Source organism: Phlebotomus argentipes, unplaced genomic scaffold, assembly GCF_947086385.1.
Source record: "Phlebotomus argentipes unplaced genomic scaffold, Phlebotomus argentipes genome assembly contig_5, whole genome shotgun sequence".
NCBI lineage: Eukaryota > Metazoa > Arthropoda > Insecta > Diptera > Psychodidae > Phlebotomus > Phlebotomus argentipes.
This window is the reverse complement of record NW_026776165.1, coordinates 446516-701154: the sequence shown is the minus strand read 5'-3', so window position 1 is coordinate 701154 and position 254639 is coordinate 446516. Positions and strand designations below refer to the sequence as shown.

At 41.3% G+C, this 254639-nt stretch overlaps 17 protein-coding genes across 21 annotated transcripts; 7 read left to right on the top strand and 10 right to left on the bottom strand.

Moving 5' to 3' along the window:
• The first annotated feature begins 18503 nt into the window (after positions 1 to 18503).
• On the top strand, positions 18504 to 103939 carry LOC132265916 (POU domain, class 6, transcription factor 1). 3 transcript variants are annotated; one of them, XM_059766711.1, is made up of 12 exons: positions 18504 to 19371; positions 26523 to 26663; positions 43826 to 44079; positions 98390 to 98585; positions 98672 to 98962; positions 99185 to 99743; positions 99848 to 100044; positions 100442 to 100622; positions 101137 to 101190; positions 102315 to 102398; positions 102466 to 102614; positions 102753 to 103939. In XM_059766711.1, exons 3-12 carry the CDS (start codon positions 43849 to 43851, stop codon positions 102875 to 102877), a joined length of 2067 nt encoding a protein of 688 aa, XP_059622694.1. In that variant the 5' UTR covers positions 18504 to 19371; positions 26523 to 26663; positions 43826 to 43848; the 3' UTR covers positions 102878 to 103939. The 3 variants fall into 3 exon arrangements, with proteins under 3 accessions (XP_059622694.1, XP_059622693.1, XP_059622695.1); XM_059766710.1 differs by having other exon boundaries at positions 101134 to 101190; XM_059766712.1 differs by lacking the exon at positions 101137 to 101190.
• A 2462-nt stretch (positions 103940 to 106401) lies between these two features.
• LOC132265795 (odorant receptor 4-like) lies at positions 106402 to 107520 on the bottom strand. Its single transcript, XM_059766572.1, has 3 exons — positions 107315 to 107520; positions 106518 to 107112; positions 106402 to 106455 (listed from the first exon to the last, which is right to left on the bottom strand). The coding sequence occupies exons 1-3, from the start codon at positions 107518 to 107520 to the stop codon at positions 106402 to 106404; spliced, it is 855 nt and encodes a 284-aa protein (XP_059622555.1).
• Positions 107521 to 108224: 704 nt separating this feature from the next.
• LOC132265856 (guanine nucleotide-binding protein subunit gamma-1) lies at positions 108225 to 108856 on the top strand. Its single transcript, XM_059766642.1, has one exon. It carries the CDS (start codon positions 108427 to 108429, stop codon positions 108637 to 108639), a length of 213 nt encoding a protein of 70 aa, XP_059622625.1. The 5' UTR covers positions 108225 to 108426; the 3' UTR covers positions 108640 to 108856.
• A 359-nt stretch (positions 108857 to 109215) lies between these two features.
• On the bottom strand, positions 109216 to 110238 carry LOC132265923 (V-type proton ATPase 21 kDa proteolipid subunit c''). Its single transcript, XM_059766721.1, has 2 exons — positions 110104 to 110238; positions 109216 to 110018 (listed from the first exon to the last, which is right to left on the bottom strand). Exon 2 carries the CDS (start codon positions 109979 to 109981, stop codon positions 109352 to 109354), a length of 630 nt encoding a protein of 209 aa, XP_059622704.1. The 5' UTR covers positions 109982 to 110018; positions 110104 to 110238; the 3' UTR covers positions 109216 to 109351.
• Positions 110239 to 111430: 1192 nt separating this feature from the next.
• Positions 111431 to 115747, top strand: LOC132265921 (WSCD family member AGAP003962). 2 transcript variants are annotated; one of them, XM_059766718.1, is made up of 6 exons: positions 111431 to 111800; positions 112999 to 113163; positions 113228 to 113611; positions 113948 to 114119; positions 114182 to 114351; positions 114416 to 115747. In XM_059766718.1, the coding sequence occupies exons 2-6, from the start codon at positions 113032 to 113034 to the stop codon at positions 114560 to 114562; spliced, it is 1005 nt and encodes a 334-aa protein (XP_059622701.1). In that variant the 5' UTR covers positions 111431 to 111800; positions 112999 to 113031; the 3' UTR covers positions 114563 to 115747. The 2 variants fall into 2 exon arrangements, with proteins under 2 accessions (XP_059622701.1, XP_059622700.1); XM_059766717.1 differs by having other exon boundaries at positions 111431 to 111838.
• A 378-nt stretch (positions 115748 to 116125) lies between these two features.
• On the bottom strand, positions 116126 to 119775 carry LOC132265920 (ceramide synthase 6). Its single transcript, XM_059766716.1, has 4 exons — positions 119439 to 119775; positions 117843 to 118185; positions 117429 to 117766; positions 116126 to 117022 (listed from the first exon to the last, which is right to left on the bottom strand). The coding sequence occupies exons 1-4, from the start codon at positions 119624 to 119626 to the stop codon at positions 116719 to 116721; spliced, it is 1173 nt and encodes a 390-aa protein (XP_059622699.1). The 5' UTR covers positions 119627 to 119775; the 3' UTR covers positions 116126 to 116718.
• Positions 119776 to 119875: 100 nt separating this feature from the next.
• On the bottom strand, positions 119876 to 121655 carry LOC132265919 (UDP-glucosyltransferase 2-like). The gene is made up of 2 exons (XM_059766714.1): positions 121175 to 121655; positions 119876 to 121113 (listed from the first exon to the last, which is right to left on the bottom strand). Exons 1-2 carry the CDS (start codon positions 121571 to 121573, stop codon positions 119923 to 119925), a joined length of 1590 nt encoding a protein of 529 aa, XP_059622697.1. The 5' UTR covers positions 121574 to 121655; the 3' UTR covers positions 119876 to 119922.
• A 310-nt stretch (positions 121656 to 121965) lies between these two features.
• LOC132265924 (deoxycytidylate deaminase) lies at positions 121966 to 122825 on the top strand. The gene is made up of 2 exons (XM_059766722.1): positions 121966 to 122090; positions 122205 to 122825. Exon 2 carries the CDS (start codon positions 122210 to 122212, stop codon positions 122816 to 122818), a length of 609 nt encoding a protein of 202 aa, XP_059622705.1. The 5' UTR covers positions 121966 to 122090; positions 122205 to 122209; the 3' UTR covers positions 122819 to 122825.
• A 1923-nt stretch (positions 122826 to 124748) lies between these two features.
• On the bottom strand, positions 124749 to 153287 carry LOC132265922 (LIM/homeobox protein Lhx9-like). Of its 2 annotated transcripts, XM_059766719.1 has the most exons (6): positions 152871 to 153287; positions 135968 to 136098; positions 126633 to 126966; positions 126449 to 126574; positions 126240 to 126381; positions 124749 to 125018 (listed from the first exon to the last, which is right to left on the bottom strand). In XM_059766719.1, the coding sequence occupies exons 2-6, from the start codon at positions 135990 to 135992 to the stop codon at positions 124758 to 124760; spliced, it is 888 nt and encodes a 295-aa protein (XP_059622702.1). In that variant the 5' UTR covers positions 135993 to 136098; positions 152871 to 153287; the 3' UTR covers positions 124749 to 124757. The 2 variants fall into 2 exon arrangements, with proteins under 2 accessions (XP_059622702.1, XP_059622703.1); XM_059766720.1 differs by lacking the exon at positions 152871 to 153287 and having other exon boundaries at positions 135968 to 136157.
• An 11900-nt stretch (positions 153288 to 165187) lies between these two features.
• LOC132256601 (U4/U6 small nuclear ribonucleoprotein Prp31) lies at positions 165188 to 167302 on the top strand. Its single transcript, XM_059753107.1, has one exon. The coding sequence runs from the start codon at positions 165378 to 165380 to the stop codon at positions 166881 to 166883; it is 1506 nt and encodes a 501-aa protein (XP_059609090.1). The 5' UTR covers positions 165188 to 165377; the 3' UTR covers positions 166884 to 167302.
• A 110-nt stretch (positions 167303 to 167412) lies between these two features.
• On the bottom strand, positions 167413 to 176322 carry LOC132256600 (receptor-type guanylate cyclase Gyc76C-like). The gene is made up of 12 exons (XM_059753106.1): positions 176033 to 176322; positions 175361 to 175558; positions 174437 to 174721; positions 173639 to 174001; positions 173401 to 173572; positions 173163 to 173320; positions 171709 to 172335; positions 171168 to 171643; positions 170704 to 171097; positions 170294 to 170636; positions 170059 to 170223; positions 167413 to 169998 (listed from the first exon to the last, which is right to left on the bottom strand). Exons 1-12 carry the CDS (start codon positions 176300 to 176302, stop codon positions 169172 to 169174), a joined length of 4278 nt encoding a protein of 1425 aa, XP_059609089.1. The 5' UTR covers positions 176303 to 176322; the 3' UTR covers positions 167413 to 169171.
• A 7908-nt stretch (positions 176323 to 184230) lies between these two features.
• LOC132265915 (guanylate cyclase 32E) lies at positions 184231 to 202765 on the bottom strand. The gene is made up of 14 exons (XM_059766709.1): positions 202620 to 202765; positions 190564 to 190866; positions 189171 to 189364; positions 189041 to 189085; positions 188669 to 188978; positions 187918 to 188168; positions 187658 to 187729; positions 187435 to 187580; positions 187176 to 187335; positions 186837 to 187115; positions 186602 to 186781; positions 186355 to 186531; positions 184797 to 186295; positions 184231 to 184733 (listed from the first exon to the last, which is right to left on the bottom strand). The coding sequence occupies exons 2-14, from the start codon at positions 190703 to 190705 to the stop codon at positions 184511 to 184513; spliced, it is 3678 nt and encodes a 1225-aa protein (XP_059622692.1). The 5' UTR covers positions 190706 to 190866; positions 202620 to 202765; the 3' UTR covers positions 184231 to 184510.
• A 1034-nt stretch (positions 202766 to 203799) lies between these two features.
• On the top strand, positions 203800 to 205406 carry LOC132265800 (histone-lysine N-trimethyltransferase SMYD5). Its single transcript, XM_059766576.1, has 3 exons — positions 203800 to 204102; positions 204170 to 204297; positions 204363 to 205406. Exons 1-3 carry the CDS (start codon positions 204055 to 204057, stop codon positions 205390 to 205392), a joined length of 1206 nt encoding a protein of 401 aa, XP_059622559.1. The 5' UTR covers positions 203800 to 204054; the 3' UTR covers positions 205393 to 205406.
• LOC132265801 (DDRGK domain-containing protein 1) lies at positions 205388 to 206526 on the bottom strand. The gene is made up of 2 exons (XM_059766577.1): positions 206332 to 206526; positions 205388 to 206262 (listed from the first exon to the last, which is right to left on the bottom strand). The coding sequence occupies exons 1-2, from the start codon at positions 206426 to 206428 to the stop codon at positions 205484 to 205486; spliced, it is 876 nt and encodes a 291-aa protein (XP_059622560.1). The 5' UTR covers positions 206429 to 206526; the 3' UTR covers positions 205388 to 205483.
• A 1-nt stretch (position 206527) lies between these two features.
• On the top strand, positions 206528 to 207349 carry LOC132265802 (transmembrane emp24 domain-containing protein eca). Its single transcript, XM_059766579.1, has 2 exons — positions 206528 to 206758; positions 206824 to 207349. The coding sequence occupies exons 1-2, from the start codon at positions 206635 to 206637 to the stop codon at positions 207339 to 207341; spliced, it is 642 nt and encodes a 213-aa protein (XP_059622562.1). The 5' UTR covers positions 206528 to 206634; the 3' UTR covers positions 207342 to 207349.
• Positions 207350 to 207382: 33 nt separating this feature from the next.
• On the bottom strand, positions 207383 to 221134 carry LOC132265752 (chitobiosyldiphosphodolichol beta-mannosyltransferase). Its single transcript, XM_059766523.1, has 5 exons — positions 221104 to 221134; positions 213217 to 213312; positions 211705 to 211801; positions 207699 to 209018; positions 207383 to 207637 (listed from the first exon to the last, which is right to left on the bottom strand). Exons 1-5 carry the CDS (start codon positions 221132 to 221134, stop codon positions 207427 to 207429), a joined length of 1755 nt encoding a protein of 584 aa, XP_059622506.1. The 3' UTR covers positions 207383 to 207426.
• Positions 221135 to 240466: 19332 nt separating this feature from the next.
• LOC132265746 (odorant receptor 85c-like) lies at positions 240467 to 245954 on the bottom strand. The gene is given in 4 exon segments (XM_059766516.1): positions 240467 to 240734; positions 240790 to 241329; positions 245409 to 245462; positions 245928 to 245954. Coding segments are annotated over 4 exon segments (675 nt in total). The 3' UTR covers positions 240467 to 240680.
• Between the last annotated feature and the right edge of the window lie 8685 nt (positions 245955 to 254639).

The following is a 254639-nucleotide window of genomic DNA, read 5'->3' as shown; positions in this document are numbered from 1 at the left end:
AATTAAACAGGATCGCATATAAGTGGGCGGAGCGTCAGAATGGGCGGAGCTTTATATGTATTTTGTACCTTGAGCTTTAGCAATTCGTCACCTCAACTCATGCACTCTGTGTTGGATGGCTCCAATGTATTGAGATGCGCCGGGGAAAAGCATGAGACAGGCAACACAATGAATTTGTATGAGAAAGGGCGCACAATATGAGATTGAATTAGCTGCAAGGAGAAAATGACAAATTGAAATGGAAAAAGCTTTTTTCGCTCAACTGTTTTTAATTAATTTGATTCGCCATAAACTTTTATCTCACTCTCTAGTTGTGATTTTTTTTCTCCCCAGGATAAATTTCATCTGCCCAGTCTCGAGCCCTTTTCCACCAGGCTCTTTCGCTGGAAGACCAAAGACGATGGACTCGAAATGGCATCTGCATAAATGACGAAATAGAATATTAATTTGACGGTATTAATTTACATAAAAACACTCGGAGAGGTAACACCCAATAAATATTGCACTCAGTGTCCCTCAAGAGGTGTTCCACAGATTGAGAGGGCAGTGGAATTTGCTTGGATCTGACTTTTATTTATTTAGCATGTGATCAATTGATTGGTGAGCAGACCTGATCAGCAATTTATGAATTACTGCCAATCAACGTCGTTTATTTTAATGGAAAATTCATGTGTTGCATATTTTTCGATGATATTTTTCAAGAATAAGCCAGTGATTGATGCCGTCAAATGATTATACGGTCAATTAGGATAAAATCCAATTATTTTATTTCAATCCACTTCAGAATATCCTTCATCATTATGACCCACTAAATAATTTCACTGAATGCAGATTAAAATAGATGACATTAATATGCATCCATTACGAATTTCAATCGCGCAGGGTCTGATTTTAGTAGAAAAATATCCTGTGCACCTGAATATATCATATAATTCCAATTTAAAAACGCAATCAAGAAGAGGAAAAGCCTACCTCTGCAGTGAATCCCTCGCCCACACATGAAAAGGTAATAGAATAAGAGTTCAAGTGGTTATGTTTAACAAAAAACTCAGTCCTTTACACCCCAGTCAGGGTTGGAAGGTAGATACGAAACACATTGTATTATTGTGCACAAATAAATTGCCACAGGGTTGATATTAACAAAGACAATTGCACTTGACTCAAGCTTTCTTTTCCTCTGCAATTCTCCCTCTTCTCTTTTTTTTCGGACAATGCATTGAGGCAACAACACCACTTACACATCACTCGGGGGCTCAGAAGGAGCTGAAAGGCCACCCTGACAATTCACTCCCACCCATGAAAGTGAGAGATGTGTGAGAACATGTGAAAATAGTGAGAAGTATGTTCGACACACTTTGCAGACTGGAGCTCCCCTCGAGTTCCTCTTCGCTGTGCGGGGTGGTGTAGTATCCAAAGAGACGCCTCGCACAAGGGTGGGAATGGAAGCGGAAAATGTGGGAAAAATTTACTTTTCCCACCCCCCCAGCAGAGAATGGGAAACAATGGGGTGTGATTCTTCACTCGGAGATGGAGAGAAAGTGGGTTAAAGTCATTGAGCGAGTCCATTGTCTGTGGGGTGAAAGTTGATTTTTAAAATATTCTTGTCACTTTCAAGCGGTTTGCTCTTCCTGGAGGAAAGAGAATCCTTAGACAACTGTGGCTTTTCTCTGATCTTTAAAGCCTGTGACGTTGAAAGTTGGCCAAGGAGAAAATTTGTAGAGTAATATAACTTTTCGATGAAATCATTTGGTAGAGGCAATAACTCTATTAATTATACCGCGATAAAAGCAAATTATAGTTTAATTACTATTTCAAGACACTTTTTTTCATTTCACTTGCGAGTTCTGAAAGATTTCCAATGTTTCAGGATATTTTTCAGAAAACCATGAATTTTCCCGGATATTGGATTTTACCTTCGTGTGAGCCCTGAACTCAAAGAATGATGTGGCGAGCAGAAGTGACGCGCTTGCGGTGTACCATGGGATGGTTGAGGAGGTGAAAGCCTGGCACTGAGGCCGACTCGAGGAATGTGCATTCAATATTCAATATGCAGTAAATTTCAATTCGCGAAAAACGCAAACATAGCTCGTTACAAACACAATTCAAATTATTGTTGTGTTATTCGGCACTTTGGCGGATGGTGAGCGAACGCTATGGTAATTCCGTGGCATGGCGAATGTGTATTTTAGACGTGGCCACGGCTTTTTTTCCGCGCAGCATTCTCATATTGTCGGCACATGGGGTGTGCGACCATCCCCGAGTGCCTCATTGCACTCTATTTCTTTTTATCACGACGCCCCAGGGGGTGGCGCTGCCTAGCCCGGGCATTTTTCATTTCCACGATCGCACAATTCGCACATTGGGATGCATTTGTGAGAATTCTAAATTTGCGGCGCGTACTTTTTACTAACCGCCAAGTGGGTCAATGAGAAATTCCCGGGAATCTTCCTTCTGACTGGCGACAGAGTTGAGGTGTTGGGAAAAGTAAGGAAATTTTTCGGACTCGCAAAAGACCTTCTGGTCTTTTGCTAAAGAGTGAAAGACGAGTTGAGAGCGCTAAAAAAATCCCTTCGTTGAGTTGAACGAAAACTCCGCGAAATCTTCGTTCTTCACATGCAACAGCTCTGCTTGGACACTCTAGTAGCGCCAAACTCTGTGAAATGCTTCATCTGTCCGTGGTGAGGAGAATAACAATGCGGACAGAGAATAGAAATTTAGATTTGTCCCAATGTTATTGCGGCTAAATTCACAATTTCATTTCACCGCATATTTTCTCCTATCGTCAAAGAGATTCCCCCACTCATTGTTCATGAGTGCGCGCCTTCAGCCAATTCACTGTGCATCTGCTGGACTTTTGATGAATTTTTCCGTGGCTCCGCGACAACAGCCAGAATAGAATTATTAATGCGCCAAACAAATGAAGTGCAATGCGGGGAGCTTTTTTTCCATACATGAGGCGCCAGGGAGGGAGTGGGAAATCCTGTGGGAAAAAGGCGATTTGGTAGCTCCGGCGAACAAATTTTTCCCAACAACACAAATGAAGTGCTTGGGACTCGGCATGAAGAAGAGATGGAATTAAAATGTGGCTTATTGGATGGACTTTCGGCGAATAAGCTTCAAGTACAAAATGCGGATTTTTCCACACTCACACCGACAGGAAAGAAAACTCATCGTAAATTTCCGGGTAAGTCCCTCACAAGCGGGATTAGATTTAGAACTGGTGCACTTGAAATGCTTGGAAATCTATTTTGGGGGAAGTTTTGTGGTTTTACCAGCAGATTGAGATTATAAATAGTGCAGATTGTGAAAAGTATTCTCCGAATGATTAAGCTCCCTAATTGAATGCTCAAAGATTAAAATTTTAATGGAAAATTCGTATAAAAATTTTACGTTATAAATTTAATCTGACAGAAATCACACGAAGTTTGTCAATGCATCCTTTTTCAGTGGGTAATAAAAGCTCCTGAGCAAAAAATAAACAGTTGGAAAAACATAATAATTAGCTGCTGCTCTTCATGGCAGAGTTAACTTGACTCTCAGCCATCTGGACAGTGACTGGAGTGTGAGCTTTCCCTTGCTGACTTGGCCGTTGACAGTGAAAATTGTAACATGGGGGTGGTGGCGCTCAGAAGAGGGTTGGGAAACAATTAAAATGGTGAAAAGATGAGCCAAAAGAGGTTTTTATTTACCTACAGCTCCACCAGTTACAGGTGAAAAATCTTCTCCCGTTTGTAATGCCTTTTTTTGTGCCACGCGGTGAGTTAAATCACAAAATGAGGATGAAAGTGCGGTGCAGAAAAAAATGTAATTTCAGAGCCCCAAAAACACTTCCTCCGGGCTTGAGCTTTTTCAGCATATATATGTATATGTTTGTGCCTCCTTTTCACCCGAGATATATACACTCTTTATATCTCGCTTAGTTGAATTAAAACACAAATCTCCAACTGCAATTTAGCAGCATTTGTGGAATAATAAGGATTTAACGTGGAGCAAATGGAAAACTATTTCAACAGCTACGCCAGTTCATCTTCTCTGCACTTTTTTGCGTCACATCCTTCCCAGGTGGGCAGTGTGAGCTCCTGGCCCCGGGGGAAAATGAGAAAATGCAATGCTCCGGTGCAGGGTTGTTTATTTTTTCAACTGAAAATATTTATTTAAACTCTATTGGTTGATTTCCTTTGCCAACACCTACAATGTCGGTCACACTGGCAGGTTGGAAAATCTCAAAGCTGATTGTGTGATGGGCACATGCTCTGTTAAACAGCTTTTCCGAGAGCTTTCGCATTTTGTCAGTCATTAGCGCAGCATTATGCCGAGGGATTGTCCATGATAAGCGTGCAGAGTGTCGGACAAAAGAACAAAGTGCCATAGGATGTGTGTAAATAACTTAGCACCTCATGTATGATGAGATTGTTCACGTGTCATGCTATTTATCTTATTTTCAGATACCGTGCATCAACTCTTATACGGTCTTTTCACTCTTTCGCCACCCGTCATGACGAGTGGGTTTACAGGAATTTCACAGTATCAATTAATGGAAACATTTAGTCTCATTAGCAGTGTTTAGAGGCTTGAAAATTTAGAGTAACTTTCAAAGCTACTGCATTTGAATTGATGCCAGAAGAAGAAGAAAAAAAACATCACATTTTTCTCCCTCCCAATTTCAATGGATTATAAACCCTTTGCTGAACCTACAAAACTTACACGCAAAGAACATTGAAGAAGAGTGGGAGTAAAAGCTCATCAAATTGTTGTCTCGCCATTAATTATAAAAACAGTTCAACGGGAATAATTGCAAATTCAACATTAACCGTCATGACTTAAGCATCATCATTACGCCTTGTGACTTGGTTGAAGGGGACTTTTGCCTCGACCTTAATTACGAAAATAAATTCCTCATCACACCTTCGCCTCCTGGGCCGCCGCCCGCCTTTGGATTTCATGCGAAAAATTTAGCACCGGGTGACGATTTTTGTGAATATTTTATGGGTTCACGATGATTAAAGACTCCAACACCGCGTGGCCTCACATGAAAGGGCACCGGTGACCGGAGGAAGGACACTCGAGTGTTTTCTCAAGAGGGCACATCATCTGGAGTTGGAGGGACAAATTGGGGAATGATCTAAGGATAATGAGCACGTCTTCTGCTGAGCTTTTCTTGTTAAATATCATAAATGCTTTATAAAAATGGATATTTAACACTGTCTTTTTGATTGCTTCAATATCTATTCTTATTGAAGATAAACTCAACCAGCACATGTATATTAGTATGGTCTTTCGCAGACGATTATGAATGCCCTCTCAGCACTCTCGTCTCCATTTCAATGGCCGGCGCGAGTTAATTATCTGACTCTCAAGCCATTTAACTTTTGAGTCCTCGTCTCCAAGAGTATACAGAAGTTCATTTAATGTTTTTTCCTTCACTCCAACCCACGCGACCAAAGCATTTAAACCCTGAGGAGAGTGAGAGAGAAAGAGGCGCACCTGGCGAAAGGAGAAAGGTGAAATTGGTTCATTTTTGCACTTTGGACGTGTTTACAATTTAAACATCACACCAAGAGGGGGTGAACCAGATTATCCGCATGAAAAATAAGGTAGGGTCTCCGCTCGCCTTTTGTATAATTAGCTCATGGGTGCGATAAGGACCCCACGGGCTGGGGATTCGCCAGTGTGGATCCTGGTCCTGAAATGGTGGGATGCGGAGTGGAGAAAAAATAATGAAAAAGCAATTAAAATCTTATTAGCCACTCAATTATTTCGCATTTAAAAAGTTTCACGACCATGAGCTTTGCCACCCCCCAGCTGTGTTTGTTTATACCCTGTCGCTCGCCAACCCACCCGCGCCCAACAAGATAAGATTACACGCCTCACCATTAACTTCATTTCGTCCGGCGCGCAAAAAGTTGCCAGAGAAATTCAACTGTGAAATTCTACAAATGAGCTGGAGCTTTTCTGCCTTCGCACCGATCAGGGAAGTCAGGGGGTGATTTTTTTTTGCCTATGAGACGACCCCCTTAATCGCTGCTTTGGCAGTGGAGATTGCTCTGAAGCATTGGTGAATTGAATTTATTGAGAATGTTCAGCAATAACCGATGATTTTTCCACTAAAAAATTACTGCCTTAGATTGTACCAGAATTCATCGCAATGTTTTCTCCTTTTATACACTAAATTGCAAATTAGCTTTTTTGTGAATAATGCACTGAAATTTCCTCTGACAACCCAAAAGACATCTCATTCTGCCAAAAAGTCACTCAATAACCAACAACATCCACGAATCTACCTGGGAAATGCACAAGCCCAACTTCACCAAACGTCATGGCATTTCCTCTTTGCGCGTGATTTTTTTTTGCCGGCATCACCTGGAGGGAAATGCGGTTCGTATTTTAATCATCATTTCATAATGCAGAGAAAAAAACATTGTTTGCAGTTTTATTTAATACTCAGCCAACATCAGCCAGTGGGCAAAGTGGCGAGTGTTTTTGTTAATTTCCCAGGGAAAATTGCATGTTGGCCGACGTGAGAGCTCTTGAGGGTGGCTTCGAAAAGGACTGCCAACTCATCAATATGTGAGCTCGCCATGGCTTCCAAGAGTTGCAAATATTTATGGCGCAGTGAAAAATTTATTTCAAATTCACACACACACACACACATTTTTGCTCACGGCATTAAATATTCATTGGGACGCGCGCGATGGGCAAAAAAGGGGGTGCGCGAGGTGTTATTTATTTATTAAGTTTCCCTCCTGGAAAGACAGTCGGTTGCGTGGGTTTAGAGTGCAAAGAGGACTATTAACAATTGAAAGAGGTGCGACGGCATGAAAATTGTAATTTGTGGGAGGAAAAGACTGAGCTTTTGAAGGGGTTTGAAGCAGAAATGCTTTATGAATGGGGAATTTTAATTGTGGTACTATTTAAATACTATTTGCTTTTTTAAAGTTGTGCTGTCAATTTTAAAAGTCTTTTTTTTTTTTTAAAACACACATCAACCATGTCAATAATTATTTGTGAAAGTCAATCCATGCATTTCAGTTGGGAAAATGAATTGTCAACGAATGTGGAAATATTCGCTGCGTGTAAAAATGTAATTATATTGTTTGATTATTGCAGCAACAGTATAACATTTTCGATGGTCTTTGTAATTATTTTGCGGGACCATTAATAAGGTCTCCAAAGTGGGGTGAGGATATTTGATGGGAAAATGAGAAAGTAAAATGAGCAGGTAAAAATGCGCTCAAAGCTCTGGTGGTTATAATGTTGTGGTGAAATGTGACAATTTTAAATATTTGATGATAAATTTAATAATATTATGTATGCATTTAAATGGATGGTTTTGGTGTCATGTCAGTTATTAACTCATCATGTTTCGGTGGTGTGGAAAATGCCGACACAAAATCAGAAATCACACCACAAACAAATTAGCTTTTTGGCTTTTTACAATCACACACCGAGGCTCATTCTTCAGCTCACTCCCAGCTCCGGATGATCCTTTTTTGCCATTGTGTCCTGGGCAAAAGCACAACACTCAAATGATATTAAGTATTTAAATTATTAATGCGCTGAATATAATTGAAAGAGTTTTCGACCATTTGCTGTCTGTTTATCCCCCTCAACAATTGCGACGATGTGCACAATTATGCGGATTGATAGTTTGGCGCGATGAAATTGTGTGAAAAAGCATTGGGGATTCTGGGTGCGGGAAGTGTCGCCAGAGGGGAAAGGGGAGGGCGCGATCGTGTTTGAAAATCAAAATCCAACCACCCACTTGTTTGACTCCCAGCGCGCCCTGTCATAGGAAATTTATTTCCCTGGGGGGCCCAATTGAATGTATCAACGGCATCATCAATAATTATTGGTGCCGATGGACGGTGCGAAGTCATCATCCTAATCAAATAACACATTTCATTGATATTAATCCCATAAACAGCCACAAAATTCACAATGATGATCATCGAGAGGCATATCAGTGACTGTGTGGCCATCAAACTATCCGTCATTAAAATTAACATAAAATGAGGTGTGGTATCTGTGGTCATTTCTCCTCTTCTGTAATTCTCTCTTCACTCCTCCCCCTCCCACACGCACGCCACCCATGCTAATGCCCCAACAAAGGTCCGAACAGAGCCACTAAATATGAATCATGTGCAATTGGCGATGGCCATTCTGCACATCATGGCAATCACTCGGCCATGCAGACACATGCAAGTGTCATCGTCAATCAGAATCAATAATGAAAAACACCTTAATTAATTAACCATCGACAGTGAATTTTGTAATTGCAATATGACGAAAATTGGGCGAACTTGAAGAACATTTTGCAAACTATTTTTCATATGATTTCATAACATGCTTTTTCTAACTAACGAAACTTACGCAGAATTCTCACATTGATCTCATTGAGACTACATTGGAATGCTGTCTCGAGAGCCAAACTATGCTAAAAAAAAACTAAATTGACGGACTTTTATTTAGTACAATTTTTCACATGTTTTTTTTTATCACTGCTGGGCCTCATGAAAAAAATTCAATTAATTTGCACGAAAGTGTGTGTATTACATTTCAATTATTGCAGTAAAATATCGCGTTTTTCTCTTCGCCTTTAGCGCGGGGGGTTGCAGAATTCGCGAGGGTGGGAGGGGGGAAAAAAAATGGGAATTCACATATGAGAAGATTCACATTTTGCTAGTCATTATATTGTCAATTTGTAATAAAATATTTCATAGCAGTTAAATTATTATTTTTAAACCATTTTTCCCCCTGGACACCTCATTCCACGAGGATATGCAACCTCATTTTTTTTCATGCAATTTCCAGCTTTCATCCGCAATCTCAATTACCCGTGTTAATTTTGCATGATCACTTTTGTGCATCAGTCAGATTAATTTGGACCAGAAAAGTGTAATTTTTCCACTAGCTCCAGTCCAGATTTATTAACACTGTGGGTGTACCGGTGAAAATTGCATGAAAATGATTTATTGAGAAATTGAGAGATTGACGCAAATCTTCATCAATCGCCAGACGAGAGAGTGATTTTTATCATGTGATGCATTAATTGCAATTTACATTCTTGGCTGAGATGCAGAGCATAATCAGCGTGAAGAGATGCACAAAATCACTGCAATATCAGAAATGGAGTTTTAATTGATTCTGCAATAGCAGTCGATGCCGAGAAGAACACAAGGTACGATGATAAGTACACTTTTCATTGACGAGCTTCCCAACATATTATCAATTCCATGCTATTAATGACGTACGTTGGAAAAAAATTTATATTATACAAAAAGGAATTGTATTGAATACAACGAATGTTCAATTGAATGAACGGAGTAATTAAATGCGAATTAAAGATTAAGAGCTGAAAATATTCAGCTCCGCATTATTTTCATTTTTCAGTCATAACAATGCGCGCATCAACATGAATATGTAGAGGGAATTACATGACCAATTGAAATATGAACCATAGATTGGTAAATTGAGTTGATAAAACATCAGCAAATACTTTGCCTGCTCACTGACAAATTATATTCATTTGAGCATTATTTCAATGAAGTTTAAAATAAATCCGATCACCACCCATTTTTCCACTGATGGATAAAACCACAAAATGGTCAGTAATTTGAAAGCTGACTCTCTTTCTCTGAGTCTCTAGCATGTGGTGGAAAAACCGCGGCAATGAGGAATGTTTCATATTAGGTGGTCAAGAGGTGAAATTAAGCAGCGAACGAACTTATCTGATTAATTGAGATCACGACAATTTGAATGTCGATCACGCGCTATTTGGATAATTTTGTGTGGTATCCAAATTCCAAGACGTTCAACTCCAATTTATTTGATGTGCTCTTTCTCTCCTTCTGCAGCCTGTTGTTTCTCGCTCACTCGCGTGAGTTTTAAATTGATAATTTGCATAATTAAGTGTTTTAATTCACGAAGATCATTAATCCACACCTTCCACAAGCCAACACACAAGCAATCGAGAGCTGGACTGGGAGTGAAAAATTGTATTTATTGTATGGCATATTTGAAAGTTGGCTGGCGGGATTGTTGGTGTCTTTTTGCCATAATCAAATTTATTCATCTCACATCATTAGCTTTGGGGAGACGCGCGGGGGGCCAAAAGGGCGAAGACAATGGCTTGTAATGCTGAAATGGACAGCCGCGAGGAGAGCGCCTCTCTTTTTCCAGGCACAAAATCTGACTTAACTGTACACACACTTCTCCTCCTTTTTCGCAAATATAATTAATATGAAAATTTATATGCTCCAACAGTCACCACGGCACAATGATGATAAATAAAATTTATACAAGCAAATAAAGTCCACACTATTGACTCCATCTCACTCGTGGACGCATTAATAACAATAAAATTATACAGTGTGGGTGGATTTAATTCCCTCCACGGGGGGATCACTCGTCTTTTTTGGGCAATTTTTATCTCATTTCACTCCCCGGCCTCGTCCCAGGTGTTCGTGAGACACCCAGAAATGTCTCCGAAGACGCCCAAGTCGTGCCAGAAGTCCGCTCGAGAGTGTTTGTGAAATTCACTCTTAATGGGCATTAATGCTAAGCGAGTTTGGAGAAGGATGGAACTCATTAAAGATTAATATTCCATTGCTTTTACATTTTTTAAGGTGTGTTTCGTCGGATCAGTTTCTGCTTTGCCCCAAACGAACATAACCCAGAGAAATTATGTGGATTCCTCTTGCGAGTCTTAAGACCTCACGTTAAGCTCATTAGTGGCAAAATGATTGCAAAGATGCGGATTAGAGGGAAGAAGAGTCTTGTGATATTGAGCAAACACACCGTCAAAATCTTTTCAACAATTTTGCCACATATTTTATTGCATTCTTCGTTGGAATGATTTTTCTTTCAAATGCTAAATATATTATTATATTATTAAATTTGAATTGATAATCAGCTTAATCATCACTGAATTTCATCATTCTTAGACTGCAGAAAAATGTTCCTGTGGAAGCCACGCCCTCTTGTATGCTCCGCCCAAAATGCATCTTTGCCATCTTCTAGCTTATCTCTTGCAAAACACACTATTATACCGATCAATTACCATCGGTGGTGTGTGATTTAAATTGAAAATTCTCTTGGAAATCATCATTGCCGAATTGGGCAATTGAATTAAAATCAGTTGGGTATAAGCTTGGATTGGGGCGCTTGTGGGTGGGATTTCACGTGGAAATTTCAATGCTCAGCGCCGCGTGGTGTTTGGGGAAACAAATCGGAAATATTATTTTGATAACATTACAGCTAAATCAGATTAATTACTGCATAATCACACCGCAAATTCACGTGCGAGTGTCGAAACTTAATTGTTGGACGTGGCCAATTGTACAAATATGTGGGCCTTCAGCCACCATCGGCAAAATGAAGTTGAATTAACATATTTGATTCGTTTCGGAAAATCTGTGTTCAAATAACGGCACAAACATCGGGGGTAAATTTTGAGATTGTTGCATATAGGCTTTTTAGGGTGGGTGGCGGGCGTGGAAAATGGCCAAATTATAATTTATGATTACCAAATCCCTCTCGCGATCGCGCGCCTAAAACTAAAATGTCATGACACTCGGCTTCTGTTCGCTGTTAATAGTAGCATGTCAGAAGTGATAAAAGGTATTTGTTTATCAATTTCACATTTCATTACGCACCCCACATGGGGTGGGGGGTGGGGCATGGAAATGAGGTGCTAAATCAATTTAACAACAGCGCGAAATTGGGAAATATTGATGGGCAAGTATGCAAAGCTTCTTTTCCCATAACATTCCACAATAATTTTCTAGTCACTTTGACGCGACAACGGCAAAAATCTGATCCTTGAGTGGAAGCAACAATTTGCTTTTCGCACAATCACACCGCAAATTTACCAATGCGGCCCATTTTGGTGTTTGGTGGTCACTATAAAATTCACTTTATGCATTTTCATCCACCCTCCGGCTGAGCTTTCGCCACCCAGTCGTACGCTCTGGCACAAAAGCCACCACCCCCGCACCATGCCGCCCACTCGGTCGTGCTCATTTAAAATAATTTAACTGACCCTCTGTTATCCGTAAATTAATTAATTTCGAATGTTAATAAGCTGGTGGATATTATTTTATTAATTGATTGTTTACTCTACATTAAGCTAAAGTGATGGGATTTGTTCGGTGGCGCAGCTTTTGCCACACAATAGCTGGGGAATTTTGTCAAAGAGATTTTATAACATCGGATTTTCCATCTGCGCAAATGATAGCAGAAGACCAAAAGCTGCAATGTTAAGGTATGGTGTTAAATAAATTTTTCCATGATCTTCACTCATTGCTTCTCCTCCAGCTGACCTTAAATTCTCAACTCATCACGAAGATTAGCGAATAAACAAACTTGACTCTCTTCAAAGTCACTTTTTACCATTCGCATCTAATTGATTATACTATTTGCACACAATTTTTATAAATTTTCCGCTAAATCTCCAGCCCAGAAGAAAACTCCATCAAATTGTTTTGACGTTATAATTCTTTTGTTGTCTTCCTCGCATTCCATTAATTGTATTTTATCAATATTATTCACTCGCGCACTTGATTTCATATCGCGAACGAGAAACCTTGAGAATAAATCGCAAATTCATATTAATTAACAATTGAAATCTTCTCTGATAGTGTGAAGATAATTGCAAAATAGAATTATTTCTATGAACCAAAGATTATGTTCCATTGTTGTGAACTTGGGAAAATATCCAGAGGAAATTATATATTGCTCTAATTAAAATGTTTTGTGAGTAATTCACGCACACAGCGTGGATCCTGTTCTCATATCAATTTTTTAATGTAAGATGTGAGGAAATTGTAGTAATTTGCTGCATAACCGTTAATTTTGAATAAATTACTGCGTCGAGTAGAGTTTATTTGCTTCCTTTTTGGCGCGAATAAAGCATTCTGAAGGAACTCTCAATTCACCGACTGAACTCGGGGGAGAGGGATGAAATTAGGGGTTGGTGCAGTGAGTTTGCGAGGAAGTCCAAAGGCTAGAGAATGGCCGTGACGGAGAAAATGGCGAAGGAGATACATTGGGAATCGTGGAAACTGAGGCTTTGAGCCACATAATTGGTTTTCAGTCCAATCGAAGCATTTCTGGTTCGGATCATTGGCAGAGGTGCGTGGCGAAAGGGTTGCAGGGTGGCTTGCCAGGGATAATGAACCGACCACCCAAATTAACGATAGTTATCGTGAATCGTCTATTCCACTTTCTCACCCTCTGACTCTGCATATCAAACGGCAAAATTGCTATAATTTCACATTTATGGGGTGGATTTCAAAACTCTCCCCTGCGTTGCCTTGATCACTCTCCACACAGCACCCAGGTATTACCCAGAGCGCTGGCATTTTCTCCGAAATTTCCCCGCCACACACACATTGAGAGCCATTGATTAGATATTAATCTTTCTCGTGCAAATGGTTATAATATTGAAAGTGGGATTCACGATGCCATGGCTTCAATAGATGCTAATTTCTGAACTACGGCACACACTCACACCCACGCATTGCCGCACACAAAGTCGGTCAAGCTACGCCTGGTCCAGGTCATCAGCTGAAATGGACTGTTCAGATAAAGGAGAAGCATATGGAGTGCTTTTGCAATTACACACAGGAAAATCTTTAGCATTTCCAGCTATTTCTGGTGTATTTTAGTCACAAAATGATGTGAAAGAGTGAAAAAGGGCGGGGCATATGAAAAGGCGGGGCATTTGCATCAAAAAGGGAGATCAAAGAAAGGGAATAATGCAATGGAAGAATAATTTGTGATAAGAGACTATAGAAATCTGTACAATATCAAACATCGTGCACAATATGACAATAAATGGGGAAAGGGAAGAATGTTGCGCAACTCTTCTCGCACTTGACGATAATGTCAAATATGATAAGTAGACACAGTAAAATCAACTTGCACAATACACACACTTTTCCTCTTATTGTTTTCCCAGCACATTTAAATGTGCTGCATTCGTAATTTAATTTATGCTCATAACGAGCACACAGAGCTCTAATTAGCTGCTTTGCTGAGGCCCAAACACAACTACCTTGAACCGCAACAACTGTGGACAATTGCAAGTCCTCTCGAGTGCCAATATTTTTATTGACACTTCCAATTAGTGCAATGTTGTCGAATATTATGAAGCATGGCATTTCACTATGCATCTAATTACGTTTGCCATTATGACTTCGTCAATGGTAATAATTAGCGAGAGAGATTATTTAGACACTGAGAGCGAAACTCTGTCCATTATTCAGATGACAAAACGATGCACACAAACTCCTCCTAATGGTGAATTAATGTCACCGCTGGGGAAAGACAGGCGCTCCTAACCCCTATAGTCTTCTAAGTCGCGTGGGGTGAAGCTCGCCAGCATCGTCTTCAGAACAATATTGACTGAGTTCTGCAGGTTAACAGACACATTGGCATTGTCATTATGAAATAATGAGGTGGAAAATCACCATGGCAGATGACATGGTGTCTCTTTATTGCAAATTACACTGCATTTTGCAACTTTGATGAAGCCGTTAAAGATGCAAATTATCCATTTGTGTTTACTCCATTTGTTGTCATAAAATTACCACCGCAACTCCTCAATTATGCCCTTCTCCATTTGATACGTCGTCCAAGGAGGTGCACAACAAAAAGTGTGCTGACGACGGTGAAGTGCAGCACGGAACATATATAGTATTTCATGTCATTTAACCAAAGAGGCGCATCGCTAGGATGGATAGCAGCACCACAGGTTCTCAGGGGTAAAATTCAATTAGAGCCATTTGCCAAGTTGCTGTACAAGTGCGAATTAATTGAAATAAAACTGCGTTCTCTGTGACGTAATTGTTGGTTGAAGAGGAATTTAAAGACGCTGAGAGTCGTTAAATCAAATGTGACGAGACGAGGATGACGCGCGCGCACATTCTGCCTTTTTCGCAGAAGCATATTTTCAATTAGATTTTCCACTGATATCATCATCTCGACTTAATCTCGTTTAGCCTCAGCAAATCAGTGCGATTCTGATTATACGTAAACCTCAATTAAATCATTGAGAAGGCAGTAAAACTTTTACATGAACAAATATTGCAGTTTTTTTTTTATTGATTCTCAAGAGCACAAATTGTGAGCTTTTCAACTTCATCCAAAATTCAACGTGAAGCCTCAAGAACACTGCCTTAGAGTTTGCTATCGGAGCAATCTGATAGAGCATTAATGCATTAGAGGTGCGTGCATTAAGTGAGATAGAAATTATGCTTATATACAGTTTTCGTAATGGAAACTGAAGGGAGAGATGCTCGTTACTTAAGATTTTGCTGCCAGATAAAAAACATTGCGTGGATCATTTCGAAATTGATCTTGTCCTTGGCTTTATATCGTGAAAATCAACTTGCAGATGCGTGAATGAGTAGCAAGTGCAAGTCTATTACAAGCACATTTTCTCTCTCTCTTTTACTTCTTATTTTTGTGATAGAAAACCTTTTCGCATCGCGGCGAAATAGAGCAATTTTAGACCAATTTCGCATGGCCAGGAAGTAAAAGAAGTTTCCCGAGAATTTCCTTCAACATGAAAATGCCCGTTCATCACTCTGGCATGGCTTTGAGATATTAATCAGAAGAATTTATTATGCAAATGCAACCCCACAAACAATGCATCCCTGCTGATTTCGCAGTCAGACCATTTTTTTTCTTTCTTCCTGCCAATTGTGCATTAATTCTCTCATGTGCACTCGTCCGATTTTCCCAACACATGGAAGAAAGATGTGCGGAGTGTATTTCGAAAACCCGTCAAATAATCAAACTTAGTAATTTCATGCAAATGAAATGAGAGAGTCCTGCAGGGATTAAAGCCCTCATTTCATCTCCAAACAATCATGGTTCTTTTCTCCTCGGGAATACAAATAAAATTATTGGGTTTAGACACCATGGTGATTCCCCTGCATCAATTGTTTATCATAAAATTGGGTGTTTCCCAATTGTAGCCCGTTATTATGAATGCATTAAATTTGCTAAACACAAAGCGAAAAGGAAGAAAAAAAATGTTTTTAGGATTAAAACAAGTCGTTAAACAGTAGTTTGAGAATCTCTGACTGTCAATGTACAGCGAGGGGAAAATGAGTAATAATTATATCTCTCTTTATTGATACAACTCGCACTCTGCGTGTTCTTAAGGAAGAGTCATCTTGCAACTCATAAAATTCTGGAGTTTAGGATCACAAAACTAAAGATTGTCAAGTGTATTTCACCAGTTGATAAATTATTATTTATGCACAGTTTTTCACAATATTTTCATGTGCAATTTTTCACTAATGATTTGACTTCAGTTGAATTGCAATTCAAAATAAATAGAGAAAAGTAAAAGGCTTTAAAGATCTCTGGAAACACTCTTGACAATCCAATGTTTGGAAATTAGAATTTTCTCATCATTCCTTCTTTTGTAGTTTCCCTTGGTGAAATAAACAACGTAAAGAAACAGGTTTCTTTTTTTAAAGATTTTCTCAGACGAAAGCATGACTGCATAAGTCGAGAAGTCTGCAAAGTATTCCGTCCTTGGATTCTCTCCTTTACACCCTTTCTTTTATCAAACTTGAGGCCACTGCAGCAATGTTGTTGAGTGGTAAAAATCGTTTTGAAGAGCGAGAGAAGCATGATTTTTCCTAGCTTCGCCATCAGCCTATTGTTGGCCAATGCCGGAAAGCGTCCGCGGACTGAAGGGGACTTGAATCGTCAGATTGATATGGCCAGAGATAATATTTAATGAAAGGGTTGAAAATTATGTTACTTGTGCTGAAACTGTCGATTATGTGCGACGAGGGACGATGAGGGTCATTTTCTGGGGGGGAATATGTATTAATATAATATTGCAGAAAAAGGGGGAGAATATTTTGGAGATAGATCCATTGTCCTCGGCGGTTTTGGTGTATCTGTGTCTGTGCAGGCACACGGAATTTGCTGGTAAACAGGAATGTAAAAGAAATCGATAGAGGAAATTATAATGTAACCCCTTCGGGGAGTATGTCTCTCAGGGGTGTGGGGGATTAAATGAGGACACCCTCGGCAAGTCATCGGGAATTCTGCCACGACTGCTGGTGTGGTTCAAATGACAGAATTAAATTATACTCAGAGAAATCGGACCGCCACCCACTCATTTCGCACACAATCCCCCCGCCCCCACCCCCGCCCAGGCAATCGCCCGCTTTCTCAGTACATTCCACCCCATTCAGCACAGGCACATTAGCATATTCTAATTTCATATAACTCGCCCGAATTTGAATATAATTAATTAATTAAAATAGATTTACAATTCTGCTGCGGTCGAGACAACCCCACAGCACCATCCAGCCTTGCCGGGGCGCGCAACCCCCAGGAAAACGAGGAGACGAACCAGCAAAATTACAATTGTGCTGATTTTATGCTTCACCCCTTTGGTGAGGGGCAGAGGACAATGGGTCTCGAACTGGTCGGAGAAGGGGCTAACATCAGTCTTTGCGACTGCTTGCTGCTCTCTGTCTTAGAATTCGGCTTTTTTGGCCAGCAAAAGAAGATTGCAAGAGCTGCAGAAGAGGCCTTACATGACAGTTCAAGTTCATGCTTGATGGTGTGTTGTGTAACATTTTGCTCTTTTTCTTCTCAATTTCTTGACCTTCCTCTTTGGGTTCTCGTGACCCAAAGGCGGCTATAAGAATTAAAATGCACTCCGTGTCATTGTCAATGCACTCTTTCCTCAACAGTTCAAGTCACGCCAATTGAAACGCGCAAACTCGCGCCAATCGCAGTTCAACTCCACCGGCAATCACGCTTTTGCCACTGTGTGTGAGTCTTGCCCACCCTTCTTAGACGTGGGCCAGAGTGAGAGAGAGCTTCTTGGGCGCTGCGTTGACAACGTGGAACGAACGACAGGCGAAATGGGGAGACACTTTGCATGCACGTGCACTGAACGAGACAGATGTCTCACTATCCCACTTCTGATGTATTGAGAAGGTGAGACAATTGGCATGCGCTGGAGTGAGATGGAGAGATGATGCCGCGAAATGGAGCCAGAGTGCATTAAGGTGAGCGAGTGGAAGCAGGCCAGATGACTAATTAATTCAATTGTTTGCCTTGGAGTGCAAAAGAGAACATGTAGTCCATGATGGCGCCATCTCTGTTGCTCTCTAGGCCATTTCGCGTGGCCTCTCTCTCTGGCGCAGTGTCTGACGTCCATCTGGGTGTGTGTGTGTGGGGGCGCTTTAAGTGTTGCAGAGCAGGACAGCCTACAAGTGCACTCTCGCTGCGAACTTCGCTGCGCAGATTCTACCTCTCCTTCTGGCGTATTGTGTTCGTATGCCTGCTTGGCTTGATTCGTATTAAGAGCAACGCGCAATAATAGCTTGAAATACACACTCTTTGGCATGTGACGTGTTTTTTTCCGTCACTACTCTCTCGCACACTGTGGCAGGGCGCGCGTGTGTGCGTGCGCGATCCCCTCAGACGGCAATTGAACAATTCGCGTGAATCAGTTAACGACGCCTTGTCTCACGGTGTGGATGTTTTTGTCCATGTGCTGTACACACAATCCACGCGATGCCATTTGCGAGTCTCTGGTGTGATCACAAATTGTAGTGAAGTCTCCGGGCCTCCGCTTTTTCACGACGTGCACACGAAAAGCCGTTGGTCATCTCAGAAAGCCGGACTTGAGTGCGAGATTCCCTAATATTGAATTGCTTTGGAGAAGAGAAGGAGGAGGAGGAAAAAAACAGCCAAAAACGAAATATACAATCACTTTTAATTATTCAATTAACCAAGTTAGTGAAGCTCTGTAACGGAAAAAAAATTCCACCCAGTGTGTATCTGTGTAAATTTGCAGAGACAAATTAAGAGCGACCAAATGGTGGCTACTCTGGACGAATCTTTATTGAAGATTATTATTGATTAATTAAAATTAATTTTCATCATTTGATGTGGTTGTGCTTTTCTCCCATTTCGAATTGATATCAATTGCTAGGCCATCAGTGACCAGTAGGAAGTCGCCGAGACCGAACAGAGAGTCTTTAGGAGGGAAACACAGCCAGCCATAACTGGCTTCAGACGATTCCTCAGCATTGCAAATTGATCGAGAAGTTAATCGAGATTAATGAGGGTGGACAAAAAACAGCCGGATTTGCTTGGACTTTAAGCAAAAAGGTTGCTTTAAGATTTTTTTTTTTAACTGTGACTTTGACACATCCTTAAGACAAGAAGTGCTTGGTGACGTTGAGAAACAGAAGCTCCTGATTATTTAACCAATCAACTGTGTGTTGCTGTTGTGAAAAGAAAACTGTGTGAGAGAAAAGAACTAAGAAAAAACTATAGCGTGAAAACTGTGTTGTCTAGCGAAATCTTCTAAGAAAGGTTAGTTTGTCTATATATAATTACTGAAAAATACTTCTAATACCCTTATTACCCGAGAATTCTCACGAAAATGCTCAATTTCTCCGGAAGAAAACACTTTGGCGAGAGAGTTTCCCGCTAATTTTCCCCGCATTTTCGCGCGCGCCAAACTTTTCTCAATGAAAACACGACAGTATGGCACGTGGCGGAAAACAGCCAGTGTCGAGGAGTGAAGAAATAGCGCCCTCCGTGCCTTTCACGTCACCCTGTACCTTCCAATTGAATCCAATTTTCACTGTATGTGTGGTGATTTTATATTTAGTAACATACTCATTGGGACTCTCCATGGCATATATGTAGGCACTCCGTTGGAGGAGACCACAATTGTTTGTAGTATAACAAAACCACGACGATTTGCTTCGTAATTTGATCAATTGAGATGAATAATAATTTATTAAAGTGGCTCACAACTGCAAGAGTTGGGCATTTAAACTATTTTTAAAGCCCCACCAATGCCTTCGTGTTAGACTTTGTTGAGGGAGAGAGATTGTGAAGGAATTGGGCTTGTTTTGCTGTCCACAAAATGCCCACAATTGAAGAGTATTTTTTTTTTGATCCGAAATAATTTGCATTGTGAGCTCGAAAATGCAAGAGAATGAAAATCTTTGGTTCAATCACAAAGATTCTGGATTCGATTGAACATTAGAAATAAAGATCAATCTATTTAACATAAGATAAGACATTATCTAATGTGTTTTACTCCCATTGACAGCTATGATTTTGAGTTAGTTTGATTATCTTTCAGATCCATTAAGAACACTCACTGTTGTTCAAAGAGTTATGATCAAAAATGAAAGCCAATTGTGCAAAATTAGATGAAGAAAAACCTAAAACATTGCCTGAAAACCTTTTGTATAAAATTATGAGTTATATTTGGGTTAGTTTTCAGTTGATTTTCAGTCGTAAAATCATTATTTTTTAAACATATTTGGCGGAATATCCTTAATTCTAGTCTTATTATTTGTTTAATTGAAAGAGTTTTTCGTTGGGCGATGTCTGAGACATGCTAAAGACTTTGTATAAGTGGTGTACTCATTTCAGCCTTATTATCTCCCCCTTGGTCGGGTTGAGGAAGATAAATAATACTATTTCATTGTGAATTATTCACTCAAATTTTTGCATATTTCGTCGTATTGGAAGGATTAAAGTAATATGTTGAATTTTCTGATCTTCCTTGAAAATGAGTCTCAAAAGCGCGACTTTAGCTGACTCGTCCGTGGTAATGATGTGAGCGATGAAATGTGAAATGCTTCTTTTGAAGCCTCATTAGTCGCTAATTCAATAAAGCCCGTCATGTGAACCTCCATCACTGAAATTATAGGATGTGTCCCGCCAATGAACTCATAAATATTCTGCTCGAAGAATATGTCTTTTTCTCTGGCTGAAGCAAAAAAAAAAAATTTCTCCCGCACGAAATTGGCCGCCTGAAGTAGCGAAAATTTCCACTTGTGTTGAGGCCCACACTGTGATTTTGGGATTGGGTGTTATTGTGGAGTGAAAATAATTATGAAAATGAGCGAGGGACGCGCGAGAGGTGGTGGTTAAAATTCTATTTGTGATGTTTTTGTATCTATGTCACTTGCTGTAACTCTTCGACTCCGCCACAATTTCATTAATATCAATTTAGATTCATCGCCTTCAGCATGATTTTATTGTTACACACTCTATAAAATGTGCCTCAGATCCCGCACTACAGCTGCTTATGGGCATGCTTGTGGAGAAATTTCACAGGCTGAAATGAAAGGTCCGGCACAGCAGTGGACCTGCAAAGTGTGGGCATTTTTGGGGAAGTCAAAGACTGTCATTTCGCGCCAGTGCGGAAAAAGTTCGCTCGCGTTTTTCCGTGAGCTTCTCTCTCTGAGGGGGAGAGTGGGAGGAGCTCAAGAAGCCATATAATTATGGAAATTGAAATCACAAACTAATGGGTTAATTCAATTTACTTCCACTGGTGGAGTGAAAGACACTCTCTGGGAGCAACAATGAGCAACTTAATGCGGGTTCAAATCGCGCTGTGAATATTTAAGTGGCAAGAATTTTGTATTTATAACATATTACAATTGAGGCGGTGGACAGAAAAGAAGAACCAGCTGGCGGGCGAAAATTGAATTACAAAGTGAGACAATATAATTTTTTACACACTTTATAAGCAATGGTGGAAAAATTCTTCGAGAGGGTGTGGCGCGAAACAAGGAAAGAATGAAAGAAAAGGTCAAAGAAATTTCCTGTACATTTGATGTAAAGGCTTGTTTTATAATTAGATCTCGATAAGAGTGGTGGACAGTGACAATAAATTGTCACTGCGGTGTGCTGAAGATAGAGGGGAAAAAATTGCAGAGGGAAACAACCATAATATTGGTTACAATTTATTATAATTTGTCTTCTTTCTCAATGTTAAAATGTGTACAAATTTATCGTCATTCTGAGTGTGGAAGTGAGTTGAAAGATGGCCTAAAATCCAGAAAACCACATCTAGCGACGGGTAAAATATAAATCTATATCCAGTATTTTTGACGAATTGTTTGAGAAAAAAAAAGTGATACTTTTTCCAATATCGCAGTTCCTCTTTAATTGCCCACTTCCTTATGTTTCTCTCCGATAATCCTAATCAATTGCTATCTACCGACGTCTTTATATCGCCCAATCTTAATATTTACAGTGTCTTTTATAGATATTGGGAGAGTCTCTCTTGAGTGTCTCTTTTTTTCACTGGGGGAGGAGAAGAAATCTCCGTCTGTCTGTTTACCCACCACAAAGTCTGGTTCGGAGCCTTTTTAAAGTGTGCGTCGTTTCGCCAGGTAAATTTTCGAGGACAAACACCCAGTATTCCGATGAAGTTTAATTAGAACGAAATGGCGTCTGATGTTGAATGATTGTCTAAGGATTCCATGGCTACGCATTTGAGATGATGCATTTGATGTGCGATCCTCAGCAAAAGAGGGGCCACTCTTGAGAGTTGGTCGAGAGAGAGAGAGACCACATACCAGCGCATAGCTAAATCATAATTAATTATCTTGTCTATATAATTCGAAACGTGAACCACATCGTCTTCTCCACTTCTTGTCGTCGTTTATCTGCCCATCATCCCTCAGCCCGTGCCTTCTTCGCCCCCGGTTCACACTTGATTTTTTTTTCTTTTCGTGAAGACCTCAATGGGACGCACCAAATGTGCCGTGGAGAAGTGATTGTTCAACACCTCCCCCCTATAATGACAACATTTTCTGCAAAATACCCATCTTGCCGTCAAACTGTTTCAACTTCACGAGTTTTACCGGTTTTTCGCACTGCCATCATCGTAAAGAATTTTTATTGGGAATTTTATGCATAAACCAGAAATAATTAAACACTTTTTTAGCCATTTATTTAATGTCTCATGTGTGTGTGCGTCTTCACTCTGCAAAGTTGTGGGACTTTCAGCAAAAAATCTGCGCCCGTATCTAAATTGGATTTGAAGGGCACGAAATTTCTATTATAGAGCATCAATAAATGTATCGAAGTGACATGAATAGTGTGACATTAACATAAATAGGAGAATGTTTTGCCAAGTTTGCCGATCGTAAATTTTACACCATTCATTGCAAAATGAACGATCAGCTTTTTACTGCTATAACCCCATTCAATCTCTCTCTCTCTCTCTCTGTCTTGGATAATTAGAAGACGTCGCGCAGATGGTGTGATAATTTCCTGGCAAAAGTCCTTCCATTCCCTCCTGCTGCATCTCCTGAAAATTGAACAGGCAGGCGAGGATGGATTTCGAAATAATCGAAACATTTTGTACAAATTCCATTAGCTCCAGAATAAATCAATTTTCAATCCCTCGCAATTTACCCAATCAAAATTAAATTTAACTCATTGATTAAATTACAATCCACACAATTTGTACGACACTGTGTCTCATTGTAATCCTGGGCTTGTATTTTGGCGATGCGGTGGCAAAATAAGGGCGTTGTGCTGCTTTCCGTTGAAGAAGCCATCTTTGACGCTACTAAAAGTCAACTGATAGCGTCATAAATCCTACGTCTCAGCTGGCATAATCGCTTCCCACGACAGTCCTCAGCCAATATTGCTGACAATATCACAGTCATAATTATTGGGTACTTTTGTCTGTGGCTCATAAAATTTACACTCAATTGTGGCTCAAAGGCAATATTGTCACTGTGGGATTTTCACCGGTGAGATGTCATGCGGCGCTTCTTGGCATTTTTAAGGGGGGGCCCCCAGAGCATCCACAGTCTGCGAGCAGAGAATATTGAGGTGGCGGGCAATAAAGGTGGCCGTAGAAAAAGAAGTAGATGGAAAAAGGTGTGTTTTGTATCGCGATTTAAATTAATTCTGATCGAATGCTCAACGGTAGATTAAATCCGTGACACTGATGACTCATTAATACAATGAAAATCACGAGTTTCGAAACTATGGGACTTTTAAAAGTACCCCACCTCTCTCTCTCTCTATTATTAATTTATATCTCTGGCTAAATAAACAAATGAGCCCTAGAGGTGAGTTGTTAGTGGTGCAGAGACACGCGGAGAGTCAAATTAAATTTCGTATTAATCATTCGGGGCATTAGACGAGGCCCATTAGCGGAAGAAAAGTCCAAGATGCGTGCGTATAATATAAAAAAGAGTCAAATTGAGAAGTGTGTGTGTGAGAGAGAGATATTAAGTAAAACCAATAAAAGGAGATGAGGCGAATTTCGAGTGCCTTTCCACTGTATCTTTCACATATAACAAGAGCGTCTGAGAACATGAATTATTGTTTGCTGTGTATGAAATAGAGAGAAAATTTCATTTATAGTGCAATTATGTAAAAGACTTCAATCCCAACACTCGCACTCCCTTTCTTGCTTCCAGTAAACCATAATTAAATTTCAGAGGCCATAAATTTGCTTCCGATCGTGAATCTCTCCTCTTGCAGACTCTCTTCTCGCCCTTTTCTTGCAATGTTTTGGGCGAAGAGAGTGGCGCATAAACAAACCCGAAAATTCACTGCCGATCGATTTGAGTTGTAAAATTTCACAGTCAAAGAAGGGGAGAAAGATTAGACCAAATTTCACCCTCCTTCAATTCCACACACTATCTTCACTTGATGCACCCCAAATCCCAGAAATTCTCTGGCTGTATCGATTGGGAATTTTGGGGTAATTGTATTTCGCAACAAATTGCATTTAGACATTTGGCCGAAGGAAGTGAATCAAAGTGTGATGGAAATTGCATGATGAGACAAGGGCGTGATGGGAGAGAAAGGATCAAGATTTGAATGGAAATAAGGGAAATGGTCAAGAAACAGTTTATGCAGTTTTTTTACAGCAAACAATTAAGTATTAATTGACAAAATATCGAAAAATTTTACAATTCCACTTTCAACCATGATTTTGAATGAAAATAATCAACACTCACCCGATGTCTTTTATGACAATCTATGAAATGATAAAGTTGATCATAAAATTTTACACTCTTCCGCTTAGGTGAATTTCACGAAAAATATTTTTGACTAACAACTAAATCCATAACGCGAGTGTGATGAAATATTTTCCACACACGTGTTGTGAATGAGTCTGAACTTAAGCCAATTCAAACCGCGGTCTTGACCCTTCCCGAGAGCTGCACAATGTTGCAAGTCCAATTTATAATGATTTTGCAGTGTGGAATCAATGCAGAAAGTGCTCTGTTCCACTGTGATTTCTAAATAGCCCTTCAATTTAAATCTTTATTAATAAGCGGGAGGAAGTGTCTCTGTGTCGCTTAATGCCCATGTTGGGGGCAATGCGAGGACTCTCGCTTCGTCCTCCTTAGAATGCTCTTAATGGTAAATGATGGCGCGAGCTCATGTGTGGCGTTTGTGTGTATGTAAATGATGTACTTTGCCGTTCAATTCTCCCAAAGATAGTGGATACAGAGGCAGAGAGAGGGAGAGAGGAACAGGGTGTGGCACTAAATGAGATTGAATGGGGCAAAATGAGAAACAAATTTGGAGTGGAGAAAAAGAAGTTGGGAATCAAAATTGAATATAATGTTGGAAAAATAGAAGAAAAATCGCTGGGCGAAGACCAAGTCATTTTTTAAATCATTCAAGATAGTCGATGGTCTTTCCTACCTCAACATGCCATTGAATTGTCTTGGCGGCGCAAAAACAACCATCTCGATGGTGTCTTGGAGGAATCATTTAATTTCTCTGAGGGCTTTTTTTTCCTCCTCCTCCTTCAGCTTCTCCGTCGTGGCTCGGGAAGCCTTTCCTCACTCCGCGGCCACCATCTCGCCACATTTCTAATTTACTAATTGAATTAGAGAGAGGCTGTGGTGGAATTGGACATGCGGAGAGCGCAGAGGTTCACCCTGTTTAGGAGTTAATATTAATTTGGAATTATTTTGCCTCCATCGTCTTTCGTGTCTCTCGTTGTCTTGCTCTTGTTGAGCGCTTCAAGTCATTCCAACAAATCATCCAATAAAATCAGAAAACAATTAATGCTGACTCACTATTCCACCAACACCCCGCGCTCTTCCCCTCATTCCCGAACCCAAGACAATCATTAATTTCTCCATCTGTCGAATTCTCCCTCTCTCTCTCTCTCTCTCTCGTTCCGCCAACCAAACCCAAACTGATACACTGGCGAGACATGGAGAAGAAATTCCATAGAGTTTAATGGTAACAATTTCTCAATTTTAATGTGACTGCGCGTCTCTCGTTCGCCTTTCATGCCTCCTCTTCTGACATTTGCATGGGAGATATTGTAATTAAATCACGATTTTTAATATTAATTTCGCTCACACGTTCCCCGAAAGAAATCATCAAATTGATCCAGCGAATTCCAAGAAGAGTGTCTTGCGCTGGACAAAAATTCCGTGGCCTGATTAAGTCAATTCAGTGCATTCTTTATATAATGAATAGTAGAACGATTGATTATAGCGATTGAATGTTTAAGGGTGTCTAAAATTAATTATGATGTTTAACTCAATTCCTTTTTCTGCACGATCGAGAAGAGACGCCATGAATAAGTTGGTTCAGCGCAGTACTCTTGACTGCAAAACATTCAAATATTCCCAATAATCCAATTGCCTAATAAGACATTTTATGCTGTTAAATAATTTCCAATCACATTCTTTTCTCTCCAAATGCAGACACACGACTTCATCCATTGAGGGAGTGACTTGGAGTTTGGCAAACGCAAGAACAAAAACCTGAAAACCATCGAGAGTTCAGAGACTTCGCAAGCGACACAGTGGAAAAAGCTCAAGGAGATCCAATTTTGAACGCTTCCGGTGAGTGCCTTTTTTTTCGTGTCTTTCTCCTTCGGCTGTTGTTCTTCAGCACACCTCAGTTGACCATAGCTCGTCTGGGTTTATTAGGCACTCTGACACGTGTTTTAACGCACATTAAAATAGGGATGGGATTGTTAAAGTGTCAGAGCAATAAAATTATTTTAATATGACGATAAATAACGATGGATTTTTCTCAGCATTAAGTTTTTCTACATCGTTAATGGAAATTTATTTACACACACAAACTCTGTGTGAATATGATATTTGTAAAGTGCATATCTTTTGCTATTTTAATCAGAGTCGATCTCTTGAATTATGGCGGGAGTTTTAGGAAATAAATTTACTTTTAATGTGTAATTTCTCGATTAGATTTCCAACCTATTCTGTGTGTAAAATGATGAGATTCATCACTCCCTTTGCCATTTAGTCTCACGCATTTGCCTGAGAATCCCCTCTAATAAATTGCCTTTGACTCTTTTGGCTAAAACTTTTGACAGACTTAAGATGATGACTCTTTTTTTTTTTTAGCTGTTTTTCCCTCTTTAATGCATCTCAGTGAGTGAAGAAATTCCCCGTTCTTCTTCGCCAAATGGCATCTTGTCCCAATGATAAGCATCTCGATGATGTTTCGCGCTATAAATTGTGTTTCTGACTGGTAATTTGGAAGCCGACAAAGTGCCAAGATTCGTGCTTATAAGAAGGAGAAGACACACCAAATATTAGCATAAGCTTTTTTTTTCTCCACATTTCTTCCGCTCTGCGTTCGTCATGGCGACGCGACCAAAAGGTTTTCGGGGCGAAGTGGTTAGGAAAAGATATCACATAGTGAAATTGAGACGGAGCTCATTTTGTTTGGGGCTGCAATTAGATGACAAACTGAGCGACAACAAGAACTTTTATGGCACTTAATTATGCCACTTTTTGCCTCATTGTGTAGCTGATAAGTTGCTCTGGCTGAGAGTGTGCGCGAGACAGGCAAATGCCTAGAGAGTGAGAGAAATTATTGTAATTTTGATTGAAGCTCATTATGACGCACTTTTAATGCGACACTTCTCATCAGCGATGGCACAGAAAGAGTGGCCAAACGAGAGAGAGAGAGAGAGAACAGAGTCACGAACTTTATTCTTGAAATGTATATCCACATAATTGATGCTATATTTAAATATATACACGGTATAATGACGATGATGATAATAATAACACCACAAAGATGGGCCAGAGAATGAGAGACTGGCACACAATTTATAACTTTTATTGCTTAATTGTGTGTGGCTAGGATGACTGCAATTATAAGTAATTTCCAGTCTTTCTGGCTATTTTTTTTTCGTCCCTCTTCGATTCACCTTTTTCTCCTTATATTTGCTCTTCTTTTCACGCTCTTCTCCAATGGCACTTTTATTTTATCCACTCTCGCGGCGATCATCGAATTAACCTCCTATTGATTTCACCTCTTTTCACCCTTCGTCACCGCGATGATCTTGCGTCCAGCAATTTTTTTTTCTCCCCGGCAAGAAAGACACTTTCGTGAGGCTGAAAAAGAGACACACGTGTCAATGTCAATGTGGTTATTTCTTCAAGTGTTACTGCTTATGATAATTCTCCAGACGATCGTGTTTACTTGCGATGTGTTTGTCAGAAGAAATACCATAATTAGAATATTTAAAACATTGTTGGGAGTCTCATTAATAAGATGTAGTCTTAGGCATTTTGCGAGAAAAATCAACAATATAAATCTACATTTTACGACACTCGGGCATAAAGTGGATATTCAACGTGAACATGGAATTGGAGTGAATTAATCTGGAAATTAGTTTAAATGAGCACATTTTTCTTCGATTTTATGGGTGTGTCAGTCAAACTGGGCGTCTTTGGAGTGGAATTTACTTTTCAAATTCAATTTGCCAAACACACATAATGCAAATAATAAACGGGCTGTTGATTAGAAGTATAGTTTTCAAAATTCTACAGAATTTGGTGTGATTTGGAAATTAATTTGTTGGTTAAAATAAGTATAATCTGTTTGGAAAGAGGCTTTTAGTGTCAATTACGTCTTAATTTTATTTCTATTCTTATTTTCTTTGTAACACTATCAACTTGAACTTGAAATCGCGCGTGTTTCTGCCAGAATCTCTCAATCTTGAGACAATGTGTAAGGCGAGTGCCAAGTTTGGGGCGCTCTTGACTCATGATCCGGACAAAGGGGGGGGCAATTGCTCATTGACTTAATCCCGAATTCATGTGATTCGTGTCAGCTCGCCTGCCAGATATCAATCACGTCGCCGAAATCTCGGTGGCTCTCGTCTTTGGGGCATGACTTTGGCCAGAAGTTGATGTGTCGTAAAATTTTACGGCCCAATTGTGGGGTGGCGCACTCGTGGGCGGCCACCCTTGTCAGTGAGACAGACTCCGGCCACGGTTCCGGCCCACTGGAGCTCCTCTCGTGCCGCTGGACGGACTGGGGAAAGAGTGTGGCGCACGAGTTTGTTGCCTTTTTGGCGCGCGAGCGGGTCGAGCAGAAAAAAAGCGGCAGAGATGGGTTCTCGCCTCCTCTTGAACATGGCTGGAAATGCTTTGTATAAAAGTGTGCACAAAACGATGAAGCGGCGGCCAAGAGGCACGCGACAATTTGTTGACGTAGGTCTTGGTGCTGAACTCTCGACGGTAGACGTCGGGCGGAAGTGTGCGGCAAAATGTGGAGTTCTGCCGCCACCCCGTCAGGACGCCCGTCGGTGTGAGTGCGTCTGTATTGGGCTCAGGGGAAAGTGTCGGGTGAAAGCGAAAAGAGAAAAGTCTCAGCGCCACGAAGAAAGTGGGGAAAATCCCCGCACACGATGAGAAAAATCTCTCATCGGATTTGGGGTGGCTTTCCTGCGAAGGATGTTCTCAGCTGAGGTGAAACTTCAACTTGTGAAATCATCTCGCAAGCCAATTGATCATTGAGAAATATTCTAGCAATTCACCACCATCTGTCGGATATTGTCGCCTCTGCGGAATGTGAACACCTTGAAAGTGTAGCTCACAAACCTAATTTTTATTCCTTGGCCACCCTCGGCATACTTTTCCCACCCCATCCGCCCTCGCGGTGACTCTCTCTGTGGGGGCATTTACAGAGATTACCGTCGGGGGCTATTAAATTGTGGCAATGGCGCGGCTCCTCGACAAACAGAAACAATATAATTCCCCACAATGGAAATTCGTATGCTGAATGGTCACCATCCAGTTGCGTCGCTCTCTTCCTCTATCATCGCCAATAAATCTTTATGGCGGGAGAGACCCGCCGCCGCCCCCAATTGTGTACAATTTCCACCCCCCGAGCCCAAGGCATTTCGGCCGCGCTGACACCCCGAAGGGAGTCTCGAGGGAGGAATTCCAGGCCAAGGTGCGAGGGTGAAAACAGAGAACCCCTTTCTTTTTAACAGCGCGTCCCCAAACGAAATGCCACTGCCTGTGTTATTGCACATTAATATTTATCGAGGTGTGGCTCTACTATTGATTGTTTTCCGTGGATTTCCATCGGCAATGTGGAAAATTAGCATGATTTTGAAGGCAAAATTAGGTAAAATGCTTGATCTATTTGAAAGATTTTAAATAAACTGACTCTTTTTGAATCAAAATGAGCTTATTTAACACAATTTTAGGAGTAAAATAAGTTTGATATAGACTAATTAATCCTCAGACTGTGGATTTCACATATTTTCTCCTCTAAAATAGTGTTGAACTTAAAAATAATAGTGAAATAAGACGCTGAATCTTTTATTTCCAATAAATATTTAATTTAAATCATGTTTTCCGCAAAAATTGAAACTTCCTTAAAGAGAAATTAATTCACACCAAAACCGACATTAGAATTGCATTAATATATTGGTGGAAAATGAGAAAATTCACCTGAAATGTTATCCACTTTCAATTGAAATTCCTGACAAATGGTTGGGCTTCAATTGCAGAGCCACACGTGAAGAATTCGCGCTGCGTTGAAACTGAAGAGATCATTAAAATATCAAGAACGTTTGATACTCAATTACACATGGCGATATAATATTAAGGTGCAGAGATGCCGATGTATGATGGAAAACTACTTGTTAAGTAGTTTATCTGCTGTATATTTTCCACTGGGTGAGATTGAAATGTAATTTGCGCTAAATTATTATTTATGCATTAATGCAAATTTAATTAATAAAGGGAATCTAAGAATGAGAAGGGGGAAATGATTTAATGTGAGGAAAAAGTGTGAGACTGAAATGTATTTTGTGTGCAAATTGCAACAAAACTCTCCATAGCTTTAGGATTAATGAAAAGACTTGTTAATTAACTTCTATCATCATCTTCACGTGTTTGCCTCATGGATTCCACCCAGAGATCGACTGGATTTGTGATGTTGCGATGCATTAAGAACGAATTAAATCTTAATTGTTCCTCAACAGTTCTAATGTGTGTTTCCAATGCTTTCTGAGATGCCTGAGATTCACTCGTCTATGGAAAAAATTGTTCTGATTTTCACAAGCGCGCACTTTACTTCCTCAATGCCGCAATTCTCGCGCCACTTTGCCTAATCCGTCTCTAATGATCGATTGCGAAACAATGTTTAATTGTCATTTCAACATCTCACGCATTAATTAATGCTCATTCTCCACTTTTTTTTTTCCTCCCCTCCAATCGCCTCCCCTTATGCTCTCCACTCCCACAATTAATCATCCGTTTTGCTGGGCACTTTTGCACGTGTCCCGTGAATAATTTCCAATTCGCCAGCATTTTCGAGATGGATGGCGAATTCACTCCGTCTTGGCCAGCAAGACGTCGAAGGTGCACACACTCCTGAGTGTGCAGCGTGGTTAAACGGATAACCCAACGACCGCTAGCCTACCAATAACATGAGTTTCGAATTAGTCTTCGGGTGTAGCAGAAACATAATCTCGAGCCACGGTGAGTGGATGCTGTGTTACTCTCTAAAATATTCTAGAGTGCTCTCGCAAGGAGAAGCCAAAAGCGTCCACTCGTCAGCATTCAGTTTGGGAAGAGATTTTGATATTCTGCTGTGAAATATATGGAAAGTTTCTGGAAATTTCCACTGATATTGAAGTTGAGATGTTTCAAGCACTTCTTCAAACTGCAATTGTGAATTTTTCCCTCAACGCACAAAGCCTAATGAGAAATTCCGACCGTCCAACATGTTCTACCATTTTCCCGCGAATGCTCTACAAACGATATCGCGTTCTTCTTGCCACCTTGTGCGGATCCATGGGCAAGAGGAAAGTCGTCAATTTTCGCCGATGGTGATCTCTCGAACCAGGAGATTGAGTGCTCTCGCGGGGACAGAATAAATTTGCATGCCGAACGCTGGACTTTAGAGATAAATTCATGAATGAGAATTCAATAATCTATCGCCTATTTTTCCCTCATTTTCCGCGCGCGCGCGCGCGCTCGCAATTCCTTGGGTCGCCGCATGTTTTTTTTTTTCTTCGTCTTTTTATCCAGACCAAGTAATGGAGTGTGAATTCAAGAATAAAATAAGCAAATAAGAGACGCTTATAACTGTTTTTGCTAAACCACACGAAGGAGTTGCTTTTTCACCTTAGCTATGGGAGTCATTAATCAATTAGCGCAGAGACGATCATTTAAATCGTCTTCGGGTGGAACAGAGCCTGGCGTATTTATGGGGGCAAGTGAGGGAAGTTTCCTCATGTTTGCATTTTTCTTTCGCAATTTGCATTTCGTGGCTGTTGTGTGAATTTCAAGCAAAACACACCAACTTATTTCACTTTGACTTCTTTCGAACATTACAAAGTTTCTCGGCTGTATTGAATTTTTCAAATGGTCACATTATACAGTGTAGTCCTTCACAGAGTGTCATCTTGTTTACGATGAAATTCAAGAGATCACACGTTATATGGAGAGTCAATTAGATTCTGAGAATTGCAGGAGTTTCACGAGACAAATCCATTAATCAGGGAAGACATTGAAATACTCTGTGTTTCATTTGCGCGGCTCTGCAATGCTTTGTGATCCTTTGATATCTCTCTGTTCACTTTGAATTGGGTCATTTACAATTTTCGTCTCTTCACTAGAAACGATCCCAGCGATTTCTCACTAATTTCGTCCATCATAGCCTCATTATTACTCAGATGACAATAAATTGAGAGAACGTTCATCTGAATGGTCATGACTCACCAGCGCAGCGTTAATTATCGGTGATCTCACACTTTTGTCCACAAATGTAGGCTCACGATATGGCCGAGCAGAAGGTGAGGCAACCAGGGAGGCTCTAAGTTGTCTACCAGGGAGCAAATGAAGCGCAGAGACGCCGAATGTTCAGTGAAAGAGATAAAATTTGCATAATTCATTTACTGATATTGTTCAGTAACAGTCGCTGTGCGCGCGCGAAGTTGAATTGGAGGTGGGCAAAAGATGCCAACTAATCGCCTGGGCTGTATTTATTACAAATGCAAGCTCTCCTGGAATCATCCGCCAAAAGGTGGAGGGACAATGAGGACAGAGAGACGGGGCCGCAGTCAGGGTGGTCTCTCCATGTCATTTAATTGCAAACGAAATGACTTCATGGGATTCCTATTTGTGATTACCACTCACACAAGAGTCAATCTGCGCGGCCAATTTCTGCTTTAGAGAATGAAATGACTTTTTTTTTCTAGTAGAGAATTCTGAGAATGATGCGCAAACATTTCAATTCATCGTGTCGCGAGAACATGCTCTCTGCGCTTTGGCTTGACGGGGAAAATTGAGTGAAGACGCGTGAGAGAAATTTTCTGGCTCACCTCCAAGTCAATTAAGACACTTCTTGCCTTTTAAACTCGCGTCATTTCAGTATTCGGAGTAATAATCTCAGTGATAAGGTTGGGAATTTATCATCTAAATCACACACTTTTTTTCTCTCTCCCCAGAGATTTATCGGTTAGATTCAAATAACACAAAGTGAAAAACTTAGGGGGTCAACAGCAGATCACTCACTCGATACTGCTCGATAATGCGCCAAGTGTGGGTCAATGAAATGGTCAGTGCGAGCCGCGAGATTCAGCCAAAGTCAGTGCGAGGGACTCTCATTTGAAAAATATCGCCGACGGCTGCCCACAGATTTACGGCGATCGCTCGGTAATTGAAAATTAATTGCTTTTTCACGATTTCTGCGGTAAACATTCGAGTGGCTCTCCCCCTCGTCTTTTTTCTGCCCCGCGTCATCGTATTATGTTGTATTATTTCTCCTGCATTTAATACGAAAATGTCTTGCCGCTCTCTTGCTGCAAAATTCTTCAGCCAACCTGGAGGGGAAACAAGAGAAGCGCATGTTCACGAGAAATTGTGCCATTAGCCAAGGTAAGAATGATGTTAGCGGTAATGTGAGAAAGTCTTCTCAAATCGAGATTGCCAGTTGCGATTTGCAAATTAGTGAAATTGATGAGCATTAGAACAGGATTGATTGAAATTGATGAAATCTCTGCAAAAAGGATCAATTTATTTTTTTCTATCAATTAGTTTCTTTTACGATCGATTTTAAATATTTTATGTTCAAGCTTTTAGAGCTTTTGCCAATATATACAATTCAAAAAAAATATATATCAAGGGGGAGATAATATGTTCAGAATGGCTTTACGGTTAAGCAGAGTTATTGAACTTGCATTCTAACACATTTTTCTAGGTTATGTGATCCATTTAAAACTAAAAAACTGCCTGAAACAGAAATTATTGCACTGAATATAATATTATTTTCAATTCATAAAGTTGTCAGTTAGATTTTGGTTAGTTTTTAGTTGATTTTCAGTCGTGAAATCAAAATTATCAGCATATTTGGCGGATTGTCGCTAATTTATTAAAAAGTCTTCTTATTTAAAGAAATTATACTTAACATCTCATGACCTTTTCTTTTTTATGCCTCCAAAGATTTTAAAAATAAGAAAATCTATTGAAACAACACCGAATACAACTCCTTCGATTAAAGACGATCACAGATCGTGAGCTGCGAATGTATATTAAAATTATACGCATTGCATTTTGCTGGCGTGCTGATATTTTTTCACAGCCCCCATTTCAGCATAACGAGAATAAATGATGGCATCTGCAGAGTCAGAGCAAAAAAAAATTAGTCCAAGAAAGAAATTTGGATCATTAAAAAATAATTATATATTAGGTGGAGCCTGTCGTGGGGACAGTGAGGCAAAGTGAGAATTAATTATTTATAAAAATATGCGTAAAGACAAAAATAAATTTACATTCATGTCTGCCTTTCGCCCCTTTGGCCGCTCACACCCGCAATTTCTCGACGGAGAAATGTTCACATTATGGTTGTGAAACTCTTTATGATATCTGTGCGTTTTGGCATTTGGAAGTCTGCTGTGCGGACATTCTTTGGTTATGTGTTGTATTTTTTTTCGGGGCAAAATGGTTTGGCTGTTGCTCATTTTCACAAAAACTCATTAATTTATTAATGTGACTGAATTTTTTTTTTTCTCCACCATCATCGTCATATTTATAAACTCTGTCGCACTGAGCAACATTATTAGCACTGATGAATAATGATGGGGTGCTACTCGTGAGTGTATTTTTATCATCTTTTGCTTTGAAAAGATGACGAATAAAAAGGAATTGCTGCAATTTCGCCTCGTCCAGACGACAATGATAAAGCATTTGGGTCGTAATTAGGGACAATTTAGGGATGATTAAAGTAAATTTGGAGGTGTTAGCTCACACACACACACACAGACAGCAATCTTGGCAAAACTATAATGTTCTGATGAGGTCAATTTGATGAAGAAGAGGCCAGAAAGTGATGCGCAAAACACTCCAGCAAAGCAAGGCAGCTGCACTCAATAAAACACGCTCCCCTTTTTAAATGATATTGAGAGGAATTGCGCGAAAATTGAATTAGTCCATCGGACTTCCTTATCTGCCCATCCTTCGAGTCATCATCGCGCTGTCCATAAGGAGGCACTAAGTGGCATCGTTTGGCAAGCTGTGGAGTGGGCAAATTAAAAATTTTTAATAGCTAATTAATGATAAAGAGTGAATGCGAAGCTGCAGAAATGAATTTGGCGCCAATGAGACGATTTCAAGAGTGCTAAATTGCCTTATGAGGCACTCTATCAATTGCTCAATGACTTCTTCCAATGCATAAATCTCCATTTCGGCTCGAATGGCATGATTTAGAGATGAAATTCCCAATTTTGATGCTCAAGAGAACGAATTGGCACTTCACCTGGGCGAGAAAACATCTCTCTCGCTGGCACGAGTGCTAAAAAGACGAGCGAAGAGAGAGGATGAAGAAACATAGTAGAAATTCATATTAGATGCGATGAGATAGTCTCATCATCGTGATGTCACTTGAGTTATATTACAAATTGACCATCCTTGAAGGAATTTTAATTAACTTCGCATTAAGCGCTCATCTCAGCCGTTAAATTAGTTTAAATTTCATTTCATAAGCAAAAGTTGTCACATAAACTCCGCCACTTTACAACTAATCGCAAATTATTGCAAATGCAGCCCATCACAACTCACAACATTGTGATCTTTAAGCTTTTCTGCAGTGAAACAAAAAAAAAATCACACACAATTTACGTGATCGAGAGAGTGTGGCCAGAAGGGTTCATAATTTCACATAAAAACTCTCAGATTTCACTCTATATCAATTCAATATTCACAGTGAGTTCACTATTTCACAGGCCAGGAACACAGCATCATAAATACCATCACATTTTAGCCTATAATGCATATTTTAATGAATGCAACGAAGATGAGAACGATATCCGCCATACAAAGTATCATGAGAAATGGCGAAACGCAAACTGAAAAATTTGAATAATGACAATTTCAATAGCTTAAATGCTAAATGCTAAATCACTTGTGTCTCACTCTGCAATTGGATTTATGGATAAATTGGCAAATGATGCAAATTACACTGTCTTGCAGTGCACGCTTCACGGTGCACGCAATGTCAGATTTCACCTCCAACCCCACAATGGTAAATGGGACAAGATTTGTTGGGGTCTTGGGGGTTTGTTTGCATGGAAAAGTGGTGAGGAGTGAGTCATAGAAAGACTGGGAAAGTCATCAGGTGTGATGATTAGCGTTATGACAAACTATTCAAGATGTCAAAAACACAATTCATTGGCGCCAATTGTTCAATTTTGGTCAAAACTTTATACTAAATGATGTGAAGATTTCAACTACTCAGAAAATTATTGAAGAAAGCGTGCGTAATTGCGGTGAATCTTGAAAACGTGCATAGAAATTGTCTTTGGATGATTTTATCGGGGTTTGAAGAACCCTTTTCAGTCCCCTTCTTTTTTGTCCAAAATGCATTTCTCTTTGAGCAGAAGTCAATTGATTGCAATTTATTGAAGGCTGATTGGATTCTAGGCCCTTTTTGCGTGCCGAGTGCGTGAGTCATGCCTTCAAGGAGTCTTCAATTTCTTGGTGAATGTCCTCTCTCTCTCTCGGCTGCTCTCTTTCCTTCTCTCTATTTCTCTGAATGTGTGTGAATGAAAGACGCTGACTGAGGGTGAAGATGGAAGAGACACGCCATGTAGATTTGCTGGTTATTTTACTCGCTAAATACCATGAAATTGATACAACATTTTCGTGGCAGCAAACTGCGAAAATGAACAATTTTCATCTGTACAGCTCCACCTCCACGCACTTTCTTTTCATTGAGAGAGAGAAAAGAGGCATTAAATTAACACCCAGCATCCAACATTTGCTACTATTTTGATCTTCACTTGCGATCGTGAGGCCTTCTTTTGGCCAGTCTGCGGCCCGGTTCGCGGTGGCAAATGCCATGAAATGTGAGAAGATTTAAGTACATTCCGCGTGGGTGTCGGTAGCATGTTAAGTGCATCATTTATTATTATCAACTCAGCTATTAATTTCCACCTCCCACCCATTGCAAGAAATTATGTCGTGCCTCTGCCACTCTTTCATTTGTTTTGTAAGCCCAAGCCCTCAGACTCTTCCTTCTGTGCTGATGGCAATTCCTGGATGGATGGCAAGGTGACGAGAGAGATTCAATTGCGAAACTCCACATTTGGCAGCGTGCGCGTGCGAAGAAATGGCCAAAAAAAAAGAAGTATGGAAATTGAGAGACAAATTCAGATACTTTGATGTCCACCCACAAATTTTCACTCACGAGAGAGAGAGAGAGAGCATTTGTATTATTAAATTGTCAAAATGTGAGTCATTTAGCACGTTGGTGTGTCTGTCTTCGTGTCGAGTTGGATTTAAATTAACGCACTGCACTTTCTTGATTTATTTCGACAATTTAATTAAATTGTATAGAGCTCATGGAGGAAAGATTCAATGGAGTGTTCCTCCTCTAATAAAAATATCATGTGTCACTCGCTATGCCTTTCATTGCGGTCCTGTTTGCAGATATTCATCAATCAGGCAGAGATGGCAATGCAGAGACTGTCTCATTTATGGCATCTATTTAGCGAGTGGCTCATGATAATTAGCATGATGTGTTTTACAATTCTGCCCAATCGTTCAGCGGGAAGATCTAGAAATTGACTCTTCAGCGTGACTCTCTTACTTTCAATTCCGCGTGGGTTGACGCTGAATTTCGCCTCGAACTTCCATCTACGGTCTTTTCAAATTTATGGTTCGCCATGCAAATTGCAATGTGGCACCGTGATTATGAGACTTGGCAAATAAATGATTTGATTAGAGTGTGGCGGGAGTATGGAAAGAAATTAGAAATTAAAGTTTTTGGCCACGAAGTGAAATTCTGCGTGCGCGTCTTTCACCTTTTTTTTCCCCGCCGCACAAGAGCACGCGGACACTCAGAGAAAAGCGTTTTGTGTATTTACATTGACAATGGCTCGCCGCCCTTCGTCACACTTTAAATTCAAATTAACCAACACCCAAAGTAGATTTTCAACGTTCACTCTTGTGGTCGTGATCTCTTGCGACGCATTTGTAATTGCCAATTAAGTGTGCGAATTAAACTTTCGCAATTTGACTTGAAACTCAATTGTTAATAATATCAAATTATTGACAGGCATGCAAATGTTTCTTTTCCCCTCCATCTTCTCATTTGGTTGCCTCCTTCGTCAAATTACACACCATCGGAGGCGCATTTTTTCCTCAAGAACGGCACTCGCACAGCTAATTTCATCTCATGTTCCAATGAGACCAAACCAATAAGACTCACACACTCAGTAATTAGATAATGTGATTTATGATCATTCGATTCAGAAGAATTATAGCGTATTTTGCTGTTTCTTATGCAGCACAAGAACTCCATGACGCGTTTTGTATCATTGCTGAATGAGTTTTGCGATAAAGATTTTGAAATTTTTTTTACAGACAAATAAAATTGCTACAGAAATAACAAAAAAATATATATCCTTGTGAAGATATGTGAAGATTTTGCCTGAAAATCCCATTTCTTTTTAGCTAAATTTCCAACAATTGTTTTAAAATTGCGTTGAAGCATTGTCAAATGCATAAAATGCTGAATATTTTCCTTCGCAATATTCCAAAGTGGCTGCAATAAAAACATTTCTCAGCTGGCAATCGATTGAATTCGCCGAACATTCTGGGTGAACTTTACGGGTGAACTTTTAATCCTACTGGATCTCAACTCATTCGAGCGCGTTAATTACACTAAAAAGGAAAGTAATTAAGTGAACAAGTAATTAATATAATTATAAATCTAAGTTGTAACATCAAAAGGGTCAGTCCTTCTTTTTCGGCCTGTGTGGAATTCTCTTCGCCGCGTAATTTCATCTGTGGCCATCGCGCCGAGCGAAATATAGCATTTCATAATGACTAATCTCATATTTTAATCGCTAATTATAAGCCTTAAAGGTGCTGGCGGGGTGGCGAGGAGGGGGGGGAGACATTTCAGGGTAGAGAATTATGCTGGATTTTTTTTTTCTCCATATCCACCAACATTTGCCTTTGGTGGTGTTTGTGATGGAAAGAAAAAAAAAGAGTGAATCAAACGCGAGGGTTTCGAATTACCGCCACGAAATAATTATAGGCCTCAAATTATACACATTTCTGTGTGTATTTTTTACACGATATAATTTCCACTCTTACATAGCCCAGACACATTTGAGGCACACATTCGATGGTATATTGTTGGTAATATTTAATTATGGCGTTCCTTTTATGCTCCTGTCGATGTATTTGTACATGTATAAATGGCAAAATGTAGCAAACAGCTGAAATCATCAAAGGTACATTAAGTTATGTCGAGTTTTATGCCCTCTTTCCCCACGCCTCTTGCCCACTTTTAGCACAAGGAACCGCGCGGCGGGCCAAAGGAAGCACCAGAGCCGAAAGGGTTGTGAATTGTTGCAGGGATTGCATAATAGCTCATGGCTCTAATAATGGGTGCTTCACGGGTAAGAAATTGAGATTAATTCGACACAGAAGAATCCTCTGTGTAATATCTAATGGCAATAAAATTTGCACCAATGCTGTCTGGAATTCATAAAATGCCTCCTGACGTCTTTTAATCAGGCATTTATCATTTTTTATTGCTCACCCAATTTTATTTTCAGACGCACTTCTTGGCGCTCTTCTGGCCTTCTTTTCTCATGAGAAGCGCACACATATGCAGAGAGTGAGCCGAAAATGTCTTAACTCCATTGCTAATTTGTGGATTTTGATTAAATGCTCGCTAAATTACCCTAATTTTGAGGCATTAAAGGTGCGCTGAATAGCATTCAGGGTCCTCCAGAGTGAAGAAAGAACGACGGGAAAAGATATTAAATGGCAAAATGTTGAGAAATTATGTTACTTTATTGATATTCCAGCGCTTTTGTCCAATTATAATAATTAACTCGCGGATTTCTCGCAGTGTATTAAATCAGCGTTGATCTTAGCCATATAAAAATGTATGAATCTTCAGTCATCGCTGGTGCAAATGATTCCTTTTAATTTAATTCTTTTTAATTTAGTCAATTTTTCCAAATATTTAAAACGATAAATAGTATTTTGTGCTTTTTTAACACCACACAGAAATGCTGAATTTTGCTGTGCTGAGAAGAATCTTGAGGTGAATTTGGGACAATTGAGGAGACTTGATCGAAATCGATCAATCAATACCTGTGAGATAAAAGCTCTCTTACTCTTGTGGATAAAAATTATCCGCACAGCACTGAAAAGTGCTTAAAAATCGTGATTCAACTGTGGCACTTTCATGCTTTTCACAACAGATCCCCTTATATGTTTTATTGCAATTCAAAGAGTTGTGCTTCTTTGATATATATTATTTTATACAATTTCAAGGGCCACGCGAAGAGTACTCGAAGGCGCATTCAATTAATGCGAAATTGACAGTGTGTTGCAATTGATTTGACACCCAATCCTTCGTTATATTTCATTCTTACCCCTTAATTCAAACCGTCTATGCGTTGCTGTGAATAAAAGTGACCAAACAAAGGGTGAAAATATCGGGGAGCTGAAATTAAGGGCGAGCGACTCGCCATTATAATTTATAATTATGCTACGAATGTGTGTGTGTGAAGAATATTTCGGTAAAAGTGCTGTTCAAGTCGCAATTTCACATGCACTCTGTAATTATGCTTTTGGTCGACGAGAGAGAGATGGGTTTTCGACGGAGGGGTGAGAAAAAGAGTACGTTTTCCCTTACCAAAGTCTCAAGTGTGCGAGTCGAAACAAGAGACCACCATGATGACGACCCCTGCTTTTGCTTTATTATAAAATTTCCACTGATTAATCATCCTCTCTCTCTCTGGGCTTCAACCACTTCTTCCCATGGCGCGAATATGGCAAGATTGAGCGGGACGCGAGAGATGGGAAATTAGCATAATTGGGAGTGAAGAGTTGAGCGTACTCCGGAATATAATGAGATCAAATGATATTAAGTTTTTGTCGCGACACTCAATTTCATGGCAAAATCCAAAGATGCGAGGAGTGGACTTGAAAATTTTATTGTTGAATTATTCTCCTCCATACACTCAACACTTAATCCCCCCTCCTCCTCCTCCTGTCCGCTCATGAGATTTTGCGCCACCCAGCAAAATGGACTTTAATCAGTATAATTAGAATACAACAATGACAGTTGGTCTTCTCGTTCTCCTCATTTGACTCGCCTGTAAACCGCATTTAAATAATTCTATATCGCGTATACATGACAGAGAGAGAGAGAGAGAGAAAAAGTATTATACGAAAATTTTCTGTTTAATCTGATTTACATTTAATTACAATACTCAGGCCTGAAGGTGGAGGGCGCGGAAGTTGGGAGTTGAGGCACAAACACCGTCATCAGTCAGATGGATCGAACGAGGTTGAGATTTTCCGCGCACTTCAGCTCATTCGGTGGCAAAAGAAGCATTGGCTTTCGGAGTGCAGCTCTTTATTGCATCAGATTGAAATTGGCAGCTCGGGAGGAGAAAATTAAGAACAGCAGTTCAGTGTTGAATTGATTTATCTGTGAATTATGCTGCTTAAGAACTGCGATGATTGTTTTTATTTTTTGTCTAACACAAAATGCCTTTGCGTTGTGAAGCCTTTCGGGATGTGAGTTTTCTCGTGTCAGAAGGCTTATCGCTGCTTTTTGATCATTACCTGTGATTGCCATTGAAAATCTACTCCTCAAAAAACGAAACTGTCGAGTTTTATCCGTCAGCAAGGCTCACGTGAATTGGCCACGGTTGGGAATAAAGAGAAGGGAGGGGGTCTTATTATGAAATTACACTGGAAGTGAGAGAAAAAAAACTGCTTTGCGCCGCTGGGAACGGGAATAAAATGGGTATAGGAATCGTTAATGCCCTTTGCGATTCACTACCTCATTTATAATTATGGCTTTTTTGTGTGAGCTGAAATACCGAATGTCGCCCTTCGTGTTTTTCCAACCCCTTTCGATTCCCACACTCCAGACAAACCCCAGTGAATTCGCTGACAATTGCGCACCCTGAGTTTGGACCAGAGTTGCAGTGACACAGTCCGAATTGAGGAGAAGGTCAGAGGTCTTTTCTTCCATCAAGAATCCACTATTCTGTCACTCTTCGTGCGTTTTCTAAGGCACTCCTGTGCCTTCCAGCAGCATTTCCCCGAGGAATTGCGCTGCGGTCCCAACAATGGACGCTCCAGAGTGAAAGAGAGTGTCTGGGCAGAAAGGCGAGGGTGAAGAACTCGCTGGCTTTTGTTTTGAGTCACGCACTCGCCAGAATAAATGAGTTGCACCTACTTTATTATCCCACCCTCATCATCCATTGCGAAATCCGCACCCCTGTCGGGGAATGATTTTCGAGGATTTGCCGCCACCCTCGTAATCAACGATTCATTGCGAAAAGTTTGTACACTGTAAAAAAATACACATCATGATGTGTAAAATTGCAGCCAATTAATTTTCCGCAATACAAATTTCTATACGCCAATTGGCGAGGAGCAATAATTAAGCACCGTTTGACGCAATCTTGGGAAAAATTCAATTTAACTGGCATTAATTTCATAGACGGACTTGAGAAAAAAAAATATCTCAATTTAAATGAGAGGAGAGAATTGATTAATTGTGTTCTCGTGTGCTTTTTGAACTGTGAAGGATTGTTTCTCGTGAGTGGATAAAAAAAAAAGTTCACGTGAAGTTGAATATTGTCAAGGATTTTTGAGGCTGGAGTCATGATTCAATTAATTTTCATTAAATCGCGAGTGAGAAGAAAAGGGATAATAACTAACTCACTACAAAAGTACAGTTTAAAAAGTCTGGATCTATTTCTCACACATCCGGCTCGAAGAACCAAATGAAGTATGAAAAATACAAAGTTGTGAATTAGATTTTTAGTCTTGGGCTCAATTTTTAACAGTATAGGATAAAATAATAATAATTGCTTCCCTAAAAAGTCTCCCTATGGATACAGTGATGAAATTCATCCCTTTTCCTTTTTTTTCAACCAAAACAATGCACGGTTCATCGAATTGATAATGCACTGCCCTCAGTTTTTTCCTCCCAAAATATTTTCTCCCTTTCCTGTGAAGAAAAAAAAAGTCACTCTATGCGTTTCCTCCCTTATTTTTAATGTGTTTTATCGCTGAAATTCATCTCTCTTGGTGGGATTTTTTTCTCTGTCATTCCTTTCTGATTATGACTGCAAATCAACCCCATGTTCATCGATATTGCCATAAGTATCGGGTTTCGTGCATTTGACGCCTCTGAGATTAATAAGGTCTCTCTCATGTCTTTGCAGACGAGTCGGGATGCGAGTCTGATATGGCTGAGGGTTGCGAGGACGCGGCTGAGAATAGCAACGGCAGTGGTGAGCCCATTGCAATGCTCGGGGGCACTGTAATGCCCTGTGAATCATCGTCCGGACCCACACTGGGTGTCATCAAGCGCGAGCTGGAGTCCATTCAGTCCGCCAACAGCATCATGACGCCGTCATCCACATCATCATCGCCAACAATGCAGCAGCAGCAGCAGCCAATCAATCTGAAATCAGAGGTGAGCTTTTTTCCTCGTGCGCGCGCGAACTTGCCAAAATTAATCATATTTGCCGAAAATATGATTGATCATTAATTTCTGCCAAAGTGCGTGATCAGAATTTATCGCGGGGTGATACTTTTTGCCCTGCGGACCCGTATTTGCATGTGCCAATTAATTCTTGAACCCCGGAGAAACGCGATGGCGCAACACGAAAAAAGTCAAATGATGTGATAATGGGAATTATAAGGAGTGAAATGCAAGATTTACGGGCTGCAATTGAAGATGACAGTGTTGCAAGACTTATGCTTCTTGAGTGGCGATGATTTCTCGGAATTTTCCCCAAATATTGCTAAATGAAGGGCAATTTCTAAATGAAATTTCCATCACTTGAGTGTGTGATAGAGAAAATTTCCATCAACTTCTTTGGTTGCATTTTGGGGCTTTTTGGGGTGTATGGAAACTTTGCAACTAATATAGCGTTCATAAACATCCTTCTGGCATTGGGAAACACTGTATATAGCCAGGCGAAGATTGAGGCGGAAGCGGAGGAAACTTTAAACTCTGCCATCGTCCACTTACAATATTGGTGATGTTTCTCATAACATGTACTTTTATGTAATATCGGACTATGTGTATTAAATAAGAGCAAAGCCACACATTGATGGATGGACGGTAAACCCATGGGTTTCTCTTGTAATAACAGCAAACTAGCCCGCAACATCAACAACAATGCCTTTCGTCCTACATTTAAGACGCAGGGTGGGCCAGCAGCCGCCCAGGGATGGGGCTGGGTAGAGCTTTTGGGTGATGGTCTGTTATTTTACGCTGACCATTGTCCACCCACTCATGTTTTCCCGCCCGGCGCCCATGCCACTGATTCCCTTGGGAGGTGAGAGCAGACCAGAATCTTCCGCCTTTTGCTCCAAGAGATTCTAATGAGTTGAGTTGAGTTCCGGACTTGCACATCTCTTGACCATGCCCCAGAGCCGCCCAGGGGGTGGACGGGGGTGGAGTATTATTAGAAGACAAACGGAAGGATGACCAGCGGTGTTAGTTAGTTTTAGTTCCGTCTTACTTGTTCTCCTCCATTATTGATTAGACAAACTTTATGATCTCATTATGTTGAGAGAGAGAAAGAGCGCCAGGCAAAGTTCCTCTTCGTCCCACACCGGGCAGCGCCCCTGTCGTTGGGGCGGAAGTGCGGGACGAGGAGGGGCACAACTGACCACCATTTGAAGGCTGTGCTCAGAGTCTTCTTCGTCTTTCAATATTATAGACGTTGTTATTATAATATCATACACACTCGCCCTGGCGACGGAAAGGGTTGGGGTGTGGAAAGTTTTACTCACCACTTAGCCCGTCCACCCGGGCGTCGCCACCCCCTCGCCAACACACAGCTAAGATGATGGACACAAGTCATACTTGTGAAACGCACCACAATAGAGAATAATTTAATAGATGGAGCTCAATTAATACACACCGTCGGCATCAGTCCTTGTCTTAATGGGCGGTCCAAGGCCTCTAACTTGTCGATGTGAGAGTTAATATAAATTTATAACTGGACAGTTCATCCCTCTCACTGTCCGAGAATTTCCGGGACTCCGTCCGCAGACCTTTTGAAATTTCTAGCAATTTATCAGCAAGACGAATTTGCCAAGGAGTTCCTCTGGCAGAGGGAAATATATCAGGAGATGGACTGGAGACTGGGAGATGCTCCATACTCCTTGCGATGCGGGTGTTTTGTGGGGGTTCTTGGGAAGGGTTGACGCGTGTATAGGAAAGTGTCGAGTTAAGGTATTGCATTAAATGATTTCTTAAACATTAAAAACATTGAAAAATTGCAGCAAGTTACTTTAAAATTTCATATTTTAAGCTGTTTTTTTGGTAAAAAAACTTGATAACAATTATATTTAATCAAATTACACGCAGAATTATCATTAGTTGAGTGCTCCACCTAAATATTCGCTTCACTGGAATTGTCTTTCGGTCTCTTAAAAGGTGGGCTTTACAATCTGCCACCGTAAAAACCAACCTGTTTCGAACATATTCTCTAATGGAGAAGGTTTTGTCTATCAATGAGCCATAATGGCGCCCGTAATTGAGTCAGGAAATGATGCGTTTGAGCAACAAAGCAGCAAGTTGCAGAGTGATTGAAAAAAAATTCACTTTCAATCAATCTCATTAGCCTCTCTCTCTTAATTGTCAAATCATGTCCGGGGATGAAATATGGCCAGGCCATCGAGTGTCTGGGGAAGTTCTCATTTGCATTCGCCACGCGGGATAGCAAATTGGGGGGCCTGCGAGAGCACCCACCTAATTTCACGCTGTCTCGCATCCCAAAAAGCAGGATCGCCACACAATCTTCCTTCCCATGTTAGTTAATCCTGTGCCGCTGAGGTGGGGCGTGTGGGGGGGTGCACGAGAGACGTGTGAAACTATTTCGGGGGGTGGTATGGGTCGCATGTGACATTTTCGGCACCCTGAGAGAGAGTGAGACATGGTGTGTGGGGGAGCAATGTCTAAAGGACAATTTATCACGCTTGACTTGCTACTAAAACTTAAAATAGCCCCAACATTTTGTGCTAATATTGCTACCATGTAATTATTACCATCAACAATTACACTCCCTTGGCCTCTTGGGTCGGCGGAGTGACTTGGCCGCGCTGAATTTGAACAGTCGACACCGCATATTTTGGAGCATTTCTTTTATTCAAATGCACAACGATTGAAGACGATGTGTACTGGGCAGTCTAGCACACCCTTATGGCACCTTTAGGGGTGGCTGGATGGCAATTTCTAGGAGGCCAAGAGGCGACTCTCACCCAGAGTGCGGTTGACTGCCAAACCAAACAGACTCCAGCACTGTTTGCCTCCGCACGTTCTCAGTTACATTTTGAGTATTAATAGTGGTCAGTTTGTACATAAGTGCTCACATAGTGGAGCTTGTTTTCAACCCCTCAATTCCACTCCCCCCACAAGCGCCACAGGGGGTCGGACGGGTGTGTGGTTTCCCTGTAATACATCAAGTGCGATTTGGACATTTGAAGAGGTGTTGCAGGATTTGGCACTTCTTTGACCATATCACGTCTCATGTAGGACTTCTTGAAACCCATTCGCCCCAGTGTGTAAAAAGTGCTCCGCTTGCAAGACTTGGCCGCGCCATTTAAACTTCCTGGGAACTGGCGAGGGTGCGACTGATGAATTTTCCATCAGCCTTTTCCACCCCTTTTCAGTGTTCAAAGCTAATTTTCGTATGCATAAACACGCCCGTTAATTTCAAGGTGGGCACACTGTGTGCGATGGGATGAGGTGTAAATGACGAGTGGTGGCAAGTCTGGCTTTCACCTCTTCGCGGGAAATTACCATTAAAATTCTCGGCAATTGTCACAATTTTGCCAAACATCCACACAGTGGCAAATTATGAGTGGGGCATTAAGTATTTCCTCTGGGCCGCTCAATTTGCTCTGCAAGAGTTGCGATTTATACATTTTTGCAACAAAACGCCCCCCAACCGCAACTCTATGAGTCAGACTAATAAATATTATAGACAAGACTTTCAAGCCATGGGTGGGTGTAATTGCCGAGGGGTTGTGCACTCAATGAAGTGCATTATTTTAAAATTAATATGTCTGCTTTCTGGGCATTCTCAGTATCATTACAAATTTTACTATAATCAATTGTAATAATCAATAAGGTGGTGTTTTGTGAGATTAATGTGACATCATTCCTTTGCTGTTTTCCAACCAGAGACTCCATTTCTGTGAAAGATATCTGTTGAGAAAGACTGTAAGTTGTGTACCCTCGGCTTTTCTAATTACCACATAATTACACAGACATCGGAAAATGTACTTAAGTCTGAATGAGAGAGAAAACCACCCTCAAAGAAGCAAAACTCCCCCTCGTTGATATTGACAAAGAAGTGAGTGCAAAAAAGGGAGCAACTCAAAAGGCCACTTAATTCTTAAGGAAAAACCCCCCTCTCTTTGCCCCTTTCTCGCGCCCCGCCACATTGTCTAGACTGAGAGTCATCTTCTGTGTGGCCCACACAAGTCCAAATATAAAATGTCCCACTTTAATTAATTAATTAATAATAATAATTTCAATTGTCACTCTCATGATCATTTTCCATTCACACAGGCGAAGCTACAAAAGCGCCCGAGTGGTAATTTATTTGATGGACTCTTGTGCGTTGGTGGCAATTTAAAACACACGCACACACATTAACATTTTAATGGTGAAATATTAAAAAAGATCTGCTGACTTTGGCTTCATTAGACGCAAGAGTCCAAACGAAGAACCTCCTATTATAAGTGAATTTATTCTGAGGCCTCAACCATTTTTGGCACTTAATTGCCCTCTATAATTCATCAAGAGATCTCTGAAAATCGCGCATCGTCCAATGTGAAAATTATTGCGCTACAGTTGAGCTATAAATCATCACTGCATTTTAAATAATATTTCGGGGGGCTTTTTCGAAGCTCTTTGATTGCTATTTAATGTGAATTTTCGAGGAGATGCATTCACTCCCTTCTAATTCTCATGGCACGGCTAATTGTTGTGCTTGGGATGCTCCAAGAGATCTTCTGCGAATTGGGTTGAATTCATCACTCTTACTTTTACTCCCATGGAAAACACACACACACAGACGCTCTGAGAAACTGCGGCGGAACGAAAGAAACCCCGAAATTCATGACTAATCTCAAGACAAAGAGCACATCCAATGCTGCTCCCAGTATAAATGAGCAGGTCACTTGGGTGAGTGTATAAAATTTTCAAAATTATCCTTAAACTTGTACTTAAATTAATGGTGTGCTATTTGACAAAGTCCAGAACTTGTGGTCGTCCCACATTATTTTGTGAAAACTGAAATTATTTATGTAAATCCCAGACGACGAAGGATATGGTCAACTCGATGGACAAACATTTCTTGGACCCGATGGAGTGACAGCAAATCCTGCCACTTAGTTATCTCCTCTGCTGCAGGATTGACTGTGGTTGTAGTTCATGGGGGGTGGGGAGAAGGGTCAAATGAATTACTCTTTGAGGGAGAGGCAAACTTAAATCAGTGTCTTTTCTCGACATTTCTCTTAACCCATATCCATCAGGCCACCCTTGAGAAATCTCGGGCAATTTTCCCACCCTCAATCCATCGCGCCTCCACCCCCGCCGCCCACCTTTTTGCCCCCCAAAATGATTCGCGAGCGAGCGCAAATCTGTGCCATTCATCAAAATCCAGGCGCCACCAGTCAAAAGCCACCAATTACCAACACGTGAATCCATCAAAATATGTAAATTTTGCATATAATTTCTCATTTTGATTAGCCGATTAAAATGATTTCAAGTGCCAAATGTACTCAATTGAGCACGTGTTGTGCTTTGCCACCCGGCACAGCTTTCGTGGGGGTGCACTAATTATCCGCTGAGTCGCATGCAATTCGACGCCCCATATTTTGGCGCCAACCCCGCGACCATCAGCGCTCATTTGCGCACAGCTCTTGAATTGCAGTGGAAGGAAATGGAGTCAATTGAGCTTGAATTTTTATGCCATTTTCCTTCCGCGGTGTTTACTTGTTTTCGGCTCAAACCCTAGAGCGAGAGTAATTAGCAATGACTTACTCTTGAAGGCAAAAAGGAGGCTCAAGTGTGTGTGTGTGTTCTCTAAGCTTGACGTCATCTTGAGAAAGCAAAAAATAATTTAATGTCCCGCCTCAATATGCTTATCAGCATTACACTCAGGCTCACTGCATGACATAATCGGTAATTAATGTGGCTTGATTGTTTCATAATGCAGCGCAATTATTAATTTTCCTGCCGTCGAAAATCAATTAATGAGAGTCCAAAATGCGAGGCTAATGAATTGATTTGGGCAGAAAAAAGCCGCGACTCCAGGAGAGTAATTAATTCATTTTCGATGTTTTGAGTAATTAGCCAAGGTGTTTTGCGGGCTCAACAGCGACAGGCGCGCAGCTGTTGAGCCTCTTCACCTGCTTGATGATCATCCATGATATCCTGGGAGTTTTTGGGCACTGACTGAACTCCTTGTGGGTTTATCGCACTTAGCCAAGGCACACTATCTGTGCAGAATTTCTGCCAATGCCTTGATTTTGTGCGCGATGCCAGGAATTGCAATTAAGATATAGAATCACGTGCACGTGTTCAATTCCATATGGATAAAATTTATTCTCTCTCTCGCCGATATTCACCTCTGTGCGGCATTTGATAAGCATTTAACATTGAGCTATTTAAGTTTCAACCATCAGTTATTGTACACTTTAAATCTATACACACAATCCACCACATTGGAATCTATAAATTGCAATTTATATGTTATGAATTTTCGGTTTTGCCGCTCTCATTTTTTCTCCCTCTACAACAACTTCAGCCACTCGGCGTAGAATTCTGACCAAGATTGATACGTTATAACTCACACTCCCTGGGTGAACAATTATAATTTTAACACACCTCAATGGGTGATTAATTGCAGCTGCTGTAGTCTGAAAATTGCACATTTGCCCTCCTCGAGCGGAATTTATGCTATGCACACTCAGAACCTTCCAAAACGCGCGGGGGTTTCATTTCTAAGATTCTCAATGAGTTTTCATGTTACCTCAAAGTATCTGGCAAAATAGTTATTTTCAAATATTGCAAATACTCTCCATGGAAATTGGGTCAGTGATGAGCAACTTAGCTCAGTGTGACGTCAACGAGTGTGGCTTTTGATTAGAAATTGCAATTCCGCCATGAGTGGATCAAGTTAAGGGAGTTGAACAGGAAAATTTAATATGCGGTTATTGATTCTGTCAAGTTAATCTTGGTCTATTTATTGGAATATTGTGTTGGTGCATTGTTGAATCCATGAAGAATCTCTTAAGAACAATCGCAAAAGCTTGAAAGAAAGTCATCTTGACTTGTATTGTTTCTTGTTCTGTTTGTTTATTGGACAATTTTGAGCTTGTGTAGCCCTAAATTCAGTTAATGTTTATGAGTTGCAATGTATTCGTCGAAAATGAGCTCATTTTCTGGTCAATAAACCTTCCTCAAAGGAAAATAATACAGCAATTTCCTCAGCGCATTTATAGGAATATCATCATTCATTTGTGCCCCTGACGATGTTTTTTTTTATATTCTTCCCATTGCCAGATAATATATGTCTTGGGCATCGTCTACCTTTTGGCTCGGCTATCGTAAGTGATACAGTATAATTATTTGTGCAAATAAAGCAAAATTGAGCCAAAGAGACGAAGGGGCGAGCAAAGCAAAATTACAACATTCAAGGTACAAATGTAACAAAAGCAGGCAGACTTAATATTATGTGTGCGAGAGTGTATTTGAGTAAAAAGGCAGCACAACGATAAAATATCTGGGAATAATTAATGACTCCCCTATTTGATCAAAGTGTAATTATCTCTTGGTCGGCTCTTGTTGGACGCTTGAGTGGCTGTTTAATGTTATATACCTCGCGCCAAGGTGCCGAGGGATGGAATTCACTCGAGGGGGAGGGTGATTGTATGTAAAAAATCCTCAATGGTGTGGAGGCCGTGAGGCCGACAATAAAACAACACAGTCCGACAGGTATTTATTTATCATATAATTTTTCGGCGATCTGTGCTTTTCTGGAGTCTCTCGCGAGAGGAAAAATCGACAATGAGGAATTAAAACTAATTCCCCATTTAAAAATCATTCTGCCAGGAGGCATTTTAATTCGCAATAATTATATTTCACCCTTCTTCCCGTGAATCATCCCAGACAGCCACTCTTTGCCCAGTTTTCTCGCAATGCCAAACCGTCTTTCCTCACTAATTCCCATATTCTTTAATTTGCCCTCGAATTTTGTGCAAATTTGTGCCAACAAGGCAATGAAACTCAGTTTCAAGTGGTGTACAGAGCGAATGATGCACAATACACTTCAAGTTTTCCACACTATGCACAAACAAGAGACCTTCTAAATCAATCTAAATTTAATTTCCCACACGAGGAAATGCTTTAATCTGCATCAATTAACAACTCTTCTAATAATGCTTAATCAAGAACTAATCTCACGAAGCAGTCTTCACGAACTCCACGGCGTAGAGGAAGAGATCCGTCACGAAACAAGCGGCGATATTGATTTGCCAAAGGCATTGAAGAGTGCCCATAATGGAGAAGATCTCTCTCATTATGCGAGGATGCAATAAAATATCTCATTGGGATATTAATTGCAAATGATATTGTCTTTCTTAGTTGTGTGTGTGTGTGAAACTTCACAATGAACATTATTTCCAACTTGTCAGTCAATCAATAGTGACGAACAAATTGCGTTTATATTTTTAATTACTTGCTCATTTTTATATCCAACTACTCTTTTCCCAGTTCCTCGCGCCCCACACAAATTGCCTAGTTGCCGCAATTAGCGTCACTGCTACACAAAATTAATTGTGTGAATGTTAATTATCATTTATGAGGGACGCATTAAATAATTTTTATACTCGAGATACGCGACCCAGGGAAAAGTGTGACGAAGAGTGTTTGTTCACGTGGCGAATCGACCGCGGTTATATTTATTTGAATCCCTTTTGGAAAGTGTGTTTTATGTTGAATAAGCAGGAGAGTTTTAAAGAGTCTCTGAAGAAAATAATCCTTTAATGTATTTCGCAAGTAGACAAAGAATAAATAATGACGTAACTGAGTTATCACACTTTGCAAATGTTCTTACAAATTAGCACATTATAATCTAGAGGTTGTCGACACGAAATTATGACATCTTCTATTCGTGTCTTAAATTAAAGATGTGTGTGGATTATTTTGAACCCTAAGAATCTGATCGTTGTCAGATTGATTTTGGTGTTTTCTGCAGTATTTCTTTGATCTTTCTTATTGTGTTATCTACACTACAACTGGCGCTCTCATCTGACCAAATTTCATCAATGTGAGCAGAGATTGAATCCAACCACTGCATCCGCATGTGAATACCGTGAGCGAGCCTTGGGGTGGGTAGGTTGGTGGGCAAGGGTTGATTCTATATCGCCACCCTCTCGCGAATGTATAGCGTCCAGATTGTGGAAGTGGCATTTGTGCAGTCGCAATGTATCATTTTATTTCACGTGCTTTTCACGCTCTCGCCCATTTTGTCTGGACATTCTTTTTTACTCCTGGTGCACAGTCACTTTTTTTTTTCCTACGCCCCATCCAAGAGGGCGCGCACTGGACAATTTTTAGCCCTGGATAGGAAATTGAGAATAAATCACAAACTACGGGGGCTTTAATGAAACACGCTATCTCTCTCACTTGCACATCATTTGGCTGTATTAATTTTTTTTTTCTGCACTCATTTTGTAATTTTCTTTTTTCCACACTCTTTTTCCGGCACTGACGGTGTTTGTGAGATTTTCCTATGGGATGCTGCTGTGTGTGAGTGTGTGTTTGGGGAGGGGCTGGAGTACAGCACAGTTTGCGAGGGGTTGCACTCAAACAATCGGATTTATCTTTGAATTTATGCGCCTTTTTTCACACCCACACTCTACGGCAAAATAGAGCTCTCAGTGCCCATTTGTAAGCTGAAAAATGAGAATTTACTGCTCGCTGCAGTGATCCTGCGTGTGTCCCGATCGACAACACTTGACGCACAGCTCGCGTGACTCTCGAAATCACATCCGATGATCGGAACTAATGGCGAATGATCTTCTTTCGATGCGGTGTTCGCTGTTAAAAATTTGCATATGTTCTAAATTAACTTAATTACCGGGCACACACACATTTGGCTCAGCGACGACCACTTTGTCTTTTTATGACTTAATTTTCGCATTCCATAAGACAGGTCAATGAAAGATTATTGGCCGCTTGTCGCTGACGCTGCAGAAAAAGAAATATCCCCATTGATATTGTTGTTTTTAAGTATCACTCCACGCGTTATGACTTCTTTTCCCAAGAAGACGCACTTCGGCTTTATCCAAACAGTCCCGCTGGGTGTAATTATGCCACAGTAAAATGTCGAAATATGTGGAAATTTCATTGGGAATTATCAGGCTAAAGTCATGGAGTGCAAGAAAATTATGAGTTCACGAGTTATTTTCTTAATGCATCGCACTTTTATCATTATTTTTATTAATATTATTAAGTAAGGTATCGTCTCTGTTGGTTGAATAACCATGGAGATTGCCAGTATGTACACATGCACAGCTAAATGGTTTATATCATCATCATTAACAAGGATATGCATGCTATTTTATTCATGCCCATACATTTGGCGCAAAAATAAGCAAACATCAGCGCGAGGAGAGAATTTCCAATTTTATTACCTACAATTGCAATAAATTTTTTTATCGGCTACACTTGTAAATGATTAAAAGATCTCTCCCTTCTTCTTCAATATTGTCTTATAATGCCATTGCTTTCTTTTTCTCACCTACAATAACGCGCACACTGCAACTCCTCTCTCTCTCTTTGCTTCTCTCAATCCGCGTGCTATTCGTGATCTCATGTTGTTTTTGTCACTGGTGAACACGTCTTTTTCTTGTACCGCACACTCGTCCCCTCGCCACACCACTTAATTCATTTTCATATGAACCATGCTCGGGCAATATTCAGCACACAATTGCTAATTACATGTATTTTCTCGGTCAGAAATAATAAATTTAAGAACATAAATTCCGAGGTGAAACTGCCTTAATTACTTAGGAGAGGAATGAGGTTAAAAATCACTGTATATAAACTTTCGCATAGAGAGAGAGAGAGAGAGAAGGAGAGACTTCTGGTCATCATTTGCCACAAGCTAAAGTGCACTGGCAATCTAATGAGCCATCGCAACCCCCTCACTCCCCCTAAATAATCATTAAAGCCACTCTGCACGAGAAAAAATCTCCACAATGTTAATTTATTGGAGGCATCGAGATCGACTGGAGTGTTTAATGCATGTTACACAAAACTCTTTTACAATTATAGCTCATCTACATAAGTTGAAATATAACCGCACGATGGCATACACCTCAAGGAATCGCTAATATATTGCGCATATCAAAGGGGCAGATAACTAAGTGAATTGGACGTTCACTGACCGTCCACTTAAAAACTTTGAGTGTCCTTTTTTGAGACGCCAATAGCTTCAGTCACACCATAGTAACATAATCCTTCAGTGCACTTCCCTTTCCACCGTCCTTCCTTGCATATTAGCGCGACTCTCAAAGGATTGCCGCAAAGCTGCCACATTTGGCTTCTCTGTTATCTCATTGAAGGTCCTGTTGCTCCATTCTGCTTTGAGATGAAGCACCGATTTTCCAGCTGATCCTAAATTGCACGATATGCGAAAATAGCACGTCTCTTTGCTAACAATTCGCAATGAGGCGCCGAATAGTGGCTATTTTTGCTCCACAACCACCTGAAAATGATGAGTTAATTGCCCCTCCGGGGCACTTTATAGCATTAAATGGCAAATACAATGTGCTGTTGTGTGTTTGCCAGCTAAAATGTGAGCTTAATACCCGGAGTTGTAAGCATCTCCGAGAGACTCATGGCACAAGGCAAATGGTGCGAAATGGTGAGAGACAAAATTATAATGTTGGTGTGCCAGTCAGTCGCCTCAAAAAATGTGGGCGTATTTGTAATTAATAATTAATGAGATGCATATAATATTGCCGTTTGGTTCGCATAATAAAATGCAATAAATGATAAGTCGCGCATGCATGTCGGCCCGCGGGGGGAGTGAGATGGTGGCATGGGGCCGAAAAAAGGTGAGAAGAAGATGGAAATGATGGTGGATGGCGAGGAAGCGAGAAGAAATACAGTCACAAGGCAATAATCTCTTGTAATGTAACTTCATAAAAGATTAAAAACGATAAATTAGTGGTTGGAGTGTCTCTCTCGAGAGAGGCCACAGGGTATTTCTTTGCATTTAATATCACATAATAATAAGACAAACAAATATAAATAAATTACCCTTGAAACAACCAGAAGATTAGATTGTAAATTAAGTCAAATTTCTTGCAAGACTGGAGCAGAAAACACACCGAGAAGTGTCTTGTTTATTTGTCTAGTTCATGTATTAATGACGACAAAAATTACAATTGAGCGATAACAATAAATTTCATACATATATATCATTTACACTTTTTTTTCACCTCATTGGACTTATGCAAAATAACAAGTGTCTTGCCTGGCATACTTGGGACGATAAAGAGGTGCAGTTTCTTGAAGAAATCCACACAAATTTGCCTGGAAATTTGTGGGGCGTTTTTGAAAACAAAAAAAAGAAGAAAGTTTAGAAACATGCGCAACTTCTTCACATCAAAGGTATAAAACTTCCTAGTGAACCCACTTAAGATTCTAACTGCGACCGATTGCACAACGAAACTGGATATTCCAGCGATGTGCAATTCTATTTTCAAGAATAATTTCTGTTATTGTTAGATCATTCCCTAAACATGATTATATGTGAAATTGCTATACGGCAGAATCGTGGGTGTTTGCAATTGTGGCTCCTTCTCTCTTTTGCATTTTTCATCCGTGCAATTAACATCTATTTGTGTGCATATTTAGCTCGTTTAATCGCTTTTTGCACTCATTCTCACTCATATATTTTATCTTACGTGAAGTGCGCTGCCTTTGCCTTGCGCCTCACTTTGCGCGGCCTATCATATAGAAATTTGCACTTTTAGCGGGCATTCAGCGTGGGTGCACTCAGAGAAATGCTGTCTCTATCTTCTGTACTAAAAAACAAGCCTTCCTTGAGACTTGGTGTAGTAAGAAAATCCTATTGTGACTAATTAACAAGTAGGAAAACTGTGTAAACAAAGTAATTATTCTTTAGTACAAGGTCAATTTCTTTTTAGAACCAATAAAAGCTTCTCAAAATTTATCATTTTTAGTACAACCTAAGAATTCTACACTCTTTGTCAGACTATATTTATCACGTGGAACTTTTTCACACACCATTTGCCTCAATGGTCAAATATTTTGGTGAAAAATCACGATACAGTGAATGAATGACCGCGCTTCTTGTCTCAGCATGGCAATTGTGGACATTTTTACGTATTCCCGTGTCGTTTATGAACCACTGAATGACTTGGCTTGAGCGCGAAATGTGTGTGTGTAAAAGTAAATCGTGAAGAAGTGGAGGAGATGGAAATACAAAATGCGGCAACATCTTTTCATATTTACTTCCCACCTCCATCGGTTGATTTGAAACCAAATTCCAGGTGGAGGAATAATTTTATATGCGCGAGAGCATATTAATGGACACATTAATAATAAATGACTGAGGCATATAATAAACAGGAGATGTACGGAGAAAAAAAAATCGTATTTAATCGTGATTATAAAATTCCCCTGAGGTCACAGTCAAGCTTTGGGGTGTCGATGTGTTTGTTCAATTTAACATCGCGCCTCTTTGCTCGATCTTTTCAATCCTCTCTCTCTCTCTCGTCCCGAACTCACTCTCTGCACCGCGCTAAACATCGACATCATTCAACATCTCGCGGTTTATTGCTGGCAGTCTGCAGTTGTGCATTTATTGTTGCTCTGGTGGCTCAATTGCGCGTTGGCAATCCCAATGTCTTGCGATTTGATAGTAAATCGTGTCTGGCAAGACTATATTTCATCCCATTATGAGTTCCTCAACCTAATCAGGGGTGCTGTATAAGAGTCCGTGTGCATTTCTCTATAGTGTTGCTAATGAGAGAAATTTCACATGTTGCCTTCGCAGAAAGTGCTCAATCGATGAGAGTGCGAGCATTTTGCGTATTGCAAGGGCAATAAAGTGCAAAAGCAAATGGATTTCGCCTGGCCAGGGGTTTATCAACTTGATGAAATGGTCCAATGCCTTGTGATGTGTGTGTGTGTGTGTGTGAATAAAAGAGCCGAGGATGACATGATCGTCAAATCAAGGCGTTGAAGATATGATAATAAGAGAGATTCCTCTTGAAATCATAGGTAGATTTTATAGCATAAAAACCTCTAATAAAATGATCTAAGCAGAAAAAGCCATAGCTATTATGTGGAAGAAAATTGCAAAAACCATTTCAAATTTATGTCTATTCCGCATTTCGGAGTCAAATAACCCTAAATTTGTCTACACGGAAAATCTCGCATGACAATTTTTCTGCTAGAATTTCGAAAGTGGTCGAAAGTCCGCCAAATTTCACTCTGACATTTAGGCAGTTAAAACCACCCCACACGCCACAACCACGCTGCATTTTTGTCCCTATGTTTCCACAACTTGTGACTATTGTGTTACCGAGTTGGATCCAGGAAAAAAAAGCACTCACCATGAGAAACTATGTGAACACCTTTTCATTTTTGGTCGCGTTTCGAGCATTAAATTTACAAACCGTCCTCCTGTCTCGGCTTTTTCTCTCCCTCTCTCTCTCTCTCACACTGTACTGCCGAAACCCATACTGGGTGGGGGAGGGGGTGCGCGAAAAATTGTGGAAAAAATTCCCGGAGAAGCGATGGTAAGTGGAGGGCCAAAAATCGAGAATCGAGACTTTTGTATATTCAACAAAACACCAAAAACAAGCGGGAAATGTTTGGATACATTCTCTTTCTATCTTTTTTTTTTGGGGGGTGCATCAGGATGAGGCTGTGGAGGGCTTTTGGGGGTTGGGAGATCTGTACCAGTCACATGATGAACAAGGGTACACACAAGTGCAGAAAAATGTGGTGTGCGGCCGTTGCGGGGGTGGTGGGAAAAAAAGGGCAGTAAATTGTCCATGAACACCCCCCTCGAAAAGAGCCCGTATTATGAGAAGAGACAAACTGAAGGGGGTGTTGTTTGCTTGTGAGGGTGAGAGAAGAGGTGTTTTTGCAGGTGGGACACTGCACTGTATTTGAGTTTTGTGTCTATGTTTGACAATTTGCACACGTCGCTTGTGACTCTTCTTTTTTCCCCGTGGCCCAGGCGGGTTTCCACCCTCAAAATCCAAACATCGCAGCCTCCCCACAATGTGCCAATACATTTAGAAGGGTTGTTTTGCGCCCATTTGCACCCACAATCAATTGCGCGGGAAATTCTTATGGCACATTGACAGACTTATTGGCAGTTGGTTTTTTTTCCTTTCATTGCGATTAGGGGTTGAGAAAGTGCATTTATCTGGGCTCAATGTGATATCTTACAGGGTGAGATTTGAGTTATACACAACAATCACATCTTCTGGCCACCACATTTGAGCCACCACACTCCACACCCCCGCAGGGTGCGCGAGCTGTGTCAATTCAGTCAACAGCATCGAGTCCCCAAAAAGCGGCGAAACCCCCTCAGCAAAGTGTACATGAAATATCCACACGCGAAAATTTTTTTCCTCTCTGCTATTCGCATTCTGATTAAACATTAATTAATGCAAACAATGGGCGAAAATATAAAAAGCATCGACTGGACGAAATAAATTAGGGTTTAATTTTTTCCGTTTGTACACACACACTCACACACATTGGGAGGAGAAATTGTTTGGGGGGGGGGTGGTTTCCGTTTTCGGCTGCTAGCGATTTTGTTCCACCACCGCCCCTCGAACCTCATTTTCCACCTCCTCAAATGCGCCCTCAGTGCGCGGGAAAAAATCCTGCGAATTTCGCTGCTGTTCTGTCTCCCATTTCGCGCGCCACCCCCCCTTGAAAATTGTATGCGTTTTCGCTCTCAACGTCACCCCTACCCCCGCGCGACGCGGCGAAAACAGCCGAAATGCGGCCCACCCGCTTGGCGGCCGTGGGTCTCTTTTCTGGTCGCCCGATGATAAATGACAATTGAATTTTTAATTCCATATATTGTTCTCGAATGTAAGCGAGAGACGGAGAATCATTTCGTGTGTTTGTGGAATACATACACTTTTTTTTTTTCGCCGCGCCAGCCCAGCTTTTAGCGGATGCACCCCCTCCCCAGACCACCTGAAACATGAGAAAAAAGGTGGAACAAATGCGGCTCATTCGATTTTCGAGGGGTTGCAAAGCAAAATATTCCATTTGAGTGTAAAATGAGGGTGATTTTCAATTGAACTTTCCTCTCTATGAGCGCAGAAATTTTGATGGAAAGAGTTTCTGTGTATTATAATTAGTTTTTTTTTCATAAATATAATGCAGAAGGAAATAGTAGTTTAATCTGAATGTTTAGAAAGTTCTAGTATATTTTCTGAGAATTTCCTTTCAGTTAGCTTTGATTGCATTCACTTCTTGGGGATTCAAGAATGATAATCTGTGTGTGTGAGGGAGAAAAATTCTCTGGAAACATTGCGACTGAAATCAATTTTATCATATCAGTCGGATTGCGACATTGGAAAGGTAGCAAAAAATGCGAAACAGAAAGTTTTTATCCACCCCCAACATGTTTCATGCCTTTATGTCTGCACTGAAGTCAAAACTCATTTCGATGACTATAATGAAACTCAATTAAATTGTCTAAATAAATCAATTGATGAGGAGGACAAACGTCATTCTCTTCACTGTCTCCACATCAATCGTGTACGTTCAGTGGTGGAATCGCCGCCCTCGCCGCCCATCTCAGCCCCTGTGATGGCTATCGCTGAACTGCTGGGCTCGAGAAGGAGCGAAGTGCAGAGATGATGATTGAATCGATTTTGAACAATAGTGTCGCTTAATTTGGACAGAAAAGTGAGGGAGGGAAAAATTGCGAAAACTTTGAGCTCTCCAGTTGAGGATTAATGAATCGAAATTCTCATGCGCTCAACTCGCATTTTATCCCATCTCGCTCTTCGCTATTTATTTTCCACACCGATTCTCCCTGACGCTCTTGCTCACAACCTCCTCTGGACCGGAAAACAGTTCGCGTCGGGGCAAAAAAAAAATTGATTGAATGACAATGAATTGGGTGGCGATGCTTTTGGGCGGGGGTGGAGAAATGTGAGCCTTTCAGACAGCGAAGTTAAAAATTAATCAGTGATGAAATGAAACTAGACTAAATGCAAAAGTTGCCATATACACTTCATCTTCTCTCTATAAGCCCATCAACTCTAATGGCGTGTATTTAAATTTAATGTGAAGGCTCATGTTAAAAATTGCTGCCTCAGATAATTAGCATTAATCCTCTATTGAGATGAATAACTCCTCTCTGTGCACTCTTGGCTTGTTGTATGGAATTCTTGCACGTGGGCTGCGGTGCTGATTTTCATGCACACGCGACAGAGCTGAAGAAAGGAGTTGAAACTGCGACAACACTGGCGGTAAGAATTGGATTTGCTGCGACGACGAGGACAATATAGCGTTTTAGATTATGAGTAATACTGGGCAAAATGCTGGAATAATTACTAATTAACATTTGCCATAATTCACAAAATGGAAAGGCATAAATTAGTGACTGAAAATTCTTAGACACAAACACATTTTGCGAGAGTGTCAGACTGAGACAGAAAATTATCCATGGAGATTTATAGTGGCAAATAATTGGACGTGGAATTTCTTGCAAATGTTTCACCACTTTGAGTGTGGTTTTTCAGCCATTCAATTGACATTGAAGGCTAATTCGATGGGATTAATTGAGTTGGCAATGTTTCGGGCAAATATTTCGGCATCCGATGGACAAATTAGTTGCAATTCGATGGTCTTAAGATTGCATCACGCGCATCAGAAACTTAATGGAACGCTGTCTCTTAAGTGCTGCATTTTTGTCGATGGAATCCCGGCGCAAGAGTAATTTTGGTCGTTTTGCTGCGAGTCTTCATACTTTTGTCCCACACGCGAGACAACGTGTGGTTTTGTCATAAGTTCTGCATCACACACACAACACACTGTAAATCTTATCTATATCATTATTTCGACACCTCTGCTATGTATAAGCATTACCAACATTCTTTTTATTGTCTGAACACGGAGAAATTTGCATGACGAATGGAAAATTGAGACAATTAATCACTCGAAAAATCCTCACTCCCAAAAATATATTACCATTGATTAAATTCACTCAAGAAGGGTTTGTTTCCGGACGTCTGGAGAATAATGAAAAATTAACTAATTTCATATGCCAAGGAATGGGAACTCAAACAGAAATCAATCGCGTGAATTTTTTTTTTCTTTCCGAGGCCTTTTTTCCCCCGAATTGCGTGCACGATGGAAAAACCATTTTGGATTGATATTTATTTGATTAGTCTAATGGCTCATTGAGCGTCTGTGTGTATCTTTTGGGGCACTATATAGTTTCTCAATTAATACGCAACTGTATGAAATGTGATTTAATTAATCAATTAGGAAAGGCAGATTATAAATTATGCCTGCCATTGAATCGAATTTTGGCAATATGACTTATTGGCAGGAACTTGAAATTGTAATTTATAAATTGACTTCACTTTATATTGGGCATTGCGAGTTGGAAATTGACAGAGAAGGAAAACTGATAGATGTGTCAAGTGATTGAGACAATGAGATCGTCTCTGTTTTATTTTTTTTTTGTGATTTACACCCGCGAAATTGACCAATTTCACCCTCAAATTCTACAATTGAATGTCTCTGGACACTCCATCAATCGTCTCGTGATCAATTCCTACGTTGAGCCATGAAAAATTGCTCTGCGATACTTTCGCAGCTGGTAAATGATCTCTCTGGCGACTCCCCACTGATCCTCTGTCCGGCATAATTAGCATTTGAGGCCCGTGTGAGATCGTGGCGATCTTTGTGCCACAAATTGTGGCTCAAAGTCTCAACTTCACACTGCGATCGCGAGATTTCTTCAGTGTGTAAATTTGTGACTTGCCCGGAACGGAGGGGCTCTCATAGGAATTCTTAATCGATGGCGGGATTAATTACAAGTGTTTATACTTTGCAAAATGGCCGAAGTGGAGGCAACAAAAAGGCAAATGATCGATTGCACTTTGGGTGATCTCAATGCAATGGCGAGAGGTGCACACAAAAGCGCTGCAATCGAGCAAATTGCTCTTTTTATTTCCACCTTTTATAAAATGTACCAATATTATTTGCCTTGCGAGCGTTGGTGTGTGCAGACAATAAAATCGCGTATTGATATGGAAACAGGGTGATCTCGATCGCTCTCGAGAGTCTCCTCTCGACGATAATTAATTGATCGTGCAATTAAGAATTTTATTAATGCCTTATTCTATTATAATATATCTCTCTCAGGCTTTGGCATTTTGATGCAGACTCACTGCTATTCTCGTTATTCCTGTCCATTTCTATATCAATCTCTCACTGCAGCAAATGCTAAAGATCATTCAGGGGAATTATTGGGTTGTCGTGAAAGTTCTTGGCCAAAGATGTGCTCTCGTTATGCTAAATAATCCAGGGTAATTAGGAGACTTTTTGTTAGTGTATTTTCTACATAATTTCTAGAGATTCTGCCAATAACAAGGGCAGTGATGAAGAGAATCCCTGCTGAGAAGATCATTCAAGAATAGAGTGTCTTCCTGATAAGTGAAGCCATCGAGATTACATTCCCTCACAGCGCGCCTATCGTTCGCGGGTGTTCACTTTGGCGATCTCCTTTAGTTCCTCACCTTCGGAAACCGTCTGTTCAGCACACCGTCAAATTGGTCGTTTTGTGCTTGTCTCTGCATCGTGAACACGCCATACGGCATGAGGGGGTGTCAAGAGGGAGGCGCAAGAATTCACCAACTCACCAGCGAGTGTTCCACCGCCTGATTATCTGAGCGCTAATGCGCGATAAATGCAAATTTGCATTAGTGTAAATTATATGTGCGCATATTAGTCATTTTTGCTGTTTGGCTTGCATTTCGCGGAGCCCCACGAATAAAGGTGATTCATGAAGCACACAGCAAGAAAAGGGGGGGAAGGAGAAGGAGTTTGAGGAGAGAAGGCAAAAATCACCAATAAATCCAACGCTATAGAGGGTGATCAATGTATGAGATAAATTGCTGATCTTAAATCACTGATCACGATCTACAAAGTCGCCTCTTTCTCTCCACCAACACAACTTTGAGAGCCTTGCTAATTTTTTCTCTGCTATTCTCTTGTTTCCTCATTAAATCAATTAGAGTCTTTCACTTAAATTAATTACCTAACGAGCAAATCATCGTGTAATGTGTCGATAGTGATCATTCAGAAAAATACCTATTGCGCGCGAGAGAGAGAGAGAGAGATTTTGATCTGCGGTTCTGGAGAATTATTCACAAATCAATGCTGGAGGAATTCTTTTGCCCGCCATCAACATCTTATACCATTTGCGGGTCGACGAGAAAGTTCTTTGGCGCATTTTTGTGGCTTTAAACTACGCCACTGTCTTTTGACTCCGAATGGCAATCATATTTCAGACGTCAAATTGAAAGCTGTGAGATTTCTGTTTTATTGAATTTTCATGAATTCTACTCTTGAATATCTAATTAACTGAGCACAAAACTAATCTCGATTTTACTCATGAAGTGTGGTGCACGTTGAATTTCTCTATTTGATTAGACCATTTCATATATTGGATATTTTATACCGAGAGCCTTGGGGGCCTCGGCGTAGTCATTAAAATGAACAACAGTTCTATAAATTATCGTCGCCAGAGAGTGAAAAATAGAATAGCTCAGTTCTTTAGGCAAATGAAGGAAATTGCATGACTTTGCCATTAAACACCTTGACTTCAACTAAGTTCTTTTCTTTCTCTCTCACTCTCTTTCCAGGTGAGTCCGCATGTTTTGGGGGTGTTGTGGGCTTAGTGTCCGAAATAGATGAAGAGCCATCAGAGCCTCTTTCACCCCCTGAGATGAGACGCTCATGATTGTTGAGTATGTATTTTTTGCAAAAAAAAATCATGAAATGTTATTTTGCAAAATATCATAAATTATAAAGTTGTGTCTTGTTAAATTCTTATGCCTTTTCTCAATTCACCCATCTCGCTCGCACCCTCATTGGGTATATCGCTCTTTTGAAATTACAAATATATGTATACAAAATGCAGCCGCAATCTCACAAATAATATAACAAGTTTTATCCCATTAGTTATTGTGCTCATTAATTATACAACTGGATAAATTTTTGCGTTTCCTCCACAAGTCTTTGGATTTTATGCCTTCTCTCTGCTTCTACACTCCTTCTTGGTCCCACCAGCGTCATATTCACGTGCTGTGGCCACGCTGGACGAGGTGGACAGAGAGGCTGGGCGCGCGGAGAGTTGAATTTGAATAAATTGTATATGTAAGAATTAAAATTACTTGCAAATGCTACCTCCGCCGCTATACGGCCAACATATAAGTGAGCACAACAAGCATAAAATAACTAAACTAACATTGAGCCTGTGGCCACCCTGAGATATTTCATCGTGGCATTAGTTATTCATGTTTTCAACTCACCGAATGATTTTTCCTCATCGCTTGTCAATCTTCCGTTTGGCGCGCATTCTCTCCTTATTTGCATACAAGAGAGGGCGAAGGAGAGAAAAGGAGGACGCACAGTGAGGAGAACAAAGAGATGCCAACAATCAGCATCGCGTCCCCAGGTGACTTAAATGTCCCCCCATGAATCCCAAGCCAATTTCTGGGCTGCTCAATTGGGCCTCGGTGGCATTTTGTATGGCCATTCGTTAATCGCTCATCATGCAGAAGCTGCAAATGCTCATGTGGACTTCTGTGGAGCATGAAAGCTCCTCCGAAACAATCAATATCGCAGCTTTTTGTAGTAAAAACAATGTTTTTTTTTTTAGCAACATCCGCCTCACATTTCCTTCTGATGAACCCTTTTCACCGACCATTTCTCATTGTCTTCTTCCCCATTCCAATATCGATTGCCATGTAAACTCAATAAATACCCATCTCAATATTGAGTTAGTGATGCGAGTAACTCTCCGCGTGTTGTATCTTTGAATAAAATATTCTGTCGTCTTCGGTGTTTAATCATTAGTTTGACTCGCGATTGTGCCATGTTTCGCATCCCTGACGCAATTTTCCAATGATAATCACCTGCAAATTAGCAATCTACAGCACTTTGCCAACTCTCCTCACCGCCAAATGCCTCATTACAGGCTTTATCATTGCTGATAATTTAATGATACACGAAGTTGCTTGAGTGAAAGAAGGTCTCATTGAATTTCTAAGCGCGCAACTCTTGGTTTGATTAAAGAGCTTTCGCGCGCGAATTAATTCTTCGCTGTGCAATTCAACGGTTATTATCCTAGCAATCTCAGCTAATTTGTGCGACAAACGGAAGACGCTGGAGGGTCCCATTCGTCATCCTCACCTTGTCGCATTTCGCCCCCTTCCCCCCGCCCCCTGCTCTTGCGCATACATATTATTTCCAATAAGTGGCTCATAATGCCACACAATAATTCCCATTTATGTGTGCACGAATGGTGCTAATCGAGATCGGCAAAAGGTAGTCAATATAGTTAAGACAGAGTTGAGAGTGAAGAATTTTCAGACATGGATAAACATGCGATAGAGATACACTGCAATTTCCCCCTGCTTTCCATCCCCAAATCTTTCCAACTCTGCGCACTTTTCAACTCCGACGCAGAGGCGGGGAATCTTGCAAGGTGTAAATACAGTGGCGGTGAGGGAGCCATTCAATTTGGAATCAATAGACCCCAACATTCGCCCCTGTCTCATTGCAAATACAAAGTGTGGAGACCATACCTCGCATTTTTCCCCCCTCAACATAGTGATAGCATTTAAGCTGGCAACGACTATACTTCGTGAAGGGAGAAAATATAACACAATATTTATTATTAAATCGATTCAAATTGATGTGGTGTAATTTTATAAATCATATACACAACATTTTGCCATCGGAAACCACCCTCTGTGGCGCTTAAATGTTGCCACCATCCTGCCAACCCCTATGGCTGGGGGGAGGGTGGTTTTGAGGTGAAAAACGATGAAGAGGCATAAATAGGATATTTATGCAATTTCTTCGATTGCACTGCAATTTAATGCGCCAATATATTCGATAAAACTTTTACCATTTCACTTCCCCAACCACCTCATCGCCACCACTGCAGAATGGCATAATAACATGAGAAATGGCATTAGAAAGTTGATATGAAAAATATTCAAAATACACGCGCCGGATAATAACGCCTTTTCCCTGGCATTTTTCTCTGGGTGATCCATTTTTCTCCAACCATTCACCATTTTTGGCTGTTTTGTGCTACTTGAGAAACTTCAATAGGGGCAAATAAATGTGATTTGAGTGGGATTTGTAAGAATTTTATGGTTGTTTCTTTGGAATTCAGGGTAAAGAAATTTCCCTCATTGACACTCAAATTGTGCAATTGAATGAATCTAATAAATAAAATACATGAAAAGCAGTGAGATGATATTTGTCAATTTTATCAATGATTAATAATCATAATTGTGTAAAATAAGACGAAAAAACACCGAAATTCTTTTTCTTCTCTCAAATTAAATTCAATATTTCCTTGGATCGTTTAATCTTCTCTGATAAATTATAGAATAGAAATTTAAATTCATTTAGTCAATTTAATCAAATGATTTTTCCTCGCGATTGCATAAGATTTTTCATGTATTTTGGGTCACTAGAATTTATCCGATTGACGAACAAGTAATTGCGAAATGGGATCGAAGGCGCTCTTTTGAAACACTACCAATGTCTCATTGCCGGGATGAATTTCCACGGCAATCCTTTGGGGTATTTTCCCCATTCATTGAGCATCCAGATATCGATGGCAATATGACGAGATGATAGTGAATCGCATTGGGCGAAAATGTGCATTGAGCTCGCCTCGAAATTCGCTTCAAAGTTTCATCTGCAATATTAGTCACACACACATTTCATCCCTTTCCTCCCATATATAAAAGAAATTCCACATGACCAGAACTCCCCATTGTATCCGGTGGGAAGGCCACAGGGAGTTGTACGACCACATTCGCCTCGAGGGTGTGCGAAATGCTGCAAATTCAGTCCAACAACAATATAATATTTAGACACAGAGAAATCAGGACAAGAAGGACGCATCTGAGGGTTCGGATGAAGATTTGCATTCCTGATGATAATGACGATGATGTTTATCCCTACCCCAGAATCCCCTCTGCACTCACTTGCCACCCTCACTTGTATGCAATGTCTAATTACTAATTTAATTCACATTTATATGTACATGAAGCTCTGAGGGTGGTGAAATTCATGTGTTGAGACAAGGAGAAAGCTGGAATATTGATTTAATCTGCCATAATTTGAGAAGCAATGCAACATCCTAGCAAATAATTTACAACTTTCCATATGTTTTCTACCATCAGAGATGCAAAATAGCGCCCACAATTTGGGATTAGCTGAGCAAGAAGGGCAGGACGACATGGCGTTGATTCGCAATTCAATTAAAATTCCAACCCCTAGGAAAAGTCTGCCTAATTAATTGAAGATTTCATTACCATATTTTTCTCTCGTCAATTCTGGCAACAAATATTACACGTGGAACATTCAAGGGTTAACAAAGAATTCCTTCCGACCCCCCATCAAGTGCCATTTCGATACATTTTCACCACAAATGATGGTGAAGTTTTTGCCAACAACAGTCAAAATGCTGCATGCAAAGTTAATACATTGGAAAATCATAGTCAAGTATCACTTTCAGACTCCACGTTAAGCGTGTGATGTGCAGAAGTATGTAATAAATTATTTATAGGAAACATCAACCCCCAGAAGCCACCCCGTTTGTTGGTTGGGGTTGGAAAATCGATGTGGAAGAAATTCAAATAAGTCAAGGAGGAAAAAAGTGCGCCAAGTGGTGGAAATGCAGGATGATGAATGCAAAGATGCTCAATTCCCTGACGTGATATTTTGATTGTATAAATAATTTTGTAACTGACTGCTGGGCGGATGGGATAAACGATTCATCCGGCGTGGAAAATCCTCATGGTTCCATTTTCCATTTTCGTTCGCTATGCACAAACATTATATTCCCATGTGACCACTTCGGTTGGCACAATTGCCAGTTGTAAGATGAAATTTTGAATTTAGCAGAGCTGAATTTACCTATATAGGTTTACTAACATTCAATTTGTCTCGCTGCTTCTTTTCCACACTGGAAAAAGGCCCAGTGATAAAGCTGGGAGGGTGTTTGTTGCGAGGGTGTGTGTGCAAATCAAAAACCCATCCACACGTCCGCCATTCAGAAACTATAATGCCAAGTTAAACAATACTGCGAAGTACATCAAACTCCTTCACGTCCACACTGTTAGGGTGGGGCTGTGTGGGTGGGTGGCGACTCAACCCCTGTGACAGTACAATTTCGGTCCGGTCCTTGGCGGCGACGCCATCTCATTTGAATTTCTAATTAGCAAACCACCCCATGCAATTATTGGATTAATGTAAATTACGACAGAGACCAACATATATGGTATACTCAGTCGTCCTGCCGACGCTGCGATGTCTTGTCCATTTCCCATCTCGCTCTGGCTCGGGTCCTCGGGACACCCAGGACAATGGGGGAGAATGTATAGTATTCCGAAGGGGTTTCCAGCATCAATGAGCACAGCCGCAGCACATATTATTTCGATTTTGAAGGGCTTGATAACTGGCGAATGGACTAAGCCACTGTAACGAAGCTATCTCAAACTATGATGTCTAGTTTTGGTTTTGCTGTGGCGATTGCAACTTGCGTGAAATATTGTAAATCATTCACTGTGTTTCCTTTTGTTCAATTTCAGTCCTTAGTTCAATATTTGTAGTATGGCTTTTATGACTCTTTAGTCCTACAGACTAAGTACAACTACAATAAATACCCAATATTCCTTGATGTCAATTAAAAGGTAGCTTTGTTAGCTTCCAAATAATTTTCCGCAGAAATTCAGTGCAATTTTCTAATCAAAAACTATCTTTGAATAGATGTTTGACAATCATTTTCTTTCACATTCAATGCGCATCATTTGGCAAATTATACCCTCTCTGATGAGAATAGAGTGTAAGAATAGTAAAAAAATTGAGGTCAAGGTTGTGTCTGTGGATTCTTAATTCTTCCATCGTCACAGATCATGGGATATGAGAATCCGATCTAATCTGCGGAACATGCACGAAAATCCACCCTCCACAGACTGTTGGCAATCCCTAAATGCCGCCCTTGAGTAAATTATGTATTCGACTAGTGTGGTCGGTTTAGGCGATCCGAACTATGGCTGTAGCCGACCATCTCGGTCATCATCATCATCAATATTGCCATCATGGTCAGAACAAAGCACATCCAGCCATGAAATCTAAGAAGACTCTGCATACATTTTGCAATTAATGTGATTAAATTTCGAACTGGAATTGTACATAAAATCGGACGAGGGGGAGGGAGGGAATGTGAGCCAGGGATGAAGTTCCATTCTCATCTGATGATGGGGGACAAGAAGCCCTCGGTGAAAATCAATGGACGAATGTGAGAACGGTATGAAGATGTACGATGTTGTGGGGCCGAAGAATGAGGAGATATGGCACAAGTTTCAGCCAAGTTGATGCTCCTGCCAGTGGCTCTAAAACTCACTCATCTCCTCGGCGGGGGATCCCAGGGGGGAGTGGGGGTGGGCGGACAAATTTACAAAATTGAATAAATTACTGAGAATCAGGCCCTCTCTCCTGCCGAGACCTGGGCGTGCAGAGTTGGGAAAAGGGCGAGAGCGGTGGCGAATGGGACTTGCATCAGCGAAACGAATGATTTATTCTTAATTATCATAATTTTAATTAAGAAGAAGTAAAGAGAATGAATTTTATCTCTACAGCGAGAGCTTTTCAACCTTACAACTTCTATGCATTGTATTCCTACCCAGAGTTTGGCATTAAACACAGTTCTGAAGAAAGTGTGAGGAAGAAAATTATAATTGAGTTAATTGAAAAAGGGGTTGAAAGTTGAATTGTATTAAGTCAGAAATGTTATGGGTTTTTCAAGAAGGAGAAAAAGTGCCAAACTGAATTGAAATTTACGACTCGCGCACATTTTCCATGCGCTCTGCTTTTATTTATCTTAAAAATCACCAACCATAAATTCAATCCATTCCAATTTCACCATCATCAACTCACATCTTGTACGAGATTGTACAGTACCTGTGTGAGCAAACAGGAGTGTAAGAATATTCCCACGACCAAGAGAATAAAGCCCAATGGACGCCAATGACTAACCTGTGTGAGCAACAGGAGAATTAGACAATGTTTCCAATGGAGAAATGGCTGAAGCAGCAATCTCTGAACTGACCTGCGAAGGGGTGACAAAACAGATAAATTACTACTCTCTGATCCGTCTTGAAGCGGATCCTCCACGCTGATGATGAGCCCAGAGTCCTTCTGCAGCTCGTAGACAACGATTCACTTCGATCCTCGAAATAAATCTCACTCAAATTCACTTTTTCTTCAACACCAATTTTTCTGACTTCAATTTTATTTCAATCTTCTTCCAATACAAAGATGCCGGAAGCGCGTCACTCTTCGCGGCATTTCCAATGTCCCAAAGTGGGACGTGTGTTGCCAGATGGGCGAAGGCAAAGTTCCACATTTCTCCTCCGGTTGAGATTCATCTCAAGACATCAAGGGAAGCTTTGCCAGCTTATTCACTGCACGGCGATAAATTCCAGTTGCCGTCTTCACTGATGCAACCCGAACGACAGCGTCGGCGCCCGGATAAACCTCACAAACTCTGCCGAGAGTCCATGATCCTGTCTTGAAGTTGTCTGACTTCACCAGCACAAGATCTCCAGCCTCGATGTTGTCATCGTTCTTCTCCCATTTCTGCCGCGGCTGAAGTGAAGTCACATACTCGGCGTGCCATCTCTTCCAGAACTCCTGCACGAGACGTTGCAGGAATTGCCAGCGCGAGAGACGATTTGGATTCTCGGCCAGAAAATCCGGGCTCGGTGGTGATGTGAGCGGTTGAGTAATCAGCAGATGGCCAGGAGTCAGCGCTTCGAGGTCATCTGGATTAGCGGAAAGTGGACACAAAGGCCTCGAGTTCAGGCACGCTTCGATCTCCGTGACCACAGTTGCCATCTCCTCGAATGTGAGCTTCGTGTCCGTGAGCACTCTCTTCAGGTGGCGTTTGACGTTCCCTATTCCACGCTCCCAAAGGCCCCCGAAGGTAGGAGAGCACGCGGGAATGAAGTGAAACTGTGTGCCGCTTTCCGACATGAATTTCACAACGCGATCCCGATGATTCTTCACAGCTGCTTGCCGCTTCTTCTCGCCGTCACTGGTCTGCACGGCGCCCAAGAAATTTGTCGCGTTGTCACAGTATAGGTGTTCACAGTGGCCTCGACGCGCTGTGAACCTCCGGAGAGCGGCTTCGAAGGCTTCCGTCGACAGATCGCTCACCACTTCCAGGTGAACAGCTTTTGTGGCCATACAGATGAAAAGACACAAGTATGCTTTCACCAGCACGGCTTTCCTCAGTTTGCTGGATCGCAGGATGAATGGGCCGGCGAAATCGCAGCCGGTGTTGATAAAGGGGCGCGCTCGACGCACGCGGACGGCCGGCAAATTCCCCATTTGCGGCGTCAGGCCCTTCGGCTTGGCCTTGAAGCACTGAATACACTTGTGGATCACTGATTTCACACTGTTTCTCTCTCCTAGGATCCAGTACTTCTCACGAAGAACACTCTGAGTGAGAGTTAAGCCCGAATGCAGGTGCATTTGATGAGCTTTCTCGATCAGCTTGAGTGTAAACACGTGTTTTCCGGGCAACACGATCGGATGACGCACACTGTATTCCATCGATGAATTCTGGATTCTGCCCTTCACGCGCATCACGCCCTCCTCGTCCAGGAAGGGCACAAGCTTAGCCAACTTGCTCTTGGGTGGAAATTCCTTCGCTCGCTGAAGACACTTGACTTCCACGGGAAAACACTCAAGTTGCACCACTTTGATCAGCTGATTTCTCGCAGTTTCAAGTTCACCAACACTCAGACATTCACCCTTTGGCAATTTGCGTCTCCATCGTAGAATTAGAGCAGTGCAACGAATCAACTTTGACACATCAGAGAATCTCAAGAACACTTCGTTTGAATCCACTGATTTCTGCACCATAAGAGACTGAATCGCGGGAGGTTTTTCCTCTCCCGTCACTACATCACTGGTCGAGATTCCGAGAGACTCTGGCCACTCATCACTGCTGTTCACTAGCCAAGACGGCCCTCCTGGCCAGAGGCGATGATCGACGAGTGCTCTCGGGGACAAGCCACGGGAAATACAATCCGCCGGGTTGTCGCTAGATGCCACGTGTTTCCACTGCGTGGCTGGAATGATGTCCAAGATCTGATCAGTTCGATTTGCCACGAACATTTTCCACTTGCTGGGGTGTTGCTGCAGCCAATGCAGCACCACTTGCGAATCCGTCCACGCCGTGACGGTGACAGTGTGAGTCGAATAGGCTTGTTTCACCTTCTCAATCAGGCGACTGAGAAGCAGCGCAGCGCACAATTCCAGCCTTGGAATTGTCATGGGTTTGCGTGGCGCTACGCGAGATTTGGCTATCAGGAATCGCACCACGATTCGCTGATCTTCATCCAGTCCTCGAGCGTAGACGACGGCTCCATATCCCTTCTCCGACGCGTCCGCGAACCCGTGGAGGTCAATCTGAGAATTTGTGAGAGGAATTCGTCGAGGAAACTTTACCTGGCTCACAAACTCGATCTCTTGCAAAATAGCTGAGTATTCATCCAGAATCTCCGCTGGCAAATCGTCATCCCAGTCAATTGAACATGACCACACTTTCTGGAACAGCATCCTGAGCGCTGCGGTGACTGGCGCGATCATTCCAAGGGGATCATATATCTTTGCTGAAGCTGCGCAAAGATCTCTCATCGTAGACACCGGCTGTAATGGCTCCTCCACCACAGCGAGAGTGTCTTCAGCTGGTGCCCACACCAGCCCAAGCACAGATTGGGATTTCAAGCTATGCTCCAGCTCCTCCGGAGTAACAGCTTGACAATCCGACGGGATTTCATGAAGAATCTCGGGAGAATTTGTGGCCCACTTGCGCAAATTAAATCCTCCTTTGGCCAAGATAGATTGAACTTCCTTTTGTAGCTTTTTCGCTGCCTCCAGCGAATCAGCTCCTCCCAGAAAGTCGTCCATGTAGAATCCACTGCGAATTGCTTTGGCGGCTTCCGGAAAGTCAGTCTCGTTGTCCTGTGCCATCTGCTGAAGCACGCGCGTAGCGAGATAGGGCGCACAGGATGTTCCATAAGTCACTGTTGTCAGACGATAAGTTCGGATGGCCTCATTCGAACTCTCACGCCACAGAATCCTCAAGTAGTCTCTGTCCAGAGGCGCTACCAGCACCTGCCTGTACATTTTCTCCACATCCGCAGTGTACGCGTACTGGTGAGTGCGGAATGTGAGAAGCAAAGTTAGCAAATCTGGTTGAACTGTCGGCCCGACAGCCAAGATGTCGTTCAGAGACACCTTGTGTGGCCTCGTGCGTGCAGAGGCGTCGAATACCACCCTCAGCTTGGTCGTCGTGCTGCTCGGCCTGAGCACTGCCATGTGAGGAATGTAGTACGATTGCTCTTGAGGCACCGGAAGCTCCTTCGCTGGCACCTCTGCCATGTGGCCCATGGCAATGTACTCCTTCATGAAGTCGACATATTGTGAGTGGAAATCTGGGCTCTTCTGGAACTTCCTTTCCATGCTGTGCAGCCGAAAGAGAGCCGCAGATTTCGAGTTGCCCAGTTCAGCATGGGCTTCCTTGAATGGCATTCGAACCTGGTAGCGCCCAGATGAATCCCTTTGCACATTTTGCTCGAAATGTGCCTCGCAGAACCTTTCTTCTTCGGATAGGATCTTTTCCTTGGAGCTGACGTCCTCAATTTCAAAGAGTTTCTTGATCATCTCGTCCAGAGATTGTGTCGTGTGGAAGGAATGTACTTGGGGAGCTTCTCCGCGAATCCTTCCACCCAGAACCCACCCGAAGATGGTCAGTTGAGCCACAGGAGAATCATCATCGCCCTGAATGATCTGTGGCAAGTTGATAGCCATCGCATATTCTGCGCCGAGAATGATATCGATGGCTCCTGGCGTTGCAAATGATGGATCTGCCAGCTGCAGAGTCTTCATGTGCTTCCATGTTGTTGACTCTACGACTTTCGTGCTGGGCAGCAAAGTCGTCAACTTGGAGAGCACCAACGCCTCCGGTTTGATGATCTCCTCCGGATGGAGGAGAGAGCTGAGCACTAGAGACACCATGCCTCTAGACTGTCCCACATTGACTGCCCCAGTGCCACAGACTTGAACCCTACTTCGTCGCCTGACCAGGCCCAATCGCTGTACACACGCCTCCGAGATGAGGTTGCATTCAGACCCGCCATCGATCAGAATGCGGCAAACCTGCTGCTGGCCTCTAGAATCAACCACATTGACAAGAGCCGTGGGCAGCAGAATTCGTGTGTTGCTGGTAGAGTGGTGTGTGGTCACTTTCTCCTCCGGTGTCGACACCTGGCCAGGTGGATCGGTCGGAGATGAATCCTTGTTTCCGGAAGGACCTGGAGCGTCCTCCGGATGTAGCAGAGTGTGATGCCGTTTGTCGCATTCACGGCAAGTAGACTTCGACGTACACTTGTCTCCTACATGCCCAGATCTGAGACAATTATAGCAGACTCTCTCGTTGTAAGCAAATCGGCGCCTCTCCTGACGCGGCATTTGCTTGAAGGCATCACAAGCGTACAGCTCATGACGCATCGCACACTTCGGACACTTCCCAGCTTCCGTGTGAAGAGCCCTGACGGTGTTCTTGCTCTGCGGAGCCTTCTTCTCTACCTTCACATTGTGCTGTCCAGCCGGGGTGGCTTTTGGAACCCAACGTTCCATGGCGTCGATCCTTTTCTCCAAGAACTCGAACCATTCCGCGACTGAGGCGAGCTCGTCTGAAGTCCTCTTCTCCTCCCACGTCCTTCTAGTGTCCTCGTCCAAGAGGTTTTTCATCAGATAGACTATCCAGGAGTCAAGAGTGTAGTACTCCGAGCCCATGTTCTTCAACTGCCACACAATGCGCTTGCTCTCAAGCGTCAGCTGCCTGAGAGACTCCAGAGATCCCTCCTTCATCTTCGATTGTGACAAGAAGCGATCAATACAATCGTTCACGATGTGAACCTTCTTTCCGTAGCGATTCTTCAAGCTCCCCCAGAGCTCAGCGTAATTCTCATCCGTGATCTTGACGTGCTCCACGTACTTTGCAGCATTTCCTGTCAGCGAGAGCTTCAAATACTGCATTTTCTGGCTCGCCGTCAATTCATAGTTTCCATCAATCGTACTCGCGAACGCATCCACGAAAGTCTGCCAGTTGGCATACTCTCCATTGAACTTCGGAAGCTCCAGCTGCGGGAGCTTTGGCTTCGACGACGAACCACCCATTCGCGACGATGTTTGTCTGTGAATATCCGCCATGTCTCGCAGAATCGTCGTCAATTCGCTCTCCCTCTCAACGTCCATCGCTGAGTTCAGACCAGCATGACCTCCCGAGACATGAGGTATCTCTATCGTCGCTTTCTGCTCCCTGATCACCAGGAACAATTCCATACATCTATCCACAAATCTGTCGTACAACTCTTCCTCAGTTGCACTCTGCTGCTCATCTCCCACGACGAGCGAAATGATGGCGTCCTGATTGCTAACGAATTCGCTTTTCAACTCGCCCAGAGTTTTCTGAAGAGAATCCCATTGTGCAAAGGACTTCTGAATATCATCACGGATGGTGGCGGACAACTTGTCCAGTTGTCGCTTGTGAGACCGCTGGGTCCTCAGTCGAGACTCGTAGCTATCCATAACTGCTGTCTTGATGAGGGTCTAGTGAGTAGACGCAATGGCTGCACCAACGGTGGGTCCAAAGAGGCGAAGGACCATATGTACGAGATTGTACAGTACCTGTGTGAGCAAACAGGAGTGTAAGAATATTCCCACGACCAAGAGAATAAAGCCCAATGGACGCCAATGACTAACCTGTGTGAGCAACAGGAGAATTAGACAATGTTTCCAATGGAGAAATGGCTGAAGCAGCAATCTCTGAACTGACCTGCGAAGGGGTGACAAAACAGATAAATTACTACTCTCTGATCCGTCTTGAAGGACCATATGTACGAGATTGTACAGTACCTGTGTGAGCAAACAGGAGTGTAAGAATATTCCCACGACCAAGAGAATAAAGCCCAATGGACGCCAATGACTAACCTGTGTGAGCAACAGGAGAATTAGACAATGTTTCCAATGGAGAAATGGCTGAAGCAGCAATCTCTGAACTGACCTGCGAAGGGGTGACAAAACAGATAAATTACTACTCTCTGATCCGTCTTGAAGCGGATCCTCCACGCTGATGATGAGCCCAGAGTCCTTCTGCAGCTCGTAGACAACGATTCACTTCGATCCTCGAAATAAATCTCACTCAAATTCACTTTTTCTTCAACACCAATTTTTCTGACTTCAATTTTATTTCAATCTTCTTCCAATACAAAGATGCCGGAAGCGCGTCACTCTTCGCGGCATTTCCAATGTCCCAAAGTGGGACGTGTGTTGCCAGATGGGCGAAGGCAAAGTTCCACACATCTCTCTACTCAAATAAGCTTACACACTGTGCGCCATCTAGCTATGAGCATTTTTGGTGGTACAATTTGATTTCCTTTGCTGCAAATTTCGGGCCTTCAAATGCTCATAAATCCATACAATTCTTTTTAATATACTCCCTTTGCTGCATTTGCGTGCGCATATCATTTAAATATTCCCTCTGGGTCGCCGCCTCTCGTCGACATCATTACAGTATAAATCAGTCGCAAAAGTCTACCTGGGAATATCGTACCTTTTGCTCATTTATTACAATTTTCCAGTGTTTAACATACGAGCTGGACGAAAAGATTCACGGCAAGTCACATTTGCTGATCCATCAAGCTGAGCATGAGTCAATCCTCAGCAAAAGGTTGGATGAGACGCGGAGAAAGAGAGCAAAGAAATTTGCATTGTACATAAATTGAGGAATTGTAATAAACATGATCACAAATGTCTCTCCCATGCCACGGGCGAAGGGGCCGACGAGAGGGGGCTCATTGAAATAATATGTGGCCAGAGAATGTATGGTGAATACACTTAAGCAGATCGACAATGACGAATTCAATAAATAGGAGTCTCGCGAGGGAACGAGAGCAAGAGAAAAGAAACACCGAAGTGGAGAGGCCAAAAAAAAGAAGAATTAATTCACAAAGCATATAAGGAAGACGGAGGGCTGAGGAGTCGGCGGAGTGCTGCACATGGGTTTCGCTTTGATTCTGGGTTATTCAACAATCGGCGGTAATCGAATTAATTTGTATAACATGAAGCCCCAAAGCCCCTCCTCCTCCCATGAGACCCACAAAATGCACCCAATCTTTCTCTCCTTAGGCCAAATTAAAAATTGAGATCAGTCGCAAATCGCTATCGCGATGTGTGATCGCGGATGGGATTGAATTTTAAATTTTTCGAGTGTATTGAGAAGTCGCAGTGATGGAATAAATTGATTTCCCTACATAAAACATCTCTCAAAATGCGCCTCTGATTTTGTTTATCATCTTTTAGAACTCCTGGTCGTTTTGTATCTCATTCCCAAAAGCCATTAAGAGTGATGTTTAATTCATTTTCTCATTATTTAAAAATAACCCCCCTGACAATTGGCTGTGTCGGTTTGTGGAAAATCCATCAGTCTTGCACATACAGAGAGAAAATATACCATGATCTTGGGCGATACACACTTAAATTGTCAATTATTTTGATGTGCGCATCGCAAATGCTGAGATTTGGACAAATTGCGCTCCACCCTTAATTTGTATTAAAGCTCTTGCACGGCAGTCGGAACTGACTGGGTGACGGAGAGTTGATCGTGGAAGGCGCATGCAGAAAGGCTGCAGGCCATTCCTGAGGGCCGCCAGAGACACACACACAGAACACGAGGACTCCCAAGACTCTCTTCATAGTTGGAGCTGGTAATCTTATTAAATTTACATATTAATCAACGGATTTTAATTACCCACCACTCTCTCTCTCAGACTGCCGGCAAGAGTTTCCAGTTGCACTGTTTCTGGGCACAAATTGACTGTAGGGGTTGAATGGGGGTGTGGGGTTTTTCGCCTGGCATTCCCAGTTTCTTGCATCTCCACTCTAAACGAATATCTAAACTTTGAGTCGCATATCGAGAGCGAGAGAAAGATGGAATAGTACGTCATCATGGCTGTACTTGAATGTCTGCATTTTCACACTGCAAAAGCTTCTCAAGACACTGTGAGCCTTTGGTTAGAAATAAAGATGGTTTTGCAGTTCAATGCGTTCAATGTGTAATGTTAATCCTTCTGCAATCGAGCATTTATGAAATGGTTAGTGGGGTTAGTATTTCTAAAGATTCTCCCACACAACTAATGCTATTTCAGGCTAAGTATCGATGTACTGTGATTGGGGATGTCTATGGACACGTAATAAATAATTCAATGCGTCAGACTTAATGTGATGCTGGGATAAGTTATCACACCTTTCCTTTATTCCTCAAGTGAAGATCTTGTCTGCTTTATTGGTGAATTGACACTGGAAGTGTCCTAAAGATGTTTTCTATTTATTTAGAGATAATGCGATATTGGAATTAGATTGAGGATACTCTCAAGTGGAAATTCAAAGGATTCTATACAGTGTGGTATAAATTATCTGTTGTCTAATTGTGTCATAATTTGGTATATAACACTATGCACAGAATTTCCCACAATTTCCACCAGCCAGGCAGTCCATCTCATCCCCTCGGTGTCACCTTGTGAGCACACTTTGGATCCTTGTTTGGCAACACAATGAGCGATGGAGAAAAAAGTGTGTGTCTGTGTGTGGTGAAAAATAATTAAAACACAAAGACAGTGTTTTCACCTTCATTGGGAAAGGAGAATCCGACAAAAAAGCTCCCAGGACGGGCGAATCCTTCGGCGTCGTGGCGTCGGTTGAGGGGCCGAGAAAATGAGCTCGACGAGGGAAAATGATGACATTCCCTCGGTGGCACAGGGGGTAGCGATGGTGGCATGTATTTGGAGAAGCTTTTGTGTGTGCCTGTCGGTGAATAATTACACGGAATGCCATGTAATTTGCATATTTTCCATCATCGTCAACTCTGGACGAAGCTTCTCTCTCTCACACACACTTTACAACCCAGCACAGGGTGAGGTTTTTTTTTCGTCACTCTGCTTATGCTTATGAGGTGTAATGAGAGCAGTTTTCGGCACGTGATTCACGCGGAAAGTCACAGTTACTGCAATTACACAATGGTGAAGATTCGCTGTACAATACAACGTGACAAATGATGCCTCGGCGAAGTGTTGCTAATCAAATAAAATTATAATTCATGTACCCGGGATTAAATGAAAATTTTATCGTCACATCTTTGAGTGAGCCATCCACGGAATTAAATGAGCGCCACCCCCGAATTTCCTCTCTGTGCCCTTTCCGTCAACTTAAACTTAATTATAATTAATTAATGTGACTGAATCCGAGCTTCGAAATTATATCATTTGCCTCTGAATTTGGGATGTGTGTGCTGTGGGGGTGTTCTGGTAGGGGGGTGGGGGTGGATTCAACTGGCACAAGTTAATGTATGTGTGCGCGCGTGTATTGAGCCTCTCCACCCCCTGTCGCCCTTCAAAATTCACCAGCGTGAGAGAGGGATGAATGATATGCCTGGCAACCCCATCCCCAGCGTAATTATAAACCTTTATGTATAAAATGAATGCCATTAATTAACGACCTCGAATGCTATATGCTAGCAAACTGACAGATTACGAGGATATTCACGCCTTAATTCTAACATTATATGACTTTGCGATCCAGCTAGAGGATGCCACGCAAAATTGACTCCAACACTTGCTCCTAATTCAATTTGGCTCCTCAAATTTCCGCCGCGATGCTCTCTCTCTCTCTCCCACCCACCCACACTGCCTGCAGCGGCGGGTGGATGCACGCGAAAAGGGGCGCCAGGCTGGGCCAAAAATCGCGATGTGGTGACCTGAGGGCGGCAGCTTGAGTGGCGCAATCGTTAATCATTTAATTGATGGGTGCTGCTGTTTAATCAAGAAGTGTCACCATAAATTACAAACACATTAATCCCTTCGCTGATTTCATATTCCACTCATGGTGGCCGCCACTTTGGCTCGACCCGTGAGGATCTCGTCAGGAAATTATGAATTAACGATGGGCCGGAATGGGGCTGACTTCCCCGGAGGATTTATGGCAAGGTCAAACATCACACCATTTCCACGTCAATCCTCTCTTTTTTCTTTTAAAGAAGTCGTTAAACTGAGAGAATTTTAAATGCAGCGACACTTTCCCTCAACACACACACACACACACACCGGATGACAGAGAGCCGGGTGAAAACAGGAAAGATCCTGGCAGAGGAAGGAGAATTCAACACCAATTGTGTGATTTTATCTGAGAAATAAACAATGTTCCGCCTGAGGGTTGCTTGTTGGTGGTTAAATAAATAAATAACACTTTCAACTTTTACCACCACCACTTTCACTCCTCTCGAGATGATTTGATTTGGGGTGAGAGCAGACAAACTGGAGGAAAGGTTGGGTGTTTAACAGCTGTATTAGGTGATTTGTGAGCAAATATTAATTACAGAATTATAATTCACTCTGAATAACTCAATTTTTAATGATTGTGCGGAATCGCATTATTACATCGCAATGAGGAAGTGTTTCTAGTAAATTTACCATTTAATGGAGTACTTAGTGTGACAGTCTCACCACTTCAGTCATTCACATCTCTTAAGATAATATCATTAGTAAAAAAAAAAAGAAAAACTATTCGATTATGACAGCTCTATCTTTGTGTAATCTTCACGAGAACATGTTCAGAAAAACACTTGCAGCGTCAATTCTGCCCTTCATATCGGGAAAATGCCTCTGTTTTCAGAGAATAAGAGAGAGAAAAAAAAGGCACTTTCATCAAGATAATAATCATGGTCCATCACAGCTAACGTCATCAGCGCCCTCCTTTATTCTCACCCTTTTGCCATTGTGCTGAAAAATTCCCAACCGTTTTGTGGGATAATTCCATTTTTGCAGCAATTTCATCCGATATCGTGCCTCTTGATTAGTTTTCCGAAGGGTTGCAACATTTAGTTAATCTCAAACACCATCCCATCCTCCATCCCTTTGTCTCTCACGCGTCCTCTGGCCATCCGAAGCATTGACTTTAATCGATAGTCCATGGGCAAAAGGCGCAGTATTTTTTATCCCCTCATCCGCGCGTCGTGACATGAAAAGTGTGAAAAATTCTGCAATAATGTTACAGTAGCAATTTACATGAAAATTTTTTATCACATCATCTTTCAGCCCCCCCCAGAGCTCAGGGGCGGATGGGGTGGGTGTTTTTTTTTGCGCTGCTGCGGCGCCTCTTCTGCATATCACCAGCGAAATGGACAGCGAGGAATTATTGATCGAGAGAGTTTGGGGTTGAAATTATATTTCCCACCGATGATCGTGGGGGCTGCACACATCTCCGGGCTTCGCCAGTGCGAACGCCTTTTTTGCCAAAGTGCACACGGACAAGCCCTGAAGGGACTCGATCCCCGACCCGGGCCGCAAACATAGCTCAATGATGTCGCTGATGAGCGCCAAAGTGGGTGGCGCAGACACAAACTCTGTTCATTGCTCGCTGTTGTGGGAATTGTTGTTGGGGTGGAGAGAAAAGTCGTGAATTGGAAATAAATTGGAAGTACATCAAATTAAAAATGTCGCACACTCCAAATTTTCAATGCGCCAGATCAAATCTCATACTAATTACACTCGTATGCTTTTTTTCCCCCCTCTATCACATCAACCCTCTTTTATTCTGTGTATTTTTCGCTCCAACTATAATTTGCAAATGTGCCATTCAAACAGTATGAGCTATATGGCAGTACAAAGCACCTCATTTTTTCCCAGTGAGCGCTAAAAATGAAGGAGAAAAATTCGGTGTACTTTGTGCAGTGTCAATGAGGAAAATTGCGTTGCAAAACAGTTCAGTGGAAAGAATACAAAAAAAAGAATTGATTGCATGACAGGAGATTGACACGATGTAAATAGATCTTGCTTGTTCACCTCTGGAATTATTACTTCCATACATTGCACATGTAAGTTAAGATGCATCCACTTTAAAGCGCATTCTGCTCTTCCTTACTTTTCATCCCTCATAATCCCATTACGTATACTTCATTGCAAGTATCTTGCAACATTTTCCACTGGCCGGAGAGTCGATCTGAAACAATCTCGATGGGGTTGAACGCCAATAAATCAATCAACGAATCGACTTTCTATCCCCAGTTTCGAATTTGCTGCCGCCATGGCCCAGAATTTCCCAATAATTCAATGGGATAAGGCACTGTGTGTGTGTGTGCTGTGAGTGCACCGATGGGGAAGAAATGAGAGGTTACATGCGATGCGAGAACCCTAATCAAGGAGAGGAACTCCGGCTCCTGGGAATTTTTCTCTGGCCCATCATGGAATGAAGAAGAAATATCCATGCGCCCATCATGAATGGCCTGGACATGCCAAACTGGACACGCCTCGTCCGACTTAATTTATTTTCAATAGCCAGCATTGGCATTTTAAGCATAAATAGGGCGGTGGGGAGCGTAGGATTTGGGAGCACATTGTGCTCAATGCACCTTTCGCATGACGGGGTGAAATTCCACCCCCTCCCTGAAAGAGGAGTTGGGCCTCTGTGACTGATTCGGGTGAGGATTGCATGGAAAGATCTCACATGGATGGACACATGAATGCCCTCTCTCTGTTCGCAAAATTAAGACGAGAAGAGAAAGCATTCATTCGGACAAGGCTGAATATTATGCACAAAAGCATATGCAAATTAAGTAACAGAGCTAATCACGAGAATTTCCAATAGAATCCCCATATTTCACTTGAACTAGGATTTTCTAATGAATACACCGATTGGGAGAAGTGTTCAATTACGTAAATGAAATTGCTAAGGCATTTTCTTCGGTGATTGAACGAAATTGAAACTGTTTTGTATTGTGGAGAATGGAATTTTATTCTTGATATTGTCACTTAATTTGACATCAAATTTTGTGTGATAAATTGAATCTGTGTTACAAAGATGTCTAATAAAGTCAAACTAGAAACTATATAAGGCACTATAGATGATGTGTTTAATATTTCAGTAGAACCTCCAAATAATGTCTTTAGAAACAACTTTAGAATCCTATCATCATCACAGCAATTTCAAGCACGTTCTTCATGAGGTCAAGTAGTTCACGTTCCAGTGCTTGTTACTGGGAAAAAAAGCTAATTAACACCTTTAAACTCCTATTGATTTCCAATTACCTCGAATTGCCTCTTGTAACACATTCACATTGTCGCCTGATGAGTGGGGTGAAATGGAGGACAAAAAGTGTATCAATTTGAAGGGTTGCTCATTAATAAAATATTGTTATTGTTTCTCCGTCATTCTTGCGAGGCGTGAGATTTTTCGCCATACCGAAACAATTTTGTCGCGCGGTATTTTCCGTTTTGTTGTGTTGCACAACAATATTATGTGGACAAACGATTGAATATTTCATGTATTATCGTCACTGCTGATGGAGTTTCAAATTTGCATTTTTAATCACATATATTCACCATTTATCGCCAAGTGGACGTATTGTCTGTAATTCCTTTCTCAATTAATAATTTCCCCATCGAAAAAGGCACACGCGGGAGGTTGTGGAAGTCATTTACAATCGACCCGCGACATTAAAGACGGGTGGACGACAGTGAATGATGTATGGCATTTAAAATTCATAATTAGCTCAACTTTCTGTATATTTTCACAATTTCTACTAATTATCCTCAATTAGTCTGACAACGAGAAAAGGGAGAAATAGAATTGTGGGAAATTGCAAGCGATGTACTATTCATTTGCTGAACCCACTTTTCTTTGGCCCTTTTTTTCCACCATCGCATTTATTATTGAGTGAGATCGCGAAAAAAAAAGAGTCCAAAGCCATCACAGTCAAATGAGGTGCAATTGTAAAAGTAAGGCGCAAAATAGGGGCTGGCGATAATGGGGGGAGAAGGCTCAATGCATACGTTATGATATTGTCTATAATTTCGCATTTGATGGACTGATAATTATGGAGTGGAAATGTGTTATTCCCACCCCTTTTTCACATTTCTTATTCCGGCCAACCTCTTTTCATTATGGCTGTCATTTGGATGTAAAATTAAAAGGTGCCGAGTGACAAATGGTCAGGAGGAAGGAGATCAATCGATATCATAAAGGGTTTATCTCTTCAGCTTTATAATTACCACACTCTCGCGATATCCTCACAAAATTACACTCTGAAAGCGTGTCACATCGACGTCAGAGAAGAAATTGTCCATTTATGCATCTTATTAAATATTCACAATGTTGGCAGAAAATTCTCCACTTTTCTCAATAGCCGTGGGAAAAAGGATTTCACAAAGCATCTGATATAAATTCATCAATTTATCAAATATTACCAATTGAAACATTGTAGCTTAAACTCCGCCCATTAGATTGCCCCGCCCATTGTCCAAAAACGCGTCATGTTGAGCTCTCTGAGCTGATTTTCTGGGCCTGAGGGTGAAAAAAAATCGCCCGTTGCAGTTCTATTCACTATCTTCAACCCCTTCACAACTGGCATCTAATGTCAATTGGAAAATCTCCTACTGCGTCCCAAAGACTTCATTATTGACAAATTACATCGTCGAATTTCCACTCCGCTTCTCAATGGGATTTTATTGCTTGGGCGGCGGCCTCGCATTGAAAAGTGGTTTATAATTGCATGAACCACTCGTCAATTCGACAATTGTATTATTCCTTTTTATATACCACCCAGAGCAAGGGTATTGCGGGAGACAGAGAGAATATATTGAATTAACGACGATTAATGTTAATTGTTGTACATCTGTCGATTTTTCTGCGTCGCGCGCGCTCTCGAAATTCGCGTCTGCAATTGAGAAGAAAAATATGTATATAATTTCTCAAGCCCCAAAATGCTCACACGTAATTGCCTTCAATTTTAATTGATTATTACTGTGTGTAAAATGCTTCTCTCCCTTCGTCGATGATTGCAAAATACGCACGATCAAAGGCCTTGCAATTATCACATTTTGGGATTACTTCTCATCATCACATGTTAATTCAATTTTAAGGAGAATGTATTTTACTGAGAACGGATACTGAGAAATTGAAGAGGATTTAAAGTGAGGAAAAATCTCACTCTCAAATATGGGGAAAATCTTGCTCCCTTTTCGCTCTGGTTACAGACTTTCACTTTTCACTTTTCCCTCTGGCACGATTCTGGCCGAATTTCTATATAACACCAGTGTGCACAAAAGGACTCGAAAGTTGTGCAAAGAAACGAAGAATGATGATGGGGGGGGGGGGAAATGCAAGAGAGGCGACCGAAGAAAAAGTGCCATGTGCAGAGAGTTCCACGAACTTTGACCCACTATACATACAAATATTCTTCACGAGACGCTTTTTCATCGAATTTGATTGGCAATATCTTGGTAAATTTCCACAATACAATGATATACTATGCAAATTGTGGTCGCTATATTCTAAACACTGCACTATAGGCACCGATTCACCCTCGAAAATGCAGCTCTGGCTGTGAGAAATGTTGCTGTTGAGGCCCATTTGGAAGAATTTGCGAAATTCGAGGCACCTTGGCATCAGCAAGGAGGCCCAGAATGCAGCTGACCATTATGCATGCAATTTTGATTAATACCACTTCGCATTATGCATTTGGCTGCGGCGCTGGCCATCCTCTTTGCCTGTTCGATGAACCCTTAATGGACGGGCGACAGTGGGGGTGGGCACACTAGACATGGACACATTTCCTCGGCAGATATATTAGAAATTAGCCGCACATTCCCCCACTTTATACCAGCCAACTTCCCACACTGATGACGGTGGAACACACACACACACACTGATGAGAAAATGCACTGCGAAAGCTCAGCGCAGATGTATAGAAAGTTGTTTTAATACAATCAAAAATCGTATTGGTTTTCGAATGCATCACGAAATGTTGCAAATAAATAATATTATCTTCTCTTTCTTTCAGGTAAGATGTTCAGAAGACGCTGAAAATCATCAAATAAATATGAACTGGACAGTAAGTTACAATAGAACTTTAATCAATTAAAGATAAATTGATTCCTTGACATAATATGTACAAAAAACTTCCGAAGGGGTGAGAAAAAATCATATCCCACTTGCCTCACAACTGAACTCTTTCGATACCACCCCATTGATATGCACTGTATACCGTCTTTCAATCACCATCGAGTTTCAAGAAGATGCCTTCCTCTTCCTGCCAAACGCCATGAAGAATGGCTTCGATTTCGATGATATTAGCCTGATGTGGGGGTGGCATTCACTGGTTTGGGGAGAGCAGAGCAGAGAGTGGAGCGTGGGGTCGGAAGTGAGCTAGGACGATAGTGGAGAACATGGAGATAATTTTCTCCCAGTGTGTCTCTCTCGATTGCATCCCCCGATGTGGATGTGACATGTGAAGTGCTGTGAGAAATGCATGAAGGAACAGAGTGGTGAACAAGCAAACAGACACCCGGGCCCACCCCGAGATGGAGGCAACGGTGGCATTGTGAGCCCCAATTAAGCCCCCAGTCTGCATTAATGAGAAATGCTAATCCTTGTATTTCGGCTCCGACACAGGCTCGGTGCCATTGGTAGAAATTGGAGAATCTCTGTGTGTGGAGCTGTGGGCGGCAAGGAAGCATGTGCAGGAGGTGAAGAGTTGGATGACCAGACCAAAATCTGCTACACCATATCTATACGATGCCCATGTGTGCGGAGGAGGCGAACTAATCAATATGGTAAATGCACTCAGCAATGGATGCATTCTCGGACCAATTTGAGGACAATTCCCGCCAAAAAAAAAGTCACTTACACCCCCCCCCACAGTTCGGGACGTCCTTCGGGGACATTGCGTGAAAGGGGATGTGAAAACATCATGACAAGGCACAATTTCACAAGTGCGCACACTTTTTCCACAAACAATCGCACTTCCACTGTGATTCCTTCAAGTGTCTCTGTGTGATTTTTCCTCCCCCACTCAAAGTCTAATTAGATTTGCTAGAACTCTCGTGAGAAATTAGTAATTATAGAATGAAGCGGGACAATTATAGCACAAGTGTGACGTCAATCCTATAAATAAAGCACATTGTTGTTATTTTAGTTAACCAGGCTAATACCTCCCTAAAAATACTATGCTTAAAATCTCTTTTCACACTAGCCAGGAATAGTTTTTCACGCGCGTATTTATAAAACAACCCTTGGTGGTTTTTAGATATCTCATCCCTCTAACTTTGACCCTGTTTGGGAGTCCCTGATCCCTTGGCTTCTCGGCAGGAGTTGGAGAGTGAGAGAATGGTGGAAAACATGGAGCATTAATGTAGGAAAATGAAGCTCATTTGCATGTAAATAAGGCACACACATGGACTCGTATGACTAATGGGGTAGCAGATACGATTTATGATTCCTATCGGCTTGGAGGGAAGAAAATTTATATATATACTGAAAGATTTGCTGTCACACTGACACATGACGTTTCTTTCCTGTCACTGTGACATCTGTCAGAAAATTGTAAGACTATCGGTAAGGATAAGAAACTTGTCGTCCTGACGGTAATTGACCCACTTCTCCCCAACAATATGGCATTTTATGCAATCAGCATCACACCCACTCGCTCTCCACTCCCCCCCCTCCAAAAACATCTTCAATCTCAGCATACGTGGTGAGTTAGCACAGTATGTGTGGAAATGAACGAAAATTCTAAGCTGTTTGGTGTACTGATTATCGATTCCCAGGGAAATGCTAATGCCATATGAGAAGCCATGGTGCGGGGCATAGGAATAGGAAATAGTCTGCATCAGTAATTTGCAATGCACTTATGAAACTCATGAACATCCTATGCTCTCACTCCTTCGGCATCTCTGTGTATGGATTTTGGGCTTCGGACCGTGTGTGTTCGGATGAGGAGCATCGAGAATCACATGGTGTGATATGAGTGAATGGGGGGGAAAGGGTGGTTTATTAAGTTTCTATATGTGTAAGCAGCTAAACATATTAAAAGACCACCCATACGACGAGCTTACTCGCTCCCAAACTCACTTGCCTCGAGACAGTGCCGAAGCACGCCTGGAATTGTGTGAGTGAGAGTGAGAGAGAAATTTGGTATTGTTCCTCCAGTGTGTGGATGTCCGAAAGGGGTTGGTAATCTTAGGGAAAATGGGCCTTATTCTATAGCCTTTTATCTATGGTTAAATTACTAATTACAGCAAAAATTCATATCTAAGTAGTTTTCATCCTCGATTTGTGTGTTTTTTTTTAAGTATCGATTATATATATTTTATCGATGAAAAGAAATTTCCGCGTTCTCTAATCACACAGAAGTCCATCAGAGTGCAACTTGTGACATGATAACGGATTTTGTGTCTCTCTATTCACCTTATGAACTACCCTCTCGAGATATCCACATAGACATTCACTATAGCATCCTTCTATTATCAACACCACCCCAAAGTCGTCGCCCACCCTAGGCGACCCGGAGCACACACACCAGCACTCACTTGCAGATACTGTGGGTGGGGTGGAAAGAGATAGCCCTTAATGAAGAGAAAGAGAAAAGGCGAGTCTGGATAGCACAAGCTAAATGCATTTTAGATGTTGATTTCGTGTTGATTAGTATTGATTTTCTAATATAGAAACTTGTACATTTTCTCCATTCTGTCTGTTTGCATATTATGCTCCTCCATGGCATTAACTCACCCCATTTGCCACAGCCCAAAGAAGGTGTTTTAAATATCCCACCCATACAATAGGGAGTGAACAGTATACACTTCTGACCATCCAACTCACCCACATATGACCCTCTTATTGTTAATTCAGAAACTTTCCGCCACCCCACAACCTGGGTATTCTGGCCCACCCATTGCGCCCGCTTTCAATGGAAATTCATACATGAAATCAGAAGGAAATTTCAAAATTGAAAATCTTATTAATGCAAGTGAGCTTCTTGAAATGGAATTAGGCATCCAAAATGAAATCATCGAGATTTTTGCTGATAACCCAGTTAAAAAATTCAAAAAGCCCATGAATGCAATGTAGACAAAATCCATATGACAGCGATAAGAAATGTCCACAATACCTGGAGACATGTCACAACCTCAAAGTGTTGATTTTTTCTGTGTGTGGAAAAACCTTAAAAAGTAGTAAAGAGTGCGCATTCTAAAATCATCTAACAATCAGTGGATGATTTTTTTTCTCCTTTCGTTCTGCAGAATTTTTAGCGTCGATGAAAAATAACAAATAGGGTGGGTGTGAAAAAAGAGCATTGAAAAGAGAAAATACTGAAGGGGGTGTTTTGAATAAATAGTGAGATTTCTGCAGGGGGAGCTCATTTTTTGTCCACCCCCACCGCGAAAGAGTGCGAGTGCAAAATGAGTCCCAAAACGACACTCATTCTCTGTCCCTCCTTCATGCAAAATACAAATTTCCATTTGTTCCCGCATCTATAACCCCTTTTGATTTACACGACTCTCACTCGACTGACTCTCCCCCCCTCCCATTCCTACGCCCCATCAAAGTCCACCCCAACTCCTGGCCACAAACACCATCGAGCTTTCATACATTTGAGTACAGCATGAATGCACATTTTATATGCGAAATGCCAGGTCTTTTTTGCCGCGATGCTCCATAGTCGCGCTGTGTGTCGCTCAGGCCCGCTGGAGTGGTGTTCTGTTCATTGGAAAAATAATGACTTTTACACCCTGAGTGTTCAATACATAAATACACACACACGATTTTTTGCTTTTTTGTCCTGCCTCTCAAACCCCTCGATGTCTGATATGGTGGGATTTCAGGCCTCCTGTCCTCAGCCTCCCCATTGCGCCCTCCCGAAGCTATTGATTAGTGTTGGCTGATAATTTTTGGGGTGAATTGCGGAGGGGATGAGTGCCAGGATGTCAGAGTATATAACCTAGACACCTGAAACCACTGTTGGTGCATCGATAAAGCAGTGGAAAAGACCTAGAGTGGCAACAGTAACTGGATTGATGGATGGATTGAAAGTACGAAGTTAATAATACATTTCCTGCTGTCTGAGATTTGTCAATCAATACTCCACCGACCTGTCGTACGATGTTGCTGGTCAAGTTATGGTGTCACTGATAAAAAAACAACTAAAAATCGTCATTTCCCAGTAAGACACAGATCCTGCCAATTACAATCACTGTTCTACAGAATTAGCATCACTCAGTGGACCATGCAGAAAAAGACATCGTCTCATTATCCATGGGAAAACACTCGAAAGCGAGAAAGAGTGCATTGGAGAAGAAGAAAAAAAATTCTGCTAATTATCGCAATTCCAATGAATGTTCAGTGATCAATTTGCTACCCTCGGAAAGACACACCAGAACAGTAAATGAAAAGCACACCAATTCTGGGATTTACACACAATGAAATCTAAACTAAATTGCTTTCAATTTAAGACTCGGTGGTAGAAAAACTTCTGAGGGTGGCAAAGCCCAGTTCATTTTCAATTCAACGTGGTTTACCTGCCTTTTTTTTGCATTCTCTCTTCGTCTTCTCAACCCCACACTTGGCTGTGACTTCCCTACAGCACGACTCAAATGAGGGTGGAGAGAAACCCTTTTATTCTTGTTTAACATCCCCATCTTTGGTGCCTTTTTTTCCGCTCATGCTTTGCGGATATTTTCCCAAGAGCTCGACATTTTCACTGCCAGATGCAAAAACGCATTTGAGGCCACATAAAATTCTTGCTGACACTCTCTGCACAAGATTAATTTGAAGATTCAGCTTCAGATTCTGACAGGATTTTTGCACACAGACGACCACTTAGCTGGACAACTGGATGACCGCTCTCTGTGGAGAATGGGAAGAATCCAAATTGTGACGTTGAGTGAGAAGAGTTGATGAAAGAGTTTTTCTCAACTTTTCAGCCTTCGTGCCTTGCAATTCTTTGACGGATTTATGAATTTGCGTTGCATTTGAAAGGAAAAAAAAAAGTAGGGAATTTGCATTTTAATACAGGATTTTTGTGAAAACTGACCAGTTCAATTGATAAACTCTGTAAAAAAAAATACATCACTCTTGGCATACTTTGGATCAGTCTCCACTTATGTTGCTTAACAAGCATAAAATCGACTAAAAACAATGTTGCCTCATTCGCAAAGCTCTATAAGTATTTTTTCGCTATATTTATCTGATCGACCCCTTTGACAAATAGCTGACTAATTTTGCCATCGGACGCGTACGAGTGGATAAAATCTTTCTGTTAGGACTTTCATCAAAGAGCTGCAGAAACTATTTTAGATTGAATCGCAAGTGATGAAAAAAATCCACCCCTTTGATCTTCATAGACGAAAATCTCTCGGCAAAATTAACTCTATATATCCTAACCTCTTCTCTAGCTTTGTGTCCACTGGCGAGAGACTCCAATTCGTGGTTGAGCTCAATAAATTTCTCTCTCTCAACAACACAAACACTCCAAGTTGTCTGTGCGCAATTTTTTTTTCTGGGACGCCCCTCGTGCATTTCGGTGGGTGGCTGCGGAAAAAAGGCGCCCCACGCCGTCTGGCCTCATTCATTTATCGCGCTGCAGATTATAAAGCAGTCACCCTCGCAACCCCCGAAATTCAATGCGAAGCGGACACTCAATAGATGCGATAAAAACAGCGGATAGTCCAGTTCCGATTCGCCACTCCTTCGCCGTGGTTTTTTTTCTCTCTCACTCCCAAAGTCCTCATTTGGCATTGATGCGCGGCCACCCTCGCGCTCCTGCCCAGGAATTGCCAACATTTCGATACCCTCTCTCGCCGGGGCTTCGGCAAATTCCCAAATGGCGCCCCCCCCCCCCCTCCCCCATGCCCCTCAGAATAGATTAATCTGACGTGGTCCTGAACCCTGAAATATATGGACGAGCGGAGGAAATCCGAAGCGCATACAAAAAGAAGAGCTCGGCGACTCCATTGGGAAAATTGGAGCCTCAAATGTGGCTTGTGACCATTTTTAAAAAGCTCCACACCGCGCTCATTTATCTGTCCCGCCTTCGAACATGTGACACTTTTTCCCTCCACACACACGCTTTTGAGGTCTAGCAAAGTTTCCATTTATAGAAGATTGTATTATTAAATTCCCACGACTTCACATGCAGCATTTGTTCAAGTTTTTTTCAATGGACAACTCCCAACGAGACTCTGAAGAAGTATTTAGGGAAAATGGTTACAAATTGTTATACATAATGAGTGAAAAGTGTTGTGAATGTCCCATGACAGACGTCTAGAATGTCCAACACTTATCCGAAAAGTCATATGGACAGTCCGATGAAATGTTTGAATAGGGGAAAAAAATTGCGTTCTGTTTTCGCTTAGTTTATAGCCTGTTCCAAATCACATTCCCGTGAACCTTTTGGCAAACTTTAGCAGCATTTCCCAGGCAACATTCGATAGAATTCGAATTAACGGCACTCTAGCGCACACTGCATCCTGGTGAATAATTTACTGAGCACCGGAAAGGATGCAAAGGTGGTGGGCATGGGTGAAAAGACTTTAATTACCATTATATAGGGTGCACAAAGGCTGTCGATCATTGTTCGACAACACGGAATCCATACGGTAGGGTTGAAAGGAAGTGAATTTTATAATTTATAACCAATTAATTGAATTAAGTTCAAACAACAAAGTTTATACTTAGAGCACAACATACAATATTTCTAATAACATCATGAGGTTTCTGCCGCCCCCCTTTGCGCTTTTAAAAACACCCCCTTTGCCGTGGTATATAAATTCAAGAATAATTCGCTCCACTATTCTTGTGCTATATAAAGTGCAAATGGGGCGGGTGAGTCGTATGTGTGTAAACTGTGAATGTTTCAAAGCACCAAAAGCACCATTTACTTAATTTAAAACGTCACCCCATTTCCTGTTCATCCACTCCCCGCGCCGAGAGGCGGCATATTGAGTTTAGAAGTTGCATATGTGTGTTCTAATGAATGTTCTATGCCACTACACTCGCATATGTCTTGTCTATATAATTTTGAAGACGTCAATTGCGGCAGTATTTCACATTCAAAGCCACAGAGTACACTGAGAGCTCTCAATTTCTCACCTAAGAACACATGTCTCACTTGCCATCTCTCAGACACTTGCAGGCAATCGTAAGCTTGCCTTCGGAGTCCATCACATTATTGCTTTACTTGTGCTGTTCTTTCAAACATATGCTCTGTGGGTATAACTCAGCAGAATATTTCGCAGGCATTTAAAGCTCTCAAAGCCGAAGATGAAATTGCGGAAACCATTTCTGCAGTGATTATGGCAATATCTTAAGCATAGACTATGATTTATTCTTGTTTCAAAGCTTTCTAAAGCCTTCGAAAGTCCACGTGAAAGTTTAATGCAAAGAAATAAATTTCATCTAATACCTAATAATAGCCAGATGAAGACTATTACTGGTCACTTTAGTGGACTTTGCTTCGCTCTCTCGGCGAAATTCAAAATTATGTAGCAGCTTTAGAAGCTCTAAGCTCTTCTCTGTTTTTCCCAGGCAATAATTGAAAACTTCCGATCTGTCTCAATGGCTAAAGCTTTGTGCCGTGAAGAGAGAGAGAGAGAGAGAGTGAGTGGAAATTTATGCCAATGAGGATATTTAAGCTTTCGCCACTGTATAGATTGGTCAGAGCGAGTCGCTATCAACCCCATTGCACTTTTCGCAGAATTTCTTCCCCCAGAAGAGGGAAACGAGCAATGAATAGCATCAATTGAGGAGGAACTTTTTCACTTGAAACTTTCTCATTCGGAGCTCTTCCGCCACGTTGATTTGTTTGCTCAGCGAGGGTGGGTTTGGGGGGGGAGGGTGGCCTTTGGAGCGACATGGAGAGAGCAACAGGTGAAATGCCACACTGATTTCCTTTCGCGAGAAAATTTCTTCCTCTTGCTTTCACTTCACTTTTCTCTCATCTCTCACACACACACACACACAGAGACGCCCCTTCGGTCGGGGTGGGAAAAGCCATTGAGGGCAGAAGTGGAGCAACTGTGTGGAGAAGACTCTTGTGCTGGGGAGGGTGTGAAAGTGCGCCCTGCCGAAAAACTTCTCGTCACTTTTCCGTCGTCCGGAAAAAGGGAAGGGCGCGCAGAGAATGAAATGCTGAGTGGGGGGGTGAATGGGAACTTTTATTCCAAACTATAAGTTGAATTGTATGGCAAGTTGATGTTATTAATAAACAAGGAGTTTCACCATTCACATAACATTGTCGCTGTCGCAGCAGGAGTAGCAGCAGCAGCATTAATCTAATATTCTTTACAATGAGATGGAGGGTGCCTCATAGAGAGGAGACTAATTTCAATGAACAATAGTAAATTAATTACTCATACGAGTCAGAGTTATTATGAACACGGGACTCAAGCGTCGTTCGCATTATTCTGTCTCTTATTCATCCCTTTTGCTTGCCGCCTTCAAGCTTCCTGAGATGGAATCCCTCCGCTGCAAATCAGTTGGCTTTGGATCAATCTTGCAGTGTGAATATTACGAAGACAGAATGATGTTGTTGTGTTAAATAAGATTTATACCAGAAACGCCTATTGTGGATGTAATTTACGGTGTTGAATTAGAGAGACTATCTATAATAAAAGTGTTACGGTTTAAGTATAATCTCAATCATCCAAAACAACTTCTTTTTCTGCATTGACAGAAGAAGAAAAAAATCCCCCAACAAAATTGTGCGATAAGTCCAGTTTAAGATAAAAATAAAACCCTACAACAAATGCCCTAATTCTTCAGTGAAACCTTTTTTGCACAACTAAACTTCCCATATTGTTGAAAATGATTGTTATCCAATCTAGGTCTACAATTATCCTCGCGCCACGACAATGTGGCCAGCGATGACGATTGGAAATTGAAACTGAAATTAATGGGATTTCATTTAAATCGGCAACACCCACCCCCAACCCCCCGTGTCTCATATGGACAATTTTTGCCCCTTGCTCGCGCGTATCTCAAAATGAACCCTACCTCTGTGCATACAAACACACACGGGGTGCACGATTGACAATGCGAATCATTATGTAAAATGTCGGATTTATAATTGCAATTCTGCTTCCATGTTATATGATGGCGATGATGATGGGGAAAAATCTATAATTGAATCAAATTAACTACAGTCGCCGCCGTCAATTTGACCATCATTCAGCGCCCCGAATCGGGCATTTTTGCCGCGGATTCGGAATTGGTGGAAAGGGTGGTTGGAAGTGGCTTCAGTCATTATGACAAATTGAATATTTGGGACTCATTTCGGCATTTTTCACAGCACGTTTTCTTCATTTTTCCACCATTTTCATATTATTATTTTTTTTTCTCTCGTCATTTTGCACATTATTCGCACAAATAAAGTATTTTATTGTCGGTTTTTTTTTGTGAACCTCCCCTTTCGCACCCATAAAAAGTAAGTACAGTGTGTCATTTTTTTCCGAATGGATAATATTCAGGGAGAATTTGTGGGGCTTTTACACTGAGCTTTGATCTTATCCATGTCTATTTTTGTAAGGGTCTTAAGAGTGAATAAAAATCACCACCCTTTCACCGCTCATGGATTTAAAATGAAAGTGATGGGTTTTCAGGACAACAGCACTTGTGTCATGATTTCCATGAGGATGCAAGCATTATTATTCCACCCCTCAGCGAGGCAATAAAAATTAATTTGCACCCTTGCCTCCCATCCACGGACGTCAAATGACAATCCACCCCCGCCCCGTTGGGGCAATAATGCCCTTTAATTGCAACGTGATATTGATTTCTCGTGTGCATCGTGGAATTGTGTTTGCAGTCCATCCTTCTTGAGGCGCCGCTGCCCGAGAAGGGTTGTTCCACACACACATATATCGATTTTGCAATTAAACCCCACGGAGCGCCCCCACTCGCTGTGTGGGTGGCGAATTGACCCCCTTTCGCCGGGGGGGGAGACGTGTAATCTAATTATGACGCGTCGCTCGCGCGCTTCAGTTTTAATCCCGGAAATGAGGCCATCTGTCAGCGTGTCATCTTTGGCTCGCGCTGCCCATAATGAAGAGTGGTTGGATGCAGTGTTACAAATGGTCACACAGCGAGGACATGAGACACGACAATTAATTATGTCTCCTTTTTTCCGGACATGCCTCCGAGATGGGATTGAGCTCCGGACGCTTGCCACACTGGAAATCTGCTTAAATATTTACAGTCAAAGCCCTTGTCCAGAAGTCACGTCTAATTATCTCTTGTTGAGTGAGATTTTGGGGGCATTTTACGACACAAATTGCCGCTTCTGTTTCATTTTCACAGCGCCAATTACACTCTTGAGGGATGATTTTGGGAGACAACAGGAGAACAATGAAGGATATCGACTTGTGGCTTTGAATACAGAACAGCATCGATTAGATGAATGATTTCTTATCTCAAATAGGTTGTTTAGAAGCTTTTTGCAAAAAAGTGCGCTTCAATTTCATCCATAAATTCACAGACATTTTTTTTCCCCTTTCAACAACTTTCACGTCATTTTGCAAGCCGCCAGAGTTTCATCTGCATTTCACTATGGATGCATATTGGATGAAATTCTTGTCAGATCCTTCACTGTAAAATGGGCCTTTTTGTGTGCTTCAGTCTCTCAAAATTACACCCAATAAATATCTCGTCGGCGGAGGAGCGCAATAAATAAACAATGCAGAAGTGTCACTTGGGACATCGTCAATTTCTCCGGTGACACATAAAAACTGCCCTTAAATCCTCCCAATTAGTGGTGCGAACGGGACGCTTTTTTTGTGTGTGTGTTATCATTGCCAACCCTCGAAAACTTCGTATTACATTTTTCCAATATTTTACGTGACCATCAATTATTATAATCCACTTAATTTCGTTCACCATTTTTTTTTCGCCACTCTTTCTCTCTGTATTTTCCACTCTTTCCGCGTCCGAGTGCGGAAAAAGCCCCGGCCGGTGTAGAGGGAAATTTTTAACACTAGTTCGCAGGGGATGAAATTACCTCGGAGTTTGGAAACTTTTCCTCTTCAATATTCAGGAGTCACCCCTAAATCGCGCCATTCTGTGCGGTGCAACAAAAGAGACCATCGATGGGGGGGGCGGCGGCGGATGAAATGACGATGGTGGAAAAATTGCAGTCCCAGGAAAAATAATGCAATTACATATTTTTACGCTTTACGTCCGTATAATAATTAAAAATTTATTATCGAGAGACTGGCCGTTGGCGCATAAAATTGTATGCACTTGGGGTGAAGGCAGTGTGTGAAAAACTTAATTATTAATTCCAATCCATCGATAGCTTTCCTCGACTTTTTCCCCCTTTCCGTCACGTTTCAGTGCGTTTTCAACCAGGGTTTTGCGATGGTGGTTGGGAATTTTTCCAATTGCCACGGTCGCAGGTCATTCGCGAGTGAGTCACTGACGTTTCCTTGCATTTCTCTTGCAGCAGGACTTGGACAGGGATGGCGAGAGTACTCCGCCGGGGAGTCCACAGCATGTGGGGGCGTCGCACCTGAATGAGCGCCTGGCGACGGGCCTGTTCAGCGCCTCAATCCTGGGCGGAGATCGACAGACATCGTCCGAGCACGCGAAAGCGGCGGCCGCCGCCGCGGCCGTGGCTCAAGCTCATCTAAACGGAACTAGTGAGTACATATCGTTCGATGTGGTGACTCTGAAGTCACGACAATCTCTCCATCTTCCCTCGCGACTAACGTCCTGTCCACAACAGTGCAGGGAATGTTGAACCTCCAGAAGCTGCAGAACCTCGCCACCATTCAGCACGCCTCGATGCCACCGTCCTTGAGTGGATTGCAGGGACTGGGCCTGTCTGGGCTCAACTCTCCGCTGAACTTGAGCGTGAGCGGCGCACCTAGCAGCAACACAGGCGCCGGCGGTAGCGCCGGAGATGCAGGACAGGCGCCGTCAATCGGAAGTGCACAGCTGCCGCAATTAATTCTGGCCTCAGGACAACTGGTGCAGGGTATACAGGGGGCGCAATTGCTAATACCCACGTCACAAGGTAATTTGTCATTACGGCGCCAATGCAATTACACGAGATGCCTCGTGATGCCATGACCAAAACTTGACTCACACCAGTGGCAAGAATGTCGGTGGGCGGAAAATGCAAATGACCCATTGGGGTGGGCTTTATTAAATTTCCTCACCACAGAGGGAAATGCTTTGGGAAATGTGCTAGCCATTAGACAGCTATGCATTAACAGCTTTCACTTCTTCTGACCAGGAATCGCCACGCAGACCATCCTCACGATTCCCGTGAGCCAGCAAGTCCACTCGAATGAGCAGCTGGTGCAGCACTTGGCGGCGCTCAGCAACGGCAGCTCCAGTTTAAACGGTCCCGTGACGCCGCCCATTCTCAACCGCCATCTGCTGTCCAACGGCGTTCAGCAGCTCTTGTCCGCTGTCCAGCCGAGCCTCTTCGGCGCCACAAGTCCTCACCAGACGATGCCACAGGCGCCCGTGACGCCGTCCTCTAGCGTGTCGCCGAGACGGATGGCGTCTGCGTCACCCCCGCTAAGCCACCATGGCCGTAACCTGCACACGTCGCCCAAAGCCAGCCCGCCAAGGGGATCCTCGGCCGCCCACCACTTCGACAAGCTGCCAACGACCACGGCCACCGCGACTTCACAGGCACCACACTCGCCGCTCTATTCAGCCACGCCGGCCAACGGCCACGGTGCGGCCGGCGGACAGCCGTCGGGTGCGGGGCCGCAGAGTCAAGCGTCCCTGCTCACGGCCACCAGCACCAGCCGCCACTCGCCCATTCCAGCCACCATGAATAGGTGAGTGTGGTAAAGTACTGAGTTTGTGAGCGTCAATTAACTCATGGGCGTGGCTTATCGGTGGGCGGGGACTTGCGAATATTCATGAAAAATCCACTTTGCAGGCTATCATCGCAGAACGGCGAAATAACCATTACCAAGGCTCACGGGCCGTCGCCTAGCCACAGTTCTTCTGGCTCTGGCTCGAACCACCCCTCGAGTCAACACACTGTGCCACCCATGAAGCTCAGTCCGTCCTCGATGCACCTCTCGCCGACCGGCACGGACAACTCAAACGCGGATTTCCTGGCGGACTCTCCTAGTGAGTATGCAAACCTAGATCCCTTTTCAGCCAATAATATATATATTATATCACCAGCGCCAGTTGAGAACACTAATCATGCGGCATTATTGATAAATTTCCAACTTATTATGTAACACATTGTTCACATCCGTCCCACAATTGCTGTATTGTTGGCAAAGGTGAGGTGGAGTGGCGGCGTGCGGAGGCATTCCACAGCGACACTCCGCTTCGATCAATTTGTTTTGCCACCCCTCCCCACTCCCCGCTCATCTAATTAGTGCCTAATGACGTCAATTTGTCGGCAAATTCGAATTAGTCTCATTGATTCCCCAAAAGCTCACATGTTGAGCGCCAAATTGGCCACCCTCCAAGTGCGGAGAGACATGCTTTTGACACTGAGGAACCTACCTTGCAGATGAACCTACCATCAATCAGGCGACCTGCAATGTGGTGGACGGAATCGACCTGGATGAGATCAAGGAGTTTGCCAAAGCCTTCAAGTTGAGGCGTCTCTCGCTCGGACTCACCCAGACTCAGGTGGGACAGGCTCTCTCGGTTACAGAGGGGCCGGCCTACAGCCAGAGCGCCATCTGCAGGTAAGCCATTGAGGTTTCTAGCTGTGATAATTCCCCTTTCTCGTTTGCCTAACGATATTGTGTTAACTAAAAAAATTCCGATGCAAATGAGAATTCGGAAGAATCTTTGAGAATGTTTCCAGGCTAGATCATCAGCCTAACCATCATCGAAGACAATTTTGTTGTTGTTTTTTTGGAAAATGCCTATTCTAATCGTGAAAGTTTAGAAGAAGAAGAAAAAAAAACATTGATAGATTGTCCTGCGTTCAAGATCAACACCGTAAAAACCTGTACTTCTAGTCTAATGATTTTGTTTCTTTTTTCAATTTTTTTTCAAATCTTAAAAGTATTAAAAAAAAAACGTCAGGATGCCAGGACATGATTAAAACACTTTCTCTCTGTCTCTTCTGTTGATAAAGTGTTTACACAATAAAATCCTCTTGAACTTAATGCAAAATATCTAATTGTTTTCCTGTATTTTTTCCTTTTTTTCCAATCTAATTTTCGTGATCCTTCTCGATGGATTTCCAAGCAGTGCCCTCGCCGCACAGATGTACGCCGCTCAATTCTCGACGCAACAACAGGCTATGTATGTGGAAGGATGTGTTCTTACCATCTCTCGCCTTTGGTTTCCTCAGTTTCTTTTCCTTAATTTTCACTATTGGTATTTTCCTAATTTGCGTGGTTGCGTGTGTTGTCTTTTTTCCAAAAAAAACTTAAAACCCCCTTTTTCTCTTCCTTTCTGTTGCATGAATGTGAAAGAAAATCAGTCAAAATTTCTGCTGAACATTGAGAAATACTATCCTGGCATCAATTTTTTTGCAAATTCCTTTCTGAATTTTGACTAATTTTCATTCATATGCAAGAATTTATGTAGACAAATTGACACGAGCGTTAAAAATTTATACAATCAAAATAGCTGCAATTGACATTTTTTCATTTGTCCCATTAATTTTTAATAAAAATTTATTTTCTATGAAAAAGAAGAAAGAAAAAAACAATACGATATAAATTATTAACTTTTAACCATAAGCGGAGGTAAGGCCAGTTACAATTAAAAATTCTACCAATTCGCACACAATTTCGAATTGTTCATTAAAACACAACCAACATATTTCCCCAGTTGACGCAACAAGTGTCCCGCCTAACTTTAATTTCCCAACAACCAAACTTCACACGAATTGTGAAAATTTTTCAGGACACTTCATAGAACAAATTGTGTGATAATTTGTCACCACAGTATGATTAATTTACTTAGTTTCCTTAGACAGTGCTAACCAAGAATTGCAAGATGTTCATCCAAGTTCTGTATTTATTTGTTTTTATTTCTATGAATTAATTTTTATTTCTTACTTTGTATTACCTCTTTGTTTTTCTAAGTATGTAAGACAAATTTTAGCAACACTCGAAGGCCAGGGCATTGCCATTGATTTTGCAAGAAGGAAGTTTTTTCCTCAATGTAAGAATATCACTGGATATTTCTCAATTTATCGTTAATGAAAAGTTATAAAATAAATGTTTGTTTCACATTTTTTTTTTGCTTCAAATATCCTTCTGCCACTCGCGTTGCAGATTTTCATGTCAATGTCCTGGCATTAGGGCGTCAAATTCTTGCCTTGTAGTTTGATTTACTCTTCCTTCACTTCCTCATCCTCACTTGTGACTTGATTTCTTTCGTGGCATTCTCTAATCTTGGTTCTCCGTTAATCTCAGGTTCGAAAAATTGGATATCACCCCAAAGAGTGCTCAGAAGATTAAGCCGGTGCTTGAGAGATGGATGAAAGAGGCGGAAGAGAGGTGAATTCACTTTATACTGTTGTGCATTACTGTGGAAGTTGTTGATAATGTTTGGAACGTTTTGCAGTCACTGGAATAGGTACAAAAGTGGTCAGAACCATTTGACGGACTTCATAGGTGTGGAGCCATCGAAGAAGCGAAAACGACGAACTTCCTTCACACCTCAAGCTCTAGAATTGCTCAATGCTCACTTTGAGCGCAACACACATCCGTCAGGTAACGATAGACAAGCTTTTGAGCTTTTGAATTACTTAAAGATTTGCAGATTTTTACTGTATTTCTTTGTTTGGAAAAATAATTTATTCTCCTCTTTATTTGCATTAATCCTTATCCCCTTTTTCCATTGAATTTCAGGAACAGAAATAACTGGCTTAGCTCATCAGTTGGGATACGAGCGTGAAGTGATACGAATTTGGTTCTGCAACAAGCGTCAAGCCTTAAAGAATACAGTCCGAATGATGTCCAAAGGAATAGTATAATGTGGGATAGAGGAATTTACTACGGATCTCATCTCACAGAGATGACCATTGATTTGTTTCATATCACTTTTATCACTAGACACAGAGAACCACTGCAAGATGCTAAAGTAGCGACGAGAATTCACAAGGAGACACTTAAGAAGTCCACTGAGGGTGTTTGTATGATGAATTCATTATAATTGTATATATAAAAATAGATGATGAGATATTTGGAAATTTTACATAGTATGTAAGAAAAAACCGTTATAAATATAAGTTTCATTTTGCCATAAATTATTTTGCAGCACTGCGAATTTACAAGAAATTCTTTGTATAATTATTTAATTGTGAAGCTCGTGAGTTTCTATTTAGTTGCTGGGAAAAATACAGCAAATTTTTTCAAATTAAACGTTGTGTCATTTTCAATGAGTTCAAATTCGTTGTACAGAGTAGATTTATAGGTTCTCAATCACACTGGATTAGCTTAAAATGTAGGCTTAATCATGAGTTGATCCTCTGTGGCCATGGGACGAGAATTTATTTCTATAAAATATTCATAATTTTTGTTATTTAATGGCAAAAATATGTGAAACCAAAGTTCCTATACATACTATAGAAAGACGTTAGACAGGAGCGTTCTAATAGATTAATTCAGAATGTCAGAATGTAAGTTTGGGAAGGGGGATTCCCAAGGAGGAGCAGAATCAGGTGAGAAGGTGGGAAAAAATGTGTAAATAAATTTATCCTTTGAGTGTAGAGAAGTGTTTTGCGGGTGGAATCAAAAGATAAAATAACTACAGGACACGGCGGTATTCCTTTTGAATATTATATACGTAGTAGTGATTAAGTTTGATTGTTGAGTTAATAGAAGGCAGAAAACAATTATGAAATGAACATAAAATATCGAATAATTTTAATTTTAATAGAACAAACATGAACGGAAATATCCAGATTACAATAAAGAATCATGTAAAAGAATATTTAAAAAAAAATGTGTAAAAAGAAATTAAAATCACAAGAGGTTACAAGAATAATGTCACTTAAAATTCTGTCAAATATTCCAAGATAAAGAAAAACAAGAAATGTGTCAGAGTAAACTCCTCTATGAGGCCAATTCTCATGCTTATCTCACAATATTCTGTAAAAAAATGCAAGATTTTCTCTCCAAAACCCCTCCAAGAAAAAAAGAGAAATATAAATCCTCGGCAAGGCATAGGAGTGAAATTAAACTTAACTTATGAATGTGATTAGAAATGTATACCGAAAGTGAGAGAGTTTGAAGGAGAAAAAAGAAGAAAAAAAAATAAGGGAAAAGTGTATTTGCAGAACCCAAAAAACAGAGACCTTATAGAATGAAAAGGAACACACACATTTAACATTCAAGGAACACACATATTTAGACATTAAGTAATTGCTAATGAGAAAGTGAATCATAATTTTAAATTTCTGTAAAAACAAATCACTTAAGTAATACAATAAAAATGGAAGAAAAACCAATACTTTTGGACTTTCACAGTAAATAATCCAATGCAAACTCCTTTCTTTAACAAAAGACTTCAACAGAAGGTAAGCGACGAACTCTAAATGAAATTTTAAATTCAAGTCTTTATCATGTATGTTTATAAATTATGCTTTTATTTTATTAATGTTTCTACAATATGCATTAAACATTCAAATTGACATTGGCTGTGATCAAAAGCTTAGTATTCCTTAAAATCTAGTACTGTAATAATTTATAACAGCTTCCATAATTGCATAATACTGGAATACCAATTAGAATTACATCAAAATGCACGAAGAAAAATCTTCAAATTTAACTTCTTGTAGAATCTAAAGTATAATCTAGTGTGTAATTATTGTGTTCTGTTGCCAAGCTCTATTGCGCAAGTTATGCAATCTGCATTGATTCCCATGTGAAGAACAGCAGGTGATTTTCTCCTTCCTCTTCAGCACGCTGATCTACTACTTTTCATAGAAGATTTTCCAATACGAGAAACCATGACGCACTGCTCTAATTGATAATAGTCTGCATAATTGTACACCAGGTGAGTGCAAGTTTAACAATCTGGAGGATATGATCAGTAAATGCATAGAATGAATTTAATTTTTACATATTTTAGGCCCCTAACCTGAACAAACAGAAAGAGATTAATGTTATACATTCCTCCAGCTTTCAATCCAACACTTCTTTGGGCCATTTGGAGACAAATAAGGAACGTCTTCTGATCTTTGATTGGTAAATCATACCAATTTGTATCCAACATTTCGTCGTAGATCTTTTCAGTCATCATTTCGATAATTTGTCCAGAAAAACAGACCACAAATGTTTGGAATAAAACAGCGAAAATAGCCATGTAAGATTCGGGATTTCTGGGAAATTCTCCGGTGATGTAAAATGAAAAGAGCAACATAAAAATATTGCTTGAGAGTTGCAGAAGAGACACCAGAGAAATGGCATCAGTGTATTGGTTGAATTTCTCAATGAATTCTGTGTGAAGGCGATGGAAAGTTATGAGAATAGTTGAAGAGTTTTCAACTTCTTCAGGTGTCTTAAGGCAGCGAATTGTGTCGCGAAGGATGTGAGTAAATGATATCACTCGAATGCCAATCACAATGTAGAATGTGTCGAGAAAGAGAATAGTCCAGAAAAGCATTATAGACATGATGAAAGCTTGAAAGGTGAGCAATGAGAAAATGTGTTCTTCACTTGAGACATAAGGAATTGCTATGACCACCGTTTTGGAAACTACGTAGCCAATTGTAAACGTATAACCGCCACACATCACGGTAATATTGTAAAATCTAAAATTAAGAAATAATTTCATCACCATCAAAAATTAAGTATAATTAGTATTATTCATACTTGTAAACTTACTTGGCAAATTTTGTAGAAAAATTTATCGCTGTCTTAATTCGTTGCTTTGCACGCTCATTGATGGAATTTTCAAAATTCCTCTCCTTCAAGCCATCAATCCATTTCAGCAGTTCATTCCACAATTTTTGACTCACGACGAATCCAATGATCTTGAAGATGCCTTGACACAGAGTCACCAAATTGAGCTTATTAACAGCCTTTACTTTAACCGATTGATCTTCAGATTCAACACTGTAAGCGTGCCACAGTGTACAAATTGTTCCAATCAGGATGAACACAAGTGAGCAGAATGCACATAAATTGTACACTTTTCGCGTGAATAGTCGATTGAGAGTGTTGTTGGTGAAGAAAAACTTCAGGAACAACATGCAGTTTTCGTACAAAATCTCCATGACTGAATCCTTGCGCTGTTCTTGCAAAAATGTCGCTTAGAACTGGATGCAAGAACGCTTTATTGCCAGTAATTGCATATACAATTATTTTTTATTTTTTTTAATTGCTGAACGAAGCAATTTATTCCGGTTTCGAAGAGGAAACAATGCAGAACTCTGATGCAAGAATGCGCAGTTGTTTGGCTATGAAGAAGAAAAAAAAATCAATGGCCTGGAAAAGTAACACATGTTTTCATCGATTTCAATTCCAACCATTAGACTTTGCTGACGGGGAAAGTTTATTCGATGAGCGCAAAGATGATGGCACAGTACGAAATGGTCATTTTCATTATCTGGAAAAGAGAGATTTATAAGTAACTTTCTTGCTTCTCTTCCCGATGGACTTCTCTTATACCTCGATAAACGTTGACATTGAGATGTCGTACATTCCACCTGCCTTCAGACCATAAGATTTCTGAGCCATTCTCATGATCTGAATGTAGTTCTTCTGGTCCGCAATGGAGAAATTATACCAATTGGTCAATTGGAGGCATTGCTCGACATCTTTGTAGCGCATGAAGATGAGTTCTCCGAACAAGCAGAGGAGGAGAAGCTGAATAACACCGGATGCTCCCAGAAAGTAGGAAACAACGTCAACAGTGTTGAAGCGAATGGCGGAGAAGGTCATGAAGATGATGAAGATGCTGGAGCAGAGCTGAACAAGCAAGACATGGAATAGCAAATTGTTAAAAATGCGATTGTGATTGATAATGTCTGAATGGAGGCGTTGAATTCTCCTAAGCAAGTCAGAGTAATCCTCAGAAGAGTCATCCAGCAGTCGAATGAGGTCGCAAAGGATGTTCAGCAGTCCCATGAAGTGGATTCCGATGGTGGCAAAAAGGGAATCTTCAATGACAACAAGGAAGGTGTTGAAGAAGATACACACTGATTGATAAATCAGCAGCAATACAAAGTGAACTTCAGCTTGATACTCAGCAGTAAATGGAAATCTATAGATGAAGTCATCTAAGAAATACAAAAATGTAGATTTTGTGACTATTAAGAATATTTTGTGCAACTTGAGCATACTTTTGTAGACAAGATAGCTTATCATAGCAACCGCTGTGAGTCCATAAGGCAGCGAAAAGCATCTGGAAAGAACTAAAATCACTCAAATCCTAATTCTGTGAAACCTTTGAAAGTTGAACTCACTTGAGGCATAATTCAACAATTCTCAAGGTTTCACTCAATCCTGTCTTGAAAATCGCCTTTACTTTGCCGTCAATTTCATTGAGAGTGTAAAATTCTTGAAACCAATCAATAATACTCGTCAATTCCTCGCGATTGCAAATTATCGGCACCATTTTGGCCACGATCTGAACATGAGCCACGCAAACAACGATGGAATAGAAAGTCATGTCCCAGACAGAAGTTGAATCGGAAAAGATAAAGGAAATGGCGGAAATGATGGCACTTGACATGAGAAGAGGAAACACAAATATCTGGAATCTGAAGCACCAAAAGCGTCGTGGAAAAATTGGTGTGGCCACAAAATCACATAATAACTCTAAGATTTTGCGGAAATTCTTAAATCCATTCAAAATTTCTGGATTTTCTTCAAGATTCTCCGTCATTTTCACAACTTTATGACTGTCTGAAGGGTCTGAAGTCTCTGAATGGGAATATCGGTAGTCGGAGAAACATGAAAATAATGCTCGTGAAACCCCTTTTAACCATCAGACAAGTGTAATTATTATTCTTAAGTGGTCAATTTTGTAATCTATATATGAAGAAAAAAATTGATCACTTAATTTGAATTAATAATGAATTCTTCAGGAAATCCCAGCAGTTTTTTTTCATCTACTTTTCGGGTGAAATAAAGATAGTTAAGAAGCTGAACAATAGTTTGGGTAAAAATTCAGAATATTTGTAAATTTTTCGCTTTTGATTTTTATTAAGGACGACTTTTTGTGCAGATGAAGAAAATTTTCAAAAATTTTTAGATTTTGCCGGACATTCCTGCGACAAATCTGCAGAATGTTCTGCAAACTAATGTAATCGCGTTCCGGAATTCTGATGGTGATTTCTCGCCTGAAATTCACCACAAAATCAATTTGACAGCTCGCCATTTTGCTTCTGCTGCAGGTTGATTTTCACGGGTGTGCGAAAAGGGTGCGAATTGTGCGTGAATCCCATCTAGCGGGGCGTGCGTGAGCGGCAAAGCGGCAACACAGGGTCGTGCGCGAAGTGCGGCAGGCGAGGTTTTTGTTTGCGAGCGCGTGAGAGAAACAGCCTTCAAGATAGGCCTGTCTGAGACGGCGGTGATGGATATAATGGCTTCGAATCTACAGCAACAGAGAGCCATTGTGGACCAGCTGCGCCGCGAGGCCTCCATGCAGCGCGTGATGGTGAGCCAGGCGTGCGTGGACATCGTCAAGTACGTGACGGAGCACGAGCAGGAGGACTGCCTGCTGGTGGGCTTCAGCAGCCAGAAGGTCAATCCCTTCCGCGAGAAGAGCTCCTGCGTGGTGCTCTAAGGGGCGCGCGCGCGCGCGCCTCCCGCCAGCCTTTCTGTGTGTCCGTGTCTCCGGGGCGCGCGGCGCCCCCGTCGAATCCACTCAGCCAAAGAGTCGAGGAGGGACGTGAAAAGAATCCTCAAAGGGCGCCGAGCAGACCTTATTTATTCTTTTCCAGCTGCATTCTTCATTATCACACACCGTTTATGGAATAAATATTTGTAACACTGTCGAAAAAGGAGCTTTTTTCATCCCATATTGCATGTTTTTCTCCATTGTTTTCTGCACATCGATTCATTGTGGTGAGTTTCTACACTGGAAAATCTCCGGAAAGCTCGATGAGAGATAATTATCAAGGTTCAGGTTTAGAAAAACTAATCGCGGGAGAGATTTTGGTTTAAACTCATCAAATGAATTCATTCTCAATCTCTTCGTTAATCTTTTGCTGGCAAAGATTCCTTGGGAGTGATTTCAAGTCTCGAATCTCTGCTTTGCAAGGGAACCATATTGAAAATACAAACCATTTAACGCCTTCCATGGTCATCAGTGGACAAACTCAGGGTCCGGATGATCTGTTGAGCAGTGAAAGTCCGTTGGTTTTGTCTAGCAACTAAATTTGGAATAAATTTATTTAACTTCCTTATGTACACAACATCGAAATGACATGTATTTCCAGCATGGAAAAGCTAGGAATCCCTCCAGCGGCGGCGCTGGCTAATACTGCGGGCTGCGCTTACATGATCTTGTCTCCCATGCGCACCTTGGACGTCATATAGATGCCCACGATGAGCCCGAACAGGCCGATGGCCGAGCCGAAGATCTCCACGATGAGGATCTTCACGAACAGGGCGCTGTTGGCGGCGTCCGCCAGTGCGGCGCCCGAGCCCACGACGCCCACGGCGATGCCACAGAAGAGATTCACGAGCCCCACGCTGAGGCCGGCGCCGAACATCACGTGGCCCGCCATCCAGTTGTTGCTGTGAATCTGCTCGCTCTGCATGGCGGCCGTCATGGAGAAGTTCTCCAGCAGTCCGGACAGCACGATGGCCGTGATGAGGCCGTAAATGGCCACGGCCTCGCAGAAGATCACCGAGATCAGGTTCTTGGTCTTGATGCGCGGCGCCTTCACGCCGCCACCCACGATGGACACGCCGGTGGTGTGGATGCCCAGCGCGGCGCCCACCACGGACAGGGCGACGGCCAGCGCGATGCCGATGGAGGCCCACATGAAGGGCGAAGTCTCCTCGAGGAACCAGCCGAAGCTCACGCGCTCACCCTTGCCCGTGAGCAGGTGGTACATGATCAGCACCGTGGAGACGCCCACCAGGAGCCCCACGAACGTCTTGCCCAGAATGCCCTGCATCGTGTGACAGCTCTGTTATCGATTTTCCTGCGCGACCCTGGAATGGAACAAAACACCCACAAATCACCACTCCAATCGCACTTGCGCGGCCTATTTGCACAGCGGCCAGACTGGGCACTCACGGTGCTTCCCTCGGAGGATCCGGATGGCTCTGCTTGAGGCTCTTTGGGGTGGAAAAAGCGCGAGAATGGCAGACAAGACGAGCACTTCACGTGATGGCAGGTCAGCTGACTGCATTCGGAAAATTCCGTCCGGAAGAACTCACCACTGTCACACTGATAAAAAGTGGTGAGGAAAAGGTTTTGCGCTTCCGCACGAGATTCTTATATGAAAAAGAAAATAAAATGAAAACATTCAAAAGATAATTTCTTTGCAACCGTATTTCTTGAAACTCGCTCTGATAATTGTCAAAATAAATGGTGAAAAAGGATTTCACCGAAATTATGCAGAAAATTGGTTTGTGTCTTAAATAAATTCCATGTCTTAATATTAAAAGATTTAAAAGGATTAAGAGTTAACCCTATAAGAGGATTGGTGTTTCTTTTTAAATTATTAAATAATTTTCTTTCCAAAATGTGAAGTCTTTTCTTCGTACCCAAACCACAATTAAATAATTTGACAACAATTAAATGCAATTGTTTCTTTGGGACAAATGAGTGTGTTTGATGGACAAATCCAGATTGAATGAATGAATGGTTTTTATTGTGGCTGACGAGAATGAATCTTGAAAATTGATATTTAAATATGTTCCATAATGACGTCACCGGATATTCTGTTGTTTAGCTTTTAGAGCATTCATTACATATATTCCGTGTGTGAGATTTTGCCGGTGCTGAGACATAAACAAACCCCACAAGTGAAGTGACTCTTTGCCTGATGCGTTACTTTCAAGCCATGCCTGAGAAAGTAGAAAAATAAACAAATCCGCATATTTATATAAATAATGCGAATTGTAAACAATGTCTTGCGCCTCAATAAACTCAAAGTGTGAGGCGTTCAGAGTGCAATCCGACATTTCCTCCACCTTTCCTCCCCCCCTCTGACGTGGGGGTGAAAGCCTGTAATTTCCCATCATGAACACGATTCCAACTAAACTTTCCTTCCCACAGAGAGAGATTTAATTACCCTGTCATGCGGAGATGTGCGGTCAAGGACCTCTGATGTGCCTGCAAATCCCTGCAATTCCCTGCTGAACTGTGTGCACACCTCTGCAAATTGGCGGTTGGGCTAACTTGTAGCGCTTCCAGCGTGTGCTTCTGTGACGTGGCGAGAGAGAAAAAGATTCTAGGGCGCGCGTGCCTTTTGACTTTTAATGTGGAAATTCCATTGAGAGGAAATGATGAGAGATTGCGATAGCTTTAAAAATAGCAGGGACGCCAGTGCGCCGCCGCGATGCTCACTCCGGGTGGCATCGATGTCCGCCTTCGTGACATTTCACACACTACAAGTCCCGACGTCTCCCAAGGCAAACGCCTAGGCCCTCTGCCTCGCCTCTTCTTCCAAAACTGGGCTCAGCCCGAGACTGTGTCCGTGTGATCTTCCTGCGGGGCCGAAAGTGATCACAAGAGTCCACACAGCTTTTCCCAGTCTCGCTGCGTGGCACTTTTCCGCACCCTCCCGGCGATGTGCCAGAATTCCCCTCGGACGACCGCCAAGGGCAGAATCCCTGCCCTGTGACGCGACAAAAGCGCCCCGAGACAGTTGTGAAATCGAGTGTAAAATGTGATATTTGGCAGTGATTCGCCAAGCTCTTTGAGACTCTCTAAAATCGCTGTGTGATGGTTCAATGGCTGCTGTTTCTAAGGCGAAAAGTCGTGAGGTGAGGCTTGATCTTCCTGAAAAAAGCCCCCAGAGAGTGTGAGTATTACATAATTTCCGCTCTGGCAGATTAATTGATTATGGAAATGGTCCAATCTTCGCGAGAACGCGCGCCTCGAGGGTGGCTCGAGTGGGTGGGGGTGGAAAAGGGGCTGAAATTGCGTGCAGAGCCAATAAAATGAGAGAGAGAGAGAAGAATTTATTGACCCATTTGTGCAACAAAATGCTTAATGGGTATCAGGAAAATTGCACACACACACACAATTTTACAATGGTTTTTTTGCGAGTGAAAGAGATTGAAGGCCGTGAGAAAATATTTCATGTAGCAAAATTGATACAATAAAGAAAAAAACAACACATTTTTGCATGCGTACAGAGAGAATTTTCAAGTGTTATTCGAAAATGATGGAAATTGGAGGAGTTTTCGGGCAATCATGGCGTTGTTACCAAGGAAAACAATGAGGGAATGGAGGGAAAATTACACATAATCCACAGGGTGAAACGTATAAACTATAATTTCAACTACAATTAAGCAAAGAGAAATTTTTCCAAGCACTACAAAGAACACCAAAAAAAAAACCATGATAATTAACAAGGAGGATTTATCAGCTTCATGTGGTAATAAAATGTGTTCTTGTTTGTATTCTAAGACAGCAACAGATATTGCTTAATGTGTTACTAAAATGATGTGAAAGAGCAAAAAGAAACATTTTTCTCCGTAGAAATAAAGTTAGACTGTTTTGACGAATAATAAAAAATATAGAGTTGAATTTTTATCGAGATTCCAAGTGAAAAGATGATTGTTTTAACATGGCAACAAATTTTCACGAAAAACCCCCTCAAAATGAGAGTATTTCGTAAGAGTGCAGCAAAAAGAAAAATTATACAGCGAGAAAAGAGTTAAATAATTAACGTTTCGCCGCTTCCAAGTCATGTGCAAATCTGACTTTATTCCAAAACATTCTCGCATTTCCACACACTCTTTCTCTCTCTCTCTGGCGTGATCCAGAGACTTTGGTCGTGTTCTCAAGCCTTTTGGCGTTGGCGGGGCGAGAGAATTTTCCCAACTCGATTACACTCGGAAACAATTGAATTGCCTGCGGAGATTTTGCATTCTGCGCCCAGCAGTGAGCTTTATGCACCTTCAGCCTCAGTTTGTGGTGAGTTTGATTGAGAATCGCGGTGTGTGTCCGTTCCAGGAATCGCCTGGCTAGATGTGAAAATGCCTGGAAATGGCATTGAGAGGCTGGAGACTATTTGGTGTAGTTGGAACAATTGTGGCTTACGTGGTTGGCATTCTCCTGCTCTCGATTCTCAGCATTCAGAATCACAGTCCTCAGCGCTTCACTTCGCGCGGTTTCGAGGTGAGATGCAGCTGCAAATGTCCTGGGCCAGAGCCATGTCCCTCACGCAATTGTGCACTTGCAGAGGCAGCTCAGCACACCACATGGCAGGGAGCTGGGCACCCTCGGACGTCGCCAGCCGATTCGATGGTGTCGTGAGCTGCGATATCTGGATGGACGTCTGCCACTTCCCGTTCGACCTCCGCGAATGCTGCACACCTTTCCCGGCCATCCGGCGCTGATCATCACCACTAAGCCACCGCCGCCGCCGCCGCTGCCGCCGGTCAGCTCGTCGAATGAAGCTGCGCCGCACGGAAAAGTCGTGGCTCTGGCCTCCTTTCCGGGCAGCGGAAACACCTGGCTGCGGTATCTGCTGCAACAGGCCACGGGCATCCTCACGGGCAGTGTTTACAAAGACTACGGACTGATGAAGTCAGGCTTCCCAGCGGAAAGTGTAAGAAATTCCTCGGTAAGTGATTTACAATCCCACTTCTGATTGTGTGAACGGCAGAATCTTGTGCAAAGTAATTTCTTATCACTTTTATGCCAATTTTTTTACGTTTGCAGTACATGAAAACTCAGAATAATTATTTATTAGCATAATTTTACTTCAAAATCCCATTTCTGACACCAGTTTATGAAAGATTTTCACACAATTTAACTGCAAAACGTCTAGTATTCTTTACTCTGGTAATATTAATGAGATTCTTGGCTAGATATCCTCAAAATTCAATGACTTTCATCACTAAAACACTTCTGTTTCAAATCGGTGATAAATCGTATTAATGTGTCGTTTTCTCATCAGGTGCTCGTTGTGAAGACCCACGAACATGGGCCTAAAGTGTGGCAGAACTTCGATAGGGCGATTCTGCTGGTGCGCGATCCGCAGAAGGCCATCCTGGCGGAGTTCAATCGCCAGAGTGGCGGCCACGTGGGCTTCGCCTCGCCAGATCGCTACAAACGCACCAAAGGCAGATGTAAGTCCAAATTCCTCGCCACGCGAGCTGTGCGCGCTCAATCTCCTGTCGCTTCTCTGCAGATTGGGAGCAATTCGTGCGGAAGCAGCTGACGGCGTGGGAGCTGATGAACCTGGGCTGGGGCAGGAACTTCACGGGACCACTCAAGGTTGTCCTGTACGATGACTTGGTGGCTGACGTCGGTGGCACTCTTCGCAGTGTTCTGCACTTTCTCAACTGGCCAATTGACGAGGTTGAGATTGCGCTGAACTCTTTGTCTGGCTTTGGTTCACTTCTGTTTTTTTGGTCAATTTCAGAACATGTTTTCATGCGCAATGTCACGAAAGGAGGGCATTTACCAGAGGAAGAAGCGCCTGATGTCCTTCGATCCATTCACAGAGGAGATGAAAGTTCATCTCGAGGAGAAGCGCACGGATGTCTTGTCAGCTCTTGGACGCCAATGAGAGATCTGAAGGGCCCAAATCTTTGTTCCAAGCATGAAATTGTAAATCAAATCATCATCCGTGGTATTTTGTAAACTGAATGGTGATTATTTTAATACCCACATCGTGGAATTATTATATATGAAAGTCCTCTGCATTAGTTAAGGACAATTAGGCGCGCAGAGGTGAGCGTTTCATTTAGTATTATGAGTATTATGTAAAATCGCAGAGGCGACGAAAAAGCGTAAGATTGAGAATATATATAATTGTTGATACAAGGAGGTGTAGTTGTAGGGCCTAAAAGAAACATAAACACACATATATATGACAAGAATCTTCACCATATGAAGGACATCGATGTCTTCTTGCACTTAATTGTATTATTTCACATTTGTATAGTCAGGAGAATTTGGGAGGATTTTACACATGAGAGAGAAATTTGAAACTTTGTACAGACGAAGAAGAAGGAAAAAAAAGTATTGAAGGAAAAATTGCACATTTGTACTCTGATATATATATATATTTCATATATGATAAGCGTAGGGCGCACATTTAGTCTAATAGAATCACAGGAAGGATCTAATACGGGACATAAAAAATTGCTAAATATACAGAGTATAATCTTTGGTGTAAATCGAATGTATTTACTTGAATGTTAAAAGTCAGTGATGGGCTATATAAAAGGTGCTTTTCTTTAACGTTAAATCATTCAGGGCTACAAAATTTCACTTCGATAGAAACACTCACTTTATGCCAACGAAGCACTGTGAAAACGATTTAGATTTTAAAACACTATATATTTAAAACTATTTAGAGAATGCTCAATTTGGTATTATTTCGCTACTGCATTCAAAAAAAAACCAAGATTTCAACTCAAATAAATACGGTGTTAATGTTGATCAAAATGAAGAATATTATTAAATCAAAGAACTAATTTATTCACAAATACTCAAAGAGTTTGCGTTTATGTCAATATGTTCCTTGAAACAAGTGGAAATCTTGTGCTTTTTGAATGTCTTTCGTGAATTTCGTATTAATCAGTATCTTCCAATGCAAGCCTTTCTTCCAACTCCACTATCTTTGATAAACCATCAGTGCCCATCCTGATTGTCGTATAATTGCAAATAACCCTAATTTTAGGATCAAGCAAGATGCTAATTAGCCAATAAAAATTGCTGTCAGCAAAAGTCGTGAATATGTTAAAAAGCTAATAAAGAAATAGAGAGTAAAGAATGCTTCCATGTCACAAGATTCTACCCAATTTATCAATCACAAAATATTTCATTAAAACATTTTATTTATTCAATCATACTTAATTCTTCCACGCAACATTTAAGGGATGCGCGCAGTAGTTTCTTTTCCTCCTTAGACTTAGAGAAACAGGGTAGATTTTTAGGATTTTATTTAGAGACACTGAAAATAAGAACCACGGCGACTGATATTGTGGCCATTTATTTAAAAGAAATATCTGATCTACTTATTTGTTGAATAAACGGTGTATTTTACACGTGAAGACCATAAAAGAAAAAAAACACCCACAGCATTTCGATATCCTCGAGAGAAAAGAGTTCCACACACTTGTCCTTATGGTAGGTAGATTTATTTATACAATGATCTCATCCTTTTACAGTATTTAAGTTGCTCTGCACATTATTCTTTGTTTCTAAATATATATATATACGATTGGAATACATAAATTTAGTAAGAAATCCAGCGACTTATACATCAAAGTCTCCAGATATATTTTCTGTTGGTTTGTAATTTGCAAAGTGTGAAAATTGCAAAGGCTGTCAAAGATCTTGCTTTTAAAGACTTTTTTTTTTAAATGGAATGGACAACAAAGAAATCCTAGATGATTGTATAAGTATTGTATGTTTGTTTTTTTCTAGCCAAAAAAGAAGGACAATTAATGTAAAGAGTATAATGCATCTTTTGGAGGCGCGCACTTGTCCTAAATTCCATTCTTCTCTAATTTCTAATCCATCTTTTTTTCAATCAAATGCACAGTAAAGGCGATTGTCAGCTTAAATAATCCACATGCACTATCAAACATCTCTCTCTCTCTCTTTCTCTTTCTCTCCCTCCCCTTAAACCTCTAAATTCTACTTTAGCGTGACTTGTGTGTGTGTGTGTGTGTGTGTGTGTGGGTGTGATTCGTGCTGATGAAGCACGTGTGATTAGCCCGTCTTCTTCTCATGCTGTTGTGCCGCACTCTTGGCGGCATTGGGAGACTTTGGTGTCTTCGTCTTCATGATGGGCGTGCCATTCTGCACGGGCGTCATGTTTTCCGAGCTCTCGGAGAAGTCACTCGAGCTGGACCTGATGTCACCCTCCATCTGGCCCGATTGCACCGCCCTGTAGGCGATCTGGAGGATCAAGTAGGTCCACACCACGTGCAGAATCAGCAGCAGAATCAGAAGACTGTTGAAGATGTAGTAAGCAGGAAACATCGGCAGAATCCGCGGCGCCTCAACGGATGTGCTGTGAATTTAATTAATTATGATATTTTAACCAATTTAAGTTTAATAAATCTTCCAATTTTTGTCTTTACAAGAAATCAAAATATATGAATTTTTTACGTGTTAAAATGGATAATTTTGCATTAGAAATCTTAAAAAAAAAAAAATCAATAAAATATCTACATAAATAAGTGGAATTGAAAGTCAATTTTGCACGTAAAATATGACAAATGTAGTGAAATTTCATGAAAAAAAGAAAAATTGTAATTTCACTGAATTGCTTTGAATTTCACAAATTTTTCTAATTGGTTTATAAAACAACAACAAAAATGTAACCTCGTTATTTTTATTGTGTGCCAAAATTTGAAGTAGAAAAAGTTAGAGGAATGAGAGAAATGCGATAAAAGCGATAAGAGAAAAATACGCACTTGTAGAGAATTCGCGGGAAGAAGCCGAGACGCGTGACGATCCAGACAACAGTGAAGATGGCAAAAATGGTGTCACAGACTTTTTGGTAGTTTGCATACTTGGTGAGCTTCGCCGCCTCCAAGAAGATGTCCGCGCAATCGTGCACGGCCAGCACGAGTGAGCCCACGCGATGCATATTGCAGACCCAGCTGAGGCCGAGCAGCAGCAGTGTCACCATGTGATGCACAAACATCTGCCAGAAGTCTTTTCGCTTCACATCGCGGAACTGCGAGATGGTGAGCGACCAGTAGAAGGCCATGGAGATCATGTAGTACCACCAAATATCATTGTCCACCGACTGCGAAAGACAAACACAGATACGATCAATTGTTTTCCCCCCAAATTATCACATGATCGCCGTCGTGTCTCATTACCTGATGCGGATAACCGTACCAGCAGTGATTGATGTTCCACAGCCACGGCTTGTGCCACAGCACCACGATGCCATAGATGAAGCTGTAGGTGTAGTAGATGCAGCGCCAGGAGTTCTCGCAGAACTTCACCAGCGTCGATGGCTTGTCCTGCGCCCGCCGGTGGCGCCACCAGCGCTCAATCTGCCTCTCCGTCATGTCCAGCCTCTTCGCCAGCGTCACCACCGCCTTGTGCCTCAGTCGGCTGCACTGCGCGTAAGCCTCCTCCAGCTCCGGCACCGGCGTGGCGCGCTTCGGGCGCGAGCTCTTGATCCCCAGGGACTTTCCCACGGGCGCCAGCCAGTACCTGGGAAGACACATTCAACTGTTCAATGCTCGATGCATTATGCAAACACTTCCCGTCTGCCAGCAGCGGACAGACGGAAGCAGGGCGACCCGAAGTCAAGCACCGCGGTCACTTTCGCTGCTACTCCTCAAGACCCCATGATTTTTTGAAACACATTGAGAATCTCTTCTTCAAGTTCAAAGCTTCGCATGTGAATAATGCGGTTGAAACGCTTTTATTTGCATGTTTTATTGACTAATTGCTTCTTTTTTTTGCTCATTCTATCACGAGATTAGAGACAAAAACTAAGAAGTAAAAAAAAAAACTTGAAATTTCAACCATAATCACTCATTGAGGTGTTTCGAGTGAGTGTAGAGAAAAGTGGGGCAACTTTGAAGTCAATATTAAATTCTGCAAATTAAAAATTGATATTAACAAAAGCACTAGACATGAATTTACTTGAATCGAAATGACTTTTCTCGGCCTGATTGAATGTTTCTCTTGGCTGAGAGATTGTATTTTGTATTTGTTTGACATCTTCTCATCTGGCCACGCTGGCCAGTCGACAAGTGCTTCAAAAAGGGTCTTCATTGATTGATTTGCGAATTATAGAGGAACTAATTGAGCTCCTCAAATGTCAAATGCAGCCCACTTTCCCCTACAGTTTTCCTATTGAGCTGGTTTTATTTCGGCAATTCCAGCGCTTGCTGGATTCCTACAAGATCGTCTGATTTGACTGGTCACGGAAACCGTGGCAACGCTGCCCGAAGCCTGCTGAGCGGAGATGATCGGAATTCTGACTCAAATGAGCGCCGGTATCTTTTCCACTGAATTGGGAGTAGATTGCAGCGAATGGGCGCGATAGACGACAGAGTAGCGGTGATCCGCGCGTCTGTCGACTCATGTCTGATAACGAGCGCTCGGCGGTCGCGGCCGCGGGGCGCGCGGCGGCGCCGGGAGTGCGCGAGAGAGATTCGATGAATGAGATAAAAGGTGTGAGGAATTCACAATTGTGAAACCTTGACTAGGCATTCCGCGAGTGGCAGATTCCAATTGCTGGCCGACTCTGATTTGCTATGGCGACAGAGAAACCATTAATTGGCCATTCTGCGCCCAATATATCAATTGCATGTAAATAAAGTGGGCAATTAGCGACGGATTTTCGGGGGGTCAGAGGCGGCGCACGCGATGCGCCACAACTCCGAAAGTGTGTGTGTGCGGGTCCGGAAGAGGGCGTAGTCCGGCCGCTTGCAGGTTATGTGGCACTCGCTCACCTCTCCAGCACGTAGCGAATGGCCAGGATCACGAGGGCCAGCGGCAGGCCGAAGATCAGGTGCCTGTAGTCGGCATAGGTGACGTCCGGCCGGGCCCCGGGCGCGATGTCCGCCCAGGTTGTGTTGGGCGGCAGCCAAACGTCCGGTGACCAGAAGCCGTCGCACACGCGCCGCACAAGATTCATCATTCCCTCAGCACTGTTCTACTGCAATATACAACACACGATTCACTAAACAAATGCGTTTTCGCCTCGATTTACTCCATGATTCACACTTTTCTTCACGCAGGGCGACCAGCCTGACGTCTCCGGAAAGCGCACGGACTCCGGAAAGTGTGTACTAAAAGCTGACGCCCGGCTGGCAAGCCCAGCAACACACGCGTAAGTACGAAAAGCGGCAAACATTGCTGTTTCAGACCTAAAGTCGCATTATCATTTTTAATTCCTTTAATTCGGATATTCATTACAAAAAAAAACTCATTTCCTTAAATCCTTAGGTTCCAATGTTTTCCAATATATGTTTTCCGTATTTTCCTAGTGCAACGTTGACAAATAAAACAGCACAACTTTACAGACATCAATGCAGAAACAAGAATGAGTGTATAGAGAAGTGCTAAGACATCCCAGGATTCTCTTTGAGCCAGATTGAGATTCCTGGACGGTGTTTCCATGTGAGTCATATTAGGATGTCTTAGAACGTATTCAATCCACCAAATTGCCCTTTCTAGAGGCGTTTCCATCTGATCCCTAAAGATTTCTGACAGAATCTTTGCATTCTCTCTATACTTCGAATTACTCATCATCTTTTCAATCAATTTCTTGAAAGATTTTCTCTCAATATTTCTTATATCTCCCCTTTCAGCAAATCCAGTTTTTACGCTCACCTCTGAATTTATGAATTGATCAAAGAAAATTGGGAGTCCAAGTATAGGCACACCGTACCAGACAGCTTCTTGTGTGCTAAGAAGGCCACAGTGACTGATGAAGAGTTTCAAATTAGGATGAGCCAGAAGATCACATTGCGGAACCCACTTTTTCACGATAACATTTGGAGAAACATCTACTGGTAAGGAATCGGCTTCAAATTTCCAGATGAATGTATATTCAGGAAGCTGTCTGAAAGCCTCCAGAATCTCTATTTGTCTGTCAACACCAAGTGTCGCGCTCTTTACATTAGTTCCCAAAGAGAAGAGGATCACTCCGTTCTTGGCATTGTCCATGATTTCTTGAAAATCCTTTGTAAGGTTCTTATTCCTCTGAATCTGTAGTCCTCCTACTGAGATTACATTTGGGAGAGCTTCTTCAATAATATCTAATCCTGGATATTTGTTAACCAGTGCAATTTTTGAGAGTTTACTCAATTCTCGAACGTTTACGTCCCAATTAAATTTCTTCTTCAACATATTATTGAGCCTTGGCTCGCTGAAATATTTTCTCCAGAAATAATCCAGATGAGCCTTTACGAAGCTGTTAAACCGTCCATAGAATGTTGTTAAATCATCAATATCATTCAATATACGCGGCACATAGGAAGAGTGAATTGTTCCTCCAAAGACTGGCGCTGTGACTTCCACTGAGAAGGTTGATATTAATGCTATCACTGGAGGATCACTGAATTTCTTCACAAATGGCAACATGACTCCTAAGGCACTATAGTCATGCAACACCAAATCGAACTGTAAGTGAATTAAAAAGTGTTTTAAAAATACTCCATTGATAAATACGCATGCTATGTACCTTAAAATCATTTGGGTAGGCAAGAAGTTGACGGAATCCTTTTGATTTCAGGCAACCTTTCAGCACAAACTCTATTGGAAGGAAGGACAAAATTATTTGAAGATACGAATTAATCTCTCCGCAGAGGAAAAAATCCGGTTTCAGCACAAAATCTTCATCTTCTGGATTATAAAAAACATCGTAAACTTTATCCAGATGCAGATAGTGGAAATTTTTCGGTGTTTCTTCCTCGATATATGTCGATAATGATGTCACATTGTGTCCTTTCTCAGCCAAAGCTGCTGTTATAGTCCTGATCCAAATGTGATTACTACGAGAATGTTCAGTGTCTAGCACCAGTATATTGGCACCGTGTGCCAAATACAGAATATAAAGCAGAATGATTGCAAAACACTTCATGTAAAACCTTGTTGCCTAGAAAGCTTCAGTAAAACTGCCGAATATCGACTTCACAATAGACTTTTATTGCGACATTCAGCTTTAAGGCACGTGCGCACGATTTTGTAGAAAAATGTATTAATTTCTCATCCATTCAACCTATTCAACATGAAATTGAATGGATTATGACTATGTGATACGTAATATGACATCGTGACTATAATCTTGCTGTTAATGCGCCAAAAAATAAAGGAATGAAGCCCTAAATCACTCTAAATTAAGTGCAAAGTACGCTTTATGTGTGTAAATATGATTTTATAAGAAAATTACAAATTTTAAGAAATGCAATGTAAGGAATTTGAAATGTGTTCTAAAAACGCATGTACTAAAGTTTTTGTCAACAAATCATCGTGCGAAAAAGTGCAATTCTTGAAAAAGGCGGTAAAAGCCAGTTTATATCCTTACTTATCGGCGTCTTTTAGAAAAAGTAGTATTTTAAGTGCTTTCTGTGTATTTAGAGATAATATCCTAATAATAGGTAAGTACCAAAATACTTAGTAAAGTGATTTTTTCAGTACGTTTCGCCTTTTTGTGGTTATGTTTACCTTTGTATTTAACATTGTGTTCTACAAGATGTTTTATTTCACTGCAGCAATCATGACAACTCCCACGAAGCGCACAGTGTCGACCAAGAGGACTGACTACATCAAATGGGAGGAGTATTTCATGGGGATCGCCTTCCTGGCGGCCAAGAGGAGCAAGGATCCCACTTGCCAAGTCGGCGCGTGCATTGTGGACACGGAGAAGAGGATCGTGGGCATCGGCTACAACGGCTTCCCCAACGGCTGCTCTGACGATGACTTCCCCTGGTCGAAGGACTCACAGGATCCCAGGGAGAACAAGTTCATGTACGTGTGCCATGCCGAGTTGAATGCCATCCTGAACAAGAACAGTGCCAGCATCCGCGGAAGCACGATGTATGTGGCGCTGTTTCCCTGCAACGAGTGCGCCAAAGTCATCATCCAGTCCGGCATCCGAGAGGTGGTGTTCGTGAGCGACAGACACCGGCACAGGGCCACAAATCAAGCCTCCAAGGACATGCTCAGGGCGGCCGGAGTGAAGTTCCGCAAGTTTGAGCCGGAAAACAAGCAAATTGTGATCGATTTCAGCGAGATTGACCGCAAGGACTACAGCCAACTGCCGATAACACCGCACAAGGAGCACCTCCGGGAACCGATCCTGGCAAAGAAGAGTGACGCAGACTGATCTAGTTTTCATCCAGTATAATTTGTTATTTACATTTAAATGTTAAGTCCATCGCAATATTTTTTTTTCTTTTACATTTTACCTAAATGCTTTCCACACACACGAATCTGCCGAAGTCTTGAGGAGGTTGCCAAAAGAAGAGATCATTTGGGAGTTGAGCACGTATTACATTTATTTACACTTAACATTGAATCCGCTGGAAAGTGGCGAGAATCAGTGTGGGAAAGATTTACTACAGATATTTTTCATGCTTTTCTCTGCCAAATATTCGGTCAATTCTCTTGCAAAGTACTTTCCAGGGGGGAATTTAGGGAGACAAACACTGAGTTAAAGTGCACAATGTCACACTGGAAAGTGAGTCCTATTATTATTATTGAGTTTTATCGTACTTTTCAAGACAGTTGACCTTCTTAGAAAAAGTCCTTCCCTCTGAAGGTTTTTGTGAAGGAACAGAAATTCCATTTAATTGGAGTTATTCAATTATTTGGATATAATTCAAGGTATATATATATATATATTTACATTACGAATTCCATTGGGAAGATTAACAGTGTCTTTTTCTCCAATACTTCATTTTTTATCTCATTTCTTTCTTTCTTTTTTTTTATTACAATCACAGATTTTAAAATTTCACCATCTTCTCATATCGAACGTGAATATCAAATAGTTTAAATTGCCGCAAATGGGAAATAATGTGGGAAAGGGGAAACATATGGGAAATTTCTTTTCTCATCAACGACATAATCATTCGTATACAATTTCATTATCGAATAAGAGTTTTACTTTATCCATTCACACTTGCAGTCTTTATGCCAAACTGAGAAGACAAGGGAAACACAGTCAACGAGGACTGAAAAAGGATGGAAAGTATATAACTACGCATATCTTATCAATTTAGGAACGTGTGTGTGACAAGTTGGCGAGAAGAGACACCCATTTTATTCGTTGTTTCAGCTGCTGTGAGTCTATCTCGCGATTAAATTGCATCTCAATTTCCAAGCGTCGTCTCTTCAGTTGTAAATCCATTTAAGTCAAAAAAAGGGGAATTCAATGATTGTGAGATGCCGAGCAAACCGATGAAGCTAAGAAAGCAGTTTATTTTTTAGCTTAAAAGTCTTAAGATGTTTGAGCAACATTTTAAGTAATTCTCGAATCAAAAATGCTAAGACGAAGAATTGAAACGAGAGAGAGAGATTAAGCCATCGCAGCGGACGATGGAGAAATTCCGAGCAATTTCCTTAGTCATTTTCAAAATGATTCATCTTATCATCTCATCTGCCTAGATTTTAGCAACAAAACAGGAAATTCCACATTCTGTGTGGCTTCAAATAAAATTATTCAATACACTTGGGTGTCGTTTAAGTGCCGCGTCAGTACTTTGATTAGTCGCCGCTGCGATCGCAAGATCTTCCACTGAATAGTTAAAATCTCAGTGGAAAAAATGCATAGAAATTAGCTTTTTCTATCTCAACTTTGAGTTCTTTAGCGTTCTGTGTTTGCTTCTGATTTAATTTTCCAACAGGAAACAACGGAAAACTTTAATACTGCAATGTGAGTGAATGAAGAGAAATTCGCAGACACTGGGAAACATTGATAACACTTATATTCTGTCTGTTTCAATCGCTGGCCAAAGGGATTTCACAGGTGCGTCCGTCATTGGGTACTGAAGAAATGGTTTTCGATTTACGAAAAACCAAGAGGAATTCCATGATTTCCTGTTTCGTAAATAAAATCGCTCCCTTGCAAGAAATCCCTTCGGCTTAAACAGTGTGTTTGATATTTGATAAACATATTTTTCCTATTATTCCACCAATTTTCCATTGAGCACACCTTGAATCTGTGAGGACACGGAGGACAGAGAGACCATATTTTTGGTCCCATTTACACACAAAACACTGCACGAAGTTCGCGACTCTGCGCTTTAGATTCATAAGCGCCGTCATTGCGACGTCTGGGGCGACTCGAATGTCTCGGAATCTGGGCTGCCGTAGCCGCTGGAGCCGTCATCGCGCGGCGGGCCCATGTTGCTGGTGGCCGCGGCGGCCGGCGGCAGTTGTGGCTTCTCGCCGAAGCACGGTCCGCGCGCCACTGCGCCCGAACTGCCCGCCATCGACGCCACGCCCGGCTCCACGGTGGCCATTGGGGGTGTCACGAGGCGTCCCGCGTGAGCGCCGCAGTTGCCTATACTGTCTCCGGCTGGCTGCAAGAGTGGGAGGAAGACCGTCATTAGTGACAATCACCTGAGACGCGAAGGAATGCAACAATGGATGAAGTGGGATTCTCGCGCTCTGAGAGCGCTTCTCTACCAATTTGTATTTGCATGGCGTGTGATTGATCCTTGGGATTGATAAGGAAGTGGAAAATGCACTGAATGGAGATTTTGAGATGCCACTTATCGAATATCTCTGATGTCTTAGCGCCTTTTCCCACTTGTTTCTTATTGCTTTGAACTTGTCGACACTTCCAGACACTTTACCATACGAAATGCATGCAATTTTAGAGGAAAAATAGTTGAAATAAACAATATAAGGACTAATTAGTCCATCAGTCCTGTGTTTCTCTAAAATTGTGTTCCTCAAACAATAGAGAAATTGCACTGTATTCACTTTTGTCATAATACAAAATACCTCATTAATTTTTCGTAATAATAAAAAATATATCAAAAAAATTATTTACTTAAAACGGACTGCACAAATTAATGCAATATTTCGTCCTTTTTGTGTGCGCGCTTGAATTGCTCATATATACGTGCAATATTAAACCCCCTTTTGTCTCTAATGCATTGTTCTGACCAAAGAATTTTTTATTGGATTGTCTCAATTATTTGAACTGCACAATAAATGAAAGAGCGTCAAAATTCGTGGAATTCCCAGGTCAACATTATTATTATTGAGCTAATTAACTTAAAATTAAATGCCAAATGTGCAGCTCTCGCATGTTGAGTCAATCTCTAGAGAGAGAGAGTAAGAGCTCAATATTGGAGCTGATGGAGAGTGTATTGATGTGATTAAAAGTCTAGATTACATTGCAGCGGTTGCTGTATTAGCATAACCAATCACGATTTACGCCACAATAGCGTAATAACGCGTTTATATTCAACGTCGCTTGCGCGACTCATGCGGGGAAAGAGCGTGAAAAAGGAGCTCTCGCGAGCAGCTTTTGTCCACACAAAGTTGCGCTAATGCCAATGGTATCCGTATTTAGTTGCATCCAATCAAGGGTGTGGATGTCGCTAGACGCGATTAATCTCTCCCCACTGATGGGCGCGATAGCAGAGCGATAGCGAGAAGTTGGGACTCTCCTGGCGGGTGCATTCGATATCGAAGAAGTTGTGATCATTGGATTGGTGGGAAAAGAGAGAGTTGCGAGGGAATTGCAGATGGGATTGAGGTCACAGGAGATGGAGTGTGATTTTACATACCTGTAAATTACAAACTTGCCTTCGAATGTGCGCCAAACTCGACGGATTGTAGGCCATGTTGGCGAATACGAGCCTCTCCTCGTAGTCATATTCGCAGAGAATTTTATTATCACAAAGATAGAATCTGTCACCAACGCAAAATCTGCAAATCACGAGACTCCTGTGAATGGAGAGGTGGAATGGCGGCCGAGAGGGTGTTTTTTTTTTACCTGTGATTGCACTGCTGACACGCGAAGCATTCCAAATGATACACATTACTTTTGGCTCGCATCACCATCTCGAAGGCGGGAATGACTTTGTTGCACGCCGCGCAGTATCCTGTTGTCCCGAAGAGTCTGTGGGCCGGAGAGCATTAGTCCAGCGGGATTATTAGGGGGGGGTCGTGAGGATCACCTGAGATAGTCCCTCTTGCAGAGGATCAAGTTGGCCTTGGTGTAGAGCGTGGAGCCCACTTCGCCCAGTCTGCAGTCGCAGCAGCCGCACTTGAGGCAGTCCTCGTGCCAGAAGAGGTCCAGGGCGCGCAGGAGGAAGCGCTCCGTGATCACCTTGTTGCATCCGGCGCACTCCCGCTGACTGGTCACGCCCAGCGCATTCGCTGGTGCGGCGGATGTCGTGCCTTTGTGGTTGTTGTTCGCCACGGAGGTCACCGTGTTGGAGGTGGAGTGATGGAGCAGCAAGTGCGGAGCTGGGGATCGGGCTACATTGCCTGATGCCTCGCGGCATGAGTCTGTGAGAATTAAGGGAAACAGAAATTGCGATTAGGGAGGCTGTCAACGCATGAACACAATACTGTCTCAAATATCTCCCCCTTCGTAACGCTACAGACGCGTAAAGTCGTATTTTCACTTAATTATGGAACTTAAATAGTTCAAATTGAAAGGTCACGATATAATTAGTGATGACGAGCATGAATTAGTTTACTAAGATAGGCTTTAAAACCTTAAAAGAGACAGAAAAAAACCCTTAATTGCGTAAAAGTGACCAATTTTACCAAGGGGCAAATCACAAGGGGTGATTTTAGAGGAAACTTAATGTTCTCAAATCAAATAATCGATTATTTGACTGAAAAATTCAAAAAATTAATATTTTCTCAAATAAAATTGAAAAATAATCAAATTCAAAAAAAATTTATCCAAAACGAATTATTTTCCAAAGTAAAGTTGAAGAAGAAAAAAAACACAAATTTTGAATAAAATAATCAGAAAAAGAATGTTTTCCAAAAAAATATTGCAAAATAATCAAATATTGAATAAATAATAACCAAAAAAATTAATATTTCCTAAAGTAAAATTGCAAAAAAAAATCAAATTCGCAAATAAAATATAACAAAAAATTATCATTTTCGAAAATAAAGTAACAAAGAAAAAAAATCAAATTCTGAACTAAATAATTTAAAAAAAAATGAGTTTTTTCTCAAGTAAAATTGAAAAATATTCAAAATTTGAATTAAAATCACAAATAATTTAAAAATAATCAGAATTTGTATAAAATAAACAATTTTTTATTAAATATTCAGAAATGGAATCAAAAATATTAAAAAAAAAATCAAATTTTCATCAAATATTCAGAAAATAATTTAAAAATATCAAAATTTTGTATTAAATAATCGATTTGTAATCAAATATTCAGAAAATAATCAAAATATTCAAAAAATAATCAAATTTTCATCAAATATTCAGTAAAAAATCAAAAAAAAATATCAAAATTTTGTATGAACACAAATAATCATAAAAATGATTAAATAATCATAAAGTTAATGGTCTCAACTTGCGACTGATTTCCCCCTTGAATTTTACTCTGCTAGAACGATCAAGTCATATATATCGAGGTCATAGATCGGTGAAAATGCAAGGAGTCTATGCTTTAACTGGTCTCTACGCCACTCTAAGTCAGAGAAGGAACACACCCTGGGGGAGAGGAAGGGATGGTGTGTAGTGAATTATATTCAATTCGGGTGCTGTCGTTCGTCAATTGATTTGTGCCTCTCACTGCTACAGCATATGCAAACAATATTTAAATTGTAATAAATTGGATAGTAAACAGGATGGAGGAATGGATTGGAGGGTACACTTGATAGATGGTCTGCTGTTGTTGAGGATTTGCCGGCATTTCTTGCTTTTGATATATTTTTGACTCTATGGCTTATCGACAGAAGGAGTGCGAAAAGGAAGGGTGGCGCAGGAGACATGATGCTACCCAATAAGCTCCAATTATATTAGCTTAGGAAGAGAAATTGCATTATTATGCAATGAACAACATATTATATTATGAATAATGGTGTAATCTCGTTGTTTATTGCACACAAATTCCATTACCTCGCCAGAGAAATGCTCTCTCTGTTTGTTTGTCTACTTTGGGTGTGTATGATGCTCTACAGCCAGGGACTGTTGGGTGGCGCCCAAGAGTTTGGGGCGCTGAAGGGGAATTATTGCAGTTTCGCCTCCGACACTGGGCTGGTGGAAAACTACCGAGTCAGTCTAATTAATTAAAATAGTTTTCTTAGGCCCCTGCGGATATTAATTAAAAATTCACTATACTCTCTCGCAGTATTATTTACGGCACCGCCAGCCACTTACTCAAGGCAAAAATGCCACTGCTAATGACTCATAAAGGCAAACTTTTTCAACTTGTGCACTCTTTCTGCTCCCATCCACTTTCGGGACACTGCAACCCACCACTTCTGTCCTCTCATGCATCTCAACAGTTGCAGAGGAGAAGTCTTTGCCACTTGGCGCGCAAAGGGCGGCTGCGTCCACGTGCTTCAATTTTGAGTGAGGCATAAATGTGGATGTGTGGATCGATTCTCAGTGAAATTGAGAAAGGTAAACATACAAAGATGTTAAAATTTAACATTCCGCCATGTGTAGGGAAAATACTCCTTGATATTCTCGCTAGATTAAAACAGTTTAAGAGAGATTTTTTAAGCGATTGCATATTGTACCAAACTCTTTCTGCATAAGTGAGACACCGTGAATGGAACAAGTTGTGCTCCTTTCTCTGCAATTAATTAATTTCAGGAGAAAATTCACAGAAGTCAAGTTCTCGATGACCAGATAAACTATATAAATTCCTTCCATTTACATTTAATACAAGGTCTTGTTTTCAACAAATCCTCAAATAGCTCTCCTTGTTGGTTGAAAGCACATTGCGTGTGCGGAAGATGTGTGATCAAAACAGAGTGCAGCATTTCCCTAAAAGTGTTGTAACATTTGCGGTGGGAATTGACATGAAGCGAAACTCTGGGGTGGTTTCGTTGGTTGGCGATGGCAGAGAAGTTGAGTGCACATAGAATTTGTGTATTAGCGGCTTTTAATTAAGAGCACTATTTAACAGTGGCGTAATTGTATTCTCTCAACTGAAAGCTGACTGCATGTTTTGCCCTTTTCCGACTTTCTCTCTCTCTCTCCTTTCTTCGCATGATTGTATTTTAATTTACTTCCCGCCATGAAACTTCAATATTTCAACTATTTCATTTCATTTTTTTTTTGTGAATTCAATCATGGCTTAATTGCCAACACTCTGAAAACTTTTTTGCAGCATCCTTATGTTATTTACACAGCCACAGTTTTGAGGGGAAAAACAGACATTTTCGCTATAAAGCGAGAGAGAAAGAGTGGGTGGAAATCTGAATTGGTGGTTGGCGATTCACTTAAATTTCTATCTGAAGTGCATGTTCGAGTTAATGAAATTTCACAATAGATTGTGAATTGTTGCTCAACAAATGGATACTTGAAATTGTATACATTTCTTTTCGACTCCTTCACATTTACACATCTCCTTGATGCATTTCACTTTGGTTTTTAGGCCATTTGCATACTTATTGTCACTGCAACAAATGATCCTTTCTAGTCAAAGAATGTGATTGAAGAGGAAAATGAAATAAATTATCTGAAATACTTTGAAAAACTTCCTCTTTTCCTTTATGCTTTTCCGCTGCCTTGATACCTTCAGAGCCCTTGGCTAATTTGAATTGCAATCAATGAACTGCCAGGAGAACTAATTAATTACCTTTAATCACATTCAATCCAATTAAATCAATTTCACTCTTCTTTGTTGCTCTTCTCCTTTGTTTTCTTCTCCACAACTTCAGGAGTTAGAGAAGCTCAGACCACAATCGAGCGTCTGAAGGTCTATCAAACAGGCAAAGCATATAATGATATTGAAGGTAATTATGATTGTTTATGAAAATAAGTCATCTGTGCATAATTCACACATTCTGTAAGTACATTTAATACTCATGGCAACTCTCTCCTGCAAGCGTTATGTAATTCGTGCAATTGCATAATGGAAGTTCAACACAATTTCACAGATTAGCCAATATCATAAGCTCAATTTCTGTTAATTAAACTACCTTGATAAATCGATTAATGCCACAAGATTTGTTAATTACGCCGGACAGCTTCAGCGTGAATATTGTTGTGAACAATCAAACAATGGAATCATAGGAACTGCAAGCCATTTCGATGTACATTGAGAGGCGTAAAAGGAAAATAATATGCCTAAAATATTACTATTTCTCAAATTACAGTAAATCTCTCAAGTTTTCTTCCGATATTTCTGCGGAAAAATCTACTTAAAACTGCTTTTTTGGGCATCTTTTCTAGCCATAATCTATAGAAAATTTAAAAACTCCATTTTGAAAGCTTTCTAGCGAACAAATTCGTCTAGAAATTTTTCCAAATAAACATTTTCCAAGTTCAAAATCTCTTCCAAATAACACTTTTTGAGGTTATCCCCTCGACTTCTTAACACAATCTGCAATGTTTCGTGGTGTCAAAGGTTGAGAACTCAGAAAAGCAATGTTTTTAGAATGCAAATGCTAAATGTGCCAAAGAATTGATGTGCTAGAATGCGAATTATTCTCTAAATCTGCCTTAGATTCGTGACAGAATCTAAGAAAAGATTTTTTTTGAATGTTTCTATGTGAGTAAATGAATTTCCTGATGAACATTTCCTCTTCTTAATACTTCCGCTGAACTGTACACCACTGCTGACTACATTATCTCCCCCTTGGTGAGGTATCCCTTTAGTGTCAAGGGTGAAGAGATGAAATTGATGTATCGGTCACTTTGGGAATCGAAATTCACTCCCTCACGCTATCACTTTGATGGGGTATCAGTGTCCCCGTCCGTCGCATTAGATGAGCTTCTCCTGTGTCCATGGCAAAAAGCTTTTCTCTGTGCGCTTTAATGGAAGCCCTTGTTGGGCTGGCGCTCTTCCACCCCTAACACTTTCTCTCTCTCCCGTGTGCGAGTGTGGGTGCAAAGTTGATTTACAATGGAGCCATCACAGCTCCGGTGCGGATGGCGGAGAGTTCAGGCCTTTCGCGCGGGAAAGTTGGAGAAAGTCAATTCGGGAGTCTCAACTCTGGATATCACATAACATTCAAAATGGGATTCTCTTGTACAATCTCCACACACTGTGTGTGGGTGAGAGAAGAGGACAAGTCCAGGGTGTCACAAGTTGACGCTTTCATCCCTTTTTCACCCACTTTCACTGACACATTGAGACCACACAGGGAAAGTCGGATAAGTGGCTCAAATCCATTCAATAATATCACCACCCAGTGTGTCCAAGTGGAATTCAATCACTTACACTCGATGGTCAAATGAGAAAAATATTCACTTGGAACTCAATCACTCCAATCTAATGTAATTATTCGCCTTTTTTCCGCTCTTGCGACTCTTTCCACCGCGTCTGTTTACCTAAGCAGAGAGCACATAGCAGCAGTGTTTTGGCTTTTGATATAAGTTCAGTTGTCTTTGCTAATGAAAGGCGAGCAGAATCTCATTTTTCTTTCTTGCCAACATAATCATCATAATATTTTATGTACTCACGAAGGACTCTTATGAGACTCTTCGGACTCTTCATTATTCACTTGCAGATTCAATTACAATTGGCTTATGCCACTATTCATTACAGTTTTTTCCACTTTGCAAATGGCTTTTTGCTGTAGAAGAAAAAAGAAATCAATTGCAACCCGTGGATTATTTGAACTTAATGAATGGTTGAAAGTATGCAATTTATTGAGGCATTTTTCGGTAATTTATGAGCAAATCTGTTAGGCTTTTTGTGTGTTTGAAATAATAATTTGATAAATTCAATTAAATAGTTGTCGCCTCAAAATCGAATGTTTTCGATTTTAGCCACTCTTGCGCAACATTTCTTTCAAGGATGAGGAGAATGATTTAGGAGTTATTCTGCTCTTAATACACATCCTTTTGTATTTTCTGAAATCGATACCATTGTATAGAAGAGTATATGTGCTCAATTTAAAACATCCGGTCTAGACTCTGCTCTACACGTTCCCGTCGAGGGGTATCTCGGAGTGCCCAAAAAAAGGTCAGACAGCGGAGAAAGGAGCAATTCTCATCCCTTGGCGGTGCTCTGCGAGGGTCTTCGCGACTCACCCACACAATTAGTCAATGAAATAACTTTTGGGCCGAAGAAATTCTGGGCCATAAAAAATTAACTCCCCCTAAACTGTAATAATTGGCAATTTGGAGCGATTCATCAACGGCAAATACAACACCCATCGAGTCTCTGGAAGCATCAAATAAAAACGTAATTCTAATTATCCTTTTACATGTTTTTCCGATACCCAGACCCAAGTTCATCATCCCAAGTGAGCGTCGCTGGGGCAGTGGATGTGGTAGTTAGTTAATACACACTCTCTCTCTGGCATTAAGCGAGGGAGGGGGATGCCAGAGCTGGGGCGAGAGTGAAGACAGCATGTGAAGGTGACTGAGAGAGACAGAGGGAGAGCTTTTAGTCCAAACGTTAATTAGAAATGAACGAAATATCCTCAACTCTACGTTAATTAAGATTCCACTTTCAGATACGAAATGCAATTTAATTTAATTATACTGGCGAATAAAGTAACTTTTCGTATATTACGTATACTTATTCTTTCCTCTGTGCTATGTATTCGCCTTAGACACACTGTGTGTTGCTCTTTGCTTCAATGGCTCTAAGATGGCTCCTCTCAAGGGTGAATCTATACCGCTGGAGTGTTAATTTTTTAACAGTTTTTAATTATTTTGAAACCTCGTTACGCGCGCGAGACTTTCCCATCTCGCGCGATTGCCAATGAAGGAGTGTTCTTGTCTCAAGGAAAAAGTGTCCCTTCTCAAGCCCTTGAAGCGTGTAATTCACAGATGAAACCATCTCTCTCGACTGAAACTTACAGTTTGCTCTTTTCCTTCACTATCAGATGTCCATCATAGAGACAATTAGATAAATGAATTCCTCATAACTAATTAAATACAAGACTCTCTCTCTCTCGCACCGCCCGCCCCTCGTGCCGGATATGAAGACGAAGAGACTCCGGGTCCTCACTTCATTCTCCACTCCTAATCCCGGGTGTTTTCATCTCCGCAGTATTTCTGTTTCGGAGACCATTGTCTTGATTGTTAATGCAAAAGGCGGAGAGGAAAGCACCGCCATGGCAGTGCTTATGTGAAAGCTGTAACTGCCTGTATATAATTCCATTCACTTAATTAAAATTGTAGATGATGAATTTAATTTCGAGATAAATTCTCGCGCACAAAGAATTCCACCCCACGCTTTTTTTCTACCACCAACACCGCCACAGTGGAGCTGAGAGGGCGACAAGAGAGAGAGAGAGAGAGTGACAGCATTTGCGGTGGTCCAACACGACTTCAATCTCACCCGTAAATAAGCACTCTTCGAAGCGTCATTTTTCCACCCCAGCAACTCCTCATTAATCACACGAGTGAAAATTCTGATGCGACAACTTGGGAGACCTGCTGATTTCGCAGGAATTCACTTTGGCTGGCTGTTCATCAGAAGAACTCTAACTAACTATCTCGTTAGTCTTACTTTCTACTGTCTTTACAGCACATGTAATAATTGATCTTAGATAAACACAATTTCCTCAAGGTTCCGATGTGCTTTAGAAAACACTAATTTAAGGAGAATTTTCAAGCAACACCCACGATCGATGAAATACATTTTATTTGAGTTTTATATAAATTTAAGGCGCTGAAAACATTGCTTTTCTGAGCTCAATTGTGAGCAAAATATATCAAAAGCAATAGAAATTGTGCTCAAAGTGGTTGAAAATGAAAATAATTTGAATTTGGAAGCACTATTTCGACGGGTGCCTCGAAAACTATAAAAAAAAAACTCAAAATCGCCATTTTTCAGCAAAGCGAATTCAAAATTTTGCATTAAAACAGCTGCGAAATTTGCCAAATTTACTTCAAAATACTCAAAATGCCTTCAAATCGTTCGTTAAAGTGAAAATATAATTATTTATTGGTATTTATTGAAATTTTTTGACTAAAATGTGGCAAAATTAATAGAAAATCTGGAAATATTACTTTTCAAAGTCGATTTTTAATGGTTTTTGAGTCGATTTTATACAAAAAATCAACTTTTCATACTTATACTTGAACTTTTTCTTAATGTTTTCAAGTGAAAAAATTAAAAGATATGAGAAATATTCATTTAAAGTCCAAAAAAAAAACATTTCAGGATAATTCTGAAAATCTACAAATATTTAAAGACGTTTTTATGCATTTGACTGCAATTTTTGAGACATTTTTCTTGGGGAAAAATTGTACAGCGTAAATAATGAAAATTCGACTTTTCATTCGCAAAACATGACAATTTTTTTCTCCATTTGTGCTTTTTAGATAAATAAGATTTTTTTCTATTGTCTCATAAGATATAAATCTTAAAATTCTTGTTTTCTGAATCAATTTCCGCGTGTTTGCATCCTGAAATACACGTTTTTTTCAGCACATTGTGTGCACTAAGAAGTTCCATATTGAAATTTCAGTTTAATCTTGTGCACTTTCTCTCTGTGAGAATACAATACACACCCCATATTATTATTCTCCCTTATCAATTTTAATTAATACTGGATTAATAAATTTAGCAGTACTCATCAGACTTCCAGCGCCCGCCATTGTGTGATGGGGCAAATGAAGTGAATGAGGAAGATTACGTTATTGTTCAATAAATAATAGAGAGGAATCCTGTGTGAGGAAAAGTTTGCCTCTTCTTGCCAAAATCATAATGACTATATGTGCGTGGCAATCTTTTGTTTCCTACCCCAAACACTGCTGGCAGCACTAAATATTATTTCAATATCGATGATGATGGCTCCACAGTTGCGAAACTTTGCCAATACGTGAGAGCGCGAGAGCGCGAAGAAAGTCTTCAGGATGTGAATGATTTTAGTTGCGATGTGGGGATGAAATGAATTGAATTTAATGTTTAATAAGGTTGAAGAATGTTGCATATGTGCTCACACTGTTTGAAATAACACTGAGTGGGGTTTGTAATGCGATATATTGGATGAATTTTAAATGCAAATTCTTTTTTTTCCTCTACATCGCAGAGAAAGCCCAGCGCACGGAGTGTATAACATGAAAATGAAGTTAACTCCCTCAATTCATGCACTTGCCAATAAATTGACTGCGATCCATTAAGATTTACGATACAATCTTCTTGCGATAATATCATAAATATTCGCTGAAGCGTAAATTTGGAGCTTTTATGCATACATTTTTAATAGGGCCGCACATGAATATTTTTCCACTGAACTTCAATCTATCAAGTGTTGAGGAAATATGAGGCGATTGGAAATTCCGAACAAACCAATTTCAATATGTTAGGAGGTCCTTCCTATTCATCAATTGTCTCTCTAGTCATATTCATCATCCTTGGCGCTGGGCAAAGAATAAACTGTTTTATACCTGTTACACTTTCTGATGTGTGCATGCCAGTGTGGAGTTGCTTGACATCTCCGAGGCTGAAGTTCTTCACAGGGGAATCGCTGACGCCGTCTCCGCGATGCCTTGGCGTTCCATGAGTGCCCAGTTTGATACTGAAAAGACGCACAGAATGGATTATCTTTTTAAATTGGATTAAAATTCTATGGAAACACTTGGGAGATTTAGCATGTAGAGAGCTTTCAATGTAAGCCATATTCCCTTAATTGGGTGTTGAGGATTAAATTTCATCTCCTCCCCAACTGTTTGGGTCAAACACTGGCAAAAGCCATTGAAGATATGCTCTTCTCTCAGCTCAATGTGCAGAATACTTTAACTGCGCGCTATTCCGTTTATGAGTGCTTATTTTTTTCTTTTATTTTGCTACAATAGTAATAGCAACACAATTAGGGTTATTCCTCATATAACATTGTAAATTAATTATAATGAAATAGAAAGGAGAAGAGCTTAGAGTTTCACGAGGAAGAGTGGTTAAAAGAGACTTTTTCTTTTTGCAAAGAGAGTACAATAATAAAAACACTCATACTCCACTCTCTGTCAAAAGACAGACAAATATTCCTAATGCTGATTGTGGGAGTTCCATTTTCACCTCGGCTGACAACCCTTTTTCCCCTTTACTTCCTTTCTTCTCACAGATCCTTACATCCAGAGGCGGAAAGGCTGACATTTCGCGGCACCACGTGTCTTGGGACCAGACTGAATCTTGTGGTTGAATAGTTAGTATGCTGAGGTATCAATTCAGGGACTCCGGGATCAAGATCTGCCTAAGAAAACTGACTGGAAAACTTTTTCAGCTGCTGTATTGGCCTTGAACGACACAGATTGAATCTGAGAGATCGCCTTCAATGCAAATATTGTTAAAATTATGAAACAAATAAGTCCAAAAACGTTTGGCAAACTTTTTAGAGCCTTTTTACGCAGTTTGTGTGCAAGCACAGAGAATTTATGGGTGATATTTGTATTAGCAAAGCTCAGAGGAGTGGAAGGACAGGCTTTGAAACAATTGTGCACTCTGCATCGTGAATTATTGGCAAGATTGTTGTCAAAGTCGATGAAAGTCCAGCGCACAAAATCGATGCCCAGACAAGTGGGTCACAAGGGTGAGTGAAGAAATTTAAATGTGAGAACACACTTTTCAATGGGACTCAGCAATAAGGGTCAAGTGCCAGAAGGGGCGGTGCAAATATCAATTCTCACACTTGACTGATTTAATTTAGTTAATTAGTCCAGATGGGGATTTTCGACCGATTGAGTCTCGTCAATATCGGTTCGCAATTTCCGTTTGAAGTTCTCAAGTGTATGGGATTGTGAGGTAACGTGCTCAGCAATTGATTACAACAATTGCTCAAGTGCTGAACTTGTGAATCGGGACGTCGAGGGTGGCCAGAAATGCCAGGCATTGAAGGTATACGCTCTGGTAATGATTTGCAAGCTCCGGTGGAAGTATTTGTTAATTAAACACTCATGTGGTAAATGGCATGGATGGACAGAATTTGGCTCACCTGAGCAGGGGGTGGGGGGGTGGCACACCCCTTCCGATATACCACTCGGGCGAGCATGAGAAGTGTGGTGAAACTTCAAAGCAACAAACCCCTGCAATTTGCCGGAAAGTTCGGCATATCGTGTGCTTCGCATATTGAAAAGTTCCGATCAAGTGTGAGAGGAGAAGTCTGTGAAGGAGTGGATTCGTTGGACGGAGTTTGCAACTTGTGCTCGAAATTATTATTGAAAGCGCCTGTCATTAGCACCAATTTTCAATTTCACACTAACTGGACGCCCAAACAACTTTACATGCTGTTCAGCGCCAGGGAGTTGATAAATGTCTACTTGGCAACTCTGGTTCCCCTCCTTTTGGTGAACACCTCAGATTGCCGCTACCCATGCTCAAGTGTCTGGGCGGAAGGAGTGCTTCTAGTGCGAAAGGAACTTCCGGGTGGACAGCAACTTTGCATTAATTAAATTTTAATTGTAAGAATGTGGCTTTCTTCAAACTATTTACATTCTCAATAAACTTCATTAATTGAAACATGGGATGGATGTGAAAGCTCACCCACGAACTTCAAAATGACATGTTTATTGACAATTTATTTAGTAGAGCAGACTTTGCTCAACACTAAACGTGTTGGTAAATTTCTGACAACTTCAAAGTTTCTGCTTTATTTATTGATACGACATTTTATGAGAAAATGAGGAGACTTTCAAAGCCAAATTATGATACAACGTTCTTTAAAATAATAATAATAATAATAATCTAATACAATTCAATAAAAACTACCACCATTTCTCCCAGCAGATGGATTTCTTTACTGAAAATTGATATTGCAGAACTGTTCTACAATGTTTTCTAAGAATTTCCACTGCAACAATAAAAATCATACTGATTGTGTTGAAAATTGTGTCAATGCAATGTGCGTCGTTAAAAGCTATGATATTTTGCATTCTCTTGCGTGAATTCTGGTGCAATTTATTACAAACGCAGCCAATTTGTTGTAGTGTTTGCGAGGTGATGATAAATCTAAATTTATGATTCGATGCTGTGGCAGCGATGAGAGCCCCGATAAGAATTAGTTTGCTAGCACCCTTTGGGGGGTGAATTGTGTCCCTCCGGGGGTGGGTGTAATTCTAAAATTGCTTACCGCACACCAATTTGCGGAATCCTCGATATATAGTGTCCCACCCGATCCCTGTGCATAATGGCACATGGCCCAGTCAATAGGAGAGGATTTTGCTGATTTTCAATCGGCGAAAACCGCATTGGGCGGGGGGCAAAGCTAAATATTTGCTCAAGGATTTTGCCTGTAGCCAGATCAATTTCATCAAATTCATCATCACAAATACTGCCAGGATTTAACAGTTTTGCAACCTGCGCGATATTTATTTGATAGTGTTCTTTCTTCGCCCTTTTTCCTCCATCTACGAATCAAACATTTTTTTACTACTTTTCTATCCCACATGTAATCATGTGTGTGTGCGAATTTTCCATGGATTATTTTTGGTTTCATGAGAAAAGGGAAAAATGCGGAGTGTTAAGTGAGGAAGTCGCGTAACAATTGACTCAATTTCATTCTTCATGGTGAGATTTGCGCATCGACGATGCAGAAAAATGGCAAAGTTTCTCGACAAAATGCTGCCCATTAATATAAAGTTGATCATCATTTGAAATTTGCAATGAGCTTCATTTGATTTCACTGACAGTGTCGCAAGAGCAACTGATTTCACAACCGAGTTGTGCACATTTAGAAGATATGATGAAAATATATAAATATTCAATGAATTCATGGATTTTACACCCATCATTAAATTGCCTCCTCCGCAAATTGTTAGATCTTCTGCATTTTATGCATTTATTCCCAGATACATCATGGCAATCAATGGGGAAAAGTGGTAAAATGCCACACTGATGATTGCATCATTAAATTGATGAAAGCTTTCTCAAAAGATGCGTTGCAATTTGCAAGTTAATGCGATATCAAAGCACAACACAACTGAGAAAATTTACTATTTCTACCTTTGACATGTTCTTAATAATTCAGCGACTCTGGGAGATATTTCGGAAGAAATACACTCTCCTTGTCCTTGCACAATGGAAAAACATATTAAAAATACATTTTATTGCTGGGAGACAGCAACAGAAAAATTGACCATCTTGACCAGAATCAATAATGTATGCAAGGAATTTTCCAGTCGGTATTCTGTTACCGATGAAGTTAAACTTTCTGCGCAGCATTTGAAAGCTGTCTTTGAGTCCATTTTGAGGAAATTTACTGAGCTTCGAGTATTCTTGCTGTGCAAATTGTGTTACATTTCTATATTTTACATATGAAGGTTTGCAATTCAATGTATATGATATGCAGTGAAAAGCAAAATATCAATTTTCCTGACATTCTGAATTAATTAAGAGCTTTTTGTGAATTTCTATGCTGTCTATTCAAATGCAATTCCGCATCGTAAAGTGATTTAGCGTAGAGTTAAGTGGTTTGATTTCTTCATGCGCTCCTTCTTCTGTACAATTTGCGATAATATCGGGATTTGTGGCAGTTTATTTTCACATGCTACATATATATAAGAATTCTGTTCACCGTCTCACACGGGGTTTTGCCGCCTGGATTCATTCTTGGGCGAAGAATGGATAGAAATGGGAATTTAACTAATGGAAATGGGGATTTATTTCAATCGAAATGCGTTGACATAGTGTCCTCTAGGATTTGATTTCCCCGGGAAAAATATTATCTTCCGCTGGGAGTTCTTTTCTCCCTCTCTCTCCCCCTCTCGAAAGTTTACTCCTTGCATTTTCTCTCCATTGTGAGCGGAGGATTTTTCTCTCTCTCTGGCGACACAGGAGCAAATATACATTATGATGCTTCCCGAATGTGGGAACTTTAAGTCCCTCAAATAATCCTTCAGTTCTAGCTGATCTGGTCTGTGGGTGGGGGTGGGGTGAGGGGTGGATGGAGAAATGCGAAGAGTCATTTCAGACGCCATAGAGTGAATAGGTTGAGAAGCAGATGAAAGGGCAGGAATTCCAATAATTCTCAATGAGATGATTATTGCGAAATTGATATGCCAATGGAATTTTGTAATAAAACCACTCATTGATATATCAAATGATGATTAGTGGGCTTATTTGCAGTTAAATCATGTGTCCAACCATCTCTTTGTGCTGCTGCATGTCAAAGAAAATGCAAATGCATTTTCAGCATCAGCTGCAGCCGTATATGAATTGGAGGCTTTGGCCTCGTGTTGTCAATGGGGAGAAAAAGGGCCCAATGAAATCATGTTTGATAATTAATTGACATGCTGAATCACCGCCATATAATTCAATTTGTCGGATGATTAATATTGTGACGGAGACATGCATAAATTGTGCCCCTCGGACTCGGGCGGTGTGGGGCTCTGGGGGGTCGGAAGCTGAGCTGTCCGGTGCAAATGGCGGGCTCGGGGGGTGAATTTGTGAGTCGGATGGGCGCTCAAATGCGCCACTGGGCTTATTTACTTATGTTTATTGACTACACCAGACTCTGCCGCAGAGCTGTTTAATTAACAACAACACCATAAGCGTTTTAATGCACTCCCTCTGTAGCAATATTAACTACAACATAAGCATTCTCGCTGGAGAGACGTATGGTGGTATTTTATGCATGCGCCCACTTCTCACCCCATCGCCGCACATCATTCAATCCACTCAGCATTTATGTGCTTTGGAGGCACATTATGTGCAATATCATGGAGGGATTTGACGTGTGGCCCCTCAAAAGATGAAATTTCAGCCTATGCAACAACAACAACAGCACTTCTAGGTAATCAATTTTCCACATGGAATATGTCGCAAAGTGAGCGAAAAAGGACCGAGAAGCTGTGACTCAAAGGATCAAATGGGTATATTCAATTGTCCAATTTGATAATGCACGAACTGATTGCTTACGAAGATGCATTTTTCATAGGAGTAGTCATGTTAAATAGATACTGATGCTTTTACAGCTTCTAAGCCAATTTTAATTGAATAAATTACCAACGAGAATCGATAGTCATTCATCATGCAATGCTCTTTGCAATTATTATGTGTTTATGGGAAATGAATTTTTCACAGATCTATATTTAAGTTCTTTTTCTAAAATTAATAACCAATTTTCAATTTAAACAACGTTATTGCTTGCAAAAATAAGGGTTTATTTTCTCTGTATATTCTCCAAACTCAACAATATATACTTATTTGCAGACTGAAGACTGATTTTAAGTATACTTAACTCATCATATCGATCGGATATGTGACGAAATTGACTTAATTTTAGTCCGATTTTTCTCCTTTTCATTTCCATTGTGAACTCTCTCTCTCAGTTTGGTGCTCAATTGTGGTGATGGTTTGAGATCAATGGGAGATTGCGCCGGGGCTGCGCAGCACACACGGAGACGTCTTTCTAAGGGTTCTTAGCGACAGAAAGGGGTCTTCTTCCACTGTGGTGTGATGGGCAAATGGACAGAGAGCAAGCTGGGGAGTTCCACTGGGAGACGACGAAATGCCAAAGTAAAAAGTTGTGTGGCATGGCATCGTCATCAGATAAAACGAAACTTTTCCATTACATTACAATGCATTTGCTCTCAACTTCTCCAATTTATCAATAGAGACATACACTGCCAGGCATCTCTCTCCCACCCCCGGGGGGCGGGGGCGGATGAGACACTTCACTCCACAAATTTCCAGAATGCGATATACACTTGGTGGATCACCCACACTATCTCTCTAAACTATGGGGTTTTTTGTACACTGTGTGTGGAGGATTTTATTAAATAAAATAAATTTACTGCGCTTGTGTGTGCATAAGGCCTTAACCCATGAGACTTTCGCCCTTCGACTGTGATTTCTTTGTCAGTCGCGAAGTGCTGAGTCAGAATGCAATTTTCCAGATTAATCAGCAATTGCAAATATATGGGTAATTGTTTTCGTATTATTGACAATGACTTTGTGTCCGTGGCGATAGGAAGGGCGACTCCTTGACTGAAGTCCACTGTGCAATCCAATTTATCTCATATTTTATTTCCTGCACCAGCTCTCACGTACATACAATATAGAAGGAAGTGAGAGGGTCTTTTAACAAATTGGCATGATGTGATCGATGTCAGAGATTCCAAATACTAAATTGGAATATGCTGTCTGGACATTGGGAATGCAACTCCCAATATAGGACGAGTGTAATTCTCCCTCGCACATCATGGGTTGAGTGGGTGGCATATAGAGTGAATCAAATAATGTGCATATTTTATGTAGAGGTAGATTTTCACCCCCCGCCCTCGCACTCTCCCCAATAACCCCTCAGCAACACATCCTGAGAGACGCTTCACTTTGAAATGCGAAGAAATTGTGGACCCTTCTTTCAGCCTCGGTGCTGTGGGCCAGCGGGCGGACGGCTAAGAGAATTCCATTTGCGAAAGATGAATTCTGCCGATAGGAAAGTGGATGGGAGAGCTGACATGATATCTTCCCGATTTTAATAACATCGAATGCCGAATACTTGAAAATTGCCATCAAAGTGGGAGGATTTAAATGCGCCATGTGCATTGTATGGAAATTTATTGGAATAATAATGTTCTCCGTATATTTACACAGAAAAAATGCACATTCATTAAGTTTATATTTTCCATCATATTGCCACTAAATGCTAAAAATCCGAGTTAATTGTACGAAAGAGCGTTTGACATTTTTTTCTCTGAAAAATATTCGAAAAAGTATTATAAACGACATTCAATGATATCCTTTCATTCAATTGAGCAAAAAGCTGAATATTTACATGTGAGAATTTTTTCGAAATGTATTTTACCCATAGAGCGGCTTCATAGCATAGTCAATAGCATCCTCCCTTGATGACACTTGAAGTCCCGGGTTCAATCCTCACGTCGAATGCACTGAGCGATTAACCCGGCAAGGGAAATAGAAAAATATATTTTTAATGCCAACTAACGAATGTGGCCTATTGATTTCCGGCTGAGGTTTTAAAAAACTTCAGTGAAAATATTTCCTTTGACCAGACACAAAATCATTAAGTCTGCAGAGTTTGAGGAAATAAAGGCCATCAAACATGGGAACAAAGTATATTCAGAAGAGTTTCAATAATAAAATTAGATTATTAGGACAATTTGTAATAATACAAACACTATATTTTAGTGGCCATAATAATTTAATTACTAGAATTTCTTTTGTTAATTACACTTCGCTTTAGATTTCAGTGAATAAAATGAAAAATAGTCTCGAAGCTCCGCCCAGTAGCTCGCCCCGCCCATTTATGTGTGTTTGTCTACATTTCACAATGTTAACACTTCTCCACAGCTTCAGTATTTGTTGCCTCAGAGAGATAATCACTTTCTTCTAGTAAGTTTATGTGGTTAGGAATAGCTAACCTCTCCAGTCCATTTACTTCATTGCAAAGAGAGAGAGAGAGAAGAAGAACATGGAAGAGAAGAGATTCATCAATTTGCGTTAGAAACACAGTGTGGTAAAAGGAGGCGAAGGAGAAAAGTTTTCCTATTGCTCTCAGAGTGGATGGAATTCTCCGAATGTCCGTGTAATATAGAGATTGAGAAATGCCTGATGAAAGTGGTGGGAAGTTCATTTCAGAACCCCTTGGCCACCCCCCTCTGCGAAATGACGCTCATGGATGGACTAAGAGATTTGTTTGAAAATCTGTTGTATCCTGAAATTGAATTGGGCGAGAGGGAAGAATGATATGGACATTTTAGTAGTTGAAAACATCTGATATGGTGCAATGCAATTTCCAAACATACACACAGACAGGCAGTCTTATTGAAAATTCATGTTGTGCCAGGGTGGAAAATTGTTTCTCCCCTTCTGTCGCCCAAGATGTAATTGAAATGAAATTCATCGAAAACCATTTTGGGGAAAGCATTGTTAATTGGATAATGTTCATTTCTCCAAATTAAATACATCCCTCCCGAGAGAGGGATGTATTCACTCTCTCGTCCGTAATGGCAGAAGTGGATAGTGAATTCCAAGAATATTCCAAGATGCTACAGAGAGACAAGAGCGCTTCATGCCGAAGCGTGTACATACAATCCATATATTAAGTCATGAAGTAATAATGGTTTATAAATCATCAACTGAAAACTTAATTAATAAAAGCTTTCACACCATTAAAAGTCCCGAAGAAAGCGCGGGGGTGTGCAAAGGAATAAAACTGAAGCTCGCTGCAGAGCCCAATCCGGCACAGACACACAGCAGCGCTAATGCCGAAAATGGAGTGAGCGAGCAGCCAGAGAACAATATCCGTTTGCCTTTGTACCTAATAATATTACACTCTCATGCACCCCAAAAGTTTCACGAAAACCCACCCTCCCAGCACACACACACACAGAGCTGAGAATTACATTGTGTTGGGCGATTATGTGAAGAGCTTGGCGGAAAAAGAGAAAATGTTTCTGAAATGTAATTAACTTTCTCGACTGCGGATATATAATTGAAGACGTGAGCATTTCATACTGGGCGATTTCCAATAATGAAGCGCACATTCACACACACACCAACTGAGGGCAATCCATATGGCCTTTCACCTTGTTTCCCGATTTGTGGTCACTTTCAACACTGCCAAAAATTGTTCCTCAATCAAGTTGATTGCCTTGATTGGATGTACCCTAAATATGGAGCTAATGAGGCTCAAGAAGAGAAAGTTCTGGTATTGAGAATATTTGCACCTGTTGGAAGGATTGTTTTGTTGGAGGAAAAAATGACCTGCGGAAAGGATCTTCTGCAACGAAGATCACAATAAAATCCGCCAAAGCCAAGCAATGCCTCAAATTTATTATAAAGAGGTCTAATAACACTGTGCAACACTTTTCTGCCCTTTTTGAAGTGTGGATTTTCTGATTCCTTGAGTCATCAGCTTTTCAGCGGTACCTCACTTTTTTCCCTAGACCCTCAAGTTTTCCTTTTAGAGTCTATTTTCCATTTTCCCCTATTTTCACCCACTTTGTCGCACTTATGTGCTCATATCTCGCCCAATTTTCCACGGATTTTCCTCAAATTAGGCTCAAATGATAGCTATTGAAATTATCTACTACTTTGTAAAACATTGTGAGTGTTTTAGATCACTCCTTGTTGGTCAAAAATGATCTTTTGTGAAGCTGTAGGTAAAAAATTCGCCGGCTTTTTTACCACTTTTTTCTAAATATCTCCGAAACGAAGAAACTTTTATGTTGGATTATTTTTCCTATATATAGAGCACTTTAGGGGATGCATTTCTCTGCGAAATAATTCCGAATTTTTTTTTTTGAATGGTTTTTGGTATTTGTACACTTATTTCGTAGAAATTCTGTAACAAGAGTTGATAACACTCCTTATTTTGGGCTTTTCTGGAAATGGGAGGGATTTAGTAGAATGTCGGATCTTGATTTTATTTTTACCTGGCCAAATACTTGGTGAATCTTGTGGCCTCACACATCTTGTGGCCCTTGCATTTTCATCCACATGAAGGGGAGATTCGCCCACACTCTCTCCACTGAATATGATAATACTAAGTTGTTGGCGGCTTCCACCGCCGAGTGCCATAAATCATTTGATAAAGCGGATTATACCAATTATAATTGACACTAACACTGCTCCACTGTGACGTCTTGAACTAGGAAAATTTCTGTGTGGCTGCCTTGTGATTTTTCAAGCTGTGCTAAATGAATTTATGACGTCTGTTTAGGTGAAAAGTCTCTCTCTCTCTCGTCACGTGGAAAATAAAGGTGTGAAGTAGGGCGGAAGATGTGCGCCTGGAATTGAAATTGTGAAAGGGAGAATTTCCGCCCCGAGTATTGGAAGAGGGTGGATATAATGTGTGATTTGCAGTTAGAAAACGCAGAAGCGTGACGAGAAATCCTGGGATGGATTTCGATTGAAAGCGCTTAGGATGCACCTGATGTCCCTCACTCTCCACTGCACAATCCCACCCCCCATGACCTCACTTACCCCGCCAATTTTATTGCGATCCGCTCCAGTAGGTCCACCCAATTGGGTGCCAGCAGGAAGCTGTATTTTTCGCCTTACATGGCCAAATCTTGAATATCGTCCCGTTTGGGAGGGAATTTTTCTAATTTCACGGGACACAGATTTGACACTTCGCCCAGACTTCCTTGGCGTGCATTCTTTCCCAATTCACCGATGGACAGTGCTTCTTGTGGGGCTTCAGGGGTGGGATTTCCTACCGCCCCAGTCTTGCTGGTGATCAACCAAGGAGCCAATATATACCAAAATTGATGGTCTGGCATTTTCGTACATTCTTATTTGTATGCCATTCACCGAAATTCAATTACTAACTTATTTATTTGACTTCATTAAAATTTATATGCTCACTGCTGAATGTCAACGAGACCCAATTATGAATTATGCAGTATATTTTGATTTTCGCAACTAAATACGCTTAGCATAGTAATTAGTTATAAAATTCAATAAATGCATGAGAAAAGAGGAAAACTTTTGCGCACAAAGTCACCCCTTTTTGCCACACAATGGGAGAGCTTCTCTCGGAATTAAGCCCGTAATGCACTTATCACTTGTACTTTGTGAGATGTGTGAGTGAGAAAGTGGTCTGTCTGTGCTAGGCTATGCAGAAAAAAAATGACAGCCAGTGACTCGAGAAAATCCATTAGGACATGCTATCATCCAGCAGAATGTTTTATTAGTAGCATAATTTCGTCAGTGTGACACACAAGTGCCCTCCATCATTAGGTTCTGGCGTGAAAGCTCATGAGGCAGAGGGAATATTTTGTGGGTGATGAAATGGATTGCGAATTTAATTACATTCACATTTTCTGCACACAGCATAATTTGGTGTAATTACTATTTCAGGACGAAGTGGGAGAGCACAGGAGGGAATTTAATTAAATACCTCTAACTTGCCTCCTGCGCATCCTTATAGTCATTCACACCAACACATCCCTCTCTTCTCAGCACATCGTGTCTCTGACTGACAAATTTCACCATGTGTGTGCTCTAGATTCGGCAAGAAGCGAAGGGAAAATCAACTGAGTCAAGCGGTCTTGTGAGGGTTAATAAGTAAGCGCTCTTGTAAGAGGGTGAATTTTTCAATTCGCCAAAATGCAACTATAGCTTCCTGTATCTGGCATAATAAAGAAAAAATACAATTGCACTTGATTGTGCACTTTGATAGCAAACAAATGTGGATTTGCTGTTGGAAATAAATTTGGCAACTGATGCAAACATCAGCAAATCTTCTCACCGCACGATGTTTTAACCCTTTATCGCTGATTTTAATTACACCCATCATACACCAATTTTTCGCACTGCTCAGTGATATCATGAGGTGTAATAAATTTTTATTTCACTGCCTTTCCACTCGCTTTGTGCTTGGCAGTGCAGAATTTCGTGGTGGCGTGCGGCCATTCTAAATGGGATTCCATCGACAATCGCAACCCCTCTCGGCGATCTGCATGTCCGCATATGAAAATGTGTGTGTGTGTTATCACGAATTGTTAATCTCATGCACCAAACTAGACAATTATAAACTGTTAAACACACATTCGTGCTGCATTACGTGGCACACGTGAAGCCATAAATTTGTTTATCTGTACGTAGCAGTTAACAGAATGTGAAACAGCAGCATTGAAAAGGGATTAGTGGAGTGAAATTTATATTTGGATAGCATTCTAGGCGGGTAGTCTCCCCCGGGGGGTGAATATTGCTTGTGCATGCACTTCACTAATTATGCAGCAATCAGAGGTTTTGTCTTAAAAAAACAGCCGAGCGCAGTTAATGTTTCACAAGCTCACACGCCTTGTCAGCTTTCGTAATAACTAGGCTAGACTGATTTGAATTAATTGGTGAAATTGATGGCTTGCAGGGGAGGGGAAATTCTCACACGACAGCCTGATCGAGACACATTGTAGGCATTGCTCGAAGATTCAATCGCGAGCATCGTAAAAGGATTCATAGCAATTCTAGGAAGGATCGAAAATCGAAAAACCGACTTTTCATACAATTTTCAACTCATCCGTCGCTCTGAGGATCTTATTTCTTTTGCTACTTGACCAGGAAAAAGGGGAAAATCACTCCGCAAGTTGAGACCATTAACTTTGTGATTATTGCTCAAATTTTGATTATTTCGTACAAGATTCTGATTTTTTAAAATTATATTTCCTGAATATTTGATTTAAAATTGATTATTTCATACAAATTCGGATTATTTTTTGATTATTTTCTGAATATATGTAATAAAATTTTGCATATAATTGAATAATTTGATATTTTATTTAGAATTTGATTATTTTTCAATTTTACTTTGAAAAATATTTTTTTTTTTATTATATCATTCAAAATTTGTGTTTTTTTTCTCAAATTTACTTTGGAAAATATTCATTTTTTGATTATTTCATTCAGAATTTGATGATTGAGATTTTAAAGTAATTTTAGTTTAGAACTTCTTTGTGATTTGTTTATTCAAAATATGATGAGAAAATATTCAGTGTTTTTATATTATTTACTTCAATATTTGGTTATTTTGATTTTTTGTAATTTTAGTTGGGAAAATAATTTTTTTCAATAATTTTTTTTAATTTTTTATTGAGAAACTATTCATTTTTTGACTATTTAATTCAGTATTTGATAATATTTTGATTTATTTTTCAGTTTCACTTGGGAAAATAATCTTTTTTTGATTATTTTACTCATATAATTAATTATTTGATTAGAGAACATTAAGTTTCCTCAAAAGTCGCCTTGTGATTTGCCCCTTGACCCAGGAATTTTCGACAGAAAGCAATATACATAACCTTTAGGATAACTTTCTTATAACTAGAGTGCATTGCTATGCTAAGTTCGATATTCCGGGATTTGGCCGATCTCCTGACTTCGGCCCTGGCTGCGTGTGAAATATGCAATTTGTTTTCCCATCCGTGCGTATTCGTTTGCGGGGTTGGGGCGCGTGTGGCGGGAATGCCAGCGGAATCCAATTTCCCTCCAGCGTCTGCTGTAATCTCCGTGGGTGGCGATTTTCACCTGGAGAGCAGAGCGTCTTCTCGCCGCCGAGACGGACAGTGAGTGGGCCAAAAATGAGAGTGGCTGAGTGCAAAAGCTCCCATCTTAAACCTATTTGGACTTGGAAATGGGTGAATGTGAATTGAGTTTGTGCGGGGGCGGGGGTGAAAGCGGGGGGAGAGAGTGAGAGGGAGAGAGAGTGCATGGCACTTGTGCTGAGGAAGAGCGATTGCGAGGATTTTTGGGGGGATGGCAAATGGGACAATGGTCTCTCCTCAGTGAGAATTCAAAAAGCAAAGTGGTGGCACAGTCTCTAAAGCATCAACACATTGAATATTCCTCCAATCCATCCAATTCGTCCTCCTTCGCCCCATTCGAAGACTCTGGCTCGCCCTCATCCAGCCACTTCGCTGAATGAGAGATGAGACAGGCACTCGATGCTTTTAGACGGAATGAGCTTTATCCGTAGTCAATATTGTAAGAGCTTTTCCACCCACTTCAGCCCCACCATCGCATCCAAAACATCCACACACACACACACTCAGTCACTCTCGCCTCCCGGCGGCTAAGATTGAGGTTGGGGCGGAGGAGGGTGGATTTTTTGAAAGCCAGAGAATTCCATATACTGAAGACTCAGCATTGGGAGACTCCGAATTGGCGGGATCAGTGCGAAAATGGATATAAAAGGAGGTCTCCTGCCCCCAAAAACTCACACTGTATATATGCGGTGGTGGTGGTGGAGGAAGTGGGAAAAAGTGAGACGCTTTCACCTCCATGGAGCGGAGGGAAAGAAAAAAATTGAATTTTCCTCTCTCGTGCCACCCTCACTTAAGATACACTGCACTTCCGAAAATTGTTTTAGAGACGGAAAGAGAGAAAAGGATTTCTTTAGCGTCTTCCACGGAATATTATGACAAATCTCAATTTGTGACAATTTCATTTTATTCCTTCACTTTCTCCTTCGCCATGTGTAATCCCATTTCTCCGTTTTCCTCCTGACTTTTCCTCACAATTCCCTCAGTCGCGTGGAATTTCTGATTTTCCACCCCTCGACACGTGGCTTTTTTCCTCCAGCCAAATGTATGCTTCTTCCAATCTTAAGAGTGTCTCAATATGGTGGAAATAAATGGCAAAAGACATACTTTTTCGGCGTGATTCGACACCTCAAAGTTTCGCCAATGTGTGTAATGTCTTCAGTATGTAAAAGCGCTCTGAGATGTTCGAATTCTGTCGTGATGTATTTTTTTTCTTATACCATCAACTTCACACTCTTGAGACACTATTTCCTAGAATACACCCAGGAGAAGAATGCTTCAAGTAGTGTTTCTGACATTTTTAAAATTAAGTTGTAAATTCTCGTTACACTTTCACGAATTATTTGCAATTTCTCTGAAATTTTCTGACACTTTTCAAGATCATGCATAAGATTTCTACATTAATTTTCTTTACCGTTCTTTCCCCCAAAAAAAGAAAAACATCCCAAAAGTTTAAACTTGCCAAGTGAGCAATTCTCTATATCCACGTGAATTCCAGCGATATTTCTATGCTATCACCAGCCATTGTTGGGGGATGAACTTGAGGCGAATGCGGCTCAATGGAGTGTGAGATGGGGTGGGGAGATTCACTCTATCCTCCCACAATGGCACTCCTCGAATATATGGGATGATGTTTGGAAAATTTAGAAGCTCAACAGCATAATAACTGTTAGTGACATTTGCACAAGTTGTAATGGGATAATAGAGCTCAAAGTTGATATCTCTCCTCATATCGTTATTATTATTATTCGTCGTCTTATTGTTGCTGAAATGTGTGCCTGCAAATGAGTCGTGTGTTGGGCTGATCTTTGGCGGCTCTTCAACTCGGAGACACTTAAAATCACGTAATATTACATTTTCAGTTGATTACTATGTTGGATATATAGCACAGGCGTGTCGGGTACAATTTATTACATGTCACTGAGTCGTCAGAAAGGTTTGTGGACTGAAATTGCAAACATTATTCTCTTCAGTTTGCATTTCACTTGAGATAAAATACACTCAAGTGAAGGAATTTCTTGGCAAAGTCCACGAACTTTCACAACAACCCTCGAAGAATTCCATTTCTATATTACCATCATTGCAATTATCATCGAAACAATCCCTATACAAGCAACGCATACATAAATCCAGTAAAATTTGTACAGTATTTTACATGTTTTGTCTTTGGCGTTGTTTATGTGAGTTGTTTTTGGAATATTTGTCGAATATACACTCCGCACTCTTCGCATATTGTTGTTGTTGTTTCAAAAACCCCAGCATTATATGGCTTGAAGCCTCCGGGTGGGATGGAAAAGTGTAATGAAGCCAAATTATTGTAATGGAATTGCATTAGTTTAATTACCTGTCAGATAATGTAAGTAACATTTCATACGATATATAATTCCACAGGAATTCATGTCACACAACTATGAGCATTCCACACTACACAATATACATAAATTTTGATATTTTATTAACTGCCAATTCTCCGGATAACTCAGGGTGACTTTCGTAGCGGAAAATTGATGAATATCAATTCAATTAGCGAGAGCTATTTTTCTCTGGCCAAAAATATTTTCCCATCCAGCGCGTTATTTGATTGAATTATACTCTGTGTGTTTATATTTTAATATGTTCAGCGGAGGTTCTTTCTCCTCTGCCAGGAGTCCATTGACTGGGGGACTGGGTGGTTTTTATGGCATTCCGCCACTCATGATCCCGCGCACCCCACCCACGCGTGGTAAATGTAAATTTGGGAAAACATCCTGTTGCGCCGGCATTTTTGGTTATGCGTACTACAAAGCTATAGGTTTTGTTTATTAATTTTAAATTAAATCCAAATTAATTAATTTCCAACTCATCTCTGGCATCATACATAGTTTAATTTAATTTAATCCCACGAAATATGAAAGCTACACAGAGAGTACAAATTACCATGAGTGCTTTTGGATTTTTTTTTGTCAAACCTGGCGGTTGTGTTCATGGATCAGATCCACTTTCATCCCCCAAAAAACGTCCACAATACCATCATTCTACGCTGCATAAATTGGCAGTGATGAAGCCATTCTCTGGGGTATTTATCTGCTATGAAGCACAGCTCTTTGATTCCTCACCCTCCCCACAACCCCTAGTGATTGCAACAATAAAATGTTCATTATGCTGTGTTTCATGTAAATAATCAAATTATTGCATAAAAATGTCACTGCACATGATCAAAAGAAACATCTCATGTCATTAATTGTAATGCTCTGACACTGAGAGATGTGTTTTTGTGACACAGAGGGCAAGCTTCAATTCCTCTGTTTTCTAGCAGTGCTGAATAATTTAATTTCGCTATATACATAATATACCGTATGTACATATCACTTACCTAATTTTGTTAATTGATTCGCCTCTATATCATATAAAATTCCAATTTGGACGAAATTAAATTGAATTCACAGTGCTTAAAACGTTTTCAATAATAAATCTAATTGGATTCACTGGGCGCTATTGTTGATGTCACTCACGTGATTGATAGCGGGTATGAGTTTGAGATTTATCGACGGGGAGGGACGCTAAAATAATCGTTTTTCTATCTTCTCGTCACTTTTCTCACACCCTCACAGCGCGTTGTGTCGTCGCACAGGCTCTATTGCTCAAAACTTTTAATCGGCTTCGTCAGAGCTTGAATCTTTGGGGGGCATCAGCTTGTGTTGGGCCCGAATTGAAAGGGTCAACGAGTGGGAAACTCTACAAGTTACAGCCAATTGTAACCAAATTGCAACACCAGCAAAAGCGGTCACGTTCGGCGAAGCGCGTCTTTCCAACTGATTCAGCAGGCAGAGCATCTCGATCAGTCGTCGAGATTGTGACTCACAGGGTGATCCAAGTGGGGGTTTGCACCCCAATGCGCACGCCCGCATGACCGTCATCATCATTGAGCGTGGAAGCGCTTTCCGGAGGACGCGCGCTCTCCTTCGCACTCTGCGAAAATGCAGACACACACTTTCACAATTACTTTTGATTGTTGTTGATTTTTTGCGCACGGAGGGTGGCGAGAGGGAGATGAAGAATAAAAACCACAACCAAAAATGGTTTAACGCAGAGTATGGGTGGCGGATTACACTTTACACACACACAAGGGGTGGATTGCCTGTCTTGGCTCTCCTCCTTGGCAGGAGCAACAGATGAAATCGACAAATACAGTCTCTGACAATATTTCCGGGCGCTGAATTTTCCAACACTCTCAGGTCCTTGACATTCCTCTAACATTCAATTAGCGAGCTCCTGAGTGGAAAATTTAATTGGGTGAAGAGCACAGTGGAATTTTGCGTAATGGGCGAATGTGGCTGCTGGGGAGCTTTATGGGGTGGCATATGGGAACTTATGTTGTTAATTAATTGAGGAAAGCAATTTCACGTTGCGCGCTGAGGTTTGAAAGTACATTTTTTGTACACCAACGATTCCGGTCGATGATGGAGATTGTGAAAAAGTGCACTTTTTCACACGGACGAAAAGACGATGAATCACAGCCAATAGAAATTAGATTCTTAAGCTACAATCAAAGGAATTAACATAGTAGCAATCCATTTGGTGAAATATTACCTCCGTGGCTTGCGTATTCACGAGTTCCTATAATGTATTAGTTGAGAACTTGGCTAAGAGATTGCGGGGAATAAGGATTGAAATACTCAACATGTTAGTTACTTCACTGAGGCACAAAGTCTTCTCCTTGGTCTTCTCACAACAGGTTTGTTTTAGCAGAATAGTTACAGAAAGTCTGCCTCAATTATTTTACAGATATTGCCATGTATTACTTCGTCTGCATTATTCCCTTATCCATAGTTAATCTTCAACCTCTGTCACTAAACCTATTCACATATATATTGATTCCTTTGCAAACTCTGTGGCTTCTTCTCTCCTTCTGTCCGAGAAAAGCCCGAGAAGAGTGACAAATCATGAGGTTAATGCAATATTTTCCTATTTGACTTGCACTTAACAAGGATAAAAGGGTGGAAAGAATGATACTATGTGAATACATATTGAGCTTCCAGCGTGCATTGTTGTCACATTTATGTGTGCTGGTGAAACTCCTTCCCATTTCTCTCTCGTGTGCTGTCTCAAGATTTAATATCCCTTCACATTGGCAATGTGTGGATTGTGATTATGTAAATTCGCTGATTTAATTGAATCATCTCCTGTGACGATATTTCCCTATTTACCCCACGCCATCCTTCTTCCTTACTCTGTTTTTGTCTGTGTGTGTGTGTGGTTGTGTGGCAATGAGGGCGGATGTGCGGCATGCAATAGCCCTTGTTTTATATATTTTATTATTATTATCGCCCAGCCACACAAAAATTTAATATATCGCATTGTTGTCATGAATCGTACATATTGTGTCTTTCACCCTCGCAATTTTCCACCCTGTGACTCCACTACCCAAGGGGTGATAAGGGTTCGTGCAATATTGCGGGGAAATTTTCTTATTTTTCCACTCTCTGACTCTCGATCTCACAGGCTGATTTTCACTGTGGGAGGGAAAAGTGAGAGTGGCGAAGCCTTTCCCGGAATCTGTCCTTCTCCTTTTTTCTTGTTTTTGAAATTGTAGCCACTGGTAATTTGGTATGTGTGTGTGCTTTAAGCATTTATGAAAATATGTGGCAGAATTGCAGGATGTCTCAGCGCGCTCTGTGTCTCTCTCTCGGGTGTCTTCCTGGTTAGCATGAGCCACTTGGCCTGAGAGTATATATTTCTCTGTGGCCGAAGTCAAATGGGGGAGCCGAAATGATGGGTGAGCGTGGGGTGGGACAGCCAAAAGGGGGCTGCAGACGGAGACGGAAGCAAGCCGTTCCATTAGCTAAATAGAATATAAGGAGAGAAGAAGAAATATACACAAAAGCACATTATATTTTTATGCGATGTTGGAGTATCCATTAGATTATTGTTGTTTCCATCATTCGCAATATCAAGAGTTAATAATGATGATGATTGTATGTGTTTCTCTGCCTCCTTTTTGCCTCTCCGCGCGCACAGAGGCTTTCATCCATTAAGCCTTCTGCAGCAAAAATCCATGATTATGATGACTTCACTTTGCCAAAATGTCAGCCAATGAAGTTTCCTCTGCGTGTGTGTGTGTTGTAAATTTAAACGCATGGGGTTTTTGAGCTTTTTTTCCTGCCCACCCACTGGCACTTTGTATGCAACGATGGTGAATTATATTTTCAATCAAACACACAGACTCAGCAATTTCCTATGTCACACTCTTTTGACGTGGGTGGGAGGACATGTCGCGACCTCACAATCTCCCTTTTCAATTTCCTCCCAAGTGAATAACCCGGAGAAAGGAAATTCACAAACTGCTAGTTGACCTCCACTTATATCTCTCCCATTCGCTTCACGCTCTCTCTCTCTCTCTCTCATTCCTGCAGTGGTAATTGGAAAAGATATTCTGTCTTGAAAAAAAAAAAAAAACTGCTTAGCCAAGAAGGAGAGAAGTGGAAAGTAAAAAAAGGTGAGAAGGTAAATCCTTCGTGAAAGGTTTACCATCTTCGCATTTCTCTCAATGATGTGGAAAATTTAATTTTCTTACTGTTATCTGGATTTACAGGATGATAAAAATTTCCTGGAAATGTCTGAAAGAGCATTCACGGTAAAATTTCGAGGTCTTTAAGCTTCTCTTAGTGTTAATTTAAATCTCTCGTAATTTCTGATATTGTTGACTTATCCTGGGTTAATACAATTGACATAGAACTCATACTGTAATATGCAATTTTAGACAGACAAATTGAATGGCTCAATTTCTATTATAAACTTGCAAGCTGCAATGAGAAATTAATACAGATTTTTCCCCTTGATTTGCTAGGTGAGAAAGCAGCAAGTGCAATTAATTACATTTACTTTGTTTGCCTCGGCGGTACATATAGTCGACGCCTGGACGCGCACTGATTGCCATATGATAGACGCATCGGCTTCCAGATGCCCACAATCGGATGATCTCCAACCACCCCATCGATATGAGGGCTGATACACCGTCGCACATTTCATTTGCACCTCAACCCTCGGTGTTTACCGGGCGGAGGTGTGAGGGTTGAAAGCTGGGGAAATTAAATTCTGTTCATTTGGTTGGGTACAAATCGAAATTAGTCTTGCGTTACACTGCCGATGATGAAGTTGTTCGCCTCGAACGGGAGATTTGTGGAATTGAAGATGGCCCGATTTAGGGTGAAATTTTAATTGGTAACTCTCAATGGAGTGTGGATATTTGCTTGCAGATTTTGACAGTATTGTATTTACTCCATTTTCAAATCCTTCCAATTTCCACTTTTATCCAATTATAACAGTGAGGTAAATTGAATGATAAACTATTGCGCTGAATATACGTTTGAATCATCAGAAGTTTCTCCCTTTGTACATATCATGCGTTCAATAGACTGTGAGATTTGCGGAAGTACGTTTCTGCTCCGTCTCGTCATTTCACCCCCCCCCCCCCAAAAGGGCAAAGCACTATTCCAGGCTCTCTATGGTTGCTCGATGAAGAACCTTAGGCACACAGGCAAAGTATACTGCCTCCATTCGCCATTCCACCTTATCATTTGCCAAATTCACCGACAATATGCCTCTGATGTGGCGCTGAAAAAAAGAGTTCTGAGAGAAAAATGCCACGACATGATCATGTGAGTCAGTGAGCGTGAAAAGTATCTGAATCGCGAGCTTCAAAGTGCTTCGCCGCTCATGCGAGAGTGAATTTTTTGGGCGCAAGTTGAAAAAGACGCCGCGCTTTGTTCCCTGTTTGTTGTCGCATGATCAAGTCCCAAACTACTCCACGGCGTCTTGTGGGGTTTGTCTTGAGTGGGCGCGCACACACACACGCATTTGTGGATGGGCGGACGGTGGATTACATGGAGCGACACTCGAAGGACCAGTGGAGCTGCAAGGCACCCCTTGACGCTAATTCAATTAGAGGGAATTTCTAATTAAAGCGAGGAGGACTCCTGAAAGCATAATTTCCCTGCGGGGAGGATGGGGTGCTCCTCAAAGCTTACATGGAGGCCATGCGGGGGTGGCGTGAAAATTGAAATTGGACGAAGGAGATTCCGTTGTGGATAAGGGATATGCAATTAAATTAAATTACAGGAGGAATAATGTAGCATCGAGTGAATATTGTGAATACATATATACCCAAATGGATTTCCATCTCTCATGCTGGACGACTTTTCAGCTCCTCTGGAAAATTTGTGCATTTATTTTTCATTCAAAAACGACGAGGGGAGAGAAGAAGAAGGAAAAAAGCCAGAATAACTAACACGCCCAGTCTTCTTGGACTCCAGGACATACTCCATTAAACATGCCATTTGTGTGACACGTTAGATTTGCCAGGACGAATGGTAGAAAGTGTAAAAGAGTGGCCCCATGAATAATTACGTTTGATATTTGTATGGTGAAAAGAATTCGTCGCAGTTGGAAATCTCAACTGGGGAATCGCTCGCCATTTAGAATATTCATTCACTTCTGAAAGGGATTTTAAAAATGGAAAAACCGAATTTGCATGTGTAGAGAAAATTCAAAGTACAAGCTGAGATGCAATTACAGATTGCTTGGGAAGTTGACAGTGGAGATAATAGGAAGATGAGATAAGAATCAACGCACTTACTTCATGGATTATCCCATTTCTGACACCAATTTTAATTAGGATTTAAAATTTAAAAAAAATCTAATCAGATTAAGGGGTCCAATTAAAATAATTCTGAAAACGTTTAGCAAGATTCAGAGGAAATTGTGAGGTTATGAATGCGTTTAAAAAATATTTTGGGGATTATTTAATCATCAGAATGTATTTTAAATCAAGAACTTAACCTAGAAGAGCAAAAAGATGATTTTTCAAAGCATGACACTTTTTGCAATGTGTAAATTTTGTTGAAACAGAAGCTTTTTCCATATCATATTTTTTTCCTACCTTCTTTTGTGATTTAATCTCGTTGAATGGATGCTTGCAATCATCATGTTCTGATGGATTGTTTAGAGAAGCTTCGGAGGTGAGGCTTAAGTTATGCTCAAGTTTTCCATACATATGCACTCTCGAATTTGTCTGTGTATTTCAATAGATAGTTGTTATCCCCATGAGGGCTGGCGCCCCGGTGGGATGATTTGGAGGGTGGGGGGTGGGAAGACAAAGAAAAACCCCACTATGGAGATGCTTTCCATCAGAGCGAGCCGGAGCAACGCATTCGGGATACACCATCGATGGTGTGGGTATAATGGTATTTAGTCATTGAAAAAGACAAAAGTCTCCGAGGCCTTTCACAGCTTTTGTCGCATCTCAAGTTGTGTTGCTCCAAATGTGTATATCCGCCTTCCTTGAGGTATAGGAGAGACAGAGATATACATTTGGTGGGGAGGACACGAAATTGCTTTTAAGAAAATACATTGAATAAAACTAAGTACTAGAGAGTTTTCCTCTGTCTTATTCATTGCTTTTTACATCAACATCCAACTGGCGGCAGCACACAGCATGCACTTTGCTTGAAAAGCAAAGTGACGCGATATTAAGACCAACTTTTCAGCTTTTGTGCGCTTTTGCTCATGCCTTCGCCCAGTGTATCCTTTTCCATTTCCCACACTCGCCGCCTGTCAGCTCTTGTGGGATCCCCCAAAAGTGATTCTATTTCAGCTACCTTGCGGCGGGTGAATTTAATGATCACTTGACGCCTCAATTGTAAACCATCCACCAGGTTGGCCACGCGAGTGTCCTTTCGCTTCGCGCGACAACAGACGCGCCTATGAAATTCCCGCCCCCCGCCAGATAAACATACACGATCCCTGAGAGTGATTTATGATTGAGAAGTTATCGTGAACTATTCCATCGTCATCAATATGGGAGCGACGCGGTGGATTCTGTCAGCACTTGTCCACCCCCGCGCGCCAGTGTCTTAGCAAGACACCCCAAAACTATTTTCCCAATTAAAGTTCGTCGTGTGGATGGTTGGGAAAATTGGGTGGGAAAAGTCCCAAGGAGTCAGCCAAAATCATTTCCTTTATCACTCTCGGATGCTCTTCATTTCTCTCTCGCCCACACACAAAGCGCCCCTCGAGCGCCACCCAATCGCCTTAAGTGCACTCTCAATTCAATATTGGCCACAGATGAGGCCGATGAACAACAGATTTTTATATCCATGGCGAATAATTCCGCTCACACGATATCTTTTAATTTACCACCCAGAAGGATTAACTCTCTCTCTCTTGCTTGATTGTATAGGACACCCTGTCCGCAAGGGTGGGAATTGAATAATGCATATTGCGGCCTGTGTCAGGAATCACAAAGACACGGTGCCTCACAGCAAATTGATTAATTACGCCAAATCATCGTGAATGTCCGAGTGGCTAGTCAGTTTTGCCAACACCATCGGGGGCAGGATTCAAAGGTTGTATTAGCAATCACTAATTAGAAGACAGAGACGTTGTCACACAGGCCCTCAAGTCAAATACAGAATGCAAATTACATGGGCATCACACAGTCCCTAGAATAGCATCTTAGGTCAAATGTTTGCCTAATTATCGTTTACAAGTTGACATACTACATCACCTGCCCACACCAATATAATGCCCACAATATCACTGGACTGGGAAATTCCGTGTCCATGTCACTTTATATTAACACCACCATTCACACAAGCACACAACTCGGCTGCTTAATTGCAAATCCTCAAACATAATGCCACGTGAAGCTTGAGGCGATCAAGCCTATAAAGCATCCAGTCGATTGGCCACTTCCAGGAAGCTCTACAAAGAGCGGAAAAGTCCATTTGAAGGATTTCATACATATATAGAGGAACTGCAGCAAATCCACTTAATTTGATTGCCCAAGAACTTCAATCGAAATATTACACGGAATGACTTTCAAATGAAAATCATTCCATACAGATTGCATATGTACATAGTTGGACTTCCGAGAAGACACTTTAGTTAATTTGAAAAATGCCAAAGGACATTCTCAGTATTTCCATCAAGATAAGTGATTTCATCAGAATTTCACAAGACTTTCCCACAATATTGTTAAATTGAAAATGAACTTCACTCCTTTTCACACTACTTGTCATATGTAAATATTTAACACTTCATATAATTATGTTTAATTGAAAAGTGCTGGCCAAATATCCGCGAAAACCAATAACTTATAGTGATTGGAATATTTATGATAAACTTAATGGCAAACAATATTTTCCACTTAGCATTTGGAACTGAATGTCCTTTAAATTTGACAATGGAGTGAAGCTTTCCTAATATGTATTTTGAGAAAAAGTTATCGGTAACAGTGGCGAAGAGTATGTGCTCAAACTATACTTCTCCGTCCGCCATTAGAGGATTTTAATTGAAACTCACGCCATTGCCACACCATCTTTATGACCCTCAAACTGCTCTCTGCACAGCTAGAAAAGAGGAGGAATCGCCACTGTCTGGATATCTTTCTAAAGAAAAGAGGTCATCAATGCTGAAAAATTTATCTACTATCCGGGTCGAAGGACCAGATATTAGTTTATGTAAGAAAATAGTACTTGATGACTTAAACTGTATTATTATACAATTAATTTTTTTTAAGAAAACTTTAAGATGTCCTTAGAAGTCATTTTCCGCATATCATCTGTCGAGACAGTTCTGCTTCATCATTCGGTCCATCTCTTCTCCGATTCCTTGGCGTGCTCCTGAGCCGGCACGGATATGTGGAGGCGCCCGATGAGATTCAAAGCGGAACAACTGGGTATTTATTGCTGTGCTCCTCTTGTGGTCTCGTGCATCCGGCGATGGCGCACAATTGAACTGTCGAATGAGCAACCATATCGATTTAATTCGCGTAATGAGCATTTTTACGTCGTTGTGTGTTTTATTGCTGCCTTCCACCAACTTCCAACCCCACCCCCCCCTCAGACACACACATACACACACGTGAGATTCATATCATTCGCACTGCAAGAGCTCCTGAGGGTTTGAGAAGTGCCGCGACTCTGCCATCAGGGAGAATTTGTGTCCTCGCTGAGCGCGTGGCTGGCGGGAAATTTTGTAGGGCGAAGTGAAATGTCTTGTATTGAAAGTCACTGTTGCGGAAGGTTGAAGGAAGAATTATTCTTCCCGAAGCTTGGGCTCCTGCACACAACTCACTCTTCCCTTCGTCAGGCTCTGGCAAGCGGCAGGCGAAGAAGGGCAATGTGGCTGAGTTTGTGGCTTGTGGCACACTCAAAAGCTCAAATGTTCCATTTTTTTTTCTTTCTTGCACCCTCACATCCCCCCCCAGCCATGTCTTGTATCTCTATATTGGCTATAATAAGATATTGAATAAAAATCTCATTCACGTACACATACCCAGAGAAAAAAGAACCCTCCCCTTTCCGCCGTGTGTGTGCGGGGGTGGTGGTGAAAAAAGAGGGAAGTTGGGTGGGTAAATCCTCAAATTTTATGACGTCCTAGGATCAATTTCAATTTCAAGGTATTCGAAATTGCCCGCATTTTGGGATAAATTTTCTGATTGATTTGCTTATGTGCTGATGCCACTCTTTGCCACACGGCCTTTCAGGGTGGGCTTCAACATGGACAGTAGCTCCCCATTCAGGGGATTCGTTAGAATCGAAATGGTCATATAGGGGCTGAAAAAGGGACATGGCATTGAATAAAATTTTATAGGGAGATATGACGAGCGTAGTATTTGTAGCTCATGCTCAAATTGATTTCTTTCACAAATATAATTGAAGCATTTCCATCACATATAATTCAATGGTTCATGGATTTTGCACTGTGGTGAAAAGTGTGTGCTTTGCACTGGTAAAAAAAGGGTCATAAGCGAATTCCTGGCAATCTCACTGACTAAGAAGAGGATAATAATTTTCCCTAAAATACAACATTATAGAGAGCCACTTATCTCTTGTCTTTGCTAACTTTTGTGGATGAGTAAAGAAAGTAATCAGCTTAAGAGAGAACAATGGCCATTGCCTTGCACATCAGCAAATTGATTTTCCCCGGATGAGGTGTGATTTCCCAGCGAATTTACGACAAAGAGGAAAGCACGAGAATCCACTCAATTCCCCAGACGTCCACTGTTCAATGCCGAGACTGATGGTGAATTCCAATAATAAGATATCAAGATTATTTAATAATGGGGGCTCCGGGGCGCGCGCAGGGCCGATGGTTGGGCCATGATTCAGCGTATAAATAAAATTTTATATATATACATATATATATAATGGGAGGAAAAAAAGAGGAAACAAAATTGACAATTTTCCGCGCCGTTTATCCTGAAGCCCGTTTTATAAACATCCAACTCACACTCTCACACGTTTTTCTCTCTCCCAACTATATATGACTTTCGATGCTGTTTACATCGCGTATTTATTTGAAATATTGCCAGTGAATGGTTCGCAAGATCTTGATAAATAAAATTATTAATTTTTTTGCCCCGCCACTCGCATCTTATGGCATCCCCCGAAGTGTTCTGCGTGAAGGTGGGTTGAGATGCCGCATGGGTGGCGCGCATTTATTGATTTTGCCACCCCCCTGCCTTCAGGTCCATCGTGCACCGGATGCTCCGGAGTCAAAGATCAGCAGTGAGGGTGTGATTCAATGGATGCAATTATTTATTGAACTGCGGGCGGTCATGAGGACTTTCCCGCACTGGAAATTCTTTCTGATGCTGAAAAGCACCAAAGAGACGCTTTATTAATTGGATATTACAGAAGAATGAAAGGTGAAGTGATAAAAGGTAATGAAAAAAAAGGCGATGATGAGAAGATTATAATTAAATCTGGATTAGAAATCGTACATAAAGTGGAAAATTGCTATTGATTTCCATGGAAGTCTAATTAAAAATTGTTCAATCAATTAGAAATGATAGGAAACCCTGCAATTCGTTTTCTTGTCATTTCCTCTATTGACTGCACAATAAAATGCTTTATGTGAGTTTTCTTTTATGATGATGTAGAGAAGGCAAAAAATAGCGAAAAATACTGATTAAAATCTGACAGTTGGTGCAGGAAAAACTGCCAATTTTTGAGCAACAAATGGATTTTTTTTTACAACTCTTTTGAGGCAATTAAGATTTATAATTTTAACAATTTTAAACCCCCTCAATTAAGTGGAAATACAATTAATACAAGAATGAGTATAATTTCTATTCAAGGAGAAATTTTATATTATTATTCTTGGAATTATTTGTCAGCATATCTAATTATGATTCCAAAAGAAAGTGTGTGTGTGTATTTTAGAAGGATTTACCAAGGAAGATTTCCATAGACGATGGAATAATCACACTATATAGATTTGTGTTGAAACTTCTTGCACATGAATCCCGTGAGAATCTTGGAAGAATTCCTATGAACTTTTCATATGGAATTTTCATGAAAGTACAGTTGGATTTTTGCACAATTCCTCTGTGATTGACTATGAAAGTCATTTTAAATTCACAGAGAAAAGTGATGCTGGGCAAGACGGTCATACACAGACGATGTATCGGATCTCCTTTCCGGATAAATCCCAATTTATATACACAAACACTTCGGCAGAACGTTGAATTTCGCACAGACATTGAGTCATTCGGCGCATTACCAATTCATAGTCCAACTGGCTGAGTGTGGCCGGAAGTGTCGCAGGCGCTGAAAAAGAGACTGACTGGCTTTCACGGGGGATCCAGAGGATGAGGCTCCTTTTTAGAGAAGTCATCGCCCCTCCCCGCTGCCGTCGCCCGCCTGAAGTTGGCAATCTCCTTGGCGCACCGCATCATTCCTCTTTCCCTGGGCATGTGTTCACCACTCAATCTTCTGGGGACGCCTCTCTCCGTCCTCGGCTGTGCTAGAAATCATCTATTATGTATTGGTCAATGCAATCAGACGAAATAGACATCTGCTTAGTTGAATTTCAACTTGGAAGGAAATTGCATTCGGAAGCTGTTTTATTTATAAAGTCAATTCCTCTCTTATATTTGCGGTTGTCTTACACCCCATAGCATTAGATATGTGTGGCTTCTATTTGCAATTTATATATCGCTCCCAGAGACGCCACACTGTGGCCAAGAGAGGCGAATTCTTACCTCAAATCTCCTGTCACACTTCCTTTCTGCCCTTCCGAGTGCTGACCAGACCAGTGGCTGATCAATCTTGCGGCCCAGGCTGAGTATGAAATGATGGACTTGGGTGAAAAGCACTCGCCTGATGAATTAATTACTGAGGACGTTCATTTTGCCGACTGCGTTGGGCGTGTATCGATTTTGCCGGATGATTTGGTGCATTCGCCAATGATGTTGCTTCTGCTTGTGGCACGCATTGCTTCTTCTCAACATTCAATTTCCTGTTAAAACCCACTCAGGCGGCTAATCTCACACTCCGGCTTCTCGGCCTCGGAACCCTTTCACACATTCGACTACGACGAGGAGTTGTTCAGGATATTTACTCAATTCTCACGGCATTTTGAGCGAACCTGCTTCGGAGTGTGAAGAAAAGTTCACTATGAAAATTGATTTCTTTTGTTCGCAAAAGACGCAAAAGTATTTTGCCCATTTTATCTTGCTTCATTTTCCATTGAGCGTTCAGACAAAGCTTTCAAAACTACTCATATTCAACTTTTTCAATGTTCAAAAGTGAAAACTTTATTAATTTATTTAATATATGAATACATTTTGTCGCTTTTCTTCAATTGAATTGTGTATTTGAAGCATTTTGAAGACTTTGTCTGCATATAAAACTTGTGGTGAACATTTTGGAGGGAAATGTCATCGATTCCGCTAGATGGCGAATGCGTCATCAAGAAGAGTGTTTTGAGAGCGACTTAACCTCACATAAAAGGTAAACAAAGTGTTTGTTGTGCTAGGAAAACGTTTCTCTCTCCCTAAATCCCGGAAAATCTGACCTGAAGAGCAGCAAAAATGTCTCTGGCGGATGAGCTGCTGGCTGATCTTGAGGAGAACGATGACGGATTCACGGAAACCGCGATGGAGGAGACGGACGACGCCGGCGATCCGGGTGATGATCAGGAAGCCACTCTCGAGGGCGCCGAAGAGATGGAGGTGGACGTGAAGGTGTCTTCTGTGAGGGAAGTGTGCAGACTGAGGGACTCGCCGAAGCTGGCGGACATCCTGCGGCGCATTGAGATCTATGCCAGTGAGCTGGTGCCAAGGAAGTCCTCAGAGATGGTCGGGAGCGTCGAGGCGGACCCGGAGTATCAGCTGATTGTGGAGGCGAACTCAGTGGCGGTGGACATTGACAATGAGATTGTGCTGATTCACAGATTCACGAAGGATAAGTACCAGAAGCGCTTCCCTGAGCTCGACAGTCTGGTGATGGGCGAGCTGGACTACATCCGGACGGTGAAGGAGTTGGGCAATGATCTGGACAGGGTGAAGAACAATGAGACGCTGCAGCAGGTGCTGACGCAGGCCACAATCATGATTGTGTCCGTGACGGCGTCCACGACTCAGGGAGCGCAGCTGAATGAGGAGGAACTGAAGCAAATCTGCGAGGCGTGCGACATGGCAATCGATCTGCATGCGTTCAAGATGAAGATTTACGAGTACGTGGAGAGCCGAATGACGTTCATCGCGCCGAACTTGTCCGTGATCGTGGGCGCCTCGACTGCTGCGAAGATCCTTGGCTTGGCCGGCGGACTCATCAAGCTGTCCAAGATGCCGGCGTGCAACGTCCTGATCCTGGGCTCGAAGAAGCGCGTGCTCTCGGGATTCTCGAAGGTGGCCATGTTGCCGCACACGGGCTTCATCTACTACTCGGACATCGTTCAGGACACGCCGCCGGACTTGCGCCGGAAAGCCGCTCGCCTCGTGGCGGCAAAGTGCACGCTCGCGGCCAGAGTGGATGCGTGCCACGAGAGCAACGGCGGACAGATTGGGCAGCAGTTCCGGGAGGACATCGAGAAGAAGCTGGACAAGCTGCAGGAGCCGCCGCCGGTGAAGTTCGTGAAGCCCCTGCCGAAGCCGATTGAGAGCAGCAAGAAGAAGCGCGGCGGCCGGCGCGTGCGCAAGATGAAGGAGCGCTACGCGATCACGGAGTTCCGGAAGCAGGCCAACAGGATGAACTTCGGGGACATCGAGGAGGACGCATATCAGGAGGATTTGGGCTACTCGCGTGGCGTGCTGGGCAAATCGGGCACGGGCCGCATTCGGCTGCCGCAGGTGGATGAGAAGACGAAGGTGCGCATCAGCAAGACGCTGCAGAAGAATCTGCAGCGCCAGCAAGTGTGGGGCGGCAGCACGACGGTGAAGAAGCAGGTGTCCGGCACGGCCTCCAGTGTGGCCTTCACGCCCCTCCAGGGCCTCGAGATCGTGAATCCACAGGCGGCCGAGCGCTCCATTGACTCCAATGCCAAGTACTTCTCCAACACCAGCGGCTTCCTCTCCGTCGGCAAGCCGACAACGTGAGCTGCAACGTGATGTGCGACAAAGGGAGAAGAAGCGACGCTCGCAACATAAGAAAAAGAAGCAAGGAATGGGTGAGAAAAACAAATGCCGGGGCGTTTTTCTCTGAAATTATTGTACATTTAATAAATGAAAATATTGAAACTCAAACGATTTTTGTCACAGCCTACTTTTCTCAATCATTTCTCAAATGAAAAAGAGAAGATGAAACAAAGAAAAATATATATAAAAAAAAAACAATTGGATTATTACACTTAATTGCGAATGAGAGAAAAACAAAAAATAGTAAAATGGAACTATTTTTTTTTTTGATTTTTAAATTTCTTTTTCCTTTCTCATGTTGAAGAAGAGAAGAAGAAAAAATAAAGAATATGATTTCTATCGCTCGTATTTTCTCTCTCTCTCTCATTTTTTCTTTCTTTCTTCTTTAGGTAATATATATATATATTGTATATTTTCTCAATATTTTTTTTGCCTTATCGCCTATTGATAACTATTAGAATCACTCCTGAAGAGCCCGTATTTATTCCACTTTTCTTTTCCTACTAAAAAAGACTTATAGTACGATTTTCCCATACTTTGCTTCGCATTTTGTTCAATTTTTTTTTTGATTTCTTCGTCGTCAAAGGAATAGAAATTATTTTGATATCTACTAATAAAATATATTCTTATGTTTCCCCTTTTTTTTCTTTTTGAAATCTCCATGGAAAAGTTCCTTCATTGATTACAAAAGAAAAGAAAAAAACACATTCTAGTTGTTTTAATTACACAAATTAATCACAAATGTAAATGACTCAGCAGTTGAATAAAATGGCACATTTTCCATTAAATAATTTCATTTACATACACATAACTTTTAAACACTAAACTCTTATCTGCATATGATATTTTTTTTTACTTCATTATATCTTTATCTCTTCCTAATCTGTTAATCTGTTCTTCTTTTTCTCCACATTTACACCTCTTATTATCAAAAAAAAAAAAAATACTAATTTTTATGCAGCTTCACTGTCTCTCGCTCTTTTTTTCTTTTGTTTTTCAGATGCTATTTACACTAGGTTTCTTTTCTTTTCTCTCTAATATATCTTTTACATTTTTTGTAAAAAAAAAAACAAGTCCTTTCGCCTCTCAAAAATATCCACATTTGCTCTCATCTTGTGACGGTAACGAAAAACATTTTCCCAACAACCTTCTTATTTTCAATCACCTTAAAGTTTTCTTTTGCGTTTTTTTCTTCTTTTTCTTCTTTCAAATCTACCCTGTTTTGTGCCTTTTTTTTCTTTTTGGATTTCTATCGTTGTCTTCTTGTTAAAGGATTATTTTTTTTCTGGCTATTCTCAAGTGATATTCACACAAATGCACGCTGGAAAGATTGACAAATGTCACTAGAAAATTACACATTTGACACTTATCAGAAGGCGGAGCATGAAAATGGGCGGAGCTTCTGAGATTTTTTGCTTTAACACTGTGCAGTTTGCCAGAGACATGAGAAATTTAATAAGGTTGAGATACAAATTTTTTCCTCATAAATGCCACAAAGTTCCTTAATTCAAATTCCCTTTCTGTGGAACAATTGTGATTCACTCAAGCTCAAAAAATTCTTCAAATTTTGCTCCAAAACTCTGTCAATTCATGTGTAATATCACTTGAAGACTGAATTAAATAATATGTTTTTTTTTTGGACTATTTCATCCATTTGTTTTTGCATGAGAAAGAAACGTGTTGTTGTTCACATTGAGCAATTGTTGCACTGATCGCCAATGTCACTCAATGTGGCCACAACTGCAACGTTTGACGCATATCACAAAGTCAAAGGATTCTTGTTAAAAACTTGGGTTATACATTAAACTCGTTAATTAAACAATTGCACAAGCACACATCCTACAACATCTGAGGATAACAAAGTCTCTCGTTTCTCGCTACCGATTGTCTTTCACTGTGATTCTGGAAAACAATCCAATTTCGCTAAGGGCTCTCTCTCTCTCTCTCTCTCTTCCTCCCTGGCACTCGGAAAGCTTGGATTGGTTGGCGCGGCGTGCGCCTGGGAAACCGCCGGCGAACGGTTTGCCGCGCGTCATAGCCGAAAGGAGTTAAGAAAAAAAAACACTATATATATAAATTAAGAGATAAATAAGTAATGACATAAGTTAAAATAAATTATAAGACACATTTCGCGCCAGAAAAGCTCAAGGATGTGTGGCGAGGAAAGATCCTAAATTTTGATCACGTTTCCCCTCCCCCCTTTCCGAGTCCCACCACCGCGGAGGAATCGAGAGCCTGTGGCTGTGTCCTCAGACGATGCTCTCCTTCTCAACGGACGCCGGGAGATCGTTGAAGGCGGGCTTCACACCACTCTGCACCGTGCAGACTTTGCGCAACGACGCGTCGCTGTTCTTCAGCGCGCTGCCCTGAAACAATCCCACAAGCCACGAGCGAATGGACGCCCTGCCGAGTGGCTTCTTGCTGCTGGCCGACTCATTGTCCATGGCCACGGACTCGAGGGAGTGCCAGCGCTTCGCGTGGAACAGCAGCTCGTCCACAGGACTCGTCAGGGAGCCCTGGCGCTGCAGCAGCGGACAATTGGCGTCCTCCGTGCCAATGCTGCCGTTGCAGTTGTTATTGGAGTGCTCGGCGATCTGCTGGCTGGTCAGCGGCACCGAAGTGGCCACGGAGGACTTGGAACCACTCATCTGGACGACCGCCGGTGTGCCGACGCCCGCCTCCAGTGATCTGGAGCCCCGCTTGGCAAACTTGATGGGCATCTTGAAGATGTCCCGTCGCCGCAATTGACTGGGAAACGGATCCAGCGATCGACTCTCGCGCAAGATGCCCTCGAACTTGCCATACTCATCGCTGGACGCAATCGAGCGCAGCACCTGGCGGGGTTTCACCATGGCGAAGGGCTTCTTCGGACAGTCGCCGCCGTTGACGGGCTCGCAGCACTCAACATGCTCAAGCACATGGTGAGATTCTTCGTTGAGATACAGCGGCACGCGCTCCAGCTTCCTCTGCGTGGGCCTCGGTGAGTCCCGGCAGCCGTGCAGAATGGATCCTTGCAGGCTGCATGTGCTCTCGACGTCCGTGCGCGGAATATTTGACTGCCGCCGACTGCCAGCACCTGCAAAGACATCGGAGTCAGACGCCAACTGGCTGAGACATTCCACCCTGGTGAACTTACCAAAGTGCGCCGCTCCGATGAGACTCGGCTGACGGGAATCGCAGTTGAGCTTCGGACTCCGTCGCGGACGACAGAACAGCGGCGGTGGCATATCCTCCAACGCCACGGGCTTCCGTTGAATGGCTTTCTCAGTGGCGCCAACCAGCCAGTAAGTCACGACCTCACCTGGAACGACAGCAGATCGCGCGCAAGATTAGCAGAGATTGACACTCGACAGGCTGCAAAAATTGCTCACCTTTCCCCTTAAGCGGAATCACACCTCTCATTTCAGTCACATAGCCGCCAATCCTGTCCAGCGCCTGCTTGCACTGGCCGGAAATGTGAATCTTGAGCGCCTCGCCGTTCGACTCCATCCGCGAAGCTGTGTTCACAGTGTCACCGAACAGACAGTATCGTGGCATCGTGAGTCCCACAACGCCCGCCACCACAGGTCCTGTGTGCATCCCAATCCTGAGCTTGAGCGTCTCGTTGGGACGATGCGAGATCTTGTGCGATCGCACCGCTTGCAGCAGATCCAGCGACATGGACGCAATTTCACCCACATGGCGATCGGCATTCCTAATCGGCAGCCCGGAAACCTGCAGAACAGCGAACAGATGGAGGAATGAGACAGAAGAAGGAGACGGAGTCATTGGGGATGCTTACCACCATGTAGGCGTCTCCTATCGTCTCCACCTTGTACACATCGTAGCCCTTGATGATGCGATCGAAGACGGTGTAGAGATCGTTGAGGAAGTTCACCACCTGCAGTGGCGTGCTCTCGGCTGACATCGCCGTGAAGCCCACAATGTCGCTGAAGTAGATTGTGACGGAGTCAAAGGACACAGGCTCCACACCATGTCCGCGGGTCAGATTCTCCGCCACGGACTGCGGCAGCATGCGATGGAGAAGATCCTCAGTCTTCTTCTTCTCCTCGCACAGCAATCGTGTGCGCTCATTGACGATGTCCTCCAAGTTATTGGCATACTTCTCCATCATTTCCATCATTTGGTCCATGATGTTCTTCGACTTGCCGCCGCGCATCTTCTTCAGTCGAGTCCTAGAGGGATGGAAGATGATCGTGAATCTAGAGGGCATATGAATCAAAGAACCTTTTTCCCGTCACTCACCGCACAGTGGCAAAGTCTGGTCTGAGGTCGGGATTCTCATTCCAGCAGTCTTCGATGCAATTGAGAACGTAGTCAGGACAATTGTCCATCTCTGTGATGCTCTCCAGGTCCGGCCTGAAGGGCTCCTCTGTGTCCAATGGCGTGCGCTTCACCATCTCAATGATCTCCTTCGGCTCGTAACCCGTCTGCCCAAATGGCCCCTTGCGACTGATGATCTCATACAGGACAATGGCGAAGGCGTAGATGTCAGCCTTCTGGCTGCCGTAGATCGTGGGATTTCGCAGCAACTCCGGCGCCTTCCAGAACTGACTGCGATAGTACTGATGCTCCCCAATGGACTCATTCTCGGCACAGTGCCGCAGATCGTGCAGTCCGAAGTCCGTCACTTGCAGCATCCAGCGCGACGTCACAACACAATTTGAGGACTTGAGGTTTCCGTGGAATATTAAAGCTGAGTTGTGGATGTAAATCATTCCCTGCGAAGGATGATATTTAGCGCATCGCACACAGTGCATTAAGATGTGGTGCAAGAGACACTCACCTTAATTAAGTCGTGCACCAGTGACGCTATGAAGAGATCATCGAGCTTGATGTCCTCATTCTCCACGATGTCGTAGAGACTCCCCTTGGCGCAGTAATCAGTGACTAGTAGGATTCGCATAGGCTCCACGCACGCCCCAATAAAGCTATTAATGTTGTCGTGTCGCAGGTCGCGCAGCAATCGCATCTCCTTCATGATATCGCGCGAGATGTCCTTCTTGCGTGCAAACTTCAGCTCCTTGATGCGCACCACCACGCCCCGGAATCTGCCCGTGGTGGTGAAGACCTGATTGGAGCAGCGCGAGTTGAAGGACGCCGCGCTGGCCAGGCTCAATTTGCTGGGCGACGACACGATGTCATTGTTGAAGTAGCCCTTGATCTCGTGAGATTCAATCTTCCACAGCAGCCCCTCGATCTCCAGCTCGATCTTCCACTTGCGATAGATGCTCATCGTGATGACGCCGGCGCAGAACAGCACCAGCGCCAGAATGCCCGCCACCACCATTGACGTGATGTGCGTGTCATCGCGCGGACACAGTTCGTTCATGAAGCCACACGAGGGCTCATCGAAGGGTCGATCCTCGCCCGGCCAGTCGATCTTCACGGACGCATTGATGATCTTGTATTCCTGCCGGAGAAGCGGAGACTCCTCAGTCAATTCTCACCGGTGTTACGTAAAGCATGTTAACGCAGTGATATTTGAATTCAATTATCGCCCTCATCATGCTAAATGGCCAAATAAAACGCGAAGCTGCGTGGTAGATTTTCACAAATCATAATACAGTCCATAAAACGCGTAATAATAGGAATTTTCACACGACTTTGCATTAACGAGACTTCTCAATCATTGCAGACGCTTCCAAACTACATAATTGCAACATATTCATAACCGTCCGTCAGTCGTAAATGGACTCACAGCGCTATTAAATGGTCAGAATGTCTCCTGAGGAGTTATAGTTTTACGTCAATGCCATAGACCTCGAGTTATGATAGTTTGAAAATTTCATTTTAAAATCAATTTGATCACATTATGAACACCCATAAGCTAAACTTGGTGTTTCCTTATCACATCCTTTACAATCTTCCACAACTGCAGATCTCTTGCTGAGACTGAAGCGCGCGTTTTGAGAGTTTTTCTTCTTGGGTGTTGAAAATGAAAACAAACGAGATTTTCCACACAGATAAGTGAATGTGTGTGTGTTTGTGTGTTTATCTCTAATTAAAAGTTCTCCTAACTGCGGTCTAAAATTAGCTCACCGGCGAGTGGAGAGAATATAGAGCATATATATTTTCCTAAGAAAGCTGATAACACAATATCGGCCAAGCATCGAAAGTTACAACTCTTGAGACTGTGTGTATCTTTTATGTGAGAATCGAAAGCCGAAAAAAAATGTTTGTGGGCGAAATGGTGGCTTTTGGATGGCCAAAAGTCAAGAAAAACAACGACTCACTCACTGGAAAATCTTCTCCTTGCTGAAAATACGCCACTGGCATCATGTGATAGTCACAGGAGAAGTTCTCCTCGACAAAGTGGAAAGGCTTGAGCGCCAGCACGGAAAAGTTACCCTCGGAATCACCATTTCCATCAATCTTTATCGTCGCTCCGGTAATACCTGCAAAAATGACAAGGTGAAAAAACACACCGTGAAAATCAGCAGTGAAAGTGTGACTTGAGAAGGGAAAGAATTCATACTTTTGTATGTCTTATTGTTGATGATGGTCTCAATTATCTTCGTGCCATTGCTGGCTATCTCATGAATCAAGTCCGGTGTCAGAGGCTTCTGCTCATCCTTCAACAGTTTATCCAACGCCAATGAATACAACATCACAGAATCATACAAATAAGCCGCATAAATAGACACAAACTGCCAAAAGAGACAAAGTTTTCTTCATCATTGTCAAGAGTTGCGCGCGCAAGACGGCACAATTACCTTTATGTATTTCTTAAAGAAGATCGGCGTGGAGAAGTTGAAGGGCTCTCTCTTGTTGTACTCCCTCACCTGCTCAGTGAAGCTCTCGTAGTTTTCCGCCGGTGGCGAGGACACAATGACCAGCAGACTCCTGGCGCGCTGCTTGAAGTTGTCAATCTCCCGACACGAGGTGTGCTTGTTGAGATGATCCGGCTTCCAGATGTACTTCTGCGCCTCGCGCGTGGAATATGTCATCATGTCCACGAAGATCACCATGTACTCACCCTTGGCGAACAGCTGAACGGCATCCATGGCCTCCATCATGTTCACCAGCGCGTACACGGGCCCCAGGAACACGTAGATCCTCGTCCTGTTCATCGTGTTCTGCGGGGACATTCAGAGGGAAAATCATTGTGTGTGTGTGTGTGTGTGAAAAAGTGTGTGGCGCACGGCCAAGAATTCAAAATCATCAGCAAATCATCTGGGGAAAGGCGGAAATCACTGCGTGACATCGCGAGATGTTCCATATCGCGTGACATGACAAAAGGAGTCTCAATTTGATTGATCAGTTTCTCAAAATAGCCTTCATTGATCGACAGTGAAGATCTAAAACCATGATCTGACTGTGTAAATGCTGGAAAATGAGATTAAAAAGCTCAATAAGTCACTGAACTTGGGCTTCTGCAAAAATCTCTCTCTTGCCTTTCTGCCACATTTTATGATCTTTGCTTCTCTGTCGCTTTTTCTGCGACGACAGGCGTTATTTGCCGCAAAATCTATTGACCTACTCTTGACGCTTATCTTCCTGGCCACTCTCACCTGCACAACCTGGTACCAGTAGCCACTCCTGCAGCACTCCATGCTGTTCTCGCAGCACTTGTGATTGTCCACGACGGGCAGCATGTGGTTGACCGTCATGTTCTTCTGCTTGGCCTGCTCCTGCAGATTATTGGCCACGGTGGTCCACAGCTCCTCGTGGATGATGGAGAACTTCTTCCAGCCGTAGTAGTTGAGGAGGGAGATGATGGATTTGGTCACTTGCGTGTCCGGCGGCTCAGTTCTTGCGAATGTTGGAATGGTGGACGCCATGTAATCGGAGCATTTCTATAAATATCCCACCAAGAGACATGCGATTAAGTGCAATTGCAGTGTCAAATCGCCGAGTTGAGTGGATCAAATTTGGAATTCAGCACTATTGGTGGACAAAGAGAACAATGAGGAGAAGGAACACATGAGTCTTATTGCCAAGGGATCCAATGTCGATGGCTTCGAATTCGTGGGTTTCTTGCGGAAGTTCGTGTGCAGTAAAAAATGCGCTCTCTCGAGTGAAAATTGTGCTGCGCATGAAGAAAAGTGCAAAAAATCACATCCATTTGCAATTATTACTCGGATACACACTTTTGGGGTCTTTTCTCAAACTCAAACTCTCTGTGAATCATATTTTCGGTGGCAACAGAGACACAAAGACAAAAAGAGGGCGGAAAATGCGTATAGAGAAAAGGTGTGTCACCTGTCGAACGAGTTGGATTTATTGATGAACCACACATAAGTATGAATATGGGACTTGAGCGCCGCCTTGGCGCTTTATTAATAATTTTTAATAGACGAATTATGCTCTTCCTCGGACGCTGCCAATTAGCATTCATGATGGCGGGATTGGCAAATTGCTAAAGCACGTGAATACAATTTGGGATTGCGGCGATTGACAAATTTGCCCACCCTCGCGGTCAATTTGCAACTCACATAGGAAATCATTGGAATATTGCGACTCTGCGACACAATAGCCTCAACATGGCACGGTCCCTCCGGTCCAAAAAACGTCGCCACGCCGTCGCAAATCATCTCCGTGATGGCACGCGTGGCCAGCACGGTGTCGCCGCGTGTGTCGTTCCAGCGCAGCGCCAGAGTCACATTGGGCAGAATGTAGGGATTGTTGTTGATCTGCAAAGAGAGACACAAGGAGTCAGAATTTTTGGAGTGTGTGTGTGTGTGATGAGGAAAACCTTCACCTTGCACTCTCGCCACATTGAAATTCCCTCCCTTCGCAATGCGCGGCTATTTTTAACTCATCGCCACTGACAAATATACTTCATGCTCGCCGTTATGGCAGCTTTTATCACGAAATTTCGCACGCGTGATGCCTAAAAACAGGTTGTTTGTCTCCCCAAATTAACCGACTTTATGACCATTCCAAGAAGTCACCATGAAAGAATTTTACTCAATTGAAATATTGCATTGAACAGAGTAATAATATTTAATTGCTAATTTCCTCACTCTTTTCCTCCACTAAGATTTTCGAAACAAGAATCTATGAGAATCAGGCAAAGGATTAGCTGAGAAATCTTAGCAGATTTCCGACTGGGAAATCGCACCGAAGACTTTGGGCAAAGTGTTAAGAGTGACAAACAAGCTCACCTCATCCAGCGCCATTGTGAGGGCCCCGGAGATCGCGAGGCCCTGCTTGTCCTTGAGTTCGCCCTTGATGGCCGTGAGGTAGCCAACGGTGAGGACAGTCTTGGCGTTGTCTCTGGGCACCGAGTGCCGGTCGGAGTAGCCCTCGCTGCCGAAGCGTCCCACGAGGGTTCTCTGCTTGGGCTCCCTGGACGAGCCATCCGGTGTGGCGGAGGCGACCGCGGCGGTCACAGCCGTGAGCAGGAGGAGCACAGACAAGGGCCAACACGTCATGGCCCCTCGCAGCGGGGCCGATCGGCGCGACTCCACAGATGTGCTCCAGACACCTGGAAGAGAGGCCAGGCCGTCAATCTCAGGTGGATCAGACGCACTGTGTGCGCGCGTGTGTGCGTGGGAACGGATTGAGTGTCTCTGCAATTCGAGTGTTTAGAGGAGATAGTCGAAAAAGAAGGGGGGAAGAATTAACATTATCTCTCTGTCGAGTCTATTTATAGATTCGCTCACACACAGACAATTTTCTCCATCATATCACACATTATTTACATTATTCATAAGTGCATACATTTACGCGAGAAACTTCAATGGAAAAGGAGGACTTTTCCGTGTTGTGTGTGTGCGTGACAAATGCACTCTTTGGTGTCCACCACAAGACTCACGAGAAGGAGAGTCTCTATTTTAGCAGACTCGCGTGCAGATTTGTCCGCAAGAAAGGTGAGACAATTTGAGGGATAAATACACATTTTCCACACAACCCAACTTCTTGTGCGCCGCGTGATAATGTGTGAAATGTTGATATCAAAAAGCTCTATCGGTTTGTGTGGTATAAATAATCATATGTAGACACTTAACATTACATCTACTTATGATACCTCAATACAAATGTGAAGTACATGCCGAGAGTGTCTAATTTTAGCTCTCAAGGTCTTTGCGGGAGTTCGTGTAGCTTTTTACAATCTTTTTTCTTCTTTCTTTCTCTCTCTCTCGCATTTTTTTCAAAAATATACATCACACACAACATGTCAAAATATGCACGTTATATAAATGCGTGCCAATGTGTTGGGAAAAGTCATCGTGAGTCTCTCTCTCTATCTAGGAAGAGGTGAAAGAAGTAAGACTGAAGACATATTCCGCTCTTTATCACGATTTTCTACACTTTTGCCTTCGCACTTACACTTCAGTCGCACATTATATACACATTCGCATTGAAACACTGCATTTCACAAGCTTTAGTCACACACTTGATACAGATTCTCTCAGAGCTTTCGGCGCGTAGTGGATGAATGAAGAAATTTAGTTTCACATTCAGTATTCTACATAGATCATGAAAAAATTGTCGGAAAAGTCATCAAATCAGTTAGATTTTAGTTAATTTTAAATCTTAGTCATATATCATGTTTCTCTTGATTGGAAATCAAACTTCGAGTAAGTAGAATTTGAGAGTGATCACTGTTATGAAGTTTCTGCTCTTGTTTACATTTTCATTCACTCACAATAACTCTCAAAATTGCATTGAACTAATAATACGACAAGGCAGTGTAAGCTCGCGCTGAAAGCTCTGTCGCTACAACTGCAATGCATTGAGTCAATATGTTCAATTTTCCAATTTTTACACACTAGTCTTGGTCTCCGCGTTCACAATCTCCCCGAACAATGAGTGATATGGAATTTATCAGCTGTGTTGAATCATGGTGAACGAGTTGCTTTTGGACTAGTATTTCAGCGTGAAACAATGCCATCGAGAGAGGTTCATTCAAGACAGAAAGAATGCAATGGCAAATTTTCACTCTTTGCCGCGGACACACAAGAGTGCAGTGGCACACACGAAGCTGAGGGAGTTGCGTGTGGTGCCATTGAGTCTGTTGCAAAGGGAAAAGGCCAGTGTTGGTGCAGTGACACTTTCGAGAGCGCGGCGCGCGGATTTCGCTCAATCGCGCCATCAAAGCAACACCTAAGCTATTCTAACTTCCAGCATTCACAACTCTTGTAACCCACAAATTGACTCTCGGCCGATTGGAGCTGCCGCGCGCCAAATCAACACCCTCGAGAGCCTATAAAGCGAAGGTGAGGCGCGCAGAGACAAAGAAGGCCCCAGAAGAGAGGAAAGTATGACACGCGGGGCAGCGAAGATGAGGCAGAACAAAAAAAAATTCATCGCGATGACCACATCCAGTTCCATTTATTTTTAGCCATCCACTCTTCTTGACTCTCACCACACTTCATCTGTGCAACAGTTTCAGGCGCGGCATAACAGCATCCCGCGAGGAGCAAAAAACCCCATTCCGTGATCTCTTGGATCGCCCAAATGAATCTCCGGCCGCTAATGTAAACATTCTCTCGAATCACTTCAATTACATATATATATGCCCCACTCTTAGGCAGATCCTAAACATCGTGCGGCGCAATGCAGCCAAATAGCTCATATAGCCGCAAAATCATCAATAGCAAAACTGTTAAGAAATGTGTTGATTTCCTCTCTCTCAAAGAGATTTCACGGAATATTTTGCAGTTTTGATCCAAAGGCGAGCACTCAGACGCATAAACATACTTATTTCTCTCTCTCACTGATGGAATCACCACAAATCGATAACAACTTTTTGCGAGATTTTCTGCTTTGTCGAAGAATCGTGGTGAGAGAATTAACACAAATTTATGCGTATGACTGTGAAGATTATTTGATTGCTGTCGTTTTGCTTCTCTTTCTTCATCTTCTATTTTTTTTTCTTCTCTCCCTCCTTTGACTAGTCTTAATCATCACGTCCAAATAATCAACATAAATCCTCCAAATGGACTTTAGGAAAAAATATGGCAAAATAGATAAAAATGCTACATTTATGGTTCAATATAGTGACAAATCATTGGGGTGTCTTTCAGCAAGTCTTTCAAGAAGTTCGTCGCTCAATGTGGCGTTAAAGCTAATAAAATTGATAACTTAACTCTCTGATATTGAGTAATTTAGAATTTAATTTAATCTACATAATTCTGGTGATTGTAAAACTGCGTGAAATTGCTGAAATATTATCTTCTCAAAAGAAAAGTGACTTAAAAAATTATTCTCACTCATTATTATTTTTTCCTGGCTCTTCGATCCGGATACAAATATTTGTGTTTTCTTACAAAACACAAATTAATCTCAGTGGTGTTTTTATATTTATGGGTGCGATAATTGTGAAATCAATTGAATCTGATTATTATTTCATTAAATTCCGATGTTTCAAGCATATTTCCAAACTCCCTATTTGTACACATAATAAATACAATCACGAGCAAAATAAGCATTCTCATGAAGCTGAGTGTGGCTCTAAAGTGTCTCTCATCATTGACTTTATGTTTATCATATTGTCATTCTGACGAAAGTTTGTTTATCTTCCTGCGATATTTAGGCAGTTCCCGAAAACATTGAGAAATTCCTCTGGATTGTCCAAGAACAGGAGGCAAAATATCGCGTCCGAGTTGGCGCGAAGGCACTCTCGATGGCATTCTCGGTGTCTTGAAGTGGGTTTGGAAAATTTCTTGGAAAATCGCAAAGCACACACCCCCATTAGAGGCATGTAAACAAATTCAGGCAGAACTGGGCTCGGTCGCGCATTAGTGTCGATGGCGAATTATAGCCGCCCACCCCCCAATCAAAGAGTATACATTAAAGAGTGTGCAGAAGTTGCGGAGTTGAGGGAAGATCTCTTCATGCAAATATTGTCCAGTGGGAGAGACGATTGTTGCTGGAGTTTTTTTTCTTTCTTCTCCTTTCTTTTCGAGGCAGATTAGATAAATTAGGGCGCTTTCATGTCATGGCGCCAATTGCTCTTTGTGATTCCATGATCGTCTTTGGCCTCACGGAAGCCACTGCGAATGCTGCTCAAGTATGGAAAATACAATTATCTGACGCGTTATTTATTATTGTTGCTTGTACGAAAAGTGAGAATGAGTGAGTTTATATTTAGCCCAGTGATTTCGATTGGCGATCCAGTGAAAATCAGATTCTCACATCACTGGCAAGTTAAGAAGGCAAAAAGAAAAAAACACTCTCAAGAATTTTTCACGAGGTAAAATTCACAGTTTTATCAAATAATTCTTCTCACTTGCTTTTCCCTTTCATCCTGCATTAATTACTTGATGGTTTAGAATGAGAAAATTTAATACACAATTTCAATGTTATATTTTCAAGTTCTCAGTGCAAGAAAGTCACTCTGATTGAATCTCTGTGATTCAATTAGAAGATTATGGTTTAGTGAGATGCAGTGCATTTGTGAAGATGGAGAAAAACCAGAAATTCAGCATCGATTCGAATAGTGTCAGCCTCTAACCGGAAACACAATCAATTGGGTGGCAAATTAAGTCAGAGGAGTATGAAAGGAAATTTTGCATTTTGCAACTGCGCTTCTCCGCCAGATTTTCAACGCGTTGTCGAGTTTTATCAGAGAGCTGTGAAAACACCAGAATTCCTCACACGGAGTCAACAGAGAGAAAAGATCGCGTATGTGGAAAAGTCAATGGAATAATCATACTTGTCATCTGTCTCACTCCACCTCTTGATATCGAAGCATGTGTCTTTTTTCTCGCACATCGATTCTCCCCTGTTTTTGGGGGTTGATAATATATGATGGTGAAAGAATTCATATCTGGCAATGGCCAGAGATACCTTGTCGTGTCTCTAAATGAGACATCAACACATGAAGTGTGTGCAATGGTGTATGAAATATGAAGCTATTACAAAAATATATTACTTTGAGTTAAATATAGAAGAGACGATACAACTGAGAGAGGGAATGAGCGCGAAATGCGACATGGTCGTTCGCCGACAACTCTCCTCTTATCAGTTTTAGCAATTCTTTGCAATATATACACTCGTCTCACTTCCCCCAGCGCGCTTATCTTGCTGCCTTATACTGCGAACAGGGATGGATGTGGGCCCACAATTGGAGCTTATGCGCTATTTGAGCATCTCTCTGTGGGCCGCTTTGGACTCATTTGCCACCCTTTCGCCACCACCACCCACACCAACCACCACACACAGAGACAAACACCTCCCTTGAGACCGATTGGCGGAGAGAGAGACAGAAGAAGTCAATATTCAAAGTGTACACACATACTCTATTTATATGGAAATGTACATATCAATTGTGTGTACAGGCCGAGAGCGACGCAAAATATTTGGTGTGTCGGCTAAATTATTCTTCTATACACGAATTGAGAAAAACAGAATTTTCACCAGTTAACACTCTCGCACACACACACACATTCATCAACACTTTGCCAGCTCTTTTGCAGCTTCTAATCCAGAGCTGTGAGCCTCTCGCGTCGCGACTACCTATAATAACCCAGGTTGACAATACTACTCAACAAGCGCTTAAGATGATAATAACACATTGAGTGGGCGGAGATTGCGAGTGGGCGTGTCTTATCGCTTTATTTGCACCAAACATGATCAGTCAATAAATCAATCAAAATTACACACCATAAAAGAAACTGGCCATTTCTCAAATATTTAAAAGTATTTTTAGATATTCAAATTAACTTGTACAAGATTTGTCAATTTCTATTTGTAGATCCCAAAAAAAAATTTTACTGCCTCCTCTATAATTATGTTAATTTCTACTGCTGTTAGAATTCATTTGTGTCTGACTGATAAAGGCTCTACTATACATTTTAAATTACCATTTGAATGGTCCAAAAGAAACCATTAAAATATTTTACATATAACTTTAACTAGCGCCAGGCAATGCCAAAAGAAAAGAAAAAAAAACACAAGAATTACTTCTCAGCTTGTGGTTTAATGGCACTCATTTTCACACTTGAACTTCAAGCTCGAAATAGCGCAATGTTTATTCCAGTTGTGCGATTCGGAACGGCGAAATTTATCCCAAAATTTGCGTTTCATTTGACTCAATTAAAGGCACATGGATTTTCGCGAGGTGCGTGAAGAAAGCAAGTGAAGGGTGAAGAAGAGTCAATGTTCGCCAAATGGAAGAACACAAAAGACATCACTTGTCTCCAGCTCAGCTCTTTCGTTTTGCCCAAGAAGCATCAATAGACAATCATTTGCTGAAAGAATCTCAATTTTTGTCTCTATATTGAAGTGAATTAGATGTAAAAAAAACAATATGTTCGATTTTCTAAACACCAAATGAAAGTGTGAATATAGAATTTTGCTCCTTCTCGAACTTGGCATCAATAATTCCCAGTAAAACCAAGAAGTGTTAAGCATTCAAGGAGTTGTAAAATGTTGTAATTGTAATTTTGAGTCTTACATTTTGTGACCCAGAATGCCAAAGACAGATTTTGGACGAATTTATAACTTTAAAGGTCAAAAATCATGGCAAAATAATCAAAATCTCGTCTCAGACATAAAGTAAATCAATCGTGCAATTAGAAATAATGTTTCTGATGATGGATTGTGGCTTCTCTTGAGCAGCGGCGAATTGGACTCGAGTCTCTTGTGAGAACTCCGTGGGGAATTCTTGGAAATGCCCTGGAATTTCCTCGAAAACGGCCATCACGAGGTCTCGTGTGTCGCGCGCGGCGCAATCGCGCGCGGGCGGAGGAAAATCCCCAGAGTGGCGCGAATTGTGCTCTGCTGAGGTGCTAAATGATGTGCGCGGCGGCGAAAAGTGGTCCAGGAAGAGCCGTGTATGAATTATTAATTGCAATTACACGACTTTCGGATTGTGTCGTGCAAAAGAAGGGAAGAGACAAGCGCGCGCGAGTGAGAGCAAAATGAGATGCGCGCGAGGGGTGAGATGATTCGAGATGGAGCCAAACACTCTCTGTGCATGGCCAACACGGAATCTAAAAATAAACTCGCGCCTTCGTGAGTCTCCCTCCTTTTTTCTTCTTATTCTTTCCGAATGCGCGCTGTGGTGTAGAAAAACATTTTGTATTTTCCTACACAAACACCATCTCGCGCGCGGGATGGTGTTGCCTTTTTTCTCAACAAATCCACAGATGCTGCCTTCGCGCACACGCATAAACACACAGCGCCCAACACAGGCGCGCGCGCGCGCGAGCGATGATGGAAGAAATTATATAGTTGGGAAGATTTAGTGTGTGGTTATCGTGTTATCATTCATTATTTTACCAGTAATCCAAACATCAAATTATTTCCTTGTGGCTGTTGGCGCGCCTGCAACTTTTCCTGCTTTAGCTGCTCTGGCTGCTGCCCTGCGGACGTCCCGATCGCGGCATCAACGGCGGCAGTCCTTTAGCACTGGGTGTCGGGCACTGATAATCACTCGCGGTGCGTGTCACGCGGGGGGACAAAGGAGTTCGACCACATGCAATTTCACGCTTTCTCACGCAAAAAACTGTCTCTCACATCATTACCGAATCATAATCACTGTACACGGCTTCCCTCGTGCGCCCGTGGTGACTTTGGTGGGCTTTCTGCTGGCCCAAGACAAATCTTTCTCTCGGGGCAAGTGAAGAGCGGCAGGAAATAGCGCTGAAGGCGACAACACCACAACTAAAGGCGACAATGTTGAGGAAATGTAGTCAGAAAATCATGTCTCATTGTCGCAAAAAAGATCACAATCGCCAAGACTGTCACTGCGCGAGGGCTGAATCACGGGGAGTCACGAGCACGGCACAGAAGAACTCAATTCTTGTATTTACTCTCAAAATCTCCTTTAATTGAGGGAGAACTTGGATCAAGTACACTCCAACACGTCACACAGTGTCTTCGCCACTGCCAATCGAGGCTCTCATGATTTTCTCTGGGCTGTTTTTGCTCACAGGCTCAGGACGTTGGCCAACCGTCGGCCAGCCAAATCGCACTCGAATGCAACAGTTTGGCCAACTGAAGAGATCGACTGGTGGACAAAAAGTTGAATTGGATTGCCTCGTCTTGTGATTTTGCGCAAAACCTCTCGCACTCGCGGAGTTATTTTCTCACACTGTCACTTGTCAAAGAGAGTGGCGAATGGTAACCAAGAGAGTGGTGAGATTGCGGAGCCTAGAGGTGAATTCGCGCCGCAGCGCCTCTAGTGTCGAGCATGTGAGTGGAGGGGAAAGTGCGCGATTCTTTCTTTTTCCCGCTCTTTTCATACCAAATGGAGGGAAAATGGAGGGAAAATGAACGGAAATGATTTACAAGAATATGAATTCCCAAGGGAACCAAATGGAGGAAGTAACTAAATTGTTCCGGAGTAACTTTTGCGTGACAATTCTTTAGCCATTTCAATAACGAATATGATGGCAATAAAAGAGAGTTAATCTCACCAAGAACATTTAATATGTTGCTTTCTATAAGTGGCTATAATTGTCCTAGTCATCCTCAATCATCTCTCCAATGCATTTAGTAAAATAATACGAATGACAAAAAATACACGAGCCTTCAATCTCAATAAGCAACCGCCATTTGTAAAAATGGTGGTTGCACTGAGATTTTTTTCTTCTTGTTCACGACTAGAGATAATAAATCCGATCATGTCCATGGGTGGGGTGTGGCGGAAACCTCAGGTTAAGTACCGTGGAAGCGGGATTGGCGGCCTAGACACCGACGTTGTGGATGTTGTTGGAGAGGAGAGGCGTTATCGCGGTCGGACTGAAGCATTGAATGGCAGTGATATCCTTGAACTCCTGCCTCTCCTCCAAGGAGCACAGGTTCTCGATGCAGGGACAGGAGGAGGCGAAGTCCTCGCTGGAGCCGTTAGTGGACTTCCTAGGACTGGAATCTGAGATGGTGACTTCCAGCAGAGCATCGTCGCTGTATCTGGAATAGTTTGGAGATTATTTGTCAATTTAAGGGAATCTCTGGGCACACTTGATTCCCTACCTTTGGTAACTGTAGTGCTCCAGGAGATTGTTGCTGGCAAACCGAAGCTTCTTTGGCGATTCCAGACTCGAGGATCTCGGCAGGGAGGGTCTCTGCTGCATGCCGCGATTCTTCAGACTGCTCCTGGGCAGGCCGGCAGTGAGAATGGGATCGAAGAGCTTGAAGGACGTCTGCTGCTTCAGCTTGTTCTGACCCTTCGAGCCTCGACGTTCGCTGCGCTCTTTGTTCCTCTTCAGGCGCGCCTCAGGATTCTCCCCAACCAGCCAGTATGTCCTCTGCTCACCCTTTCCCTTGATGGCAATTACGCCGCGCTCCTGGAAATTGTATCCACCCAGGCGATCCAGCAGTTGCTTGCACTGGCCGGAGATGTGGATCTTCAGTGGCATTCCCGTACTCTCCATCCGGGAAGCGGTGTTCACGGTGTCGCCGAAGAGACAGTATCGCGGCATCTTAAGGCCCACAACTCCAGCACACACAGGCCCAGAGTGGATGCCAATGCGGAGGAGCAGAGATTCCTTGGGACGATGGCGAATCTTGAACTCAGACACAGCGTCCAGGAGGTGGAGAGACATTGAAGCAATCTCAGCGGCGTGCAGAATTCCATTTCTAATCGGCAGTCCAGAGACAACCATATAAGCGTCTCCAATCGTCTCCACCTTGTACACGTCATAGTGGCCAATGATGGAGTCGAAGCACGTGTAGAGATCGTTGAGGAAGTCCACCACCTGCAGAGGAGTGCTCTCGGCTGACATCGCCGTGAAGCCCACGATGTCGCTGAAGTAGATCGTGACCATGTCATAACTCTCCGCCTCGACTTTGTTGCCTTTCTTCAGCTGCTCCGCCACAGGTCTGGGCAGCATCTCAAGCAGGAGTGCCTCAGTCTTCTTCTTCTCCTCCTGCAATTGATCCGTTCTCTCATCCACCAGAGCCTCGAGATTGTTGGCGTACTTCTCCATCATGGCCATCATGTTGTCAAATATATTGGGACGCATTCCCTTTCTCAAGGGGCGCAACTTCGCCCTGATCATCTTGAAGTCTGGCCGATCTTCGGGCCGTTCGGCCCAGCACTCGCCCAAGCACTCCCGCACGCAGTCGAAGGACGACTCCAGAGGCTGCAAGGAGGGACGATAGGGCACGCTCGGGTCCATTGGATTGAGAATCTTGCGCAGACACTCGAGGACTTGCTTCCCCTCCTCTCCGTATGGTCCCTGGCGCGTGTGAATCTCGTACAGAACAATCCCGAAGGAGTACACATCCCCCCTGCACGTCCCGGCCGCTCCGCCCGTTGAGCCTGCTCGCAGCAGCTCAGGTGCCCTGTAGAGGAGCTTCTCGTGCTTAGAAGACATGTTCCTCAGCTCGGGAATGTCATCGGCGCCTTGCTTGAAGCCTTGCAGACCGAAGTCGCTGATCTTCACCACCCAGCGCGAATCGATGAGGCAGTTGCTGGTGCACAAGGATCCGTGGTATCTCAGCGGAGACTCGTGCAGATAAATCATGCCCTGGAAGAAGGGGAACATCCTGAAATGAACCCTAAATATGACGCAGTTTCGCTAATTACTCGAATGATGTCTGCCACCATTGAGGCTGTAAACATATTGTCTAGCTTCACGTCCTCATTCTCCAGGACATCCTTCAGACTCCCTCTGTTGCAATACTCAGTGATGATGCAGATGTTCGGAGGATCAGTGCAAGCGCCGATAAAGGCGCAAATATTGTCATGACGCAAATCGCGAATCTGGAAAAGACAGCAACTGAGGTTCTCAACACAGGATAGATCAAAGGATTAGATCATTATCATCTCTTACCAGCTTCAATTCCTTCTTCATCTCTCTCGTGATGTCCACATACTTCTTCTGCACCTTCTTAATGGCATACAGTTGACCTTTGTACAGTCCAATTGGTGTAAAGATTGTGGAGTAGCGGAAATCAGCATCAGGATTGGAACTCAGGCTAACCTGGCTGGTTCTTATTAAAGGATGAGTGGCCTAAGAAGGAATGTAAGAGTTATAGAAATAAATAATACCCATTAATGCGACCTACTCTGGTTAATTTCTGCCCGTTGCCTTCTTTGTCACTCTCGTGCATTTGGATCTCTTTGAAGTCCACCTTCCACAGTAGGCTGTCCAGCTCCTGCTCATACTTCCAGTTCCTGTAGAGGACGAGAGACACGATGCCCAGCAAGAGCAGGGCCACACCTGCTATTCCGGCGGATATTTCCCCAGTGTAGCTTATGCACTTCTCCCCACGGAAGCCACACTGAGGCTCAGCGATTGGGGACTTGCCACTGATCCACTCCATGTGCCGGAAGAGATGAAGATCCTGTTGGACAAGGGTTGAAATTCAGTTAAAGTTTAACGCTCTTCTGGCGCGACTCCTCACCGGAACCCGATCCCCGGCCAATCTGCTGAATGTCCCGAGTGGATAGAGTCCGAGAATCGTCCTGTCCGGATCCCTGCCACTGCCACTCCTGTTCCTGCCCAGCGCCAGCACCGTGTAATTGCCCGCAGCATCCCCGTTCTCGTCCATGTGCACCAGATACCTACACGTCGTGATGGTTTGCAATGAGAAGAGGGGGAGAAAGTGGTATTTTTACAGTCATGCACGCTCTCCACGGCGACTACATACAGTCTTGACTGACCCCATCGCACTTAAATAGTTGCTCCCCTTGATGGCATCGATGATGGCGGTGCCATTGCGTGGATCGCCCCCATTCCGTGCCACTCGGATTAGAGCTTTCGTGTACAAGTGGACGGCGTCGTACAAGTACGCCGCCTCAGCTCGAATCTTGGCGGAGAGGAAGGAAGGAAAAAAACAATAATACATGTCACCAAATGATTATTGTGCGTGATTCTCCCCAATACCTGCTTCACGCCGCCAATGTGGCCCAGTGGATTGGGGTAGTTGAAGGGGGGAAGCTCCATGAATTTGTTCACCTGGAAACAGGTGGAAGAAAAACTTGAAAATCCATTCAACTTTAACCCATTTAAGCAATTTAATTAAAAACACTGTTGTGTGCTCCACAGTAAAAAGCACCTGCCCTCCTATCTTATCAATTTCCATGGTGTGCAAAATGACAAAACATAGCAATGCATGCACAATTTTCCATTCGAGAGGAAATTACCTTAATGGCGAAGTCATTAAATGCAACCGGAGCTGACGGAACGATGGCCATGTAGGACCTGAAAGCTTTCTCAGATCGCACATCTCTCTCGTCCTGCAGCAGTCCCTTGAGGTACTTCTCCGGATCTGATGGGTCGTACTGCTCAATGTCGATGCCCACGACGAAGTACTCGCCTTGGTCCAGAAGTCTGCGCCTCTCCAGACTCAGCAGCAGCCCTAAATGCTCATAGTAGTGGCCCAGAATCAGATAAACTACGAGGATGAGGCAAAAAATGGTTCATTCATAAATCATTTTGAAAGGAAGAGTTAACTAATCTGCAAACTCATAAATGTTATAAAGTAGTTTAAACATTTTTATGGACACACTAATAAAAAAAATTAATATCATAAAAAATACTCGTAAAATATTTATTTATCATCGTCCCTGACATAAAGTCGAAAAACCTGGTCTTTTGGTGCTCGATCCGAAGAAGCACGACTCGCTTTGCATGACGTCAGAAGGGGTCGAATTCGGGGTATTTTTTGGCATAGGAATTTAGCGAAAAAATTGCAGTGACATTCAAAATTATTAAATGATAGAAAACTTCATGATCGGCAATAAATCTAATAAACAAACACAGCATTGCCTAGACAAGAAGTACAAAGTTGAGGGCATAATTAAGATTTACGTTTCTATTATCCCAATTAAGTGATAAAAAAGTTTTATCTAAGCCTTTCTGTCATTGCTTTTGCGCTGAACCTTTGAGACTCACTTCTTGTGTCGGTGAACGAGAGCTCAACCAAATCGTCGAAGGGCGACTTGGAGTATCCGTGATGGTAGATCGTGTTCCACGTCAGGATCATGTGCACTTTCACCCCGGCCGCTTCCAGCGTCGACACGATCGTCTCCGCCACGGCGCCGAATTCGTTGTCCTCCGAGTCCAAGTACAGGAATGTGACACGTGTCCAATTGTATGCCAGCAAGAGCGACAGGACCGACTTGGAGATTTGCGTGTCGGGTGGGCGAGTGCGCGCGAAGGTGGGGAAGTCCTTCTTGTTGGACGTGTCTCGGTGTGTGCAGAACTGATGGCCAGAATTGGGCAATTAGTGTGAGGAGACTCAAAGTCAACAGACAACAAACTCACATAGGAAATCATGGGCAAATTGAAAGCTGCTGCCATCCTTCCTTCCTGTTGGAGTAAAAGACCCTGATTGCTGACAATCTTCTTATCTGACATCTTAGCAATTAGACACAAAAACGCATGGCGTTCTTACATGAACACAAGTCTCTTGTGGTCCAATGTAGCCGGCAATTTGCTTGGTCCAGAGCGCAGCCGTTTGGCGGATGCTGGACACTTCCTCGCCAAACGTCTCGGCCACCATGAACTCAATGGAGTGTCCCAAATCCTTGAGCACACCGCCGTTGACCTCAGAAATGGCCAACGAAATGGCCCCAGATATGGTGAGTCCTGAAAGTGGAAAGTTTTTCATTGGCAATCAATCGCCAGCAGTGGTCCTAATTGATGGGAAAAGTTGGCTAACTTATCTATTTGTCACATGGAAGTTTTCCATCTTAACAGATAAAACTCATTACAACCGCTCAACAGTTTATCTATTTAGTCCCCAAACGAAGTGCCTAAGGAAATTCCCATGCGGCAATAATTCAATGAGAATCGAGAGGGATGCATAAATGATTATTTTATGGAAATCTCCTCGGAACACGACTCGAGCCTGAGCCCAAGCGAGGGTGGATGAAAATCTAATTACAAACTAGTACGGACCTCTTATTACAATAATCCTCTTACTCAAGGTGAGCCTCCACGAAGTTCAATTCACTTAGGATTACGCTATGCGGGCAACATATTAATTTTCACAACGATAATTAATTACCCCACTATAGGTCAAGCCTCTGATGACAATAAGGCAATCATTCTTCTCATGCCACAGCAATGTGTGCCATGAAAAAGTATACTTTCTTGACGTCTCCACCAAAGGCGAATTTAATACACCCCGAAGTTTAATCTTTCCCTCACGATTGGAGGCAATTTTTCACGGAATTTTTTGGGAAAAAGCTCTGTCATGCCAACGAGCGCCATATGCGAGAGACAAAATCGCTTTTGAAAGTCAAGGAAAAAGAAGCAAAAAGGACACGGAGTAACAATACTTCTGGTGAGATATAAAAGGCATTTCCCATCTATTTATAGCAGCCAGTGAAAAGTTCGAGGGGTATATTTCACTCTGGTTACGACTTCTTGGAGAAATTCTCGAACGAGAGCTGAGGATGATTTTTCATTTTCAATCACGAGGGGTGAACAAGTGTAAAAATCGAGAGGACTTTAAGGATTATTTCAAGATCAATTAAAAAAATATACAAATTGTAGACTCTGTGATTGCAATAAAGAGGTTTTTCCGCCCTTAAATCTCCGACAAAGGCGATAAACAAAGAAATATCCACATCAGCACGTGTGCCAGGAAGTTTTTCACCCCTCGTACGTGAGACCCAATTTAAAGTTGGTGAAAAATTAATCATTTCTCTCTCTCTGTTGATGTCTTCCGTGACAGTCAATTGAGGCGTTGTGTCGCCTTAGCATAAATCTCGATGATTTAGAGGGATTCGCGTGTTTGGTGTGTGGAAAGTGTGACGTGATTGAGTGTGTCATCATCTTACCTGGTCGTGTGTACTCCAGATCACCAACTCTGCGCTGTGAGCCCGTGAGATAGCCTAGCGTGAAGACTTCGGTTGTCGCCTTTTGCACAACACACAGATTTATTGTGACAATTATGAAATGTGCAAAGGAGCGGCACTTCATTGTCGCCCGTCTCGTCCTGATGTTGTCAACTCCGGGCTTCCTCTTGTTCTTCCTCTGGGTGCCTCAAGAACAACACCCTCCGCAGCCCATTATTCCACTACATTCTCCCCATCAAAAGCACCGTGAAGAGTTTTGCTCTGTCGCATTCACTGAGAAAATTGCTGTATTATGGAAATTTTTCAACAAATTCGTCAATATGTTTTGTCACAGGGCGAAGTACTTGCGTGAATGGGCGATGAATTGCCGAGCGAAATGCGGACGGGGGGTTGAGGGGTTGAATACAAATTCGATTTGTGCACTTTTCAATTTTTCCCACCACTACCATCATGATTCCGACACGCGATGATGGGAAATGGGAAAACTTTCGCAGATACACACAAGAAAACTTTCACCACTTTTTGTCTACTGAAAGATGTGGGCACAAAATAAGGGTGGGATTTTGGAGTTTGGGTTTGGGGCTAATGTGCAGATAAAATATCACACTTAAATGATTCTCAGCTCATTCACACAGCATCCACAAACACCCCTTTCCTCCCACCCAACAGGCCGCCCGATATTCTTATGGAAAAATGATTCGTCTGGGGAATTTTTCGGCATGGAATTCAAATGTAAGCTCTCCAGAAGCACTCTGCGTCCCCATCATGCAAATAGGCGTCCTCCCGCTCATTCATCTTACCATTGACACCACCCAGAGAACAGCAATTTCCCATTTAACTCTCGATTCCCAGTGCAGAAATATTGCGACAATGCCACGCTCTCGGGGCGTATTGGCAATTTTCGAAGCGATTCCAAGAGCGATTCACTCATCGCGTCGTCACGCCACGACTTCGCCAGTTTGTCGAGAGGCCACACAAAAGAAGATAATGACGTAGAAGAATCACCAGAAAATTCCTCAGACGTTGAGTAGAGGAAATCCCTCTCGTATCCTCTGGGAAATTCACTTCATCTCTACTCAAGGCGCGTCTGTGTGGAGAATTTTAATATCATTGTATTTTACAGAATTTATATTGCGAATCCTTCCAAGCTTTTGCCCAAATTCCACGCCAGAGTGGATTGTTCGATATAGAAGCCAAAGAGGAGAGAGACAGTCACAAGAGATTTACATAGTGTGTGGTCGTCTTTAGAATTTCCTTCTGTGGTCCCACAACAAAAGAAAGATGAGAAGAGTATGGGGATTTTGATGAGAAAATTGAGATTTTATAGCTTCTGAAGCGACTCTTTATAGTTTTGTTAATTCTTCAGTTAAACGATCAAAATCACAATATTAATTTTGCAATGAATTTGTGAGAAGTGAGCAACTTTTGCGATTATCTCACGAATAATGATAAAAATGCTCACTTTATAATGCTCATTATTTATAGCTTTAGTCTTTAAATTATTTTTATTCACAACGAGAGTTAAAAACGCTTTTTACACTCTCGGATTTCTTAATTCTACTTCCAAAGAAAGGGAAGTTTTAAATCACTTAAATTATATCAATCAAGGGCACTCCTAATTAATTGTGCGATTAATTGAACAGTTTCTCATCTCTCAGATCCCAAGGTAATTCCATCATTTTATTTTCCATCGCTCCAATTACTTTGTGCGCTTTAATATCAAAGAAAGGATTTGCAAATTGATACCATTCATGCTCAATTTCCTCGAGGAATTCTTGCATTGTTTGGCGTGCGCGTCTCAGGAAATACGAGGAGAAAGTGTCTCCATAAAGCTTGTCATGCTGAACGGTTATTGATAGGAAATTGAAAAGCTGCTGCGATGGATTTCTTCGGGGTTTTACGAGGCAATCTCGTGGGATTTTCCGCGGGTGGAAACAAATAATTTTCATGTTCAGAGAGAAAGAGGGGAAAAATACTGCATTTGGAGTTCAATTCTTCCGGGTGAACGAACCCTTTTTTCTTGGTCTCTGCCACGAGTGTAAAATCACTCAAGTGTTCACCTCACGATGCCACAATGCTTTGGCAGTTGTAATTTGACCATCCCAAATATGGCAATTTGGCAGTGAATGTCTCCTAATGGAGGAGCAAGGAAAATTTATCTTAACTTTCCCTTCACACATCTGCAGAAACCCGTCCATCACGTTCTTCCTTTTGCCCTCTCAGTGGGGCCACTTCCTCAGCTTTAAAGCCACCCCCCCTGGCGTTTGCATGCTCACATCTTGGGGGGAATCTTGATGAGGACGCCTGGGTAAATGTTCGTCTCATCTATCAGTGGACCAGCACGGAATAATTCACTAAGCGCTGGTGGCGCGCAAACAACGGGATTCGATGACCGGGAAAATTGATCTGCACGACATGAGATGACTGGTGGAAAATCGTGGGGAAAATTGAATTTGGCGTGTTTTATTGAAAGTCTTCATTTGACAGGGAGAGAAGAAGTGTGCGGAAAATGACTTTCCATCGCGTCACACAAGTGGCAATAATCGCAAAAGCGAGTCGCGAAGACGCTGACCGATTTCTCACAGTCACGATGCCCGTCAAGATCAGTGTGCAGAAATGATGGGAAGAGTGGCACACGAAGTTATAAATAGCCATTTTGTTATACATTTCACGCCACGCGAAATATTCCTGGGGTGTGTGTACGCATAGTTTGGAGGATGTAGTGTAAATTTTATGAATTGCAACCGCACTCTAGCGCTGGTGGTGTTGAAAATTGCACGGAGTGAAAAGTGTGTTGTACGCGACTTCTCTCTGGTGCAAAATAAATTGAATTTAAATTGCGCCAATAAATGCGCCAGAAGGATTCTCCTCCTCACAACACCCTCAACCATCGACAAAAGCCCCGGAGGAGCATCGCAATATCGGCCGTTGCTAGAGAGAGAGAGTTATAAGCAAATGCTCTTCACCATAAAATTCACTCCCATGGAGACATTCCCTCTGCCGCCACCACCCCACACATTATTTTCCCGCTGAGCAACAATGGCATAACGATGCTGAGCGACACACCGCTTCTCGTCGATATATTATTGCAAAAGAATGTGACACACGGTTCACGACACCCTCGCTCTGCCCTCTGAACACCCGCCCAAATGACAGATGATTTTCTCGCTAGCAACCCGATAGAGTTACTCGATCTCCCACTTTAGGAGACACCACCGACTGACTCCCTGAAGACCAAGAGACCCTGTCCCAATTATTTATTTAACTTCCCCACCAGGACTCCGCCACTTGAGGGCACATAGGTGAACGGTTGGAGGGCGGAATGTCGTGGTGATTCTATCAATTCACACTGCAAGCTGCCAGTGGAGCAACAGGAAGATGGTGCGCGCTTGCATATTTCGGAGTGGAAATGTCCTTAGAGAGCTGTTCTTCAGCAGAGAAGTCAAGACGATGGCTCCTGCATAGAATTTATAAGGGTTAAAGGCTTTAGAGGTGAGAACTGTATTCATATTTCATGCAATTTTGCTTTCATAAATGCATAAAACGGAGTACAAATACAACAGTGAGAGAGCTTTAAAAGCTCTTTAATGTAGGTTTTTTGGCTTTACTGCTTTCAATTCCCAATTTTCTATAGCTCCAATACAGCTTTTCTTCTGCAGCACAAATTGAGAGAGTATTTAGTATTCGAATGTTTCATGAACAGCTCACTGTGACAATCAATTGTTTAGTGAAGCAGAACTGTTGAATATCCTTTGGCTATGCTGTTGATGATGAATTTCATTGCCTTTAAGTGGATTCTTGTGACTCTCGTGCCCAAGTGCTTTGGTCTAGATGTTTCACATTCGCAATGGCTTATAAGAGAGCCGATGGAGGAGCACTGGTGGGTGGGTACTTCTCAGAATGATGTGCTTTTCGGAGAGAGAGCTTCTCTCTCTCTCTGTCGCACCTCTGGACTGCATGCTCTCTCTGGCATGTGAGTTTATTGAATCTGTAGTTTGTTCAGAGCTTGCAAAAAGTTTTAGACGTGAATAAAACCAACCGGTTCTCAATGAAGCCAAATTTAACTTCACACCCATCGTCATACAGTGAATCCATATTGTAGACATCCCAAGGGCTGTGGGCCATTCGTGGCTTCTATGCTATGTTACACACAACGGGGGTGGACGCTAAAGATCACGGCGTTCACCTTCCACCGCGCTCATGAGAGAGCGGTTAAGCATTGTGCGCTAATATACGCATGCATTGTACATCTTCGGACTCTAATGGAGTCTTCCTGATGGACCCTCGTCACTTCGCCGTGAGGTCGAGTGGTGATTCCATCGAGGGAAACGTCATGCCGTTCCGGCTGGTAGTGAGAGAGTGTGTGCAAATCATCTCACAATACATCGTGCAGGGATTCATTGAGATCTTCTGTAGGCCAAGCTAGTGATACAACTGAATAGCATGTCATGAAATAAACCAGTTTAGTGAGGTTAACTTGGTGGATAAGTCTGGTTGTAAAACATATATCCCAGAAGACTGACACGTCGTCACCTTGAGAGCATTGAACATTCTGCAGACTCAGTCAGGCTGAGAAGTATACCACCTTTTTGCGCTGCTCTTCAATTTGAATTCCCGCCCAAAAAGTGAGATGTTCAACAGCAAAATTGATTCTATTTTTCAACACTTTGAGAGTTTTTCTGAGCATTTTCAAATTTTGCAAGTCGGTGGTGATGTTTCCACATGGCGTGTGAATAAATACAATCATCAGTGCATCATCTTTTGGATGGGTTTCTCTGGGTCTATAGCGATGTGTCGATCGTCCGGGTTAGTACGTGACACACGACTTTGTCCGCTGACAAGTGGAACATTGCAATTGAAATGTTTAGAATTGTGGCTAATCTTTGAATGCCAAGCTTTTAGTAGTAATGCCCTTAATTTACCCCACGATTTGGTTGTTTTAAACCAAACGTGTCGAGTAGTGATAGAACAGCTTTAGAGCTTTAATTGTATTCTCTCGAACCATGTTCGCGATCTGGCGCTGACATCTCCGCGCTGTGTGAACGGGTGAGACTAAATAAAATAGCATACAATGCTGCGATAGAAGTTTTGAAGGGGCCTTCTAGCGGTGCCATTAGTTGTTTGTGTCCATATACATTGTTTCCGCAATCAGTGGAAACTAGGGACCTTCAGTCAATAAATGAATAAAGTGCAATTTCTTCCTTTCAATTAAATTAACTATACACATTTTCGTTCCCTTTCCAGCACGCCGGAATATGGTTGAAAAACTTCCAATTAGAAAATAGAACTATTTGGTTTTCAACTGAATTAGTCGAGACATTTCAACACCATCAAGAAAAAAACGGCCCAAAGTTAAAACCCATCTTTTTGCGAATTTCTTATTTCAACCAGATGTCGATAAAAACCACGAAAGAGGCTCAATAAAGGATTGATTTGAGCATTCAAACTTTGGCTCCAAATTCATTCTCAGGAAAATCGTGCAAATATCTCAATTATCTCCGAGGGTTTCCACTAGATTGCCACCCATTTTCCTTAATTCCCGCTGTCGAAGGTTCGTCAACCTTTTTCCGAGTGTCTGAATTAATTAATCCCTCTGAATCTAAACATTTCCACCAGTAAAGGAGGTCAATTAACGTTTATCACTCCGATAAACGCAAAAAATATGATTATTTGCAATTATTGTGACTAGTAAAAATTATTCCAGATGCTCATCAACATAAAAGTAATCACTCTGTGTGTTCTCGAGTGGGAGAATCTCAGATAAGCTGGATGGAATTTACTTTTTTCCATCCACTTCTCATTGCTTAAGATTTGTGTGTGTGGTTGTCGTCGAGGTTGTGGATGAGGAAAATCCCTGCCAGAAATCCTAGTCTATCAGCAGTTTAAGGAGATGGTGATGAAAGTGTGTACTTTCGAGCGACAACTCAGTGGATTCGGGGCAAATAGGAAAACTTTCCACAACATTCCCGAGATGATCTATTGCCGGGATAAGACACCTTCTCAAGGAGGATTAAATTGCACACCAACTTTCTCACAGTGCAGTCTTCCGGCCCACGTTCAACTACACCAGCAAATTATGTGAAGTGACTTTGAACTTCGTTGCTAATTGAATTTCTGAGGATGATTTGTGGTTGAAAATGTTCTCCAAATTGAATTTGCCTTATCTCTCGGTTCACCCTCTTAATTTAGAGCGTCTCGGAGAGCTTTTGTGTTTGTGCAGGACGTCGCCTTGGGAACTGTTGTTGGGTCTGGAGTACAAGTGCTTCGCGGGTGGTGGGAAGATGAGTATCAAAGAGGAAATTGAAATCTCATTTGCCACACATTGCAATTCCGTCTGTAAATAAAAGTGCGGTTGGTTGCTCGAATTATCCGGATGGCTGAGTCAGTTTACACCGCTTGAGATTGATCACAAATGGAGCACACACCAGACTTTGTATCCTCTGTGAAGATACAAGGATCACAAGCATGTCTTAGAGAAGTGCAAAGTGTAGGTCAATATACAAAGATACGCCGAGAGTGGGATTTAGAGTCATAAGTTATTGGCTTTCAGGCGAAATCCGTGCGTCTGATTGATTTTCAATTAAGTCACAGTTGTGACTATATCGTGAGCGACAGTTGGAGAGAAAAGAATACATTAGGAGAAATAATCTCAGTCAACGTCATCCACTTCTCATCCCACACACGCCCGAGTCAAGATATTGGCTTTTAGTGTGGCAAATGCGCAACATTTGCGCAATTATATTTCTGTCGTTCCGAAAATTGCTGTGGAAATTGGAAATCCATCTCAATTGGGTCACTGATAAGGGCACACAACAAACACTGTGACTGCGCGGGGAGACCTTTTTGAGGAATCGGATTAATTTAATCACACACCATGAGAATCGATAATGATTCTCTCCATGCAATGTTTACAACACTGGCCGAATTGATGATAGTTTCCACCGGATTTCATATACAATTCTCTCGTGGCTACATTGTCTCTCTCTATCTCTCTTTTGAAATAATTCTGCTGTTTCTGGGACGGAACAGATGTCAATCCAAGTGAGATTTGCGAGGAAATTACCAGCGAGTGTATTTTTGTGGAAAGATTCGGTCAGAGAAAAAAAAATCATGGATATGTTTATATGGCGTAAACATATCATCACACCCAGAGAGTGTCTTGAGCTGGGGGTCTTTTTGGGGGCAATGGTATAATAAGGAATGCATAAATATTCACATGAAAAATAATCAACCCTCATGAATGTCCTTATTCGCTTCTTTTATAACTTCACACACCAAATCCACACCATTCTCAATGGCAGACAGTCTCTTCCCACCCACTCAATCCACTCTTGCACATTCCCCCCTGTGGCAGAAACACTGTACATCTGGCCCATTGCGTCTGTATCAGCATCTTTCGAAACTATTAAAGTCTGCTACAGTATAAACATGCAACTCTCACCCCGTGAGCTCGTAACACAATTTCCCTGTTTATGCCATTATCTCACTCGCATTTGAAGCTACACAACGGGCAATCTCGCATCATTCTGGCGCTCTTATTGAATTACCCATTATGTGCACTGAAACTAAGTGATATGATGAATTGCCAGAGCGAAGAGGCAACAAAAAATGGCATTAAATTGCCATGGAAGCCACTGCGATAACACTCAACACTAGACGGCAAATGCATTTCTCTATCACTTTACTTTATAGAGCTTCAATCGTGAGCATTGACAAGCTTAATTGCCGCTCATTTGAATATCACGGACAACTGTGAGTGGCGTTGGAGGCTCTGCAATGAGTAGTTTTTCTCGAGTCAATGTTATTAGAAGACGAATTGAAATTGGACAAATGACTGAATCTTATAATGTTCTTGTCTAACATGTTGTTAAACAATCAATTGGGCGGAGACCGCGGAGACAGTCGGACTCTGAATTTTACCTTTGACTCCTTCTGCAACTCAAAAAAGCACGGCAATCTGTATAAATTCTCTCAGCTTAGACAACATCAAACGTTCAGAGTAATCTGCGAGAGACCACTCGACGCTCTCGAGCGCTTCAAAGAGATTCTGCACAAGTGTATTATCGTCTCTATTAAGAGGATTACCGGGACAAAGTGTAGCAAAATCTATTCTAGCGTAAACTTTCACGGGAAATCCAATTATGTTGCCAAAGCGCTTCTGAATCAGAAATCATCACAATAGATACTCAATGGACGGCTAAAAAGCGATACAAAAATGTGTTTTGTAGTAACGAAAAAAATAATATTTTGACATGTTTTTTGTGTTGCGGTTTATTTTTATCACACAGCTTCTGGGTGTTTGTGAATGCGAGCATTTCACGAGAAATCATAAACATTTCACTATGTATCATTTCACACGCAGCATTTTAGATACATAATTGGGAGGCGGAATTGTGTGGTGCTGAGATATTAAAGTCACATCGTGTGCATGATGATAAATTTGGCGAAATTCTTTCTCAACATATAACACTGAAAAGTGGAGAAAATGCGAATCATCATTTGTAGATTCTTTTCACTTTTCGGTAAATATTTGGGCGACATTCACAGTGGATGTTGTTATGGTTAATCAAAGCACAAGGAAAGTATTGATTTTGAGTGCTAATAAGGCTGTAAAACTCGCTAATAGTGTCAATGAAAAGTGAGGGAAAATATTGTCTTAAAATATCAACATGGGTTGATTTGAATCTGTACAGATGATTTGAGGGGAAGGAAGAGTATTTTGGACACAGAATCTTCATTTTCCTTATACTCACTTTGTGTTTAAAGTGCAAATTATCTGTCCGAAAAAAAACTCACGTTTTCGCTGTGGTTTGACACGTGCTAATTGGTCAGACGCTAATATTTGTGCGAGAATTAGAAAGAATCACTGATAATGTGATTTGCGCGTGACGTTGAAATATCCTCCCTGGGCGACCCTTTGGAGGCATTCCAATTCTCCGTGTGTTCAATTTGTGACATAGCAATTTGCTGATTTGCGTACTTGTATTAATTAATAATGTAACACATGGCTTGATTTAATCTTCAGCGCCCGCACTTTGCCCATTTTTTCCAGTCAACTTTTCCACACAACACACACACGGTTTGCAATGTGTTTGACGATGGGAAAGAACAATCTCTCTCATGTTCGGTGGATCTCCATATGGATGCGCGAGTGTTGGAGAAAAAGAGGTGTTGTATATTGGTTTTTGTCGTCTGATGATTATGAAACAGGCGGCCCCAAAAATGCTCTAAAAAAAAATTTTGTATTCCAACGAGACACGTTGTATAATTAATTTACTAGACATGGTGGTGCTTATGAGTGGCATTTTATGTATTAGGCACTCTGGCATACTAAAGCATCACGAGGAGAGGAGCGCAAAAAGGTCAGTGTTTTGTACTTTTGGAATATGACTCTATTGTGCCAAATGGCCACCCTCGTGACGCTGAATCGCCCCCCTCTGGGGTGCTCTTTAACACGGAAATGTTGTCCCTTTAAGGCAAATACACGAAAACTTAATTATATATACCAAAATCTCTGGCAATGCATTTGTGTAAATATGTAATTGTATCTTAATGCTGAAGAGTTCATCAACTCTCATCAGTGCAAATATTTTAATGATGGTATATTTTAGCAAATTGCAATTGAGTTTTCCACTCGTCATTCCGCAATGTTTGAGAACAGAAAGGGGAGAGAGAGCCACAATAGAGGAGCATAGGACATAAAACCACCGTAACATTTGTTCCATCTCCCACGCGAAAGTATATAAAAGAGAGTTTTACTGATGCGGACAAAGCCAAAAATGGGCTGCAGCACATTTTCCTCTGCGATAAATGTAATTTTGAATGCTTCATAGCCACGATTGTGATGTTAGAAATCCGTATGACCTTTATAGGGACCGAATTTGACGAACATCCCCTGAGAATCTCAACTCTCGCAAGCCCAAGTGTTGTCAAAACCATTCCACACGCCGCCTATATATTAAAATTGATTCAGCCAGAGTGCCATGCGGTTAATAGGAAGTTGTATTAACTTTTCGGTTGAGAAGAGCACAATGGCGCATTAGGGCCATTAGGAGCTTTTTGCTGATATTGAGAGCTTTTGATGTATTGTCGCTGGAATTTTCACCCCCGCCCAAGTGAAATCCAAGGCGATCCATCACTACAGAGCGAATCAACAGAAATTTGAGTTTTTTCCCACCGTATCACTTTACAGATGTGTGATTCCATTTTGATTGAGTGCGAGTCGCACAGTGTCAATGATCTTTCGGAAATGCACTTGATTTTCATAGGCACGTGATTGCAAAAATTCTTACATTGCATTAACACAATTAAATGCAAACACTTACATGAGTTATTTCTGTCTCAAGACACACTCTCTCTCTAGGCAATATTATTGATAATATGAGCACTTTATGCAGTCTCCTAATGGTCCATACACAGAGTCTTAGCGCGATGAGCTGGATATTTCAGTGGTCAGTCGTAAAAGTTAATGGCATTTGCAGCCGAAGTGCACTCGAAAAGGTTAAAGTGTGCGGCAAAATATCATCGAATATGGCATATAAAGTTGTCTCTGGAGTCATCATAGAAATCCCGTGGAATGCCTAAAATTACCATATAAAATGGGAAATTGGCGATTTGAGCGCGCATGGAGAAAGGATTTGCTGTCCTTTCTGCTGTAAATTGAAATCGACAACAGAAGAGACGTGTTTTATGGGGGAATTTCTCAAGTTCATAAAATAGAGCAAGACAAGGGGAAGATATTTTTGCACACAAACACCATTTGTGGCACTCAAAACTGGGTTGAGAGTGTTTAAAAGTATAATTAAATATTGATGAAATAGAGAAATAGGAGACAAAAGTTTGCAATAATATTGAGTTCACATGAAGCTTTTATTTCCACTTTGTTGAAATGTCGATAAATTATTGCGACTTATCGATACAAATTCCGTGCAATTTCCTTTTTTACTCCCATTTCAGGGATAAAATTGATTTAATTGACAATGTCAGGACTAATTAGTTCAGATCAGTCGTATTTTTCTCCTCAAATTGTGTTTTCAAAAGGAAATTGCACGCAATCCTTATCGAAAAGTGTCGACAAATGTCTGGATAAATACTTTATTTTCAGAAAATCCCACTTCTGAATTATAGCAAGTGATATTCAACTATTTCTGTAGTATTTCGCAAGGGAAATCATTGAGTAAAGATGTATTTTATCACCTGGAATATCTGAGAGACAATACATGAAGTCTGTGTGTGGTATTATTTGGATAATTACACAAATTATGCCAGAAAGTGCTTGGAAAAATTCAAATCTGACCTCTGCAAGTCGAATAATCATAATTTATCCAGCATCTCTGAGTGGCAAATGAGAGTTCTTAAGCCTCGATTAGAGATAGAGAGTGATAATTACAGAGGTCATTTGGTTTCTAGTTTTGCAAGAAACCTCAACACTTCACCCCAATTCAATTGGCAGCAAAGAGCATTGATTGAGCGTGACGGGAAAGTGGGGGGGGATGTGCATATTCGTGATGGGTGTACGGCGGCCGGCACGAGTGCGCCGCCCCTTGGGAGGAAGATATGCGCAACCTTTAGCACCACTTGAGACACCGTGGAATGCCATTGAGATGGAAAATGATTGGAAAGCTTTCTGATTCACACTTTTCACTCACACACTCTCGAGCGTCGGACTTGTGAATGACTTTGGCGAGTGTACTGATCATTCAGACAGACTCCGCGCGAGATGAAATCCTTGACCCACAGCATCTCAGCGCCCATTCACGCTGCACTGATGCCCCATCACGTGGAATTTGACGATGGACGGAAATTGGCGAGTCTCTTTTAGTATGCAATTCACAGGTCGGCCGCGCGCTTAACCCACTTCACACCACGAGAGAGACACTTTTTGCTTTAACGATCTTAGAGGCACACACTGGCAGTGGCCAATTTCACTCTTCGCCACACCATCGCCAGTTGGAGATCTCTGCACGTCGCGAAATGAGGTGATGCCGTTCGAAATGGGTTAAAGAGCGCGCGACAGAGCGCTGCGAAAGGAGTCAAACCTTTGCCCACGGGCGTGACAAAACTACTCTCAAGTCACCTAACAATTGCCGTATTTATACCACACACAGCAAGCAGTCCACACTTTTGCGAATATATCGCGATTCTGTGCGCGCGCCACGATTTTCTCCGTCCACATTCACACGAGTTCTGTGACCAACTGACAAAAAGCACATCGCGGCCCCAAGTCATCAATGATCCTCTCTCGCTCTCGCGCGCTCTCTCTTTCTCTCACTCTCGCGTATCTGAGCGGGAATTACAAGCGCGGCACTTTGTAAAGCGATGTAACATTCGTGCCACTCTGGCTCGCTCGGCGCCGCGGCGCGTGAGAGTGCAGTTCTACCATCAATCGAGCAATATAACTCAGTACATTCTTATCGCTCGACCATTATTATGCTTCCTATCTTGACTCACTTTAAATCTGCACTTGAGTTATCTGATATTTAGCCTGCGAAAATCAATAATAAGCCATCGACACGTGGATATCAAAAGCCGATTTTCTAGTCGTTGAATCCAATCGATTGTAAATGAATCGAATGGAGAAAATGTTCCAACTGAAACATACACTTCGCTGAAATTGTTTTCCATGCTCTGTAAATAAAGATGGTCTGCAGAATCACTACATATGTATATTTGAGTCAGTAAATAATAGACTTTTCAGGTGGTTTTTATTACGGCCATAATGGATTTATTGGCGTATTTCTGTCCTGCAAGTTGAGCTAAGTTTGGTTGTGTTTAAAGGCAATATAATATTTAAACTTCAATCAAGTGTTTTATTTTACGAAAGTAATGCTAGCATATTGCAGAACACGTGTGCCTTCAATATGATTTTCTTCAATGAAAAGCTTTCGTAAATGTCCTGTTGCCTTCCGAAGAATGTCAGAAAAAAGTCCCTTCGCGACGTATTGCATATATTCTCACACTGCAGGGTTGATTTCCATCAAATTTCACACAATATGTAATTTACTTGTGTTTTTTTACCATAAAGAAAAGCACCGACATTTTCATGGCAATTGTTAATAAATCCAAGGTACTTTCTTCTCCTGCCACTTTTCTTCACCATCGTCCTAAATACCAACTTGTTTTAGGATGCATTTGCATATATTTCATGAAAAAGAGCGGAGAAGATTTTCATCATTTTTCACTCAGCAACACCCTCAAAATGCCGGCACGTGAGGTTGAATTTTCCTCTCGCGAGAAGAATAAATGCAAATGCAGAGCAATTAATTAAATGATCCGCATTTTTGTGCTACATTGACATAATTTTTCCCATTCAATTTTCCGCGACCTTTTTCCGTGTCATTTCTCTGAAATTGTTGACTTTGATTACATGCGCGCGTAGACAATAACGGTCAGTTTGGTTCTTTCGTTAAGTTGGCTGAGATGCTCGCACGTTTTCTTGTTTACACGTGAGTTTGCCTGAGAATTTTGCTGAAAATGGCATCAAATATCAGTGGATTTGAGTTGGTGAATACCGAAGACAAGGTAGAAGATGGTCAGGATGCAGAATCTTCATTGGGCTTGTGATTCCGGGTGTTTGCTTGCATTGCAGGGTCGATGTTTGAAAGCCACGAGAAGCTTCCGCAAAGATGACGTTATCTTCGAGGAATCACCCTTGATATCCTGCCAGTTCCCCTGGAATGCCTTCTACGGATATCTCTCGTGTCATCACTGTCTCAGGTGAGTGTCGGATGCCGGAATTGGGTTATTCATTCACAATTCTAACCTGACTTTCCTCACGGAAGGCCTCTGGAGACGGCTGAACAGTGCGCCAGGCGTCTGGCCAATGACTCCTCGATCACTCTGCCCTATCCTGAGCAGTGTGGCGTCCTGAGGACGCGTGAGAGGCAGCGCAAGTGCGAGGAATGTGGAATTCTGTATTGCAGCGAGGAATGCCGGCTGGAGGCGTTCAAGAAGTATCACGAGACTCTCTGTCGGCTCAGGGCGCCCCTGGAGGGTCTGCTGGAGATCTGGCGCAACTGTCACTTCCCGCCGGAGACGTGCAGCATCATGCTGATCGCGAGGATCTTCGCGATGGTGTGCCAGGCAGGCAATCCTCAAGACATTCTCAGCACCTTGAAGGAATTCCAGTGCCAGGCAGTGTGTGACAGCATTTGCCACAAGATCCTGGGCGAGAAGTTCACTGAGCAGCTGACACGACTGCACGAGTGCATGGCCGGCATCTTCGTGGAGCCCGTGTATCAGGAGCTCCTGTTGCCGGACAATTTCAAGGCGCTCTTCGTGCTGGTGGGACGCAATGGACAAGGCATCGGCACGAGTTCCTTCGCCGCCTGGCAGAGGAACACCGAGCTGGCGAATGTGGACGATCGTGCGACGCTGGAGAATGACATTGAGGCGCTGTACGACAAGTTTGAGGAGTTTTCCGGCGGATTCCTGGACGTGGAGGGATCGGGATTGTACGTGGTGCAGAGCAAACTCAATCACAGTTGCCTTCCCAATGCCGAGATCAAGTTCCCACACTCCAATCATCGGCTGGTCATCTCGGCGCTGCGTGACATCGCGCCTGGCGAGGAGATTTGCATCTCATACCTGAGCGAGTGTCTCCTGAATCGCTCCAGACACACGCGTCACAAGTTCCTGCGCGACAATTACCTCTTCGCGTGCACTTGCGGACTGTGCACGAGCCAGGCAGGCGATCCGGACGTGACGAGTAGCGAAGAGGAGGACGAGGAGGAGGATGAGGGAATGCGGGACGGAAATCAGGATGCTTCGAAGGCCGATGACGCAATGGAGGCACTGAATATCAACTTATAAATTTATTCACCTGCTTTTCATCACATATGAACGGATTCAATGAAAATGACGCCAGTTGAGGGAAAAGTGGGTCTCTTTCCTTGATGTCTCTTCAAGAAACAGGTACAAGATTGATGAGCGTGTTGCTGCACTCTGCCAGCTCCGCGATGGACACTCTGCCACGCTGCCGGATGAACTTGGCCACTGCCTTCAGTTCGGACTCTGAGATGAAGATGAATTTGCCCCGATCGTCAATTACGCCCGTCAGCGTTCCCTCGGCCTTCAGATCCGTGATGCGATCGATGACCGCCTGTGTCTTGAGCTTGAACTGCGTGGCCAGATCCTCCAGCACCACGACCTTGTTGCGCTCAATGTACTCCACGAAGTCCCTGAGCAGATTCTCCTGATCTTCGCCCTCCTCGAAGCCCTCTTCCTCCACATCGAAGGTGGCCTTCAGCTTGAGATACTCCTCATGCTCGCGCCTCTCGCGCTCCTCCTGAGCACGCTTCTCTGCCTCCTCTCGCGCCCGTTCCTCTTCGCGCTCCTTCTCATCCGCCTTCCGACGCTCCTCCTCGAGCACCGCGTCCTTCTTCTTCCTCTCCTCCCTCACGCGCAATTCCGCCTCGCGCTGCGCCTTCTTCTCCGCCTTGGCCTCGAGCTTGGCTCGCTTCTTGGCCCCCATCTTCTCCCCGGCGAAGTCAGGCATCGGCCGTTCACTCGTCGCCTCACCAGCTGCCTCGTCCTCCACATCATCATCTTCTGGCTCTTCCTCCGCCACATTGGCCTGCCTCAGTCGGTTTCGCTGATTCCGCGCCAGCTGGGCACGACGCGGAATACCCTCCTGCACTCGCACAGGAACACCCCTTCGTGCTGGAGCCTGATTTCCGGGATCTGGGCAAGGAAATAATCTCCTGATGAAGTCAAATGTCACAACAAAACCATTCAAAAGCACTTTCTCACCCTTTTTCTCTGTCTTTCCCTTATTGAGGAAGTACAGTGTGGTCAGGAGGATCACCAGCAAGCTGCCAGCAATGCCAATCAGTAGATTTAAGTCCATTTTCACTTGATTTTCCAGGTAAATGTGGACAACATCAGCACACTATTTTTGCTCTGCTCGGAATTCTTCGTTAAGTCATCAGCGCCCTCTGGAAGAATTTACACGTCATCGCTCTGAGAGCCATCTTGTGGAGTGGTGGTGAATGGTTTATGACGTCCTGACGTGTCGTTCTTGTTGGGGCTTTCACCGGATTTTCACGGATAATTATGTGGAATTGGTTGATTGTGCTAATCTTAGGCTTTCACTGCACCCATGCTCTCTACTTCCACATCGCCGAGACGGAGAGGAAGTGCTTCATCGAGGAGATTCCCGATGAGACGACAGTGATCGGTGAGTGAGGTTAGGTGACCTGGTCAGGGAGAGCTCTTCTCTCACCTTCTCGCGCCTCCTTTCAGTCAACTACAAGGTCGAGCTGTACGACCCGCGCTCGGGGGGCTTCATGCCCTCCTCGCCCGGCATTGGGATGCACGTGGAGGTGCGTGATCCCGACGACAAGACCATCCTGTCGCGAGTGTACAGCTCTGACGGGCGCATCTCCTTCACCTCCCACACACCCGGCGAGCACGTCATCTGCATGTACTCCAACAGCACGGCGTGGTTCAGTGGCTCGCAGCTGCGCGTGCATCTGGACATCCAGGTGGGTGAGCACGCGATAGACTACGCAAATGTGGCGCAGAAGGAGAAGCTGTCGGAGCTGCAGCTGCGGATGCGGCAACTCCTGGACCAGGTGGACCAGATCACGAAGGAGCAGAACTACCAGCGCTATCGCGAGGAGAGATTCCGACAGACCAGCGAGAGCACGAACTCCCGCGTGCTGTGGTGGTCACTGGCGCAGACCATCGTCCTCGTGGCGATGGGCTTCTGGCAGATGCGCCATCTCAAGAGCTTCTTCGAGGCCAAGAAGCTGGTGTAGCGCCTTTGCAAGTTAATGTAATTGTAATGTAAAACACTCGATTTGTGGAATTCATAAGGTGTGATTTCTTCACTTGGAGACTTTTTCATTGGAAGTACGTAAGCGCCTCTCTGTCCCAATTGTCCTGCCACCGAAGGCGCTGGAACGTCCTCAAGTGGCGCTCCATCTCGTCCTTCACGGGTGTCAGGGCGATGTTGTCCGGGAAACGCTCGAACCAGTAGCAAAGGTGCTGGAAAAGCTGCTGAGGAGTGTCGAAAACAAAGCCATTCTTTCTATGTTGCAGAAGCTCGTCGAGGCTGCGGAAGAGGGAAAAGTTCAGGCTCCGAATTGTTATTGGAAGGATGCAAATTGACTCACCATTTGAAGTTGATGGCGCACACGGGCAGCCCGCATCCGAACATGTCCACCACCTTCATGGGTAAGTCCAGGCCGCTGGAACTCCAGTGGAGGCACACGCCGAGGTCGGCGGCGGCCAGGAGCCTGGGGTAGTCTTGATTCTCGAGCCAGGGCGCCGACACGGACACGTGCCGCCAGCGCTTCTCGCCCAGCAGCGTCATGTAGTGCTCCTTCTGCGGCCCCTTGCCTGTGATCACGCACACCAGATCCGGGAAGATGTCCGGCTGCTGGGCCGCGTGGTCCTCGTACAGCTGCAGTGCCTGCAGCAGCACGCCAAAGTCCTCGTCGGGTGTCCAGCTGGTGCTGGAGATGACAATTCCCGGCCGGTTGGGCTTCACGAGAATTGCGCCGCTGCTGAGCTTCTGCGTGAAGTTGGTGGACTCCAGCACGCCGCTCTCCTTGAAGTCGTCCGGGGAGCGCGTGAGGAACTGCGGAATGGTCTCAGAGAGGCGCACGAACAGCTCGTGCTTCTCCTCCAGCGTGATCGGGCGGAAGTGCTCTGGCGGGCGATCGTAGAGCACAGTTGCCTTGATGTCCCACACTTCCAGCAGATTCCGCTTCATCGCCTCCGTGACGCACAGATTGCCGGCGCTGCGACGGCCGTAGTAGCCCTCAATCCAGCGCGCCAGGCGCACCAGCAAACTCGTCTCCGCGGACGTGAGCGCCAGGATGGAGTGCGTGTAGTTGTGCCAGTCCACCAGCAGACGCGTGTTCCGCACCCAGCAGTAGTAGTAGCACACCACGAGAGTCGGGATGGCCGGCGGGTTCTGGCACAGCATCAGGTGTGGCCGGGAGATTGACAGGAGCGCCACGAGGAGCGTGAGGAACTGCCAAATAGTCTTTGTCACGTAGTTAATGAGGCGCGGCAGTTCGAGATTCGGGAAGGGATTCAGCTCGTGGATCTTCACTTGCTCACTGGTCGCGATTGCCGCGATGGGTGTCGTGTCCAGGTAGCCCACGAGATCCACTGCGAAGTTGTGCTCCAAGAGACTCTTCACGTGATACTGCATTCGCGGGCTGCGCCCGATGTCGCCCAGCACCACCACGCACACCCTCTTTCGCGCGGACATGTCGGGCAGACGATGAGAGCTCACGCACGAGCAGGATGTGCACGAGAGACACGTAAACAATCCACAGTGACGCGCCAGGAGCGAATTTGGGGGAACAGCTGATGGCAGTCGCCGAAGGTGCAATGTTCGGCCACAGATGGCGCAAAAGAGGCTGAATTTGAAGGGGAGAAACGAATTTGGTAGCGTGATTAGGAAAGTGTGATAATGAAAACTCAAAAAATAAAGGATGAAAATTAAATTCAAAGCAATATTGTGAATTCTAAAAGATCAATCAAAGTTAAAATTGCCATTTTTTAGGTGAACAAATTAAAAAGAATTAAAATTAAGGAGTAAAATCGAGTTGAAATTTTGGCGAATTTATCACAAACACTTCCTAATCTTTGATTAAAATGTTAATATTGCTCTATAATGATTATTTTGTTAATTATTCAGTTGATTTCATTTGATATTTATTGAAATTTTGACTCAAATAGCGAGTTAACTGATAAAATAAGCATTTTATTCTGTTCAAAAATCAATTTTAAATAATCTTCGAGAACATTTAATCTAAGTATCTTTTTTTTGAGTTAGAATATATGTATGCTAAATAATATTGTCATTGAAAGTCAATGAATGTATATATAATTTTCTCTTTCTCCTGTCTGAAAACTTAGTCCAGACAATTAAGGAGCAACACAGCTGAAAATCGTATATTACAATGTAATAAATAAATACAAATGCAGAAAATTGGCGAGACTGGCGATATAGAATCGATTGTTGGGCATGCAAATGAATTTTTTATTCCACCCCCCCTTTGAAAATTAAGCCGGGGAAATTCGTTGGCGCCACTTGAAAGTTGCAAAACCTTTTCGAGAGCCGCCGCCGCCGCCAGGGTGGAAATCACGGCGGGGGTGATTTTGCAAAGCCACCCAGGCGAGCCCATGTGTTTCGTGGCAATCGCCAATGCGTCTGCAAACAGTACTTAACATTTTCATTATATTATCCACCTCATGAGCCCTCCAGTCGTGATTCCATACGCGCGCTCGTCTCGCAATTTATGTGCGCGCTTTGCGGCACTCTCGGGGATGATAGAGGGTTGCAAAAACTGGTGGGTAAGAGAGGCTTCACAATATTTTTTTTTCACGCTTGAAAGAGTGGATGTTTGAGTGGTCAAGTTTGAACATGCGACATTTGTATGTTCACACGGGTTTTTATCGATTTTGCAGGTTAAAACATTTGAGACGAAGAGCATCAGAAAGCCATTAAGTTTCTCAATAAGTCAGTGGATAATTTATTGGGCCAAAAGCAATGTTCTGCACGCAGCAAAAGACAGTCAACATTCTGAGCAACATGAATCTGTTGGTGCTTTTCTCTTGTCTGGCTCTTGTTATGGTGAAGTGTAAAATCTTTCCCGGCTCCTGTCCAGAACTGGGCGACAACAATGGCAAGACTTCCGTACAAATGTGGCATCCATTGGCACTTTTGGCCGCTTCTTCGGGCAGAACTCACATTTTCCAACCATTCTTCGGCTCATCGATAATGTGCAATAAGATGAAAATGGAATTTAATCACCAGAACGACATAATCTTCACTCTCTCAGGCGCTAAAGAGTGGGAATTTGCGTGTGGATTTAATTTGGCACTTCTTGAGTTCAAACTCAATGCGACCAACACGATGGCAGTTGAATATGATTATTTTCCTTTGAAATCTGACAGAAATGTGATTCAAAAGTGTCCTTCTGAACTTGTGCCGGACGGCAGAATTACGATTCTGCGGCAGGAGAAGGACTTCTTGGTTCTGGTCGGTTGTCAGAATCTTCAGCAAAGCTACGATCTTGGTGTATTGATAATTTCCCAAAACAAACCATTTCATCTCTTTTCTTTTGACGTCACTCAGTACAATAGGATACTGAACAAGAGTCTTGACGCTCTGAAGGCTTTTCCTGTGACTCTTGAGGACTTCGAGGTGATGCCAGATCGAAATTGTGATGTGAATTGCAAGCCAAACGCGTGTTTCACACAACCCAAAGTGAAAACGGAGAAAACTCACGAGAATCACGTTAATTTCATTAACTACATATTTTTACTCTTGCTGATTTTCATTGCAATTATATTTCTCTCGCAATGTATTTTTAGAAAATACAGGCAAAATGAGTAATGTTTTGTAAGATTTGAGTGGAAAATAAAGTTTGTGTGAGAATTTAAGTTTGTATTCTCCTTCTTTCCTCTTTAATTGATTGAGTTAATTGATTGCTTTGATAAAATTATCCTCTTTTATCGACGAATTTCGTGCAATTTCACTTATTTATATAACTTTAGGGGAGAAATAGGATTGATATGGACTAATTAGTAGTCCTTAGACTGTCGATTTTCACTCATTCATAATCAATAAAGAGCATCACATTTCAGTGTTAATTTCAAGAGTAATCTCAATGAAATGAGATTATTTATTGACCTTTTGAATGCTAGTTTTGCATAATTGTTCGGCAATGTCCACAGAATTTTCCCCTCAACAGGATCAAAGTGCCAAACTCACCCTTTGACATTAACCCTTTCGCAATTTACATATCTCTCTCTCGATATATTTGCTTTTATCACTCGCTGTTGCCCTCTTTTTAACCCATTCAATTGCGATTTTTTGCACGCATGTTCGATGGGTGGAAAAACAAGCGACTCGAGAGAGCCGATTTTAATGTCATATTTGCCTATGGGGATGATTTTTCAAAAGAGACACGCGAGTTGACTCTATTGTGGCGCAACTCATTCACACCAGAAATTAACCCGTCAAATATTGACAATTCCAGAAATCCTCATTTAAAATTCATTGGAGGATCTGCAAAAAGAGCATCGAACGTGGGCCACAATGACGAGTCACGATGCCGTGAAAAATATGCCGCACAATACATATATACTGCTCACTTTTTCACCATGGACTTTGGGGAAATTTCCCCTGTGTTCGCCTTTGTTGTGGAGATGAAGAATCGTGAGACGCGCGTCTCATTCGCATGCGAAGACGCTGGAAAGACGAAAAGAAAAAAAACTGATGCCGTCATTTTCATCGTGGTGTGGCTAAAATGTATTTGAGGTGAAGTGGAAAATTGCTTTTCTTTTCCCCTCGCCAAGCAACTCATCAGGCGGCAGAGGTTCTTAAATGAAATCATGACTCCATAGGAATTGCGTATGTATTTAATATTGTGAGGCAAAATGTAAGAGAGTTTTCATATTGCAATTATATGTCGTGCGGAGGGAAAAGGGAAGAATCCCCAACATTCTCTCGAGGATTCTTGGATGCATATTGAGACTGAGACTGTTTTTCTTCTACACACAAGAGCGCAGATCCAGAAGGATTTTCACCCTTCACACTCGAAGGATGAGCAGAGAAATGCTGCCACTAAAAATCCCTGAGCTTCCAAATTGTTTTAGTCCTTCCTCCACGTCCTGGAAGCCTTCATATTGATCTCATTCCATTTTCACTACCCACTTCGACAGTCGTGGTGCCTCGCTTGAAGTCTTCCGCCCTTCGAATGATTTTCCACTTGCCGAGGGATGAAGGAGAATGAAGAAGAAAAAAAAATGGGGAGAAAATTGGGGAGATCACGGAAGGATGCAATATAGATTCGAGAATACCATTTCCTCTCATATTTCTCTATTCCGCAAGACATTCCACCTTCACCTCGGCTACATAAAACAATTTCCCCTTTTATGAACTCCTCCAGGATAAGGCGAAGGTCCTCGACATTTTGCCAATGATTGGGAGATTATTGCGATTATTTGAAATCTACCAGGAATTTCAGAAAGTGTGTGACTCTTCATAAAAGACTGAAAGGGGAAGAGATAAAAACAAAGAGAGTGTAGTTTATGTTAAAGTTGCATTTTATGATAATGTGACTTAGGAAAAGAGTTTTTCTGCAACACTTAATATTCACTTAAACATTAAAGCACTTCAAAAGCTTTTTAACATACATTGTGTGTGCGTGTTTAGGTTATCATTCGGTCAATGTTAATGCCAAAGGGATTTGGACAGTTCTTCATTTTCTCCTTGTTCGACAAAGATTTTATCATTCTCGATTGATGATTCTCAAGACATTGCAAACTATTGCAGAGTTTACAAAAGTAATAATTGACGAGATTATTCGGAAGATTAATATCTGTAAATATATGATTAAGAATGTGTTTATCAGAAAAAGACTGTCTTCTATTTTTGCTCACATATTTAGAAGTTCAACAATAACTTGAATTTTAATGTTATTAATTAGCAACACACAAAGACTCAGAGCATGCTGAGAATAACGTCCTCGTTTCTGCTCCAGAGAACACTTTGCAAATGTGGGTAATTACCAGTGGAAGCCTTGTCTTTCCCTCCGCGGATAAGGGTCTCGACATCGTCTTCGGCGGGTGTATTAAATCATGGGGATATTTTAATAAATGTACCGAGAATTAATACTCCGTGTTCCATAAATTGTTGCTGTTTTTCTTCAGCCAGACAAAATTTATTCCCACAGCGTTCAGCCTCCTTTTTCCCATGTCCTGGCAAAAACAAAAAGAGGGGACATTCGCGAAGATTGCCAAGACAGTTCAGAACGTTCTGCTATGGGCCAAAATCATGGAGCAAACGATGATTGTGTGGTGAAATTTCCCACCCCTCAATCTCATATTGTTCTTCATGATAAATTTCCGCGGAAAAATTTGTGCGGGTGAGTTTGAAGAGAGAAAAAATAAAATCAGAGGGTGTAATGAAAATTGGGGCTAAAATTTATGCTGCATTTTATCATCAGAAAATTAATATTTCATCCACCAAACAATATATTTGGCGCACACACACTCTAAAAATTCCCTGCGGAGAAATTTATTGATTCAAGCAGGACATCAGCGGGAAAATTGCTAAAATTCCCTCAACCAAACAATGCGAAGGATGTGGAGTTTTTTTTTTTAGCTCGCATTGGATGAGGTTAAAGAGTTGCAATTTATTAAAAAAAATTCCACACAAATTGCCCAATGTATTTTCAGCCCTGCAAAAAGATGACTATAGAGATGGCAGATGGTCGTCGAAGAATGTCTTCGGAATTGGAAAATGATTCACCCTTGTGTGATGCTCTTGGCGATTACGTACATTTTCTTTTTGCCTTAGCTTTCAAATTAAACCGCGCCGTCCCTCGACATGCAAACTCTCATTTCACATTAGGAAAAACACCCTCATTTGCTGTTACTTTTGTGCAACAAATTAAAATTTATGTCCTCAGGCACTTTTTCGCCCGTTCTGCAAATATGAAGTGAACGATTTGCTGATGGGAAATGCTTTTCCACATGAATACCTAATGGTTAGTGTTTTTTAACAAGAGAATTTATTTGTTTTTTTTTCAGGATAAAATTACAGTTTACTTCACATACTTTATTGTACAAAGGATTACAATGGAAATCAACACGACAATTGAAGTGTAGTATAGATAAGAAGAATTTATGTAATCAGAATCGTGTTTAAAGTCTTCACGATTGCTTTGTGAAATATTTCTTCCAATCATGCACTTCAAATGATACTGACACGTAAATTCGCTGTCACACTGATTAGACAGGATGTCATTAAGTGATAACATCTCAACAGGAACATCGAGCAATTTCTCAAACTTGGACAGAAGAAAAGGTCTTGCTTCAAGTGCTGCTTCAATGCGATCTTCAGTCGTCAAGATCCAAGATCCGATTTCTCTTGAGTTTTCCGATCGTTCAATGCAACTCCAAAGAACCAGAAGAACATCATTGTAGAAGATCTCAGAGAAGAATTGTCCTGTCTCCTTGCAAGCTGTGATATTCTGATCTATCCAGTATTGACTGGGAAAGCTCACGATTGGCAATGAATTTCGATATCGAATATTATAATCCATACACTTAAATCGATCTTGAACATTCCTTTCACAACTAAACATCATCATCAATGTTATAATTGGATTTTTACTTATTTTATCCTCCAGACAAATGAATTTGACGTGAACTTTATCCAGTGTGTTGAAAGGATTGTGAAATATATTGAGTGTTTCATTAGAATTGGGCAAATGAGCAACAGTTCGCAAATATTTTCCCGCGAATTTACTCAGAGGATCGCAACTTAACAGTGGAGACCGAAATTTAGGTGGAAATTTGCATCTTCCATTCAGTACAACACAGTTGTTTTCAAGTACAAATACGAGAACCAGGAGCCAAACGGTGTAAGACATTATTGAGAGAAAAACTGAAATTCCTGACGCCAAGAAAAAGGCTTTTATATGTGCGCATTCTGGCCTTCCAGTTTCGTCATAGGAAAAATTTACGATGACATATTAGGAAGTTTACTGAACTTTTCCTGCTAACCCAGAATAATTTACTACAATTTTCAGCATTATTATAGATTTCATAATGAATCAGGAAAACCTTGAATATATAGTCATCAAGTCAGAAGGGATTCTTTTCTTTTTAATGAATTTCATTGATGGTAAATCACATTTTCTCTCATCTCATCTGACTCTTTTCCATCAAATTGACAGAATTGTGTGGAATTTCGACATTCATTCTCGCTAATGAACGATAAATTGGAGAGAAAATACTGTGTGGAAGTGAACAAATCCTTCTGGCAAAGAGAAAATCCATCTTACACATCAGGGAATTTGCTTGGGAATTTGTTAGAAGAGATTAACTCTGGGTGCCGTCTTGGCAGGAAATGTACAAAATAATATAATATATACTTTCCATTTTCATCAAACAAATCGATTGAATGTGACTATAAATAATTGCATTGGAAATCACTTTATGCTTCCCTTTTGCAGCCTTCTTTCCCATTTCGCCTCGACGGAAGGAGGACAATTATCTCCGACTGTTTCTTGACTGATTTCCTCACATCGCGTGCACGTGGCTAAGGATTTTGCAATAAAAAAGCAGGGAGTGATTCATGGTAGAATAAAGAAATGAGCGGAAAAAGATAATTTTATCAATGGATAAAGCGATGCTCTTCCAATTCATAAAGCGCATTTCTTCGGGTGGAAAATGTATTCTTCTGAAAACATTAAATTTTCAGTTGAGGGTTGAAATCGAAAAAAAAGGGGGAAAAGCGTATTAAGCAAGGCGTCATGAAGTCTTTTTTTCCGTGTTAATCTCTCATAGAATGATCCAACCCAGGGAAATTGATGCAAAAGAAGTGAAAAATCATGTGTTTGATTACTAGAAATTCAGTTTTATGACGTACTTTTTGATAGTAATGCTCCAATTGGACGAATTTTAGCCAGACAAACTTCACAATTTCCAGCTAATAGCAAAGTTCAAGTTAAGTAACCATGAAATTACGTGTTTCACAAGAGTAATAGTATAATGAAGCATTAATATAGAGCAGTTGTGATGATTTTCTTGTCAAAAGCAGAGTGAATTTTGACTAGAAACCATGTGGAAAAAGGTTACAATGTACTTTGTTTTGCTCTTTATATTCGTTACCATTGCTAATGGTTTCATGCAGAAGGGAAAATGCATTCTACCAGAAGAACTACACGTGAATATGACTTCTTGTTTAGAATATCAATCTAAATTTCCGAAAGAGTTTTTTATTCCCGTGGCACATTTGCCTAATTCAGCGGAAACTCTCAATATCTTCTATAATCCTTATGGTGATTTGGGAAAAGTGTCTGTTAGTGTGATGTGCGGGTGTTATCCTATGTATGATCATAAGAAATCATTTATTCTATTAAATACTCGCTTTGATTGTGACCAAGATCGAAGGTGGAAAAAACGAAAATGTGAATACGTGAGCTTACATGTTTTTCCAACACCTTCCAAGAAGCAAACACCACAATACTGGCTCGATCCAATGATAGACGGTTGTGAAGATATTGGACAATTCTATACTTATGTATTATTCAATGAATCGTCAGATATTCTAATTCTATGGAATTGCATTGAGCGATTGGACGATTATCGAGAGATTGGCGCGTGGTTTCTTGCTCCTATAAATGATATTCGTAACACCATTTCACAAAGATATCCACTAATGAGGAGTTTCTCAGAAATTCTTGGTATTTCCATGGATTATTTCCAGACAAATGATCACTTTCGCAATCAATGCGATACGAATTATGTCTGTGATTATTACAATCGCTGCAGAAGAGACATACATATCGCAGGAGATGCGGAAGTAAATGAAGTAATTAAGTTGGAGGAGAAGGTTGATAATCTCGATGTTGCTATGCCATTTTATCCATACATCATTGCTATTATCGTGGTTCTTTTCATTGTAGGTGTAGTGATTGTTTATTTGAAAAAGAAGTGATTTAAGAAGAGATTTCAACCCTTGATTGCAATTGTGCATAATCTTCTACCCATTTAACCAATAAAAAAACTTCTCCATTATTCCTTGTTGAGAAATATGCAGCACCAATAAAACTTTGGAACCCATTCAAAATGTCGAAATAGATAATATAATGATGATGCAATTTGAAAAAAAAGTTATTTAGACTCAATCGTGTTTGAAAATATGATTACGTTGTCTTTAATATTAGTTCTACAAGTAGTAGTTACAAATGAAGTGATTCTAGGAGGGAAAATATGTCATTTGTGAGGAGTTCTCAAGAGCACTAAATGTTTCAACGGATGAATTTCAAAGGAATGTGAAGAAGATTTCATATGCGATGCACATGACAAATGTATCACAGATCTGATCACCAGAGAAAGATGAAAAGAAAATTGAGGGAAATGTGAAGAATTCATATTCATTAGTTTTGCCCAATTGCTGTCGTATGTTCTCTATAATGTTTTGTGTATTTTTTGTCGAGGACATTCAAAATACAATAAACAACCCTATATATATTTGTGAAAATAGCCAAGCTGAAAATGAAGATGATTTGTAGTCTGCAGCATGTCTTTAATCAGTTAACCTGAAATAAAACATATAGTGGAAACCCAACTGTGATGCTTTTTTCAAAACTAACAAGCACAACTCTACCAGCTTCAATTTACGATGTGTGTCCCAGGCAAAAAGCTTCCGAGAGCTTTGCGGAGAGATGTGAAGGAGCTTTTCCATGAATTTCAATGCGAAGTGCCATGTGTTTTGCCGTGAAAGCGACCCATGGGTGCAGCCACAAAATGCATATTCTCATGATTGTTGGCTGACCGATAAAATCAAGTACAATTTCACATTTGCATTGCACCACCACCGTGCTTCGAGTGGAATTCAGTGCAATGAAGTGTGACTCTCAGCATTTGCATACTCAACGAGGCGCCACCATTTGGAGTTCTTTCCTCCAAAAATTGTTTGGGAGGAATTGCACAAAGTTCGTCCAAAACAACAACCACAAAACACACAACACACCCCAAAAAACAATTAGAGTATCAAATGGCCATCGATGGCATCGGAAATGGATAATAGAATAATTATTTAATTGTTTTTAATTTTATATTGATAATTTTCCTTATTAGCGAGATAAAATTCTTTTAGTCCCTGAGAGTCCTTTGCAGTGTGAGGCAACGATAATCCAAATTTTATTATGTCATGCATAATCCTTGCCATAACATTTTCAGTTTTGAAGGTATCTTTAATTGAATGGAATTCCCAAATTCTTCGCCCTTTGCTTAGTGCTTAAGTCTCATGAATTATGAATCAATGAACTGAACATGTGGACAGATAGTACAAATCCAAGTGTAATCAGAAGATGAACAATTGGTTACAAAAAAATGGATGGAGAAATTTTTGCAAAGGGGAGAATGATCCCCATCTCGTGGGCACCTCAAGATCACTCGCAGAAGTCTCATTCTGCTCCTGGGACTTCTCGTATAACCGCAGGAGAACATTGTACGTTAATAATGCACATTATTCACATATTTGTCGCCCGAGGGTTAATTTTAGCCTTCTTAAGGCGTGGGCAGACACCCCAGATATTCTTGGGGTAAAAGTTAAGTTTGAGGAGCATTTTTATCATTTTCTGCCTCAAACACCTCAACTTGGCTCAAATCAAAACAACAAAATGACGTTTCTGCCTGCGTTCCGAAAGCATTTCCCCTCCCGAAAAATTCCGAAGGCTGATTTTGACTCAAGACTCACGAAACTTTCAAAATTGACCTCATGTCAACAAGTTAAAAATCGATGATGTTCTGTTGATTCTGATTTTGACCATTTTCAAGACTCAGCCCTCAGGGGACATTTTCCACATGTGATTCTATACTTCTGGGACTCTTTTGTACTTCTTTCATTGTTGGTACGCCGTTTTTGTTTGCATTGTCGTGGAAGATCTCTTTAGAGGATTGCCCAGAGTTTATTTGTTGGAAATATTGCTGTGGAAAAGTGTTTTGGGTGAAAGGATCAAGAGGACGGTAAGTAAATTTCAAGAGTTATGATTTCTAAATACATCATCTCATTTTCATTCCAAATTACTCATATTCTTTATTTTTATATTTTGCACAAGCACTAACAAATTAGATAATCTACTTAGATCCTAGACGCACCTCTTAGTCAACGCGAGACGGTAAAGTTTTGATACTTGGAGATATTAACAAATTGCACATGCAAATTCCATGTTCATATGCATATTACATGTAATTGTTAACTCCATGGAGTGTCTGACAATCTGCCAAAGACCTGGTTTAATTATAAATATGCGCACAAGAGTGCATACGTTAATATTCAATTCGCATTGCCAGCCGTCGCCCACCCCAAAATCCACCCCTCATTATACATCATCATACAGCATTCTCAGGTTGATTTCGCACACCGTCTCACACGCTGACATAATCATGATTATTCCTCACTCTGAAGGGGAGTGGAAAGCTGGGGGTGGTTCAGTTCAATTTATGCAAAGTGCATGAGGTTGGGGACACTGGAGTCATTTAGTTGAATGATTCACGTGTCGTTCTCGGTAAATATTTAAACCAGAATTTCACTACACATCCATCCACGCAATTTTCAACAAATTTCACACCCTGCAATTGAAGAAGTTATAGCATTTGTGGTGGGAAAGGATAGAAAATGTCAATTGGATGGGGGGAGAAAAAGAAATGCTGCTGAAACGCGATGAATTCTTTCAATTACCCATCAAGTTCTTTTGAAACAGGATTGTAAGAAAATTGCAGTTGAAGAAACTCCGTGATTGCAATTACTGAGAAAGCAGTTGAGTTATTAAATTTATTCACTGCGTGCGCGGCAAAAGTAAAAAATATCACATTGAAATTGATGTTCGAGAGGAAATATGCATTTTTTTTTATTTTATTGAAATCATAACGCAGAGGAATAACAAATGGACACCTATTGGGGGAAATATGACTGATGGCTGTCATGTGATTTTGTGGTCGGTCAGAGTCTGTGTTTGATCATAGGGACAAAATAAACCATGAGTTATTGATTGTTACTTCTGTGGTGGATTAATTTAAGGCTTCATCTGCAAATAAAACAAGACTTTATTGCGTGTAGAAATAGAACGATTTTCCCTAAATTGCAGAAATCTTTCTCTGATTTACAGTAAAGTGCTCTGCAGTCAATCCTTTCACATCCACAATGCCTTATTGTCTTCCAGACAATCCTACATACTCTTGTACATACTTGGAAAGCTTAAAAGCTCCTTGAAGTGTTTATCTATAGAGTGTATTTTACAGCTGAGGCTGAATTCAGATGTTGCAATGCTGGAGCAGAAATTCTCTCATGTTTCAAATTTCAAATTAATCCTCTTATGGATTGACTGAAAATGCATCTAAATCATCCATGAACAACACACACACACACACACATGCTGATTCAACTCACAAAAGTCCCTCGATAACCATGCTATTTCTGTGGTTTTTCCCACCAGTTATATTTTTATACATATAAAAGCCCAAATTCTGCGTGTTAAAATCGTTCAATTTGTCCATAAAAAATTCTTATATACAATTACACATTTCATATAAGTGCTATTAATTTCAAACAGAAGGAAGTTTAATTTATTAAAGTGTTGCAAAAATGTACAACTTTCTTATTGCCACGACATATTGCGTCCATAGCAGAAATGCCCGTGGATATAACTTTAAATGGAAAATGAAGTAAATAAATTGAACTCTTCCACTAAGCACTTACAGCAACTTTAGAGCTTTCAGCGTGCTACTTTCATGTTCTGTTTATACAGCAAACTAACATAGCGTTGAAATAGCAATTACAGATATGTAAGTGCATTTCTGCAGAATACTCTCATCTCTCTCTCTCCCCTCGAGGGAGCACCTCCGCATTATATACATAGACGGCACACAAAAAGCTCATACAACCCTCCTGATTCCATTAAATAATGTTTTACGATGTTCTGCTGTGAACTAGGAAATCTACCCTCCCCATTGAAGACCAGTCTGTCTCACCCTCTTTGGCAATATGCTCCTCTTTCTCCATCCTGTTTCCATTGTCGAAAGGAGGTAATGATGAGGAAAGAGTGTGAAATCTCTCAATGAAGCTCAACAGATTCGGATTTACTTTTACAAACACAAACGATTTATTGACGATTTAATTGATCCTCTAATTCATACCTGGAAATTCTTTGTAATTATTCATACAAACGTGTGATTTGAATTTAATACACTTAATCACAAGCCATATTTTCATTGAAAATCATCAGATGAATAATGCAATGTATCGATAATAGTGCTCTCAAATAAAATCATGTGCAGTCAATCTCGTATAAAGTTGTTATCCAACAAATATGTTTATTTCAATCTCTATTCACAACATTCGCCCTCTCGTGTGTGTGAATTTCATGTACAAAGATTTTCCACTTCATCGCTGACTTTAATCCTTTTTGCGCGCCAAAACTTTTCAAATCTCACAATGTTGGCGGAAGGGAAGAAGAAGAAAAAAATATTTAGTGAAGAGATTAAATGCTCACGGAAATCTGTATTCCGAATAAATCGAATTTCATTGTTTTCTTCACACTTGAGTGGAAAAAAGAGTCCCTTCAATCGCAGCACACATTTTGTAGGAGAGTTTCTGTGTTTTGAGTAGTGGTGGGAGAAAAAAAAAAACTTTAAATCCTCTCGCAAAATAGTTCCTGCCAGTTGATTTCGAAGGGATTTCCTTATCGTCAGCACCAGACAAACGTATGCAGCGGACCTCTGAATCGGGTCTCGTACGCAAGATATGGTGAAAAATCCATCCTCAGAGTCCAATAACCCATGCAAAGGTGGGGTTTTCTTTTGTCTGGGTGACCCGAAGAAGAGCGTGGGAGTGGAGCAGTTGGTGAGGTTTGGCGATAAATTTGCATTTGCCTCTCAGCCACAGAGAAGCTGTGGCGAGGACCTCGTCTTGTGGCTTCGAGAGGACAAAATTCAGGTGGGTGGCGGTGGGCGATGGAAAGCGCAGTGCAAAACACTTTTGCGGTTGAGCGGACGCCTTGGGGGTGTCGGAAAGTGGGCTTCCGGTGCATCAAACATGCGGCAAGAGGAGCTCTGGGTTTGCATATATTTGAGAAATCATGAATCCCAAGTAATGATAAAATGCTTTTACACCAATGTTTGTATTAAGATTCATGAATTGATTATGAATGGCTCAAGCACTTTTGGCATCGCTTCCGCTCTCAAATATTTGCCAAAGCGATAAGCAGCGCGCTGATGTCTCCGTCTTAGGGTCTCCCCCCAAGGCGAAATATATGGCTTCTCACGGGTCGACAAAAGGTTCACACCAGACTTCAACACCAATAATAATGAGGTTAACCAGAAGGCGTTCTCGTCCCGAGAGAGTGTGCTAAAATAAAATTCAAATATATCTCCATCCGCTCGGCTTCCATTTGCAAATCTAGAGTAAGTTCTTCAAGAAAATTTGGGATATGTTTGCTCTCTGCAAAACCCTCTGCCCACAGTTTCTGTGAACATAGTGAAAAGTTTAATTTAACACACTCTTGTAACCTCACGAGACAAAGGAAGGGACCCAATTCTTTCGCGAGAAAGTGTTCCTTGGCTCATCATCACGCGTCAAAACTTTTCCATTACGGCACAGTGCTTTTCCCACGCAGAATTTCACACTGTCTCTCATCGGAGGACCTTATTAGTTGGAGATCTTTTTAATTAAATTCAAACTGACTGTGCTTCAGTTAAGCTTATTTCACTGGTTCTTGGGATTTAATATAAATCTGTGAAAGAAGATTTCTTCTTCTATATTTTATACATGAAATATTTGAGTTGAATTACAAGGAAATGATCTTTAAGAGTATGTCTTCTATATTTATTGCATGGCTGAAGTAAGTTTCGCCTTGAAGCACTGCAGAAAGAGAAGTCTGAGCAAAAATGTAAATATGAATAAACATCCCGATGGCGAAAATGTGAAATTTCAGCAAATATTTCAACAATTGTATCGCAAACACTCAATACTGGCATTCCGGAAGAATAAATCCTCGCCTGATTTATGCCAAATATCCACCAGCACATAATTGAAATGTATCCTCGCGCAATTCGTGTGAAAATGCCCAGAAAATTGCAAGATAGCCTCTAAATTCCCTATACAATGCAATGTAAATTTACCTGATTTGGCAGAAATATCCTATGGATCAGTGTCGATATAATTGGCAACCTGCAGGGCTGACTGACCACAAACTCCAGAGCGCTGGGAAGATGTTGAAATTTGCATATTCCACCACTCAGCAAATCAATTAAGTAATTACAAAGCGAGCCCAGCAAAGATAAACGATCTACCACATTAATATAGACATGTAATATTGCAATTGAATTACAATTGCTGGTGAGATAAGCACAGAGTGAGTGAATGATATGTGGAGAGTGGGTGATTGCCTTTGATATCCCAGACCTACCAATTGAGCTCAATGCCTTGTCAATGCACGCTGGGATTCATAATGCAGTGCAATTAAGACACAATTAATCTACCTGCGAGTCTCATCTGAATTCACTCCATCAAATTGCGCTCTTGAGCATCATTTGAATTCTCCATAAAATCTATCAGTATGAAAATGAGATAATTTTAAGTGTACAATTTCTGCAAGAGTTGAAACTCCGTCTGGAGCACTTCAGTTGCTTGTGATATAAAGTAAAGTTAAACTTTCAATAAAGTTGGCGCAGTAATTTCAACTCGAGTGTAACTACTTAAAGACAGAACATGAAAAACATTATGGTGCGTCCTGAGAAAAAGATGCTCGGACAGTAATTTTATGAAATGCTTCATGTTGCGAATACTGCGGAAGACTATCTTCTGTACATCTTCTTTTTCACTCTTGTCACTCTTTATTGTTCCTCTCAGGCCAATTTCACATTGTCCCTCGCACCGGAAGTGCCCATCAGCCTCTGGGGAGCGCAACTTGTGAAAATCTCTCACTTCCTCTATAACTCCTCTCTAATTGTTCCAAAAGAAAAATGTCCACACTGTTGTGCTGCTGTGAAAGTTTTCCAACTTTACTTGAAAGAGCGTCCGATGGTGGTCAGAGGGAAAATGGGTGAAGCAATAAATAGCAGAAAATTTTTCATTGACAACATTTGAGCAAAAAAGGCGGGAAAAGTGTAGCACGAATGGAAAATATTTTCATAGCCATTTATTTCCCTTGGCATTTCTTACACTCTCTCTTGTTTCTTCACTCCCCAGGATATGTAAAGTGATCGATCAGTGTGATGCCAACTATCTGCAATTGTGCCGAAAATACAGTGATGAGCAAATTGTCACCAGAGTCAACATTATAAGTTGATTTTCTTCAACACTCTGCGTGTAACATTTTCTCATTGTCTATTGGACATAATTGGATCAATAATCCAGTCAAAATCGCGTGATAGAAATGTATAGATTTCATTTGTTCGAACTCCACTTTTGCAGCAGTCTGTATAGAAACATTCTACTGTGGAGAAGGTGGCAAAAATTGCGCAATCTACCCCAAAATCATCGTGTTTGGGTGAAGATAAATGGATACATTACTTTTTCTATCCGGAATCTTTTCCTCGTCGCCAACAACAGACACCCCAGAAGCAAATATTGTCCATAAAAGCGACATCATCATTATTTCTAAAACATTAAATTGGTCCCTCTTTGTCTTGCGACGACACACGCAGATTAAATTGTACTTAGCCTCTGACTCACAAGTCTGATTTAGACGTTGGGCTTTCTCTCTCCATAACTGCGGAAAGATAGCCGAATATTTGATGAATTTACACAGTGTGTGTCATTAAGTGGAGACAAAGAAGGGACAAAGTGGTGGAAGAGGAATTTCGCAAGAGCATTAATTTAATTACATCTCCGCAATTTTTCCACTCTATTCCGACAGACACACACACATATAGTCGTGTAATCATTTGCTAGGAGTACATTTAACACAATCACAGGGCCTTTCATGGTGGAAAAAAGCACGCTCCGTGGTTCGTCTTTCATCTCTCCGGTGCTTTCTGTATAGAGAGATGCATTATTAAAGTGTGCATGACATCCCCATCCCTTAGCACATCGCACTCGTGTTTAATTTACAGTCGCAGGAAGCAGTTTCCCTTTTGTGCCTTTTCCTATAATTATATGACAAAATGCCTCATGTGAGACAGAGGGGAGCTCAAGGTATCAGGAGATTTGTTGCAATTTCGTGAGAATGTGTGATACAGTGGGATTAAATCGCTGCGGTGATACTCTTTAGGAATCGCCGAGACTTAGGGATTTTATCAACTGCCACAGCAAACCATTCAAGAAGTCTCACAAGAAATTGCAAGGAGTCGGAAAAATAAATCGGATTTTGATGTGCAGAGGGGAGAAAATATCCAGGCAATATCATTTGCAGGGAGGGACAGCAAAAAAAAAGTCCTGAGCATGGACTCAGATAAAAGAGTCCAACCATCATAAATACAACATGAAAAGGGTCACCCATTCCGCGCATTACGGTAATCCATTTGTCGCAAATAAAGTGAAAACAAGGCGCTTCGTCAAAGCATCTCGCTTCGCCTGATCTCTGTACATTATATCAAACTATTTTATTAATATGCAGTGACATACACTTAATAAGGGGGCGTGCAAAGACAAGGAATCTCTTCGAGGAAGAGACATCATGTCATTAACTAACCCTTGACACACAAGTTATGCATAACAGACTTATTAATTATTTAAGTGGCTCATAATGTTTATCCACAGTATGAAGGCAACAGAGAGAATTTTTCCCATTACACAAGGGGATGTATTTTCATAAAGGGTTACCCAAATTTTCGGTGAATTTTGACATGCAGTATAAATACCTCAAGTTTCCTCAGCTATGTATCCGTGAGTCCATCAATTATTCATCAAGTTAGGAGGGTTCTTGAGATGAAAGGAAGTGCTTTGTGCTCTGTTTGAGAGAGAGAAGAAAAAAAAAATCTAATCAACAAAGTGTCTTCAATTAAAGGCGCAGTGTTACCACCTTCTGGAATCCAGACTAGATACTTTAAGGACGAGCCCATAAATAATCACACCAGAGCTTGTGTGCAGACTTTGATGATTCCCTTACAGAAGGAGTTGTTGAAAAAAAAGGCCTCTGATGAGCGACAGTATGGTTGAAATTCCCTTAATCCCAGTTTAAATTTGTGTCACGTCTGTCATTCTCCCCCGTTTTTGCCATGCTAGACAAATGAAAAGAGATGCCGAGACAAGGGCAAAAGCTGAGGAATGGGTAAGATAACGAAGCCACAAGACACCAGAGAGAAAGTGGATAATATAAATTGAATAAAACAACAGCTGTGATTCATAAAAGCACCATGTGTGAAAGGGGATGATGGGGGAGAGGGGAGTGTAAATTCTGGGACTTGCTCGGTGAATTTCTGGGGGAGAATAAAATGCAAAACTATGCTGGCAAATTTGCACAATTGTGAATTTCATAAATTCTGCACATTTATTTCGAAATCATCTCTCGTTTTCCCTCAAAATTTGAAGCTCATTTTAAAATAATTTGTATTTCATGATATTTACACAATATATAGCACTTGCTGCAGCATTAATGCAAAGCTCTTCTGTGCTTGTGTTTTCAAACAAAAAAACCAGAGCGAGAGAGAGTGAGAACTTGCTAAAGTTATTTTGGGTGGATAATGGATTAATGTCTCATTGATATAGTCTTCTCGCCGTGCATTTATGGCAAATGTTTTTTGTGGAAATTGTTAAGGTAAACAACAATTTAACTTTACTTACTTTTCGATTGTTATCATGTAGTAAACAACACATTAATTGCATATTATTAACAGCTTGTCTGCTGATATTTTCACTGCACTTGCAATGCAAATTGTTTGCCCAGTTTTTCTATCTTCTTTCTTTTCTTCTATCTAATAAAGTTGAATAAGAAGTTGATGCGGAGATATCGCGGACATTTTTTCTCGTGGTGTTCAAACTTTTATTCGAGAACATGATTTCAATTTTAGCTGAATTTATGTGCGCAATTGAGTGAAAAGTGCTGTAGAAATTTTTAATGAAGAAAATTTCTACAGAGTGTGAGACATTCGTACTGATTGCTGTGCAAAGGGTGGATTAAACTTGGGTGGCAATCCTCATAATCTATTGAAAATTTTCATCCCCAATTTGTTCTCTTTTCCTGGGAAAATCTGCACTGCAATGTTACATACAGTTTGAGCTTTTGCATTAATAAAAGATTATATTGGGACGCCCATCTGTTTTGCTCTTCATTTAAAGTTCACTATAGAATATGCTTTTAATTCATACTTGAAATGTTGAAATTCAGACAGTGATTGGCTGAGTTTTGCGTTCGCAACTTAATGAGATAATTGTGTTGCACAGCAAAAGCTTCAAGTATTGCTGAAAGCATAATTTGCAGGGAAACATTTTTGCAAGAGGGTTTAAATTTTATCGCACAATCATATTTAATGCATCTCTGCATTTTGGGGGGGGTGGAAGAGCGAAATGTGCAGCATTTCGTATTCAATACAGCAATATTTTGTGCACATTAGATCTATTTGTTTCGGATGCTGAATTCAATTGGACGTGGCACATATAAATAATGTGTATTCCAGAGATACACGAGGCGCGTCACGGTGGGGATTAAGTAACTGCGGGGTTGGGATATATGGCAGAGGGATGTGGAGTATCTGAAATTGAAGGTACGAGTTTATTTGAATTGCAAATCTCGCATTACTCTTTGTTACACATCGTGGAAAGGTGAATATAATCCCACCCTTTTGATATACCCACGAAAAAAAAAGAGGAAATGCGAATATTCACTCTTTATCGCTGGGAAATGTTAAAAAAAAAGGATCATCTTTTCGATTTTCTTTGTGGTTTCCATTCTCTCTTTGATTGCTTTATATGGAGAACTTGCGATGTGACTCGATTATGTGTGTGTATTTTGAGATGAAGTGAGGAAAATTTTAAATTCATTGGTATATTTATATAAATTTTATCACAAACATTTCTGATTTCTAAATTTTACAAGGTTTTTTTTCTCCTGATAATAAATGAATTAACTGAAGATATATTCAAAACGTGGAGTGGATATTATACATTCAATTAGATTAATTCAAGTATAATTTCAACAAATTGTACCCAATTCCTACCTTTAATATACGCTGAAGTCAATGGATTCGAGGAAAGTTGCGTGCTAAGGGTTTGGAATGGTCCTATTCCTACAATCCCGTCCAATGTTAACTCAAAGTGTATGGAAAAGATGTCCTCTGAGATTGTGATAATCTGCATTATCGTGATTTTCTCCTAAAGAAAATCTTCCAAAGTCAGATGGGAACTTTTGCGAAAAAGCATCCCATGTTTCGTCCCAAAAAGGGTGCACAGAGACTTTTGGGGCTCCACTCTGCTCTCCATATCGCTCTGGATCCCTCCAACTGGGGTGTGTGTGCGCGTAGTACATTTCAAGGAGGAGCAACATCACAAGAGATTATGTAGATTGATGATTCCGATTATTGTACAAATGGAACTCTATATGGGAGTTGTTCCTGCTCCAACAATGGTCCACAAATTCATTCTCGTGGCCAAGAGAGGCAAACTAATGGGTGTGTGTGAGGCGAAAGTTATTTCTGATAAACAAGAGAATTCATTGGGAATTTATCTCCATACAATTCTTTCTCTTATGTGATGGTATAGAGGTTCGATGTTGGGCATAATCTAACGAATTGGATTTCCATTTTGTATGGTATACTTTTTAGATCATGAAATGTGAGTGATTTTGGGTTGGAAAATGAAGCACTGTCAATTTTCCCACTCTTTCTCTCTCTTCACCAATATCCGAGATAATTTGATGGAGAGACACTCCATAAAAGGTACGCTTGAACCCCATTCTCGGGAGCTTTTTTCCTTAAAGAGCTTTTCTCCCCTTTCCCCAACACACTGGATGGCTAAAGCTCTTTCCCCATCATCATCGCTCGTCACGTCCTTCAGGTGAATTTCTATCACATTTTCCCGAAGAATTCCCTCTTGTCAGTCCAGAAATTTCTCCCTCGCATTCCATCACGCTGAGAATTGGTGGGATCTATTTAGTTAATTAATTACAAAGTATTAAAGAATCGCCGTGGTGGTGAAAAAAATTTCATTAATACAAATGGATTTTCAATTTGATGGGTCATTTCGGGGAACCCTCTTATGCCATGCTTTTCATCCCTCCAAGAATCCGCTAATTGATAAATTGCGTTGAGGGTGGGCTTTTTTCACATAAAAAAAGTATATATACATTTCATCGAATTGACACCCTCTTCGACACACCCTCGAAGTCTCCTCGTCTTCGGTCAATTGTATCAATTTCTTGCGCGGTTTCCCTCTGATTGAAAATGAATTTTCTCTTGAATTTGATTAATTGAATTTGAATTCCAGAAGGAATTTGACTGAAATAGTGCCTCTTGTTCTCCGTTCTGCATTAAATATTGATAAATTGTATAACGAAGAGAGCTCTTTGGGGACTTTAAGGGTTGCGCGAGAGCTTGTGAATAGTGATATTAGGAGTTTCACACAGTGAAAATGTTCTCGCTGAAGCGTGGAGTGTTTGATAGAGGTGAATGAAGAGAAAAGCTCCTTGTGAATGGAAACATGCAGCAAAACCCAGTGTATGCACCCACAAGTTGATTGTTACGTAAACATATCGAAAGTTCATTATGATTCAAATTTAATTAAATGAAAAACATACAAGTTGCCAACATTCAGCTTCTGACTTTTGAATATTCGCTTCTAAGCTCTTGGCGAAACACTCATTAATTGCATCAAAGAGAGGCACATAGTCATACCCTTATCTTTGCGCTCTGCTCAACCTTAATTCCACATCGCAAAGTTCTTATCTCTACACAGAGAGAGAGAGATGGTCAGAGAAAAAGTGTCACTTTAAATTTCTACATAATTACACTCAACGAGACCTAATTTGGAGCATCTTCAACTCGTCACAGTCGCGCAATGCTCTTGAGTGGGTGAGACGCCCACCCAACTGCTCAATCTTGTTTATCTCACTTTGAAACGTGTCACCCTCGTGCCGCGAAGAGAGCTTTCACCGCGCCCAGCGTGACAATAATGCCACGAGGAGTGCCGAAAAGACGGTGAAATTCTCACAGAGACAATGGTGGAATTTTCAGCAAATTTCACCCCAAAAATTGATGGAAGAAAACATTTCGCCTTTGCGCTGGCTGACACTTTTTCTGATAAGAGCCGTTCTTTATTGAAATACCAAGAAATTGTCCTCCAGCCATTCTTAACGTTTCCTACACAGAAAATCCCGCATCGTATTTTCCAAAAGTACAGAAGCAAATATTTCTGATCTCAAGTTGCGCAATATTGGCCAAAATGTTTAAGGAAATATAAATTCTTCTCTGCTATGTCGCGTTTTATCTGTGTTTTTTTTTCTGACAATTTTTAGATGTTTGAGTTTGAAGAAGTAAATGAATTAAAAAATGCAAAATTTTCAACATTTCAATGGATAGATAATAATATATTTAGCATGGTTAGATATCGAGTTTATTAAAACTTTTAACGAGCATTGGACGTGCGAAAAGTGATGGTTATTCATGGATTGTTGAATCCGCAATATACATTTCTAATGAGACTCTCTTCATGATTTCACCCAGATAAATTAAAGAGTGAAACATATATAGATACTTTACATAAAATGCTACATACATGAGTCTATATAATTCCTTTGCGTCAGCACACAAGCGAACATTTATTACACACTCAAATACGAGAGTGTTTGTCGAAATTAGGCAATAAAAATATCACCATGAAAACATGTTTTAAAACAATCAACGTCTCATTTTAATTAAGATATTAATTTCCACTCCCCACCCACATAATTAAGCATTTTCAGCACACACACACAGAATGTAAAATATTCGAGAGTCTCAACATATTTGAAGAGGAAAGTTTGTGCAAAGGGTGGGTGGTAAATTTGAAAACAAACTACCACCCCAGAGTGGAGCCATCAACGAAAGTGTACACATTTCAATGTATCTCTCAATATTGTTTGACGCCCAACTCCATTCCGGAACATCTGAAAACACAGAACCTCGCTCTCCCACCCAAAACAGGGTGAATGATGTGGGAAATTGCAAACAAGTTGCAAATTGTTTAAAGACAAAATTCCCATAGAAAATGCTTGCTAAACAGTGAGAAATATAAATTTGTGAGTCGCAAAGGTTTCTGTCAATAAATGCTTTTGATAAGGAATGTTATTTGAGTCCACAATAAAGTTAAATTGCGGGAAATTGTGGCTAAAGCACTGAACATGCAGTGAATTCTGTCGAATTTTCTAACATCTCAATGCATTATATATAGTTGTTGGAATTGGTAAATAATTGATACCTCCTTAAGTGGTTCATTCACAGTGGATGATTGCTCACGGAGATCGTGCACTGCATATTTGAGTGCCTTAAATGACATTCTCATGCAATATTCAATCCAAATAGATCAATTGCCATGCTTGAATCAATTAAAGCTGTCTGGACAGTCGCTTGGACAATTCCGCAAATACTTCGCTTCTAAGTGAGTGCAACTTTTGCTATCAGCATCTCCGGAATTGCCTCTGAAACTTCCACACACACACACAAACATCCTGAAAATGCAATTACGAAACACTGAAATTAAATATCAGATCAAGTCGCAAGACAGAGAGTTGAGCAGTGAATTTCCTCTCAGTGCAGAGACACATCATCAAAAGTTAGTCTCTCTATGGCAGTAACTATTTACACTTGCGTCCCTAAATATTCCAACATGAAGAAATAAAACGCTGCGGGAATATCAAGTGGTGTGCCTTCGGGCAATTGTGAGACTCGCTGTTTTCATTTCATTTTCCGTCACACCAAAAAACACCAGGGAAATGTTGCAATGGTGCGCCTGATCGTGTCATTTGCATTTTTATTCCATTCTCCTCGGCAAAAGCAGCCCAAATGCCACTTGATATCGCATCTTTCTTTACTTTTAATAAATATTTATAAAGTGAATTTTATCCCTCTATTTGTACACTTCAACATTGAGAAGTAGCAAAGTGCAGCAGATACAATTTGTAATTCACTTGTTATTTCAGTAGTTTAGCAGCATTTGAAAGCTTCCTGTGCAATATATAGTTTAAAGCGTATAGAATATCTTACAAAATTGACAGATAAAAGCTTCAGAATCTGATTGAATGCTTGTAAATGAAAATACATTTTTTTACCGAATGTTATCTGATGGATATTTTGATCACTCGTTTCTGGAAATGATTTTAATATAAAAATATTCTGCGACTAAATTCTCTTCTGTATTTTGAAATACAAATTTTGTGAATTACTAAAATTTCCAGTCTTGTTTTTTTTTTTGTTTGGCAATGCAAAACATAGTCAAAAACTTTTCCATAAACATTTTACTCTCGTGAGAGTAATTGCATATAAAGGAAAAACTCTGCGATGAAACTGATCTCTCACTCAGTTTTATATCTATTTTTTTTTAAAGAGAAACTTTGAGCTTTAGTCAACTTTAAAAGCACACTTTTTCATCATAAGCTCTTAGGGTTTGAAGAGATGGAAAGGGCGAAAGAGAGAGAGAGAGAGTTGCTGAAGAGGCGCGCATGTTTTTGTTGTGAAAAACTTTTTCTCTTTGCCATATCTCCAGAGGATTAAATTTATAAATAAGATTCTTCTTCGAGTACCGCGCAGTGTGAGAATCAGGAGGAAAATGTGTACAGGCAGTAAAGTGAAATGTTCATATTTATTGAAGGGAGGCTTCGGGGTTGCGATAGAAGAGGAAAATTGGTAGTAAAATTTTCCCCAAAAGGGCAAAAATGGCAGTTCACGCATATACTGTGAATCCCTGGAAAGATCCCAAAAGTCCTCTCGATGAGAAGTAAAGAAAAAAAATCATATTTTCCTCCGCCTCGCGACCCCTCGAAACTTTGTTTTTTTTTTAATACTTGATGATTTGTGAGGTGAAAGTTGCGAAAGTGGACGTAGAGACATTTTCATTGCTGGAGCTTTTATCGTGGAAAAAAAATAGCCCTTAAACTTTCTCAGGCTGCATGCTTTCATGCCAAAAAGTTTTTCCTCAATATTTTTGCTCAATCATAAAAATTGATTGAGAAAATGTCTCTGGAGTATTTAATTTTCCGTCAGCAGCTTAAAAGCTCTGCATCATGATAAATGTGTGCATAACTTTTGCTGCTAGTTTTTTTTACACCACTTTGAAAAACTGAGTGCAGGAAAACTTTCAAGTGCATACAAATTGAGAGGGAAAATTCACAGAATTTTTATACTACAAATTTAAATACTCTTAGCAATTAGTTAATTACAAATTGCGGAATTTTTGTGCCAAAATTCACTGCATCGCTATGAGTTTTTGCTCAATTGCGTATAGTTTCCACGCAAAAGAGGACGAAGTGTTGATTGTGAAGTGGCACATTTTGTAGACAATCAATACATAATACCGAGTTTGTGGCAATCTCTCTCCACTATCAAGTAGCACAGAGTGATACTTGATATGTCTTTCGGTTGTGAGTCCCTTTAGTTACTGGAAGCAGTGAAATGCAAGTTGGCGTCCTTATAGAAACTCCTGGCAAGAACGTGTGTCTCTTATATCAAAGATCCTAGTCCTTTATCAACTCTTACAATGCACTTGTAACTTGCTAAAACTTTGGCCCTTTGCAAAATACATCCAACACACTCCTCATTAATTTGCAGCATTTGCACTCCGCGTATTTGTCTACCACTTCATCTTGTCTTTCGTCACACATTCAAGAAAATGTCACCATGACGATGGACACCATCCATTGTGTGGAAAGTTCCTCGTTGCATCAGCTTTAACTCAAGGCTGTCATGCATATACGCAAGTGATTGACCCAGGTTGAGGGGATAAGCGCAGTTGAGAGGTGATTGACAAGGGTGATTGATGAAAAAGAAGAAGTACAGAGCAAGAAGAACTTAGTAAATCGCGAGCAATTGTACTGTAAAGACACCTTATAGTGCATAGTAAGTTTTTGTGGCTTTTATAGAGACTTGACGTTATTTTTTTTGAGCTGCCAATTACGCAAAATGCATGGCTCGCCGTGGTGGCAAAAAGTGCAATTTGGAAGGATTTACTCGGCAACAGGATTGAAATAAAATCAATCAGTGCGATCGCTGCAGATTCTCAACAATTGATATCCACACGCTCATTGTGGGAAAGCCGGCGTTGATGGGAATTTTTTTTTTGCCCAGGAAGGACGCAGGAAAAATAAATATCCAGGCACTTGCGGTGTGGAAAAAGTTCTGGGCAAATTGAACTCGACATTTCAATAAATATGCGCACCCAACGCGCTTTTGGCACACCAAACTATCAATAGTGGGCAAATAGCAATGTGAGAGACTCTCGCAAACTTATGTTTTATTCATAAAACCCACCCAACCACCCACCCACCCACCACGTGGGTGTGCACGCCATGAAAGGCAGCGGCATTGCGCGAGGGCTGAATAAATAGGTGATTTATTTTTCAGGAAGAGGAGTGTATGATGGAATTTTTCAAATTAAATTGCATCGTGAAACATGGGAAAAGTTATGGGAAATAGTTTGTTCCGGCGATACACCGATAGAGGGCATTTTAATGAACTCGAATCACGTTAGGCGGAAAATTTGGAATCTATATAAAGAGATGAATATCTGTCTGAGATGCAAAGACATTAAGTAAATAAATATTTAAGGGTTTGTTTATTGTATATTTATATCTTAATATTTGAATTAAATATTCATAAATTTCATATAGTTTCTGACAAATTTGTCTCCTTATTTCCTTCTTTAATTTCAGTTAGAAAAAGTCATCATGGTGCGTGGTTTGATTTATAGAATTTCTCCAAAATGTTCATGATGATTCTTAAGCAGCTCAAAACCACATTTGTGCTAATTTCGCTCCGGGAAGCATGAAATCCTCTCAAAAGTAGCAAAAGCATTTAAACACAAACACATCGTTACACACGTTGTTTAAGTTCATCACCTGTGCAAATTTGCCGAATCCCACGAAGTCCCTTTCAACCCCCAAAGACATCATTTGCCTCCGAATGAAGCTTCACAGGGAGGTTTTTCAGCTCTTGCTCAAGCACCATTGCGACCAGAATTGTGAGCTTAATTCCATTTTAATTCGTGAAGAACTCCAGTCACGGTGAAATTATCAACGGTCTCCACACTTGCAAGAGAGTGGGTGACAAAGAGAATTTTTGAGCTGAGAGTTCGTTTCTTTTTTTCTTCTTTTAACTACCCGAGGAGCTTCACACAGCGCTCGAGCGAATGTTGCTCGTGAAATGAAATGCAAATTGTCAGTGCTACAAATTTGTTCAAATGAACTGTGGTGCTATATTGACGAGGATGAGAAATGGCGAGGACTCACACCACTTCGGGGAGCGCAATTTTGCGCCTCAACTTCCTGCGCCGGCACACACATGAGAATTTGTATGGTGATTTAGGTAATAATATGTAAATACGTGGAACAACACATTTTATTGCTTTTGCGCCATTTTCTCTCTCTCTCGTCGCCGTTCATACGCCAAATTGTGTCTAATTTATCACGTAACATCGTTAGCTCTATCAGGAAATCATTTTACTTGATAATGATCTGCACATACAAACTTGCCATTTGCTTTCATATAAGCCAATTATTCCACCTTTATTTTGCTGTAAATTGATTATTTCAAGTTAAAAACTTATGCATGACATATCAATCAAGCAAATAATACATATTTAACGATTCTATGGAAGTTCTTCAATACAAACTGAGGATTGAAATATTTATTAACCATGTATGGATGAGAAATACAATGACAACTGCAGCGTATTAATAATTAAACAAGGTAATTGAGGTATTGTCTTTACTCAAAAATAATACTATAGCCAAGTGTAATTAAAGTGCAACTGTTTATTTTCCCCTGAGGAAATTTCACTTGACACAATTCATCATGTTACTTATTGATGGTGCTTCGAGACCACGTCATTCCCACTTTTTACCATGTAATGTCAAAGTGATATGAAAGTAACTGCGACTTGCAGAATTTCCAGACTTGGTTCATGTCAAAATTTCATTTCCACTGAAAATTAGGTTAATTAGAGTGAATGAAGAATAGCTTCACATTTTTCAGTTTGAAAGTAATGTAAATATTCCATGAGGCCAGACTTTCTGTTTTCCCCATGCGTTTTCGTCGAAATTTTCCATCAGGACATTCTCATGAGTAATTTCCTGCTTGCCTCCACTTTAGACACTCAACAAGCGTGAAGGGGGTGAATTTTGGCCTGGAGATAAGGGTTTTTCGTGTATCGTGATGTGTTGAAATGCGTCTCGAGAAGGTTTTCAGTCTCACTAGGAAAACATCTACAAACAGACCGCAGGAAAATCTCTGGGAAATCCCTCGCCACAGAACCACAGCCATAGAAATGGGATTTATAATGTTGGGACTTTCGTGCAGGGATTGGAAAAGCGTGGAAAAGTGCCAGAAAGACGTGTGCAGCTTCAATAAAAATTAGAATTGCAAATAGAGGTGAAGGAAGTGACGAAAGTGTCGCCGGTATTTTCATTAGACAGAATGGGGATAATTCATTTGCACACATAGAAAAAAAAAGTCTAGTGGATGATTTAAAAACTTTCACACTCAAAACTATTGCGTGCAGTGGCGCGGAAGCTTTCAGCCAAATCAGATAGAATATTGAAAAAGTTTCTGTGTCAAAATGGAATGCAAATTAAATCTCTGCTCCTCCCCAAATCCCAACTTCTCCCACCATTTGTGTAAAACAACAAATACGCGTCCAACCAAAAATACACCCCCACACCCCTTTCGCAGATGCGAGAAAGCCTGAGATGGGCTGAACTTTACAGAACATTGTGTGGAATTATTATGAGAGAGAGAGAGAAATAATTTTCAACACAGATTTTCATTATGTGGCTCCAAAACTTGAGACTTTCTCAATTTTCCACACTTGAGTTGAATAACAAAGGAGGAGCTTTTCATTTTCTGCATCATCCAAAGACAAACTTTTTCGGAGCAACACTCAATTCTTGTCACGTTCGCGCTGCAGCATTATCTTTGGCATCTCTATAGAAAAATTCCACTCTAATCCAATAATTTGTCTATAAGTTTCTCAGGAACTTTGAAACTGAATTTATGGCATTATATAGATATTGATTTCTAAGATTTCAATTGTCACATACACAGGAGTATAATTACAATGTTGCAATTGCATCATTCTGATGCTGATTGTCACAATCAGCAATTCGATGAAGTGGAAATGCGATGAAAATACGCCACTAAATGTAAATAATTTGTGTGCTCTCGAAGAGTCGCAGAATTCGGTAAGTATTGAAATGTTATTTGAACCTTCGGCAATATCGTCAATTGCCAATTAGCATGGACTGATGGTCGATGAGAGATTCTGAATAATGAATGCACCTGTGCTGAAGTTCATGTAAATAATTTATACATTTTGCCACGCTTTCAGCATCCACAACTGACCGGGAGTTTTGCTTTATACTTCATCTGCATACAATTTGTAAATGAAACACGCGAAGGGGTTGTGAAAAGCGCACCATTCAGCGCTTTTCCACGAAACATTGGAGAGCCTAATTGATTGGTCAAGTGGAGTTTCATATGTGTACAGACATGTGATGCCCTTCCGTTTTGCCTTTCCGCACTCTCTCGAAAGTTGGCAAATTCTCACCACCCCTTCAGAGATTTATTCTGCGATTCCCCTCGAAGCTCGCCGTAATTCGTCATTTCATCCAATCTACCACATGCTTTCGCAATTCCGCAGCTTCTTCTTACTGATGCCTTCTCGTGGATAAATTGTTTCGTGTTCTGTAAATGGAATTGTCTTGCCTGAAAAATTGTCAGCAAATAAATTTTCCCGGTGAACACAAAACATGATGGAATTGGGGGGTGGTTTTGTCGCTCACACACACACGCTGTATTTTCATTGTCGTTTGCAGATCCGCTGAGAACAGTTTCACATCAGGAAATCAATTTGGCGGTAATTCTTCGCACCTTCCCATCACTTTGCCACACTCTTGATGGGGATAAATTGGTGGCTGAAGTGTTCTCGTTCTCTTGGCCGAAACTCCACCACCACAACTGAGGTCACGGGGCTTCGGCTGTTAATGAAGCTTCTGCTCCTGTTGATTTTTTAGGACATTCCCACCTGTACTTGCACGGTCGAGAGATGAAAAATGACACCACCTATATTGCCTCTCACTCTGGCAGGAGGCGCCAAAAGCACGTCAATTTGTCAGGCGCGACATGAGATGTGAGAAAGCGGAAAAACAATATTCCAGATACCTTTAGAGAAATATATTCAAAGGTGTCGTGAATATATTCAAGTCTAATTTATCAAAGACCCTCCTTTTATTTATATGCTAATTCGCTTCAGCTTTATTCCGCCAGATGCATTGCTCATCCTGCCGCCCCTTTTTTTCCTGTCGCCTTTCTGAGCGTGGAAAAAATCTCTCAAAAGGATTAAGCCCAGGATTCCGTCGCGTGCTCGGAATTCATAATAAAGTGTTACTTAGCATTGCTAAAGATCCACCCAAGTGCTCGAAACTGCGCTTCAATTTGATTTACACAGTGACTTTCGCGCGCGGGGTGGACGGAAATAGAGGAAGCCTTGGTTTTATGGATGGTGCGAATTTATTTTGCAGTTAACAAACATTTAAAGACAGTTAATAACGCCTTTTTATCGAATTATTCTTTTAACCTGTGGTCTAACATTTTTATATATGAATATAAAAGGAGTCTGAATTACCCCACACTCTCTTATTTTGAAACCAACTGGCAAAATGCAATTCAGCATGGTGACAAGTTGCGTAAAGGAGTAGAAAACCACCTGACGACATCAATTCATCCCCTATAATTTTATAATCAATAAATTGCACGTGCAAAATGCTTGTCGTTTTGAGTCTATAAGACTTTTGATATTTTAATTATTATTCTGCAACATGTTCTGTTTCCACTTTAAGGAAAATGACCATAAAATAACATATTTTCCAAGTGTCTCACGAACGAAAAGTGTCGCTTGAGAATGGCATAAAATAAGGACGAGAGAACACCTGTTGAAAGAGGAATGCAAATGAGATTTGCCACCTTTGCAAGAGAGAGAATTTCACTTCTTGAAATGAGGGTCTAAGGCACAGATTTTTCCTCAAGCATTCAAATGAAGCACTTTTCCTTCGCCAACGCGACAAACTCAATGATTCTCACGAGGAGTGTTTTATTGTTGAATTGTCATAAAATGCAAATTGGGAATCACGACGCGAAGGTCATAAACATATTTCACCGCCTGTGTTCTCTTACACTATGTCTGTTTTCATTTTAATTAAAGGCACAAGCCCAGGTTGAATGGTTTTCATATGTTGATGGTGGCAAAATGGGTTTTTTTTTTCGCGGTAACCATTCGTTATCACAATTAACTCGTGATTTCTGCCTGAAATATTTTAACGAATTCCATCCGAATTTTTATTTTAGGTGCAAATCAACTGAACTGGAATCAATCAAATATTAAATTTTTCCCAGAACAAACGCATGCATGCACCAATGAAATCAGCGTGATGGTGTAGCAATTTCCTCTATATTTCACACATATTATTCTACAATCATACAAAGTGCCATTTGTCCCGTCCCCACAAAATTACTATACACATTTTAATTATATACCATGTCCTCATACTGACCGCTTAATTATTCACCTCATTCGCGTGTGATCCTCGCTGCACATTGTGGACGAATTTACATTTGGCATTTGGAACTTTTTCACCCTGTGCAATATTTAAGGCAATTAAAAAATTTCTTCACCACCCATGCTCGAGTTTGTTCCATTTCCCATAAAAGAAAAGTATATCTTCAAAATGGAATTAATAAAAAGTTCAGCAAGTGAAAGTTTGCCACCCACTATAAACTAATTTACTGCACAGCAAAGTATTTCTATTTTCAGAGAAAAAGAAAAAAAGGGCACGACAATTGCAGACTATGAAAGCACAAGATTTCTTGTTGGTGCAATCTTAGTGGAATCTCGTCGTCGTTTGCAACGAAATGTGCGACAGAATCGTGTTAACACGCAAGAAACTTTTTAATCCGCAGAAAAAGCGCACCAGAGCTTTGTGAAAGTTTTAATTCTTTTACCCTGAAAGCTTTCAGGCAGTGAAATTTTGCAATTTGGATTTCGCTTGCTAACAAATTTCTCACTATATATGTATATATATATATGTGCTGATGGTCAATATTTCAAGGGAACACCCATAAAAATAAAAATGATGATGAAATGAAGAGACAGAATATTAAATATTAAGTGTTATTGAAAGGATGGAAGAGAAGAAGAAAATCATATTTTACGTCTCTTGCTTTTATTGTTGTAATGCTCATAACATCGATATATGAACGTATTTGAACTTTATGAGTACACTTTTTGGATGCTTTGCTAACAGAAGTGAAAAATTGCATATTCACATTTAGTAATAAATTAGACATCTTTTTCTTACAGCTGTCGGATGCCTTTGAAATGAGGCTCTTGTTAATAATCTGGCGTCTTTTATAAGTTCATGAAGTTCCTAAGCTTACTATTCGGTCAATGTGAGGATTATAGCTGAATATGACATGGATATCTTGAGAATCTGTAAGAAAATAACATTCAACAATACTGTTTATAATTGGTTAATTTTTATTTACCTGTACGAAAGCCATGAGCGAAACTTCATACATTCCGGCGGCTTTCAATCCAATTGGCTCAGTAGAATTGATCATCATCAAGAGAAGGATTTTCTGGTCAGACAAACTCATTTCGTACCAATTTGTGAGGTAAAGATTCTGGAAAATCTGCTCAGTTTGATGGCGAATAATTTCACCAAAGAGACAAAGAAATGCCAATTGAATTAACAAAGCAAAGAGAAAGATGTATAATTCGATAATATCTTTGTATACTTGAATAGTATATAGAATAGTAAGAAAAATGACTGAACTCGTTAACAATTGAAAGAATGATATGAATTTCACGGCATCAATGAAAGTGTTGAGAATTCTTATCATTTGAGTGTGTTTCTTCAAAATACAAATCAAGAGATTCGGACATTTCTCAATTTTCTCCTTGTCATTCAACATCTTGATCATCATGTTGATAGCTTTCACATAGAATATGATATAAATGCCAACAGAAACTATTGCAGCATCACCAGAAATAGTGAAAATTTCTGCAATTGTTACACACCAAATCTGTGCAATGATGTAAATCAATTGATTAGAATCATAATCGAGTCTCGGAATGATCATTGTAATCAAATTTTGATCGAAAAGGGTTATTAGGCACATGATAAAACAGAAAATAAATATGATGAAGTACGTTCTAGAAAGGAACATTAGAAATTTATTAGAGTTATTTTATAGTTTTATGTTGTAAACTAAATATTCTCACATTACAAAATGCGTAGAATATTTCTTGGCCTTCGCAACTTCTTCTTCGAGGATTTCTCGAACAATCTCATTGTCTTCATTTTCCTTATGCAGTGTTTCAATCCAATCAACGAGGATTTGGAATTCGTGTTGATAAAACGCGCCACCGAAATTCTTCACAAGGATTTGAGTTGTGCCCAATGAAATGAGTATCGAGTAAACAATTCTTATCATATTCACATCTTCATCGGCAGAACGAATCATGTTAATGTTTAAAATAGCACAAATCAAAAAACATATCAATGTAATTCTGCACAAGTAGAGAATCCAAATCAATCGTGGTGATTCGCCTTGAAGTGGCTTCAAAATTATCGAAGTAACACAGAGTTTTAGAATCTTGAAGAATTGACCAAAATTCAAATTAATGTTAATCATTTTGATCGCAGTATCAATTTGTACGTCTTCACGTAATGCCAATTTCTCACTGAACACTTCCGTAAATGTGAATTTAATTTATATTTTCGTAAAATGAAGACAAGCGTCAGTTGTTTGAGTGTGTCTGTTGTTCAATAATTATATGTTTGAGTTGCAATTTCTGTCTGAATTAAATAGCTGATCGATTCTGTATTCCTCCAGAATTCAGCTGTTAATTATCCCATCATCTAAAATTTATCATAAGCCACATCCTGCAAATGTGGAATGCCAAGAATGACAGTAGCAAAAATTTGTTTAAGGCACAATAATTTTCCTTTTGGTGTTAAAAATTCCATATTTCTTTCAATTTGCGAGACATTTACCTTTAAACAAAAAATTATAAAAACTTTATGGTCTTTCAAATGGCGTTGAGATCATGACGATAAAATAATTCGATGCCGAGATATTGAAAAATGCAGAAATATGTGCGTATAAGGATAAGAAAATATCGAATTTTTAGCACGGCAAGGAAAATGGGTCCAAATTTCATATGTCCTAAACTACTTTTCGCTACTGTATAATGACATACGTTGAACAAGGGGCTTGAAAATACAAAGGGATATCTTCGAGGAAGAGACATCATGCCATTTAGTCCTTGACACACAATTGCATAACAGACTTAATTATTTAAGTAGCTCATAATGTGCATTCTACACATTAATATCGATCCCCAAACTATGTATAAATTTTTATCAATGCACAATTGAAGTCTCATTTGAAAATCATGTCTATGGTTTCTGACAAAAAGGCTGCAAAAAATTTGCCAAGGCGACTAAAGGAAAGGTATAAACTTCTCTATTTTACCTTCTCTCTCTCATGGGAATTAATACACTTTAAGCCATAGCTTGAGTGAGCAGTTGAAACGGAACTCAAATGACTGAAGACGTTTCAGGATAAATTATTGTCTTACTTGTGTGAATAGTGCAATTGCAAAAGATTTACCCTGAGATTTTCTCTCTTTGATAAATCACTGGAAGAAATTCAACCTGAGATTTCACCATTTAATGACAGAAGTGAAAAGGATTCTTTAATTAAATTTATGGATGTATGTTTTCATGCTTCCTCAATCTCTCAATCTCTGGTGATATCTCCAAGATGCTGTTCGTTTGTCCCTTTTTGCCATGTTGTATGAAAACCCAGCAAATTCAATCAAAGCTCGCCTCCTTTGCCTGACAATTTCCACATCACCAATATCATAATAGTTTGTTATAGTCAGTCTCAAAGTGATGTGCCACCGAATTGGAGGCTGGCAGGTGAGTTGGATGAGAAATTTCTTGTGACACACAACTCAATTTTCTGTCTCTTCCACCTTCGTGACCAATTTCTCTGGCGGATGAGGTGGGAAAATTGAAACTTATTGCAATATTCTTCTGACGAACGGCAAAAGCACGCAAAAGCACACAAAAGATGTCGAGAAAGCTCTCAAGTGGCGAAGTGTCTAAAATCATTTCTCTTCGCGTGTTATTATGAAAAAGAGACGTGGTAAATGGGAAATTTTCCACCATTATCGTCGCTTAATGAATTGATGGCATTCTAAAGTGTTTTAAATATGTATTAAATAATGCACCCCATTATTCAACCACACAACGGCACTCCTAATGCAATTTGACGCACTCTGCGCACAAGAGGATGTCTCAATCCAATGTCGCAGGAGGATTTCCATCCTCCATTTGTATAGTGAAATTTCAAACTTTCACCCATTAAGGGTAATTTGACTTTCTAATGCATTTCCTTCTTCCGTAGTCACTTCACTTACCCCAGTAACTGAAAACTTCTGCAGGCTCTAAAATGGTCCAGAGGAAAATTTTTCACTCAACTATAAATTATTTTAAATTTTATCACTGAGATTAGAGTGTACTTATGAGTATAAAATCTAAAGTTATAATTTTAAAAACAGTAGAAAGTTCATGTCGTATATTTCTCCACTTACACACCCTTTTTTGTGCAGAACTTTCTTTAGGGCGGAAAGGTGAGACGGTGTAAAAGTTGATGAATGTTGTTGAGAGATTCTCTCGGATGTATTTAATCGCACATTCCTCATGTGCCATCGCCTTGCGAACATCATAATGCATTTCCAAAGTCTTGACGTGGTGAACAGATAATTATTGTTCAGTGGATTTTTTTTTATTTAAGAAAATGTTTGCAATTATAATTGTCGGTTCGTGAGTTTGTGGCTTAAAGTCATGACAAGTGGGAAATGGATGAATTTTGGATGGAGAAATGATTTGGGGTGGAAGTTGTTGGGTGATAATGTGCAAGGCAAGAAGGTGAAGCAGCGAAGAAACCACAGGCCAAGAAGATTATATATGATTATGCATGAAATCTCAGAAATTTCGCAACGAAAACTGATATATTCACCATTACAGGGTGTCGCTTTCTCGGGTGGAAAGCGGATCTCTGCCATACTCCGGATCCCAGTTTGTGGCGATGGGGGTGCAGAGATTGGGGAGATCAGACCCTTCTTCTCGGAAACTAATAGTGTGTCTCACAAACTGAGGGATTTTGTGGCACAAACACAAAATTTGGCCCGCCTCAGGGGATGATGCTCGGTAGTTTTGTCAGTATCTTCTTCCATTCTTGTATGTGTGTGTGTGTAGCAATATCGCAAGAAAAGGGTGGATTCGCCACCCTTGCCGATGTTATACTCCACTTTACATTCATTTAATAAGATTTCACATCTTCCCCGTATCATGATTTGTGTATTTCCGTGACGTTCTATATTTCAGTATCTTGCAAATTTGTGTGACGAAAGTTATATTCCGGCAAAATGGAAATTGGCGTGTATTGCGGGGCATAATTTTGACTATTTTCCATGCTCACAAGCTCCCAAACTTTCACATGGATTGCGATGTGTGGCTGTGAGAGCTTTTGAGGGCTCTCCAGAGCTCACTTCCTCCCACACCACGAACCCAAAACATGACGACTCATCGCGGCGAAATATAGTTGATTTCTCCGAAACATGAAGTTTTTGACGGTTTAATTAAGAAGACTCATAATTGTAACAAATATTTGTATGATCCGCCCGTATAAATGCCACAATTCCACCAAAAGTCTAATTAAAATTTCATCCTGGCGCGCACTGTTGCAAAGGAAAAGGGAAGGATTCCACAAAGGAGATAATATTTTATACCAAACTTTGTACCTCATTACTCATGCAGAAGAAATACTAAAGTCTGACATAACATCTAAATAATGTATTCCGAGAAGAAAAGTCCATTCATTTCTCTTTTAGCTAAAGTGCTATTTTATCCCTGTTTTCTTGTCTATTATTATAGAAACTCGCAGAGGTATTCTGAAGAAGAGCATTATTGTATGTAATTGATATTTCTTCTACTGTTTTAAAATGTATTATTTTATTACTTTTGGGGATTTTCTAAAGATAAATTGATGCACATGCTTTTGTTACCTTAAAGAGATTCGAAGAAAGCTGGATATTCAGTGAAATATTAAGAAATTAGAATATGTGTGATGTTGAAAAATCGTGCACTTTTTGTGAGCTTTTTGCCACTCTCTTTTATCTTATCGCTGGGATGAATTGTGCCAAAACTTTGCACCACGAATTAATGTTCACGGAATTATTTTCCCACCGGAAACTGTCTGATTGTGTGGTGCGGAGAAAGTGGTGAAATATTCATTACTCGCCATTTTCCATATTCCCCCCCCAATCGCACACAGTGCCGAAAAGACACCATAAAATTGTCCGAAATCCATTCTTCCATTCCATTTTTCCCACTAATGACACTTTTCTGCTGGTGGACCAAAAAATACCGCCTGATTTCCATTCACTTTATGACACACATTTACGGACTCTTTTTATATTCATATCTCAAACTCTCCACACCCATAGTTTGTGTGTCATTACGGAGGAAAAAGCTCTCTCTCTCTCTTGTGGTTTAGAGCTTTTCCGGAGATGGGCATCCGGGATTAATGAAACGGCGTGTGAGGATGAAGCAATTTAGCAATGTTGAAAACATATATAATTCAAATCCGCCCAGAAGTTGTCGCCACAGAGTCGGAAAATTCGTGTTTTATATTCCTCGTAAGAGTGGAGATCAAATGTTGGAAGGGAGGAGACAAGACATTTTCATCTTTTGCAACAACTTTCGGCTTCTGCGACATTTTTCTGCAATCACCCCTAGTTTTAGGGTTTGAAGGGTCGCTTTTTCCATGGCGTCTGTCCAAAAAAAAAAAATCCAGCAAGAGGTGCAGAGAGAAGAAATTATAATGGATTACATGCAGGCATTATGGATGTGGCGAAAGCTCTTGCCGAAATGCAATCACGACCATCATTTCCAATTTATGTCTCCCAGGTTTTGATGTAAATGAACGGTGATGCAAATGAGGAGACAACTACCATCAGCGAGGAAGACTTTTCAATGGAATATATAGTTATGAATTGAAGGCAAATAATTGCTCAGCAGGGGAGAAAGTCCTCTGTCAATGACGTGAGTTTTCCCACCCAAAATGCCACAGAAATTAAATATCAATTAAAGCGATTAATGGAGACAGAGAAATCTGCTCATGACAGACACAGATAATAATTCATAGGCATTTTCCCTATCATTTTGCCACTGTCAATTTCAATAAATTGCCCACAAAAACACGATTTCGCACTAAATTAATCATCACAACACTCATGATTGATAAATCTGTCCTGGTGATAGTGCCAATTGAAGATTTTCTGAATAAATCCGACAAGGAAAGCCCCGTCTTTTCGGGGGGAAAAGCCGAGGAGGAAAAATTCTCACACTAAATGATTGATCGACAGTGAGTCAGTTGAGCAAAAAATCAACTCATTTATCGTCATTACAAGAGCACTATGGAAAAAGGCAAAAAAGTTTCGTGAGATATTCTGTGGCCATGATAGTGGCTGCGAGCAATAAAGTTTGTCTAATGATGCGAAAGAGAGGATTCCGATGTGTTAATTTGCAAATTCAAAGCCTCAACACGACAACCAATCACTCTTGCCAACGCATCTCATATGTGGAGTCCTAAAAGCTTTTCAGATGATTCTAAATGCGGTCTTTTCACTAAATTGCACAGTGGTTAGTGTGAGGTTTCACCGTTTGCCAACTCTATAAAGTAAAATCAGAGTAATAAATGTGAAATTATCCTTGAGCGCTGTAACTTCCAGTGGAAATAGCAATCACTTTCAGCAGAAATGAAGTCCTTTAGGTCACTTCCTCAAGCAACTGACCCATCATAAATTATATCAAACTATCAATGATGCCCCAAAGAGTTTGCCGAGAAGAAAGGGTCATTTTCTGTGTGAGGTGGAAAACGGTCAGCGAATTTTTTAGGGGGTGATTTTCTCCATGACAAAAGTTGAGACGGTGGATAATGAGGGCGATTCGAAACTCCACGATATTTGCCAATAAAAATAGTGTCACGTGCTGAATGAACGACCCATAAACGTCAACCCAATAGAGTCATTCATGCCAACCGGTGCAAAAGTCCATGGCGCAAAAGCTCTTCTCGAGCCCTCGAAAGCCCGGCCAAAAATATACACATCCGGTGGCGACACTGTGAGATTTATCGCTCCAAAAACGGACTTTATTGAATTACACAAATTCACATTTTGTAAGCTTCTCCACACACAAATTTTCACCCATACATTTTCTTATTCAAATTGATGCTTTTTCTCTCGTGGCCTGTTTTTCTCCTTGTCTTGGCACAAAAACCAAAAACTTCAGCAACCCTCGTCGGGGGGAAGGAGAATGAAATTTTCTCATAATTTTTCACATCAATCAATTGACTAAGTTTCTACCCTTCAGACATCAGGCATTTGCCTGCAATTGACACACAACATTTGTTATTTGTGCTAACATTTTGCAAAAGGGCCACGACAAGAGAACAGAGGCTGAATAGATGGATATGCTCTTGAGATTGCAATTTGCCCACCCACAAGCATTGCTCAAGGAATTGATGGGATTTATTTAAATTTACTGTGCCCCAGAAGAATATTCTTGGCACCCAAAATTTCCATCCGCAAGCTTTTTTGTTTAACAATCTGGAAATTTCTCTTGCCGCATTTAATTATTTTGCCGGTACACAGAGATTTTTTTTGGCAAAGGTATGCAGAAACACTAAATCATGTGTTATTTGAGACTACATTTTGCAATAATAATTTACAATGATTCATGAAATAATACAAATGATTTCAGATATCTTTGCCGGCGTCTTAACGAACAATAACAAGGTTTTTTCTCATCTCTTCATGGAATTATCCAATTTTTCAATTGAAGCATCATGAAGACAATTGCCGGTGAATTTCAGTATCCGAATTGGCTGATCTGCAGGAACATCGGTGTCATGCATACATATGTTTTTCCTCTTGAAGCATATGCAAATTCTCAAGAAGGGGAGAAACTCTGCAGACAAGTATGATAATATCGAAATCATCGAAATGATAATGTAGAGAGACAGTTTTTTGGTCATACCATGCAAAGAAATTCCATCCACTCGTGATTTGATACACACTCAAATCAATTTGAATATTACATTCCGCAATGTAAATTTTTCCTTCGGCATTGAACACTCTCCAGAATTGCAATTCGTTGACACACAGGGTGGAAAGGGGGTGGAAAGTAGGTGGGGGAGGGTTGGTGTGGAGAACCTGAGAAGGGTTGGCGATGGAGTATTGAGTGATGGTGAGGGTGAGAGGGAGGGAATGCATTAGACTTTAAAATATTCATCATGAAATGAGGAGCAATATTGCTCGACCCCTCTCACAGGCCACATTCCCATACTTTAAGTGAATCCTAGTGACAATACACTAATGAAATTTCACCATCGTCTGACTTCAAGTTGGCAGAGCAGCAAGAAACGATTAATGGTAATGTGAGACAAAATCGTGTGAGGAAGAAGTAAACTTGATTTGTTTTTCACGAGGCGGAGCTTTTTTTTGTCCACACCCGGACGCTTTTCAGCATTTGCAAAACGTGGAGAGTATTGCTGGGGATAAAAGCCTTTATCAAAGCTATTTCAATTCACGTCGTCTTCCATACCATGTCACTTTACCTGGGCTCAAAGGACTCTCTCCTGCTTTCAGTGCTGCAGCAAGAACTTGCCATGCAAGTATACTATTTCGCTGCTCCTCATTTTACATTCTTTTTGCCAGAAGTGTAGAGAGAAGCTCGTCACAGAATTTTGCCACCCTTTCAAAGGAAAACTTCACACATTCCCGCATGCATGTAGATATTTTGCCATTCTCGTGAAAATTCAAATATGGCACTCCTTTTTGGCAATATGCCTCAGCATCTCACATGTCAGCACATTCACACTTGCAATTTAACTACTTGACACACAAATATGAGATGCCATTGGCCTTAATAGAGTGTCAAGAAAATATTTCACCCTTCCAATCTATATATTGCAGTGCTCATTCAATAAGTATATAAACTATTTTCCTATAACGCTTTCGCAAAAATTGAAGAATCGCACTGACAGACGCAGTATACATGATATTTAACATATATTAGCAAATTTCTACTTTATAAAGAAGTTCAATTTGTCTATTCATTCATAGAGAAGTTTAAAGCAACACATATAAAAATAAGTTTCTTTAATATCCTCCTCGTGACCTAAATTCTTGCCTAATTTCTGGGTAATTCAAAAAGTGTTTTTCCTGAAATTTCCCTCTCACTGAACATTGAACACATTTTCTCACAATCAATCAATGGAAATTCAATGGAAAGCGAGAGCTGTCTTGAGAAGTGCGTAAGATAGATTCCATAGAGAGAGAGAGCGAGAGAAAGAGAATTTCTGGTCTACTCAAGTGAAATTATTATTCATGGTGAAACTGCAAAAAAAATCATCCAACAACATATTTTCATCATCAATACAGGCAAAAGTAGTATAGAGAAAATAATGACTGTGGGAATTTTGTAAATAAATTCATATTCATTTGACATGTCATTGCGGAAGAATGTGATTATATTGTGCTGTGCAACAATGGAAGTTCTTCGAAATGTCTTTGATCTGAGTGCTTTCGGAGCTCTTTCATTCCATCTCTGCTAATATCCTGTGCGATTTAATTTGTGAAATGTACACACAAAAGAAATTAAAATCCCTAGAGAGATGGAGGAGAAGAAAAAAAATATTAAAATGCAACATGATTATTTTGTAATATGCAAAGCGGCAACGTTCTCAATTTCATTTCGTTGTACATAAACAGATATATATATATATTTTCCACTTTAGCATGAATAGATGAATCTCTTGGTGGACAATATTAAAATCCTTCTTTTCCATTGAATGCCTTTTTAATCAATTTTTCCTTCTTTTACTTTCTGTGGGAGATTGTAAATATGGAAACTTGTTCGCTTTTCCATTGATATATTCTCTCATTTGGTCAGTTAAATGGAAAATCTCCTGGTTTGCACAAAAAAAAGCTCGCTAAAGAGCCAGAGAGTGTATATTTTTGCAGCGTCCCAAAATGTTTTAGATGAAAAAGAGCGTGAGAGCTAAAGTGCTTCCGGGGCTGGTGTGTGTGATTTATGTGAGAGGTTGACCGAAAAGTACTTAATCAGTTCTTTATTGCGTAACTCCCTATCTGTCCCGGACTCTTTTTGCGAGTGCCTCGCATGACTTTCGCCTGATAAATGTTCCCCCGCCCACACTCCGACTCCCCAGCGAAAGCTCCGTGGAAAACAATTAGGTGTGGAATTTTCGCGTTTCAGCCTCCCAAATGGCTGATCAACCGGGAAGTGTGTTGGTTTAGCTGGAAAGGGTATCTTTTCCATGAGAAATGGATGAGCATTGAATATGATAATGTACACATTATACATAATGTGCAGTCCTAAATCGTCAGTGCGTGAAGCTTTTGTATGCAATGGTTTTGCTTACTCTTCGCTGGTTGCTCTTTAGCTAATGAAAAGTGAGCATTTAAATGATCATTTGCACAGTGCGATGAGGGGATGAAATTAAGCTGCTAGTTTGCCGGGACGAAAAAAAAAAGTGCACGAGGAAATCTATGAGGATAACATCACTATACATCTCTATTTACTTTTACTTCGCCATAAATAACAATTAACTACCTTTTTCGCAACATCCATTTCCAGCGTCTCTCGCTGCGGGTGGGTTTTGTGTTTTTGCAAATAGCCAGGAAGTGAATAATTGGTTTGGTGTGCGTCCGACGCAACCCCTAAATGCATTCACAACATTATATAGTTTTCGGGCCGAGCATGTCGAGGGGTTTCCATCGGCGAGACACTCGTCGCAGCAATTGAATGTGCTCTGCTCGCAATGGGGATGGCGAGGGGGTGGGGGTTATTTATGGGCCAAAATCAACGCTCGAACGCTAAAAGTGTTCACCAAGCACCCAACAACACTATAAATAAAATCTTCTCCTCCACAACAATGTGAAAAGTTGCCGAGAGCGCCGGAAAATGCGATGTTGTGAAATTAAGTGACACTCTTCGAGGGCTTGGATGCAATTTTGATGAGGGCATGAGAGACCAGGATGCAAGAAATGTGCAAATATTCAGTTTTAATCAAAACACATTAACAAGACATGCTTGAAGGTGAAGAGAGAATTTCCGACGGAAGAGACAAATTATTAATGTGAAGTTTTCTTCAAGATGTTGACAAAAGACACACGATTCGGTTTGTTTTTTAGAGATTTTTCATTCTTAATTCACAATTAAAAATGCACTTGTTATTTCAAAAACCTTCTATAGTGCTGCTGAATGCAACTATAATTCAACTAGAGCAGCAAAATTATACAGAAAAGTTGTATTAATCGGTGAAAAAATCAACAGCCAGGCCGATTTTCAATTTATTCTACAGTCAATGTGAAGAGAATTGTTGAATATGAGAAGGACACTTTGATGATCTGTGAAAAGAGAATTTAAAGTTATCAATTCATAATAAATTGAATGCATAATTCACCTGAGCGAAAGACATGAGAGAAACTTCATACATTCCGGCGGCTTCCAAACCAATTGACTCAGTAGAATTGATCATCATCAAGAGAAGGATTTTCTGGTCAGACAAACTCCTTTCGTACCAATTTGTGAGGTAAAGATTCTGGAAAATCTGCTCAGTTTGATGGCGAATAATTTCACCAAAGAGACAAAGAAGACCCAATTGAACAATGAAAGAAATCAGCAAAATATACATTGAAATCAAACTCTTGTCAATTAGAATAGTGTAACTGAAAACAATAAAGAAGTTCAGGCTCACAAATATCTGAATCAGAGACATTATTTTCACACTATTGTTAAATGTGTCGAGAATCTTGATCATTTTGATGTGTTTCTGCAAAATTCGTATCAAGAGATCAGGACATGACTCCAATATCTCCTTGTTGTCCAGAAACACTATCATCCTATTGATGATTCTCACAGAGAATATAATGTAAAGTCCAATGCAAATTATTCCAGAGTCTGCAACAGCGGTCCAAGTTGCTCCAAAATATATTGGTATAGTTTGTGCAATGAAATAAATCAAGCGATTAGATTCGGGATCAAAATATGGAAAGTGTATTACAATAACGTCGCTTATGATAAAGGTTGTCGTGATACCGATAGCAGATAGTATGAACATAACTGCATTTATTCTGAAAGGAGAAACTTTTGCTTGTGAAACAATCTTAATAGAGAGAATGCAAGAGTGGCAAATAGTATTTACTCACTTGAAGAATAGAATAGAATATTTCTTAGCTTTTGCAATTTCCACCTCAATTATGTCCTGAATAATTTTATTGTCGTCAATTTGCATGTGCAAAGCTTCGATCCAGTCAACAATATATTGAAAGTCATGTTGAAAGACAAATCCACCCAAGTTCTTGGTAATAATTTGACCAACACCAGAAATAATGAGTGTTGTGTAAACTGTTGTTACATTGTCACTGTCTTCGTCACCAGAAATAATCTTATTCAGCTTCAATGACGCACCAATAGGTAAATACATTATTGTAATTGCAGAGAAGAAGAAAAAAAAATTGTAGTATCGCGAATCACCATGAAAAGATCTCATGGTTCTCGAAGTCAAGCAAAATTTGAAGATTTTAAAGAACTGATGAAAATTCAACTCTGTATCACTCATTCTCAACCACTTTGTATAGTTTTTCAAGTAAATTTTACGTCTTCACAGTGTGCAAATCCACTCCGAAATGTGAGCTGCATTCTGCCAAATGTGCTTTTATGTTATCAGCAAAAAATGAGGTGATGCGTCAGTTGGTTTTTCTCTAGAGAAAAGACACATGCATGCTTTGGAAGAGGACTTTGAGGCATAATTATACGTTAAAAAGCATGGTTTGAAAGAACCTTTTGATTTAGAATTAATCACCAGATCGATTCCTTCTCCTTTGAGTGCAGCCTGTTAATTTTCTCACTAATGTATACAGCCATGGAGGTAATTATAGTATCAAGGATATGTAGGTGCACCATGAAATGATAGATAGATAGAGAACAAGCCTGGCTTTTTGAAGTTTTTCGCCCAATTTTGTGGACAACTAAATTCATAAGCTTTTTCTCGCTTTTGAGGTCCTGAAATCCCTGATGGAAACGCTCTTGTGTGAATGCATGCAGAAGTTATTCAATTCAGTCTCTATATTCCTTGCCTGATAACCCTATCATTTGGAGTTTTGCATGAATACGTGACGCATTTGCAACTTGCATACCCAAGTTTTCCGACGCATCCCTGATGACATTGCGCCTGTGGCATGAGGGGAAAAACACTCCGGCAAGCGCTGAGAACAAGAAAGGGGCGTTCATGATTGGCAAAAGCATCGAGTTGGCGATTGAATGCAAATTTCTCTGTGGGGAAAGCAGAAGAAGGCAGGAGGAAGTGTGGAATGAGGAGTGTCAGTGTCTCTCTTTTGCACCCTTCTTTGTTTATGGTCCTGTGTGTCATCCTTAAGTTTCGCTTGGCTCTCCACGTTATTTATTATTCTCGTGGTTTCCGTCAGTTTTTGGCTCCACGACTCGCCACCCTGGCACTCGGATAACTTATACTGCACTTGCTCCTCATGAGCTCTCCTTCCAGAGCCCCTCACACTGCCGAACATTGCGCGATGGCAGAAAATCCTACAACATTGTTACACATTTTCACTCTCTGGGCCGCTTTTTTCCATGCTCCTGCAGATTTTCCTGCAATTTGTTATTTTCACCATTCACTGAATCAATTTCTCATCATCCCCAATGCACATAGCGGCATTTTTCGACGCGAGATTTTCCACATAATATCCCCCCGGGGGGAGGGGGATGAAATTCACGGAGAGTTGGGAATGATTTGAAAAGTGCGAAACTTTTTCAATAAAACCCCACACTGTTTGTGCGAATAAACAAATCCATTATGGTTGAACTCTTTTTTCACCCCCCCAACTCCGCGTGTCGAGCGACATGGGTGAATTTGAGAGCTTTCAGCGAAAGGGTTGAGGGGTTGAGGTGGTGGCAAAAAATTATAAATGATTCATATCTTCCTGTCAAATGGATATTTGAGCTCCTCGGTTTGTACGTGTATTTATGATGTTATTTTCACTCCTTCAATTTTTGCCAACTTTTGTAATCCACCCCCACGGATGAAAAAGATATAAATGACTCCGTGTCGCATGAGATGGAAAAAGAAACTGTGTTTGTTTCCAAGACAAACGATTTTTAGTGAAATGAAGAGTTAGAGAGAGTATTTTCCGAAGGGTCAGAACAATTCATTTT

Coding starts and splice junctions, on each gene's coding strand:
- LOC132265916 (XM_059766710.1), top strand. CDS start 43,849: ATGGCTGAGGGTTGCGAGGACGCGGCTGAGAATAGCAACGGCAGTGGT. Junction 44,080..98,389: donor CAATCAATCTGAAATCAGAG/GTGAGCTTTTTT, acceptor TTTCTCTTGCAG/CAGGACTTGGACAGGGATGG. Junction 99,744..99,847: donor ATTCCAGCCACCATGAATAG/GTGAGTGTGGTA, acceptor TCCACTTTGCAG/GCTATCATCGCAGAACGGCG.
- LOC132265795 (XM_059766572.1), bottom strand. CDS start 107,520: ATGACTTTCTATTCCATCGTTGTTTGCGTGGCTCATGTTCAGATCGTG. Junction 107,113..107,314: donor ATTGTTGAATTATGCCTCAA/GTGAGTTCAACT, acceptor CTTCATCTATAG/ATTTCCATTTACTGCTGAGT. Junction 106,456..106,517: donor CAATGTCAACGTTTATCGAG/GTATAAGAGAAG, acceptor TCTCTTTTCCAG/ATAATGAAAATGACCATTTC.
- LOC132265856 (XM_059766642.1), top strand. CDS start 108,427: ATGGATATAATGGCTTCGAATCTACAGCAACAGAGAGCCATTGTGGAC.
- LOC132265923 (XM_059766721.1), bottom strand. CDS start 109,981: ATGCAGGGCATTCTGGGCAAGACGTTCGTGGGGCTCCTGGTGGGCGTC.
- LOC132265921 (XM_059766718.1), top strand. CDS start 113,032: ATGGCATTGAGAGGCTGGAGACTATTTGGTGTAGTTGGAACAATTGTG. Junction 113,164..113,227: donor TCACTTCGCGCGGTTTCGAG/GTGAGATGCAGC, acceptor GTGCACTTGCAG/AGGCAGCTCAGCACACCACA. Junction 113,612..113,947: donor AAAGTGTAAGAAATTCCTCG/GTAAGTGATTTA, acceptor TTTTCTCATCAG/GTGCTCGTTGTGAAGACCCA.
- LOC132265920 (XM_059766716.1), bottom strand. CDS start 119,626: ATGATGAATCTTGTGCGGCGCGTGTGCGACGGCTTCTGGTCACCGGAC. Junction 118,186..119,438: donor ATTCGCTACGTGCTGGAGAG/GTGAGCGAGTGC, acceptor GTGTCTTCCCAG/GTACTGGCTGGCGCCCGTGG. Junction 117,767..117,842: donor GGTACGGTTATCCGCATCAG/GTAATGAGACAC, acceptor TGTCTTTCGCAG/TCGGTGGACAATGATATTTG.
- LOC132265919 (XM_059766714.1), bottom strand. CDS start 121,573: ATGAAGTGTTTTGCAATCATTCTGCTTTATATTCTGTATTTGGCACAC. Junction 121,114..121,174: donor CCTACCCAAATGATTTTAAG/GTACATAGCATG, acceptor ATTCACTTACAG/TTCGATTTGGTGTTGCATGA.
- LOC132265924 (XM_059766722.1), top strand. CDS start 122,210: ATGACAACTCCCACGAAGCGCACAGTGTCGACCAAGAGGACTGACTAC.
- LOC132265922 (XM_059766719.1), bottom strand. CDS start 135,992: ATGCACACATCAGAAAGTGTAACAG. Junction 126,575..126,632: donor TGCAAGAGGGACTATCTCAG/GTGATCCTCACG, acceptor TCCGGCCCACAG/ACTCTTCGGGACAACAGGAT. Junction 126,382..126,448: donor TGTCAGCAGTGCAATCACAG/GTAAAAAAAAAA, acceptor CGTGATTTGCAG/ATTTTGCGTTGGTGACAGAT.
- LOC132256601 (XM_059753107.1), top strand. CDS start 165,378: ATGTCTCTGGCGGATGAGCTGCTGGCTGATCTTGAGGAGAACGATGAC.
- LOC132256600 (XM_059753106.1), bottom strand. CDS start 176,302: ATGACGTGTTGGCCCTTGTCTGTGCTCCTCCTGCTCACGGCTGTGACC. Junction 175,559..176,032: donor TCACAATGGCGCTGGATGAG/GTGAGCTTGTTT, acceptor CTCTCTTTGCAG/ATCAACAACAATCCCTACAT. Junction 170,224..170,293: donor GATTCCGCTTAAGGGGAAAG/GTGAGCAATTTT, acceptor CTGTCGTTCCAG/GTGAGGTCGTGACTTACTGG.
- LOC132265915 (XM_059766709.1), bottom strand. CDS start 190,705: ATGAAGTGCCGCTCCTTTGCACATTTCATAATTGTCACAATAAATCTG. Junction 186,532..186,601: donor TGAAGAAGGAATTGAAGCTG/GTAAGAGATGAT, acceptor TGTCTTTTCCAG/ATTCGCGATTTGCGTCATGA. Junction 186,296..186,354: donor TGGTGGCAGACATCATTCGA/GTAATTAGCGAA, acceptor CCCTTCTTCCAG/GGCATGATTTATCTGCACGA.
- LOC132265800 (XM_059766576.1), top strand. CDS start 204,055: ATGGCATCAAATATCAGTGGATTTGAGTTGGTGAATACCGAAGACAAG. Junction 204,103..204,169: donor TGGTGAATACCGAAGACAAG/GTAGAAGATGGT, acceptor CTTGCATTGCAG/GGTCGATGTTTGAAAGCCAC. Junction 204,298..204,362: donor TCGTGTCATCACTGTCTCAG/GTGAGTGTCGGA, acceptor TCCTCACGGAAG/GCCTCTGGAGACGGCTGAAC.
- LOC132265801 (XM_059766577.1), bottom strand. CDS start 206,428: ATGGACTTAAATCTACTGATTGGCATTGCTGGCAGCTTGCTGGTGATC. Junction 206,263..206,331: donor GGGAAAGACAGAGAAAAAGG/GTGAGAAAGTGC, acceptor TTCCTTGCCCAG/ATCCCGGAAATCAGGCTCCA.
- LOC132265802 (XM_059766579.1), top strand. CDS start 206,635: ATGTGGAATTGGTTGATTGTGCTAATCTTAGGCTTTCACTGCACCCAT. Junction 206,759..206,823: donor CGATGAGACGACAGTGATCG/GTGAGTGAGGTT, acceptor GCCTCCTTTCAG/TCAACTACAAGGTCGAGCTG.
- LOC132265752 (XM_059766523.1), bottom strand. CDS start 221,134: ATGGAGAAAGAGGAGCATATTGCCAAAGAGG. Junction 213,313..221,103: donor GGAGCATATTGCCAAAGAGG/GTGAGACAGACT, acceptor TGTTTTTGCCAG/GACATGGGAAAAAGGAGGCT. Junction 209,019..211,704: donor CCAAAGTCCATGGTGAAAAA/GTGAGCAGTATA, acceptor TTATTTTTTGAG/TTTTCATTATCACACTTTCC.